Below are 288,358 nucleotides of genomic sequence, written 5' to 3'. Positions count from 1 at the left end.
GTGTCGTCACTCGTCATCCATTAAGTATACTATCCATCTACATTCCATACCTGTGGTGCATTTTAGTTTTGCAGTTTGCTGACAGTGTCCACCAGTATACTATATATAGCAGTACGGTAGGCCACTGCTGTACCTACCTCTGTGTCGTCACTCGTCATCCATTAAGTATACTATCCATCTACATTCTATACCTGTGGTGCATTTTAGTTTTGCAGTTTGCTGACAGTGTCCACCAGTATACTATATATAGCAGTACGGTAGGCCACTGCTGTGTACCTATCTCTGTGTCGTCACTCGTCATCCATTAAGTATACTATCCATCTACATTCTATACCTGTGGTGCATTTTAGTTTTGCAGTTTGCTGACAGTGTCCACCAGTATACTATATATAGCAGTACGGTAGGCCACTGCTGTACCTATCTCTGTGTCGTCACTCGTCATCCATTAAGTATACTATCCATCTACATTCTATACCTGTGGTGCATTTTAGTTTTGCAGTTTGCTGACAGTGTCCACCAGTATACTATATATAGCAGTACGGTAGGCCACTGCTGTACCTACCTCTGTGTCGTCACTCGTCATCCATTAAGTATACTATCCATCTACATTCTATACCTGTGGTGCATTTTAGTTTTGCAGTTTGCTGACAGTGTCCTTCAGTATACTATATATAGCAGTACGGTAGGCCACTGCTGTGTACCTACCTCTGTATCGTCACTCGTCATCCATTAAGTATACTATCCATCTACATTCTATACCTGTGGTGCATTTTAGTTTTGCAGTTTGCTGACAGTGTCCACCAGTATACTATATATAGCAGTACGGTAGGCCACTGCTGTGTACCTACCTCTGTGTCATCACTCGTCATCCACTAAGTATACTATCCATCTACATTCTATACCTGTGGTGCATTTTAGTTTTGCAGTTTGCTGACAGTGTCCACCAGTATACTATATATAGCAGTACGGTAGGCCACTGCTGTACCTATCTCTGTGTCGTCACTCGTCATCCATTAAGTATACTATCCATCTACATTCTATACCTGTGGTGCATTTTAGTTTTGCAGTTTGCTGACAGTGTCCATCAGTATACTATATATAGCAGTACGGTAGGCCACTGCTGTGTACCTACCTCTGTGTCGTCACTCGTCATCCATTAAGTATACTATCCATCTACATTCTATACCTGTGGTGCATTTTAGTTTTGCAGTTTGCTGACAGTGTCCACCAGTATACTATATATAGCAGTATGGTAGGCCACTGCTGTACCTACCTCTGTGTCGTCATTCGTCATCCATTAAGTATACTATCCATCTACATTCTATACCTGTGGTGCATTTTAGTTTTGCAGTTTGCTGACAGTGTCCACCAGTATACTATATATAGCAGTACGATAGGCCACTGCTGTACCTACCTCTGTGTCGTTACTCGTCATCCATTAAGTATACTATCCATCTACATTCTATACCTGTGGTGCATTTTAGTTTTGCAGTTTGCTGACAGTGTCCACCAGTATACTATATATAGCAGTACGGTAGGCCACTGCTGTGTACCCACCTCTGTGTCGTCACTCGTCATCCATTAAGTATACTATCCATCTACATTCCATACCTGTGGTGCATTTTAGTTTTGCAGTTTGCTGACAGTGTCCACCAGTATACTATATATAGCAGTACGGTAGGCCACTGCTGTACCTACCTCTGTGTCGTCACTCGTCATCCATTAAGTATACTATCCATCTACATTCTATACCTGTGGTGCATTTTAGTTTTGCAGTTTGCTGACAGTGTCCACCAGTATACTATATATAGCAGTACGGTAGGCCACTGCTGTGTACCTATCTCTGTGTCGTCACTCGTCATCCATTATGTATACTATCCATCTACATTCTATACCTGTGGTGCATTTTAGTTTTGCAGTTTGCTGACAGTGTCCACCAGTATACTATATGTAGCAGTACGGTAGGCCACTGCTGTACCTACCTCTGTGTCGTCACTCGTCATCCATTAAGTATACTATCCATCTACATTCTATACCTGTGGTGCATTTTAGTTTTGCAGTTTGCTGACAGTGTCCACCAGTATACTATATATAGCAGTACAGTAGGCCACTGCTGTACCTACCTCTGTGTCGTCACTCGTCATCCATTAAGTATACTATCCATCTACATTCTATACCTGTGGTGCATTTTAGTTTTGCAGTTTGCTGACAGTGTCCACCAGTATACTATATATAGCAGTACGGTAGGCCACTGCTGTACCTACCTCTGTGTCGTCACTCGTCATCCATTAAGTATACTATCCATCTACATTCTATACCTGTGGTGCATTTTAGTTTTGCAGTTTGCTGACAGTGTCCTTCAGTATACTATATATAGCAGTACGGTAGGCCACTGCTGTGTACCTACCTCTGTATCGTCACTCGTCATCCATTAAGTATACTATCCATCTACATTCTATACCTGTGGTGCATTTTAGTTTTGCAGTTTGCTGACAGTGTCCACCAGTATACTATATATAGCAGTACGGTAGGCCACTGCTGTACCTACCTCTGTGTCGTCACTCGTCATCCGTTAAGTATACTATCCATCTACATTCTATACCTATGGTGCATTTTAGTTTTGCAGTTTGCTGACAGTGTCCACCAGTATACTATATATAGCAGTACGGTAGGCCACTGCTGTGTACCTACCTCTGTGTCATCACTCGTCATCCATTAAGTATACTATCCATCTACATTCTATACCTGTGGTGCATTTTAGTTTTGCAGTTTGCTGACAGTGTCCACCAGTATACTATATATAGCAGTACGGTAGGCCACTGCTGTACCTACCTCTGTGTCGTTACTCGTCATCCATTAAGTATACTATCCATCTACATTCTATACCTGTGGTGCATTTTAGTTTTGCAGTTTGCTGACAGTGTCCACCAGTATACTATATATAGCAGTACGGTAGGCCACTGCTGTGTACCCATCTCTGTGTCGTCACTCGTCATCCATTAAGTATACTATCCATCTACATTCCATACCTGTGGTGCATTTTAGTTTTGCAGTTTGCTGACAGTGTCCACCAGTATACTATATATAGCAGTACGGTAGGCCACTGCTGTACCTACCTCTGTGTCGTCACTCGTCATCCATTAAGTATACTATCCATCTACATTCTATACCTGTGGTGCATTTTAGTTTTGCAGTTTGCTGACAGTGTCCACCAGTATACTATATATAGCAGTACGGTAGGCCACTGCTGTGTACCTATCTCTGTGTCGTCACTCGTCATCCATTAAGTATACTATCCATCTACATTCTATACCTGTGGTGCATTTTAGTTTTGCAGTTTGCTGACAGTGTCCACCAGTATACTATATATAGCAGTACGGTAGGCCACTGCTGTGTACCTATCTCTGTGTCGTCACTCGTCATCCATTAAGTATACTATCCATCTACATTCTATACCTGTGGTGCATTTTAGTTTTGCAGTTTGCCGACAGTGTCCACCAGTATACTATATGTAGCAGTACGGTAGGCCACTGCTGTACCTACCTCTGTGTCGTCACTCGTCATCCATTTAGTATACTATCCATCTACATTCTATACCTGTGGTGCATTTTAGTTTTGCAGTTTGCTGACAGTGTCCACCAGTATACTATATATAGCAGTACAGTAGGCCACTGCTGTACCTACCTCTGTGTTGTCACTCGTCATCCATTAAGTATACTATCCATCTACATTCTATACCTGTGGTGCATTTTAGTTTTGCAGTTTGCTGACAGTGTCCACCAGTATACTATATATAGCAGTACGGTAGGCCACTGCTGTACCTACCTCTGTGTCGTCACTCGTCATCCATTAAGTATACTATCCATCTACATTCTATACCTGTGGTGCATTTTAGTTTTGCAGTTTGCTGACAGTGTCCTTCAGTATACTATATATAGCAGTACGGTAGGCCACTGCTGTGTACCTACCTCTGTATCGTCACTCGTCATCCATTAAGTATACTATCCATCTACATTCTATATCTGTGGTGCATTTTAGTTTTGCAGTTTGCTGACAGTGTCCACCAGTATACTATATATAGCAGTACGGTAGGCCACTGCTGTACCTACCTCTGTGTCGTCACTCGTCATCCGTTAAGTATACTATCCATCTACATTCTATACCTATGGTGCATTTTAGTTTTGCAGTTTGCTGACAGTGTCCACCAGTATCCTATATATAGCAGTATGGTAGGCCACTGCTGTGTACCTACCTCTGTGTCATCACTCGTCATCCATTAAGTATACTATCCATCTACATTCTATACCTGTGGTACATTTTAGTTTTGCAGTTTGCTGACAGTGTCCACCAGTATACTATATATAGCAGTACGGTAGGCCACTGCTGTGTACCTACCTCTGTGTCGTCACTCGTCATCCATTAAGTATACTATCCATCTACATTCTATACCTGTGGTGTATTTTAGTTTTGCAGTTTGCTGACAGTGTCCACCAGTATACTATATATAGCAGTACGGTAGGCCACTGCTGTGTACCTACCTCTGTGTCGTCACTCGTCATCCATTAAGTATACTATCCATCTACATTCTATACCTGTGGTGCATTTTAGTTTTGCAGTTTGCTGACAGTGTCCACCAGTATCCTATATATAGCAGTACGGTAGGCCACTGCTGTGTACCTACCTCTGTGTCGTCACTTGTCATCCATTAAGTATACTATCCATCTACATTCTATACCTGTGGTGCATTTTAGTTTTGCAGTTTGCTGACAGTGTCCACCAGTATACTATATATAGCAGTACGGTAGGCCACTGCTGTACCTACCTCTGTGTCGTCACTCGTCATCCATTAAGTATACTATCCATCTACATTCCATACCTGTGGTGCATTTTAGTTTTGCAGTTTGCTGACAGTGTCCACCAGTATACTATATATAGCAGTACGGTAGGCCACTGCTGTACCTACCTCTGTGTCGTCACTCGTCATCCATTAAGTATACTATCCATCTACATTCTATACCTGTGGTGCATTTTAGTTTTGCAGTTTGCTGACAGTGTCCACCAGTATACTATATATAGCAGTACGGTAGGCCACTGCTGTGTACCTATCTCTGTGTCGTCACTCGTCATCCATTAAGTATACTATCCATCTACATTCTATACCTGTGGTGCATTTTAGTTTTGCAGTTTGCTGACAGTGTCCACCAGTATACTATATATAGCAGTACGGTAGGCCACTGCTGTACCTATCTCTGTGTCGTCACTCGTCATCCATTAAGTATACTATCCATCTACATTCTATACCTGTGGTGCATTTTAGTTTTGCAGTTTGCTGACAGTGTCCACCAGTATACTATATATAGCAGTACGGTAGGCCACTGCTGTACCTACCTCTGTGTCGTCACTCGTCATCCATTAAGTATACTATCCATCTACATTCTATACCTGTGGTGCATTTTAGTTTTGCAGTTTGCTGACAGTGTCCTTCAGTATACTATATATAGCAGTACGGTAGGCCACTGCTGTGTACCTACCTCTGTATCGTCACTCGTCATCCATTAAGTATACTATCCATCTACATTCTATACCTGTGGTGCATTTTAGTTTTGCAGTTTGCTGACAGTGTCCACCAGTATACTATATATAGCAGTACGGTAGGCCACTGCTGTGTACCTACCTCTGTGTCATCACTCGTCATCCACTAAGTATACTATCCATCTACATTCTATACCTGTGGTGCATTTTAGTTTTGCAGTTTGCTGACAGTGTCCACCAGTATACTATATATAGCAGTACGGTAGGCCACTGCTGTACCTATCTCTGTGTCGTCACTCGTCATCCATTAAGTATACTATCCATCTACATTCTATACCTGTGGTGCATTTTAGTTTTGCAGTTTGCTGACAGTGTCCATCAGTATACTATATATAGCAGTACGGTAGGCCACTGCTGTGTACCTACCTCTGTGTCGTCACTCGTCATCCATTAAGTATACTATCCATCTACATTCTATACCTGTGGTGCATTTTAGTTTTGCAGTTTGCTGACAGTGTCCACCAGTATACTATATATAGCAGTACGATAGGCCACTGCTGTACCTACCTCTGTGTCGTTACTCGTCATCCATTAAGTATACTATCCATCTACATTCTATACCTGTGGTGCATTTTAGTTTTGCAGTTTGCTGACAGTGTCCACCAGTATACTATATATAGCAGTACGGTAGGCCACTGCTGTGTACCCACGTCTGTGTCGTCACTCGTCATCCATTAAGTATACTATCCATCTACATTCCATACCTGTGGTGCATTTTAGTTTTGCAGTTTGCTGACAGTGTCCACCAGTATACTATATATAGCAGTACGGTAGGCCACTGCTGTACCTACCTCTGTGTCGTCACTCGTCATCCATTAAGTATACTATCCATCTACATTCTATACCTGTGGTGCATTTTAGTTTTGCAGTTTGCTGACAGTGTCCACCAGTATACTATATATAGCAGTACGGTAGGCCACTGCTGTGTACCTATCTCTGTGTCGTCACTCGTCATCCATTAAGTATACTATCCATCTACATTCTATACCTGTGGTGCATTTTAGTTTTGCAGTTTGCTGACAGTGTCCACCAGTATACTATATGTAGCAGTACGGTAGGCCACTGCTGTACCTACCTCTGTGTCGTCACTCGTCATCCATTAAGTATACTATCCATCTACATTCTATACCTGTGGTGCATTTTAGTTTTGCAGTTTGCTGACAGTGTCCACCAGTATACTATATATAGCAGTACAGTAGGCCACTGCTGTACCTACCTCTGTGTCGTCACTCGTCATCCATTAAGTATACTATCCATCTACATTCTATACCTGTGGTGCATTTTAGTTTTGCAGTTTGCTGACAGTGTCCACCAGTATACTATATATAGCAGTACGGTAGGCCACTGCTGTACCTACCTCTGTGTCGTCACTCGTAATCCATTAAGTATACTATCCATCTACATTCTATACCTGTGGTGCATTTTAGTTTTGCAGTTTGCTGACAGTGTCCTTCAGTATACTATATATAGCAGTACGGTAGGCCACTGCTGTGTACCTACCTCTGTATCGTCACTCGTCATCCATTAAGTATACTATCCATCTACATTCTATACCTGTGGTGCATTTTAGTTTTGCAGTTTGCTGACAGTGTCCACCAGTATACTATATATAGCAGTACGGTAGGCCACTGCTGTACCTACCTCTGTGTCGTCACTCGTCATCCGTTAAGTATACTATCCATCTACATTCTATACCTATGGTGCATTTTAGTTTTGCAGTTTGCTGACAGTGTCCACCAGTATACTATATATAGCAGTACGGTAGGCCACTGCTGTGTACCTACCTCTGTGTCATCACTCGTCATCCATTAAGTATACTATCCATCTACATTCTATACCTGTGGTGCATTTTAGTTTTGCAGTTTGCTGACAGTGTCCACCAGTATACTATATATAGCAGTACGGTAGGCCACTGCTGTACCTACCTCTGTGTCGTTACTCGTCATCCATTAAGTATACTATCCATCTACATTCTATACCTGTGGTGCATTTTAGTTTTGCAGTTTGCTGACAGTGTCCACCAGTATACTATATATAGCAGTACGGTAGGCCACTGCTGTGTACCCACCTCTGTGTCGTCACTCGTCATCCATTAAGTATACTATCCATCTACATTCCATACCTGTGGTGCATTTTAGTTTTGCAGTTTGCTGACAGTGTCCACCAGTATACTATATATAGCAGTACGGTAGGCCACTGCTGTACCTACCTCTGTGTCGTCACTCGTCATCCATTAAGTATACTATCCATCTACATTCTATACCTGTGGTGCATTTTAGTTTTGCAGTTTGCTGACAGTGTCCACCAGTATACTATATATAGCAGTACGGTAGGCCACTGCTGTGTACCTATCTCTGTGTCGTCACTCGTCATCCATTAAGTATACTATCCATCTACATTCTATACCTGTGGTGCATTTTAGTTTTGCAGTTTGCTGACAGTGTCCACCAGTATACTATATATAGCAGTACGGTAGGCCACTGCTGTGTACCTATCTCTGTGTCGTCACTCGTCATCCATTAAGTATACTATCCATCTACATTCTATACCTGTGGTGCATTTTAGTTTTGCAGTTTGCTGACAGTGTCCACCAGTATACTATATGTAGCAGTACGGTAGGCCACTGCTGTACCTACCTCTGTGTCGTCACTCGTCATCCATTTAGTATACTATCCATCTACATTCTATACCTGTGGTGCATTTTAGTTTTGCAGTTTGCTGACAGTGTCCACCAGTATACTATATATAGCAGTACAGTAGGCCACTGCTGTACCTACCTCTGTGTTGTCACTCGTCATCCATTAAGTATACTATCCATCTACATTCTATACCTGTGGTGCATTTTAGTTTTGTAGTTTGCTGACAGTGTCCACCAGTATACTATATATAGCAGTACGGTAGGCCACTGCTGTACCTACCTCTGTGTCGTCACTCGTCATCCATTAAGTATACTATCCATCTACATTCTATACCTGTGGTGCATTTTAGTTTTGCAGTTTGCTGACAGTGTCCTTCAGTATACTATATATAGCAGTACGGTAGGCCACTGCTGTGTACCTACCTCTGTATCGTCACTCGTCATCCATTAAGTATACTATCCATCTACATTCTATACCTGTGGTGCATTTTAGTTTTGCAGTTTGCTGACAGTGTCCACCAGTATACTATATATAGCAGTACGGTAGGCCACTGCTGTACCTACCTCTGTGTCGTCACTCGTCATCCGTTAAGTATACTATCCATCTACATTCTATACCTATGGTGCATTTTAGTTTTGCAGTTTGCTGACAGTGTCCACCAGTATACTATATATAGCAGTACGGTAGGCCACTGCTGTGTACCTATCTCTGTGTCGTCACTCGTCATCCATCAAGTATACTATCCATCTACATTCTATACCTGTGGTGCATCTTAGTTTTGCAGTTTGCTGACAGTGTCCACCAGTATACTATATATAGCAGTACGGTAGGCCACTGCTGTACCTACCTCTGTGTCGTTACTCGTCATCCATTAAGTATACTATCCATCTACATTCTATACCTGTGGTGCATTTTAGTTTTGCAGTTTGCTGACAGTGTCCACCAGTATACTATATATAGCAGTACGGTAGGCCACTGCTGTGTACCCACCTCTGTGTCGTCACTCGTCATCCATTAAGTATACTATCCATCTACATTCCATACCTGTGGTGCATTTTAGTTTTGCAGTTTGCTGACAGTGTCCACCAGTATACTATATATAGCAGTACGGTAGGCCACTGCTGTACCTACCTCTGTGTCGTCACTCGTCATCCATTAAGTATACTATCCATCTACATTCTATACCTGTGGTGCATTTTAGTTTTGCAGTTTGCTGACAGTGTCCACCAGTATACTATATATAGCAGTACGGTAGGCCACTGCTGTGTACCTATCTCTGTGTCGTCACTCGTCATCCATTAAGTATACTATCCATCTACATTCTATACCTGTGGTGCATTTTAGTTTTGCAGTTTGCTGACAGTGTCCACCAGTATACTATATATAGCAGTACGGTAGGCCACTGCTGTGTACCTATCTCTGTGTCGTCACTCGTCATCCATTAAGTATACTATCCATCTACATTCTATACCTGTGGTGCATTTTAGTTTTGCAGTTTGCTGACAGTGTCCACCAGTATACTATATGTAGCAGTACGGTAGGCCACTGCTGTACCTACCTCTGTGTCGTCACTCGTCATCCATTAAGTATACTATCCATCTACATTCTATACCTGTGGTGCATTTTAGTTTTGCAGTTTGCTGACAGTGTCCACCAGTATACTATATATAGCAGTACAGTAGGCCACTGCTGTACCTACCTCTGTGTTGTCACTCGTCATCCATTAAGTATACCATCCATCTACATTCTATACCTGTGGTGCATTTTAGTTTTGCAGTTTGCTGACAGTGTCCACCAGTATACTATATATAGCAGTACGGTAGGCCACTGCTGTACCTACCTCTGTGTCGTCACTCGTCATCCATTAAGTATACTATCCATCTACATTCTATACCTGTGGTGCATTTTAGTTTTGCAGTTTGCTGACAGTGTCCTTCAGTATACTATATATAGCAGTACGGTAGGCCACTGCTGTGTACCTACCTCTGTATCGTCACTCGTCATCCATTAAGTATACTATCCATCTACATTCTATACCTGTGGTGCATTTTAGTTTTGCAGTTTGCTGACAGTGTCCACCAGTATACTATATATAGCAGTACGGTAGGCCACTGCTGTACCTACCTCTGTGTCGTCACTCGTCATCCGTTAAGTATACAATCCATCTACATTCTATACCTGTGGTGCATTTTAGTTTTGCAGTTTGCTGACAGTGTCCACCAGTATACTATATATAGCAGTACGGTAGGCCACTGCTGTGTACCTACCTCTGTGTCATCACTCGTCATCCATTAAGTATACTATCCATCTACATTCTATACCTGTGGTGCATTTTAGTTTTGCAGTTTGCTGACAGTGTCCACCAGTATACTATATATAGCAGTACGGTAGGCCACTGCTGTTTACCTACCTCTGTGTCGTCACTCGTCATCCATTAAGTATACTATCCATCTACATTCTATACCTGTGGTGTATTTTAGTTTTGCAGTTTGCTGACAGTGTCCACCAGTATACTATATATAGCAGTACGGTAGGCCACTGCTGTGTACCTACCTCTGTGTCGTCACTCGTCATCCATTAAGTATACTATCCATCTACATTCTATACCTGTGGTGCATTTTAGTTTTGCAGTTTGCTGACAGTGTCCACCAGTATCCTATATATAGCAGTACGGTAGGCCACTGCTGTGTACCTACCTCTGTGTCGTCACTTGTCATCCAGTAAGTATACTATCCATCTACATTCTATACCTGTGGTGCATTTTAGTTTTGCAGTTTGCTGACAGTGTCCACCAGTATACTATATATAGCAGTACGGTAGGCCACTGCTGTACCTACCTCTGTGTCGTCACTCGTCATCCATTAAATATACTATCCATCTACATTCTATACCTGTGGTGCATTTTAGTTTTGCAGTTTTCTGACAGTGTCCACCAGTATCCTATATATAGCAGTACGGTAGGCCACTGCTGTACCTACCTTTGTGTCGTCACTCATCATCCATTAAGTATACTATCCATCTACATTCTATACCTGTGGTGCATTTTAGTTTTGCAGTTTGCTGACAGTGTCCACCAGTATACTATATATAGCAGTACGGTAGGCCACTGCTGTGTACCTACCTCTGTATCGTCACTCGTCATCCATTAAGTATACTATCCATCTACATTCTATACCTGTGGTGCATTTTAGTTTTGCAGTTTGCTGACAGTGTCCACCAGTATACTATATATAGCAGTACGGTAGGCCACTGCTGTACCTACCTCTGTGTCGTCACTCGTCATCCGTTAAGTATACTATCCATCTACATTCTATACCTATGGTGCATTTTAGTTTTGCAGTTTGCTGACAGTGTCCACCAGTATACTATATATAGCAGTACGGTAGGCCACTGCTGTGTACCTATCTCTGTGTCGTCACTCGTCATCCATCAAGTATACTATCCATCTACATTCTATACCTGTGGTGCAATTTAGTTTTGCAGTTTGCTGACAGTGTCCACCAGTATACTATATATAGCAGTACGGTAGGCCACTGCTGTATCTATCTCTGTGTCGTCACTCGTCATCCATTAAGTATACTATCCATCTACATTCTATACCTGTGGTGCATTTTAGTTTTGCAGTTTGCTGACAGTGTCCACCAGTATACTATATATAGCAGTACGGTAGGCCACTGCTGTGTACCTACCTCTGTATCGTCACTCGTCATCCATTAAGTATACTATCCATCTACATTCTATACCTGTGGTGCATTTTAGTTTTGCAGTTTGCTGACAGTGTCCACCAGTATACTATATATAGCAGTACGGTAGGCCACTGCTGTGTACCTACCTCTGTGTCGTCACTCGTCATCCATCAAGTATACTATCCATCTACATTCTATACCTGTGGTGCATTTTAGTTTTGCAGTTTGCTGACAGTGTCCACCAGTATACTATATATATAGCAGTACGGTAGGCCACTGCTGTACCTACCTCTGTGTCATCACTCGTCATCCATTAAGTATATTATCCTTCTACATTCTATACCTGTGGTGCATTTTAGTTTTGCAGTTTGCTGACAGTGTCCACCAGTATACTATATATAGCAGTACGGTAGGCCAATGCTGTACCTACCTCTGTGTCGTCACTCGTCATCCATTAAGTATACTATCCATCTACATTCTATACCTGTGGTGCATTTTAGTTTTGCAGTTTGCTGACAGTGTCCACCAGTATACTATATATAGCAGTACGGTAGGCCACTGCTGTACCTACCTCTGTGTCGTCACTCGTCATCCATTAAGTATACTATCCATCTACATTCTATACCTGTGGTGCATTTTAGTTTTGCAGTTTGCTGACAGTGTCCACCAGTATACTTTATATAGCAGTACGGTAGGCCACTGCTGTGTACCTACCTCTGTATCGTCACTCGTCATCCATTAAGTATACTATCCATCTACATTCTATACCTGTGGTGCATTTTAGTTTTGCAGTTTGCTGACAGTGTCCACCAGTATACTATATATAGCAGTACGGTAGGCCACTGCTGTACCTACCTCTGTGTCGTCACTCGTCATCCATTAAGTATACTATCCATCTACATTCTATACCTGTGGTGCATTTTAGTTTTGCAGTTTGCTGACAGTGTCCACCAGTATACTATATATAGCAGTACGGTAGGCCACTGCTGTGTACCTACCTCTGTGTCGTCACTCGTCATCCATTAAGTATACTATCCATCTACATTCTATACCTGTGGTGCATTTTAGTTTTGCAGTTTGCTGACAGTGTCCACCAGTATACTATATATAGCAGTACGGTAGGCCACTGCTGTACCTACCTCTGTGTCGTCACTCGTCATCCATTAAGTATACTATCCATCTACATTCTATACCTGTGGTGCATTTTAGTTTTGCAGTTTGCTGACAGTGTCCACCAGTATACTATATATAGCAGTACGGTAGGCCACTGCTGTGTACCTACCTCTGTGTCGTCACTCGTCATCCATTAAGTATACTATCCATCTACATTCTATACCTGTGGTGCATTTTAGTTTTGCAGTTTGCTGACAGTGTCCACCAGTATACTATATATAGCAGTACGGTAGGCCACTGCTGTACCTACCTCTGTGTCGTCACTCGTCATCCATTAAGTATACTATCCATCTACATTCTATACCTGTGGTGCATTTTAGTTTTGCAGTTTGCTGACAGTGTCCACCAGTATACTATATATAGCAGTACGGTAGGCCACTGCTGTACCTACCTCTGTGTCGTCACTCGTCATCCATTAAGTATACTATCCATCTACATTCTATACCTGTGGTGCATTTTAGTTTTGCAGTTTGCTGACAGTGTCCACCAGTATACTATATATAGCAGTACGGTAGGCCACTGCTGTGTACCTATCTCTGTGTCGTCACTCGTCATCCATTAAGTATACTATCCATCTACATTCTATACCTGTGGTGCATTTTAGTTTTGCAGTTTGCTGACAGTGTCCACCAGTATACTATATATAGCAGTACGGTAGGCCACTGCTGTGTACCTATCTCTGTGTCGTCACTCGTCATCCATTAAGTATACTATCCATCTACATTCTATACCTGTGGTGCATTTTAGTTTTGCAGTTTGCTGACAGTGTCCACCAGTATACTATATGTAGCAGTACGGTAGGCCACTGCTGTACCTACCTCTGTGTCGTCACTCGTCATCCATTAAGTATACTATCCATCTACATTCTATACCTGTGGTGCATTTTAGTTTTGCAGTTTGCTGACAGTGTCCACCAGTATACTATATATAGCAGTACAGTAGGCCACTGCTGTACCTACCTCTGTGTTGTCACTCGTCATCCATTAAGTATACCATCCATCTACATTCTATACCTGTGGTGCATTTTAGTTTTGCAGTTTGCTGACAGTGTCCACCAGTATACTATATATAGCAGTACGGTAGGCCACTGCTGTACCTACCTCTGTGTCGTCACTCGTCATCCATTAAGTATACTATCCATCTACATTCTATACCTGTGGTGCATTTTAGTTTTGCAGTTTGCTGACAGTGTCCTTCAGTATACTATATATAGCAGTACGGTAGGCCACTGCTGTGTACCTACCTCTGTATCGTCACTCGTCATCCATTAAGTATACTATCCATCTACATTCTATACCTGTGGTGCATTTTAGTTTTGCAGTTTGCTGACAGTGTCCACCAGTATACTATATATAGCAGTACGGTAGGCCACTGCTGTACCTACCTCTGTGTCGTCACTCGTCATCCGTTAAGTATACAATCCATCTACATTCTATACCTGTGGTGCATTTTAGTTTTGCAGTTTGCTGACAGTGTCCACCAGTATACTATATATAGCAGTACGGTAGGCCACTGCTGTGTACCTACCTCTGTGTCATCACTCGTCATCCATTAAGTATACTATCCATCTACATTCTATACCTGTGGTGCATTTTAGTTTTGCAGTTTGCTGACAGTGTCCACCAGTATACTATATATAGCAGTACGGTAGGCCACTGCTGTTTACCTACCTCTGTGTCGTCACTCGTCATCCATTAAGTATACTATCCATCTACATTCTATACCTGTGGTGTATTTTAGTTTTGCAGTTTGCTGACAGTGTCCACCAGTATACTATATATAGCAGTACGGTAGGCCACTGCTGTGTACCTACCTCTGTGTCGTCACTCGTCATCCATTAAGTATACTATCCATCTACATTCTATACCTGTGGTGCATTTTAGTTTTGCAGTTTGCTGACAGTGTCCACCAGTATCCTATATATAGCAGTACGGTAGGCCACTGCTGTGTACCTACCTCTGTGTCGTCACTTGTCATCCAGTAAGTATACTATCCATCTACATTCTATACCTGTGGTGCATTTTAGTTTTGCAGTTTGCTGACAGTGTCCACCAGTATACTATATATAGCAGTACGGTAGGCCACTGCTGTACCTACCTCTGTGTCGTCACTCGTCATCCATTAAATATACTATCCATCTACATTCTATACCTGTGGTGCATTTTAGTTTTGCAGTTTTCTGACAGTGTCCACCAGTATACTATATATAGCAGTACGGTAGGCCACTGCTGTACCTACCTTTGTGTCGTCACTCATCATCCATTAAGTATACTATCCATCTACATTCTATACCTGTGGTGCATTTTAGTTTTGCAGTTTGCTGACAGTGTCCACCAGTATACTATATATAGCAGTACGGTAGGCCACTGCTGTGTACCTACCTCTGTATCGTCACTCGTCATCCATTAAGTATACTATCCATCTACATTCTATACCTGTGGTGCATTTTAGTTTTGCAGTTTGCTGACAGTGTCCACCAGTATACTATATATAGCAGTACGGTAGGCCACTGCTGTACCTACCTCTGTGTCGTCACTCGTCATCCGTTAAGTATACTATCCATCTACATTCTATACCTATGGTGCATTTTAGTTTTGCAGTTTGCTGACAGTGTCCACCAGTATACTATATATAGCAGTACGGTAGGCCACTGCTGTGTACCTATCTCTGTGTCGTCACTCGTCATCCATCAAGTATACTATCCATCTACATTCTATACCTGTGGTGCAATTTAGTTTTGCAGTTTGCTGACAGTGTCCACCAGTATACTATATATAGCAGTACGGTAGGCCACTGCTGTATCTATCTCTGTGTCGTCACTCGTCATCCATTAAGTATACTATCCATCTACATTCTATACCTGTGGTGCATTTTAGTTTTGCAGTTTGCTGACAGTGTCCACCAGTATACTATATATAGCAGTACGGTAGGCCACTGCTGTGTACCTACCTCTGTATCGTCACTCGTCATCCATTAAGTATACTATCCATCTACATTCTATACCTGTGGTGCATTTTAGTTTTGCAGTTTGCTGACAGTGTCCACCAGTATACTATATATAGCAGTACGGTAGGCCACTGCTGTGTACCTACCTCTGTGTCGTCACTCGTCATCCATCAAGTATACTATCCATCTACATTCTATACCTGTGGTGCATTTTAGTTTTGCAGTTTGCTGACAGTGTCCACCAGTATACTATATATATAGCAGTACGGTAGGCCACTGCTGTACCTACCTCTGTGTCATCACTCGTCATCCATTAAGTATATTATCCTTCTACATTCTATACCTGTGGTGCATTTTAGTTTTGCAGTTTGCTGACAGTGTCCACCAGTATACTATATATAGCAGTACGGTAGGCCAATGCTGTACCTACCTCTGTGTCGTCACTCGTCATCCATTAAGTATACTATCCATCTACATTCTATACCTGTGGTGCATTTTAGTTTTGCAGTTTGCTGACAGTGTCCACCAGTATACTATATATAGCAGTACGGTAGGCCACTGCTGTACCTACCTCTGTGTCGTCACTCGTCATCCATTAAGTATACTATCCATCTACATTCTATACCTGTGGTGCATTTTAGTTTTGCAGTTTGCTGACAGTGTCCACCAGTATACTTTATATAGCAGTACGGTAGGCCACTGCTGTGTACCTACCTCTGTATCGTCACTCGTCATCCATTAAGTATACTATCCATCTACATTCTATACCTGTGGTGCATTTTAGTTTTGCAGTTTGCTGACAGTGTCCACCAGTATACTATATATAGCAGTACGGTAGGCCACTGCTGTACCTACCTCTGTGTCGTCACTCGTCATCCATTAAGTATACTATCCATCTACATTCTATACCTGTGGTGCATTTTAGTTTTGCAGTTTGCTGACAGTGTCCACCAGTATACTATATATAGCAGTACGGTAGGCCACTGCTGTGTACCTACCTCTGTGTCGTCACTCGTCATCCATTAAGTATACTATCCATCTACATTCTATACCTGTGGTGCATTTTAGTTTTGCAGTTTGCTGACAGTGTCCACCAGTATACTATATATAGCAGTACGGTAGGCCACTGCTGTACCTACCTCTGTGTCGTCACTCGTCATCCATTAAGTATACTATCCATCTACATTCTATACCTGTGGTGCATTTTAGTTTTGCAGTTTGCTGACAGTGTCCACCAGTATACTATATATAGCAGTACGGTAGGCCACTGCTGTGTACCTACCTCTGTGTCGTCACTCGTCATCCATTAAGTATACTATCCATCTACATTCTATACCTGTGGTGCATTTTAGTTTTGCAGTTTGCTGACAGTGTCCACCAGTATACTATATATAGCAGTACGGTAGGCCACTGCTGTACCTACCTCTGTGTCGTCACTCGTCATCCATTAAGTATACTATCCATCTACATTCTATACCTGTGGTGCATTTTAGTTTTGCAGTTTGCTGACAGTGTCCACCAGTATCCTATATATAGCAGTACGGTAGGCCACTGCTGTACCTACCTCTGTGTCGTCACTCGTCATCCATTAAGTATACTATCCGTCTACATTCTATACCTGTGGTGCATTTTAGTTTTGCAGTTTGCTGACAGTGTCCACCAGTATCCTATATATAGCAGTACGGTAGGCCACTGCTGTACCTACCTCTGTGTCGTCACTCGTCATCCATTAAGTATACTATCCATCTACATTCTATACCTGTGGTGCATTTTAGTTTTGCAGTTTGCTGACAGTGTCCACCAGTATACTATATATAGCAGTACGGTAGGCCACTGCTGTGTACCTACCTCTGTGTCGTCACTCGTCATCCATCAAATATACTATCCATCTACATTCTATACCTGTGGTGCATTTTAGTTTTGCAGTTTGCTGACAGTGTCCACCAGTATACTATATATAGCAGTACGGTAGGCCACTGCTGTACCTACCTCTGTGTCGTCACTCGTCATCCATTAAGTATACTATCCATCTACATTCTATACCTGTGGTGCATTTTAGTTTTGCAGTTTGCTGACAGTGTCCACCAGTATACTATATATAGCAGTACGGTAGGCCACTGCTGTACCTACCTCTGTGTCGTCACTCGTCATCCATTAAGTATACTATCCATCTACATTCTATACCTGTGGTGCATTTTAGTTTTGCAGTTTGCTGACAGTGTCTACCAGTATACTATATATAGCAGTACGGTAGGCCACTACTGTGTACCTACCTCTGTGTCGTCACTCGTCATCCATTAAGTATACTATCCATCTACATTCTATACCTGTGGTGCATTTTAGTTTTGCAGTTTGCTGACAGTGTCCACCAGTATACTATATATAGCAGTACGGTAGGCCACTGCTGTACCTACCTCTGTGTCGTCACTCGTCATCCATTAAATATACTATCCATCTACATTCTATACCTGTGGTGCATTTTAGTTTTGCAGTTTGCTGACAGTGTCCACCAGTATCCTATATATAGCAGTACGGTAGGCCACTGCTGTACCTACCTTTGTGTCGTCACTCATCATCCATTAAGTATACTATCCATCTACATTCTATACCTGTGGTGCATTTTAGTTTTGCAGTTTGCTGACAGTGTCCACCAGTATACTATATATAGCAGTACAGTAGGCTACTGCTGTGTACCTACCTCTGTATTGTCACTCGTCATCCATTAAGTATACTATCCATCTACATTCTATACCTGTGGTGCATTTTAGTTTTGCAGTTTGCTGACAGTGTCCACCAGTATACTATATATAGCAGTACGGTAGGCCACTGCTGTGTACCTATCTCTGTGTCGTCACTCGTCATCCATCAAGTATACTATCCATCTACATTCTATACCTGTGGTGCAATTTAGTTTTGCAGTTTGCTGACAGTGTCCACCAGTATACTATATATAGCAGTACGGTAGGCCACTGCTGTACCTATCTCTGTGTCGTCACTCGTCATCCATTAAGTATACTATCCATCTACATTCTATACCTGTGGTGCATTTTAGTTTTGCAGTTTGCTGACAGTGTCCTTCAGTATACTATATATAGCAGTACGGTAGGCCACTGCTGTGTACCTACCTCTGTATCGTCACTCGTCATCCATTAAGTATACTATCCATCTACATTCTATATCTGTGGTGCATTTTAGTTTTGCAGTTTGCTGACAGTGTCCACCAGTATACTATATATAGCAGTACGGTAGGCCACTGCTGTACCTACCTCTGTGTCGTCACTCGTCATCCGTTAAGTATACTATCCATCTACATTCTATACCTATGGTGCATTTTAGTTTTGCAGTTTGCTGACAGTGTCCACCAGTATCCTATATATAGCAGTATGGTAGGCCACTGCTGTGTACCTACCTCTGTGTCATCACTCGTCATCCATTAAGTATACTATCCATCTACATTCTATACCTGTGGTACATTTTAGTTTTGCAGTTTGCTGACAGTGTCCACCAGTATACTATATATAGCAGTACGGTAGGCCACTGCTGTGTACCTACCTCTGTGTCGTCACTCGTCATCCATTAAGTATACTATCCATCTACATTCTATACCTGTGGTGTATTTTAGTTTTGCAGTTTGCTGACAGTGTCCACCAGTATACTATATATAGCAGTACGGTAGGCCACTGCTGTGTACCTACCTCTGTGTCGTCACTCGTCATCCATTAAGTATACTATCCATCTACATTCTATACCTGTGGTGCATTTTAGTTTTGCAGTTTGCTGACAGTGTCCACCAGTATCCTATATATAGCAGTACGGTAGGCCACTGCTGTGTACCTACCTCTGTGTCGTCACTTGTCATCCATTAAGTATACTATCCATCTACATTCTATACCTGTGGTGCATTTTAGTTTTGCAGTTTGCTGACAGTGTCCACCAGTATACTATATATAGCAGTACGGTAGGCCACTGCTGTACCTACCTCTGTGTCGTCACTCGTCATCCATTAAGTATACTATCCATCTACATTCCATACCTGTGGTGCATTTTAGTTTTGCAGTTTGCTGACAGTGTCCACCAGTATACTATATATAGCAGTACGGTAGGCCACTGCTGTACCTACCTCTGTGTCGTCACTCGTCATCCATTAAGTATACTATCCATCTACATTCTATACCTGTGGTGCATTTTAGTTTTGCAGTTTGCTGACAGTGTCCACCAGTATACTATATATAGCAGTACGGTAGGCCACTGCTGTGTACCTATCTCTGTGTCGTCACTCGTCATCCATTAAGTATACTATCCATCTACATTCTATACCTGTGGTGCATTTTAGTTTTGCAGTTTGCTGACAGTGTCCACCAGTATACTATATATAGCAGTACGGTAGGCCACTGCTGTACCTATCTCTGTGTCGTCACTCGTCATCCATTAAGTATACTATCCATCTACATTCTATACCTGTGGTGCATTTTAGTTTTGCAGTTTGCTGACAGTGTCCACCAGTATACTATATATAGCAGTACGGTAGGCCACTGCTGTACCTACCTCTGTGTCGTCACTCGTCATCCATTAAGTATACTATCCATCTACATTCTATACCTGTGGTGCATTTTAGTTTTGCAGTTTGCTGACAGTGTCCTTCAGTATACTATATATAGCAGTACGGTAGGCCACTGCTGTGTACCTACCTCTGTATCGTCACTCGTCATCCATTAAGTATACTATCCATCTACATTCTATACCTGTGGTGCATTTTAGTTTTGCAGTTTGCTGACAGTGTCCACCAGTATACTATATATAGCAGTACGGTAGGCCACTGCTGTGTACCTACCTCTGTGTCATCACTCGTCATCCACTAAGTATACTATCCATCTACATTCTATACCTGTGGTGCATTTTAGTTTTGCAGTTTGCTGACAGTGTCCACCAGTATACTATATATAGCAGTACGGTAGGCCACTGCTGTACCTATCTCTGTGTCGTCACTCGTCATCCATTAAGTATACTATCCATCTACATTCTATACCTGTGGTGCATTTTAGTTTTGCAGTTTGCTGACAGTGTCCATCAGTATACTATATATAGCAGTACGGTAGGCCACTGCTGTGTACCTACCTCTGTGTCGTCACTCGTCATCCATTAAGTATACTATCCATCTACATTCTATACCTGTGGTGCATTTTAGTTTTGCAGTTTGCTGACAGTGTCCACCAGTATACTATATATAGCAGTACGGTAGGCCACTGCTGTGTACCCACGTCTGTGTCGTCACTCGTCATCCATTAAGTATACTATCCATCTACATTCCATACCTGTGGTGCATTTTAGTTTTGCAGTTTGCTGACAGTGTCCACCAGTATACTATATATAGCAGTACGGTAGGCCACTGCTGTACCTACCTCTGTGTCGTCACTCGTCATCCATTAAGTATACTATCCATCTACATTCTATACCTGTGGTGCATTTTAGTTTTGCAGTTTGCTGACAGTGTCCACCAGTATACTATATATAGCAGTACGGTAGGCCACTGCTGTGTACCTATCTCTGTGTCGTCACTCGTCATCCATTAAGTATACTATCCATCTACATTCTATACCTGTGGTGCATTTTAGTTTTGCAGTTTGCTGACAGTGTCCACCAGTATACTATATGTAGCAGTACGGTAGGCCACTGCTGTACCTACCTCTGTGTCGTCACTCGTCATCCATTAAGTATACTATCCATCTACATTCTATACCTGTGGTGCATTTTAGTTTTGCAGTTTGCTGACAGTGTCCACCAGTATACTATATATAGCAGTACAGTAGGCCACTGCTGTACCTACCTCTGTGTCGTCACTCGTCATCCATTAAGTATACTATCCATCTACATTCTATACCTGTGGTGCATTTTAGTTTTGCAGTTTGCTGACAGTGTCCACCAGTATACTATATATAGCAGTACGGTAGGCCACTGCTGTACCTACCTCTGTGTCGTCACTCGTCATCCATTAAGTATACTATCCATCTACATTCTATACCTGTGGTGCATTTTAGTTTTGCAGTTTGCTGACAGTGTCCTTCAGTATACTATATATAGCAGTACGGTAGGCCACTGCTGTGTACCTACCTCTGTATCGTCACTCGTCATCCATTAAGTATACTATCCATCTACATTCTATACCTGTGGTGCATTTTAGTTTTGCAGTTTGCTGACAGTGTCCACCAGTATACTATATATAGCAGTACGGTAGGCCACTGCTGTACCTACCTCTGTGTCGTCACTCGTCATCCGTTAAGTATACTATCCATCTACATTCTATACCTATGGTGCATTTTAGTTTTGCAGTTTGCTGACAGTGTCCACCAGTATACTATATATAGCAGTACGGTAGGCCACTGCTGTGTACCTACCTCTGTGTCATCACTCGTCATCCATTAAGTATACTATCCATCTACATTCTATACCTGTGGTGCATTTTAGTTTTGCAGTTTGCTGACAGTGTCCACCAGTATACTATATATAGCAGTACGGTAGGCCACTGCTGTACCTACCTCTGTGTCGTTACTCGTCATCCATTAAGTATACTATCCATCTACATTCTATACCTGTGGTGCATTTTAGTTTTGCAGTTTGCTGACAGTGTCCACCAGTATACTATATATAGCAGTACGGTAGGCCACTGCTGTGTACCCACCTCTGTGTCGTCACTCGTCATCCATTAAGTATACTATCCATCTACATTCCATACCTGTGGTGCATTTTAGTTTTGCAGTTTGCTGACAGTGTCCACCAGTATACTATATATAGCAGTACGGTAGGCCACTGCTGTACCTACCTCTGTGTCGTCACTCGTCATCCATTAAGTATACTATCCATCTACATTCTATACCTGTGGTGCATTTTAGTTTTGCAGTTTGCTGACAGTGTCCACCAGTATACTATATATAGCAGTACGGTAGGCCACTGCTGTGTACCTATCTCTGTGTCGTCACTCGTCATCCATTAAGTATACTATCCATCTACATTCTATACCTGTGGTGCATTTTAGTTTTGCAGTTTGCTGACAGTGTCCACCAGTATACTATATATAGCAGTACGGTAGGCCACTGCTGTGTACCTATCTCTGTGTCGTCACTCGTCATCCATTAAGTATACTATCCATCTACATTCTATACCTGTGGTGCATTTTAGTTTTGCAGTTTGCTGACAGTGTCCACCAGTATACTATATGTAGCAGTACGGTAGCCCACTGCTGTACCTACCTCTGTGTCGTCACTCGTCATCCATTTAGTATACTATCCATCTACATTCTATACCTGTGGTGCATTTTAGTTTTGCAGTTTGCTGACAGTGTCCACCAGTATACTATATATAGCAGTACAGTAGGCCACTGCTGTACCTACCTCTGTGTTGTCACTCGTCATCCATTAAGTATACTATCCATCTACATTCTATACCTGTGGTGCATTTTAGTTTTGCAGTTTGCTGACAGTGTCCACCAGTATACTATATATAGCAGTACGGTAGGCCACTGCTGTACCTACCTCTGTGTCGTCACTCGTCATCCATTAAGTATACTATCCATCTACATTCTATACCTGTGGTGCATTTTAGTTTTGCAGTTTGCTGACAGTGTCCTTCAGTATACTATATATAGCAGTACGGTAGGCCACTGCTGTGTACCTACCTCTGTATCGTCACTCGTCATCCATTAAGTATACTATCCATCTACATTCTATACCTGTGGTGCATTTTAGTTTTGCAGTTTGCTGACAGTGTCCACCAGTATACTATATATAGCAGTACGGTAGGCCACTGCTGTACCTACCTCTGTGTCGTCACTCGTCATCCGTTAAGTATACTATCCATCTACATTCTATACCTATGGTGCATTTTAGTTTTGCAGTTTGCTGACAGTGTCCACCAGTATCCTATATATAGCAGTACGGTAGGCCACTGCTGTGCACCTACCTCTGTGTCATCACTCGTCATCCATTAAGTATACTATCCATCTACATTCTATACCTGTGGTACATTTTAGTTTTGCAGTTTGCTGACAGTGTCCACCAGTATACTATATATAGCAGTACGGTAGGCCACTGCTGTGTACCTACCTCTGTGTCGTCACTCGTCATCCATTAAGTATACTATCCATCTACATTCTATACCTGTGGTGTATTTTAGTTTTGCAGTTTGCTGACAGTGTCCACCAGTATACTATATATAGCAGTACGGTAGGCCACTGCTGTGTACCTACCTCTGTGTCGTCACTCGTCATCCATTAAGTATACTATCCATCTACATTCTATACCTGTGGTGCATTTTAGTTTTGCAGTTTGCTGACAGTGTCCACCAGTATCCTATATATAGCAGTACGGTAGGCCACTGCTGTGTACCTACCTCTGTGTCGTCACTTGTCATCCATTAAGTATACTATCCATCTACATTCTATACCTGTGGTGCATTTTAGTTTTGCAGTTTGCTGACAGTGTCCACCAGTATACTATATATAGCAGTACGGTAGGCCACTGCTGTACCTACCTCTGTGTCGTCACTCGTCATCCATTAAATATACTATCCATCTACATTCTATACCTGTGGTGCATTTTAGTTTTGCAGTTTGCTGACAGTGTCCACCAGTATCCTATATATAGCAGTACGGTAGGCCACTGCAGTACCTACCTTTGTGTCGTCACTCATCATCCATTAAGTATACTATCCATCTACATTCTATACCTGTGGTGCATTTTAGTTTTGCAGTTTGCTGACAGTGTCCACCAGTATACTATATATAGCAGTACGGTAGGCCACTGCTGTGTACCTACCTCTGTATCGTCACTCGTCATCCATTAAGTATACTATCCATCTACATTCTATACCTGTGGTGCATTTTAGTTTTGCAGTTTGCTGACAGTGTCCACCAGTATACTATATATAGCAGTACGGTAGGCCACTGCTGTACCTACCTCTGTGTCGTCACTCGTCATCCGTTAAGTATACTATCCATCTACATTCTATACCTATGGTGCATTTTAGTTTTGCAGTTTGCTGACAGTGTCCACCAGTATACTATATATAGCAGTACGGTAGGCCACTGCTGTGTACCTATCTCTGTGTCGTCACTCGTCATCCATCAAGTATACTATCCATCTACATTCTATACCTGTGGTGCATCTTAGTTTTGCAGTTTGCTGACAGTGTCCACCAGTATACTATATATAGCAGTACGGTAGGCCACTGCTGTACCTACCTCTGTGTCGTTACTCGTCATCCATTAAGTATACTATCCATCTACATTCTATACCTGTGGTGCATTTTAGTTTTGCAGTTTGCTGACAGTGTCCACCAGTATACTATATATAGCAGTACGGTAGGCCACTGCTGTGTACCCACCTCTGTGTCGTCACTCGTCATCCATTAAGTATACTATCCATCTACATTCCATACCTGTGGTGCATTTTAGTTTTGCAGTTTGCTGACAGTGTCCACCAGTATACTATATATAGCAGTACGGTAGGCCACTGCTGTACCTACCTCTGTGTCGTCACTCGTCATCCATTAAGTATACTATCCATCTACATTCTATACCTGTGGTGCATTTTAGTTTTGCAGTTTGCTGACAGTGTCCACCAGTATACTATATATAGCAGTACGGTAGGCCACTGCTGTGTACCTATCTCTGTGTCGTCACTCGTCATCCATTAAGTATACTATCCATCTACATTCTATACCTGTGGTGCATTTTAGTTTTGCAGTTTGCTGACAGTGTCCACCAGTATACTATATATAGCAGTACGGTAGGCCACTGCTGTGTACCTATCTCTGTGTCGTCACTCGTCATCCATTAAGTATACTATCCATCTACATTCTATACCTGTGGTGCATTTTAGTTTTGCAGTTTGCTGACAGTGTCCACCAGTATACTATATGTAGCAGTACGGTAGGCCACTGCTGTACCTACCTCTGTGTCGTCACTCGTCATCCATTAAGTATACTATCCATCTACATTCTATACCTGTGGTGCATTTTAGTTTTGCAGTTTGCTGACAGTGTCCACCAGTATACTATATATAGCAGTACAGTAGGCCACTGCTGTACCTACCTCTGTGTTGTCACTCGTCATCCATTAAGTATACCATCCATCTACATTCTATACCTGTGGTGCATTTTAGTTTTGCAGTTTGCTGACAGTGTCCACCAGTATACTATATATAGCAGTACGGTAGGCCACTGCTGTACCTACCTCTGTGTCGTCACTCGTCATCCATTAAGTATACTATCCATCTACATTCTATACCTGTGGTGCATTTTAGTTTTGCAGTTTGCTGACAGTGTCCTTCAGTATACTATATATAGCAGTACGGTAGGCCACTGCTGTGTACCTACCTCTGTATCGTCACTCGTCATCCATTAAGTATACTATCCATCTACATTCTATACCTGTGGTGCATTTTAGTTTTGCAGTTTGCTGACAGTGTCCACCAGTATACTATATATAGCAGTACGGTAGGCCACTGCTGTACCTACCTCTGTGTCGTCACTCGTCATCCGTTAAGTATACAATCCATCTACATTCTATACCTGTGGTGCATTTTAGTTTTGCAGTTTGCTGACAGTGTCCACCAGTATACTATATATAGCAGTACGGTAGGCCACTGCTGTGTACCTACCTCTGTGTCATCACTCGTCATCCATTAAGTATACTATCCATCTACATTCTATACCTGTGGTGCATTTTAGTTTTGCAGTTTGCTGACAGTGTCCACCAGTATACTATATATAGCAGTACGGTAGGCCACTGCTGTTTACCTACCTCTGTGTCGTCACTCGTCATCCATTAAGTATACTATCCATCTACATTCTATACCTGTGGTGTATTTTAGTTTTGCAGTTTGCTGACAGTGTCCACCAGTATACTATATATAGCAGTACGGTAGGCCACTGCTGTGTACCTACCTCTGTGTCGTCACTCGTCATCCATTAAGTATACTATCCATCTACATTCTATACCTGTGGTGCATTTTAGTTTTGCAGTTTGCTGACAGTGTCCACCAGTATCCTATATATAGCAGTACGGTAGGCCACTGCTGTGTACCTACCTCTGTGTCGTCACTTGTCATCCAGTAAGTATACTATCCATCTACATTCTATACCTGTGGTGCATTTTAGTTTTGCAGTTTGCTGACAGTGTCCACCAGTATACTATATATAGCAGTACGGTAGGCCACTGCTGTACCTACCTCTGTGTCGTCACTCGTCATCCATTAAATATACTATCCATCTACATTCTATACCTGTGGTGCATTTTAGTTTTGCAGTTTTCTGACAGTGTCCACCAGTATCCTATATATAGCAGTACGGTAGGCCACTGCTGTACCTACCTTTGTGTCGTCACTCATCATCCATTAAGTATACTATCCATCTACATTCTATACCTGTGGTGCATTTTAGTTTTGCAGTTTGCTGACAGTGTCCACCAGTATACTATATATAGCAGTACGGTAGGCCACTGCTGTGTACCTACCTCTGTATCGTCACTCGTCATCCATTAAGTATACTATCCATCTACATTCTATACCTGTGGTGCATTTTAGTTTTGCAGTTTGCTGACAGTGTCCACCAGTATACTATATATAGCAGTACGGTAGGCCACTGCTGTACCTACCTCTGTGTCGTCACTCATCATCCGTTAAGTATACTATCCATCTACATTCTATACCTATGGTGCATTTTAGTTTTGCAGTTTGCTGACAGTGTCCACCAGTATACTATATATAGCAGTACGGTAGGCCACTGCTGTGTACCTATCTCTGTGTCGTCACTCGTCATCCATCAAGTATACTATCCATCTACATTCTATACCTGTGGTGCAATTTAGTTTTGCAGTTTGCTGACAGTGTCCACCAGTATACTATATATAGCAGTACGGTAGGCCACTGCTGTATCTATCTCTGTGTCGTCACTCGTCATCCATTAAGTATACTATCCATCTACATTCTATACCTGTGGTGCATTTTAGTTTTGCAGTTTGCTGACAGTGTCCACCAGTATACTATATATAGCAGTACGGTAGGCCACTGCTGTGTACCTACCTCTGTATCGTCACTCGTCATCCATTAAGTATACTATCCATCTACATTCTATACCTGTGGTGCATTTTAGTTTTGCAGTTTGCTGACAGTGTCCACCAGTATACTATATATAGCAGTACGGTAGGCCACTGCTGTGTACCTACCTCTGTGTCGTCACTCGTCATCCATCAAGTATACTATCCATCTACATTCTATACCTGTGGTGCATTTTAGTTTTGCAGTTTGCTGACAGTGTCCACCAGTATACTATATATATAGCAGTACGGTAGGCCACTGCTGTACCTACCTCTGTGTCATCACTCGTCATCCATTAAGTATATTATCCTTCTACATTCTATACCTGTGGTGCATTTTAGTTTTGCAGTTTGCTGACAGTGTCCACCAGTATACTATATATAGCAGTACGGTAGGCCAATGCTGTACCTACCTCTGTGTCGTCACTCGTCATCCATTAAGTATACTATCCATCTACATTCTATACCTGTGGTGCATTTTAGTTTTGCAGTTTGCTGACAGTGTCCACCAGTATACTATATATAGCAGTACGGTAGGCCACTGCTGTACCTACCTCTGTGTCGTCACTCGTCATCCATTAAGTATACTATCCATCTACATTCTATACCTGTGGTGCATTTTAGTTTTGCAGTTTGCTGACAGTGTCCACCAGTATACTTTATATAGCAGTACGGTAGGCCACTGCTGTGTACCTACCTCTGTATCGTCACTCGTCATCCATTAAGTATACTATCCATCTACATTCTATACCTGTGGTGCATTTTAGTTTTGCAGTTTGCTGACAGTGTCCACCAGTATACTATATATAGCAGTACGGTAGGCCACTGCTGTACCTACCTCTGTGTCGTCACTCGTCATCCATTAAGTATACTATCCATCTACATTCTATACCTGTGGTGCATTTTAGTTTTGCAGTTTGCTGACAGTGTCCACCAGTATACTATATATAGCAGTACGGTAGGCCACTGCTGTGTACCTACCTCTGTGTCGTCACTCGTCATCCATTAAGTATACTATCCATCTACATTCTATACCTGTGGTGCATTTTAGTTTTGCAGTTTGCTGACAGTGTCCACCAGTATACTATATATAGCAGTACGGTAGGCCACTGCTGTACCTACCTCTGTGTCGTCACTCGTCATCCATTAAGTATACTATCCATCTACATTCTATACCTGTGGTGCATTTTAGTTTTGCAGTTTGCTGACAGTGTCCACCAGTATACTATATATAGCAGTACGGTAGGCCACTGCTGTGTACCTACCTCTGTGTCGTCACTCGTCATCCATTAAGTATACTATCCATCTACATTCTATACCTGTGGTGCATTTTAGTTTTGCAGTTTGCTGACAGTGTCCACCAGTATACTATATATAGCAGTACGGTAGGCCACTGCTGTACCTACCTCTGTGTCGTCACTCGTCATCCATTAAGTATACTATCCATCTACATTCTATACCTGTGGTGCATTTTAGTTTTGCAGTTTGCTGACAGTGTCCACCAGTATACTATATATAGCAGTACGGTAGGCCACTGCTGTACCTACCTCTGTGTCGTCACTCGTCATCCATTAAGTATACTATCCATCTACATTCTATACCTGTGGTGCATTTTAGTTTTGCAGTTTGCTGACAGTGTCCACCAGTATACTATATATAGCAGTACGGTAGGCCACTGCTGTGTACCTATCTCTGTGTCGTCACTCGTCATCCATTAAGTATACTATCCATCTACATTCTATACCTGTGGTGCATTTTAGTTTTGCAGTTTGCTGACAGTGTCCACCAGTATACTATATATAGCAGTACGGTAGGCCACTGCTGTGTACCTATCTCTGTGTCGTCACTCGTCATCCATTAAGTATACTATCCATCTACATTCTATACCTGTGGTGCATTTTAGTTTTGCAGTTTGCTGACAGTGTCCACCAGTATACTATATGTAGCAGTACGGTAGGCCACTGCTGTACCTACCTCTGTGTCGTCACTCGTCATCCATTAAGTATACTATCCATCTACATTCTATACCTGTGGTGCATTTTAGTTTTGCAGTTTGCTGACAGTGTCCACCAGTATACTATATATAGCAGTACAGTAGGCCACTGCTGTACCTACCTCTGTGTTGTCACTCGTCATCCATTAAGTATACCATCCATCTACATTCTATACCTGTGGTGCATTTTAGTTTTGCAGTTTGCTGACAGTGTCCACCAGTATACTATATATAGCAGTACGGTAGGCCACTGCTGTACCTACCTCTGTGTCGTCACTCGTCATCCATTAAGTATACTATCCATCTACATTCTATACCTGTGGTGCATTTTAGTTTTGCAGTTTGCTGACAGTGTCCTTCAGTATACTATATATAGCAGTACGGTAGGCCACTGCTGTGTACCTACCTCTGTATCGTCACTCGTCATCCATTAAGTATACTATCCATCTACATTCTATACCTGTGGTGCATTTTAGTTTTGCAGTTTGCTGACAGTGTCCACCAGTATACTATATATAGCAGTACGGTAGGCCACTGCTGTACCTACCTCTGTGTCGTCACTCGTCATCCGTTAAGTATACAATCCATCTACATTCTATACCTGTGGTGCATTTTAGTTTTGCAGTTTGCTGACAGTGTCCACCAGTATACTATATATAGCAGTACGGTAGGCCACTGCTGTGTACCTACCTCTGTGTCATCACTCGTCATCCATTAAGTATACTATCCATCTACATTCTATACCTGTGGTGCATTTTAGTTTTGCAGTTTGCTGACAGTGTCCACCAGTATACTATATATAGCAGTACGGTAGGCCACTGCTGTTTACCTACCTCTGTGTCGTCACTCGTCATCCATTAAGTATACTATCCATCTACATTCTATACCTGTGGTGTATTTTAGTTTTGCAGTTTGCTGACAGTGTCCACCAGTATACTATATATAGCAGTACGGTAGGCCACTGCTGTGTACCTACCTCTGTGTCGTCACTCGTCATCCATTAAGTATACTATCCATCTACATTCTATACCTGTGGTGCATTTTAGTTTTGCAGTTTGCTGACAGTGTCCACCAGTATCCTATATATAGCAGTACGGTAGGCCACTGCTGTGTACCTACCTCTGTGTCGTCACTTGTCATCCAGTAAGTATACTATCCATCTACATTCTATACCTGTGGTGCATTTTAGTTTTGCAGTTTGCTGACAGTGTCCACCAGTATACTATATATAGCAGTACGGTAGGCCACTGCTGTACCTACCTCTGTGTCGTCACTCGTCATCCATTAAATATACTATCCATCTACATTCTATACCTGTGGTGCATTTTAGTTTTGCAGTTTTCTGACAGTGTCCACCAGTATCCTATATATAGCAGTACGGTAGGCCACTGCTGTACCTACCTTTGTGTCGTCACTCATCATCCATTAAGTATACTATCCATCTACATTCTATACCTGTGGTGCATTTTAGTTTTGCAGTTTGCTGACAGTGTCCACCAGTATACTATATATAGCAGTACGGTAGGCCACTGCTGTGTACCTACCTCTGTATCGTCACTCGTCATCCATTAAGTATACTATCCATCTACATTCTATACCTGTGGTGCATTTTAGTTTTGCAGTTTGCTGACAGTGTCCACCAGTATACTATATATAGCAGTACGGTAGGCCACTGCTGTACCTACCTCTGTGTCGTCACTCGTCATCCGTTAAGTATACTATCCATCTACATTCTATACCTATGGTGCATTTTAGTTTTGCAGTTTGCTGACAGTGTCCACCAGTATACTATATATAGCAGTACGGTAGGCCACTGCTGTGTACCTATCTCTGTGTCGTCACTCGTCATCCATCAAGTATACTATCCATCTACATTCTATACCTGTGGTGCAATTTAGTTTTGCAGTTTGCTGACAGTGTCCACCAGTATACTATATATAGCAGTACGGTAGGCCACTGCTGTATCTATCTCTGTGTCGTCACTCGTCATCCATTAAGTATACTATCCATCTACATTCTATACCTGTGGTGCATTTTAGTTTTGCAGTTTGCTGACAGTGTCCACCAGTATACTATATATAGCAGTACGGTAGGCCACTGCTGTGTACCTACCTCTGTATCGTCACTCGTCATCCATTAAGTATACTATCCATCTACATTCTATACCTGTGGTGCATTTTAGTTTTGCAGTTTGCTGACAGTGTCCACCAGTATACTATATATAGCAGTACGGTAGGCCACTGCTGTGTACCTACCTCTGTGTCGTCACTCGTCATCCATCAAGTATACTATCCATCTACATTCTATACCTGTGGTGCATTTTAGTTTTGCAGTTTGCTGACAGTGTCCACCAGTATACTATATATATAGCAGTACGGTAGGCCACTGCTGTACCTACCTCTGTGTCATCACTCGTCATCCATTAAGTATATTATCCTTCTACATTCTATACCTGTGGTGCATTTTAGTTTTGCAGTTTGCTGACAGTGTCCACCAGTATACTATATATAGCAGTACGGTAGGCCAATGCTGTACCTACCTCTGTGTCGTCACTCGTCATCCATTAAGTATACTATCCATCTACATTCTATACCTGTGGTGCATTTTAGTTTTGCAGTTTGTTGACAGTGTCCACCAGTATACTATATATAGCAGTACGGTAGGCCACTGCTGTACCTACCTCTGTGTCGTCACTCGTCATCCATTAAGTATACTATCCATCTACATTCTATACCTGTGGTGCATTTTAGTTTTGCAGTTTGCTGACAGTGTCCACCAGTATACTTTATATAGCAGTACGGTAGGCCACTGCTGTGTACCTACCTCTGTATCGTCACTCGTCATCCATTAAGTATACTATCCATCTACATTCTATACCTGTGGTGCATTTTAGTTTTGCAGTTTGCTGACAGTGTCCACCAGTATACTATATATAGCAGTACGGTAGGCCACTGCTGTACCTACCTCTGTGTCGTCACTCGTCATCCATTAAGTATACTATCCATCTACATTCTATACCTGTGGTGCATTTTAGTTTTGCAGTTTGCTGACAGTGTCCACCAGTATACTATATATAGCAGTACGGTAGGCCACTGCTGTGTACCTACCTCTGTGTCGTCACTCGTCATCCATTAAGTATACTATCCATCTACATTCTATACCTGTGGTGCATTTTAGTTTTGCAGTTTGCTGACAGTGTCCACCAGTATACTATATATAGCAGTACGGTAGGCCACTGCTGTACCTACCTCTGTGTCGTCACTCGTCATCCATTAAGTATACTATCCATCTACATTCTATACCTGTGGTGCATTTTAGTTTTGCAGTTTGCTGACAGTGTCCACCAGTATACTATATATAGCAGTACGGTAGGCCACTGCTGTGTACCTACCTCTGTGTCGTCACTCGTCATCCATTAAGTATACTATCCATCTACATTCTATACCTGTGGTGCATTTTAGTTTTGCAGTTTGCTGACAGTGTCCACCAGTATACTATATATAGCAGTACGGTAGGCCACTGCTGTACCTACCTCTGTGTCGTCACTCGTCATCCATTAAGTATACTATCCATCTACATTCTATACCTGTGGTGCATTTTAGTTTTGCAGTTTGCTGACAGTGTCCACCAGTATCCTATATATAGCAGTACGGTAGGCCACTGCTGTACCTACCTCTGTGTCGTCACTCGTCATCCATTAAGTATACTATCCATCTACATTCTATACCTGTGGTGCATTTTAGTTTTGCAGTTTGCTGACAGTGTCCACCAGTATACTATATATAGCAGTACGGTAGGCCACTGCTGTGTACCTACCTCTGTGTCGTCACTCGTCATCCATCAAATATACTATCCATCTACATTCTATACCTGTGGTGCATTTTAGTTTTGCAGTTTGCTGACAGTGTCCACCAGTATACTATATATAGCAGTACGGTAGGCCACTGCTGTACCTACCTCTGTGTCGTCACTCGTCATCCATTAAGTATACTATCCATCTACATTCTATACCTGTGGTGCATTTTAGTTTTGCAGTTTGCTGACAGTGTCCACCAGTATACTATATATAGCAGTACGGTAGGCCACTGCTGTACCTACCTCTGTGTCGTCACTCGTCATCCATTAAGTATACTATCCATCTACATTCTATACCTGTGGTGCATTTTAGTTTTGCAGTTTGCTGACAGTGTCTACCAGTATACTATATATAGCAGTACGGTAGGCCACTACTGTGTACCTACCTCTGTGTCGTCACTCGTCATCCATTAAGTATACTATCCATCTACATTCTATACCTGTGGTGCATTTTAGTTTTGCAGTTTGCTGACAGTGTCCACCAGTATACTATATATAGCAGTACGGTAGGCCACTGCTGTACCTACCTCTGTGTCGTCACTCGTCATCCATTAAATATACTATCCATCTACATTCTATACCTGTGGTGCATTTTAGTTTTGCAGTTTGCTGACAGTGTCCACCAGTATCCTATATATAGCAGTACGGTAGGCCACTGCTGTACCTACCTTTGTGTCGTCACTCATCATCCATTAAGTATACTATCCATCTACATTCTATACCTGTGGTGCATTTTAGTTTTGCAGTTTGCTGACAGTGTCCACCAGTATACTATATATAGCAGTACAGTAGGCCACTGCTGTGTACCTACCTCTGTATTGTCACTCGTCATCCATTAAGTATACTATCCATCTACATTCTATACCTGTGGTGCATTTTAGTTTTGCAGTTTGCTGACAGTGTCCACCAGTATACTATATATAGCAGTACGGTAGGCCACTGCTGTGTACCTATCTCTGTGTCGTCACTCGTCATCCATCAAGTATACTATCCATCTACATTCTATACCTGTGGTGCAATTTAGTTTTGCAGTTTGCTGACAGTGTCCACCAGTATACTATATATAGCAGTACGGTAGGCCACTGCTGTACCTATCTCTGTGTCGTCACTCGTCATCCATTAAGTATACTATCCATCTACATTCTATACCTGTGGTGCATTTTAGTTTTGCAGTTTGCTGACAGTGTCCACCAGTATACTATATATAGCAGTACGGTAGGCCACTGCTGTGTACCTACCTCTGTATCGTCACTCGTCATCCATTAAGTATACTATCCATCTACATTCTATACCTGTGGTGCATTTTGGTTTTGCAGTTTGCTGACAGTGTCCACCAGTATATTATATATAGCAGTACGGTAGGCCACTGCTGTGTACCTACCTCTGTGTCGTCACTCGTCATCCATCAAGTATACTATCCATCTACATTCTATACCTGTGGTGCATTTTAGTTTTGCAGTTTGCTGACAGTGTCCACCAGTATACTATATATAGCAGTACGGTAGGCCACTGCTGTACCTACCTCTGTGTCGTCACTCGTCATCCATTAAGTATACTATCCATCTACATTCTATACCTGTGGTGCATTTTAGTTTTGCAGTTTGCTGACAGTGTCCACCAGTATACTATATATAGCAGTACGGTAGGCCACTGCTGTACCTACCTCTGTGTCGTCACTCGTCATCCATTAAGTATACTATCCATCTACATTCTATACCTGTGGTGCATTTTAGTTTTGCAGTTTGCTGACAGTGTCCACCAGTATACTATATATAGCAGTACGGTAGGCCACTGCTGTACCTACCTCTGTGTCGTCACTCGTCATCCATTAAGTATACTATCCATCTACATTCTATACCTGTGGTGCATTTTAGTTTTGCAGTTTGCTGACAGTGTCCACCAGTATACTATATATAGCAGTACGGTAGGCCACTGCTGTGTACCTACCTCTGTGTCGTCACTCGTCATCCATTAAGTATACTATCCATCTACATTCTATACCTGTGGTGCATTTTAGTTTTGCAGTTTGCTGACAGTGTCCACCAGTATACTATATATTGCAGTACGGTAGGCCACTGCTGTACCTACCCCTGTGTCGTCACTCGTCATCCATTAAATATACTATCCATCTACATTCTATACCTGTGGTGCATTTTAGTTTTGCAGTTTGCTGACAGTGTCCACCAGTATACTATATATAGCAGTACGGTAGGCCACTGCTGTACCTACCTCTGTGTCGTCACTCGTCATCCATTAAGTATACTATCCATCTACATTCTATACCTGTGGTGCATTTTAGTTTTGCAGTTTGCTGACAGTGTCCACCAGTATACTATATATAGCAGTACGGTAGGCCACTGCTGTACCTACCTCTGTGTCGTCACTCGTCATCCATTAAGTATACTATCCATCTACATTCTATACCTGTGGTGCATTTTAATTTTGCAGTTTGCTGACAGTGTCCACCAGTATACTATATATAGCAGTACGGTAGGCCACTGCTGTGTACCTACCTCTGTATCGTCACTCGTCATCCATTAAGTATACTATCCATCTACATTCTATACCTGTGGTGCATTTTAGTTTTGCAGTTTGCTGACAGTGTCCACCAGTATACTATATATAGCAGTACGGTAGGCCACTGCTGTACCTACCTCTGTGTCGTCACTCGTCATCCATTAAGTATACTATCCATCTACATTCTATACCTGTGGTGCATTTTAGTTTTGCAGTTTGCTGACAGTGTCCACCAGTATACTATATATAGCAGTACGGTAGGCCATGGCTGTACCTACCTCTGTGTCGTCACTCGTCATCCATTAAGTATACTATCCATCTACATTCTATACCTGTGGTGCATTTTAGTTTTGCAGTTTGCTGACAGTGTCCACCAGTATACTATATATAGCAGTACGGTAGGCCACTGCTGTGTACCTACCTCTGTATCGTCACTCGTCATCCATTAAGTATACTATCCATCTACATTCTATACCTGTGGTGCATTTTAGTTTTGCAGTTTGCTGACAGTGTCCACCAGTATACTATATATAGCAGTACGGTAGGCCACTGCTGTGTACCTACCTCTGTGTCGTCACTCGTCATCCATTAAGTATACTATCCATCTACATTCTATACCTGTGGTGCATTTTAGTTTTGCAGTTTGCTGACAGTGTCCACCAGTATACTATATATAGCAGTACGGTAGGCCACTGCTGTACCTACCTCTGTGTCGTCACTCGTCATCCATTAAGTATACTATCCATCTACATTCTATACCTGTGGTGCATTTTAGTTTTGCAGTTTGCTGACAGTGTCCACCAGTATACTATATATAGCAGTACGGTAGGCCACTGCTGTACCTACCTCTGTGTCGTCACTCGTCATCCATTAAGTATACTATCCATCTACATTCTATACCTGTGGTGCATTTTAGTTTTGCAGTTTGCTGACAGTGTCCACCAGTATACTATATAAAGCAGTACGGTAGGCCACTGCTGTGTACCTACCTCTGTGTCGTCACTCGTCATCCATTAAGTATACTATCCATCTACATTCTATACCTGTGGTGCATTTTAGTTTTGCAGTTTGCTGACAGTGTCCACCAGTATACTATATATAGCAGTACGGTAGGCCACTGCTGTACCTACCCCTGTGTCGTCACTCGTCATCCATTAAATATACAATCCATCTACATTCTATACCTGTGGTGCATTTTAGTTTTGCAGTTTGCTGACAGTGTCCACCAGTATACTATATATAGCAGTACGGTAGGCCACTGCTGTACCTACCTCTGTGTTGTCACTCGTCATCCATTAAGTATACTATCCATCTACATTCTATACCTGTGGTGCATTTTAGTTTTGCAGTTTGCTGACAGTGTCCACCAGTATACTATATATAGCAGTACGGTAGGCCACTGCTGTGTACCTACCTCTGTATTGTCACTCGTCATCCATTAAGTATACTATCCATCTACATTCTATACCTGTGGTGCATTTTAGTTTTGCAGTTTGCTGACAGTGTCCACCAGTATACTATATATAGCAGTATGGTAGGCCACTGCTGTACCTACCTCTGTGTCGTCACTCATCATCCATTAAGTATACTATCCATCTACATTCTATACCTGTGGTGCATTTTATTTTTGCAGTTTGCTGACAGTTTCCACCAGTATACTATATATAGCAGTACGGTAGGCCACTGCTGTACCTACCTCTGTGTCGTCACTCGTCATCCATTAAGTATACTATCCATCTACATTCTATACCTGTGGTGCATTTTAGTTTTGCAGTTTGCTGACAGTGTCCACCAGTATACTATATATAGCAGTACGGTAGGCCACTGCTGTACCTACCTCTGTGTCGTCACTCGTCATCCATTAAGTATACTATCCATCTACATTCTATACCTGTGGTGCATTTTAGTTTTGCAGTTTGCTGACAGTGTCCACCAGTATACTATATATAGCAGTACGGTAGGCCATGGCTGTACCTACCTCTGTGTCGTCACTCGTCATCCATTAAGTATACTATCCATCTACATTCTATACCTGTGGTGCATTTTAGTTTTGCAGTTTGCTGACAGTGTCCACCAGTATACTATATATAGCAGTACGGTAGGCCACTGCTGTGTACCTACCTCTGTATCGTCACTCGTCATCCATTAAGTATACTATCCATCTACATTCTATACCTGTGGTGCATTTTAGTTTTGCAGTTTGCTGACAGTGTCCACCAGTATACTATATATAGCAGTACGGTAGGCCACTGCTGTGTACCTACCTCTGTGTCGTCACTCGTCATCCATTAAGTATACTATCCATCTACATTCTATACCTGTGGTGCATTTTAGTTTTGCAGTTTGCTGACAGTGTCCACCAGTATACTATATATAGCAGTACGGTAGGCCACTGCTGTACCTACCTCTGTGTCGTCACTCGTCATCCATTAAGTATACTATCCATCTACATTCTATACCTGTGGTGCATTTTAGTTTTGCAGTTTGCTGACAGTGTCCACCAGTATACTATATATAGCAGTACGGTAGGCCACTGCTGTACCTACCTCTGTGTCGTCACTCGTCATCCATTAAGTATACTATCCATCTACATTCTATACCTGTGGTGCATTTTAGTTTTGCAGTTTGCTGACAGTGTCCACCAGTATACTATATAAAGCAGTACGGTAGGCCACTGCTGTGTACCTACCTCTGTGTCGTCACTCGTCATCCATTAAGTATACTATCCATCTACATTCTATACCTGTGGTGCATTTTAGTTTTGCAGTTTGCTGACAGTGTCCACCAGTATACTATATATAGCAGTACGGTAGGCCACTGCTGTACCTACCCCTGTGTCGTCACTCGTCATCCATTAAATATACAATCCATCTACATTCTATACCTGTGGTGCATTTTAGTTTTGCAGTTTGCTGACAGTGTCCACCAGTATACTATATATAGCAGTACGGTAGGCCACTGCTGTACCTACCTCTGTGTTGTCACTCGTCATCCATTAAGTATACTATCCATCTACATTCTATACCTGTGGTGCATTTTAGTTTTGCAGTTTGCTGACAGTGTCCACCAGTATACTATATATAGCAGTACGGTAGGCCACTGCTGTGTACCTACCTCTGTATTGTCACTCGTCATCCATTAAGTATACTATCCATCTACATTCTATACCTGTGGTGCATTTTAGTTTTGCAGTTTGCTGACAGTGTCCACCAGTATACTATATATAGCAGTATGGTAGGCCACTGCTGTACCTACCTCTGTGTCGTCACTCATCATCCATTAAGTATACTATCCATCTACATTCTATACCTGTGGTGCATTTTATTTTTGCAGTTTGCTGACAGTTTCCACCAGTATACTATATATAGCAGTACGGTAGGCCACTGCTGTACCTACCTCTGTGTCGTCACTCGTCATCCATTAAGTATACTATCCATCTAGATTCTATACCTGTGGTGCATTTTAGTTTTGCAGTTTGCTGACAGTGTCCACCAGTATACTATATATAGCAGTACTGTAGGCCACTGCTGTACCTACCTCTGTGTCGTCACTCGTCATCCATTAAGTATACTATCCATCTACATTCTATACCTGTGGTGCATTTTAGTTTTGCAGTTTGCTGACAGTGTCCACCAGTATACTATATATAGCAGTACGGTAGGCCACTGCTGTGTACCTACCTCTGTATCGTCACTTGTCATCCATTAAGTATACTTTCCATCTACATTCTATACCTGTGGTGCATTTTAGTTTTGCAGTTTGCTGACAGTGTCCACCAGTATACTATATATAGCAGTACGGTAGGCCACTGCTGTACCTACCTCTGTGTCGTCACTCGTCATCCATTAAGTATACTATCCATCTACATTCTATACCTGTGGTGCATTTTAGTTTTGCAGTTTGCTGACAGTGTCCACCAGTATACTATATATAGCAGTACGGTAGGCCATGGCTGTACCTACCTCTGTGTCGTCACTCGTCATCCATTAAGTATACTATCCATCTACATTCTATACCTGTGGTGCATTTTAGTTTTGCAGTTTGCTGACAGTGTCCACCAGTATACTATATATAGCAGTACGGTAGGCCACTGCTGTGTACCTACCTCTGTATCGTCACTCGTCATCCATTAAGTATACTATCCATCTACATTCTATACCTGTGGTGCATTTTAGTTTTGCAGTTTGCTGACAGTGTCCACCAGTATACTATATATAGCAGTACGGTAGGCCACTGCTGTGTACCTACCTCTGTGTCGTCACTCGTCATCCATCAAGTATACTATCCATCTACATTCTATACCTGTGGTGCATTTTAGTTTTGCAGTTTGCTGACAGTGTCCACCAGTATACTATATATAGCAGTACGGTAGGCCACTGCTGTACCTACCTCTGTGTCGTCACTCGTCATCCATTAAGTATACTATCCATCTACATTCTATACCTGTGGTGCATTTTAGTTTTGCAGTTTGCTGACAGTGTCCACCAGTATACTATATATAGCAGTACGGTAGGCCACTGCTGTGTACCTACCTCTGTGTCGTCACTCGTCATCCATTAAGTATACTATCCATCTACATTCTATACCTGTGGTGCATTTTAGTTTTGCAGTTTGCTGACAGTGTCCACCAGTATACTATATATAGCAGTACGGTAGGCCACTGCTGTACCTACCTCTGTGTCGTCACTCGTCATCCATTAAGTATACTATCCATCTACATTCTATACCTGTGGTGCATTTTAGTTTTGCAGTTTGCTGACAGTGTCCACCAGTATCCTATATATAGCAGTACGGTAGGCCACTGCTGTACCTACCTCTGTGTCGTCACTCGTCATCCATTAAGTATACTATCCGTCTACATTCTATACCTGTGGTGCATTTTAGTTTTGCAGTTTGCTGACAGTGTCCACCAGTATCCTATATATAGCAGTACGGTAGGCCACTGCTGTACCTACCTCTGTGTCGTCACTCGTCATCCATTAAGTATACTATCCATCTACATTCTATACCTGTGGTGCATTTTAGTTTTGCAGTTTGCTGACAGTGTCCACCAGTATACTATATATAGCAGTACGGTAGGCCACTGCTGTGTACCTACCTCTGTGTCGTCACTCGTCATCCATCAAATATACTATCCATCTACATTCTATACCTGTGGTGCATTTTAGTTTTGCAGTTTGCTGACAGTGTCCACCAGTATACTATATATAGCAGTACGGTAGGCCACTGCTGTACCTACCTCTGTGTCGTCACTCGTCATCCATTAAGTATACTATCCATCTACATTCTATACCTGTGGTGCATTTTAGTTTTGCAGTTTGCTGACAGTGTCCACCAGTATACTATATATAGCAGTACGGTAGGCCACTGCTGTACCTACCTCTGTGTCGTCACTCGTCATCCATTAAGTATACTATCCATCTACATTCTATACCTGTGGTGCATTTTAGTTTTGCAGTTTGCTGACAGTGTCTACCAGTATACTATATATAGCAGTACGGTAGGCCACTACTGTGTACCTACCTCTGTGTCGTCACTCGTCATCCATTAAGTATACTATCCATCTACATTCTATACCTGTGGTGCATTTTAGTTTTGCAGTTTGCTGACAGTGTCCACCAGTATACTATATATAGCAGTACGGTAGGCCACTGCTGTACCTACCTCTGTGTCGTCACTCGTCATCCATTAAATATACTATCCATCTACATTCTATACCTGTGGTGCATTTTAGTTTTGCAGTTTGCTGACAGTGTCCACCAGTATCCTATATATAGCAGTACGGTAGGCCACTGCTGTACCTACCTTTGTGTCGTCACTCATCATCCATTAAGTATACTATCCATCTACATTCTATACCTGTGGTGCATTTTAGTTTTGCAGTTTGCTGACAGTGTCCACCAGTATACTATATATAGCAGTACAGTAGGCCACTGCTGTGTACCTACCTCTGTATTGTCACTCGTCATCCATTAAGTATACTATCCATCTACATTCTATACCTGTGGTGCATTTTAGTTTTGCAGTTTGCTGACAGTGTCCACCAGTATACTATATATAGCAGTACGGTAGGCCACTGCTGTGTACCTATCTCTGTGTCGTCACTCGTCATCCATCAAGTATACTATCCATCTACATTCTATACCTGTGGTGCAATTTAGTTTTGCAGTTTGCTGACAGTGTCCACCAGTATACTATATATAGCAGTACGGTAGGCCACTGCTGTACCTATCTCTGTGTCGTCACTCGTCATCCATTAAGTATACTATCCATCTACATTCTATACCTGTGGTGCATTTTAGTTTTGCAGTTTGCTGACAGTGTCCACCAGTATACTATATATAGCAGTACGGTAGGCCACTGCTGTGTACCTACCTCTGTATCGTCACTCGTCATCCATTAAGTATACTATCCATCTACATTCTATACCTGTGGTGCATTTTGGTTTTGCAGTTTGCTGACAGTGTCCACCAGTATATTATATATAGCAGTACGGTAGGCCACTGCTGTGTACCTACCTCTGTGTCGTCACTCGTCATCCATCAAGTATACTATCCATCTACATTCTATACCTGTGGTGCATTTTAGTTTTGCAGTTTGCTGACAGTGTCCACCAGTATACTATATATAGCAGTACGGTAGGCCACTGCTGTACCTACCTCTGTGTCGTCACTCGTCATCCATTAAGTATACTATCCATCTACATTCTATACCTGTGGTGCATTTTAGTTTTGCAGTTTGCTGACAGTGTCCACCAGTATACTATATATAGCAGTACGGTAGGCCACTGCTGTACCTACCTCTGTGTCGTCACTCGTCATCCATTAAGTATACTATCCATCTACATTCTATACCTGTGGTGCATTTTAGTTTTGCAGTTTGCTGACAGTGTCCACCAGTATACTATATATAGCAGTACGGTAGGCCACTGCTGTACCTACCTCTGTGTCGTCACTCGTCATCCATTAAGTATACTATCCATCTACATTCTATACCTGTGGTGCATTTTAGTTTTGCAGTTTGCTGACAGTGTCCACCAGTATACTATATATAGCAGTACGGTAGGCCACTGCTGTGTACCTACCTCTGTGTCGTCACTCGTCATCCATTAAGTATACTATCCATCTACATTCTATACCTGTGGTGCATTTTAGTTTTGCAGTTTGCTGACAGTGTCCACCAGTATACTATATATTGCAGTACGGTAGGCCACTGCTGTACCTACCCCTGTGTCGTCACTCGTCATCCATTAAATATACTATCCATCTACATTCTATACCTGTGGTGCATTTTAGTTTTGCAGTTTGCTGACAGTGTCCACCAGTATACTATATATAGCAGTACGGTAGGCCACTGCTGTACCTACCTCTGTGTCGTCACTCGTCATCCATTAAGTATACTATCCATCTACATTCTATACCTGTGGTGCATTTTAGTTTTGCAGTTTGCTGACAGTGTCCACCAGTATACTATATATAGCAGTACGGTAGGCCACTGCTGTACCTACCTCTGTGTCGTCACTCGTCATCCATTAAGTATACTATCCATCTACATTCTATACCTGTGGTGCATTTTAATTTTGCAGTTTGCTGACAGTGTCCACCAGTATACTATATATAGCAGTACGGTAGGCCACTGCTGTGTACCTACCTCTGTATCGTCACTCGTCATCCATTAAGTATACTATCCATCTACATTCTATACCTGTGGTGCATTTTAGTTTTGCAGTTTGCTGACAGTGTCCACCAGTATACTATATATAGCAGTACGGTAGGCCACTGCTGTACCTACCTCTGTGTCGTCACTCGTCATCCATTAAGTATACTATCCATCTACATTCTATACCTGTGGTGCATTTTAGTTTTGCAGTTTGCTGACAGTGTCCACCAGTATACTATATATAGCAGTACGGTAGGCCATGGCTGTACCTACCTCTGTGTCGTCACTCGTCATCCATTAAGTATACTATCCATCTACATTCTATACCTGTGGTGCATTTTAGTTTTGCAGTTTGCTGACAGTGTCCACCAGTATACTATATATAGCAGTACGGTAGGCCACTGCTGTGTACCTACCTCTGTATCGTCACTCGTCATCCATTAAGTATACTATCCATCTACATTCTATACCTGTGGTGCATTTTAGTTTTGCAGTTTGCTGACAGTGTCCACCAGTATACTATATATAGCAGTACGGTAGGCCACTGCTGTGTACCTACCTCTGTGTCGTCACTCGTCATCCATTAAGTATACTATCCATCTACATTCTATACCTGTGGTGCATTTTAGTTTTGCAGTTTGCTGACAGTGTCCACCAGTATACTATATATAGCAGTACGGTAGGCCACTGCTGTACCTACCTCTGTGTCGTCACTCGTCATCCATTAAGTATACTATCCATCTACATTCTATACCTGTGGTGCATTTTAGTTTTGCAGTTTGCTGACAGTGTCCACCAGTATACTATATATAGCAGTACGGTAGGCCACTGCTGTACCTACCTCTGTGTCGTCACTCGTCATCCATTAAGTATACTATCCATCTACATTCTATACCTGTGGTGCATTTTAGTTTTGCAGTTTGCTGACAGTGTCCACCAGTATACTATATAAAGCAGTACGGTAGGCCACTGCTGTGTACCTACCTCTGTGTCGTCACTCGTCATCCATTAAGTATACTATCCATCTACATTCTATACCTGTGGTGCATTTTAGTTTTGCAGTTTGCTGACAGTGTCCACCAGTATACTATATATAGCAGTACGGTAGGCCACTGCTGTACCTACCCCTGTGTCGTCACTCGTCATCCATTAAATATACAATCCATCTACATTCTATACCTGTGGTGCATTTTAGTTTTGCAGTTTGCTGACAGTGTCCACCAGTATACTATATATAGCAGTACGGTAGGCCACTGCTGTACCTACCTCTGTGTTGTCACTCGTCATCCATTAAGTATACTATCCATCTACATTCTATACCTGTGGTGCATTTTAGTTTTGCAGTTTGCTGACAGTGTCCACCAGTATACTATATATAGCAGTACGGTAGGCCACTGCTGTGTACCTACCTCTGTATTGTCACTCGTCATCCATTAAGTATACTATCCATCTACATTCTATACCTGTGGTGCATTTTAGTTTTGCAGTTTGCTGACAGTGTCCACCAGTATACTATATATAGCAGTATGGTAGGCCACTGCTGTACCTACCTCTGTGTCGTCACTCATCATCCATTAAGTATACTATCCATCTACATTCTATACCTGTGGTGCATTTTATTTTTGCAGTTTGCTGACAGTTTCCACCAGTATACTATATATAGCAGTACGGTAGGCCACTGCTGTACCTACCTCTGTGTCGTCACTCGTCATCCATTAAGTATACTATCCATCTACATTCTATACCTGTGGTGCATTTTAGTTTTGCAGTTTGCTGACAGTGTCCACCAGTATACTATATATAGCAGTACGGTAGGCCACTGCTGTACCTACCTCTGTGTCGTCACTCGTCATCCATTAAGTATACTATCCATCTACATTCTATACCTGTGGTGCATTTTAGTTTTGCAGTTTGCTGACAGTGTCCACCAGTATACTATATATAGCAGTACGGTAGGCCATGGCTGTACCTACCTCTGTGTCGTCACTCGTCATCCATTAAGTATACTATCCATCTACATTCTATACCTGTGGTGCATTTTAGTTTTGCAGTTTGCTGACAGTGTCCACCAGTATACTATATATAGCAGTACGGTAGGCCACTGCTGTGTACCTACCTCTGTATCGTCACTCGTCATCCATTAAGTATACTATCCATCTACATTCTATACCTGTGGTGCATTTTAGTTTTGCAGTTTGCTGACAGTGTCCACCAGTATACTATATATAGCAGTACGGTAGGCCACTGCTGTGTACCTACCTCTGTGTCGTCACTCGTCATCCATTAAGTATACTATCCATCTACATTCTATACCTGTGGTGCATTTTAGTTTTGCAGTTTGCTGACAGTGTCCACCAGTATACTATATATAGCAGTACGGTAGGCCACTGCTGTACCTACCTCTGTGTCGTCACTCGTCATCCATTAAGTATACTATCCATCTACATTCTATACCTGTGGTGCATTTTAGTTTTGCAGTTTGCTGACAGTGTCCACCAGTATACTATATATAGCAGTACGGTAGGCCACTGCTGTACCTACCTCTGTGTCGTCACTCGTCATCCATTAAGTATACTATCCATCTACATTCTATACCTGTGGTGCATTTTAGTTTTGCAGTTTGCTGACAGTGTCCACCAGTATACTATATAAAGCAGTACGGTAGGCCACTGCTGTGTACCTACCTCTGTGTCGTCACTCGTCATCCATTAAGTATACTATCCATCTACATTCTATACCTGTGGTGCATTTTAGTTTTGCAGTTTGCTGACAGTGTCCACCAGTATACTATATATAGCAGTACGGTAGGCCACTGCTGTACCTACCCCTGTGTCGTCACTCGTCATCCATTAAATATACAATCCATCTACATTCTATACCTGTGGTGCATTTTAGTTTTGCAGTTTGCTGACAGTGTCCACCAGTATACTATATATAGCAGTACGGTAGGCCACTGCTGTACCTACCTCTGTGTTGTCACTCGTCATCCATTAAGTATACTATCCATCTACATTCTATACCTGTGGTGCATTTTAGTTTTGCAGTTTGCTGACAGTGTCCACCAGTATACTATATATAGCAGTACGGTAGGCCACTGCTGTGTACCTACCTCTGTATTGTCACTCGTCATCCATTAAGTATACTATCCATCTACATTCTATACCTGTGGTGCATTTTAGTTTTGCAGTTTGCTGACAGTGTCCACCAGTATACTATATATAGCAGTATGGTAGGCCACTGCTGTACCTACCTCTGTGTCGTCACTCATCATCCATTAAGTATACTATCCATCTACATTCTATACCTGTGGTGCATTTTATTTTTGCAGTTTGCTGACAGTTTCCACCAGTATACTATATATAGCAGTACGGTAGGCCACTGCTGTACCTACCTCTGTGTCGTCACTCGTCATCCATTAAGTATACTATCCATCTAGATTCTATACCTGTGGTGCATTTTAGTTTTGCAGTTTGCTGACAGTGTCCACCAGTATACTATATATAGCAGTACTGTAGGCCACTGCTGTACCTACCTCTGTGTCGTCACTCGTCATCCATTAAGTATACTATCCATCTACATTCTATACCTGTGGTGCATTTTAGTTTTGCAGTTTGCTGACAGTGTCCACCAGTATACTATATATAGCAGTACGGTAGGCCACTGCTGTGTACCTACCTCTGTATCGTCACTTGTCATCCATTAAGTATACTTTCCATCTACATTCTATACCTGTGGTGCATTTTAGTTTTGCAGTTTGCTGACAGTGTCCACCAGTATACTATATATAGCAGTACGGTAGGCCACTGCTGTACCTACCTCTGTGTCGTCACTCGTCATCCATTAAGTATACTATCCATCTACATTCTATACCTGTGGTGCATTTTAGTTTTGCAGTTTGCTGACAGTGTCCACCAGTATACTATATATAGCAGTACGGTAGGCCATGGCTGTACCTACCTCTGTGTCGTCACTCGTCATCCATTAAGTATACTATCCATCTACATTCTATACCTGTGGTGCATTTTAGTTTTGCAGTTTGCTGACAGTGTCCACCAGTATACTATATATAGCAGTACGGTAGGCCACTGCTGTGTACCTACCTCTGTATCGTCACTCGTCATCCATTAAGTATACTATCCATCTACATTCTATACCTGTGGTGCATTTTAGTTTTGCAGTTTGCTGACAGTGTCCACCAGTATACTATATATAGCAGTACGGTAGGCCACTGCTGTGTACCTACCTCTGTGTCGTCACTCGTCATCCATCAAGTATACTATCCATCTACATTCTATACCTGTGGTGCATTTTAGTTTTGCAGTTTGCTGACAGTGTCCACCAGTATACTATATATAGCAGTACGGTAGGCCACTGCTGTACCTACCTCTGTGTCGTCACTCATCATCCATTAAGTATACTATCCATCTACATTCTATACCTGTGGTGCATTTTAGTTTTGCAGTTTGCTGACAGTGTCCACCAGTATACTATATATAGCAGTACGGTAGGCCACTGCTGTACCTACCTCTGTGTCGTCACTCGTCATCCATTAAGTATACTATCCATCTACATTCTATACCTGTGGTCCATTTTAGTTTTGCAGTTTGCTGACAGTGTTCACCAGTATACTATATATATAGCAGTACGGTAGGCCACTGCTGTACCTACCTCTGTGTCGTCACTCGTCATCCATTAAGTATACTATCCATCTACATTCTATACCTGTGGTGCATTTTAGTTTTGCAGTTTGCTGACAGTGTCCACCAGTATACTATATATAGCAGTACGGTAGGCCACTGCTGTGTACCTACCTCTGTGTCGTCACTCGTCATCCATTAAGTATACTATCCATCTACATTCTATACCTGTGGTGCATTTTAGTTTTGCAGTTTGCTGACAGTGTCCACCAGTATACTATATATAGCAGTACGGTAGGCCACTGCTGTACCTACCCCTGTGTCGTCACTCGTCATCCATTAAATATACTATCCATCTACATTCTATACCTGTGGTGCATTTTAGTTTTGCAGTTTGCTGACAGTGTCCACCAGTATACTATATATAGCAGTACGGTAGGCCACTGCTGTACCTACCTCTGTGTTGTCACTCGTCATCCATTAAGTATACTATCCATCTACATTCTATACCTGTGGAGCATTTTAGTTTTGCAGTTTGCTGACAGTGTCCACCAGTATACTATATATAGCAGTATGGTAGGCCACTGCTGTATCTACCTCTGTGTCGTCACTCATCATCCATTAAGTATACTATCCATCTACATTCTATACCTGTGGTGCATTTTAGTTTTGCAGTTTGCTGACAGTTTCCACCAGTATACTATATATAGCAGTACGGTAGGCCACTGCTGTACCTACCTCTGTGTCATCACTCGTCATCCATTAAGTATACTATCCATCTACATTCTATACCTGTGGTGCATTTTAGTTTTGCAGTTTGCTGACAGTGTCCACCAGTATACTATATATAGCAGTACGGTAAGCCACTGCTGTGTACCTACCTCTGTGTCGTCACTCGTCATCCATTAAGTATACTATCCATCTACATTCTATACCTGTGGTGCATTTTAGTTTTGCAGTTTGCTGACAGTGTCCACCAGTATACTATATATAGCAGTACGGTAGGCCACTGCTGTACCTACCTCTGTGTCGTCACTCGTCATCCATTAAGTATACTATCCATCTACATTCTATACCTGTGGTGCATTTTAGTTTTGCGCAGTAAATATAGTAGTAGGCCATTGGTATTGATACTGGCATATAATTCCACACATTAAAAAATGGAGAACAAAAATGTGGAGGTTAAAATAGGGAAAGATCAAGATCCACTTCCACCTCGTGCTGAAGCTGCTGCCACTAGTTATGGCCGAGACGATGAAATGCCATCAATGTCGTCTGCCAAGGCCGATGCCCAATGTCATAGTAGAGAGCATGTAAAATCCAAAACACAAAAGTTCAGTAAAATGACCCAAAAATCAAAATTAAAAGCGTCTGAGGAGAAGCGTAAACTTGCCAATATGCCATTTACGACACGGGGTGGCAAGGAACGGCTGAGGCCCTGGCCTATGTTCATGGCTAGTGGTTCAGCTTCACATGAGGATGGAAGCACTCATCCTCTCGCTATAAAAAAGAAAAGACTTAAGCTGGCAAAAGCACTTCTAAATCACAAATCCCCAAGGAGAGTCCAATTGTGTCGGTTGCGATGCCTGACCTTCCCAACACTGGACGGGAAGAGCTTGCGCCTTCCACCATTTGCACGCCCCCTGCAAGTGCTGGAAGGAGCACCCGCAGTCCAGTTCCTGATAGTCAAAATGAAGATGTCACTGTTGAAGTACACCAGGATGAGGATATGGGTGTTGCTGGCGCTGGGGAGGAAATTGACAAGGAGGATTCTGATGGTGAGGTGGTTTGTTTAAGTCAGGCACCCGGGGAGACACCTGTTGTCCGTGGGAGGAATATGGCCATTGACATGCCTGGTCAAAATACAAAAAAAATCAGCTCTTCGGTGTGGAATTATTTCAACACAAATGCGGACAACAGGTGTCAAGCCGTGTGTTGCCTTTGTGAAGCTGTAATAAGTAGGGGTAAGGACGTTAACCACCTCGGAACATCCTCCCTTATATGTCACCTGCAGCGCATTCATCATAAGTCAGTGACAAGTTCAAAAACTTTGGGTGACAGCGGAAGCAGTCCACTGACCACTAAATCCCTTCCTCTTGTAACCAAGCTCCTGCAAACCACACCACCAACTCCCTCAGTGTCAATTTCCTCCTTACCCAGGAAAGCCAATAGCCCTGCAGGCCATGTCACTGTCAAGTCTGACGAGTCCTCTCCTGCCTGGGATTCCTCCGATGCATCCTTGAGTGTAACGCCTACTGCTGCTGGCGCTGCTGTTGTTGCTGCTGGGAGTCGATCGTCATCCCAGAGGGGAAGTCGATCACCACTTGAACTACTTCCAGTAAGCAATTGACTGTCCAACAGTCCTTTCCGAGGAAGATGAAATATCACAGCAGTCATCCTGCTGCAAAGCAGATAACTCAGGCCTTGGCAGCCTGGGCAGTGAGAAACGTGGTTCTGGTATCCATCGTTAATTCAGAGGCAACTATAGACTTGATTGAGGTACTGTGTCCCCGGTACCAAATACCATCTAGGTTCCATTTCTCTAGGCAGGCGATACCAAAAATGTACACAGACCTCAGAAAAAGACTCACCAGTGTCCTAAAAAATGCAGTTGTACCCAATGTCCACTTAACCACGGACATGTGGACAAGTGGAGCAGGGCAGACTCAGGACTATATGACTGTGACAGCCCACTGGGTAGATGTATTGCCTCCCGCAGCAAGAACAGCAGTGGCGGCACCAGTAGCAGCATCTCGCAAACGCCAACTCGTTCCTAGGCAGGCTACGCTTTGTATCACCGCTTTCCAGAATAGGCACACAGCTGAAAACCTCTTACGGCAACTGAGGAAGATCATCGCAGAATGGCTTACCCCAATTGGACTCTCCTGGGGATTTGTGACATTGGACAACGCCAGCAGTATTGTGCGTGCATTACATCTGGGCAAATTCCATCACGTCCCATGTTTTGCGCATACCTTGAATTTGGTGGTGCAGAATTATTTAAAAAAACGACAGGGGCGTGCAAGAGATGCTGTCGGTGGCCCGAAGAATTGCGGGCCACTTTCGGCATTCAGGCACCGCGTACAGAAGACTGGAGCACCACCAAACATTCCTGAACCTGCCCTGCCATCATCTGAAGCAAGAGGTGGTAACGAGGTGGAATTCAACCCTCTATATGCTTCAGAGGATGGAGGAGCAGCAAAAGGCCATTCAAGCCTATACATCTGGCCACGATATAGGCAAAGGAGGTGGAATGCACCTGACTCAAGCGCAGTGGAGAATGATTTCAACGTTGTGCAAGGTTCTGCAACCCTTTGAACTTGCCACACGTGAAGTCAGTTCAGACACTGCCAGCCTGAGTCAGGTCATTCCCCTCATCAGGCTTTTGCAGAAGAAGCTGGAGACATTGAAGGAGGAGCTAAAACAGAGCGATTCCGCTAGGCATGTGGGACTTGTGGATGGAGCCCTTAATTCGCTTAACCAGGATTCACGGGTGGTCAATCTGTTGAAATCAGAGCACTACATTTTGGCCACCGTGCTCGATCCTAGATTTAAAACCTACGTTGTATCTCTCTTTCTGGCAGACACAAGTCTGCAGAGGTTCAAAGACCTGCTGGTGAGAAAATTGTCAAGTCAAGCGGAACGTGACCCGTCACCATCTCCTCCTTCACATTCTCCCGCAACTGGGGGTGCGAGGAAAAGGCTAAGAATTCCGAGCCCACCCGCTGGCGGTGATGCAGGGCAGTCTGGAGCGAGTGCTGACATCTGGTCCGGACTGAAGGACCTGCCAACGATTACTGACATGTCGTCTACTGTCACTGCATATGATTCTGTCACCATTGAAAGAATGGTGGAGGATTATATGAGTGACCGCATCCAAGTAGGCACGTCAGACAGTCCGTACGTATACTGGCAGGAAAAAGAGACAATTTGGAGGCCCTTGCACAAACTGGCTTTATTCTACCTAAGTTGCCCTCCCTCCAGTGTGTACTCCGAAAGAGTGTTTAGTGCAGCCGCTCACCTTGTCAGCAATCGGCGTACGAGGTTACTTCCAGAAAATGTGGAGAAGATGATGTTCATTAAAATGAATTATAATCAATTCCTCCGTGGAGACATTCACCAGCAGCAATTGCCTCCAGAAAGTACACAGGTACCTGAGATGGTGGATTCCAGTGGGGACGAATTAATAATCTGTGAGGAGGGGGGTGTACACAGTGAAAGGGGTGAGGAATCGGAGGATGAGGATGAGGTGGACATCTTGCCTCTGTAGAGCCAGTTTGTGCAAGGAGAGATTGATTGCTTCTTTTTTGGTGGGGGCCCAAACCAACCAGTCATTTCAGTCACAGTCGTGTGGCAGACCCTGTCACTGAAATGATGGGTTCGTTAAAGTGTGCATGTCCTGTTTATACAACATAAGGGTGGGTGGGAGGGCCCAAGGACAATTCCATCTTGCACCTCTTTTTTCTTTCATTTTTCTTTGCATCATGTGCTGTTTGGGGACAATTTTTTTGAAGTGCCATCCTGCCTGACACTGCAGTGCCACTCCTAGATAGGCCAGGTGTTTGTGTCGGCCACTTGTGTCGCTTAGCTTAGTCACACAGCGACCTTGGTGCGCCTCTTTTTTTCTTTGCATCGTGTGCTGTTTGGGGACATTTTTTTGAAGGGCCATCCTGCCTGACACTGCAGTGCCACTCCTAGATGGGCCAGGTGTTTGTGTCGGCCACTTGTGATGCTTAGCTTAGTCACACAGCGACCTTGGTGCGCCTCTTTTTTTCTTTGCATCATGTGCTGTTTGGGGACAATTTTTTTGAAGGGCCATCCTGCCTGACACTGCAGTGCCACTCCTAGATGGGCCAGGTGTTTGTGTCGGCCACTTGTGACGCTTAGCTTAGTCACACAGCGACCTTGGTGCGCCTCTTTTTTTCTTTGCATCGTGTGCTGTTTGGGGACATTTTTTTGAAGGGCCATCCTGCCTGACACTGCAGTGCCACTCCTAGATGGGCCAGGTGTTTGTGTCGGCCACTTGTGACGCTTAGCTTAGTCACACAGCGACCTTGGTGCGCCTCTTTTTTTCTTTGCATCATGTGCTGTTTGGGGACAATTTTTTTGAAGGGCCATCCTGCCTGACACTGCAGTGCCACTCCTAGATGGGCCAGGTGTTTGTGTCGGCCACTTGTGACGCTTAGCTTAGTCACACAGCGACCTTGGTGCGCCTCTTTTTTTCTTTGCATCATGTGCTGTTTGGGGACAATTTTTTTAAAGGGCCATCCTGCCTGACACTGCAGTGCCACTCCTAGATGGGCCAGGTGTTTGTGTCGGCCACTTGTGTCGCTTAGCTTAGTCACACAGCGACCTTGGTGCGCCTCTTTTTTTCTTTGCATCATGTGCTGTTTGGGGACTATTTTTTTGAAGTGCCATCCTGCCTGACACTGCAGTGCCACTCCTAGATGGGCCAGGTGTTTGTGTCGGCCACTTGTGTCGCTTAGCTTAGTCACACAGCGACCTTGGTGCGCCTCTTTTTTTCTTTGCATCATGTGCTGTTTGGGGACAATTTTTTTGAAGGGCTATCTTGCCTGACACTGCAGTGCCACTCCTAGATGGGCCAGGTGTTTGTGTCGGCCACTTGTGTCGCTTAGCTTAGTCACACAGCGACCTTGGTGCGCCTCTTTTTTTCTTTGCATCATGTGCTGTTTGGGGACAATTTTTTTGAAGGGCCATCCTGCCTGACACTGCAGTGCCACTCCTAGATGGGCCAGGTGTTTGTGTCGGCCACTTGTGTCGCTTAGCTTAGTCACACAGCGACCTTGGTGCGCCTCTTTTTTTCTTTGCATCATGTGCTGTTTGGGGACAATATTTTGAAGGGCCATCCTGCCTGACACTGCAGTGCCACTCCTAGATGGGCCAGGTGTTTGTGTCGGCCACTTGTGTCGCTTAGCTTAGTCACACAGCGACCTTGGTGCGCCTCTTTTTTTCTTTGCATCATGTGCTGTTTGGGGACAATTTTTTTGAAGGGCCATCCTGCCTGACACTGCAGTGCCACTCCTAGATGGGCCAGGTGTTTGTGTCGGCCACTTCTGTCGCTTAGCTTAGTCACACAGCGACCTTGGTGCGCCTCTTTTTTCTTTGCATCATGTGCTGTTTGGGGACAATTTTTTTGAAGGGCCATCCTGCCTGACACTGCAGTGCCACTCCTAGATGGGCCAGGTGTTTGTGTCGGCCACTTGTGTCGCTTAGCTTAGTCACACAGCGACCTTGGTGCGCCTCTTTTTTTCTTTGCATCATGTGCTGTTTGGGGACAATTTTTTTGAAGGGCCATCCTGCCTGACACTGCAGTGCCACTCCTAGATGGGCCAGGTGTTTGTGTCGGCCACTTGTGTCGCTTAGCTTAGTCACACAGCGACCTTGGTGCGCCTCTTTTTTTCTTTGCATCATGTGCTGTTTGGGGACAATATTTTGAAGGGCCATCCTACCTGACACTGCAGTGCCACTCCTAGATGGGCCAGGTGTTTGTGTCGGCCACTTGTGTCGCTTAGCTTAGTCACACAGCGACCTTGGTGCGCCTCTTTTTTTCTTTGCATCATGTGCTGTTTGGGGACAATTTTTTTGAAGGGCCATCCTGCCTGACACTGCAGTGCCACTCCTAGATGGGCCAGGTGTTTGTGTCGGCCACTTCTGTCGCTTAGCTTAGTCACACAGCGACCTTGGTGCGCCTCTTTTTTCTTTGCATCATGTGCTGTTTGGGGACAATTTTTTTGAAGGGCCATCCTGCCTGACACTGCAGTGCCACTCCTAGATGGGCCAGGTGTTTGTGTCGGCCACTTGTGTCGCTTAGCTTAGTCACACAGCGACCTTGGTGCGCCTCTTTTTTTCTTTGCATCATGTGCTGTTTGGGGACAATTTTTTTGAAGGGCCATCCTGCCTGACACTGCAGTGCCACTCCTAGATGGGCCAGGTGTTTGTGTCGGCCACTTGTGTCGCTTAGCTTAGTCACACAGCGACCTTGGTGCGCCTCTTTTTTTCTTTGCATCATGTGCTGTTTGGGGACAATTTTTTTGAAGGGCCATCCTGCCTGACACTGCAGTGCCACTCCTAGATGGGCCAGGTGTTTGTGTCGGCCACTTGTGTCGCTTAGCTTAGCCATCCAGCGACCTCGGTGCAAATTTTAGGACTAAAAATAATGTTGTGAGGTGTGAGGTGTTCAAAATAGACTGGAAATGAGTGGAAATTATGGTTATTGAGGTTAATAATACTTTGGGATCAAAATGACCCCCAAATTCTATGATTTAAGCTGTTTTTTAGGGTTTTTTGAAAAAACACACCTGAATCCGCCCAAAAAATTTCGGTGAGGTTTTGCCAAAACGCGTCCGAATCCAAAACACGGCCGCGGAACCGAACCCAAAACCAAAACACAAAACCCGAAAAATTTCCGGTGCACATCACTAGTATAAAGCAGTGTTATACCCGGGTTGAATACCGGGTCATTGGCTGCGTAAATGGGCTCTTGGGTCGATGCGACCCGGGACCCGTTTACTGGATAGGGAGAGGCGGCGCGGAGATGAGCTCATCTCCCAGCGCCGCCTCCACCTCCGCCGCCGGCAATTGGCGGGTTGGTGACGCGCTAGTGACGCGGCAGGGGTGGCGCTGGGAGATCACATGATCTCCCAGCGCCGCCTTCCCTATGCACTGTGAACGGGAGCCGTGTCGCCTCGACACGGCTCCCGTTCACACTAGACAGCTAGCCGGTTTGGACACGTGTTCAACCCAGCTAGCTACCCGGGTAGGATTCCCGGATCACTTGATCCGGGAATTTGCCAGGGGACCCGTTTCCACTAGGGAAAAACAAGCTAGTGGAAAATGGGTACCACTCTCAGTGTGTGGGTTTGTGCTACCTGCATTCCCCTCCTCACATCATCATGTCACTGACTCTGTCACACTGACATATCATGCATGTCCTCATATAGTCTGTGCGGCTGTCCCACTCCTAGGGGTGCTAGTGGTGTGTTACCCCCACAGTATTTGTTCCCAGAGTGTGTCATATGTGTAGCAAGTTTGGTGTAAATTGCTTCAGGCATTCCAGAGTTAAGGTGGGTACACACTGACAGATATATCTGCAGATCAATTGATCTGCAGATACAGTATATCTAAAGGTGGGTACACACTAGTAGATATATCTGCAGATCAATTGATCTGCAGATATATCTATGGACGGATCGGGCAGTGTGCTGTGCATACACATTGCCCGTTCCGTCGGGGACTGACGTCATGAACTGGGCGGGCGTGTACACACGCCCGCCCAGTTCAGCTGTCAATCACCGCCGGCCGCCGCAGCATGTGTACGGGCGGTCGGCCGACCGCCCCGTAAACACACAGCGACGCGCCAATATATCGGAAGATATATTGGCCGTCGGCTGTGCTGCGCGGCCGACGCGATACGTCTGTGAACGACGGAGTTCACAGACGTATCGGCCGTACACACTGGCCGACGGTCCCGCGATATATCGGCCGTTCAAGAGAACGGCTGATATATCGACCAGTGTGTACGGGCCTTAAGGATGGGTCAGGCAGTGTGCTGTGCATACACACTGCCCGATTCGTCAGGGACTGACGTCATGAAGTGGGTGGGCGTGTACACACGCCCGCCCAGTTCAGCTGTCAATCACCGCCGGCCGCCGCAGCATGGGTACGGGCGGCCGGCTGGTCACCCGTACACACACAGCGATGCGCCAATATATCGGTAGATATATTGGCCGTCGGCTGTGTTACGGGGCCGACGCGATATGTCTGTGAACGACGGAGTTCACAGACATATCGCCCATTCACACTGGCCGACGGGCCCGCGATATATCGGCCGTTCAATAGCCACCTTATTGCTGTCTGCTGAATACTCTGTGCTGCTGCCTCACCCCTAGGGGTGCTAGGGGTGTCTGAACCCCAGAGTGTTTGTTGCCAGATTGTACGGCATATGTGTACCAATTTTTGAGTACATTTCTCCAGCAATTCCGGAGTTATGCTGTCTCCTGATATACTCTGTGCTGCTGTCTGCCCCCCTAGGGGTGTTAGGGATTTCAAATTGTTTTAGTTGCCTCTGCCGTGTTTTAATACGCTCGTATGTCAAATTTCTCGATCGTCACTTGTAAACTGTGGATTTGTAAAGAAAGACATTTTTATATATTAGATGTTTACCATGCAGCAACACACATCTCAGCAGCTGTCACTTTGTAGTTTCCTGTCTTCTAATTATACACAACAGTAAAGTAGCTGACGCAATAAGCACACAGACCTTATTCTAACACCCACACTTGACAAGTATTTATTATGTGAGCCCTGAGGTTGACAGTCTGCAGCCTGGCTAAGAGATTTAGGAGCCTATTTATCATTGGTGGTAGTGGGGCCCCAAAAAATTATCGTTCCTTATCACTGACAATAAGGAATTAAGTTTGGGGTCTATTTATCAATGTGCTTTCCAGGGCCGTCGCCACAATTAGAGCCCAATGAATAGTAAATGGTAAGATGATAACAGTGTCGGACTGGGGCATGAAGGGCCCACCAGCGGAATGCAGTGATAGGGGCCCATGTTTAGGGGTGTGGCCAATCTCCGGAGAGGGTGTGGCCTGCCACCACAGAGGCTTGGCTAACCATTAGAGAGTGCATGGTTTGGGCCTCTTGATATATATAGTAAATACTGCTAGTCATAGGTGTGCGCACGGGGGGTGCATGGTGCGCACAGGCACCCCCTAATGTCCGGCATCCCAACTCACACATGCCTGCACACAGACACAGGATCCCACCACCGTAACTTTGGCAAGAGAGTATGGGTCACCAGTCTGTGCATAGTGTGAGGAAGGGCGAGGTGAGGGGGGTGTTGGGAATTGGTGCTGGTGCTGTGAGAACTGGCCAGACGGAGGGAGCTGCCAGGGGCTGCGGGCAGTGTGCAGTGAGGACAGTGGTAGTTGCGGAGCTGACAGCAGGAATAATCTGGTTGGGAGTGTGCTGGGGATGTGCACAGTGTGCAGATCGGCTAGCGGTAAGTGCGGGTGCTATCAGCGGGATAGGAGCTGGTTGGGTAGGGGGGTGCGCCGGCCGAAGTTGTGCAGGGAGTGGGGTGCGTTTGTTGGCCGGAGCTGTGCGAGGACTGGGAGGAGGATGCATTTACCGTCCGTAACTGTGACCTGGGTGGGTGGTACTGGGGAAGGTGTGTGTGTGGGGGGGGGGGATGGGGGGGGCCTGCCGGGGCTGTGTACTTCGTCTGGCCCCTGCATCCCTAGCCCTGTTCCTGTGCAGAATAGGTGGTTTGGGAGAAGAGAGGAAAAAGGACAGCTACATCTTCCAGGCTGCTAATAAGAGTTGCTACTTCTGAAACAGGAGGCTGGTCTGGCCCATGGTGTCCTTCCAAAGCTGGCTGAAGAGCTGGTGCTGCTGGTCTAAGGGCAGAGTTCCAGCCTGGAGGTGCTGAGTGATGTCTGGGTCAGGAGTGGCTGGCGGTGAGTAGCACTCAGCAGCAAGCGCACCCACAAGTAAGAAAGGTAGAATTCAGGATGCTACAAAGCAGTAGCTGCCCATGTGTCCCTCCACACAGCCAACCCTGTACAGCAGGAGAGTGCTGACCATTGTGACGCAGAGGTAATGAAGGACGAGTTCTGTGACAATATATAATGTGTTTGTGAGCACTATGGGGGTCATTCCGAGTTGTTTGCTCGCTAGCTGCTTTTAGCAGCATTGCACACGCTAGGCCGCAGCCCTCTGGGAGTGTATCTTAGTTTAGCAGAATAGCGAACGAAAGATTAGCAGAACTGCTACTAAATAATTATTTGCAGTTTCTGAGTAGCTCCAGACCTACTCACAGATTGCGATCAGCTCGGTCCGTTTAGTTCCTGGTTTGACGTCACAAACACGCCCTGCGTTCAGCCAGCCACTCCCCGTTTCTCCAGACACTCCCGCGTTTTTCCCTGGCACGCCTGCGTTTTGTAGCACACTCCCGGAAAATGCTCAGCAGTAACTAGGGTAGGGCGAGTGGGGCACGTGCCCTGGGCGCCTTGGCAGGCCCATGAGAGGGGGGCACCACCGGCGGCCAGGGCATCATGCCCCACTCGCCCCCGTCACGCCGAAATGTGAGGGGAGGAGAGTGCAGCATCTCTCCCTCCCCTCACCGCCGTTGCCAGCACTAGCAGTGCTGCGTGTGTCTGGTCTCTGGTGGCGTTAGCCAATCAGAGCTTGCGGACCGGCTCCTGATTGGCTGCCGGTCCGCAAGCTCTGATTGGCTAGCGAACTGGCACCACACAGCCGCCGGAGACCTGGAGCGGTGAGGGGAAGGAGAGGCGCTGTGCTCTCCTCCACTCACATATCAGAGGCGAGCCACAAGCGGTGAGTGACCGGGGGGGGGGGGCACAGTGGGGCATGTAACTGGCACAGTGGGGCATGTAACTGGTACTGTGGGGCATGTATCTGGCACTGTGGGGCAATGTAACTGGTACTGTTGGGCATGTATCTGGCACTGTTGGGCATGTATCTGGCACTGTGGGGCAATGTATCTGGCACTGTGGGGCAATGTAACTGGCACTGTGGGACATGTATCTGGCACTGTGGGGCAATGTAACTGGCACTGTGGGGCAATGTAACTGGCACTGTGGGGCAATGTATCTGGCACTGTGGGGCATGTATCTGGCACTGTGGGGCATGTATCTGGCACTGTGGGGCATTGTAACTGGCACTGTGGGGCATGTATCTGGCACTGTGGGGCAATGTATCTGGCACTGTGGGGCAATGTAACTGGCACTGTGGGGCATGTATCTGGCACTGTGGGGCATGTATCCAGCACTGTAGGGCATTGTATCTGGCACTGTGGGCCATTTTCAGTGGCCACACCCCTTTTGGAGTGTGGCCACACCCCTTCTGGTGTGTGACCACACTTCTTCTGGTGTGTGACCACGTCCATTTTTTCGCCGCGCGCGCACATGCTTCTTTTGGTGTGTGTTTTTTTTTGGGGGGGGGGGAGGGGCGCCATTTTCCATCTTGCCTTGGGCTCCAAAAACCCTAGTTATGCCTCTGACGCTCAGTTACCACCCAGAAACGCCCCTTTCCTGTCAATCACTCACCGATCAGCAGTGCGACTGAAAAGCGCCGCAGAATCCACAGCAAAACTGCTAAGTTTTCAGTTAAATAACTAAGCGCATGCGCCCTGCGTGCCTTGCGCATGCGCAATTTGCAACAAATCGCAGCATAGCGAAAATCTGCAACGAGCTAACAACTCGGAATGACCACCTACGTGTCACATAATGTGTGTGTGGGAGGGCACTGTGTGGCATGTGTGTTTAGGGCCCATTGACTTAATGAATAAAAAAGCGGTTGTTCAGCAGTACTGTCTGTCACTGTAAGCGAGTGGTATATATGAATTCCAGCTCATAATGTGTGGCATAACATGAATTTGGCTCATACTGTGTGGCATAATGTGAATTTGGCTCATACCGTGTGGCGTAATGTGAATGTGGCTCATACCGTGCAGTGTATTGTGAATGCGGCTCATACTGTGAGGTGTAATGTGAATGCAGCTCATACTGTGCGGTGTAATGTGAATGTGGCTCATACCGTGTGGCGTAATGTGAATGCGGCTCGTACCGTGTGGTGTAATGTGAATTTGGCTCATACCGTGTGGCGTAATGTGAATGCGGCTTATACTATGTGGTGTAATCTGAATGTGGCTCATACCGTGTGGCGTAATGTGAATTCAGCTCATACTTTGCGGCGCAATGTGAATGCGGCTCATACTGTGCGGTGTAATGTGAATGCGGCTCATAGTGTGCGGTGTAACGTGAATGGGACTCATACCGTGTCGCTTAACGTGAATTTGCCTCATACTGTGTCACGTAATGTGAATGCGGCTCATACTGTGCAGTGTAATGTTAATGTGGCTTATACCGTGTGGCATACTGTGAATGCGGCTCATACCGTGTGGCGTAATGTGAATGCGGCTCATACCATGCGGTGTAATGTGAATGCAGCTCATACTGTGTGTTGTAATGTGAATGCAGCTCATACTGTGCGGTGTAATGTGAATGCGGCTCATACCGTGTAGTGTAATGTGAATGCGGCTCATTCCGTATGGCGTAATGTGAATGCAGCTTATACTGTGTGGTGTAATGTGAATGCGGCTCATACCGTGTGGCGTAATGTGAATTCAGCTCATACTGTGCGGTGTAATGTGAATGCAGCTCATACTGTGTGGTGTAAGGTGAATGTGGCTTATAGTGTGCAGTGTAATGTGAATGCGACTCATACCGTGTCGCGTAACGTGAATTTGGCTCATACTGTGTCGCGTAATGTGAATGCAGCTCATACCGTGTGGTGTAATGTGAATGCGACTCATACTGTGTGGTGTAATGTGAATGCGGCTCATACTTTGCGGTGTAATGTGAATGCGGCTCACACTGTGTGGTGTAATGTGAATGCGACTCATACTGTGTGGTGTAATGTGAATGCGGCTCATACTGTGCGGTGTAATGTGAATGCGGCTCACACTGTGTGGTGTAATGTGAATGCGGCTCATACCGTGTGGTGTACTCTGAATGCAGCTCATAGTGTGTGGTGTAATGTGAATGCGGCTCATACTGTGCAGTGTTATGTGAATGCGGCGCATACTGTGTGGTGTAATATGAATGCGGCTCATACTGTGCAGTGTAATGTGAGTGCGGCTCTTACTATGTGGTGTAATGTGAAGTTCGGCTCATACTGTGCAGTGTAATGTGAATGCGGCTCATACTGTGCGGCGTAATGTGAATAAGGGGCACTACTGTCAGTAGCTGGTGAGCATGGGGACATGTGTGCCAAATGCTAGTATCCTGCGGAGGAGTCTGATGGCATAGAAAGAGGCAGATGTGGCTCTGATAGCACACATGTAAGTTTTAAACCTTAGAGTGTAGGTGCTGGGGGTGCAAGGGGTGGGATGTGTGTGTGTGTGTGGGGGGGGGGGGGGGGGAATGCATATACAGTACACCTAGGCCCACCACTCGCTAGTTCTGCCACTAGGTCAGGGATTACTTGGAGAAGTGTAAGCAGCAATATGGTGCTGGGGCTCAGGGATATGCCGTAGCGGACAGTCATTACCAGCTGGTGGTCACACCATTATGTTTCATTTTATTTCTCTGGGGTGTATTATATTTACTTGTATTAATAAGAACTAGGGAGAAATTAGATTAAGCCATGTGATTTTACTGAGAGAATGTAAAATAGTGCTAGACATGTCCCTGGGTGGTGATAGACACGCCCAAAAGGTGGTTCTGGACACGGCCAAAGGGTGGTGCTAGGCACGTCCAAGAGGTGGTGCTAGGCACGCCCCAAATGGCAATGCACCCCCTAGTAAAATATGCTGCGCATGCCTATGCTGCTAGTTCATGCATGATAATGTGCTAGATTAATAACAGCAATGCACTGCAGAGAATACACCATAGTCCTGTCACATATGTATAATGTATATGTATAATGTATAATTCAAGTGCACAGCAGTGGGGCCCACCAGGGGATTTACCCTGTCCAACCCTGGATGATAGCATTACTGAGTTGAATGCCACAGCTTTTCCAAGTTAAATTGCAGAGGTACAGTACTAAAATAATAAGAAAACTGTATGGTCTAACGAGCTGTAAAGTTTGATAAATAGGTACTAATATTAGTTCACAAACTGTTTCAATTCACTTCTGCTCTTTGTATGTAGACTTTGCATCTCATTTGAGAACTCTGGCTTGGGTTGTGTTACTGTTCGAGCACATAGAACACAAAGGGGGAGATTCAATTCTTTTTACCCCTTTTCACACCCGTTCTGTTTCTGCCCTCAGGGACGTTGTATCATTATTTCAGCTCGCTACCCCCAGAGTAGGGAGGCACCCAACCCTTTACACAGCTAAACCTGGTTAACAAGGGGGCAATATGCGCGATAACAGAGATCATTTTAGAAAGGAAATTGGGCTTGATATATCATTTGAATCTCACCCATAGGGCGGGATGTAATGAGGTCTGATTTGGCCAGCCGTGCGGAAAGCCGGACAAACGCAGACATTTTTTTAAAGGGGTATTCATGTACACAACTAAACCAAGCCTTGTACATGATTGCCCCTTTAAAAAGAAGGACTGAGTTCATCCGGCATCCTGCACGGCTGCCAAACTCAGACTTCATGAGTTGTACTAATGATTTTACTTCAGCAGCCTTACATAAAGTTGATGGCAACAAACTTTTTACAATTACATTTAGTTTAAAATTGTACTTTAGCAATAAATCGCACACATAAAACAAAAAAAGTTTTATTTGACTGGAACTCTGCGTCTTGGACAGGAACAACCAAAAGTTATCTGCATCAGTGGTACTGATCTACAGTACATTATACATGCAAGCAGTTCAGCAATACAATACTACTACTGTGTCTAGCAAAGTTTCAGCAAGAATATGCAACAGAATTATGGAAAATTAATCATATTTCACATAAAGTAAAGCTTGTTAAAGGAAACCAGAACTATTGCTCCATATAGCGGTTTTATAAATGCAGATATAATAAGCAAGTAAACACAAGTTTCTTTCAACGATACTCTAAGTTATCAAAGTAGTTCAGATGATATCTGTAAGATGGAGTCACCATCATTATAATGTAAGCTATTTACTGATATTGATGGTAAGGCTGACCACCGGGGATCACCGCTGCACCCAGGCCTCACACTGTATTGACTTTCCTCTCACTTCACCGCCGGAGTCTGTCAGTGCTGCTGAAACTCCACAGCAGCACAACTCCACTCCTCACCAGGCTGCCTCAGCTCTTACCCAATGATCCATGTGTCTCCCGTTTCAACAAAGGGTTTCACAGTGACCAAATGCAAAGTACATAAACAAATAATCAAAACAGGAAAACAGCGACTTACAGTTGAGGACAATATAGGACAAGTACAGGGTATATAAACATAGCTACATCAGCAGATGACACTGACATAAGTATCAGGGTGGCAGAAAACCGTGGGATTTGGTGCAGTTGACAATTATCAAAGTAAGTAAAGGATATGCACATGAGGGAAGAGGGCCCTACTCGTGAGCGCTTACATTCTAAAGGGGAGAGGCAGACAGAGAGCGTGGAACAGAGGGTTAGGATGAGATTTGGCTGGGTGAAGAAGTGGGTCTTGAGAGCCCGTTTGAAGTTTTGTAGAGAGTCTGAGGGGGAGAGGTAGAGAATTCCTGACAAAAGGGAGCAGCACGTGCAAAATGTTGGAGGTAGGAGTGGGAGGAGGTAATCAGTAGGCAGGAGAGGCGACGTGCATTAGCAGAGCAAAGAGGACGGGTGGGAGTGTAAAGGGAGATAAGGTCAGAGATGTAAATGGGGGCAGAGATGGTAACGGATTTGTGAGTGTGAGAAGCTTGAAATGGATTCTTTTTTTTTTCAAAATATTTTATTGGACATTCACAAAAAAATATAAGCATACATCACAGTATACAACAACTTAAGGTGATGACAGTGGATCAACATGGCATAATAGAAAAATAGGCATTAGTGGTCAGGCAAAGGAAGAAACGAGTTACAAACTATGTCAGTTTTACAATTCCTAGAATGGGGGGTGACCTAGGATAAGCAATTCAAGATTGTACCAAATTTATTATTATTATTATTATCCTTTATTTATATGGCGCCACAAGGGTTCCGCAGCGCCCGATTACAGAGTACAAATGCACATAAAAAATAGGAAAACAGTGACTTACAGTTGAATACAATATAGGACAAGTACAGGGCAGCTAAGCATAACTACACCAGTAAACATAGAGATAAGTTCCAGGTGGTCAAAAAACTGTGGGATCTGGGCGGTTGAGGATTATTAAAGTAAGAAAAGTATAAGCACATGAGGGAAGAGGGCCCTACTCGTGAGAGCTTACATTCTAAGGGGAGGGGTAGACAGACAGGGATGACACAGATGGGGTACATAGAGAGCGTGGAACAGAGGGTTATGTTGAGATTTGGCTACGTTTGGTAAAGAAATGGGTCTTAAGAGCCCGTTTGAAGTTTTGTAGAGAGGTGGAGAGTCTGAGGGGGAGAGGTAAAGAATTCCAGAGAAATGGAGCAGCACGTGAAAAATCTTGGAGATAGGAGTGGGAGGAAGTAATCAGAAGACAGGAGAGACGGCGTGCATTAGCAGAGCGAAGAGGACGGGTGGGAGAGTAAAGGGAGATAAGGTCAGAGATGTAGATGGGAGAGGAGTGGGTGAGTGCTTTGTGAGTGTGAGAAGTTTGAATTGGATTCTGAAAGGGAAGGGAAGCCAGTGGAGGGCCTGTAGGAGGGGGGAGGTAGACGTAGTGCGTTTGGTGAGGAAGATGAGCCGGGCAGCAGCATTGAGGATAGATTGGAGTGGAGAGAGGTGATTGTCAGGGAGGCCAGTTAAGAGGAGATTACAGTAGTCCAGTCTGGAAATAATCAGTGAGTGAATAATGATCTTAGTGGCATCCTGTGTGAGAAAAGGTCTGATTCTAGAAATGTTTTTGAGATGAAAATGACAGGTTTGTGAGAGGTGCTGAATGTGTGGTTTGAAGGAGAGGGAGGAGTCAAGGATTACGCCAAGACAGCGTACTTGGGGGCTAGGGGAGATAGTTGTGCCATCAATGGATAATGAGATTGTGGGAGGTGAGGCTGTGCGGGAGGGTGGGAAGATGATCAGCTCAGTCTTAGACATGTTGAGTTTAAGAAAGCGCTGAGACATCCAGGAAGAGATAGCAGAAAGACAGTTTGAGGTACGAGTGAGGAGAGCCATGGAGAGATCAGGGGAGGAGAGGTAGATTTGAGTGTCATCAGCATAGAGGTGATATTGGAAGTTAAAAGAACTAATGAGTTCACCTAAAGAGGACGTATAGAGAGAGAAAAGGAGAGGACCAAGAACAGAGCCTTGGGGGACACCAACAGTTAGTGGAAGTGGGGGGGAGGTAGCATCATGAGAGGAGACAGAGAAGGAACGATCAGAGAGGTAGGAGGACAGCCAGGAGAGGGCAGTATCACGCAGACCAAGAGAGTGAAGGATTTGCAGAAGGAGAGGATGGTCCACAGTGTCAAAAGCAGCAGAGAGGTCAAGAAGAATAAGCAGAGAGTAGTGGCCCTTAGATTTGGCTGCATGGAGGTCATTGCAGACTTTTGTGAGGGCAGTTTCAGTGGAGTGGAGAGAACGGAAACCAGACTGGAATGGGTCAAGCAGTGAGTGAGAGGAAAGAAAGGCAGTGAGGCGATTATAGACAATACGCTCAAGAAGTTTGGAGGCAAAGGGGAGGAGAGAGATGGGTCGATAGTTGGAGAGAGTGTTAGGATCAAGGGTAGGTTTTTTAAGAATAGGGGAGACAAGAGCATGCTTGAAGGCAGAGGGGACAGTGCCTGATGAAAGGGAGAGATTGAGAAGGTGGGCAAGATGGGAACAGGCAGAAGGGGAGAGGTAACGGAGGAGGTGGGAGGGGATAGGGTCGAGCGGGGTGGTTGTGGGGGGGGAGGAACGGATGAGGGCCATGACTTCCTCGCCAGATACATGGGAGAAAGATGTCAAAGTTGGTAAGAGGGAAGGGGAGGGGTGGCAAGGGATGGGTGGTGGCTGGTTGCTGGTCTGGTGGGAAGTGATATCCTGACGTATGGAGTCAATCTTGGATGTGAAATAAGTGGCAAAGTCAAGAGCAGACAATGAGGAAGGGAGAGGAGGTGGTGGTGGGCAGAGGAGGGAGTTAACAGTGGCAAAGAGGCGCCGGGGGTTGGAAGACTGTGTAGAAATGAGGATTTTGAAGTATGATTGTTTAGCAAGGGAAAGGGCAGTACTGAAGGATGAGAGCATGAATTTGAAATGGAGGAAGTCTGCTTTAGAGCGTGATTTCCTCCACTGTCGCTCGGCAGTACGTGAGCATTTTTGTAGGTATCTGGTGCATTTGGTGTGCCAGGGTTGAGGTGTTGATCTGCGAGGGTGAATAGTGGTTGGCGGAGCAACAGAGTCAAGGGCAGAAGTAAGAGATGCATTGTATAGGGATGTGGCTTGTTCAAGGCATGTGAGAGAGAGAAGAGGAGAGAGAAGGGAGTCAAACAGGGAGGACAGGGATGAGGTGTCAATAGCCTCAATGTTACGCTTCGTGATGGTAGCCTTAGGAGGGAGAGATGGGGAAGCAGAGATAGATAAGTTGAAAGAGAGCAAATGGTGGTCAGAGAGGGGAAAAGGGGAATTGGAGAAATCAGAAATATCACAGCGGTGAGTGAAAACCAGATCCAGTGAGCTCCCGTTCACATGGGAGGGTGAGGTGGTCCACTGGGAGAGACCAAGTGAAGAGGTGAGGTTAAGGAGTTTAGAGGCAGGTGATTTTGTGGGGTTATCGATAGGGATGTTGAAATCACCTAGAATAATGGAGGGAATGTCAGAAGAGAGGAAGTGAGGTAGCCAGGAAGCAAAGTTGTCAAGGAATTTGGAGGAAATGCCAGGTGGACGGTAAATTACAGCAACTCGAAGATTAGTTGGTTGGTAGAGGCGTAATGCATGGACCTCAAATGTAGAGAATGTAAGAGAAGGTTCTGGAGGTATAAGTTGGTATGTGTAGCTTGAGGGTAAAAGGATCCCAACACCACCCCCATGGCGACCCCCGGGTCGGGGTGTGTGTGAGAATGTGAGGCCCCCAGCAGAGAGAGCAGCAGGAGAAGTGGTGTCATGAGGAGTAATCCAGGTTTCTGTAATGGCCAGGAGGTGCAGGGAGTTGGAAATGAAAAGGTCATGAGTGGGGGTCAGTTTGTTGCAAATAGATCGGGCATTCCAGAGTGCACAAGATAGGGGGTATGAGTTTGTGGGAGAGATGTGAATGAGATTATCAGGATTGCTGTAGCGTTGAGGTAGGAGTAATTTGGAAGGAGAAGATAAAGAGGGTGTGATGATGGTGCTGGGGCCTTGGCTAGGAAGGGAGACTGCATGCGTGAAACAGGGAGGGAGTGCAGTTTGATACTGGTGGAGGAGAGGTGAGGAGACAGGCAGAGGAGGGAAAGAGTAGGGTTGAGCGGTGGGGTATAAGTGGTGTGAAGGGGCAGAAGTGAATTGCAATGGGGAAACAGAAGAGGGGTAGGGAGGCAGACAGAGGAGAGGAGGGAGGATGAGATGTAGAAGACTGTGAGAGAGGGATAGAGGTGGTAACAGGGGACAGAATAAAGGAATAGAAGGACAATGAGTAAGGGGGGTTGCCAGCCTGGCCATAGTGTGGATGGTGTGTAAACTGGTAGTGTAATGAGAATAGGGGGAGGAGTGGTGGCTGTATGAGAGAGCAGTGAAGTTTGCAGAAAGAAATACGATTTGCAAGTAATTAAAATGGTATGTTTTACAGCCTGTCGAAGGGGAGTTTTGATAGTACCATCGAGCATCCGTACATAGTGGAGCCAAATATCAAAGAATTTTTCAATTTTACATTCCTTATCAATAGACATCTCAAGCCACTCCATATGAAATAGATATGATAATCTTGGCAATAACAAAGCTAGGGACAATGAATCAGTAGCTATCCATTGTGACAGGATAGTCTTTTTGCTTGCAGCTGCTATTTTGGTCAACAGCCTGCGCTGGCCAAGGGTCAGCCCAGGCATTGATGATTGACAGTGGACGTCCCAAATAGCCCATTAAGGGGTGGCCACCACATCGACATGCAGTGTATTTTTAACATAGTTTTATACTAAATACCAAAACTTGAGGACTTCAGCTCCATAAACAGTGATATATATCTGCCTCAGGCGCTCCGCATTTAAAACATTTGGAGTCAGGTGCCGTACCCATTTGGAAACGTAATTTCGGTGTGATATAGGAGCGATGTAATATTTGGTAGTTCATTTCAGCATATGATGCTGACGAGAGAGTTTTGTTGATTTTGTTAAATGCTGTGAGCATATCAGATGTGGTGATAGTTGGGAAGTCCATTGCCCATTTAGTCAGTCCTGATTGTGTAGTTTCCCAGTCTATGGTTCTTTTGAGAAATGTGTAAAGAAAGGCCGTAGAATAGTGAACCTGTACTGTCATTGTGGCTAATGATTTGTGGAGATAGCTACGAATCTGAAAATACACAAATAGTGAGATTGAAAGTTGTGGAAACCTCTCGCAAAGAGTAGTATATGTGCACATCTGGTAGGTGTCTCTGTCAATCAACTGGTACAGTAATCTAATGTCTTGATTTGCCAGAGCAACCAACGTGTTATGTATAGTCGTCCTGCGAAAATCTGGGTTGTGTGATAAGGGGAGAAAGGTGGTGTTATGGCTGGAGACGCCCATCCTAGAACGTGCTTGTCTCCAAGCCGTGCATGTTGACATTAATAGGATGTTACTTTGTATCTGAGGGGGGAAAGAGGACGGACGTGTGTGTAGCAAGCCAACGAGTGAGGTGTCAGGACAAAAGGCCTGTTCCAAGCCGGTGTTAGCGAAAACCTCCGTCCCATATATCCAGTCGACTGCGTAACGATAATTTGCAGCCAGCATATAACTTCTGATGCAGGGTAAGTTGACACCGCCCAACTTTTGCGATTGGCACAGCTTAAATAGCGAGATTCTAGGTTTTTTATGTGCCCAGATAAATTCACTAAAGGCCTTGTTAAGAGTTTTCAGGTCTGTCTCAGATATTAGTAAAGGTAACATTTGAATGGGGTATAGTAATCTCGGGAAGGTGATCATTTTAATCAATTGACATCTGCCTAGATAAGAGAGGGGTAAGTGCTTCCACTTCTGAAAGTCATCTAGGATACGTGCAATGACCCGTGGGAAGTTGTATCTATATAAATCAGCTGGGTTAACAGGTATTTTAAGGCCTAGGTATGTGATCGTCTGTTTTACCCATTGAAAAGGGAATTGGTCATCCCAGTCGTGAGTCGCACCGGGATGGAGGGCTAGAGCTTCAGTTTTAGATTTATTGATCTTGAACCCAGAAATTGATTAAAAAACCGAAAGCAGAGACAATAAGCTAGGATCTTTGGGATTCGAGAAGTATAGCAGTAAGTCATCGGCATAGGCCGTGACTTTAAGGTCCTGGTTACCAATTATAATCCCGCGCCAGGTGGTATTTAGGTGACAGTGTCTAATGAGCGGGTCCAGTGCAAGGTCAAATAAAAGTGGGGATAATGGACATCCCTGTCTCGTGCCTCTATGCAACATAAAGTTATCAGTTTTCAGTCCATTCACTGTGTGGAACGCGGCCGGAGAAGCATAGATGGTGCGGAAAAATTTAACAAAATCAGCCCCAAATCCCTGACAGTGAAGGACTCTCAGCAGATGTGACCACGACACACGGTCAAATGCCTTATCAGCGTCACAACTCACCAGCAGGGACATTCCCCCCGGTGACTGGGTCGACGTGGTCAATGCTGCCAAGAATTGTCTAATATTATGTACTGAAGTTCTTCCCTTCACGAAGCCGGTCTGGGACGAGTGTAATATCGTGGGTAGTATAAGTTGCAGCCTATGCGCCATAAGAGCAGTTAGAATCTTAAAGTCCTGATTTAGAAGGGAAATTGGGCGATATGACTGGACTTGGGTGGGGTCTTTCCCCGGTTTTGGTAGTACTATCACACGGGCCTGATTAAAAGTAGGAGGAGCAACATTTCCCGATAAAATGGAATTAATTAGTGATAGGAGATGAGGTGTAACATGGGGTAACAATAATTTATAGTACTCTGCACTCAAACCGTCTGGGCCAGGAGATTTGCCGTTGGCTAATTGTTTAACCACCGTCAATAATTCTAAATCAGTGACCGGTGCCATGAGGGAAGTTATGTCATCTTCAGTCAGTGTAGGGGATCCGGCAGAGCGGAGGAAGGCCATGCCACCGATAGGGTCCTCCGGTGGGGCAGTGTAAAGTTCCTTATAATAGGTCAAGAAGGAGTCAGCGATGACTGTTGGGTCAGAGGACAGTTGAGGGCCTGCATGCAGGGATAAAATAGTTGGGGTGGGGCGCTGACTACGAACCATGTTCGCTAGAAGCTTGCCTGCTTTATTACCCCACTTATAATATCTATGTTTTTGAAAATCCAGGGCGTATTGTGCCCTTTCCGTGCAGAGAGTATCATAGAGGTGTTTTGTTTCGGTATAAGTTCTACGGTTATCATCTGTTGGGGAAGATAGCAGTTGTCCATATGAATTAGTGAGTGCCAGACCCAGGTCCCGATATCGCTGATTAAGGTTCCTACGCTTATTTGCAACATATGCAATTACGTAACCCCTCATCACCGGCTTGGAGGCAGACCAGAAGAGATTTATATCACCTTCGTGCTGTGCATTATCTTTAGCATAATGTATAAAATTAGTCTCTAAGTAAGTCTTAAATTCAGGAGATGTGTATAGGTAAGAGGGAAATCTCCAATTAAAAGAGGTAGTTTTGGGAGACTGCAGGTCTAATGTGAACCATGTGGGTGCATGGTCAGAGATGGCAATGTTTTCCACTTTGGAGTCGCCTACCCTGGAGAGCAGTGTATCAGAGAGCATCCAGTAGTCAATTCGGCTGGAAGTAGCATGTGGGTGTGAGAAGAACGTATATTCTCGGCCGACAGGATGTTGATGTCGCCAAGGGTCTACCAAATTAAGTGAGGATGATAAAAATTGTAATGCGGCTGGTATGGAGTGTGTGCGGCCACTAGATGTGTCTGATCTATCCAAAGTCGGGTGAAGTTTAGAATTAAAATCTCCTCCAATTATTAGCCTGCCCTCCGCCCATTCCTGAAGTCGGACATATACGTCCGTGAAGAAAGCGTTATGTTCTGAATTGGGTGCGTATAAAGTCACAAGGGTATAAAGTTCCCCTTCCAGTTGTAATTTTAGGAACAAAAACCGGCCTTCGTCATCAGCACGGGTATCTAGTATAGTATATCTGAGAGATTTATGAAATATAATTATCACACCCCTTTTTTTTTAAGTAAATGAGGCCGATTTGTAGTCTTGAAACCAATTGTCCCTCAGGACATTAGGGTCTCCTAATTTCCAGTGCGTCTCCTGTAACATCGCAACATCTGGCCGTAGACGCTTAAGGTGCTGCAATATCTTCCTACGCTTAATCGGGGTATTTAAGCCTTCAACGTTCCAAGTAAGGAACTTGAGGCTTATCTTAGTCTCCGAAGAAACCGCCATTTCAAACAAAAATCAACCGATGCCTGTCCTGTCGGACGTGCAAGACATTAATATAATAAACCATGTGGCTCACCCCATCCCAGCGAGTAGGGAGGTCCAACTATTGTAAATACTGAGAAATCTATACCATGTGATCAGTAAGAAAAACTGTTGTATGCAATATATAGTGGTGTGTCCATTTTCTAATGTTATTTTTTTAACCCAAAACAGTGGTCCAAAGGACACTTTATAAACCATAAACATAATTCTATCTAAATAAACATAAAAGGGAGGGGGAAGAAAGGGGATCAGGATTAAGAAGAGAGGGAGATGGGGGAAGAGGGGGGGTTGTGGTGTCCAGGAATAGTCAGTTCCACAAATATACTGTGCAGCAATAATCATAACAATAAGGCAGTTTGTAATCAGCCATACATTACCAAACATGAAAGTAGTAAGAAGGATTAGTAATATTCTGAGTCCATGGGAAAACATGTTATAAGTCTTTGTCTCTGGAGGCCGGCGAGTACGGACCTTGTAACGATTCCGCAAACATCTTGGCTGCTGAAGAGGTGTCGAACAAATACGTTTTCCCATTATATTGAGCACGAAGCTTTGCTGGATAAAGCAAGGCAAAGCGGATTCCCTCTTCGAATAGGATTTTGCAAGCTGGGGAGAATTCCCGCCTTCTCATGGCTACATTATACGAAAAGTCTTGGAACAGAAGCAACTTATCGCCATAGTAGGCGAGGCCTTGAGCTTTGCGATATGCTTCCATCACCTTGACCTTGTCCGTGTAGTTAAGAAATTTAAATATAACTGGCCGGGTCTACGGCGATCCGACTGGAAGTCAGGGCCAATGCGGTGAGCTCGCTCAATCAACATGGATTCGCCTTCCGTCAAACAACCGAGTTCCGTCGGCAGCCAGGCAGAAACTAAGGACATCAACTCCCGAGGTTTAACAGATTCCGGCAAGCCGATCAGCCGGAGATTATTTTGACGATTACGATTTTCTAAATCTTCGAGCTTTTCTTGTATTGCAGAGATAGTGGATGTTCGACTATCGACGACAGAACGTGTCGCCGTCAGATCATCTTCCAGGTTCGAGACACGTTGTTCGGCCTCATCCAGCCGGGAGCTGTGCTCTTTTAGCTGCGTCATGGTGGAGTCAATGGCGTCTTTCAGACCAGCAAGTTTTTTATCCAACAGCGGTGAGAGGATGTCAGAGATTTCCTGCGCCCTGGTCACTGCGTCCGCCGTGTATCTAGAGGGGTCCGGCACACTGTCCAAGACATTGGCGTTGGGTGAAGGAGGTGGAGAACATGCATGCATGGAGGCCGAGGCCCTAGTCTCCTTAGTTTTCGCCGGTGCGGATCCGCGACCCCCTCGCTGAGATTTCGCCACGTATTTATCCATGACAATAAAAAGAAGATGCGTCGTGTCACGATGAGAAAGTAGGAAAAATCAGTTATCCTGCCCTGCAGGGAGTATTGCGTCTGTTGAGTTACAAGTGTGTAGGCACAGCTGACGACAGAGTGGCACGTCAAGCACTTGTGGGATAATATATATTCTGCGCTGTCAGGAATCGGCGCTCTGCTACGTCTCACTTACCAGCGCGCTGGTGTGCGGGCCTCCGGAGGTCTTGGTCCCAGTTGCGGCTGCATGGGTGTAGTAACCGCGAGCGTTCTATTTCACATTGCTGAGTACTCCTGAGTCTGGTCCTGTGTGGGTTTTGCGGCGTGCCGATGTCCAGCCTGTGTGGACGTTACCATGACACCTGCACGCAGCTGATTCTGATGTTCAATCCAGCTTGTATCTCCGCCTGCAGTTTGTGTCCAATCACTGCTGGGCAGGAGGTATAACTTCCAGCTTGTGGCTCTCTCACATTGCCTCGGACAACAAGTCACACACCGTGTGCCTAAGCTCCTCTGGTTCCAGTTTCCAGCGATCCCCGTGGTTACTTCCATTTGTTCCAGTCTTCATTCTCACAGCTCTCCTGTTTACTCCGGACTCCAATTCCATCCAGCCACAATCACCAGCAGCAGAGACTCTCCTCAGGTGTTCGTATTACCATCTCACTTGTACACTGGCTATCTGTATTCCATCTGTGCATTTCAGCAGTATTACTATTGATGGCTTAGAGACTGTTTCCTGCTTGAGCCTAGTAAAGCTATCTGGACTTGTGTGCTTTATAGAGACTGTGTGTTTCTTATACATACCGGAGTTCTGCCTTTCAAGTTACTTTATCTTACGTTATACCGAGACTGTGTGCTATCAAGTACTATTGGACTTTAGTTATATCATCTGCCTTCAGTTTTGTTGTTTCACATTTCATTTGCAAGAGACCTCAGCTATTTAAATCCAGTTATCAACTATTGTCATTCCATTACCGGTTTTCTGTTTATACTGTGTTATCGATCTGCTCAGTAACAATAAAACATCAGCGCCTATGCGCAGGACTATTATATTGCCTCCACGTTTTATCCATCAGACCAACACTGACCCACTAGCGCCCCCACCGGGGACAGACAAACTTAGAGACCTGACAGTTTGTCCGAGGCCCATGGACCCGGACGGTGGTCAGAGTGTGGGGTCAGGGACACTCCAAGACCTAGTGTCACGACTGGATGATCAAGAGGCTGCGCAGCAGCAGGTTATGCAATTCCTGCAAGGAATGTCTTTACGATTAGATACTTTGCAACAATCACTTCCAATTCCAGTTTCCCCAGTGTCCTCTTCAGTTACAGTTCCTGCTCCAGGTTCCTCAGTTTCCAGCTCTCCAGTTGCTCCTGTTCCAATGTCTCGCATCCATCTTCCTACTCCGAGTAAATTTGATGGTAATTCTAAGATGTGTCGTGGGTTTCTAAATCAATGCGAAGTTCAGTTTGAATTGCAGCCACAGAACTTTCCAACACCTAGAACAAAGGTTGCTTATATTGTTTCTCTTCTAGCTGGCTCTGCTTTGAACTGGGTCTCTCCGCTGTGGGAGCGAGCAGATGCAATATTGAACAACTATACTGAATTTGTTGCCGCATTCCGACGCGACGCATCTTTGATGAACCTGGGCGTACGACCTCTGCTTCTTCTGACCTCCTTCAGATCCGCCAGGGAACACGTACTGTGGGTCAGTACATTATCCAGTTCCAGACATTGGCATCGGAGGTGAAGTGGAACAACCAGGCATTGGTTGCCGCCTTCTGGCATGGTCTGTCTGACCGCATCAAGGATGAACTGACTACTCGAGATTTACCAGAGCAACTGGAAGCTCTAACTTCCCTATGTGTCAAATTGGATCTACGTCTACGCGAGCGGACCTGTGAACACTCTCGAGGTGATCTTCGCAAGCACCGAGCTATGCCTCCTGTACAGTCTTTACCTATTATTACTGATGAACCCATGCAGGTAAACAAATCTCGTTTAACACCTGAGGAGCGGTCCAGAAGATTAAAGGAAAGACTGTGTCTCTATTGTGCTGCTGCTGGTCATCTGATTGGTTCCTGCCCTGCTCGGCCGGGAAACGCCAGGTCCTAACTTGTAGAGGAGGAGTCAAGTTAGGGCTTTTGAATAAAGCTCCTTCATCTCAGGATCTTATATTACCTGTCACCTTGGAAAGGTCTGAGGGACTCCAATCTTTGTCTGCCTTAGTGGATTGTGGTGCTGCTGGGAATTTTATCACGCAAGCTGCAGTGGATAGACTTCATCTCCCAGTGACTAAGCTGTGTCGTCCAGTTTATCTCACGGCCGTGGACGGAAGCCGTATTTCTGAAGGTTCCATCTTTCAGAAAACCAAGCCGGTAGTTCTAGGAGTAGGCTTCCTGCATTCTGATCTCATTGAGTTCCTGGTTATACCCAAAGCGGGCTATGAGATAGTACTGGGTATGCCTTGGCTCCAACTGCACAATCCGCAATTTGACTGGTCCACATTGCAGTTAACATCATGGAGTTCCTCCTGTCGTCAGTCTTGTCTGGCTCAAGTGTTTCCAATAAAGTCTTCTGGTGTAAAGTCTCAGTCTGGCCTCCCGGAGGCCTATCAGGAATTCACTGACGTCTTCAGTGAGAAAGCAGCGGATGTCTTGCCTCCCCATCGAGAGTGGGATTGTCCCATCGATCTGGTTCCAGTGAGCAAGCCGCCTAGAGGGCGTACATACCCTCTTTCAGTCCCAGAAACTCAAGCCATGAGTGAATACATAAAGGAAAATTTACAGAAAGGTTTCATCGTCCATCCACTTCTCCAGCTGGTCCTGGATTCTTCTTCGTCAAGAAGAAAGATGGAGGACTTCGTCCCTGTATCGATTATCGGGGTTTAAATGACATCACGATCAAAAATAGCTACCCGTTACCTCTTATCACAGAGCTGTTTGACAGAGTTAGAGGGGCTTCCATCTTCACGGAACTGGATCTTCGCGGGGCTTACAACCTTATCAGGATTCGAAGTGGTGATGAGTGGAAAACCGCCTTCAATACTCGTGACGGCCACTATGAATATCTAGTGATGCCCTTCGGTTTAAGTAATGCCCCGGCCGTGTTTCAAAACTTTGTCAACGAAGTGTTTAGAGATCTCCTGTATAAATGTGTGGTGGTTTACCTCGATGACATCTTGATATTCTCCCGTGATTTAGTCTCTCATCGCCAACAGGTGAAGGAGGTTCTGCAACGTCTTCGACGGAATCATCTGTATGGCAAGTTGTCCAAATGCACATTTGAAGCTTCTTCAATATCTTTCTTTTGATACATCATTTCCGGAACAGATCTTCAAATGGATCCAGCTAAACTGGAAGCTATAGAAAACTGGTCTCTTCCAACAACACTCAAGTCAGTTCAACGCTTCATTGGCTTCGCTAAGTACTACAGAAAGTTTATTAAAGGCTTTTCCACGCTAATAGCTCCAATTACCTCCCTTACCCGGAAAGGGGGAAATCCTTCCCAATGGTCTGACGACACACTGTCCGCTTTCCACAAAATAAAACAAGCTTTTATTTCAGCTCCTGTGTTACAGCAGCCGGATGTCAGTAAAGCCTTCATCTTGGAAGTGGACGCTTCAACGGTTGGCGTGGGCGCAGTACTGTCCCAGGTTGGCAGTGATGGTAAGACTCACCCCTGTGGGTTTTCTCGTAGGTTCTCGTCTGCAGAAATTAACTATACCATCGGCGACCAGGAGTTGTTAGCAATCAAATTGGCCCTTGAAGAATGGAGGTATCTGCTGGAGGGTACGAGATTTCCCATTACCATCTACACGGATCACAAGAACCTTCTCTACTTGAAAGCCGCGCAGTGTCTGAATCCTCGGCAAGCAAGGTGGGCTCTATTCTTTTCTCGCTTTGATTTTAAGTTGATGTTTAGACCGGGCTCACAAAATGTCCAAGCGGATGCTTTGTCTCGCTCCATGAGCTCAAACGAGGAATCCGCAGAACAGGCTGCTCGACCAGTATTAAATCCGGTGGTTTTCGCAGCTACAGGGATGTCGCAAGTCCCGCCTCCAGGCAAGATGTTTGTCTCTCCGGCGCTTCGTCCAAACCTCCTGTCTTGGGCTCATACGTCCAAGTTTACTGGTCACCCTGGGGTTCTAAAGACTTTTAAGTTTCTGTCTCAAACGTATTGGTGGCCTCGTATGAAGGTAGATATTCAAGAGTTCATAGCTTCATGTCCCAAATGTGCTCAGCATAAAAATTCTTGTCAGGCTCCCGCAGGCCAATTGATACCCAATTCCATTCCTAGGCGCCCCTGGTCTCATGTGTCGATGGACTTTATTTCTGATCTCCCTCCATCCAAAGGGTATGACACCATCTGGGTAGTAGTCGATAGGTTTTCAAAAATGGCACACTTCATTCCACTCATGGGATTACCAAAGTTGGCTCAGTTGTTTCTTCGTGAAATATTCAGGTTACATGGACTTCCAACAGAAATCATATCTGACCGAGGAGTACAATTTGTGGCCAAGTTTTGGAGGGCTCTGTGTTCAGCGCTACAGGTAAAACTGAAGTTCTCTATGGCCTATCATCCTCAAACAAATGGGCAAACAGCGAGGGTAAATCAAGAACTTGAAACCTATTTGAGACTGTATATCTCTTCTTCACAGGATGACTGGGTAGAATTGTTGCCATGGGCGGAGTTTGCTTATAATTTCCGTTATCATACTTCAACTGATACAACTCCTTTTTTCGCAGTTTATGGCCAGCATCCTAGAGTACCGGATTTCCAAGAATTACCTGCCATAGATGTGCCTGCGGCTGCTTCTGCTCTTCAGCGTTTCGCTCAAATTTGGAAAGAGATCCTTTCATCTCCTAAAAAAGTTTCTCAACGGTACAAAATGTTCGCTGATCGGAAGAGGCGAGCAGTTCCTAGTTTGAAACCGGGCAATAAGGTCTGGTTATCTACCCGTAATCTTCGGCTCAGAGTCCCCTCAATGAAGTTTGCTCCACGGTTTATTGGACCTTTTCCAGTAGAAAGTGTTATTAATCCGGTGGCTTATAAGTTGAAACTGCCTGCTTTTTTGAAAATACCCAACTCATTCCATATTTCTCTCCTCAGACCACTAACTCTCAATCGTTTCCAGAGAACACTTCCAGCAGCTCCAAAGGTACAAACTCATCGGGGCGTGGAATACGAGGTGGAAAAGATATTAGACTCTCGACATCGTTATGGTCATCTGCAATATCTCATTGACTGGTCTGGATATGGTCCTGAAGAGAGGAGTTGGGTCGACGCCACGGATGTACATGCTCCACGTCTGATCCAAGCCTTCCACAGACTCTTCCCTGCCAAGCCTCGTGGGTGTTCGGTGCTCACCGATAAAGGAGGGGGTACTGTCAGGAATCGGCGCTCTGCTACGTCTCACTTACCAGCGCGCTGGTGTGCGGGCCTCCGGAGGTCTTGGTCCCAGTTGCGGCTGCATGGGTGTAGTAACCGCGAGCGTTCTATTTCACATTGCTGAGTACTCCTGAGTCTGGTCCTGTGTGGGTTTTGCGGCGTGCCGATGTCCAGCCTGTGTGGACGTTACCATGACACCTGCACGCAGCTGATTCTGATGTTCAATCCAGCTTGTATCTCCGCCTGCAGTTTGTGTCCAATCACTGCTGGGCAGGAGGTATAACTTCCAGCTTGTGGCTCTCTCACATTGCCTCGGACAACAAGTCACACACCGTGTGCCTAAGTTCCTCTGGTTCCTGTTTCCAGCGATCCCCGTGGTTACTTCCATTTGTTCCAGTCTTCATTCTCACAGCTCTCCTGTTTACTCCGGACTCCAATTCCATCCAGCCACAATCACCAGCAGCAGAGACTCTCCTCAGGTGTTCGTATTACCATCTCACTTGTACACTGGCTATCTGTATTCCATCTGTGCATTTCAGCAGTATTACTATTGATGGCTTAGAGACTGTTTCCTGCTTGAGCCTAGTAAAGCTATCTGGACTTGTGTGCTTTATAGAGACTGTGTGTTTCTTATACATACCGGAGTTCTGCCTTTCAAGTTACTTTATCTTACGTTATACCGAGACTGTGTGCTATCAAGTACTATTGGACTTTAGTTATATCATCTGCCTTCAGTTTTGTTGTTTCACATTTCATTTGCAAGAGACCTCAGCTATTTAAATCCAGTTATCAACTATTGTCATTCCATTACCGGTTTTCTGTTTATACTGTGTTATCGATCTGCTCAGTAACAATAAAACATCAGCGCCTATGCGCAGGACTATTATGTTGCCTCCACGTTTTATCCATCAGACCAACACTGACCCACTAGCGCCCCCGCCGGGGACAGACAAACCTAGAGACCTGACATGCGTGCAGCGACTCCAGAAGTTATGTGAGGGTCAATGATCTCTCCTCTCTCTCCGCAGATAAAAGTGTCGGCACAAATGAGAGGTAGGCAGGGTTGTAGGGAGTACAAGTAATCCCTCTTTGCCTGAGGGGAGCAGAGTAGGAGGGCTGCTGTTATGGTTCTTGTGGCGCCTGTGGTCTGTGAGAGGCACCAGGCAGGGACTCAGGCAGCAGGGGATCATGCAGGGCACAGTCAGCAATGTTAAAGAGCACACTGTGGGTTAATATTGTGTGGTGTGCTTTTATGTTGCTCAGCTGAGGGGTCCGGCACGGACAGAAGCTGTACCTGTAGTGCGGGGGAGGGGGGCCCGCACGGCGCTCTCCCCGGACATCCAGCAGCGTCTCAAGCGGTGTCCTCTCTCCGGAGGCTGAGCTCCGTTCCGTTGCCTAGCAGCGTCCACCGCTACGAGCCGGAGCACAGGGACGCGGGGAGCCGGCTGCAGTCACCCGCTTTGCTCGTCCCGGGCGGCAGGTAGGGCGGGGAAGAAGGGGAGCAGGGCGCCCGGCCACTCTCAAAATGGAGGCCGCGGGCAGTAGACGCCACAGCTGGCGTCCGAAATCTGGGGTTGGATGCGGTGGGGAGCCGGGGTGATGGTACCCTCTTGCCCACCTCTATCTCCGCCAGGCCCTATGATAAGTTGAGGGTCTGGAGTGTGATATAAATCCCCTTATTAAGCAATAAAGAAGCAAGGGGACAGAGAGCTCTGTTAAAATGCGGCTAGTCGTAGGTCCACCCACCGGAAGTCTTGAAATGGATTCTTAAGGGGAAAGGAAGCTAGTGAAGGGCTTGTAAGAGAGGGGAGGTGGATGTAGTATGTTTGGTGAGGAAGATAAGCTGGGAGGCAACATTGAAGATAGATTGGAGTGGAGAGAGGAATTTGTCAGGGATGCCAGATAGAAGATTACAGTAGTCCAGTCTGGAGTCTGACCAGTGAGTGGATAAGGGTCTTAGTAACATTCAGAGTGAGAAAGGGTCTGATCCTGAAAATAATTTTGAAATGAAAAGGACAGGTGCTGAATGTGTGGTTTGAAGGAGAGGAAGGAGTCAAGGATTACTTCAAGACAGCGCAGTTGGGGCCTAGAGAAGATAGTAGTGCCATCAATCGATAATAAAATTGTGGGAGGTGAGGTTGAGCGGGTGGGTGGGAAGATGATCAGCTCAGTCTTAGACATGTTAAGTTTAAGAAAGTGACAGTTGGATACACGAATGAGGAGAGGGGGAGAGAGGTCAGGCGAGGAAAGCTAGATTTGAGTATCATCAGCATAGAGATGATATTGTAAGTCAAAAGAGCTAATGAGCCCACCTAAAGAGGACATATATATAGAGAAAAGTAGTGGACCAAGAATAGAACCTTGGGGGACACCTACAGTTAGTGGAAGTGGGTGGGGGAGTCATGAGAGGAGACCATGAAGGTACGGTCAGAGAGGTAGGAGGATAGCCAGGAGAGGGCAGTATCACGCAGACCAATGTAGTGAAGGATTTGCAGAAGGAGAGGGTGATCCTCAGTGTCAAAAGCAGAGGAGAGGTCAAGGAGAATAAGCAAAGAGTAGTGGCCCTTGGACTTAGCAGAAAGGAGGTCATTACAGACTTTTGTGAGTGCAGCTTCAGTCGAGTAGACAGGACAGAAGCCAGACTAGAATGGGTCAAGCAGTGAGTGGGAGAAAGAAAGGCAATAAGGCTTACTGTCTTTCAGTTCCGTTGTGTCTTCCAGAGCTGAATCCTGTCACTTGAGCTGTCCCCTAGAGACTATGGTGCTCACTTGTTTCACATTTAGACCACCAACACTGCTGCTTCCCTTGGACTTTCAGCCTCTGAGATTCCGCTGCGGGGACACTGTTTACAAACTTTATATCAGTTGAGGCTTTGTTTGTTGTTTTCTTTTTCATTGTAATTTTTACTAAATGTATTTTTTCTCTTGAAAGCTTTCAGCCTCTCATTATCATTACCAGTGAGACCTTGATAGGTTTTACTGTGTTTTTGCCTTGATCCTCAGAGACTGATTGGCTGTATTGTGGACAAGTTTTAACCTAGGCTTAAGTAAAGCCCTCCCTTTTCTTTTTCTCCCTTCCCTCCCTATTGTTAGCTGACTTTGGTGGTCATTCCGAGTTGTTCGCTAGCTGTTTTCGGTAGCTGCGCAGCGATCAGGCCAAAAAAATGGCAATTCTGCGCATGCGTATGTGGCGCAATGCGCACGCACGACGTACTTTCACAACAGCCGATGCAGTTTCACACAAGGTCTAGCAACGCTTTTCAGTCGCACTGCTAGCCGCAGAGTGATTGACAGGAAGTGGGTGTTTCTGGGAGGAAACTGACCGTTTTTCGGGGAGTGTGTGGAAAAACGCAGGTGTGTCAGATACAAACGCAGGCGTGCCTGGGGAAACGAGGCGTGGCTGGCCGAACGCAGGGCGTGTTTGTGACGGCAAAACAGGAACTAAACAGTCTGAAGTGATCGCAAGCTAGGAGTAGGTCTCGAGCTGTTCAGAAACTGCACAATCTTTTTTTGTAGCAGCGCTGCGATCCTTTCGTTCGCACTTCTGCTAAGCTAAGATACACTCCCAGAGGGCGGTGGCTTAGCGTTTGCACTGCTACTAAAAGCAGCTAGCGAGCGAACTCGGAACGAGGGCCTTTGTTTATTACGTTTTTCGTTTTGTTGTTCAAGGAGGCCAATTGCATGTCTGTTCTGTCTAGTTCATAGGCAATTCCTTTGTATACTGGGTTTCCTCTTTATCTCGTTATTTCTTATTGTTTGTAGGAATTCATGCATTTTGGTGGTTGGAGCAGAGGGGTATTAGTTGTTTCTCTCCAACCTCACCTGCATAGAGCTGCTGGGGTGTTTGACACTCTGGCGGTCTCCTAAGGTAAATGATTTAGGAACCAGGTCATCTTTGGACCTTTGGTTCATGATAGCCCATCATTTGGAAGACATTGCACAGTTGTAGCCCTGGTGTTCTGAGTGTGGTTCTCTATTATCCCTCATAGGACTTGGTGTAGTGACTGTAGTGGTGTAGCTGTGGGCAAGGCTACTAGAAAAGTACATTTTTCGGTGTCCCTTAAGGTTTTGGCTCTGGTGTTTTGGTTGTTTTAATGCGGAGGGTATGTTTATTTTTCATGAGGGTGTTTTTAGGGCTTGAGATGGACTAGTTTGAGATGTAGTGGTGGGCTCAGATCCTAATTGGCACATTGTGGGTCTGGAAAGAGCAGCAACCTAGGTGCCATTGTGCTTGTTAATAGTTGCACTACAATACACTGTTTAAGATGATTTCCCTACTGGGGGCAGTGGCCTCGATTTTCTAACTGGGCCCTTAATGTATTGGTGGGGGAGTTAGAGACCTTAGTACTTACCTTTGAGTAAGATAATTGATCCTGCTAGCACTTTTTGTCATCTGCCAGTAGGCCTTGACCCTGTCAGCCTTCCATTTCCATAGCTCCCAAGTTTTCCATGTCTGTAATCGGGACCCTTGCGCGGCTCAGCCGTGCGCAATCATAAAAGGGTGTGTGACCTCGGTGGGTAGGGGCGTGGCCTCTAATGGGTGGGCGTGACCTCGCAACGTCTACCTGCTTTTCTTTATTTTGGGGTCGGGCCCAGTGCTCCCCGAGCAGCTGGGCAACCACTGCTCCCCTCCTAGCAGTGAATACATGCTGTGTGCATTCGCACAGCATGTAAGATTACGTGCTGCTTTGCGGAGCAGAGCAGAATGTGATCAAAGGCAGAGCCGGCCTTAGCTATAGGCAGTCTAGGCATTTGCCTAGGGCATCCAAGCATGTCCCTGAAGTATCTCATGCTGGGAGGGACAGTCTGCAAACTAACTGTTACTTTCCAAATGTATTCAAACAGTACTTGTATACACTGCTGTTTACATTTGTCAAATTGAATGCACACTGTCCCTTAAAGGTTAAACTCACTCCACATGCTTGAATGCCCCTGACTTGTGAGAAGTCAGAGAGCAGAAGCCTGGTAACTGCAATTCCTCGACATATGACATTTTCACTGACTATATAAGGTTATTACTGGATGGCTCCTTATACAATACAATACAATACAATACAATACTTTATTTGTCATTCGCAAAACAGTCATGAAATGTCAATGAAATTAACACATGAGCACAATGGAACAAGCAATAAACATATTTCATTTAAAAAATTAACTAAAAAAATTATAATAAAAAAATGGTACCACGTGTATTTTTGAAGACTGCTTCACATAAATCTGACATCACCTATACTGCTTGTGTACATGGGGGAGGGAGACCCTGCAATCCTGTGTGTGTCCCTTATCCCTGTGCAAACCCCAAGTGTCTGCAGGAATATAACATGGGCAATGTTCTCCCCACACTTTATTTCTCAGTCAGTCCATGCCATAAAATTCCCCTGCCATCCAGCACTGTAACGTGGTCAGTAAGTTGCGTTGCGCTATTTCTATATGAAACATCAGTGCAGCGTGACTTTCGGACACATCAGACTGGAGGGCAGAGCACATCGCTCCCACAGTATAAAATAAAGGGCATGCAGTTGCCGGGAGTAACAGACACCAGCAAACACACTGAATAGTGAAGAGAATGGACAGTTGCTACATGTTTGATTCTGGTCTTTTTGTATAACAGCAAGTGTGGCAGTATCTGGACATTGCTGCTATCTGTTCCCAATGAGCAAGCGAAAATAAAGGTTGAGGCTTGCAAAGGACGGCATACCCTGTGAGGTCACATCCCTTGTATGGGTGCCCCTTTTGCAAGCACGCACCGACCCATCCTGCCACCCCCATCTCACAAAACACAGTCATTAGTTTTATTTAAAAAAAAGCTACTAGCATTACTAATGTGTCAGGTGCATTACTGTGTAGCATTATGTGTATTATGGGCATTACTAATGTGGGGCATATGTGTAAGGTGCATTACTGTGTGGCATTATGTGTATTATGGGCATTACTAATGTGGGGCATATGTGTAAGGTGCATTACTGTGTGGCATTATGTGTATTATGGGCATTACTAATGTGGGGCATATGTGTAAGGTGCATTACTGTGTGGAATTATGTGTATTATGGGCATTACTAATGTGGGGCATATGTGTAAGGTGCATTACTGTGTGGAATTATGTGTATTATGGGCATTACTAATGTGGGGCATATGTGTCCGGTGCATTACTGTGTGGCATTATGTGTATTATGGACATTACTAATGAAGGCATATGTGTAAGGTGCATTACTGTGTGGCATTATGTGTATTATGGGCATTCTAATGTGGGGCATATGTGTCCGGTGCATTACTGTGTGGCATTATGTGTATTAAGGGCATTACTAATGAAGGCATATGTGTAAGGTGCATTACTGTGTGGAATTATGTGTATTATGGGTATTACTAATGTGGGGCATATGTGTAAGGTGCATTACTGTGTGGCATTATGTGTATTATGGGCATTACTAATGAAGACATATGTGTAAGGTGCATTACTGTGTGCAATTATGTGTATTATGGGCATTACTAATGTGGGGCATATGTGTAAGGTGCATTACGGTGTGGAATTATGTGTATTATGGGCATTACTGTGGGCATTATGCAGGGTTGAACTTGCCCACAGGGTAACCCCACGGTGGGCCCCACTGCTTGAGTGTTGCTGAGTCAGATGCAGAACTAGCGGCGGTGCTAGGGGGCACCAGACAAAATTTGGCCTAGGGCATCAAACTGGCTAGGGCCGGCTCTGATCAAAGGCTCCCCCAACTGCCCCCTCACAGTTGTCCCGTGGGTGGGATATCGGGACAGTTGGGAGGTATGCATTTCTTTCTGTAACCACCATATCTATAGTTGATTCATTATATTAATAAATAAAAAGGCCGACCGATTTTTAAAGCCATATCTGTTGTCTGTGTGCTTATTTGTAGACAAGTATTTAGTTTATGTTTGAGCTGCATAATGGTTGATCTGTAATTTGCCGCTAGAGTGTTCATAAAGTTGAAAAAAAGAAGCCAGGAAACTAGAAAGTGGCCGTTGAAGAGCTATGTATGGCTGCAGTGTAAGAAGCAGACGGTACCCATGACCCATATATATTACCGACTTTCTGATTACAATGAACTTACAAAATTACTGGAAAAAAAGAGAGGTCTGGTCTGAAATTTGAACCAATGAGAAAGACAGCAGCCAATTTCAGTTGCATTAAGTAAGTTAAGAGTTTACTAATTTGTATCCCTGCTAGGAAAACCTGTTTTCGTTTAAGTGGATTGGGAGGGACACAGAAAACAACAGACAAGCTGAAACATGAACAACTAATACACTTGCTACATATAAACATCCCGAAACCTAGTAAGGTGAAATAACAGCTATACTTTCCTGTGGTATGAAAAAGTGTTGTGGATCTGTGTACCAGTAGTCATAACAAATGGAATTCAGGTGAACTTGTATGTTTATATATACACATACACAAATGTGCTATGGAACTTCCTCAATCAATTTATTGGCTCATCCCATATATGGGATCAGTAGCTGCAGGGCCAGATTAATAAGGGGGCAGGTGGATCTACAGCTCCAGGCGCCCCATCAAAATAGGCCCATAGGATCTGCTATGCTGCTGGAGACAGGAAGTTTTTGCCCTGTTACGTACTGACAGCAGCCGCCCGAGGCCTCGCCCACTCAACCGCCACCCCCACCTGAGTGCATAATAATTTTGCTAATGCATGTGCAGCGGAAAGCTTCACAAGTCCACCCTGAGCCACACAGTTCCTCTGCACCTCTGATTCACACAATCACCACCCCACTAACATGCACAACAGCTGCTGCAGCTGATCTCAGCTCTGTGAAGGTGGCCCAGGTGATTGTGACTGACCTATCCTACTGCTGGCTGTTCCTGATGCACAGGGATTATGTCCTGCAGTGCCTCTGCTGCTTATGAATGTTTAATGGACTTAAGTACCCCTCAGACACACCAAAGAAGAAAGCAGTATATATCGGCACCTGCAGCAGCCGTCCCCATAGTTTTATATGGGGACAATATTTAACAATATCTGCAAAGTGGATGGCGTTAGCCCATTACCTGCTGTGGGGCTGCCCTGCCAGGAGCAATGAAAGAAAGTGGCAAATTCAAATGTTCGCCCAGCTGCATGACAGGGACCGGCATATCATACAGCTGATCGGTAAGTGTGTACACTTACATCGATCACCTGCTCCGTTGGCGCGACGGCGGGTCCAGCAACATATCTGTCAAGTGTGTACTCAGCCTAACTGAATTAGGCCCAATGTCTTTTTTGTATGCTTGGTGTTTTTATAATGTAGCATGTATTTTTTTTTTTCCTTCAGCCATGTGTTTTGTGTGTTCATATTGCTTCCTAAAGGTGCTTAAACATGGGGGGTAATTCCAAGTTGATCGCAGCAGGAAATTTTTTAGCAGTTGGGCAAAACCATGTGCACTGCAGGGGGGGCAGACATAACATTTGCAAAGAGAGCTAGATTCGGGTGGGTTATTTTATTTCTGTGCAGGGTAAATACTGGCTGCTTTATTTTTACACTGCAAATTAGATTGGAGATTGAACACACCACACCCAAATCTAACTCTCTCTGCACATGTTATATCTGCCTCCCCTGCAGTGCACATGGTTTTGCCCAACTGCTAAAAAAAATTCCTGCTGCGATCAACTTGGAATTACCCCTATGGTGCGATGTATTCTTGCGATTTCGACTGTATAGTAAAAATCGCAAGAAAAGTTAGCACATATCGCATCGTGTGTACACAGCTTACGAAACCGGTGCGCGGTCCCGCGGGGTGGGTATCGCAAGAAAAAATAACCTGTGCAGACAAGGCAATTTTGAGTATATTGTGTACAATCTAGTACAAAGTATAGTCAAAATTGGCACTTAGTCAAAATCGCAAGTAAAGTTAGTCAAAATCTGTGTTCTGGGCTCCGGGGAGTTCAAGGGAAATCGTAAAGTCAACATTTCACCGTGTGTATGCACCTTAAGGCACACATAGCATTGCATTTTGTTTGTATTCTTTTCTTCCTTGCTTTTGTATGCATTTTCTGTCTGCTTTCTATTGCTAGGCACAAAAGGAGTTTGTGTTACAATAAAAAAAACGCAGAAAAAGCAAAAAAAAAAAAAACAACAACAACAAAAAACCATGACGGTAAAGACCGGAAAATTCTACATTTAATGCAGAGAAAATTGAAAAAGAAAAACACTTAAAAACAATACCTTTCAAGTATCACTGAACTGCTATAAATGCTAGTAAAAGCAGAGCACAAGATGACGATTTCAATGTATTAACTGTGACAAAGAAAAATCTTACTGTATTTATCTCCAAAATGGTATCCGGACTCTAGGTCGACACTGTCTAGGTCGACACACATTAGGTCAAAACCTATTGGTCGACATTGAGTAGGTCGACACTGTTATTATGTCGATATGAACAAGGTCGACATGGACTTTTTCATACTTTACTACCCACGTGGACTACAATTGGGACCGGTAACCTGTGCCGAGCGCAGCAAAGCACCTTGCCCCGAAGCATGCAAGAGGACACAGTGCACTAATTGGGGCTCCCCGTCACTTTACGAAGAAAACGACACCAAAAAAAACACATAAAAAACGTATGTCGACCTTTCTCAATGTCGACCTTGTTCATGTCGACCTAATGGGCGCATCGACCCATTTCATGCATCGACCTATAGGTGTCGACCTAATGTGTGCCGACCTAGACACTGTCAACCCTGAGTCCCATACCCCTCCAAAATATGGCTGGAACTCACCCATTATCATCTGCAATGGGAATCTAATCCAGGTGTTTAGTTTTCATCATTGCAGTTATAGACGTTCAATGTAAAACACTTGTTAAGAGCTGCTGCTTAGAACCTCTGAGATCAGAGATTTTGGTTTTGTGTGATACTGTTATTAATGCAGGTTCTTATAAGCTAGTTTATAATTCAGGGCAATTTTTAAAAATATGTGTTTCTTTCCATCCACTATAATCAGTGCCAGATTAAAGCGACATGGAACCCTATGCAAGACTCTGGCTTGGCTTGGGGCCCATATTCTGTATAAATAAATTTTATACTAGACCCAGATCATCAAGCCTTGGAGAGTGCTAAATTGCACGGTGATAAAGTACCAACCAATCAGCTCCTAACTGTCATTTTTCAAACACAGCCTGTAACATGGCAGTTAGGAGCTGATGGGCTGGTACTTTATCACCGTGCAATTTATCACTCTCCAAGGCTTGATACTGTAAATCTGGGCTATATAACTACAGCATTTAGTATTAGGGACCTAAGTCGGCTGCGTTTTGTATCAGCTGTAAGTGGTGCAATTATTTTGCTGGGAGACCAAGGTAGAGGGCATGACAGTAGTCTAATCAAAATTATACAAATGCATGTATGACTTTTGGCAGATCTACAGAGGGAATTAAGTGCTTGTTTCTGGCTATGTTCCTCAGATGAAGGAATGAGGATTTGATTGTGGCTGATATATCTGATGTTTACGTGTCAAGCCACCATCCAGGACAATGCCAAGATTCTGCACATTATCAGTGGTTTGTAATTCTGCAAAAGTCCAGTTGGTTGGCTATGCTGCCTACTTGCCCTTTGATGTTGTGGTCCTATCATAAGGACCATCGGATTCAGTTGCAGCCAACTGGCACTCATCCACTCCTGGAGCTAAACTAGACAACCATTTAAGGTTGTCATTCGGTTCTCAGTACCCGGAGCAAAAAACAGGTACAGTTGTGTATCATCTGCATAGCAGTGGTAGACCAGGCCATGGCGTCTCATTATTTGTAGCATGTATACTGCAAATAGCATGGGGGAGAGTACAGAACCTTGCGGGACACCACATGGCAGTGGCACTGGTGATGATGAGTGGACTTCAGACGAAACTCTTTGTGACTTGCCGGGGAGAAATGAATTGAGCCAGCTAAGGACTGTGCCGCGCAGTCCACAGAAATTTTTCAGGCACTCAATCAGAACCCCATGGTCCATGGTATCAAATGCTGCAGAGAGATCCAGAAGAACATTATTATGACCACCTCCTACATTTGACATCGGCAGCAAGTAGCCCATGAAATATTTTGTGTCGTTCGCTGGCTTGGTGGGTATATAAGGTGTGCAATAGGCCGTCTGCACACATATCACTCGTTGCTGTCATGGGTAAAAGGGGCAAGTTATCCGAGTTTCAAAAAGGGATGAATATCGGCTTTCAGGCAAGGGGTGGCAGTATTTCTGAAACAGCGCAGTTTGTGAACTGTTTGCGTGAAGGTGTATCGTGACTGGAGAAATGGCACCATTAAAAATAACCAACGCGGAAACTGCGGAGCACCACATGCCATTGATGTTAGAGGTGTATGTCGGCTATGCAAGTGCATGAGAGCCGACTGACACTCTACAGTGGAGCAGCTCACCATGAAAATGAACCTGGAGGCTACCAAACGTGTGTCTAAAATGGCCGTTCAGTGAACCCTGCTGCGTATGAGGCTCTCACTGCATCCATGCTAACGAAGGTGCATCGGCAGAAAAGGCTTCAATTTGCACGGCTGTATCAGAATTGGAGCACTGCTGATTGGTGAAGGGTTGCCTTCCCTGATGAGTCACATTTTCTGCTTCATCGAACGGATGGATGTTGGCGTGTCAGGCGAGAAACATTGGAGAACAAACACCCGGCAAACATTGCTGGAAGAACACAAGCTGGTGGTGGCAGCGTCATGGTCTGGGGAACTTTTTTGTGGCATTCTCTAGGCCCACTCATCTATGTGGAAGGCACTCTCGCCAATTTGGTCATGAATCCATCCTTGCAGATCACGTACATCCCCATACATGCTCATTGTCTTCACTGGTGCAGATGGGAACTTCCAGCAAGACAATGCAACATGTCACACGGCTAGTAGAAATGTCCGACAGTGGTTGGACGAGCACGACCAATACTTCCAAGTACTTCCCTGGTACCCTAAATCCCCGGCCTGAACCCAATTGAGCATCTGTGGGACCACCTCGATTGATGCGTTCGCTCTACGGATACAGCAGCTGTGGGATGCACTGCAGTCAGCATGGCTCCAGATACCTGTGCCAACCTACTAGCACCTTATTGAGACACTCCCAGACCATCTGACTCGTGTATATATGTGTGTGTGTGTGTGTGTGTGTGTGTGTGTATATATATATATATATATATATATATATATGTGAACAGCGAGTGGTGCGGCACCACTCGCTGTTCATGTCATCCTCTCTGTGCAGGCACCCGGCGCAGCAAGTATCTCTATTGCGGAGAGCCGGACGTTTGGATGTATGTGTATATATATATATATATATATATATATACACACCTTCAGTGCGCACTCAGCTGAGCCACAAAATTTGCCCGGGTGCCTTCCAAACAGAACCCTATGCAGGTCTAGACAGTCTCTATACGGCAATAGGCGGCACTCACAGGACTACTGACTTCACAGCAACAGAAGAGATAAGAAGACTACTCCATAGATCAACGTTTCGATTTATAAGAAAACCGTCATCAGGATCATATAACAAACATCACATACAGAACATACTTACATAACCTCGTTTCCCCCCGTCAGGAAGCCGTCGCCGCAGCGCCGTCTCCCGGGTCAATGACGTCACCACGCGTGTGACGCGCGCCCCCCGGCACGCCCAGATGACAGCCCGGCGTCATGGCAACCCGGCACAACATAAACAAACCCCTGTGAACACATAAGAGATAGACAAATGGTGACAAGCTCCACATAGTTCCAGGCTAATACCAAAACAAAAAAACATAAATGTCAATTACGACACCAATGATGGACAAAAAGCGGTTGTCAAACCAGATACATATGCCGCAGGTGCCATCATATCCCCTAATTGCAGTGTATACACATACTCTATATAGCGATCAAGTTACAAAAAACAACCCAAAGGCAACATTTCATTTAAACCGCGCGGGGAGACCGTATCCAAACGGTGAATCCACCGCGATTCTTTCTGTAGCAATACCCTGTTGCGATCTCCCCCCCGCAATCTCTTGGGTGCTTGATCAATGATTTTATAGCGCAGGGTACTTAACCCATGATTGAAGGCTTTAAAGTGCCGCGCAACCGGCTGACTGTGTGTCCCAGTGTTTTCTATTGCCTGTCTAATCGCAGACCTATGTAGGACCATCCGTTCTTTAAACTGCCTTGAGGTCTTCCCCACATAGAGGAGACCACAAGGACAGCGAATGATGTAAACAACAAACGTGCTGGAGCACGTCAAGACCTGTCGGATGGCACACCTAGCCCCCGTATGTGGGTGCGGAAAAGAATTCCCCGTCTCCATGAAGCTGCACGTGGTGCACCCCGTGCACCTATAGCAACCGGGTTTTTGGGTAAGAAAATTGGTCGGAATCGAATCCTGAAAGGAAGAAATATCATTCTTGACCAACCAATCTTTAAGATTACGATCCCTAGCAAAGCTGGGCATCATTGCAGCATCACGGAGACACAACAGTTCCTTATCCGTAGTCACAATGGGCCACAATCTTTTGGCACATTTGGCAATCTCCCTACTGGAGGAATGAAACCTCTGGACAAAGGGGACAACCTCTCTGACCCCCTTCTTTCCCGGACTTTTCTTTAAAGTATTGGCCCTGGGAATTTTGAGCACTTTCTCCTTAGCTTCAATCAAGGCATCATACTTGTACCCCCTCAACATGAATTGGAGCACCATAATGTCAATTTCTTTCTCAGTTTCTATGGGATCATCCAAAATCCGATGAACCCTCAGAAACTGGGAATAAGGCAGCCCTTTCTTGGTCGCAATAGGGTGCTGACTGGCAAAGTGCAACATAGTATTTCTGTCAGTACTTTTCTTATACAATCCTGTATGAATCTGACCCTCATGCAGGGAGATACAGACATCTAAATAATTGACACTGACATCACTAATCTCAAACGTATATTTAATAGTGCTATCTTGAGAATTAACCTGAACCATTAAATCAATGAAGTCCTGCTTAGAACCAGTCCAGATCAGCAGCAAATCGTCTATATACCGCACGAAGAACAGAATCTTCTCTGCAACAACTGGATCAACAAAAAAGGCTTGTCGTTCAAGGTCGAACATATAGCAGTTGGCAAACGCGGGGGCCACACATGACCCCATTGCGCATCCCTGCCACTGTACGTACCACCCCTTGTCGAACAGAAAATAATTACGTTTCAAAGTGAGTTCCAGTAATGCTAGGAAGAATGATACATCAGGACCATTATAGAGAGGACTCGTAGACAGCAGTCTCCTCGCTGCTCCCAACCCCTCCTGATGGGGTATATTCGTGTACAAGCTTACTATGTCCAACGTGCATAGAAAGCTCCCCACTGGTACCTCTGTAATCGCCTGCAGTTTCAAGATCAATGCAGTCGTATCCTTCAGGTAGGTGGACTGAGCTTGAATCACGGGCTGGAGGTAGTTATCCAAATATTTGGAGACTTTGTAATAGATGGAGTCTCTGGCGGCGATGATAGGCCGACCAGGCGGCTCCGTCGGATGCTTGTGCACTTTGGGCAGCATATATAATACTGGCGCCACAGGATGTTTCTCAAACAGAGCCAACTGTGTACCTTTAGTGATAACTCCATCCCTGACTGCTGCTTCCAAAATATTACCCAATTCTTGATTGTACATCATAGTCGGATCTACACTCAGTTTAGAATAGACAGCTGTGTCCCCCAGCTGCCGATAGATTTCTCATCTGTATTGTTCCAGATCTTGTACCACAATTCCGCCCCCCTTGTCGGCAGGGCGGATGATGATGGACTGGTCCTTGCTCAGGGCTTCCATCTCACTTTTGGATAGATTGGGTCTAAAATGTCCATCCCGTCTATTGATCTCCTGGACCTGTTGATCCAGAGTTCTGTTAAAGCACTTAAGTGACACATTCATGCTGATTGGATCAAATTTCGATTTACTGCGGATGACTGAACCGGTCTCGATCGGAGTGGGTGTCTGCATCTTGGAAAAATGTTCCTTAAGTCGGAGCTTACGATCGAATTTATAATGATCCCGTATCCACTGGAAATCATCAAAGCCACTAGATGGCACAAACGTCAGTCCTTTATTAAGAACCCGTAGTTCAGCATCCGACAAAGTCCGACTGGACAGGTTGAAGACTATTTGTTTTTCTTCTTGGCATCGGCTTTTGAGCGTCCTTTGCCACTGTTGCCCTCGTCGGGTAACCGGTCTCCTTTTGTGTCGCGCTGAGCGCACGTACTCACTCCTAAAGGGGGTTTGTTCGCTGCACCTCTCTTCTGTGTCTCTGACTCGCTTAGGGAGGAATTACCCCCACTTGAGGACTCGGTATCACCAGGAAAGCGCCTGAATCTGTATTGTCGAGATCTGTACTGTCTTTGTCCTTCAGGGTGTTGTGCCCAGGAATAGACCTTGCATTCAGCATAATCTTTTTGTACCAGCTGTAATTTATCCCTCTTAAACTTGACAAGCTCCCGTCGATATTTATATATATATATATATATATATATATATATATATATACAAACAGAAAGTTCAGCACTCACCAAAGCAAGCTCACTTATTTTCACAACATCAATAAATAAATGATGGGGGTTTAGTTAGTGAATTGGCCAATGTACCTTGGCGAGCGGTTTGCAGGCTTCCGTGCATTGGCCAATTCACTAACTAAACCCCCATCATTTATTTATTGATGTTGTGAAAATAAGTGAGCTTGCTTTGGTGAATGCTGAACTTTGTTTGTATATTTTTAAGTAGGTGGCCATGGGCTACATGCACCCCACCCGCTTCTGGGGTGGTGAGTGCTGTGGTTTTATATTTGTTGATATATATATATATATATATATACTGTATATTGAGAGAGAGTTCTGACAATGGGGGTCATTCCAATTCGATCGCATGTAGCAACTTTTTGCTGCCCGTGCGATCAACTAGACGCTGCCTATGGGGGAGTGTGTTTTAGCATAGCAGGGCTGAATTCGCTTGTGCAGCCCTGCTATGATAAAAGTTTCCCGCAAAACAAGACCAGGGTCAGACTTACCCTGTGCAACGATGAAGGTCCCGGAATTGACGTCAGACATCCGCCCTCCAAACGCCTGGACACGCCTGCGTTCGCCTCACCACGCCTGGAAAACGGTCAGTTGACGCCCCGGAACGCCTCCCACCTGTCAGTCTTCTTGCGATCGCCGCTGCGACACTTTTTCCGCTGGCAGCGCCGCTGGGCAACGACGCACGTGCGCAGTGCGTCCGCCGCGCAAGCGCATTTCCGACCCGTTCGCACCGCAGTGATGAACAGCTGCGTGCGAACGGGTCGGAATGACCTCCAATGTGTTTCCCATTGCATGCCTCCCAACATGACCATCTCCAGGAGTGACAGAATGCTCTGCTCCTGGACTTCCCTCTTAATTTATGATTGCCATCACCTGTGCTGAAACACCTTTCTTATCCATTAACCTCTTAAAAACAGGTGTCAGCAATCATAAATTAAGAGAAAGGTCCAGAAGCAGAGCATTGTGTCCCTCCTGGAGAGGGTCATGTTGGGAGGTATGCATTGCCGTATCTGTATGGGGATCCGGATTGAAAGTCGACAGTAACTAGGTCGAAAATGTCTAGGTCGACCACTATTGGTCAACAGTAACTAGGTCGACAGGGTGTCTAGGTCGACAGGATCTTTAGGTCGACATGTTCTAGGTCGACAGGTCGAAAGGTCGACATGAGTTTTTCACAAATTTTTTCTTTTTTTGAACCTTTTCATACTTAACGATCCATGTGGACTACGATTGGAACGGTAATCTGTGTCGAGCGAAGCGAAGGCACCATGCCCGAAGCATGGCGAGCGAAGCGAAGAAAACGACACCAAAATAACATTTAAAAACTCATGTCGACCTTTTGACCTGTCGACCTAGAACATGTCGACCTAAAGACCCTGTCGACCTACACACCCTGTCGACCTAGTTATTGTCGACCAACAGTGGTCGACCCAGTTACTGTCGACTTTCAATACCACACCCGTATGGGTGAAACTCCTTGAAGAATCAGTCTCCTGTATTTGCCCTCTATCAGCCAGTACTTATAACCGGCTGCATCTGCCTCACTGAGACAGTGCTACTTCTTCCGCTGCTGCAGCTTAGTAGCGTCTACCCTACCTGCTGCAGCCTGGTGCGTGACGTCACACTATATTATGCTAATGTAGGCTGAGCTCACCGGGCTCTCCACCAATGAGCACTGAGTGAGCTGCCCACCTGCCAGGAAGAGAATTCCATCATTCCGCACATTCTTGCTGCTCAGCTGCTGCTGCGGAGAGGAGCTTCCCGGGGCCCCGCCGCCCAGCACCCAACGACCCACAGGGGTCCCCCCGCACTCAGCGACCCACCGAGGCGCCCGCCGCCTCCAACCCAGCAACCCACAGGGGTTCCTCATCATCCCGCATTCAGCACCCCAACGGGGCCACACCTGCTCCCACGGACCCAGCAAGTCACTGAGGTCCCCCCTGCCACCCACCGCCGCCCCGCACCGGGGGCCCCTGCGGCCGGTCATTCACCTCTTATCACCAGCTGGGAACCTCCTAGAGCTGCCGGGACCTGTCCCCTTCCAATATAGCTGACTGGGGTCATACGAATCCGCTCTGGATTACCAGCCTTGTGGATCTCCAGATCCTCCCTGTATCACAACCCAGCATTGGGTCCCCCCAGCTCATCACTACACTACAGGCTCCAAAAGGTTGGATTCATAAAAAGTTGCTGCTCTGGTGAGTAATAGTGTGTACTACCTAAAGTGTGTTATTTCTGTATACAAACTGCCCTTATTGTGTATTGTGTGTGCAGCCTTACTCGTGTGTAGCAGTAGTTATGTTTTGTGTCATTGTGTATTGTATGTGCAACATTAGTTGTGTATTGTGTGTACGTACGTACACTGCAGTTTGACGTTGTGTGAGTGTAGTATTACTTATGTAGTGTGTGTACATATATTGTGCAGTATTAGTGTTATCTAGTGTGTGTGTGTGTGTGTGTGTATATACAGTAGTGTACAGTTAGTTATCGTGTGTGTGTTTACAGTATTACTCACTGTGTACACAGTATTAATCATTGAGTATTCCGTGTGCAGCATTAGTTGTGTATTGTGTACGTACACTGTGAAGTTTGACATTGTGTGTGCAGTATTAGTTATATAGTGTGTGTGTGTGTATGTATATATATATATATATATATATATATATATATATATATATATATATATATATATATGTGTGTGCAGTATTAGTCATTGTGTGTACAGCATTAGTTATTTTGGTTTGTGTGTGCAGTGTCATTGTTTGTAATATTAGTTGTGTATGTACACTGTACACTTTGTCATTGTGTGTGTGTGTGTACAGTATTAGTAATTGCTTGTGTGCAGTAATGTCAGTGTGTGTGTACACTATTAGTTATTGTGTGTGTTCAGTAATGTCATTGTGTGTTGTACAGTCCATGCCTGTCTCTGTGCTGTGCTTCTGTGTACAGCTGGTCCTGTAATGTGACACACATTCTGCATCGGTTAGGAATGGAGGCCTTTGTTGTGTTGTAGCCATCTGTACAGCATGCCCATGTCACTGGGCATGGGCACAATAATAATATTATTGCCGCTGCACTACACGTTATTTCATGTTATACATACTGCCCCAGTCTGCTCTCTTGCTTTCTATATAATGCAAAGCCAGGACTGGGAATTTCCACTAGTCAAGTTCCAAGGGGAGAAAATCCTGAACTTTCTCTCCAATAATCTCCTTCGCTCCTTTCTCTCCTCCTCCCTAGTTACTCATTTTAATTGTGAGGCTTTCACAGTTCAGTGATCTGCACCCAGGTACTGTATGTCAGTGAAATGTTGCATAGTGATTGCATTGCTATGCTGAATTCCATGTGTCAGTTTAGCTATGTCCTTACTTCATTCTGCTGTATGTCTCCTATTATATTCATAATATTCCACTACTCGCAGGCATGTGCAGTGCCTGATGATACAGTAAGGAACCACCCTAGATCCATAGTAAGTACCTACAGCCAGGCGGAGCATGTGCTGAGTGTCCTAGCTGTCTAGACTAGAGGTCAGCTGGCCAGGAGAGGGTTACACAGCAGCCTGGAGTCTGAAGGTAAAGGCTGCCTGAGGTTTTCACATGTCACTGGGGGGAGGAGGCATCCCACTCCTGTCTCTCGCATGTGGGGGAGGGCTGCTGCTGCTGTTGGGAGCTTTGGCTGTGATTGAAGGAAGTTAGAGGAGTTGTTTGTGTTTGTGTCTGTGCTGCATGTCTTGGTAAGTCCTGGGTGCACTTGTCTGTCCATGTATGTATGTATGTATGTATGTATGGGGAGAAAGCTCTGCGGGCCGATTCATATTTATCATTAGAAGGTCTGTGATCAAAGCTTGCTGTAATAGAGCTTTTTCCCATGGTCCTGGGTGAGACCCCCCCCCCCCCCCCCGTAATGATAATTGCTTCTTAACCCAGTGTTTCCCAAACTCTTATCATGTTCAAAAGTCCAACAATCCAAGGTTTATGGATATCCTAACAATCCAAGGTTTATGGATATCCGTACTGAAGGACAGGTGACTTAATTAGTGCTTCAGTCAGTTTGATTTAGCCATCTGTTCAAGCATGGATATCCTTAAAACCTTTGTGAATCCTGCTGTAACCCTTGCAATATTGCTAAGAACATCTGTACATAGGGATCACAGTCGGTCCCTGGGATCGATATGTTCACATTCTGAAACACATTTTGAATAGTATGTGACTTAGGGGCCTATTTAGTAGAGAGAGAAAGTAGAGCGAGAAACTATCCACCAATGAGATCCTAACTGCCATGTTACAGGCTGTGTTTGAAAAATGACAGGAGCTGATTGGCAGATTATCTCTCTACAAGTGCATTTGCCCTTACCTCTCTTCAAGGGTTAGTAATACCCCTTTCACATCGCACTAAAAACCCGGTATCGACACGACATATTGCCGTGTCGAAACGGGTCAGTGTGCGATGTGAAAGGTCCTTTGGTGAATTAGCGGGTCGCCTGACCCGGTAATTCAACCCGGTAAAAAAGAAGGGTTATTACCGGGTTGATTACCGGGTCAGGCGCAGTGTGAATGGGAGCCGTTCCGATGCGACACGGCTCCCATTCACAGCATAGGGAGAGGCGGCGCAGGAGATGAGCTCATCTCCCAGCGCCGCCTTCACCCCCGCCCCTGCTGCTGCGCCCTCCGCTGCTATGGCAACCTACCCGGTATATTGCCGGGTCGGAAAGCCAGCAACGGAGCGCAAATGCCGGATCCCACCCGGTAAGTACACGTTTCTCTTACCGGGTAGGATCCGGCATTTGCGATCTGAATGCAGCATAAATAGATCCCTCTGTTCTGTAGAACCCGCAACATTAAGATCACACTTAACATATTGATGCCATACAATGTTATCACACAAGATATGGCATGCAATTATACAAGAAGACTGGGCTTTTTCATTTGTTTTCTCTATTCAAATCACTTGTGATTTGCATGGTGGGGGCCTGTATTTCAGGCCAGGCATTTACGAAACAAATAAGGACTGTGAAGTATGCAAAACCGGTAAAGGTGACTGTAACTGTGAAAAGACGATTGTTTTTTTTCATTCCTCCAGCTATGTAAATTTCAATACATTTTGTTTTCGTATCACGCAAACATTATCAACTTTTTTTCATTTCTTTTTTTGTTAGAAATAAAATAAAAAATAGATGGTAAATGATTGTATTGTATGAGCAGTCTGTTTTAAATGTGTGCCACTGTATTTGTTTTTCTTTAAATTAATAGATAGGTCATAGTCTTTAAAGGCTAATCCTATTTAGCGTGATAAGCTGCTGGACTTGACCGTATATTACGGTAGGCAATATTTACTAATTTTCCTGTGCATGTATATGGGTATGCCTTCCCCGTACCATTCCAGTGGCACTCTGCGCACATTGCGCTGACTTGAAGTCCCACTTTTAAGTCTGTCAATACTAAATATGGGCTCAGTGGCAGCTGCACAGGGCCCCAAAAGTTCTAGGGGTCTTCGAGCAGGGGCAGGATGGGCTGGGGGCATTTGCCACCTAGGCCGGTTCCTACAGAGCACTTTAATAGAATAGAAGTTACCCACCAATCAGAGTGCTTACAGCAGCTCGCTGAATTGCAGCATATGGAGAGACAGCACAGGACTGCAGGAGAGGTAGGTTATTGTTATTTTCTCATACGTCCTAGAGGATACTGGGGTCCACTTCAGTACCATGGGGTATAGACTGTTCCGCAGGAGCCATGGGCACTTTAAGACTTTTCAAGGGTGTGAAATGGCTCCTCCCTCTATGCCCCTCCTCCAGACCTCATTTTAGAAAATGTGCCCAGGCAGACTGGATGCACTCCAGGGGAGCTCTACTGAGTTTCTCTGAAAAGACTTATGTTAGGTTTTTTATTTTCAGGGAGAACTGCTGGCAACAGTCTCCCTGCTTCGTGGGACTTAGCGAGCAGAAGTAGGAACAAACTTCCTGAATAGTTTCATGGCTCTGCTTCTGGCTGACAGGACACCATTAGCTCCTGAAGGTAACTGAACGCTAGCTGCGGCTATGTGCTCACTCCCACAGCACGCCGTCACCCCCCTCACAGAGCCAGAAGTCAGAAGACAGGTGAGTGTAAGAAGATAGATCTTCATTCAAGTAAAGTGACGGCTGAGGTACCGCGCGGCTGGCGGGAGCACAGCGCACCATTGCTGCCCACACACACAGGCACTGCGGGGAGAGAGGGCGTCCTGGGCAGCAAAATACCTTTATAAACTGACTAAAAGGGGGCATAAGATGCCCAGGCACAGCCCTACCCCCGCCAGTATAAATATTATATAAACTCTCTGAAGTAAAAATGTGCCATTGCGGGGGCGGAGCTTCTTCCCCAGGCAGCCAGCACACTGCTCGACGCCATTTTCTCTCTCTCCTCAGGCTGCAGAGACATCGCTGGTCCTCCTCCACTTCTGACTACAAGTATCAGGGTGCAAAACGGGGGTGGGGGCACAAGTGAATTTGGTGCTTTACAAGTGTGTTTACTGTGTAAATCAGCACTTTTGTGTTCACAGGCATTATATACTGGCTCTGGGGTTGTGAACTGGCTGCTCCTAAACTGTGTCCCTCTGACAGATTTTACTGTGGGTCTGTCCCCTATAAGTCCCAGTGTGTCTGTGTGTGTGTTGTGCACGTGTGTAAGACATGTCAGAGGCAGGGAGTTCTTCCCCGGAGGAAGTCATTTTAGGGACACAGACTTGTAATGTGGTGGCGCTACCGGCACACCAAGAGCCTGCATGGGTGAAAGAAATACGTGATAGTATGCATCATATCAATAGGAGGTTAGATAAGTCTGAATCTCATGCAGAATGCTGGAGAAAGTCTGTGGAAGATGTGATTTTTCAGGGTTCGGTTATTCCACCCACAGGCGACTCCTCTGGGTCACATAAGAGACCGTTTGCAAATATTGTAAATACGGATACCGACATGGACACTGATTCCTGTGTCGACGATAGTGACTCCAGGGAAATAGATCATAAATTGTCGAAAAATATACAATACAGGTATATGATTGTGGCTATAAGGGAAGGGGTTCTGGAGGTTACTGAATCCTCTCCTGTACCTCAGGAGAAGGCCTATTTCTATAAAGAAAAGAAATCTAATGTTACTTTCCCTCCTTCCCACGAGCTAAATACTCTCTTTGAAGGGGGGGGGGGGGGGGCTGTGAATCCCGAAAATACATTTCGTATTCCCAAGAGGATTCAGATGGCTTATCCTTTCCCTACAGAGGACAGGAAAAAGTGGGAGTCACCCCCGGTGTTAGACAGTGCCCTGCACCTGGGACGGCTTCACTAAAGGGGCCGGCAGACCGCAAAATGGAGACTACATTAAAATCCATTTATATTGCCAATGGTACGCTGCTCAGGCCCACAATTGCTTGCGCGTGGGTGAGTCGCGCTATTGAAAAATGGTCAGAAAGCTTGTCATCAGAAATTGACACGCTTGATAAAGATACTCCTTAAGTTAGGGAATATCAAAGATGCTGCCGCATACATGCTAGAGGCGGTGAAAGATATTGGACTCTTGGGTTCAACGGCCGCTACCATGGCAGTATCGGCTCGGCGGGCGTTGTGGATTCGCCAGTGGAACGCGGATGCAGATTCCAAAACGAATATGGAGGCTCTCCCGTATAAAGGTGAGGCCTTATTCGGTGATGGACTGGATGCGTTAGTCTCAGCGGCTACCGCAGGTAAGTCGACTTTTTTGCCTTCTGCTCCTGCACCAGCAAAAAAGACATATCACTCTCACATGCAGTCCTTTCGGCCCAATAAATACAAAAAGGCCAAAGGTTCTCCCTTCTTTGCAGGTAGGGGAAGGGGAAAGGGAAAGAAGTCCTCCACGACTTCAGGATCCCAGGAGCAGAAGTCAACCCCTACTTCTGCCAAATCTACAGCATGACGCTGGGGCTCCCTTGCGGGAGGCCGCTCGGGTGGGGGCACGTCTGAAACTTTTCAGTCAAGGTTGGATTCAATCTGGCCTGGACCCATGGGTTTTACAAATAGTATCCCAGGGGTACAAGCTGGAGTTTCAAGACGTCCCCCCATGCCGATTTTTCAAATCGACCTTGCCAGCTTCTCTTCCAGAATGAGCAATTAAAAAATTATCTCAGGATCAGTTCATAGTCCTGGTACCTTTATCACAACAAGGGGAGGGGTTTTATTCTAACCTCTTTGTAGTTCCGAAGCCGGACGGCTCGGTCAGACCGATCCTAAACCTAAAAAATCTGAATCTCTACTTGAAACGCTTCAAGTTCAAGATGGAATCACTCATTGCAGTGATGTCCAGTCTGGAGGAGGGGGATTACATGGTGTCAGTGGACATAAAGGATGCTTACCTGCATGTTCCAATTTATCCTCTTCACCAGGCTTATCTGAGATTCGCGGTTCAGGATTGCCATTACCAGTTCCAGACGTTGCCTTTTGGTCTCTCCACGGTGCCGAGGGTATTCACCAAGGTGATGGCGGAGTGATGGTCCTCCTTCGTCAAAAAGGAGTCAATATAATTCCTTATCTGGACGATCTCCTGATAAAGGCGAGATCCAGAGAGCAGTTGCTACAGAACATCATCACGCTCTCCCTGTCCATACTCCAACAACACGGTTGAATCATACATTTTCCAAAGTCACAGTTGGATCTGACGACAAGATTGTCTTTTCTCGGGATGATTCTGGACACCGAAGTTCAGAGAGTTTTTCTTCCGGTGGAAAAGGCTCTGGAAATCCAGAAAATGGTAAAACAGATATTGAAACCATCAAGTGTGTCGATCCATCAGTGCATTCGGTTGTTGGGGAAGATGGTGGCGGCCTACAAGGCCATACAGTTTGGCAGGTTCCATGCCAGAGTATTCCAGTGGGACCTGTTGGACAAGTGGTCGGGATCCCACCTACACATGCACCAGAAGATAGTCCTGTCGTCAATAGCCAGGATTTCGCTCCTGTGGTGGCTACACAGCTCGCACCTACTAGAGGGACGCAGGTTCGGGATTCAGGACTCGGTCCTAGTAACCACGGATGCAAGTCTCTGAGGCTGGGGAGCTGTCACTTAGGGGGATAGCTTCTAAGGAAAATGGTCAAGTCAGGAAGCCTGCCTTCACATAAACGTGCTGGAATTAAGAGCCATTTACAATGGCCTTCAACAAGCGGTACATCTTTTTCAAGATCATCCCGTGTAGATCCAGTCGGACAATGTAACAGCAGTCGCGTACATAAACCGTCAAGGCGGAACGATAAGCAGAGCGGCAATGGCAGAGGTGACGAAGATCCTCCTCTGGGCAGAAAGACATGTAAAGGCTCTGTCGGCAATTTTCATTCTGGGAGTAGACAACTGGGAAGCAGACTTCCTCAGCAGGCATGATCTCCATCCAGGAGAGTTGGGCCTCCACCAAGAAGTCTTCGCAGAGGTGACAAGTCTTTGGGGAGTTCCTCAAGTAGGCATGATGGCATCTCGTCGCAAAAAGAAGCTTCAGAAATATTGTTCCAGGTCTAGAGACCCTCAAGCAATAGCAGTGGATGCGCTAGTGACCCAGTGGGTATTCCGGTCAGTGTATGTCTTCCCTCCACTTCCGCTGATCCCAAAAGTTCTCAGGATCATTAGAAGAATAAGGGTTCGGGCAATCTTCATTGCCCCAGACTGGCCAAGGAGGGCTTGGTACCAGATCTTCAGGAGTTGCTCATAAAAGATCCGTGGCCTCTTCGCGAGGACCTGCTGCAGCAGGGGCTGTGTGTGTATCAAGACTTACCGCGGCTATGTTTGACGGCATGGCTGTTGAGCCCCGGATCCTAGCCCGAAAGGGTATTCCAAAGGAAGTCATTCCCACACTTATTCAGGCCAGGAAAGGAGTAACGTCAAAACATTACCACCGTATTTGGAGAAAATATGTGTCTTGGTGTGAATCCAAGAAGGCTCCTACGGAAGAGTTTCAGTTGGGACGTTTTCTCCATTTCCTGCAGGCTGGTGTGGATGCGGGCCTTCAATTGGGTTCAGTCAAGGTCCAGATTTCGGCCTTGTCAATTTTTCCCCAAAAACAATTGGCCGCTCTTCCAGAGGTTCGGACCTTCGTGAAAGGGGTTCTGCACATCCAGCCTCCATTTGTGCCTCCAGTGGCACCATGGGACCTTAATGTGGTGTTGCAGTTCCTTCAATCGGATTGGTTTGAGCCTCTACAAGAGATAGAGTTGAAGTTTCTCACTTGGAAAGTGGTGATGATTTTGGCATTGGCATCCGCGAGGCGGGTGTCTGAATTGGGGGCCTTGTCTTACAAGAGCCCTTACCGGGTCTTTCATGAAGATAGGGCAGAGTTGAGAACTCGCCAACATTTTCTTCCAAAGGTGGTTTCATCTTTTCACATAAACCAACCTATTTTGGTGCCAGTAGTTACTGACACGTTCACTGAGTCAAAGTCTCTAGATGTGGTTAGAGCTTTGAAGATTTATGTCACTAGAACAGCTAGGATACGGAAAACAGAGGCTCTGTTTGTCCTGTATGCTCCCAACAAGATTGGGTGTCCTGCTGCCAAGCAGACTATTGCGCGCTGGATCAGAGGGACGATTCAGCATGCACATTCTACGGCTGGATTGCCGTTACCGATGTCGGTGAAGGCCCATTCTACTAGGAAGGTGGGCTCATCCTGGGCGGCTGCCCGGGGGGTCTCTGCATTACAACTTTGCTGAGCAGCTACTTGGTCAGGGTCAAACACATTTGCTAAGTTCTACAAGTTTGACACCTTGGCTGATGAAGACCTTAAGTTCGGTCAATCGGTGCTGCAGGGTCATCCGTACTCTCCCGCCCGTACTGGAGCTTTGGTATAAACCCCATGGTCATGAAGTGGACCCCAGCATCCTTTAGGACGTATGAGAAAACAGGATTTTAATACCTACCGGTAAATTCTTTTCTCCTAGTCCGTAGAGCAGTGTTTCCCAACCTCGGTCCTCAAGGCACACTAACAGTCCTGGTTTTAGTGACATCCAGGCTTGAACACAGGTGACTTAATTAGTACCTCAGTTATTTTGATTTAACCATCTGTGCTGAAGCCTGGATATCACTAAAACCTGCACTGTTGGTGTGCCTTGAGGACCGCGGTTGGGAATGACTGCCGTAGAGGATGCTTCGAAATGTCCGTCTCCCTGGGCACAGTTCCTATAACTGGGGTCTGGAAAAGGGGCATAGAGGGAGGAGCCAGTTCACACCCAATGAAGTGTCTTGGGAGTGCCCATGGCTCCTGCGGAGCCGTCTATGCCCCATGGTCATGAAGTGGACCCCAGCATCCTCTACGGACTAGGAGAAAAGGATTTACCGGTAGGTATTAAAATCCTGTTTTGTTTTTTGTAAGCACCACTACTGGGGACAAAACTACTGGGGGCACAGCTACTGGGGGCAAATCTACTGGGACACAGCTACAGAGGTCACAGCTGTGGCCACGCCCCTTCCCTATGACCAATGAAGCCACGCCCCTATTTTTGGGTGCGCACTTACCCTATTTTTTTTGGGTGAGGGGGCGCCGCCAATGGAAACTTTCGTCCTGGGTGCCACAAGGTCTAGAACCGGCCATGTCCATTTCATTAGGTCATATCGCTCCGTGTGTATGCCACTTGAGTTCTGATCACAGTCTAATATCTGTATAAACGCTGAAGCATGTTTTTTTGCAATTTTCAACCTACCCTGTCCATCAAAAAAAGGGCTGACTAGGAAGTCACATTTTTGTACACATCAATTACTTTAGTAAAAATATGTAACCCTATATGTTGTAATAAGTGGGGAACTCCGGAAACGTTTGTGGCTTGTAATGTTGAATGTCGGGCACCCATAGAGTAAAACATTGCTTCTCCCTCAGCACTCACCAGCGCCATGTTTTTCTCCACAGCACCACTGAGAGGAAGCTCCCTGGACTCTCCCCTACTAATACCACGGTAGAAGAGAGGGTTTTAAAGAAGAGGGGGGGGGGGCACATAATTCGGCGCAGATATTAATAACAGCGCTACGGGGTAAACATTAAATTGCTGTGTTTTTCCTGGGTCATATTGCGCTGGGGTGTGTGCTGGCATACTCTCTCTCTGTCTCTCCAAAGGGCCTTGTGGGGGAACTGTCTTCAGAAGAGCATTCCCTGAGTGTGTGGTGTCGGTACGTGTGTGTCGACATGTCTGAGGTATGGAGCAAATGTGTGTGTGTGTGTGTGTGTGTGTGTGTGTGTGGTGTCTCCATCGACAACGCCGACGCCTGATGGGATATGTGAAATTAAGTGCTAAGGTAAATTTATTACACAAAAGATTAGAGAACAGACAGGGGGGTATATTTACTAACATTCGTAATTCTCCCGATTTGGTGGGAGAATAATCACGAATGACATCGAAAGTGTAAAACTGCAACTTTTTGAATTTGTTACGACTAATTTACTAAGCTGCCGTATTCTGCATTTTCGGGTTTTCCGATGTCGATGTCATTCGTTTTTTTAGGCAGTGTTTTACGTGAGTGACTTGTAAAACACTGCTGACTTTAATACAATGAATCTCGGCCGGATCTGAGAGATCCATGCTGGGCTTCATTGTGCACTTTGTTTAAAAAAAAAAATAAAGTTTTAAATGTTAAAAAAAAAATTGCGTGGGGTCCCCCCTCCTAAGGCAAACCAGCCTCGGGCTCTTTGAGCCGATCCTGGTTGCAGAAATATGGGAAAAAAATGAACAGGGGTTCCCCCATATTTAAGCAACCAGCATCGGGCTCTGCGCCTAGTCCTGGTTCCAAAAATACGGGGGACAAAAAGCGTAGGGGTCCCCCGTATTTTTAAAACCAGCACCGGGCTCTACTAGCTGGACAGATAATACCACAGCCGGGGGTCACTTTTATACCGTGCCCTGCGTCCGTGGCATCAAATATCCAACTAGTCACCCCTGGCCGGGGTACCCTGGGGGAGTGGGGACCCCTTCAATCAAGGGGTCCCCCCCCCCCAGCCACCCAAGGGCCAGGGGTGAAGCCCGAGGCTGTCCCCCCCCATCCAATGGGCTGCGGATGGGGGGCTGATAGCCTTTGTTGATAGTTATGAATATTGTTTTTAGTAGCAGTACTACAAGTCCCAGCAAGCCTCCCCCGCAAGCTGGTATTTGGAGAACCACAAGTACCAGCATGCGGCGGAAAAACGGGCCCGCTGGTACCTGTAGTAGTACTACTACTAAAAAAATACCCAAAAAAAGACAATACACACACACACCTTGAAAGTAAAGTTTTATTACATCCATCCACACAAACATACATACATACTTACCTTATGTTCACACGCAGGTCGGTCCTCTTGTCCAGTAGAATCCATGGGGTACCTGTTGAATAAATTATACTCACCAGATCCAGGGTACCAGGCTCCTCGGGTAATCCTTTTGTAATCCACGTACTTGATTAAAAAAATAAAACGGAGACCCGAGCCACGCACTGAAAGGGGACCCATGTTTTCACATGGGTCCCCTTTCCCCGAATGCCAGAAACCCACTCTGACTGATGTCTAAGTGGGTTTCTTCAGCCAATCGGGGAGCGCCACGTTGTAGCACCCTCCTGATCGGCTGTGTGCTCCTGTACTGTCTGACAGGCGGCACACGGCAGTGTTACAATGTAGCGCCTATGCGCTCCATTGTAACCAATGGTGGGAACTTTCTGCTCAGCGGTTGACCGAAAGTGACCTCACCGCTGACCTGAAAGTTCCCACCATTGGTTACAATGGAGCGCATAGGCGCTACATTGTAACACTGCCGTGTGCCGCCTGTCAGACAGTACAGGAGCACACAGCCGATCAGGAGGGTGCCACAACGTGGCGCTCCCTGATTGGCTGAAGAAACCCACTTAGACATCAGTCAGAGTGGGTTTCTGGCATTCGGGGAAAGGGGATCTATGTGAAAACATGGGTCCCCTTTCAGTGCGTGGCTCGGGTCTCCGTTTAATTTTTTTAATCAAGTACGTGGATTACAAAAGGATTATCCGAGGAGCCTGGTACCCTGGATCTGGTTAGTATAATTTATTCAACAGGTACCCCATGGATTCTACTGGACAAGAGGACAGACCTGCGTGTGAACATAAGGTAAGTATGTATGTATGTTTGTGTGGATGGATGTAATAAAACTTTACTTTCAAGGTGTGTATGTATTGTCTTTTTTTGGGTATTTTTTTAGTAGTAGTACTACAGGTACCAGCGGGCCCGTTTTTCCGCCGCATGCTGGTACTTGTGGTTCTCCAAGTACCAGCATGTGGGGGAGGCTTGCTGGGCCTTGTAGTACTGCTACTAAAAACAATATCTTACACTTTTACAAAAAGGCTATCAGCCCCCCATCCGCAGCCCATTGGATGGGGGGGACAGCCTCGGGCTTCACCCCTGGCCCTTGGGTGGCTGGGGGGGGGGACCCCTTGATTGAAGGGGTCCCCACTCCCCCAGGGTACCCCGGCCAGGGGTGACTAGTTGGATATTTGATGCCACGTCCGCAGGGCACTGTATAAAAGTGACCCCCGGCTGTGGCATTATCTGTCCAGCTAGTGGAGCCCGGTGCTGGTTTTAAAAATACGGGGGACCCCTACGCTTCTTGTCCCCCGTATTTTTGGAACCAGGACCAGGCGCAGAGCCCGATGCTGGTTGCTTAAATATGGGGGAACCCCTGTCATTTTTTTCCCCATATTTCTGCAACCAGGATCGGCTCAAAGAGCCCGAGGCTGGTTATGCTTAGGAGGGGGGACCCCACGCGATTTTTTTTCAACAAATTAACACTTTCCCACCCCTTCCCACTGATATACATGCACGGATCTCATGGATCCGTGCATGCCTATCCAATCACGGCTCAAAAAAGCAGGTCTGTTTTTTTTTTTTTTAGCACTTTTTTACGAGTTGTATTTTTTCACGGCAGTGTTTTTTTTTTTTTTTTTTTTTGCTTTGCACTTCTTAGTAAATGACCGAGATTCATACTTAAACAGCCGCGTTTTGACCGATGGTGTATTCATTCGTATTTTTTTTGTTGGACAAAATACGAATGGCCTCATCACTGCCGTGATTTCTGCTTAGTAAATTACCGAGATGACACTTTGAAGAAAAAACGGCATCTCTGACAAAATCGGGACCTTAGTAAATATACCCTATGGAATCTACCCTTGTCTGTCCCTATGTCACAGAGACTTTCAGAGTCTCACAACGCTCACTATCCAAAATAATAGACCCTGATATCGACACAGAGTCTGACTCCAGTGTCGACTACGATAATGCAAAGTACAGCCAAAATTGGCAGAAAAGTATTCAATATATGATTATTGTAATAAAAGATGTTTTGCTTATCACTGATGGCTCATCTGTCCCTGACACGAGGGTACACATGTTTAAGGGGAAGAAAGCTGAGGTAAATTTCCCTCCTCTCATGAAGAAAAAGAGCGGGAATCTCCAGACAAGAAGCTGCAGCTTCCCAAAAAGAATTCTCAGGGAGAATCCTTTCCCTAATGGGGCCAGGATAAGATGGGAATCTTCCCCTAGGGTGTACAAGACATTGACACGTTTACCCAAAAAGGTAGCGCTGACTTTACAGCTATCCTCAGGGATCCTGCAGATAGCATGCAGTAAAAGTACTTTGAAGGCCATTTACACACATTCTGGTACACTACTCAGACCGGCGATTGTGTCGGCATGGGTTTATAGCGCTGTAGCAGCGTAGACAGATATCTTATCTGCGGAGATTGAAACCCTAGATAATGATGCCATGTTATTGTTTTATTTATATATATATATATATATATATATATATATATATATATATAATATAATATATATTTATATTATAATATAAGATATGCTCAGAGACGTTAGTCTACTGGTTTCTAGAGTCAACGCTATGTCGATTTCTGCTACGCGTGTCCTGTGGCACATGCAATGGACAGGTGATGCCGGCTAAAAGAGGCATATGGAGTTGTTGCCTTACAAGGGTGAGGAATTGTTTGGAGAGGGCCTCTCGGATCTCGTCGCTACGGCAGGTAAATACATTTTTTTGCCATATATTCCCTCACAATCTAAGAAAGTGCCTCATTATCAAATGCAGTCCTTTCGTTCCGATAAAAGCAAGAGAGCACGTGATTCGTCCTTTCTTGCCAGAGGTAAGGACGGAGGGAAAAAGCTGCACAACACAGCTAGTTCCCAGGAACAGAAGTCCTCCCCGGCCTCTGCTAAATCCATTGCATGACGCTGAGGCTCCCCTGAGGGAGTCAGCTCCTGTGGGGGCACGTCTACGACTGTTTAGCCACGTCTGGTTCCACTCACAGGTGGATCCATGGGCAATAGAAATTGTTTCCCAGGGTTACAAGCTGGATTTCGAAGAAGTGCCTCCTCGCCGTTTTTTTCAAATCGGCCCTACCGAAACAACCCCTGGAAAGGGAGATAGTGTTACATGCGATTCACAGATTGTGTCTGCAACAAGTGGTGGTAGAGGTTCCCCTGCTTCAAAGAGGGCAGGGGTACTACTCGGTCAGACCCATTTTAAATTTTAAAACCCCTGAACCTTTACTTAAAACGGTTCAAGTTCAAGATGGAATCACTCAGGGCGGTCATCGCCAGCCTTGAAGGGGGAGATTTTTTTGGTATCTCAGAACATAGAGGATGCATACCCACATGTCCCCATATATCCTCCTCATCAGGCGTACCTGAGATTTGAGGTACAGGTTTGTCATTGCCAATTTCAGATGTTGCCGTTTGGGCTTTCTATGGCCCCGAGCATTTTCACCAAGGTAATGGCGGAAATGATGGTGCTCCGGCGCAAGCAGGATGTCACAATTATCCCGTACTTGGACGATCTCCTCATAAAAGTGAGATCACGGGAGAAGTTGCTGAGCAGCGTATCACTTTCACTGAAATGTGTTACAGCGACACGGCTGGATTCTCAATATTCCAAAGTCGCAGCTGAATCCTACAACTCGTCTGCCCTCCTTGGGCATGATTCTGGACACAGACCAGAAAAGGTTTTTTCTTCCGAAGGGAAAAGCGCAGGTACTCATGACTTTAGTCATGAACTGGTTGAAACTACAACAAGTGTCAGTACATCATTGCACTCAAGTTCTGGGAAAGATGGTGGCAACATACGAAGCCATTCCATACGGCAAATTCCATGCAAGGGCCTTCCAATGGGACCTATTGGACAAATGGTCCGGGTCGTATCTGCAATTGCGTATGCAGGTCGCCCTGTCCCCCAGGGCCAGTGTATCTCTCCTGTGGTGGCAAAACAGTGCTCACCTTCTAGAGGGCTGCAGGTTCGGCATTCAGGACTGGATCCTGGTGACCACGGACGCGAGCCTCCGAGGTTGGGGAGCGGTCACACAGGGAAGTAATTTCCAAGGACTTTGGTCAAGTCAAGAAACTTGTCTTCACATTAACATCCTGGAACTAAGGGCCATATACAACGCCCTACGTCAAGTGGAGATCTTACTTCGCAATCGACCAGTTCTGATTCAGTCGGACAACATCACCGCAGTAGCTCATGTAAACCGCCAGGGCGGCACAAGGAGCAGAGTGGCAATGACGGAAGCCACCAGAGTTCTTCGCTGGGCGGGGAATCATGTAAGCGCTCTGTCAGCAGTGGGAAGCAGACTTCCTCAGCAGACAAGCTTTGCATCCGGGAGAGTGGGGACTTCATCAGGAAGTCTTCGCGCAGATTGCAAGTCGGTGGGGACTACCCCAAATAGACATGATGGCATCCCGTCTCAACAAAAAGCTACAAAGGTATTGCGCCAGGTCAAGAGACCCTCAGGCTGTAGCTGTAGACGCCCTGGTGACACCGTGGGAGTTCCAGTCGGTGTATGTGTTTCCTTCTCTTCCTCTCATACCCAAGGTGTTGAGGATAATAAGAAAAAGAGGAGTGAGAGCAATTCTCATTGTTCCAGATTGGCCACGGAGGAACTGGTATCCGGATCTGCAAGAAATGCTCACAGAAGATCCGTGGCCTCTTCCTCTAAGGCTGGACTTGTTACAACAAGGTCCCTGTCTGTTCCAAGACTTACCGCGGCTGCGTCTGACGGCATGGCGGTTGAACACCGGATCCTAGCGGTAAAAGTATTCCGGATGAGGTCATTCCTACGCAAATAAAGGCTAGGAAGGACGTAACATCTAAACATTATCACCGAATATGGAGAAAATATGGTTCTTGGTGTGAGGCCAGGAATGCTCCTACGGAAGAATTCCACCTGGGCCGTTTTCTTCGTTTCCTACAAACTGGAGTGAATTTGGGCCTGAAATTAGGCTCCATTAAAAGTTCAGATTTCGGCCTCCATTTTCTTGTACCTCCGGTGGCGCCTTGGGACCTTAACGTGGTGTTAAGTTTCCTTAAGTCACATTGGTTTGAACCACTTAAGACAGTGGAGTTGAAATATCTCACCTGGATGGTGGTCATGTTGTTAGCCTTGGTTTCGGCTAGGCGAGTTTCGGAATTGGCGGCTTTATCACATGAAAGCCCCTATCTGGTTTTCCATATGGATAGAGCGGAATTGCGGACCCGTCCTCAATTCCTACCTAAGGTGGTCTCATCCTTTCATATGAACCAACCTATTGTTGTGCCTGTGGCTACACGTGACTTGGAGGATTCCGAGTCCCTTGATGTGGTCAGGGCTTTGAAAATTTACGTGGCCAGAACGGCTAGGATCAGAAAAACAGAAGCACTGTTTGTCCTGTATGCAGCGATCAAAGTTGGCGGCCCTGCTTCAAAGCAGACTATTGTTCGCTGGATCTGTAACACGATTCAGCAGGCGCATTCTACGGCAGGATTGCAGTTACCAAAATCGGTTAAGGCCCATTCCACTAGGAAGGTGGGCTCTTTTTGGGCGGCTGCCCGAGGTGTCTCGGCACTACAGTTGTGCCGGGCTGCTACTTGGTCGGGGTCAAACACCTTTGCAAAGTTCTATAAGTTTGATACCCTGGCTGAGGGGGACCTTCTGTTTGCTCAATCGGTGCTGCAGAGTCATCCGCACTCTCCCGCCCGTTTGGGAGCTTTGGTATAATCCCCATGGTCCTTACGGAGTCCCCAGCATCCTCTAGGACGTTAGAGAAAATAAGATTTTAAACCTACCAGTAAATCTATTTCTCGTAGTCCGTAGAGGATGCTGGGCGCCCGTCCCAAGTGCGGACTACTTCTGCAAGACTTGTATATAGTTATTGCTTACATAAGGGTTATGTTGTAGTTTCATCGGTCTTGGACTGATGCTATGTTGTTGTTTTTCATACTGTTAACTGGGTAGTTTATCATGAGTTATACGGTGTGATTGGTGTGGCTGGTATGGATCTTGCCCTTGGATTAACAAAAATCCTTTCCTCGTACTGTCCATCTCCTCTGGGCACAGTTTCTCTAACTGAGGTCTGGAGGAGGGGCATAGAGGGAGGAGCCAGTGCACACCCAGAGTCAAGTTCTTTCTTAAAGTGCCCATGTCTCCTGCGGAGCCCGTCTATCCCCATGGTCCTTACGGAGTACCCAGCATCCTCTACGGACTACGAGAAATAGATTTACTGGTAGGTTTAAAATCTTATTATTCTGCGCACTGGAGTAGGCTTGGACTCGTTCTGCGCATGGTCCATATGCTGCATGAAAGGCGTGGATTGGTTGTTCAAAAGTGACCTTATAGTTGACCAAATATCTGCTCACATAGAATACAGTACAGTCAGATATTGGCCAAGGCCGCTTCTAACGTACCTTTCCATGGCTGGCAGTGACAATGTTAAAACCATCCACGTTGTTTCTGTGTAGCTGTCCCTTTTGGATAGGGTGCTGATTGCTTGGTTTTTTTTTTTTTTTATCCCTTTACTATATAATATGAACTTGTCCTTTCACTCACTACTGCTGTCACTGCTTTATCGGTGTGTGTCTCATTTCTGTGAAACATTCTAGTATTAGAAATGGTCTGTAAGTTCTAAAGGTCTAGTGTGCTCTCGCATTGTTCAGTCCTCCTAGCGTGCCTATAATGCCCTACATTTTCCACATTCTCTTAGGAAACAATTTCTGGAAGTTCAGTGACAGAACTTTCTTCCAGTTACAGATGAGACGCCTGCTTCTGCGTCAGATGTGTCTCTGGAATGCACCATGTGGGAAGTGAGGCAATAATTAGTCGGGCGTCCCAATGCTTTCCTCTGTTTATTATGGAAAACAAGAGGCGGAGGCTACACTGCACACAGGAATCCTTTTTTTTTTTATAGCGCTCTTGTGATCCTTGTTATATTATCACGCAAATGCTCAACATTCTCAACTGTGCTCAACATTCTCAACTGTGCAAGCGTCTAAATTGCTAAAAACTTGCACAGTCACGGAAACATGTTGGAAATGTATTGGGGGTCCCGGGGCGGTGACTGGGAGGTGGCTGTTCAGAAGCCCTGTCTTATGTGCGTGTTACCAGAGTGTCGCGGGTGTGTTGTGTAACTGGTTGCGAACTCTGATGCTTAATCGCTTACATTGGAGGACATACCTTGATGGAGATTTTACACTTAGCATAGGGCAGGTGCAGGTTTCGAAGGTTGTCCGATGGTTTTGGCGAAAGACACACCAAACAGGATTGTTGCGTCTAAAGGCGCACACTGTGTGTGTCCCAGTCCTTGCACATTTGAAGGTAAGGATATATACCAGGGAAGGGCTAATACTGGGATTTAGCATAACGTTGCTAACATGATTGCGGCAGAAGATGCACATATGGACATCGCCAATTCATGTTTACTGTGTGTTAAGCCATACTTTTTTTGTTTTATTTTGTTTTTGTTCTTTTTGTAGTTTAGCTACAAGTCTGCATGCACTTAGCTTTTGTTTGTCCAGGTACAAGTATTCACCAGTATTAATAAGATACATTTTGGTTCACAATTAAACTTTAAGAAATACCTTGGCCTATTTATTAGCGCTTCCAAAACCTCGTCCTAAAGAACAGCCCTGCCTGTACTGAATACGTACAGTGCCTGCGGCATCTTACCAGGAAGTACACGAGGGATGGGCACTGTATTATAACAGGTTTTGTCCTTTATAGTATGTGTTAGTTAGGCTTCTATGCAGTTTACTTTTATTAGTGTTTCATTTTTCACAACTGAACAATGGATATGCTTATAAAATATGAAAAAGCACATGAGAGAGTTTGTGGATGACTTCTATTCTTCTAATAAAGTCAGAGGTTCGTCCATAGATATGTATATTACATGTATATATGTATATAATACCAGGTATTCAAGGGCATATTGGGCCTGATTCAGGTGCGGTTGTTCTTGCTGTTGCTATCTTTTGCTGTACGCAATTATGCTAATATGGGCAGAAGCTAACCTGAGCAGTTGCATCTTGACCATCTGATGACGTATAATTGCTGATGCGTCGGTACAATTTATCATGTCGGAGAGAGTGTGAGTGCCTCTGTAGACGCGCAGGTTAAGCTGCTGTCCCGGGACACACAGAGCTCTCTAGTAACAAGTAAGATTGCAAATGCTAATTTATGCATGCCAAGAAAACTATGTCTGAACTAGGATGGCCAATCTCGGGATCGGCAGGATCCCGGCCTAAAATTGTCCGGGATTCAATCCTGGAATTGGAGCTTCCAATCCCAGGAATTTCAGGATGGGCCAGCAACTTAGTTTTTTATATTCCAGGCAGCGTTGAGCGTCCTCAGGAGGCTCAGGCACTGCCCAGCTCCCCATGCTCACCTACCCCTGGCTCCGGCTAGGCGCACTGCGCAGCGTGAGGTGAAGTCAGAGGTCACGTTGCGCAGCCAGCTGGCCACCCACCCGCCGGACCTTGCCCCGATTCCCGGGATTGAAAAAAATGGCCCGGTATTGGCCACCCTAGTCTGAACGGCCATGATGTGTCTGTATTTACCCAGCCACTCCCCATTATAACCCCCCAAACGCTGTCTTCCTGTCACTCACTTTGCAACTAATTTCTCTGTGCAACCGCAGTCGCAATTCACACTGCAGAATTAGGGATATGTCTGCAATTTATAATAATTTCTGGCTTTGTGTTTGACGTGCATACCATAAAATCAAAGTCGTCATTCTCCCTCCGGGATACTAATATAAGCTAAAGTGCTAATGACCAACAGTAAGCACTACATAAGCTGTAAGTGTGGATATAATCTATAGCTATTCTAGGATGGACTGATAAAACATCTTGTAAAAGGACGTTTTGTATCATGCAGGAGTGATCCCATTTTTGAATTATTTTTAATGTGTTTTTTAATTATATATGAGTGAGTTGATATAATGCTACGATTTTAAAGTGGATCTGTCACTTCTATGTAACATTGTGTTACATAGTTATCTGTATTGGAAACCTATAAATAAAATGGGTTTTTTAGTTACTTGGTATTACCGCTATAGAGTATTGAATAAGGTTACATTGTTGCATCTCTGCATGAAGGAATAAATCTCCTCGGCAGGTGGGGACTTGCTGGGGCTATTTGGAATCTGACTTGCCTGTGTCTTGGCTGCCAAACACAGCAGATATGGTTTTTGTGGCTGCAGTTATTTGGTATACTGGCTTTTGTCATACTGAGTGGACCCTCTAGGGGTAAATTTACCACAGTGTAGATTATTAAAAGTGGAGATGTTGCCCATGGCAACCAATCAGATTCAAGCCATTCGTGAACTGGCTGCATTCTAGAAATTGGTTGTGCCTACACTTTTTTGTGAATACTCAAATAAATGTACCCCATATAGATATTAGACTTGCATGTTCCTATGGGACCCTCCAATTAGTGTGCTGGAAACTGCCTTCTCCTCCAGCCTGTAGTTTTTTGTTTGGTGGGGGAGGGATCGAGTGGTTATTCTTTTTGGTTTCCATCAGAGATTTGATACCTACATTTTATCACAAACAGCCCATGTTGGCATCGGTCCACCCAATAAATCCAACATCCATCTGGAAAGATAATTTTGGAGTGGCCTCCAAAATGACAGTTATTGAACTGTAAAATTGTAATTCCTAGTGTATAGATTGTGTTTGCAGTAGTGGTCATGAGAATGCGTCCTTTCATTTATGTTGGTCAGTAGAATGTCATCTGTATTGATTATGGTTTCATTAAGACGATCTCTGAATTGCATAGAGTTTACCACAACAATGCTCCTGTTTTGTATATCTGTCATTAGAATGCTGTATATACGGTAGTGTTCTAGGGTCACTAGTAATAGGCTCAGCGTTAACTAGTAGATGAGGCGGTGTTGTATTTGATTATAGCTTTTTGCTTTACATATTTTTCATTGGCTATGTAAAAACAACACCCTCATTAGAAAATCTGCACCTATTTTCCTTGTGTAGTGCTGGTCTGTGGCTCAAGAACTCAAGCCATGTTCTTGTGTGTGCCCCAGCTCTTCCCAGTGGACAGGTTTAAAATTCATGAGTATCCGTGTCCTAGTACATTAGGCCCTCACTGCACATCAATCTCTCCCCATTCACCTTCCCTCTCATCTCTTCTGCTATTTCTCTACTGCATGCTCCAACCTCACTTATCTCTTTAATATCCCTCTCTTCTGGCTCCATATCTTCCTCCATTGACAGAAACCCTTTCTCGGCCATGATTTTCTCTAAGTACCGGTCCTTTTTTTTTTTTTGTAAGGGCCCTTGCCACATTTCTATCAACCCTCTTCCTTTTTAAATTTCTTCAATCTGGTTTCTACCCCATCCTTCCAAATCTAAGCTTCACTACTCATACTGCTTCATCTGTCTTCCACCTTTGATACTGTCGCTCACCCTCACCTCCTTCTCCATTTCATTGACTGTCCTCTCTTGGTTCACCACCTTCTTCTCCAATTGATCCATCTCAATCGCCATCTATTTTTTATACCTGTAAGTGTTCCCCAGTGGTCTTTCCTTGGCCTCCTTCTCTTCTCTCTTTACACCACATCTTTTGGAAATCTCATTAGCTCCTTTGACCTTCATTATCATCTCTACGCTGATGACACTCAAATCTGCCTGTCCTCCCTTGAGCTGTATCATTTTGTCCTTTCTGCCATCTCCTGGATGTCCCTACCCTTTCTAAAACTTCCCTTCACTTGCTTCCCCCCTCTGCATTGATAACTTTACACTCTGTTCTGTTCTCCATGTCTACTGCCTTGGTGTCCTTGATTACACACTCTCTTCTCTCTTTGCTTTCAGGCCATCACTGAGTCCTAAAGAAATGCTACTTTCTCTATCGTCCTAAGTGGATGCTGGGGTTCCTGAAAGGACCATGGGGAATAGCGGCTCCGCAGGAGACAGGGCACAAAAAAGTAAAGCTTTACTAGGTCAGGTGGTGTGCACTGGCTCCTCCCCCTATGACCCTCCTCCAGACTCCAGTTAGATTTTGTGCCCGAACGAGAAGGGTGCAATCTAGGTGGCTCTCCTAAAGAGCTGCTTAGAGAAAGTTTAGTTTAGGTTTTTTTCTTTACAGTGAGTCCTGCTGGCAACAGGATCACTGCAACGTGGGACTTAGGGGGAAAGTAGTAAACTCACCTGCATGCAGAGTGGATTTGCTGCTTGGCTACTGGACACCATTAGCTCCAGAGGGATCGAACACAGGCCCAGCCGTGGAGTCCGGTCCCGGAGCCGCGCCGCCGACCCCCTTGCAGATGCTGAAGCGTGAAGAGGTCCGGAAACCGGCGGCTGAAGACTCCTCAGTCTTCATAAGGTAGCGCACAGCACTGCAGCTGTGCGCCATTTTCCTCTCAGCACACTTCACTGGGCAGTCACTGAGGGTGCAGAGCGCTGGGGGGGGGCGCTCTGAGAGGCAAATATAAACCTTATACAAGGCTAAAAATACCTCACATATAGCCCATAGGGGCTATATGGAGATATTTAACCCCTGCCTGACTGGAAAAATAGCGGGAGAAGAACCCGCCGAAAAAGGGGCGGGGCCTATCTCCTCAGCACACGGCGCCATTTTCTGTCACAGCTCCGCTGGTCAGAACGGCTCCCAGGTCTCTCCCCTGCACTGCACTACAGAAACAGGGTAAAACAGAGAGGGGGGGCACATTAATGGCTATATATATATATATTAAAGCAGCTATAAGGGAGCACTTAATATAAGGATATCCCTTGTATATATAGCGCTTTGTGGTGTGTGCTGGCAGACTCTCCCTCTGTCTCCCCAAAAGGGCTAGTGGGTCCTGTCTTCATTAGAGCATTCCCTGTGAGTTTGCGGTGTGTGTCGGTACGTGGTGTCGACATGTATGAGGACGATATTGGTGTGGAGGCGGAGCAATTGCCAAATATGCAGATGTCACCCCCCAGGGGGTCGACACCAGAATGGATGCCTTTATTTGTGGAATTACGTGATGGTTTATCTTCCCTTAAACAGTCAGTTGAGGACATGAGGCGGCCGGACAATCAATTAATGCCTGTCCAGGCGCCTCAAACACCGTCAGGGGCTGTAAAACGCCCTTTGCCTCAGTCGGTCGACACAGACCCAGACACGGGCACTGATTCCAGTGACGACGGTAGAAATTCAAACGTATTTTCCAGTAGGGCCACACGTTATATGATTTTGGCAATGAAGGAGACGTTACATTTAGCTGATACTACAGATACCGTAAAACAGGGTATTATGTATGGTGTGAAAAAACTACAAACAGTTTTTCCTGAATCAGAAGAATTAAATGACGTGTGTGATGAAGCGTGGGTTGCTCCTGATAAAAAGTTGATAATTTCAAAAAAGTTATTGGCATTATACCCTTTCCCGCCAGAGGTTAGGGCGCGCTGGGAAACACCCCCTAAGGTGGACAAGGCGCTCACACGCTTATCCAAACAAGTGGCGTTACCCTCTCCTGAGACGGCCGCACTTAAGGATCCATCAGATAGAAAGATGGAAGTTATTCAAAAGAATATATACACACATGCAGGTGTTATACTACGACCAGCTATAGCAACTGCCTGGATGTGCAGTGCTGGAGTAGTTTGGTCAGAATCCCTGATTGAAAATATTGATACCCTAGATAGGGACAATGTTTTACTGTCGTTAGAACAAATAAAGGATGCATTTATCTATATGCGTGATGCACAGAGGGATATTTGCACACTGGCATCTCGGGTGAGTGCTATGTCCATTTCAGCCAGAAGAGCCTTATGGACACGACAGTGGACAGGCGATGCGGATTCAAAACGTCACATGGAGGTTTTGCCGTATAAAGGGGAGGAGTTATTTGGAGTTGGTCTATCAGACTTGGTGGCCACGGCTACTGCCGGGAAATCCACTTTTTTACCTCAAGTCACTCCCCAACAGAGAAAGGCACCGACCTTTCAACCGCAGCCTTTTCGCTCCTACAAAAATAAGAGAGCAAAGGGCTTGTCGTACCTGCCACGAGGCAGAGGAAGAGGGAAGAGACACCAACAGGCAGCTCCTTCCCAGGAACAGAAGCCCTCCCCGGCTCCTGCAAAAACCTCAGCATGACGCTGGGGCCTCTCAAGCGGACTCGGGGACAGTGGGGGGCCGTCTCAAAAATTACAGCGCGCAGTGGGCTCACTCGCAGGTAGACCCCTGGATCCTGCAGATAATATCTCAGGGGTACAGGTTGGAATTAGAGACGGATCCTCCTCATCGTTTCCTGAAGTCTGCCTTACCAACCGTCTCTTCCGAAAGGGAGAGGGTGTTGGAAGCCATTCACAAGCTGTACGCTCAGCAGGTGATAGTCAAAGTACCCCTATTACAACAAGGAAAGGGGTATTATTCCACTCTATTTGTGGTACCGAAGCCGGATGGCTCGGTAAGGCCTATTCTAAATCTGAAGTCCTTGAACCTCTACATAAAAAAGTTCAAGTTCAAGATGGAGTCACTCAGAGCAGTGATAGCGAACCTGGAAGAAGGGGACTTTATGGTATCCTTGGACATCAAGGATGCGTATCTACACGTTCCGATTTACCCCGCACACCAGGGGTACCTCAGGTTCATTGTTCAAAAACTGTCACTATCAGTTTCAGACGCTGCCGTTCAGATTGTCCACGGCGCCTCGGGTCTTTACCAAGGTAATGGCCGAGATGATGATTCTTCTTCGAAGAAAAGGCGTATTAGTTATCCCATACTTGGACGATCTCCTAATAAGGGCAAGGTCCAGAGAACAGCTGGAGACAGCTTTAGCACTATCTCAAGAGGTGCTAAGACAACACGGGTGGATTCTGAATTTTCCAAAATCCCATTTAATCCCGACAACTCGTCTGCTGTTCCTAGGAATGATTCTGGACACGGTTCAGAAAAAGGTTTTCCTTCCAGAGGAAAAAGCCAAGGAGTTATCCGATCTGGTCAGGAACCTCCTAAAACCAGGAAAAGTGTCAGTACATCAATGCACAAGAGTCCTGGGAAAAATGGTGGCTTCTTACGAAGCAATTCCATTCGGCAGATTCCAGGCAAGAATATTCCAAAGGGATCTGTTGGACAAATGGTCAGGGTCGCATCTGCAGATGCACCTGCGAATAACCCTGTCACCAAAGACAAGGGTGTCACTTCTGTGGTGGTTGCAGAAGGCTCACCTATTAGAAGGCCGCAGATTCGGCATTCAGGATTGGATCCTGGTGACCACGGACGCCAGCCTGAGAGGCTGGGGAGCAGTCACACAAGGAAGAAACTTCCAGGGAGTATGGACGAGTCTGGAAAAGTCTCTTCACATAAACATTCTGGAACTAAGAGCAATCTACAATGCTCTAAGCCAGGCGGAACTTCTCCTGCAAGGAAAGCCGGTGTTGATTCAGTCGGACAACATCACGGCGGTCGCCCATGTAAACAGGCAGGGCGGCACAAGAAGCAGGAGTGCAATGGCAGAAGCTGCCAAGATTCTTCGCTGGGCGGAGAATCACGTGATAGCACTGTCAGCAGTGTTCATCCCGGGCGTGGACAACTGGGAAGCAGACTTCCTCAGCAGACACGATCTTCATCCGGGAGAGTGGGGTCTACATCCAGAAGTCTTCAACATGTTAATAGACCGTTGGGAAAGACCAATTGTAGACATGATGGCGTCTCGCCTCAACAAGAAACTGGACAAATATTGCGCCAGGTCAAGAGATCCACAGGCAATAGCTGTGGACGCACTGGTAACTCCTTGGGTGTACCAGTCAGTGTATGTGTTTCCTCCTCTGCCGCTCATACCAAAGGTATTGAAGATCATACGGCAAAGAAGAGTAAGAACAATACTAGTGGTTCCGGATTGGCCGAGAAGGACTTGGTATCCGGAACTTCAAGAGATGCTCACGGACGAACCGTGGCCTCTACCTCTGAGAAGGGACCTGCTACAGCAGGGTCCCTGTCTTTTTCAAGACTTACCGCGGCTGCGTTTGACGGCATGGCGGTTGAACGCCAGATCCTAAAAGGGAAAGGCATTCCAGAAGAAGTCATTCCTACCTTGATTAAGGCACGGAAGGAAGTCACCGTGAAACATTATCACCGCATTTGGCGAAAATATGTAGCGTGGTGCGAGGATCGGAGGGTTCCGACGGAGGAATTCCAACTGGGTCGTTTCCTACATTTCCTGCAATCAGGATTATCTATGGGTCTCAAATTGGGATCCATTAAGGTTCAAATTTCGGCCCTGTCAATATTCTTCCAAAAAGAATTGGCCTCTGTCCCTGAGGTCCAGACTTTTGTCAAGGGAGTACTGCATATACAGCCTCCTGTGGTGCCTCCGGTGGCACCGTGGGATCTAAATGTAGTTTTAGATTTCCTCAAATCCCATTGGTTTGAACCATTGAAAAAGGTGGATTTGAAATATCTCACATTGAAAGTGACTATGTTACTAGCCCTGGCCTCTGCCAGGAGAGTATCTGAATTGGCGGCTTTATCTTATAAAAGTCCTTATCTAATCTTCCATTCGGATAGGGCAGAACTGCGGACTCGTCCGCATTTTCTCCCTAAAGTGGTATCAGCATTTCATCTGAACCAACCTATTGTGGTGCCTGCGGCCACTAGCGACTTGGAGGACTCCAAGTTGTTGGACGTTGTCAGAGCCTTAAAAATATACATTGCAAGGACGGCTGGAGTCAGAAAATCTGACTCGCTGTTTATATTGTATGCACCCAACAAGTTGGGCGCACCTGCTTCTAAGCAGTCGATTGCTCGTTGGATTTGTAACACAATTCAACTTGCACATTCTGTGGCAGGCCTGCCACAGCCTAAAACTGTAAAAGCCCACTCCACAAGGAAGGTGGGCTCATCTTGGGCGGCTGCCCGAGGGGTCTCGGCATTACAACTCTGCCGAGCAGCTACGTGGTCGGGGGAGAACACGTTTGTAAAATTTTACAAATTTGATACCCTGGCAAAGGAGGACCTGGAGTTCTCTCATTCGGTGCTGCAGAGTCATCCGCACTCTCCCGCCCGTTTGGGAGCTTTGGTATAATCCCCATGGTCCTTTCAGGAACCCCAGCATCCACTTAGGACGATAGAGAAAATAAGAATTTACTTACCGATAATTCTATTTCTCGGAGTCCGTAGTGGATGCTGGGCGCCCATCCCAAGTGCGGATTATCTGCAATACTTGTACATAGTTATTGTTAACTAATTCGGGTTATTGTTAAGGAGCCATCTTTAAGAGGCCCTTTCTGTTGTCATACTGTTAACTGGGTTTAGATCACAAGTTGTACGGTGTGATTGGTGTGGCTGGTATGAGTCTTACCCGGGATTCAAAATGCCTCCCTTATTGTGTATGCTCGTCCGGGCACAGTACCTAACTGGAGTCTGGAGGAGGGTCATAGGGGGAGGAGCCAGTGCACACCACCTGACCTAGTAAAGCTTTACTTTTTTGTGCCCTGTCTCCTGCGGAGCCGCTATTCCCCATGGTCCTTTCAGGAACCCCAGCATCCACTACGGACTCCGAGAAATAGAATTATCGGTAAGTAAATTCTTATTATAAGCACCTAGCGCCACATATCTACCCATTCCTTGTTTCTGTCTTTGGGGGATTTTCATACCACTTCCTTGTTTACTGCTTGTGTTTTAAAAGGTGTAATTCAGCTTGACTAAGTGTTTGATTACCCATTTTTCTGTTTGCCATCTCGGTCCTGATGGTAAGTTTTATCTCACAGTGTATGGTCAGCATTATATGTAAAGCCCTTAATCACTCCTCCTACATCTCCAACCCCATCTCTGTCTACATTCCCTCCTGCCCTATCCAGCTCTCCTCTGACTGTTGTCTGATCTCTTTTCTTCCATTCTCCTCTTTTAAACATTCCCTCAAGATACACCTTTTCACCAAAGCCTACCAGCCGTCCTCCTTAAGTCCTCTTTCACTTCCTCCTGCACACATAGGGGGGTATGCTATTAGTTTCGATCATTTCGGAGCTAATGAATGCGCCCCACATGAGTGTTCAGTTAGGACCGTTTTCGGCCGTTTTGAAGGCATTTTCGCAAATGCCTTTTCACCTTTTTTATTAAATGAAAAGGCATTGGCGAAAAATGCCTCAATCGGCACAAATGGCCCGCATTTTCTATGGAAAACAAGTGGATTCGCCGATCCACGTGTTTTCCGTTCCTGCCACATTTTTCGCCTAGGCGAAAATCCGGCCCTGCTATTGCATAGGGCGAATCTCCATTCACACTAAAAATAGCGAAAAAGCTCAGGTTTTTTCACTTATGCGAAAAAACTGAACTAATTGCAAACCCCCCATAGTTTCTTTCCCATTTCACCCTCCTACTATATACGCCATCCCTGGAGAATGTAAGTCTTTCCTCTTGTTCCTCTCATTGCACTTTACCACCAGTGCTTTTTGTTCTTTGTCTGCTTTCTCCTCTTCAGTGACTGACATTAGTCAGCCTGGCCAATATGATGGGTACCGGATCATTGAGAGCTGTTGTACCTTTTCCTGTGACTAGCCACTGGTGATGACTAGCTACAGCGCGTTCCCCTACCTTATCCCATGTACTGTCACTCCCTGGTTATAGTTTTACAGCAATGTTTGTATTTATGCTTTGTACTCACTGTTGTGCATTGTATCTTTGCTTTGTGTTTGTTACCTCTTGAATGGCGCTGCATTCACCTTCTGGCACCTAAAAAAACAAAGAAGAATTTTTTTAGATTAGGTTATTCTAGACAATGGTGCCCAAATGCAGATGAGGCATGGGAAGATTTACATAACTAAAAGTTTTCCCTTCTGCATCACAAAAATGTGTTAATTTACAAAGGCGTAGAAAGCCCTGGATATGAAAAGTCTATTTCGGAGGATTTATCAAATACGTTTTAATGATCTATTTTGTGAGCTACAGAAATTTCTTTTCCTGTGAGTTGATTGCTGTCGCAAGCTGAAAGTTGCGTAAGTTCAAAAATAACTTGCCAATTGTCGGCTCTTGTGAAATTTAGCTTCTTTGGAAGAATTCTTCAGGGTAATCCTTTCAGAGAGGGTTCTCTGGTTGTTCTTTCAGCGTTGCTCCTGTCAGTTTATCTTTCTTTACATCAATCAGTGTTTTACAAGTTTTGCTTGTAAAAACTGTTCTATAGCTAAAGTATTACCCAAAGGCTTCACTGATCTTCAGATGTTTTCTAGCTTAAGTATGAACTGTATAAAGTAGAGCAAAATGACAGCCCTGTAACACTAAGTCGTGAAAAACACATTTATCAGGGTTTCATGATGTCATCACTCTAGGAGCAGTTGTGTATTATATGGAATAAAATATACCCCCCTCCCCCCCCTTGTAGGATATAATTAGGGATTTGAGTTTTAATCACACCCACTTACAAAGGGCTTTCTTAGTGTTTTTTGCTTAATATGGAAATAATTCAAAATCTAATTTCTCAGTGATGCAGTCCATTGTGGGCGCTCCTGACCCTCCCCTGCATCTGACACCATCTTATTCTCCCCTCTTAAGGTTATAAATATAGTAAGAATGCTTTAAAAAATAGAATTGTTGATAGTTTGTTTTTTGCAATTAACAAAATGTAAAGTGAATAAACATCTGACAAATCAAAATCAATTTTTGGTGTGACCACCCTTTGGGGCAGATTCAATTGTTTTGGGCGTCTAAACAGTCCCATTTAGACAGGGTTTCTAGACGCCCAAGCAGTAGTCACAATTTAATTGTGTTTGGGCGGCCATGCACATTGCGCATGTTGCGCTCAAACAGACAGGATTTAGCCATCTAAAACGGCTAAATCCGTGTAAACTCCATGTTTTGGGGAGTTTGGACGCCCCAAGTGCCCAGTTTTAACACACTTTTCTTTTCTTCTCGCATCTCTGGAGGCTGCGAATAAAATGTGTCCTCCACGGTTGCTGGGCACCCTCTAGTGGCGGGCGCGGCAACAATAATTGAATCTGCCCCTTTTGCCTTTAAAACAGCATCAAAGCTTCTAGATACATTTGCATACAGTTTTTGAAGGAACCTCTGCAGGGAAGTTGTTCCAAAACATTTTGGAGAACGAACCAGACCTTCTATGGTTGTAGGCTTGCTCAAATCCTTTTTTTCTCTTCATATAATCCCAGACAGACTCGATGATAAGATCAGGGCTCTGTGGGAACCATATCATCACTTCCAGGACTCCTTGTTCTCCTTTATGCTGAAGATGGTTCTTAGTGACATTGGCTGTATTTCTGGGGTCGCTGTCCTGTTGCAGAATAAATTTGGAGCCAATCCGACACCTCCCTGATGGTATTGCATTATGGATAAGTACCTGTCTGTGTTCCTCAGCATTGGAGGACACCATTAATCCAGATAAAATCCCCAACTGGATTTGCTGAAATGCAGCCCCACACTTGCAAGGAACCTCCACCATGCTTCACTGTTGCCTGCAGACACTCATTATTGTACCGCTGTCCAGCCATTCAGCGAACAAGCTGCCTTCTTTTACAGCCAGATATTGCTGCCATTTTTCTGCTCCCCAGTTCCTATTTTTTCATGCATAGTTAAGTCGCTTGGCCTTATTTCCACGTCAAAGGTATGGCTTTTTGGCTGCAATTGTTCCATGAAAACCACTTCTGCCAGACTCCTCCAAACAGTAGATGAGTGTACCTGGATCCCACTGGTTTCTGCCAGTTCTGAGCTGATGGCACTGCTCGACATCTTCCATTTTCGAAGGGAAGTAAGCATGATGTCTTTCATCTGATGTACTAAGTTTCCTTGGCCGACCACTGCGTCTTTGGTCCTCAGCTTTGCCCGTTTCTTTGTGCTTCTTCAAAAGAGCTTCAACAGCACATCTTGAAACCCCAGTCTGCCTTGAAATCTTTGACTGGGATGCACTATAAATACCTTGTGTCTTATTGCTGCGCTCAATCTTGCCATGTTGTATGACCTGTGACATGTAACGGTCTTCCACAACCTCACCTTTGTAGCAGAGTTTGGCTGTTCCACACCCAGTTTTAAGCCTCCTACTCAGCTGTGTCTATTTCAGTTAATGACTGTGTTTCAACCTAAATCTGAAAATGATGATCATTATCGCCTGTTTGGTATGACTGGTTAATCCTACAAAATCCCTGACTTTGTGCAAGTGTACCTAGACGAATTGATGCTGTTTAGAAGGCAAAGGGTGGTCACACCAAATATTGGTCTGATTTAGATTTCTCGTTCATTCACTTTGCATTTTGTTAATTGATAAAATTAAACTATTAACACCTTTTTTTAAAAGCATTCGTACTGTGCAGCATTTTTTCCACACCTGCCTGAAACGTTTGCGCGTTATTGTGTGTGTGCAATATATTACAAAACACCATTTCCACACACACGCACGTGTATGTGTGTATATATATATATATATATATATATATATATATATATATATATATATAAATAATATTATACACACTACAGCTTTTTTTTTTAACTTTTTTTTGGGGTCTCCATAGTTTTTACACAGTCCAGTTCCAAGGAGTGTGTCTCCAAAAACATTAACGTTGCAACTATAGAAGAATTGTCAGCCATCTTCTGGACGCTTTTTAAATTGTCGAATGATTATAAATGGTCTTACTTTTATTTTTATCTATGTGGTGCACTGATTGGTTGGTAACCTAATAACACATGCACGGTATTTGTAAAACAAACACTGTGCATGGAATGTTCACTGTGCATAGACTAGTTTGCCCAATAAACTTATTAATGGTGTTGACAGTCCACACTGCCCTCTGCCCCAAGCATCTGCTATATATTCATCTTAAGGGTGTGTACACATGGTGAGATATTTTCTTTCGATTTTGATTATATAGTCAAAATCGCAAGAAAAGTTAGTGCAAATCGCAAGGTGTTTTAGCATTCCTTAATAGCAAAACTGTGGCAAAGCATGATGGGACTTGTAGTTTTACAACAGCTGGAGAGCCACAGTTTGGCCAGGCCTGATCTAGTTCATCTCGCATGTCAATGACATCTCACATAAGCCAAAATCGTAAGCACGCATAGTCCATATCTCAAGAAAAGTTAGTCAAAATCGGTGGTGCTGGGCACCGGGGGAGTTCAAGGGAAATCGCAAGTGAAAATCGGGCATAGCAAGGATCTCACCGTGTGTACACACCCTAAGGGTGTGTACACACGGTGAGATCCCTGCTATGTTCGATTTTGACTGCGATTTCCCTTGAACTCCCCTAGAGCCTAGATAGCACAGATTGTACAGATTTTGACTATCTGTGCTTGAGATTTTGTCTATGTACGATTTTGACTAATCCCCCTTTTCCACTAGCTCAAAAAACACGGGTAAATGCACGGGGGCGCGCATTTACCCGTGTTTTTTGCAAGTGGAAAAGGGTAAACCCGGATCAAGTGACCCGTGAATCCTACCCGGCTATCTACCTGGGTAGGACACGGGAATGATCCGGGTTGGGTTGTAGTGTAAACGGGAGCCGTGTCGATGTGACACGGCTCCCGTTTACACTGTATGGAAGGGCAGCGCTGGGAGATCATGTGATCTCCCTGCGCCGCCCCTGCCGCGTCACTAGAAGCGTCACCAACCCGGCATATGTCGGGTTGTGACTGCTGATGGGAAAGGGGCTGAGCACGGGTCGCAGCAGGGGGCAGCTCCCGTGTCAGGCTCCCGGCTGCGACCCGTGCTCGTAGGTGGAAAAGGGGTATAAGTGCCAATTTTGACTATACTTTGTACTAGATTGTAACTAGATAGTCAAGATATGAACTCGTTCATATCTTTCAGTGTGGAGGCTCCAGCGATGAACGATGCGCGGCCCCGCGCTCGTTCATCGCTGGTCCCCCGTCGGCTGTGCATGCAGGCCAATATGGACGATCTCGTCCATATTTGCCTGCACTTCAATGGAGCCGCGTGGCGGGGGGAGTGAAGAAACTTCACTCCCCCCGTCACTGCCCCCCCGCCGCTGGGTCGCCCGTCGGCCGTATCGGCCGTCGGTCACCTCGGTGGCGGATTGGCATTTCTGTTGGGGCCCTACAGAAAGACTGCAACTTCTGGAAGATTCCCTGGTGTGGAAACTACGATTTTGTTTAAATGTGTTAACTTTGTTTGCGTGTCTGTTAAATAACAATAGTATGACATTCTTTGCGGCCTGAATCTCAAAAATCCTTATAGGTGGGTTATTCAGCTTTGTTAGCAAACAAAAAAAGCACACTAATGGGCAAAACCATGTTGCACTGCAGTGGGGGCAGATGTAACATGTGCAGAGAGATTAAGATTTGGGTGGGTTAAACTGTTTTGTGCAGGGTAAATACTGGCTGCTTTATTTTTACACTGCAGTTTAGATTTCAATGTGAACACACTACACCAAAATGTAACTCTCTGCACATGTTACATCTGCCCCACCTGCAGTGCACATGGTTTTGCCCATTAGTGTGTTTTGATTGGCCCTTAGATTGGTGAAGCAGTGATCTTTTGTACTGTTTGAAGTAGTAAATGAATATTTGACTTGCCCAGTTTTCAATATTCAAGTATTTTTGCAGATGGTAAAACGCTGTGCGCTCCTTGGCAAAACTCCACACGTCAAGTGTGTGTGTATATGTATATATTTGTGTGTGTGTATATGTATGCACGGCATACAGCAGCGGCTTTCTGAGCACTGGGTGAGGTATAAAGTGTGAGTGTTTAATGTTGTCTGTTGTCCTGATTAAAATTGAAGATGTTAAATTGAAACGTTGACCAGTAGCACTGATCAAGAGTTTTTATTTTGATGCAAATCCTATGAGTGCTGCCTGCTTCCATCTGTCTGCATTTACCATTTGGAGGGCACCAGGGCATGTTTGTGGAGTGCCGGGCATATTGCTGGAATATATATATACCAAACAGAAAACCCAGCACTCTCCTAAGCAGCTTCATTCACCTTAATGCTTTAATGTTACATCTAAATAAACAATGGGGTTTTGGTTTATGAATTGTACAATGCATGTAAGCTTGCGGCCCACTCCACGGGACCCCATTTCACCGCAAGTCCTACTCTGTCACAAACTTTCACATAGATTTTATAGAAACCTGGCAACTGCTGTCTCATAGAGGAAAATGTGCTTTTCTGGTTTAGAGCTTACCTGCCACACTTATGGCTTTTAAAAGGTAAGACAGTCACCAACACAAATAACACAACTACACAAGTGTGCTTACCTGGTTTACAGCTCACCTGCCAACAGACTACTGGCTTTCAAAGTGAGACAGTCACCAACACACCTACATAGCAGCTGATCCAGGTTAAAGGTAAATGAGCTTAGGGGTGCATGAGAGAGAGATTTGGTCACAAATGGGCCAATTAAAAATTAACCCTGTTATACAAACAAACACAAGGAACCACTGCACTCACCATTCCCAGGGGTTGGGGTGCGGTGGGCTGTGACCACCGAACTCAAATATACCAAACAGAAAACCCAGCACTCTCCTAAGCAGCTTCATTCACCTTAATGCTTTAATGTTACATCTAAATAAACAATGGGTTTTTGGTTTATGAATTGTACAATGCATGTAAGCTTGCGGCCCACTCCACGGGACCCCATTTCACCGCAAATCCTACTCTATCACAAACTTTCACATAGATTTTATAGAAACCTGGCAACACACACTTTTTTTTTTAATACTATTTATTCATGAAGCGTTCGACATATTGTAATCATATTGTGGTTTTATTTTGCAGACAGATTTACAGATTGTCTTAATGCCATAATCTCTTAATCGGTTATACCATTTGTAGGGATAATGACCTATATTGGGTTGCCATCCTTGTTTAGGAAGATGCCTGTTTGTGAAGGAGTATAACCAATGCCATCATCATACTAGAGACCAGCCTCCTGCTAAATCCCCCCCCTGCCCCTTATGCCTCTCCCAAATGCAGGACGAACCTTTATAATACAGTGGCAACCCATAAGTACCTCCTTCTATAGTCACTGTAAAGAGCACAATATAATAAGGGAATACATATGATATGCCGGCAGACGGGATGCCGGTTGTCACTATACCGACAGCGAAATCCCGTCTGCCGGAATCCTGTCATGCACCTCACCCGGTGGATCGCTTCGCTGGTCACAGATTCTATTCCCACTCAGTTGGTGGCGTGGACCCACCAACCGAGTGGGAATACCAAGCAATTGTTGGGATTCCGGGCGTCGGTATTTCACTGGCTGTCGGGATTCCAGCGTCTGTCTCCTGAATGCCGGGATCCGGACAGCCGGTATATTGACTGCATCCCATATTAAGGAGGAGAATGCTAGAGGCAGTTTGGTGACACCATGGGGTCGATTCAATTCACTGACAGCTGAATAGCGCTATTCAATACAGCGCTATTCAATACAGCGATGAGTGTCCCTCAATTGTTGGGAGTTCTTCTCTCATCCCCGGGGGATGAGAGAAGAAACCCAACAAAAGTACTGCCGCGAGGCTGATTCTACGTCGGAGAATGCCCGTTCTCCCGACAATTCAACCTGTTTAGTCGGCGAGAACGGGCCATCGCCGAATTAACTGGAGCTGAATTGAATAGCGTCGGGAGCTAATTCCCAGCGCTATTCAACTGTCGCTGAATAGAATTGACCCCCATGAGTCATTTTTAAAAGTCCTTTCATATATTTTGGGCATGACATTACAAGTTACAGGAGAATACTGCAACTACAAATCTTCTGTATAATTGATTCAACAGGTTTTATATATATATTTTTCTATTACATTTGAATATTACCCCCTTCGCCGCCTGCTGCAATCCCTTGACGTTGTGTCTGTGTGTAATTAGCACGGAGTTGTAGAAATTATCTACTTTTCTCTCACACACACTATTCTGTATGTACATTGATGTGGAACAGTTAACTCCATTGTTCAACAGTCTTTTACTCTGGTTGAATGAATTTGAGAGCTGTTGGGATTTTTCTGGATGGTTCTTAATCTTGTAACAATACCTGTTCCAATTCTTCTGTGACCAATACAATAGTCCTGCACTTGTTTAATCCTCCTGACACAGCGCCACAGGTGCAGTTCGTGTTCAGCAGGGACAGAAAATGTGCTGCTATGTGGAATAGCATGTTACGTGGAGTACAGGAAAAAGTGCTCTAGGTCACTTTAATTTAAGATTGTACATTTTGTTTTTTCTTTAGGAAGTATCAATTTTATCTGTCTACCATGTCTTATCCTAAATTCTCTCAGTGCTTCAGCCGTGTTACAAAGGAAGCTCTCTATAATGCAGTTTTCCTCAGTCTGCAGTGGTTGAGAATTAGCAGATGCGGAGAATGCAAATAAATGCTCCCAATTCACTAAGTATTTTGCCCTCATGTTGGTCTTTCTCAAGGATCCCCTTTTAGTGGAAGGCAGCATAAGAGCTTCAAGTACAGTGCAGACAAAGAGGTGTTTTGTTATTACACATTTCCTGAATATTACACACCAGGTCCAAGTGGTTTACCTACAGTAGTGGAGAAAGTATACCAACCTATTCGCAACTCACCAGTATGTCACTCCCCTTGCTATTACACAAAAATAGCTTATAATTTTGGAAGTGTCTTTACAATTATATGGTGGGGATTCACGCCATGAGATGGCGCCCAACGGAGCAATTCAATTATTGCTCCGTTTGGGTGCGATTAGCCACGGGGGGGTTGTTGGGGGACACGACACATTTCATCTTGCCACCTGGAGATGGTGTGCTGAAATGCACGAAAAGTCTATTGTTTGGGGTCCCAAACAGCACTTTTTTCTTTTTGCGCCCATGACTTTAGACTGGTTTAGCTGCTTTATGCATCTCCCATCACTTTAGACGGGAGATTGGGAGCCCATAAACAATTAAATTGCCCCCTAAAAGTCTTGGATAAATTAATTTCAGGGAAAGAAAACAAACAAAAGTCAGGAAAATGTTCAGATAGTGGGTAGTTACGGTTTTATTACAGTGCATCCAGAAAGTATTCACAGCGCTTCACTTTTTCCACATTTTGTTAGGTTACAGCCTTATTCCAAAAGGGAATAAATTAATTTTTTCCCTCAAAATTCTACACACAATGGGGGTCATTCCGACCCGATCGCTCGCTGTAGTTTGTCGCAGCGATCGGGTCGGAACTGCGCATGGTAGCTTTCGTTACCTAGCGATCGCCTCTGAGACAGAGGCGGTCGCTTAGCGGGAGGGGGCTGAACGGCGGCGTTAAGCCACCGTTTAGGGGGAGCGGTCCGGCCAACGCAGGCGTGTCCAGACCGTTGGGGGGGTGGGCCGCGGCGGCTGCGTGACGGGTCATGCAGCCAGCGGGAGCGACGAGCAACTCCCGGCCAGCCGCAGGAGCTGCACTGGCCGGGAGTTACTCCTCAAATACAAAGGCATCGCCTCTGTGCGATGCTTTTGTATTTGTGCGGAGAGGCCGGCACTGACATGCGGGGTGGACTAGCCCTGTGCTGTGCGTCCCCCCGCATGTCTGAGTTAATGATCATAGCTGTGCTAAATTTAGCGCAGCTACGATCAACTCGGAATGACCCCGAATACCTCATAATGACAACGTGAAAAAGTTTTTTTTAGATTTTTGCTAATTTATTAAAAATAAGAAATCACATGTACAGTTGTGCTCATAAGTTTGCATACCCTAGCAGAATTTGTGATTTTCTGGCCATTTGTCAGAGAATATGAATGATAACTCACAAACTTTTCTTTCACTCCTGGTTAGTGGTTGGGTGAAGCCATTTATTGTCAAACAACTGTGTTTACTCTTTTTAAATCATAATGACAACAGAAACTACACAAATGACCCTGATCAAAAGTTTACATACCCCAGTTCTTAATACTGTGTATTGCCCCCTTTAACATCAATGACAGCTTGAAGTCTTTTGTGGTAGTTGTGGATGAGGCTCTTTATTTTCTCAGATGGTAAAGCTGCCCATTCTTCTTGGCAAAAAGCTTCCAGTTCCTGTAAATTCTTGGGCTGTCTTGCATGAACTGCACATTTGAGATCTCCCCAGAGTGGCTCAATGATATTGAGGTCAGGAGACTGAGATGGCCACTCCAGAACCTTCACTTTATTCTGCTGTAGCCAATGACAGGTCGACTTGGCCGTGTGTTTTGGATCATTGTCATGTTGGAACGTCCAAGTACGTCCCATGCGCAGCTTCCGGGCTGATGAGTGCAAATTTTCCTCCAGTATTTTCTGATAACATGCTGCATTCATCTTGCCATCAATTTTGACCAAGTTTCCAGTGGCTTTGTAACTCGCACATCCCCAAAACATCAGCGATCCACCTCCGTGTTTCACAGTAGGAATAGTGTACCTTTCATCATAGGCCTTGTTGACTCCTCTCCAAATGTAACATTTATGGTTGAGGCCAAAAAGTTAAATTTTGGTCTCATCATGACTTTGTTCCAGAAGTTTTGAGGCTTGTCTCTATGCTGTTTGGAGTATTGTAAGCGGGATGCTTTGTGGCATTTGCGTAGTAATGGCTTTCTTCTGGCAACTCGACCATGCAGCCCATTTTCTCTAACGTCCTAGTGGATGCTGGGAACTCCGTAAGGACCATGGGGAATAGCGGGCTCCGAAGGAGGCTGGGCACTCTAGAAAGATCTTAGACTACCTGGTGTGCACTGGCTCCTCCCACTATGACCCTCCTCCAAGCCTCAGTTAGATTTCGTGCCCGGCCGAGGTTGGATGCACACTAGGGGCTCTCCTGAGCTCTTAGAAAGTTATAGTCTTAGAATTTGTTATTTTCAGTGAGACCTGCTGGCAACAGGCTCACTGCAGCGAGGGACTAAGGGGAGAAGAAGCGAACTCGCCTGCTTGCAGCCGGATTGGGCTTCTTAGGCTACTGGACACCATTAGCTCCAGAGGGATCGACCGCAGGCCCAGCCTTGATGTTCGGTCCTGGAGCCGCGCCGCCGTCCCCCTTACAGAGCCAGAAGCAAGAAGATGGTCCGGAAAATCGGCGGCATGAAGACTCTGTCTTCACCAAGGTAGCGCACAGCACTGCAGCTGTGCGCCATTGCTCCTCTCACACACTTCACACTCCGGTCACTGAGGGTGCAGGGCGCTGGGGGGGGCGCCCTGAGGCAGCAATAAAAATACCTTGGCTGGCTAAAATACCTCAATATATGGCCCCAGGGGCTATATATGAGGTAAATACCCCTGCCAGAATTCCATAAAAAACAGGAGAATAGGCCGCGGAAAAGGGGCGGAGCCTATCTCCTCAGCACACTGGCGCCATTTTTCCCTCACAGCTCGGCTGGAAGGAAGCTCCCTGGCTCTTCCCTGCAATTACTACAGTACAGTAAGAGGGAAAAGAGAGGGGGGGCATTAAAATTGGCACTGTATACAGTATATTATATAAAAAGCAGCTATTAGGGACATAACTCAGTTAGTCCCTGTATATATATAGCGCTCTGGTGTGTGCTGGCATACTCTTACTCTGTCCCCCCAAAGGGCTTTTGTGGGTCCTGTCCTCGTTTAGAGCATTCCCTGTGTGTCTGCGGTGTGTTGGTACGGCTGTGTCGACATGTTGAATGAGGAGGCTTATATGGTGACAGAACAGAGGCCGATATATGTGATGTCGCCCCCTGTGGGGCCGACACCAGAGTGGATGGATAGGTGAAAGGTATTAACCGACAGTGTCAACTCCTTACATAAAAGGGTGGATGACGTAACAGCTGTGGGACAGCCGGCTTCGCAGCCCGCGCCTGCCCAGGCGTCTCAAAGGCCATCAGGGGCTCAAAAACGCCCGCTCTCTCAGATGGCAGACACAGATGTCGACACGGAGTCTGACTCCAGTGTCGACAAGGTGGAGACATATACACAATCCACTAGGAACATCCGTGACGTGATCCCGGCAATAAAAAATGTGTTATACATTTCTGACTTTAACCCAAGCACCTCTAAAAATGGGTTTTAGGTTTGGGGAGAAAAAACAGGCAGTGTTTTGTTCCCCCATCAGATGAATAAATGAAGTGTGTGAAAGCGTGGGTTCCCCCGATAAGAAACTGGTAATTTATAAAAAGTTACTGATGGCGTACCCTTTCCCGCCAGGTGGATAAGTTACGCTGGGAGATATCCCCTAGGGTGGATAAGGCGCTCACACGTTTGTCAAAAAAGGTGGCACTGCCGTCTTAGGATACGGCCACTTTAATAGGTGCCTGTTGATAAAAAACAGGAGGCTATCCTGAAGTCTGTATTTACACACTCAGGTACTAGACTGAGACCTGCAGATAGTGCTGCTGCAGCGTGGTCGGTGACCCTGTCAAACAGGGATACTAGTTGGCAAACATAAAAACATATTAAAGACGTCGTCTTATATATGGGGGATGCACAGAGGGATATTTTGCCGGCTGGCATCCAAAATAAATGTAATGTCCATTCTGTCAGGAGGGTATTAGAGACATGTCACTGGACAGGTGATGCTGACTTAAAAAGCGCATAGAGAGCCTTATAAGGGTGAGGAATTATTTGGGGATGGTCTTTGGGACCTCGTATCCACAGCAACTGCTGGGAAGAAATAATTTTACCTCCCGGTTTCCTCACAGACAAAGGTACAGTCCTTTCGGCTTCAGAAAAGCAAGCGGGTCAAATGGCGCTTCCTTTCTGTACAGAGACAAGGGGAAAAAAGCTGCACCAGTCAGCCTGTTCCCAGAATCAAGATTCTTCCCCCGCCTCCTGTGAGGCCACACCATGACGCGGGTGCTCCACAGGTGTAGCCAGGTACGGTGGGGGGCCGTCTAAAAAATTTCAGCAATTAGTGGGCTCGCTCACAGGTGGATCCCTGTTTCTTTCAAGTAGTATTTCAGGGGTACAAGCTGGAATTCGAGATGTCTCCCCCCAGCCGTTTCCTAAAATATGCCTTGCTGACAACTCCCTCAGGCAGGGAGGCTGTGCTAGAGGCAATTAATAAGCGGTATTCCCAGCAGGTAATACTCAAGGTGCCCCTACTTCAACAAGGACGGGGTTACTATTCCACACGGGTTGGGGAACCGAAACCGCATGGTTCGGTGTGACCCATTTTATATTTAAAATCCTTGAACACAAAAATTCAAGTTCAAGATGGAATCGCTCAGGGCGGTTATTCCAAGCCTGGACGAGGGGGATTACATGGTATCCTGGGACATCAAGGATGCTTACCTGCATGTCCCCATTTACCATCCTCGCCAGGAGTACCTCAGATTTGTGGTACAGGATTACCATTACCAAGTCCAGACACTGCCGTTTGGACTGTACATGGCACCGAGGGTGTTTTATCAAGGTAATGGCCGAGATGTTGATACTCCTTCAAAAAAAGGGAGTTGTAATTATCCCGTACTTGGACAATCTCGTTATAAGGGCGAGGTCCAAGGAGCAGTTGGTAGTCGGGGTAGCACTATTTTGGAAAGTGCTACAACAGCATGGTTGGATTCTAAACAGTCCAAAGTCACAGCTGGTTCCTATGACACGTCTACTGTTCCTGGGGATGGTTCTGGACATAAACCAGAAATGGTGTTTCTCCCGGAGGAGAAAGCCAAGGAGTTGTCATCTCTAGTCAGAGACCTCCTGAAGCCAAAATAGGTAGCAGTGCATCATTGCACGCGAGTCCTGGGAAAAAAGGTAGCTTCCTACGAAGCAATCCCATTAGGCAGGTTCCATACAAGAACTTTTCAGAGGGACCTGTTGGACAAGTGGTCCGGATCGCATCTTCCGATGCATAGGCTGATAACCCTGTCTCCAAGGACCAGGGTATCTCTACTGTGGTGGCTGCAGAGTGCCCATCTTCAAGAGGGCCGCAGTTTCGGCATACAGGACTAGGTCCTAGTGACCATGGATTCCAGCCTTTGAGGCTGGGAGGCAGTCACACAGGGAAGAAATTTCCAGGGACTTTGGTCAAGTCAGGTTATTTCCCTACACATAAATATTCTGGACCTGAGGGCCATTTACAATGCCCTGAGGCCGGCAAGGCCTCTGCTTCAAAAACAGCCGGTACTGATCCAATCAGACAACATCACGGCAGTCGCCCATGTAAACCAACAGGGCGGCACAAGAAGCAGGATGGCGATGGCAGAAGCCACAAGGATTCTCCGATAGGCGGAAAATCATGTGTTAGCACTGTCAGCAGTGTTCATTCCCGGAGTGGACAACTGGGAAGCAGATCTTCTCAACAGACACGACCTCCACCCGGGAGAATGGGGACTTCCTCCAGAAGTCTTCCAATAGGATTGTACACCATTGGGAAAGGCCACAGGTGGACATGATGGCGTCCCGCCTCAACAAAAAGCTATAAAAGATATTGCACCGGGTCAAGGGACCCTCAGGCGATAGCTATGGACGCTCTGGTAACACCGTGGGTGTACCAGTCGGTTTATGTGTTCTCCCCTCTGCCTCTCATACCAAAGGTACTGAGAATAAGAAGAAGGCGAGGAGTAAGAACGATACTCGTGGATGGCCAAGAAGAGCTTGGTACCCAGAACTTCAAGAATTTATATCAGAGGACCCATGGCCTCTGCCACTCAGACAGGACCTGCGGCAGCAGGGGCCCTGTCTGTTCCAAGACTTACCGCGGCTGCGTTTGTCGGCATGGCGGTTGAGCGCCGGATCCTGAAGGAAAAGGGCATTCCGGAGGAAGTCATTCCTACGCTTACTAAAGCCAGGAAAGAGGTTACAGCAACTCATTATCACCGCATATGGCGAAAATATGTTGCATGGTGTGAGGCCGAAAGGGCCCCAACAGAGGAATTTCAACTAGGTCGATTTCTGCATTTCCTGCAAGCAGGAGTGACTATGGGCCTTAAATTGGGTTCCATTAAGGTACAGATCTCGGCTCTGTCGATTTTTCTTTCAAAAAGAACTAGCTTCAGTACCTGAAGTTCAGACATTTATAAAAGGAGTGCTGCAGAGTCAGCCCCCGTTTGTGCCTCCTGTGGCACCTTGGGATCTCAACGTGGTGTTGAGTTTCTTAAAATCACATTGGTTTGAACCACTAAAAACCGTGGATCTGAAATATCTCACGTGGAAGGTGGTTATGTTATTGGCCTTGGCTTCTGCCAGGCGAGTATCAAAGTTGGCGGCTTTGTCTTGTAAAAGCCCTTATTTGATTTTCCATATGGATAGGGCAGAATTGAGGACTCGTCCCCAGTTTCTCCCAAAGGTGGTGTCAGCGTTTCACCTGAACCAGCCTATTGTGGTGCCTAGGCTACTAGGGACTTGGAGGACTCCAAGTTGCTAGACGTTGTCAGGGCACTGAAAATATATGTTTCCAGAACGGCTAGAGTCAGAAAATCTGACTCGCTGTTTATCCTATATGCACCTAATAAGCTGGGTGCTCCTGCTTCTAAGCAGACTATTGCTCGTTGGATTTGTAGTACAATTCAGCTTGCACATACTGTGGCAGGCCTGCCACAGCCAAAATCTGTCAATGCCCATTCCACAAGGAAGGTGGGCTCATCTTGGGCGGCTGCCCGAGGGGTCTCGGCTTTACAACTTTGCCGAGCAGCTACTTGGTCAGGGGCAAACACGTTTGCAAAATTCTACAAATTTGATACCCTGGCTGAGGAGGACCTGGAGTTCTCTCATTCAGTGCTGCAGAGTCATCCGCACTCTCCCGCCCGTTTGGGAGCTTTGGTATAATCCCCATGGTCCTTACGGAGTTCCCAGCATCCACTAGGACGTTAGAGAAAATAAGAATTTACTCACCGGTAATTCTATTTCTCGTAGTCCGTAGTGGATGCTGGGCGCCCATCCCAAGTGCTGTTTATCTGCAATACTTGTACATAGTTATTGTTAACTAAATCGGGTTATTGTTGAGCCATCTGTTGAGAGGCTCTATTGTTTCATACTGTTAACTGTGTTTCATATCACGAGTTGTACGGTGTGATTGGTGTGGCTGGTATGAGTCTTACCCGGGATTCAAAATCCTTCCTTATTGTGTACGCTCGTCCGGGCACAGTACCTAACTGAGGCTTGGAGGAGGGTCATAGTGGGAGGAGCCAGTGCACACCAGGTAGTCTAAGATCTTTCTAGAGTGCCCAGTCTCCTTCGGAGCCCGCTATTCCCCATGGTCCTTACGGAGTTCCCAGCATCCACTACGGACTACGAGAAATAGAATTACCGGTGAGTAAATTCTTATTTTTCTTCAACTGCCTCCTTATTGTGCATCTTGAAACAACCACACCACTTTTTTTCAGATAGTCCTGTATTTCAGCTGAAGTTAGTTATGGATTTTTCTTTGCATCCCGAACAATTTTCCTGGCAGTTGTGGCTGAAATTTTTGTTGGTCTACCTGACCGTGATTTGGTTTCCACAGAATCCCTCATTTTCCACTTCTTAATTAGAGTTTGAACACTGCTGATTGGCATTCTCAATTGCTTGGATATCTTTTTATATCCCTTTCCTGTTTTATACAGTTCAATTACCTTTTCCCGTAGATCCTTTTGCTTTCCCCATGACTCAGAATCCAGACACGTCAGTGCAGCACTGGATGAAAGATGCAAGGGTCTTTCAGGAGTCCAGAAACTCACTGACCTTTTATACACACACACTGATTACTAGCAAACAGATCACAGGTGAGGATGGTTACCTTTAGTAGCCATTCAAACCCGTTTGTGTCAACTTGTGTGCATGTTATCAGGCCAAAATCTCCAGGGTATGTAAACTTTTGATTAGGGTCATTTGGGTAGTTTCTGTTGTCATTATGATTTAAAGAGTAAACACAGTTGTTTGACAATAAATGGCTTCACCCAACCACTAACCATGAGTGAAAGAAAAGTTTGTGAGTTATCATTCATATTCTCTGACAAATGGCCAGAAAACCACAAATTCTGCTAGGGTATGTAAATTTATGAGCACAACTGTACATAAGTATTCACAGCATGAAGGCCAATCCCGGGCCATTTTTTCAATCCCAGGTATCGGGATTGAAAAATGGTCAATCCCAGGATTCCCGGGATACCTGGGATTGGCGTTTCCCTATGTGGCTGCCCCCCTCACCCCGCCCCTCGTGCCCCGCACACACAACTCACCATACACCAGGGATGGCTGGGTGGGACACATCAGCTGCTCTCTCCCGGTGGCTCCCAATGCCGTGTGACGGCGCAGCGTGACCTCTCACTGCACCTCACGCTGTGCTGGGGAGCCGGGAGGAGGAAGCCGGGCAGTGTCTGAGCGTCCCGAGGACACTCAACCCTGATCCCTCAATCCCCGTGATTGGAGCTTCCAATCCCAGGATTTAATCCCGGCTGTTTTTTGGGCCTAAATCCCGGGATCCTGCCGATCCCTATCCTGAGATTGGCTTCCCTAATTCACAGCCTTTGCTTAATACTTTGTTGATGCACCTTTTTCAGCAATTACAACCTCAAGTCTTTTTGAATATGATGCCACAAGCTTGGCACACCTATCTTTGGGCAGTTTCGCCAATTCCTCATTGCATCACCTTTCAAGCTCCATCAGGTTGAATGGGAAGCGTCGGTGCACAGCCATTTTCCTGAGATGTTCAATCGGATTCAAGTCTGGGCTCTGGCATTCACAGAGTTGTCCTGAAGCCACTCCTTTGATATCTTGGCTGTGTGCTTAGGGTCGTTGTCCTGCTGAAAGATGAACCGTCGCCCTAGCCTGAGGGCAAGAGCGCTCTGGAGCAAGTTTTCATCCAGGTTGTCTCTGTACATTACTCCATTCATCTTTCCCTCTGTCCTGACTAGTCTCCCAGTTCCTGCCGCTGAAAAACATCCCCACAGCATGATGCTGCCACCATCATGCTTCACTGTAGGGATGGTTTTGGCCTGGTGATGAGTGGTGCCTGGTTTCCTCCAAAAATTACGCCTGGCGTTCACGCCAAAGAGTTCAATCTTTGTCTCATCAGACCAGAGAATTTTGTTTCTCATTGTCAGTCCTTTAGGTGCATTTTGGCAAACTCCAGGCGGACTGCCATGTGCATTTTACTAAGGAGTGGCTTCCGTCTGGCCACTCTACCATAGGGGCCTGATTGGTGGATTGCTGCAGAGATGGTTGTCCTTCTGGAAGGTTCTCCGCTTTCCACTGAGGAATGCTGTAGGTCTTACAGAGTGACCTTCGGGTTCTTGGTCACCTCCCTGACTAGCGCCCTTCTCCCCCTATTGCTCAGTTTTGATGGCTGGCTAGCTCTAGGAAGAGTCCTGGTGGTTCCGAACTTCTTACATTTTACGGATGATGGAGGCCACTGTGCTCATTGGGACCTTCAAAGCAGCAGATTTTTTTTTCTGCTGCAGGGTCCACAGGTTATCTACAGGATAACATTGGGATATGAGGTAGCGACAGCGGATTGGCACCAACGATCAAAGCTTTCGGCCTCCCAGAATGCAACGGGCCAGTCCCCTATATCCCCGCCTCCTGGCTCAGGCAATTCATTTATTCTTTTTTGTTTTGTTTGGTGTGACAGAAGCCGGACCATGGTCAGTGGGCTGTTGTTTTTTAGCAGCCATAAGCTTTTTATTATTTTATTTGTATAGTCTTACTTTTTGTCTTTTTTTTTTCTCTGACGTCCTAAGTGGATGCTGGGACTCCATAAGGACCATGGGGAATAGCGGCTCCGCAGGAGACTGGGCACTACTAAAAGAAAGCTTTTGGTCTAACTGGTGTGCACTGGCTCCTCCCTCTATGACCCTCCTCCAGACCTCAGTTAGAATCTTGTGCCCGGCTGAGCTGGATGCACACTAGGGGCTCTCCTGAGCGCCTAGAAAAGAAAGTATATTTTAGGTTTTTTATTTTCAGTGAGATCTGCTGGCAACAGACTCACTGCTACGAGGGACTAAGGGGAGAAGAAGCGAACCTACCTGCTTGCAGCTAGCTTGGGCTTCTTAGGCTACTGGACACCATTAGCTCCAGAGGGATCGAACACAGGGCCCGACCTCGATCGTCCGGTCCCGGAGCTGCGCCGCCGTCCCCCTTACAGAGCCAGAAGCATGAAGATGGTCCTGAAAATCGGCGGCAGAAGACTTCGGTCTTCAACAAGGTAGCGCACAGCACTGCAGCTGTGCGCCATTGCTCCTCATGCACACCTCACACTCCGGTCACTGATGGGTGCAGGGCGCTGGGGGCGGGCGCCCTGAGCAGCAATATTAATACCTTGGCTGGCAAAAAATCACAATATATAGTCCCAGAGGCTATATATGTGAAAAATACCCCTGCCAGGATCCATAAAAAAGCGGGAGAAAGTTTGCCGAAAAAGGGGCGGGGCTATCTCCCTCAGCACACTGGCGCCATTTTTCCCTCACAGCTCCGCTGGAAGGATCGCTCCCAGGCTCTCCCCTGCAGTTTCAAGCAACAAAGGGTAAAAAAAGAGAGGGGGGGCACTAAATTTAGGCGCAGCAGTATATGTATAAGCAGCTATAAGGGAAAATCACTCAGTTATAGTGTTCATCCCTGTGTTATATAGCGCTCTGGTGTGTGCTGGAATACTCTCTCTCTGTCTCCCCAAAGGGCTTTGTGGGGTCCTGTCCTCTGTCAGAGCATTCCCTGTGTGTGTGCGGTGTGTCGGTACGGCTGTGTCGACATGTTTGATGAGGAGGCTTATGTGGAGGCGGAGCAGATGCCGATAAATGTGATGTCACCCCCTGCGGGGCCGACACCTGAGTGGATGGTTATGTGGAAGGAATTACGTGATAGTGTCGACTCCTTACATAAAAGGTTTGACGACATACCAAATATGGGACAGCCGGTTTCTCAGCCTGTGCCTGCCCAGGCGTCTCAAAAGCCATCAGGGGCTCTAAAACGCCCGCTACCTCAGATGGCAGACACAGATGTCGACACGGATACTGACTCCAGTGTCGACGACGATGAGACTAATGTAACTTCCAATAGGGCCACATGTTACATGATTACGGCAATGAAAAATGTGTTGCACATTTCTGATGTTACCCCAGGTACCACAAAAAAGGGTATTATGTTTGGAGAGAAAAAACTACCAGTAGTTTTTCCTCCATCTGAGGAATTAAATGAAGTGTGTGAAGAAGCGTGGGCTTCCCCCGATAAGAAACTGGTAATTTCTAAAAGGTTACTAATGACGTACCCTTTCCCGCCAGAGGATAGGTCACGTTGGGAAACATCCCCTAGGGTGGATAAAGCGCTCACATACTTGTCAAAGAAGGTGGCACTACCGTCTCCGGATACGGCCGCCCTAAAGGAGCCTGCTGATAGAAAGCAGGAGGCTATCCTGAAGTCTGTATATACACACACAGGTATTATACTGAGACCAGCTATTGCTTCAGCATGGATGTGCAGTGCTGCAGCTGCGTGGTCAGATTCCCTGTCGGAAAATATTGATACCCTAGACAGGGATACTATATTGCTAACCGTAGAGCATATTAAAGACGCAGTCTTATACATGAGAGATGCACAGAGGGATATTTGCCGGCTGGCATCTAAAATAAGTGCAATGTCCATTTCTGCCAGGAGAGGGTTATGGACTCGGCAGTGGACAGGTGATGCAGATTCTAAAAGGCACATGGAAGTTTTGCCTTATAAGGGTGAGGAGTTGTTCGGGGATGGTCTCTCGGACCTCGTTTCCACAGCAACAGCTGGGAAGTCAGCATTTTTACCCCATGTTCCCTCACAGCCAACGAAAACACTGTATTATCAGGTACAGTCCTTTCGGCCCCATAAGGGCAAGCGGGTTAAAGGCGCGTCCTTTCTGCCCAGAGGCAGAGGTAGAGGGAAAAAGCTGCAGCATACAGCCAGTTCCCAGGAGCAAAAGTCCTCCCCCGCTTCCTCCAAGTCCACCGCATGACGCTGGGGCTCCACAGGCGGAGCCAGGTACGGTGGGGGCCCGTCTCAAAAACTTCAGCAATCAGTGGGCTCGCACACGGGTGGATCCCTGGATCCTTCAAGTAGTATCTCAGGGGTACAAGCTGGAATTCGAGACGTCTCCCCCCCGCCGTTTCCTCAAATCTGCCTTGCCAACAACTCCCTCAGGCAGGGAGGCAGTGCTAGAGGCAATTCACAAGCTGTATTCCCAGCAGGTGATAGTCAAAGTGCCCCTACTTCAACAAGGGCGGGGTTACTATTCCACAATGTTTGTGGTACCGAAACCGGACGGTTCGGTGAGACCCATTTTAAATTTGAAATCCTTGAACACATATATAAAAAAATTCAAGTTCAAGATGGAATCGCTCAGGGTGGTTATTGCAAGCCTGGACGAGGGGGATTACATGGTATCACTGGACATCAAGGATGCTTACCTGCATGTCCCCATTTACCATCCTCACCAGGAGTACCTCAGATTTGTGGTACAGGATTGTCATTACCAATTCCAGACGTTGCCGTTTGGTCTATCCACGGCACCGAGGGTATTTACCAAGGTAATGGCCGAAATTATGATACTCCTTCGAAAAAAGGGAGTTTTAATTATCCCGTACTTGGACGATCTCCTGATAAAGGCGAGGTCCAGGGAGCAGTTGTTGGTCGGGGTAGCACTATCTCGGGAGGTGCTACAACAGCACGGCTGGATTCTAAATATTCCAAAGTCACAGCTGGTCCCTACGACACGTCTACTGTTCCTGGGGATGGTTCTGGACACAGAACAGAAAAAAGTGTTTCTCCTGGAGGAGAAGGCCAAGGAGCTGTCATCTCTAGTCAGAGGCCTCCTAAAACCAAAACGGGTGTCGGTGCATCACTGCACGCGAGTCCTGGGAAAAATGGTAGCTTCCTACGAAGCAATTCCATTCGACAAGTGGTCCGGATCGCATCTTCAGATGCATCGGCTGATAACCCTGTCTCCAAGGACCAGGGTGTCTCTGCTGTGGTGGCTGCAAAGTGCTCATCTTCAAGAGGGCCGCAGATTCGGCATACAGGACTGGGTCCTGGTGACCACGGATCCAAGCCTTCGAGGCTGGGGGGCAGTCACACAGGGAAGAAACTTCCAAGGACTATGGTCAAGTCAGGAGACTTCCCTACACATAAATATTCTGGAACTGAGGGCCATTTTCAATGCCCTAAGTCAGGCAAAACCCCTGCTTCTAAACCAGCCGGTACTGATCCAGTCAGACAACATCACGGCAGTCGCCCATGTAAACCGACAGGGCGGCACAAGAAGCAGGACGGCGATGGCAGAAGCCACAAGGATTCTCCGATGGGCGGAAAATCACGTGTTAGCACTGTCAGCAGTGTTCATTCCGGGAGTGGACAACTGGGAAGCAGACTTCCTCAGCAGGCACGACCTCCACTCGGGAGAGTGGGGACTTCATCCAGAAGTCTTCCAACTGATGGTAAACCATTGGGAAAGGCCACAGGTGGACATGATGGCGTCCCGCCTAAACAAAAAGCTAGAAAGATATTGCGCCAGGTCAAGGGACCCTCAGGCGATAGCTGTGGACGCTCTAGTGACACCGTGGGTGTACCGGTCGGTTTATGTGTTCCCTCCTCTTCCTCTCATACCAAAGGTACTGAGGATAATAAGGAGAGGAGGAGTAAGAACTATACTCATTGTTCCGGATTGGCCAAGAAGAGCTTGGTACCCGGAACTTCAAGAAATGATCTCAGAGGACCCATGGCCTCTGCCGCTCAGACAGGACCTGCTGCAGCAGGGGCCCTGTCTGTTCCAAGACTTACCGCGGCTGCGTTTGACGGCATGGCGGTTGAACACCGGATCCTGAAGGAAAAGGGCATTCCGGAGGAAGTCATTCCTACGCTGATTAAAGCTAGGAAAGAAGTGACCGCGAACCATTATCACCGCATTTGGCGAAAATATGTTGCGTGGTGTGAGGCCAGGAAGGCCCCAACAGAGGAATTTCAGCTGGGCCGTTTTCTGCACTTCCTACAGTCAGGGGTGACTATGGGCCTCAAATTGGGTTCCATTAAGGTCCAGATTTCGGCTCTATCGATTTTCTTCCAGAGAGAATTGGCTTCACTACCTGAAGTTCAGACTTTTGTTAAGGGAGTGCTGCATATTCAGCCCCCTTTTGTGCCTCCAGTGGCACCTTGGGATCTCAATGTGGTGTTGGATTTCCTAAAGTCACATTGGTTTGAGCCACTTAAAACCGTGGAATTGAAATATCTCACGTGGAAAGTGGTCATGTTGTTGGCCTTGGCTTCGGCCAGGCGTGTGTCAGAATTGGCGGCTTTGTCATGTAAAAGCCCTTATCTGATTTTCCATATGGATAGGGCAGAATTGAGGACTCGTCCCCAGTTTCTCCCTAAGGTGGTATCAGCCTTTCATTTGAACCAACCTATCGTGGTGCCTGCGGCTACTAAAGACTTGGAGGCTTCCAAGTTGTTGGACATAGTCAGGGCCCTGAAAATTTATGTTTCCAGGACAGCTGGAGTCAGAAAGACTGACTCGCTATTTATCCTGCATGCGCCCAACAAGTTGGGTGCACCTGCTTCAAAGCAGACTATTGCTCGCTGGATCTGTAGTACGATTCAGCTTGCACATTCTGCGGCTGGACTGCCGCATCCTAAATCAGTGAAAGCCCATTCCACGAGGAAGGTGGGCTCTTCTTGGGCGGCTGCCCGAGGGGTCTCGGCTCTACAACTTTGCAGAGCAGCTACTTGGTCGGGGTCAAACACATTTGCTAAATTCTACAAGTTTGACACCCTGGCTGAGGAGGACCTAGAGTTTGCCCATTCGGTGCTGCAGAGTCATCCGCACTCTCCCGCCCGTTTGGGAGCTTTGGTATAATCCCCATGGTCCTTACGGAGTCCCAGCATCCACTTAGGACGTCAGAGAAAATAAGATTTTACTCACCGGTAAATCTATTTCTCGTAGTCTGTAGTGGATGCTGGGCGCCCATCCCAAGTGCGGATTGTCTGCAATACTTGTATATAGTTATTGTTTAACTAGAGGGTTATTGTTGAGCCATCTGTTGAGAGGCTCAGTTATTGTTCATACTGTTAACTGGGTATTGTATCACGAGTTATACGGTGTGATTGGTGTGGCTGGTATGAGTCTTACCCGGGATTCAAAATCCTTCCTTATTGTGTCAGCTCTTCCGGGCACAGTATCCTAACTGAGGTCTGGAGGAGGGTCATAGAGGGAGGAGCCAGTGCACACCAGTTAGACCAAAAGCTTTCTTTTAGTTGTGCCCAGTCTCCTGCGGAGCCGCTATTCCCCATGGTCCTTACGGAGTCCCAGCATCCACTACGGACTACGAGAAATAGATTTACCGGTGAGTAAAATCTTTTTTTTTTTTTTTTGAGTGATCTTTCTAAAAAGCGTCTTATACGTACCTTCGAGTCGCTGCAACAACTCTCCGCCGGGTCGTGACCACGCTTACCCACGTGTACAGTGCTGTTTCGGCGGGCGTCTGTGTAGGATATACTAGCAAGTCCAGCAGACGTTACCAGGCTGTGGCCGGAGCACGGGGAGAAGGTAAGGCATTAGTTCCGCTTAACAGCTGCACTGTTTTGGGATGAAGACTACCAAACAGTCGTTGACGTGGCTGCCACTTCGGGTGCACCAGTGCTAGGCCTCAGGGATCATAGGCTCCAGGGGTAGTATGAGGCCACGATCCCTGGGGTTGATGTCAGCAGTGGGGAATAAGACGCTCCCCTGGTCGTCCCACCCCCTGGTTCATGACCAGTGTTCCCCAAGTTTCCCGCCATGAACTGATTTCCCGCTTCCGTCTGAGACGCTGCGTATCTAAAAGGACCCAGTTGCAGCATAGGCGGCTGTATGACTGGTGCGTCGGTGTTCACTTGGGCGTCTGTGTTCACTGTTAGGTTCACGGGGCGGTTGTGTACACTAATAGCGTCTGGATCCACTCAGCATTCGCTAAAGTTTTGATCGATCCTGGAAGCGTGGTGAAGTCTCCTTGTATCCCACTCTCCTGAGCTGGGTGATACAGCACTAAGGGGCTAATTCAGACCTGTTCGCTAACTATGTTTTTTTTTGCAGTCTTGCGTTCGCATAGTCGCCGCCCATAGGGGCGTGTATTTTTGCTTTGCAAGTGTGCGAACGCATATGTAGCAGAGCTGTACAAACATATTTTGTGCAGTCTGAGTAGCCCAGGACTTACTCAGCTGCTGCGATTGCTTCAGCCTGTTCAGGACAGGAATTGACGTCAGACACCCGCCCTGCAAACGCTTGGACACACCTGCGTTTTTCCAAACACTCCCAGAAACCAGTCAGTTGCTACCCACAAACTGCTTCTTTCTGTCAATCTCCTTGCGAATGCCTGTGTGAATGGATTCTTCGCACAAACCCATCACTGAGCGGCGATCCGCTTTGTACCCGTGCTAAGCACCTTCGCATTGCTGTTCATGCGCAGTTTAGACCTGATCATCCGCTGTATGAATACGGAGCCTAGCGATCAGGTCTGAATTAGGCCCCAAGTCTCTACCTACCATTGAGTACGAATAGTTGGATAAGTGCCTGATGCATATGAGTCTGTAAACTATTGCTGCTGTTTCTTTTGCTGTGCGACTGAATACGTTTTTAAAGTTCTATATAAGGTAATGCAGTAATATATTTCTCCTACATACTTGAAGTGTATCTAGTTGAATATGTGCTCATATTGCTTATTACACTAATGTTTAACCTGTGACTGATTGCTAGTGTGATTGCTGACTAAACTTTTTTCTGTCAGTTTCTATGTATACTGATCCTCAATGCTGGTGCAAATGAGAGTGCCGAAGAAAACGCAGGTCTGACCGAATGCTGGGAGGGATCCGGACGTTGGCTCCAGGAAGGATCATCGCAGCGGGTGAGTAAGTCTTGAGCTGTGCAGAGACTGCACAAACTTTTTGCTTGTGCAGTCTCTGCACAGCAGATCGCAGCCCTGCACAGCTAATCCCCCCCCCTCCCCTGTAGGCGTCGACTACCTGATCACAGCAGTGGTAAAAGTAGCCTGCTAGTGATCAGGTTGGAATGAGAGCCATTATCCAGTATAGCTGAGTGGATAATGCCAGCTCCTATACCAGGGATAGGTTACCCTTTTAACCTTTACATGCAACATTCTACATGGGGTTTATCACATCCAGTACATGAATCTGCAGCCTTTCAACAAAAACAGGCTGAAAGGCAAATGGCTAGTAAATCACATAGACATGAAACAACATCTTCACAGTCTACACATGTTTCAGATGGGGACTCATTGAAAGATGAGGATGAAGGTCTTAGTTCTGTGGACATACTTGAGCTAATTAATGCTATGAAAGCCATTCTATCCTTGGAGGAAGCAGCAGATCCTTGGTTAAAATCTAAGGCACCTGTGTTTTAAACGTCCCAAAGCAGTTAGGACTGAGTTTCCTGGGTAAGAGGCTTGGGTAACACCCAGTAAGAAGTTTAGAATTCCAAAGAAATGGAATTCCCATTAGCCTCTTCCGGCTGGGGACTGTTTAAAAAGGGAGGTGGCTCCCAAAGTAGATATGCATGTCATTTGATTGGTGATGATATCTACATTACCTCTGCCTTCAACATCTTTAAATGATGTCACAGATAGATGGTTTTCTAAAAAACATTTTCTCCTTGTCTGGGGCAATCATAAGACCTACCATGGCTTCAACCTGGATGGCAAAAGCAGTGGCAGCCTGGGCTGATGCATTGGAGGATGATCTTTCTTTGGCATCTAGAGAGCAAAAATCCCATATTGCACATAACAAACAGGCAGCTATTTTTATGGAAGAAGCAGCCTTGGATATGGGTACAATTGCCTCTCAGGCATCGGCCTTAGCAGTAGCAGCTCACAGAGCTGTATGACTACGTACATGAAAAACTGACACAGAATCCAAGAATGTTCTGGAGTCTTTGCCTTTTACTGGAGATATTCTTTATGGTAAAGAATGAAACAGTATTTTGGAGTCAGAAGCAGACTCCAAGAAAGTGAAGGTTCCTTCCACACAGAAATCCAAGCCTAGATTTCCAGCTTTTCGGCCCTTTTGAATTCAAGGAAAAGCAATAGGAAATAGTTATGACAAACAGTCTCAATCTGACAAGTCTGGTAAGACTAAAAAGCATTGGGCTACCAGAGGGCCGGCTTCCAAGTCAGAAGATAAGCCATCAGTATGATGGTGTGGGCCTCCACCTGGGGGACCCCAGGGTGGGAGGCCGACTTCTTCAGTTTGCACAGATCTGGCAGCAGTCTACCACAGATGCCTGGGTGCAAGAAGCAGTATTTCACGGTTATGTGTTTGCTTTCAAGAAACACCGTCCACAAAGGTTCTTTTGTACCAGCCCGTCTTCAGTGGAAACGAAGGCCAGGGCTTTGCAAGAGGCAGTTCAGAAGTTGCTTCAGTCAGGAGTGATAATTCCAGTTCCTCCTGCACAGCTAGGACAAGGTTTTTATTCCAACCTGTTACTAGTCCAGAAGCCAAATGGGGTTCCGGCCCATACTCAGTCTCAAAGTGCTGAACAAGTACATTTGCGTGCCTCGGTTTCATATGGAGACTTTGTTTCATTATTTTGGCCGTGCAGCTGAAGGATTTTATGGTATTCCTGGATATCCAGGATACTTACCTACATGTTTCTATAGCACTGTCCCATCAGTGCTATCTCAGGTTTGCTATCCTCCAGCAACATTTTCAGTTTCAGGCCCTACCATTTGGACTGGCCACAGCTCCCAGAGTATTCACCAAAATTATGGTGGTAATGGCAGCTTATCTCCGTCAACAGGGGATAAGGATTTTTCCATACCTCGATGATTTATTAATCCTGGCACAATCTCAGGAATTGCTTCAGTGTTATCTGCAACAGACAATAGATTGTTTGCAGATACACGGTTGGCTCATAAATTGGGCAAAGTCGTCCATGGTTCCGTCACAACGGATCACTCATTTGGGGGCTGTGTTGGATTCGGGTCTTCAGAGAGTAATTTTACCTCCGAACAAAATATCCAAAATTCAGCCAAGGATTCAGGAGCTGCTACACATTCAAAGGGTATCCGTTAATGCAGCAATGCGCGTTATGGGATTGATGGTGTCGACATTCGACATGGAGTATACTCCGTTCCACTAGAGGCCTCTGCAATGTCTGATCCTTTCCAAATGGAATGGTTTTCATCAGACATAACGCGGGCTATGGTCCTTCCTCTGGAAGTAAGGAGGTCATTAACCTGGTGGTACAGACATTTCATCTGGACAAATTGAGACCCTTTTGGATATCTGTTTGGGAAATTCTGACAACAGATGCCAGTCTTCAGGGCTGGGGAGCAGTGTCCAGGAAGAATTTGCTTTCAAGGACAGTGGACCAAGAAAGAAAGTTGCCTGCCAATAAATATATTGGCACTTCGGGCCATTTATATGGCACTCATTCAGGACATTCTTCAGGGAAAACCAGTTCAAATTCGCTCGGACAATGCTACGGCAGTAGCGTACCTTAATCATCAAGGAGGAGCTCACAGCCAAAAAGCAATGAAGGTGGTAAGCCACACGTTAAGGTGGGCAGAACTTTATCATCCAACCTTGTCCGCAGTGCTTATTTTAGGAGTCCTAAACTGGGAAGCAGATTTCTCAGTCAACACGCCATTCTTGCAAACGAATGGGCTTTACACCCAGAGGTCTTCCAGACTCTGGTAGACAAGTGGGGGATACCGGAGATTGCACTCATGGCGTCCCGTCAGAACAACAGAGTTCCCGTGTACAGGTCAAGATCAAAGGATCCCAGAGCAACCTTTGTGGATGCCTTGTCAGTGAGATGGAAATTTTGCCTGGCCTATGTTTCCACCGATTGCCCTGTTGGCCAGGATGATGAGAAAGGTTAAATAGGGAAAGGGCATAGTGATACTAATAGCTCCGACTTTGCCCAGAAGACATTGGTACACAGATCTGCAGAGGCTGGCTATGGATGCTCCATTTCTACTCCCTCAACGTCCAGATCTACTGTCACAGGGTCCTTGCTATTACAAGCACCTGGATCGACTGTCTTTGACGGCGTGACTCTTAAGATTTCCATTCTGAAAGCTAGAGGATTCTCAACACAGGTAATTCAAACAATGCTCAGAGCAAGGAAACCATCCTCGGCTCACATTTATCACCGAATATGGCAAGCCTATATTCAATGGTGCAGTGACCGGAAATTTGACCCTAGGTCTTTCAGTTTCCAGAGTCCTAGCATTCCTTCAGGCAGGAATGGACCAAGGGTTACGGATGTCTTCCTTGAGGGTGCAGGTGTCCGCATTGACTGTATGGTTCCAAAAGAAAATTTCTAACCTACAGGATGTTCGCACTTTCTTCCAGGGAATGCTTCACATCCAACCTCCCTTTGTTCCTCCTACAGTACCTTTTGGGATTTAAGTTTAGTCCTAAAAGCGCTTCAAGTTGCCCAATTTTAAACCACTGAAGCAAGTGGATCTGAAATGGCTGACAGCTAAAGTTCTCTTTCTACTGGCTATTGCTTCAGCTAGAAGACTTTCAGATTTAAGGGAATTATGTTGCCCTCCTTTTCTGATTTTATTTAATTCTTTTTTTATCCAGATAGATCTGGTCATTTTCCTAAGGTGGTGTCTAATTTCACCTTAACGTAGAAATTGTAGTCCCGGCCTTCCAAGGGCCGGACCTTTCTGCGGGAGATGCATCACTGGACGTAGTCCGTGCCTTAAGGATATGCGTGGATCATACCAGTGCCATCAGAAAGACAGACCCTCTCTTCGTTCTCTACGGATTTCACAAGAGAGGATGGTCTGCTGACAAGGAGACACTGGCGAGTTGGCTTCGGATGACGATTTCAGTAACATATTGTTAAGCTGATCTCCCTATTCCGGCTAATGCCTCTGCTCACTCTACTTGTAAGGTCATGTGCAGCACAACGTGGTGCTTCAGCTGAACAGATATGTAAGGCAGCCACATGGTCTTCCATTAACACATTCATTAGACATTATGCCTTTGATACATTTGCCTCTCAGGGCGCTGAATTAGGTCGAAGGATTCTACTATCCAATCAGGAGCGTCCCCACCACTAAATTTGCTTTGGCACATCCCAATGTTTATCCTGTGGATAACCTGTGGACCCTGCAGGAGAAATAATAGTTATGGTAGACTTACCGTTGAGAACTGTATTTCTCATAAGTCCACAGTATCCACAGGGATCCCACCCTGACTCACCTGATTTGAGGATCCTTTCACATACTAGCTTCTTCCTTCTTGTACGGAAGGGTGTGCATGTGTGTTCTTCTTGCCTTATTAGGCCTCTCTATGATACTCTTGCCTTGTGCTTTGGAAAACAACTGAATTGCCTGAGCCAGGTGGCGGGGATAAAGGGGACTGGCCCATTGCAATCTGGGAGGCCGAAAAGCTTTAATAATTTGGTGCTAATCCGCTGTCGCAACCTCATATCCCAATGTTTATCCTAATGTTTATCCTTTGGATACTGTGGACTTAGGAGAAATAGTTATCAACGGTAAGTCTACCATACCTATTATTTCTGTACCCTTCCCCAGATTTGTGCCTCAAGACAATCCTGTCTCGGAGGTCTACAGACAATTCCTTTGACTTCATGCTTGGTTTGTGCTCAGACATGCAGTGTCAAGTGTGGGACCTTATATAGACAGTTGTGTGCCTTTCCAAATCATGTCCAATCAACTGAATTTACTACAGGTGGACTCCAATTAAGCTGTAGAAACATCTCAAGGATGATCAGTGGAAACAGGATGTACCTGAGCTCAATTTTGAGCTTCATGGCAAATGCTGTAAATTCTTATGTACATGTGATTTCTTAGTTTTTTTTTATTTTTTAATAAATTTCGAAAAATCACAAAACTTTTTTCACGTTGTCATTATGGGGTAGTGTGTGTAGAATTTTGAGGGAAAAATAGATTTTATTCCATTCTGTGAATACTTTTCGGATGCACTGTATATCATAATTTTTATTTTATTTAGATCACAAAATAAATATATATATATATATATATATATATATATATATATATATATATATATATATATATATATATAAAAATACCAGCAGTGGCAATATATATTTTTTAACATTTCAGATAACGTTGAAGTGGGTATGGGTCGTTGGGACGACGCAACGTAGGTCAACCACTGAAGGTCGACATTGGCGTTATGTCGACAGGTCAAAAGGTTGACACGAGGTTTTTGACTGTTTTTGGTGTCGTTTTATCCGTAAAGTGACGGGAACCTAAATTAATACACCGCGTCCCCTCGCATGGCTCGCTTCGCTTTGCTTCGGGCAAAGTGCCTCGCTTCGCTTGCCACAGATTACCGTTCCAATTGTAGTCCACGTGGATCGTTAAGTATGGAAAAAATCCCGAAAAATGTGAAAAACTCATGTCGACCTTTTGCCCTGTCGACCTAATGCCCATGTCGACCTAATGGCAATGCCGCCCTTCAGTGGTCAACCTAAGTTGTGTCGACCCAACGACCGTAACCCATTGAAGTTGTTCTATCTATCTATCTATCTATCTATCTATCTATCTATCTATCTATCTATCTATCTATCTATCATTCTAAGTATTCACAGAAGGTGCCATTATTGTAGCTAAAATGTTAAAAATTGTAACCTAAGTTTCTCTTACATCCTAGAGGATGCTGGGGTCCATTTTAGTACCATGGGGTATAGACGGGTCCCTTGGGAGCCATAGGCACTTTAAGAGTTTAATAGTGTGGGCTGGCTCCTCCCTCTATGCCTCTCCTACCAGACTCAGTTTAGAAAACATGACCGGAGGAGCCAGCCACAGCTAGGGGAGCTCATAGGAGTTTTTCTAGTTTTAATATTTTTTGAGTTTAGTTAGCTACAAGCAGACTGCTGGCAACAGCCTCCCTGCTTCGTGGGACTTAGGAGGGAGGAAGGGGTGGGGAGGGGGGGAGAAGCTCTTGAAGTTAATGGTTCTCTTTCTCCGCTGACAGGACACTGAGCTCCTGAGGGTGCTGATCGCAAGCCCACGAGGCGACAGCTCACTCCAGCAGCACAGCCACCACCCCCTAACAGAGCCAGAAGAAAGAAGAGTGGTAAGTACAGCGCCGGCGGCCCGGGAAGCGGGTCGCCGGCGGGAATGGCGGCACATGGGTGGGATTGCAGCTCTGACAGGCTGCACTCTGGAAGGCTCAGCGGCACTTGCTGTACGGCGCTGTGAGGGGCGTCCTGGGCCAGCGCAAACACCCTACACTGGTCAAAGACTACTAACAGTGGCTAATCCTGCTGTTAGAGACAAAATACCTCAGGCCATTATAAACAACTTAGAGCGGGAAAACGCGCCATTACAGGGGGCGGGACTTCTCCTCAGAGCGGATCCAGCACTCGCCAGCCCCGTTTTCTGATTACCCTATTAAGGTTAATTGGTCAGTGCCGGGCTTTTATCATATTAACGGTCTACTGTGGCGCTGTGTGGCTGGCTCCTTATACTGTGCGACTCTCTGAAGGTACTCTGGGGGAAACTGTGTCTGACATTTTCATTTGTGTGTGTGTGTGTGTGTGTGTGTGTGTGTGTGTGTGTGTGTGTGTGTGTGTGTGTAAGTCTGTATATCTCACATTACCATGTCTAAGGACTCTGTGTCCTGTGCTGCAGAGTGTGTATCTTCTCCTGAAGAGTCTATTCCATGTACTCAGGACTGCCATGTGCTTTCCCAGCCTTCTGAATCAGAAACCCCATGGGTAGATTTTATAAGGGGAATGATATCCCAGATTTAATCTAGGATGTCACATAATGAGAAAGAAACGCAGGTTTTGAGGAAATCTGTGGAGGGTTTGAAGTATTCAGCTCCCACGACCTCATCTAGGACCCCTACTACATACCCGAAAAAGCGTGCTCTTGCCCAGATAATGCAAGCTGACACGGATACCGACTCTGATACAGGGGATGGGGAGGGGGATATGCAGGGGTGAGATGTATCCCTGGTTAAGGGGGTGCAACTAATGATTGAGGCCATTAGGGACATTTTACACATTACTGAGAAAGTACCTGAGCAGGTAGTGGATGATTACTTTACATAAAATAAGAAATCCTCCCTTACCTTCCCTGCTTCTAAACTCCTTGTTTGAAAAATCCTGGGAAAACCCAGAGAAAAATTTCCAGATCCCAAAAAGGGTTCTCATTGCTTTTCCTTTCCCTGACCTTTCCCTGAAGAGAACAGGAAAAAGTGGGAAAACCCGCCTATAGTAGACGCTTCTGTATCTAGGTTGTCTAAAAAGGTGGTGTGACAGGACGGTCCCGTACGAAAGCACTCGCCGCTTTCGCGTCCCGTCGGCTGCGCACAGAATGGAAGGTCAAGTCACACGAGGCCTGACCACATAGGGGATTCCCGCTTACCGTCAGTAACCGCCTGTTACTGACTCCACCCACTGCGTTGTGGGCGGGTTTATGCTGCCACCACCAAACTCCTAACCTGCCGTGGCGTTTGGAACCACGGTTCTGCTCTGTATGTGCCGACGCACTGCCTTACCACACCTGTGTGGTGGTGACAAATCCCCACTAGCCACTTGCTAGGCCTCTACCGGTAGCTGGCGGAAGGCGGAACTTGGAGACGTTAGGTGCTTCCCTGGACAGCCGGAGGACGGGGCTAGGTTTGGCATAACCCTGTAGGTCACAAGATGAAGCAATCTTCTTGAGGCAATGATGTTTATTTGCTCAATAATAACCTTTAAAAAGGCTCCTCACTATTGCTGGGGGCAACAGCATACAATCAGATGTTTCAGCAGAATAAAGATGGTACAATACAATTTCCATGGGCCAACTGCCCTCCTTTTATCCTACTCCAATACACATTACCACAGGGGGTAAGCCCGCCCTGTGGTGTACAACCAATCAATGTTTACCCATGAGCTGTGCATGCCTTGGTCACATTCACAGCTAACCTTGTTCTCTATGGACAGTGGGGAGTGGTCGTTCTCCTTTGACTGTCCCATCCTGGAGGATCAGGATACGCCCCGGTGCCGTTCAGTCTAGGCTGGGGGAAGTTTTCCCTCCTAAACTGACTTCCGGAAACCTGCCCGGGACCCAGCCCACTGCCTGCAGCCTGGATTTGGGCTCCAGAGCTGGGCAGCCTGGCTCCCCGGTCCAGGTTTCCAGGCCACTACGGGTGATCTCCATGGAGCTCCAGAAAACCACTCAGCTTGTTTCACAGCTGAGCTTCTTCTCTTTCTCCCAATGCCCCTTTCTCTGACGTCCTAGTGGATGCTGGGTACTCCGTAAGGACCATGGGGAATAGACGGGCTCCGCAAGAGACTGGGCACTCTTAAAAGAAAGATTAGGTACTATATCTGGTGTGCACTGGCTCCTCCCTCTATGCCCCTCCTCCAGACCTCAGTTAGAATCTGTGCCCGGCCAGAGCTGGATGCACCTAGTGGGCTCTCCTGAGCTTACTAGAAAAGAAAGTATTTGTTAGGTTTTTTATTTTCAGTGAGATCTGCTGGCAACAGACTCACTGCTACGAGGGACTGAGGGGAGAGAAGCAAACCTACCTGCTTGCAGCTAGCTTGTGCTTCTAAGGCTACTGGACACCATTAGCTCCAGAGGGATCGAACACAGGGCCCGACCTCGATCGTCCGTTCCCGGAGCCGCGCCGCCGTCCCCCTTGCAGAGCCAGAAGACGGAAGAACCAGGAGAAAATCGGCGGCTGAAGACTCCGGTCTTCAATAAGGTAGCGCACAGCACTGCAGCTGTGCGCCATTGCTCCCACAGCACACCACACGCTCCGGTCACTGGTGGGTGCAGGGCGCTGGGGGGGGGGGGGGGGCGCCCTGGGCTGCAATATGTTTACCTTTTTGGCAAAATGCACATAATACAGTTATAAACTGTATATGTGCCTAATCCCCCGCCATATATATTATTAAAAAAGCGGGAGAAGCCTGCCGCGGAGGGGGCGGGGCTATCTCCCTCAGCACACCGGCGCCATTTTCTCTTCACAGTTCAGCTGGAAGGACGCTCCCTAGGCTCTCCCCTGCAGTATACAGTACAAGAAGGGTAAAAAAGAGAGGGGGGGCACATAAATTGAGGCGCAAAAAGGTGATATAAGCAGCTATTGGGGGAAAATTCACTTTGTGTTAGTGTAAATCCCTCTGTTATATAGCGCCCTGGTGTGTGCTGGCATACTCTCTCTCTGTCTCCCCAAAGGACTTGTGGGGTCCTGTCCTCAGTCAGAGCATTCCCTGTGTGTGTGCGGTGTGTCGGTACGGTTGTGTCGACATGTTTGATGAGGACGCTTACGTGGAGGCGGAGCAGGAGCCGATAAGTGTGATGTCGCCCCCTGCGGGGCCGACACCAGAGTGGATGGATATGTGGAAGGTATTAACCGACAGTGTCAACTCCTTGCATAAAAGGTTCGATGACGTAACAGCTTTGGGACAGCCGGCATCTCAGCCCGCGCCTGCCCAGGCGTCTCAGAGGCCATCACGGGCTCAAAAACGCCTGCTACCTCAGATGGCAGACACAGATGTCGACATGGAGTCTGACTCCAGTGTAGACGAGGATGAGACAAATGTACAGTCCACAAGGGCCATCCGATGCATGATTACGGCAATGAAAAATGTGTTGCACATTTCTGACATTAACCCCGGTTACCACTAAAAAGGGTATTATGTTTGGGGAGAAAAAGCAGCCAGTGACTTTTCCCCCATCTGATGAGTTAAATGAATTGTGTGAAGAAGCGTGGTGTTCCCCAGATAAGAAACTAGTGATTTCTAAGAGGTTACTGATGGCGTACCCTTTCCCGCCAACGGACAGGTTACGTTGGGAAACATCCCCTAGGGTGGACAAGGCGCTCACACGCTTATCAAAAAAGGTGGCACTGCCGTCTCAGGATACGGCCGCCTTAAAGGAGCCTGCAGATAGAAAGCAGGAGGCTATCCTGAAGTCTGTATATACACACTCAGGTACTGTACTGAGACCTGCAATTGCTTCAGCATGGATGTGTAGTGCTGCAGCTGCTTGGTCTGATACCCTGTCAGATAACATTGATTCCCTTGACAGGGATACTATTTTGCTAACCATAGAGCATATTAAAGACGTAGTCTTATATATGAGGGATGCACAGAGGGACATTTGTTGCCGGCTGGCATCTAGAATTAATGCAATGTCCATTTCAGCCAGGAGAGTATTATGGACTCTGCAGTGGACAGGTGATGCTGATTCTAAAAGGCACATGGAGGTTTTGCCTTATAAGGGTGGGGAATTGTTTGGGGACGGTCTCTCGGACCTCGTATCCACAGCAACAGCTGGGAAGTCGACTTTTTTACCTCAGGTTCCCTCACAGCCTAAGAAAGCACCGTATTATCAAGTACAGTCCTTTCGGCCTCAGAAAGGCAAGCGGGTCAGAGGCGCGTCCTTTCTGCCCAGAGGCAGGGGTAGAGGGAAAAAGCTGCACCAGACAGCCAGTTCCCAGGAACAAAAATCCTCCCCTGCTTCCACTAAGTCCACCGCATGACGCTGGGGCTCCACATGTGGAGCCAGGTGCGGTGGGGGCGCGTCTCCGGATCTTCAGCGACCAGTGGGTTCGCTCACGGGTGGATCTCTGGGTTCTACAAGTGGTATCTCAGGGATACAAGCTGGAGTTCGAGGCGTCTCCCCCTCGCCGTTACCTCAAATCAGCCTTGCCAGCTGCTCCCAAGGAAAGGGAGGTAGTACTGGCGTCAATTCACAAGCTGTACCTTCAGCAGGTACAAAGCAGGTACAAAGCAGGTACAAAGTTCCCCTCCTTCAACAGGGACGGGGTTACTATTCCACAATATTTGTGGTACCGAAACCAGACAGTTCGGTGAGACCCATTCTAAATTTGAAATCCTTGAACACTTATGTAAGGAAGTTCAAGTTCAAAATGGAATCGCTCAGGGCGGTTATTGCAAGCCTGGAAGAGGGGGATTTTATGGTGTCACTGGACATCAAGGATGCTTTCCTACATGTCCCCATTTACCCACCTCACCAGGAGTACCTCAGGTTTGTGGTACAGGACTGTCATTACCAATTCCAGACGTTGCCGTTTGGTCTGTCCACGGCACCGAGGGTATTTACCAAGGTAATGGCCGGAATGATGATACTCCTTCGAAAGAAGGGAGTTAGAATTATCCCGTACTTGGACGATCTCCTTATAAAGGCAAGGTCCAAGGAGCAGTTGTTAGTCGGAGTAGCACTATCTCGGGATGTGCTACAATAGCACGGCTGGATTCTGAATATCTCAAAGTCGCAGCTGATTCCTACGACGCGTCTGCTGTTCTTGGGCATGATTCTGGACACAGAACAGAAGAAGATGTTTCTCCCGGAGGAGAAGGCCCAGGAATTGTCATCGCATCTTCAGATGCATCGGTGGATCACCCTGTCCCCGAGGGCCAGGGTGTCTCTGCTGTGGTGGCTGCAGAGTGCTCATCTTCTCGAGGGCCGCAGATTCGGCATTCAGGACTGGGTCCTGGTGACCACGGATGCAAGCCTCCGAGGTTGGGGGGCAGTCACTCAGGGAAGAAACTTCCAAGGACAGTGGTTGAGTCAGGAGACTTCCCTACACATAAATATTCTGGAACTAAGGGCCATTTACAATGCCCTGAGTCAAGCAGAACCCCTGCTTCATAACCAACCGGTGCTGATTCAGTCAGACAACATCACGGCGGTCGCCCATGTAAACCGACAGGGCGGCACAAGAAGCAGGATGGCGATGGCAGAAGCCACAAGGATTCTCCGATGGGCGGAGAATCACGTGCTAGCACTGTCAGCGGTGTTCATTCCGGGAGTGGACAGCTGGGAAGCAGACTTCCTCAGCAGGCACGACCTCCACCCGGGAGAATGGGGACTTCATCCAGAAGTCTTCAAGCTGATTGTAAATCGTTGGGAAAGGCCACAGGTGGATATGATGGCGTCCCGCCTCAACAAAAAGCTAAAAAGATATTGCGCCAGGTCAAGGGACCCTCAGGCGTTCGCTGTGGACGTTCTAGTGACACCGTGGGTGTACCAGCCGGTTTATGTGTTCCCTCCTCTTCCTCTCATACCAAAGGTACTGAGGATAATAAGAAAGAGAGGAGTAAGAACTATACTCATCGTTCCGGATTGGCCAAGACGAACTTGGTACCCGGAACTACAAGAAAGGATCTCAGAGGACCCTTGACCTCTGCCGCTCCGACAGGACCTGCTACAGCAGGGGCCCTGTCTGTTCCAAGACTTACCGCGGCTGCGTTTGACGGCATGGCGGTTGAATGCCGGATCCTAATGGAAAGGGGCATTCCGGATGAAGTCATTCCTACGCTGATAAAAGCTAGGAAGGATGTGACAGCACAACATTATCACCGCATATGGCGAAAATATGTTGCTTGGTGTGAGGCCAGGAAGGCCCCAACAGAGGAATTTCAGCTGGGTCGATTTCTGCACTTCCTACAGTCAGGAGTGACTATGGGCCTAAAATTAGGATCCATTAAGGTCCAGATTTCGGCCCTGTCTATTTTCTTTCAAAAAGAACTGGCTTCGCTGCCTGAAGTTCAGACGTTTGTTAAGGGAGTGCTGCATATTCAGCCCCCTTTTGTGCCTCCAGTGGCACCTTGGGATCTCAACGTAGTGTTGAATTTCCTAAAATCACATTGGTTTGAGCCACTTCAGACCGTGGAGTTGAAGTATCTCACGTGGAAGGTAGTCATGCTGTTGGCCTTGGCCTCAGCTAGGCGTGTGTCAGAATTGGCGGCTTTGTCCTGTAAAAGCCCATATCTGATTTTCCATATGGACAGGGCAGAATTGAGGACTCGTCCCCAATTTCTCCCAAAGGTGGTATCAGCGTTTCATTTGAACCAACCTATTGTGGTGCCTGCGGCTACTCGGGACTTGGAGGATTCCAAGTTGCTGGACGTAGTCCGGGCCCTGAAAATCTATGTTTCCAGGACGGCTAGAGTCAGAAAAACTGACTCGCTGTTTATCCTGCATGCACCCAACAAGCTGGGTGCTCCTGCTTCAAAGCAGACTATTGCTCGCTGGATCTGTAGCACGATTCAACTTGCACATTCTGCGGCTGGACTGCCGCATCCTAAATCGGTAAAAGCTTATTCCACGAGGAAGGTGGGCTCTTCTTGGGCGGCTGCCCGAGGGGTCTCGGCTTTACAACTTTGCCGAGCTGCTACTTGGTCGGGATCAAACACTTTTGCACAATTCTACAAGTTTGATACCCTGGCTGAGGAGGACCTTGAGTTTGCTCATTCGGTGCTGCAGAGTCATCCGCACTCTCCCGCCCGTTTGGGAGCTTTGGTATAATCCCCATGGTCCTTACGGAGTACCCAGCATCCACTAGGACGTCAGAGAAAATAAGAATTTACTCACCGGTAATTCTATTTCTCGTAGTCCGTAGTGGATGCTGGGAGCCCGTCCCAAGTGCGGACTTTCTGCAATACATGTATATAGTTATTGCTTAACTATAGGGTTATTGTTCTGAGCCATCTGTTGAATGAGGCTCAGTTATTGTTCATACTGTTAACTGGGTATAGTTATCACAAGTTGTACGGTGTGATTGGTGTGGCTGGTATGAGTCTTACCCTGGATTCCAAATCCTTTCCTAGTAATGTCAGCTCTTCCGGGCACAGTTTCCCTAAGTGAGGTCTGGAGGAGGGGCATAGAGGGAGGAGCCAGTGCACACCAGATATAGTACCTAATCTTTCTTTTAAGAGTGCCCAGTCTCCTGCGGAGCCCGTCTATTCCCCATGGTCCTTACGGAGTACCCAGCATCCACTACGGACTACGAGAAATAGAATTACCGGTGAGTAAATTCTTATTTTAAAGTGTGAGGCTGGATGGGAAAGCATTCCGTTTTTTGGGGAAAAGGTCTGGGAGAATCCATCAGCCTGCACAGCCATGGATTCTCCCCTCCTGGGACACACAACCAAATAAGTGCAATTTACCTTTAAATACATCACATTTAAATACATGTGTTTCCCTTTAAATACACTCTTGAGCCTGCACAGGCTCCACATACCTAGGCACTGCTGTGCCTTACAACACTCTAGATATGTTATACATTTAAAACAATGTGCTTATTCTGCCCAGCGCTGGGCTACCTTAATCCTGCAGCCTGGGGGACCGCTGGGCTCTCCCCAGGGGCAGCAGGACACACTGGGAGCTAGAAGCACGCTGGGGTGTTGGCTGCAGCAGGGGCTAACTTCCACATGCCCTGCTGCTGCCCTCCGTCCCCCAGCGTGGCTGAAATCGCCGCCTCGCTGCGGCGCACCCCCCTTCTGAAACCAGGCGGCTCGGGACGCTGATCCCGGCCGCCGTGGCTCTCTGCCGCTGGAGCGCTGAGGCGCAGGGAGCTACGCTCCCTGTCCCCAGCGTCCAGTTGCCCTCGCATGCCTCCGCCGCTAGGGAGCCGGCTAGCCCGGGTCCCCGTGTGCGGCGCACCCCTCAGAATCGCAGCAGCCCGGGACGAGCTCGTCCCGGCGGCTGCGTTCGGCCAGTCATGTAGTGCTGAGGCACTGGGAGCAGAGCTCCCATCCCCCAGCGACGGCACCCACAGAGAGCGCTGCAGCGGGAGTGGATCTCCCGCCTGCAGCGGCTCTCCCTTCTCCCCGGCGCGCACACAGCTAGTGCGTCCGGGGCTGCACGGACCGCTGCCGGGAGCGGAGCTCTCGGACTCTGGTGGTCAGCGGCTCCCCTCTCCCCCGGCGCGCACACACTGCTCAGCGCGCCGGGGGCTGCCCTCACTGCCGTGGTCTCCGGGGGAGAGGTCCGGGACCACGGCACACATAAAAAATTCATTTGTTAAAATTTGTAAAACACGGCGCCTAGCGCCCACAATATTTTAAACCTGGCGCCAAGCGCCCATTGTCTTTAAAATGGCGCCGGCACTAGGGGTTAACCCCTTCAGTGCCGCGGCGGCCATTTTCCACGTGGCTGGGGCCTCTCCGGCCACAGGTGGTTTTACCTGTCCCTAGTTCAACTGCTTTGAAAGAGCCGGCTGACCGTAAAATTGAGACTACGCTCAAATCACTATACACTGCTACAGGCATAGCTTTAAGGCCATAGTAAAGTGGTCAGGCACATTACTAGAGGAATTAGATACTATGGATAGGAGTGACATTGAATTGTTTTTGCTTCACATACAGGATTCTGCAGATTTCATGGTGGAGGCCATGAAGGAGCTTGGCCTGCTTAATGCAAGGGCTTCTTCCATGGCTGTCTCGGCACGCAGAGGACTCTGGCTGCGTCAATGGTCTGCGGATGCAGAATCTAAGAAAAGTGTGGAGAACCTACCCTTCACAGGTCAGGCTCTGTTTGGGAACGCATTGTATGCGTGGATCTCCACAGCAACTGTGGGTAAGTCAGCCTTCCTTCCCTCAGCAACACCACAGACTAGGAAATCTTATCCTACGTCTACAATGCAGTCCTTTCGGACCGCGAAAGTTAAAAAGTCCAAACCCCCTTCCACTTTCTTTAGAGGAGGTCGGGGGAAATCCAGAAAACCTGCACCAGCAGGTTCCCAGGAACAGAAACCAGGTTCTGCTTCCTCCAAGTCTTCAGCGTGATGGTGGACCTCCCAGCCTGGAGATCAGGCAGGTGGGAGCAAGACTAAAAGATTTCAGTCACATCTGGTTGTCCTCTTGCCTAGACCCCTGGGTAAAAGATATTGTTGCCATGGGGTACAGACTGGAGTTTCAGGAACTCCCACCTCACAGATTCTTCAAATCAGGCTTACCAGCTTTGCTGACAGGAAGTGCTATCCTACAGGAAGCCATGCACAAATTGGTGCAAACAAATGTCATTATTCCAGTTCCACCTCACCTAAAAACCAAGGGTTATTACTCCAACCTGTTTGTGGTACCGAAACCGGACAGTTCGGTAAGGCGGATATTAAACCTAAAATCATTGAACCCCTACTTGAGGGAATTCAATTTCTAGATGTAGTCTCTGAGAGCGGTGATCTCAGGTCTGGAGGAGGGGGAATTCCTGGTATCCCTGGATATCAAGGATGCGTACCTTCGCGTCCGATCTGGCCGCCTCACCAGGCTTATCTAGGATTTGCACTGCTGGACTGTCACGATCAGTTCCAGGCACTGCCATTTGGCCTCTCCACAGCACAGAGGGTGTTCACCAAGGTCATGGCAGAGATGATGCTACTCCTCCGCAAGCAGGGAGTGAACATAATTCTATATCTGGACGATCTGCTGATAAAAGCATCTTCCAGGGAGAAGTTGTTACAGAGCATTGCTCTCTCAACTCATTTCCTCCAGGATCATGGGTGGATCCTGAACCTTCCAAAGTCGCATTTGGAGCCGACAAGGAGACTGCCTTTCCTGGGGATGATTCTCGACACTAAAGTGCAGAGGGTGTTTCTACCGGTGGAGAAATCGTTGGTGATCCAATCAACGGTCTGGGATGTCCTGAAGCCTCCCCGGGTATCGGTTCATCAATGCATTCGCCTTCTGGGGAAGATGGTTGCCTCCTACGAGGCTCTACAGTACGGAAGATTTCATACACGGTCCTTCCAACTGGATCTCCTGGACAAATAGTCAGGATCTCATCTTCACATGCACCAGCGAATACGCCTGTCGCCGAAAGCCAGAATTTCACTCCTCTGGTGGCTGCAAATTTCTCACCTTCTCGAGGGCCGCAGGTTCGGGATTCAGAATTGGATCCTTCTAACCACAGATGCAAGCCTCAGAGGTTGGGGAGCAGTCACCCAAGGGGAAAACTTCGAAGGAAAGTGGTCAAGTCTGGAATCCATCCTTCCGATAAACATTCTGGAACTGAGGGCCGTGTACAACTGCCTTCTACAAGTGGCACATCTTCTCCAAGATTAGGCCATTCAGGTTCAGTCTGACAATGTAACGGTGGTGTCCTACATAAACCGACAGGGTGGAACAAAGATCAGAGTGGTAATGTAAGAGGTAACAAGAATACTCCTCTGGGCAAAAAGGCACGTGGTGGCGCTGTCGGCAATCTTCATTCCGGGAGTGGACAACTGGGAAGCGGACTTCCTCAGCAGACACTATCTCCATCCAGGAGAATAGGGCCTCCATCCGGAGGTATTAGCAGAGGTAACAAGCCGATGGGGCGTACTTCAGTTAGACATGTTGGCCTCTCGCCTCAACAAGAAGCTTCGGAGGTACTTTTCCAGGTCGAGAGTCCCACAAGCAGTGGCGGTGGATACCCTGGTAATTCCGTGGGTGTTCCAGTCAGTATATGTGTTCCCTCCAATTCCACTCATCCCAAGGATTCTCAAACTAATAAAAGAGAACAAGAGTTCAGGCGATCCTCATTACTCCGGATTGGCCAAGAAGGGATTGGTACGCGTATCTTCTGGAATTACTGCTGGAGGATCCAAGGCCTCTTCCTCTTCGCGAGGACCTTCTGCAACAGGGGCTGTTCGTCTATCAAGACTTACCACGGCTACATTTGACGGCATGGAGGTTGAACACCAGATCTTAGCTCGGAAGGGTATTCCAAACAAAGTCTTTCCTACTCTGATCCAGGCTAGGAAGGGAGTAACATCTAAACATTACCATCGGATTTGGAAAAAGGGGTGTAGTATGTTATGCCGGCGGTCGGGCTCCCAGCGACCAACATACCGGCACCGGAATTCCGACCGCCGGCATACCGACAGCTGTGTGAGCGCAAATGAGCCCCTTGCGGGCTCGCTGCACTCGCCATGCTACAAGCATGGTGGTGCGCTACGCTGTCTATTCTCCTTCCGGGGGGGTCGTGGACCCCCAAGAGGGAGAAGAACTGTCGGTATGCCTGTGATCGGGATTCCGGCGTCGGTATGCTGGTCGGCGGGAGCCCGACCGCCAGCAAAGTGAAGACCACCCAGAAAAAGTATGTGTCTTGGTGTAAATCCAACAAGTTTCCTACGGTGGAGTTTCATCTAGGACGGTTTCTCCTCTTTCTGCAGGCAGGTGTGGATGTGGGCCTACGCTTGGACTCCATAAAGGTCCAGATTTCGGCCTTGTCCATTTTTTTTCCTGAAATTATTGGCTGCTCTCCCTGAGGTTCAGACATTCTTGAAAGGGGTTCTGCACATCCAACCACCCTTTGTGCCTCCTACGGCACCTTGGGATCTTAATGTGGTGCTGCAGTTCCTGCAATCGGATTGGTTCGTGCCTTTACAGGAGGTAGAGGTCAAGTTTCTTACTTGGAAGGCTGTCACGCTGTTGGTGTTGGCATCTGCTAGGCGTGTGTCAGAATTGGGGTCATTGTCCTGCAAGAGCCCCTGCTTGATTTTCCATGAAGATAGAGCTGAGCGCAGAAGGCGTCAGCAATTTCTTCCAAAGGTTATGTCAGCTTTTCATATCAACCAACCTATTGTGGTGCCAGTGGCTACTGACTCCTCAATTACCTCAAAGTCCTTTGATGTTGTGAGGGCTTTGAAAATGTATGTGAAGAGAACTTCTCGTCACAGGAAGTCTGACGCTCTGTTTGTCCTTTATGATCCCAACAAGGTTGGGTGTCCTGCTTCTGTGCAGACGAGTTCTCGCTGGATCAGGTTTACTATCCAGCATGCTTATTCTACGGCAGGCTTGCCATGTCCAAAATCTGTTAAGGCCCACTCTACTCGTAAAGTGGGTACCTCCTGGACGGGTGCCCGGGGTGTCTCGGCGTTACAGCTTTGCCGAGCAGCTACTTGGTCAGGGTCGAACACGTTTGCTAAGTTCTACAAGTTCGATACTTTGACCAAAGTTTAGGTTATCAGAGGCCAATCTGTTCTGCAGGAACCTCCGCACTCTCCCTCCCGTACTGGGAGCTTTGGTACATCCCCATGGTACTAAAATGGACCCCATCATCCTCTAGGAGGTAATTAAAATACTATTTTCTCTTACGTCCATCTGTAAATCCTTTTCTCATAGTCCGTAGAGGATGCTACGTTTTCCTGCATTGTTACTTTAAGTATTGTTATCCAGCTGTTGCTGAATTGTTTCAAGTTGGTTAGCTTGGCTTTCCTTTTCCTATGTGTGAGCTGGTGTGAATCTCACCACTATCTATGTATTTCCTTCTCTCAAAGTATGTCCGTCTCCTCGGGCACAGTTTCTAGACTGAATCTGGTAGGAGGGGCATAGAGGGAGGAGCCAGCCCACTCTATTAAACTCTTGGGGGGAATTCAAATGTTTGAAAAGTCAGTTGGGTGTCTGTTTTTCCCTATCTAATAGACAGGAAAATACAGACACCCAACCGACTTTTCAAACATTTGAATTTCCCCCTTAAAGTGTCCATGGCTCCCAAGGGACCCGTCTATACCCCATGGTACTAAAATGGACCCCAGCATCCTCTACAGACTACGAGAAAAGGATTTACCGGTAGGTAATTAAAATCCTATGTTCCGCTGTCTGATGGGACCAGGTATGGACCGAATGTTGAATGTAGCCAGCAGTATAACAAACCAGGGAAGATATGCATGTATTGGTATAGACAGAAATGCGTCATTATTAGATGAATAAGCTACTTGGCGCTTTGCACACTAATATGTTTTAACTACTGTATGCAGTATGAACTGCTTATGGTCTTTATGTTCTCCATTTCTATCCAATGCATCCTGTTATCCATTCATCACCACTCTCATAATTGTTTAGTAATGAAAATAAAACACGCCTGGATGAAGCAATATATATTTACACTCAGGTTACCTTTTGGCTACATATATTCTGAGAACATGTCTTTTTACCTCACAGGGTCTTCCCAGGAATGGAAACTCCATTAGACGTTCTGTCAAGAGCGGCTTCCTTAGTACATGCAGATGATGAGAAACGTAAGTAATTCAAATGGTTTTGTCCTTGGGAAAACGTCCTAATTCTATCTATCTATCTATCTATCTATCTATCTATCTATCTATCTATCTATCTATCTATCTATCTATCTATCTATCTATCATATATGTATAATACCTTGTGTGGAATACTGCAACACCCTTTTGCCCATTATGTGTGAATATATATTTGTTTCCCAAGGCAGTTACTGGTTTTGTTTAAACAAACCAACGTCAGGTGTCATTTATGTGTTTTTTTTCGCAGCTGCACCTATGTCAATAACACCTGAACTTTCTGGCGACTTGTTTATTCAGCCCGTTGTTTGCACTTATTTTACAAATGACAGCGCTCTTTATCTAGACTAAATATTCTGGCAGCTGCTACACTGTTTATGCTGCTGTTACCGGCTTTATATGCAAAAGAACTCATTACTGGCTTTCTGCTTATTGATTTAAATTTGACCTTCACCCCTGTTGCAAAATTCTGTAGCTCTCAAGGTATTCCTACTGAGTAAACGCTGAACGTTCTAATGTCTACGCCTTGCTGTACTCTATTTGTTATGTACATGGACATGCTGTGCTTGTAGGCATAGGAGACTACTTTTTACAATAATCAGGGGTGTGGAGTTTACCCCAGTTTAACCCATATGACTAAAGCGTGGCCATGTATAGCAGTGGATGTGGCAGCATATAAATATATAAATATATGTATGGTGGTCACCTTAACAGTTAGTTATACCCCTTTTACACTGCCAATGCCGGATCCCACCCGGGAATTGGAAATTATTATTATTATTACATTTTATTTATAAGGCGCCACAAGTGATTCGCAGCGCCGTACAAAGGACAGTACAGGGAGACAAGACATAGCATTACAGTAAATAAATAACAGAAATAGAGGACAGGTAACAGAGCACCACACATTCTCAAGACATAATACAGCTAAGATGTAAGTAGTGAGGGAGTGATCATCGTACTACTAGGGGCTGGCGGCCATAGATGGAGATGAGCCTTTACTAGCAGGGCAAAGATGGTCGTTGAGTAGGGGAGAGCTGCGAGTGAAATGTGTCGAGAAGGGCGCTTAGATAACAAGAGGAAACAGGGCCCAGCTCTGAGGAGCTAACAATCCCTAGTGGGGAGGGGCGACAGACAGATGACAAGAGGTGCAGGCAAGCGGGAGGTAGCGTGATGGCAGTATGCAAGCGAAGCTGAGATGTTCACGGCATGAGGCAGGGGGGTGGAGGCGCGGCTTCAGCACTGGGTTATGCATCGGGATGGTATGCTTTGATGAATAGGTGGGTTTTAGTGCCCGTTTGAAGCTTTGCAAGGTCGGGGAGAGTCTAATGAAGCGGGGGAGTGTGTTCCACTGAAGGGGTGCAGCACGGGCGTAGTCTTGAACACGAGCATGGGAAGCAGTGACCAGGGCGGTGGAGAGGCGGCGGTCATTGGTCGACCTTAGAGGGCGGGAGGGAGTATGAAGGGAGAGGAGGTTGGAGATGTAGGGAGCAGTGAAATTAGAGATGGCCTTGTATGTAAGGGTGAGAAGTTTGAAGAGGATTCTGTAGGGGAATGGGAGCCAGTGTAGATTTTGTCGAAGGGGAGTGGCAGATGTGGTGCGTCGGGAGAGGAAGATAAGCGTAGCTGCGTAGTTCAGGACAGATTGGAGGGGAGCTAGATGGGAGCAAGCAAGGCCAGTGAGGAGAACAGAAATGGGTCCTTCCCGGGTGGGATCTGGCATTGGCAGCTGCTGCAGGCTTCCCCGATCCGGCAATATGCCGGGCGGGTTGCCATAGCAGCGGGGGGCGGAGGTGGAGGTGGCGCTGGGAGATGAGATCATCTCTGCGCCGCCTCTCCCTGCTGTAGAAAACGGGTCCCGGGAAGCATCGACCCGGGAGCCTGTTTAGGCAGCCACTGACCCGGTATTCAACCCAGGTATAACACTGCTTTATTCCCGGGTTGAATTGCTGCGTCAGGCGACCCGCGATTTTGGCTATGTCCCTTTCACACCGCACGCCGACTCATTTCGACCCGGCAATATGCCGGGTCGATACCGGGTTATTTGTGTGGTGTGCAAGGGGTATTATATAGCGCACACATATTACGCAGCACTTTACAGAGGACATTTATTCATTCAGAATACACATACTTTTATCACTCAGATACGTGATATTGGATCATTTTCCTCAATAAAAAAATGAGTACGTCTATTTTTGTCTCATTTGTTTGATGTGGTTCTCTTTATCTACTTTTAGGACTTGTGTGAAAATATGAAGTAGTTTTAGGTCAAATTTTAGCAGAAATATAGAAAATTCTGAAGGGTTCACAAACTTTCAAGCACCACTGTATACAACATGCTGGCCAAGCCTGCTCTACACATGTGTAGAGCCGCTCTTTCTAAAATTGTCTACATGCATAAGGAGGCAAGTTCTGTGGGCACATTAGCAACCCCAATATTAGGGCTCTATTCATGAAGCAGTGAAAAGTGTGGAGACGTGAGCCTGTGGAGAAGTTGCCCATGGCAACCAATCAGCTGTTCTGTATAATTTTAAAGTATGCACACTATAAATGTTATTTCAATGCTGATTGGTTGCCATGGGCAACTTCTCCACAGGCTCACTTCTCCACACTTTTCACTGCTTCATGAATAGAGCCCTAATATTGGGGTTGCTAATGTGCCCACAGAACTTGCCTCCTTATGCATGTAGACCATTTTAGAAAGAGCGGCTCTACACAAGTGTAGAGCAGGCTTGGCCAGCATGTTGTATGCAGTGGTGCTTGAAAGTTTGAATTTTTTATATTTCTGCTAAAATTTGACCTAAAACTACTTCATATTTTCACACAAGTCCTAAAAGTAGATAAAGAGAACCACATCAAACAATTGAGACAATAAAAAATAGATGTGATAATTTTTTAATTGAGGAAAATGATCCAATATCACGTAACTGTGAGTGATAAAAGTATGTGTATTCATAATGAATAAATGTCCTCTGTAAAGTGCTGCGTAATATGTGTGCACTATATAACTAACTGTTAAGGTGACCACCATACATATATTTATGGTGACCATAAATGTATGGTGAGGGAATCCTTGCAGCGTGTGTGAGCGTTTTCATTCCCTCAGTGATTGTGTAAGTGTCCGTGGGCTGATGTCTCTCCTTCCCAGCACCGCAGTTGTTGGTCAGACTACTAATCACACCAGTCTTTTAGTGGTGATTGAGCTGGTCGGTTCAGTTTACTTCAGGTGGTTCCTATTTGCTGTGACAACTGTTGCATCAACAAACACTGCTGTAGCCTCAGGTGTTATCTGCTTTCAATAGTAAAAGGTGGGGCTGCTAACATACAGAAGGCCCGTTTCATGTGTCATCTATGATAATTGCTCTTTCATCCAATTGCGTACTGTTTTTCCCATTATACACTTAAATATCATACTTCTGTTAAACTAGTTAGCTGTTCCCTTCCAGCTCTGGTAACCTTAAAATAAATGGCATTTTTGTTCTTCCAGCTAGTAGACATGAGTTGTTTTTACAGCTTTCGGCATTGGTCACTTGACAAAGTAGCTGAGAAATATTTTAATGTTAACCATTTATCTATATTAATGAGTATGTTAGCACTGTTACGCCACAGCTCTTAGGTTGTAATCTAACTTGCCGACCTTTGGGCAGACCGTTTAGCACTGGGGGTTTGTGGCGCGTCGGAAGTGGGCATGGTGACGCTATTTTGTCATTGTGCTCCGTCCCCCGCTAGACAGTGATATGATTACTGGCGTTGGCAAAACGCTTAATTGGCTCCCTGTCCCGTCCACTTCACTTGGGAAGTGGACAGACTGGAGGCAGGTGTTAACTAGATAATTACCCATCCTTTCATGCGGCCGAGGGAGCCACGGAATTTTTGGGAGCCTCGTGGCCATTCTGAGAGAATAGCGAAGTACGGTTTTAATCCCACCAAGATCTGTGTGAAGCTTCTATGTTCTTCCCACATATGCACAAGTTTCCTCTGGGTAATCCAGTTTACTCCCACAAAGTCCAAAAACATACTGGGTGATGTATTGCCTACTTACATAAATATACACGTGTGGCAGGGTATTTAGGCTGATATGACTGCTTACTTAAAGTAGCACCTGTGTGCACCCAAGATGGCCGTCTCACCCTCTGCAGTATATGAAGAATGCTTTGGGATGAAGTTGGTTGTTTTCTGGGCAGCGATCAGTAATGGGGGCCCAACATAGTTGTTTTGCCGCAGCTGCATTATTGTTGCACACAAATGCATCAGGTTTTTTAGACTCCTAAAGCGGCTTAACCTGTGCAAACAAAGTCCCCGTTACCACACCCAAACAGACGACTTTTGGCAGATTTTTGCTCGCCACCTCATGATGATATGGGCAGAAATAGTGCAGTTGTGCCCTATCAACAAGCAATTGAATTGCTGCCTTTTAGACGCTCAAATAACAATTGCATTCCGCCCTGTGAGTCCTGTTAGGCGATCCTGTTAGGAGATAGTCACAATATAGAATAAAAACAGGGGGAGAAATAATCTACATTTGCCTTGCGAACATTACTTTATAGAACTTTTTACATAGAGCTGTTCTCTTGTAACTAATAAACAAATGCTTTCATGAAAAACGAATATTTTGGTTGTTACAAATATGTAATGTTTCCCAATATTATGGCATTTATTTCCCACGTCTGGACTGTACCCTGTCGTCTGCTAATCTCCTACAGGTGAGCTGGAACTGCTTCCTTCGCAGCACATAATCTCCTTTGTGGACCTGGATTATGCAATAGTAAAACTTTGGCATAGTAGAAGTAACACAATGCCAGGTAGGGAACCAGATACAGCCAATTGTGCCTGAAGCTGTCTACTTGCTACATATTGGGTTCCTTAATGGTGACATGTCCCGAATTACTCATGTAATAAATAAGTAGGTATGAAATACTGATTTAAAGTGAACCTGCCACCAAGCTAAAAATCCAGAACATACTGTTATATAGGTATCGAGCCCCAGACACAAGCATCACAACCAAGACTGGGCTAGATGTGTCATCGCTTGGAGAGTGATAAAATGAAGAGAGAGAGAGAGAGTACCAGCCAATCAGCTCGTAACAGTCATTTTTCAAACACATCCTGTAACATGGCAGTTAGAAGCTGGCTGGTACTTTTTCTCTGTCCAATTTTATCACTCTCCGAGGGGGATATGCAATTAGCTCTGGTAATCTCAGACCTATTTATTTTGCCCCCTTGCCTGTTCAGTTGAGGCTGTTTTCAGACGTTTTTTATGGAAATTTTCACCAATGCCTTTTCACCTTTTTTTTCTTTTTTTAAAGTGAAAAGGCATTGGTGAAAATTTCCATAAAAAACGTCTGAAAACGGCCTCAACTGAATAGGCAAGGGGGCAAAATAAATAGCTGAGATTACCAGAGCTAATTGGATAACCCCCTCTGAGAGTGATAAAATTGGAGAGAGATAAAATGCTTCAAAATCGGCGAAAACAGCTTGTGTTTTCGCCAGCCAAGGTGAGAAAACGTGGATTCGCCAATACACATGTTTTCCGCTCCTGCTGAATTTTTCACCTAGGCGAAAAAACTGCCCTTCTATTGTATAGGCTGAATCCCCATTCGCCCTATAAATAGCGAAAAGTCAATTATTTTTTTTTGCCTAGGCGAAAAAAAAACTGACCTAATTTCATACCCCCCAAGCGATGATGCATCTAGCCCTAAGAATGTTAAACTCTAAGCTCTAAAAGCACGTGATAAAAAAATATTCAGCACTTACAGCTAAAAGAATGCAAGGAATATGTACAAACCAGATGAATTGTTGCTGTTGTACGCATGCTGTGAAGCAGCCATTTTGTTATAAACATCAATGAGCTTGCGAGCAGGGCCTTCCTACCTCTGTCTGTTGTTCCCCAGTTTTGTTCTATTACTGTTGTTCTAGTTGTAAAGCGCAACGGAATATGCTGTGCTATATAAGAAACTGTTAATAAATAAATAAAATAATGAGTTTGGCCTGAGGACTGGTGACATAAAGGCATGAAGTGAAGGCAGACCACTTTTTGGCTGTGCAAATGTTCATGAGAACCAGTCGTCTCCGTTCATGCTTGGACCCTACATACACTGATAGACTTGTATATGCAGCCTCCTTTGAAAATATTCTACCAGTACATTAACTTCAAACCTGCTACATGTTTGCCTCAAATAACTTCAGTGCGTATTTTTGTGTGACCATTTTTTTTGTGTGTCTGATACACTCTGCATTGCGAATCTTTCAGCAGGAAGTGAAACATTTGTGACAGGATGTTCCTTGTTCATTGTTACACATATGCTGTCTCCTGCTGCTTCTCATTCCCAACCTCCCAGCCCCCGGGGCAGAGCACTCGCCACGTCTGTGTGCTCTGGCATTGCACATGTTGACTAATGCTGTCAGGCTTCAGTGGAAGAGTTCAATGTGAGCAGTGGGGAAGGCACCATCCATCAGCAGCATTTGTGGGAGAGTGTTGGTGTAGAAATGTGCTTTGTAATGACAAAGGCTGTGATTGGCACCCTAGCAGGGGACCCTCCTTTCCTGTCAGCTGGAAGCTGGAGTTCTGTTCCAGTCTGAAGATTTCCACCTTTTATCTTCAGTCATATAGAAAACTGATTTGTAAAAGCAGAAAGGTACGTCTAGTATGTCAGGTGTATTTTACAGTAAGGTCTGGGTGTGCATGAAAGATGTTTTGGTTTTTTTGGGGGGTGTTCTTTTATATTTTTAACCATATATGACCGAAATTAGTAGAAGCGTGTCCCCTCGCGGGCACGGTTCGCTCGCCAATACTTCGGGCATGATGGCTTTCTCCATAAGGTTCCTTAAGATAATAGTTTGTGACATGGATAGTAAATTCAGCAAAAGTTGTAAAAACATGAAATAATCCCCAAAAACGTGTAAATCATACGTGTGTCAATCATTGTCATGCTGTCCCCTTTTTTGACCCTGTCGCCAATATGGTGTTGACTTATTGACTTAAGACCTTTTTTGTCTACCTGTCACCTTGGTACACAGGAAGCAGCTATTTTGTGGACTGAATGAATATTTATACATTTGTAGACATTTTGTGGTTAACCTGGGAACGATCCATGGTATCGCACCATATTCTGTACACATTGGCCGATGTGCACAATATGTCAGTCTGCTTTGCGGCAACGGATGACGTATTGCCTAGTGTGTACCCAGGGGTGTCGGACGTTTTATTGGTTGGGGGGGGCCAAGCTAGAATCTGTTTGGCGCCCCTACCTCGAGGAGTACTATGGAGGAGGCCAGGAGTCATCAGCCGCAGGAGATGGAAAGAGGCGATACAGTGGAAGGAGAAGAGGTGGCCGGCAATGGTACAACCAGGGTCGGCCCGAGCCTAATTTTTTTGGTATGCGAGTATATATTAGTGGTTAGTGGAATATATAGAGCCGCTTATACACATCACACCACAGAAGAGCCGCTTGTACGTCTTACCCCAGTAGAGCAGCTTATACGCGTTACATCACAGAGGAGCCGCTTATACACGTTACACCACAGTAGAGCCGCTTATACACGTTACACCACAGTAGAGCCGATTATACGCGTTACACCACAGTAGAGCCCCTTATACGCGTTACACCACAGAAGAGCCGCTTATACGCGTTACACCACAGAAGAGCCGCTTATACGCGTTACACCACAGAAGAGCCGCTTATACGCGTTACACCACAGAAGAGCCGCTTATACGCGTTACACCACAGAAGAGCCGCTTATACGCGTTACACCACAGAAGAGCCGCTTATACGCGTTACACCACAGAAGAGCCGCTTATACGCGTTACACCACAGAAGAGCCCCTTATACGCGTTACACCACAGAAGAGCCGATTATACGCGTTACACCACAGAAGAGCCGCTTATACACGATACACCACAGAAGAGCCGCTTATACACGATACACCACAGAGGAGCCGCTTATACACGTTACGCCATAGAGGAGACGCTTATACACGTTACGACACAGAGGAGACGCTTATACGCGTTACGCCACAGTAGAGCAGATTATACGCGTTACACCACAGTAGAGCCCCTTATACGCGTTACACCACAGAAGAGCCCCTTATACGCGTTACACCACAGAAGAGCCGCTTATACATGATACACCACAGAAGAGCCGCTTATACACGTTACGCCACAGAGGAGACGCTTATACACGTTACGCCACAGAGGAGACGCTTATACACGTTATACCACAGAGGAGCCGCTTATACGCGTTACAGCACAGTAGAGTCGCTTATACGCGTTACACCACAGTAGAAGCGCTTATACACGTTACGCCACAGTAGAGCCGCTTATACATGATACACCACAGAAGAGCCGCTTATACACGTTACGCCACAGAGGAGCCGCTTATACACGTTACGCCACAGAGGAGACGCTTATACACGTTACGACACAGAGGAGACGCTTATACGCGTTATGACACAGAGGAGACGCTTATACGCGTTACGCCACAGTAGAGCAGATTATACGCGTTACACCACAGTAGAGCCCCTTATACGCGTTACAGCACAGTAGAGTCGCTTATACGCGTTACACCACAGTAGAAGCGCTTATACACGTTACGCCACAGTAGAGCCGCTTATACATGATACACCACAGAAGAGCCGCTTATACACGTTACGCCACAGAGGAGACGCTTATACACGTTACGCCACAGAGGAGACGCTTATACACGTTACGACACAGAGGAGACGCTTATACGCGTTACGACACAGAGGAGACGCTTATACGCGTTACGCCACAGTAGAGCAGATTATACGCGTTACACCACAGTAGAGCCCCTTATACGCGTTACACCACAGAAGAGCCCCTTATACGCGTTACACCACAGAAGAGCCGCTTATACATGATACGCCACAGAAGAGCCGCTTATACACGTTACGCCACAGAGGAGACGCTTATACATGTTACGCCACAGAGGAGACGCTTATACACGTTATACCACAGAGGAGCCGCTTATACGCGTTACACCACAGAAGAGCCGCTTATACGCGTTACACCACAGAAGAGCCCCTTATACGCGTTACACCACAGAAGAGCCGATTATACGCGTTACACCACAGAAGAGTCGCTTATACACGATACACCACAGAGGAGCCGCTTATACACGATACACCACAGAGGAGCCGCTTATACACGTTACGCCACAGAGGAGACGCTTATACACGTTACGACACAGAGGAGACGCTTATACGCGTTACGCCACAGTAGAGCAGATTATACGCGTTACACCACAGTAGAGCCCCTTATACGCGTTACACCACAGAAGAGCCCCTTATACGCGTTACACCACAGAAAAGCCGCTTATACGCGTTACACCACAGAAGAGTCGCTTATACATGATACACCACAGAAGAGCCGCTTATACACGTTACGCCACAGAGGAGACGCTTATACACGTTACGCCACAGAGGAGACTCTTATACACGTTATACCACAGAGGAGCCGCTTATACGCGTTACAGCACAGTAGAAGCGCTTATACACGTTACGCCACAGTAGAGCCGCTTATACACGATACAGCACAGAAGAGCCGCTTATACACGTTACGCCACAGAGGAGACGCTTATACACGTTACGCCACAGAGGAGACGCTTATACACGTTACGACACAGAGGAGACGCTTATACGCGTTACGACACAGAGGAGACGCTTATACGCGTTACGCCACAGTAGAGCAGATTATACGCGTGACACCACAGTAGAGCCCCTTATACGCGTTACACCACAGAAGAGCCCCTTATACGCGTTACACCACAGAAGAGCCGCTTATACATGATACGCCACAGAGGAGCCGCTTATACACGTTACGCCACAGAGGAGACGCTTATACACGTTACGCCACAGAGGAGACGCTTATACACGTTATACCACAGAGGAGCCGCTTATACGCGTTACAGCACAGTAGAGTCGCTTATACACGTTACGCCACAGTAGAGCCGATTATATGCGTTACACCACAGAGGAACCGCTTATACACGTTACATAGATTGCATAAAGGGCACACTGACACACACACACACACACACACACACACACACACACACACACACACACACACACATATAGCAGCAACCAGGGGCACACTGACACATTGTACAGGGGAGATGTACATACCTTTGATCTGTAGGTCATAGCTCCAGCTCCCCCTCGTTAGTAGACACTGTACTTTCTCCCTCCCCCTGTTCCCTGGAGGGATGTGGAGACAGAACAGTCAATCGGGAGGCGGATCATTACAGGTCTCCTCTGTGCGCTTGTCAGAGGAGCCTGCTTGTTACTGTCCATGGTGGAATGCGGGTGGTGAGCGCCGCGTCGGGTAGTGAGAGATGGGTGGGGAGCGGCAGGATGGGGCGGCGCACAGCGGAGAATGAGTGACTTCATCAGTGCCGGAGTGACCTCATAGGTCCAGCGCTCTACGCAGCCGCGTAGTCTGTATATGCGTGGGGCCGGGCCTGGGTACAGCACCATGGGTGGGATAGCCGTGGTGAGTCCGACGTCAGACCGCAGCGGCATTTCATCTGACTGCTCCTCCAGTATCTGCGCCTCTCTCATATTTGGGGGGAGGTCCTCTAAGCGAGCGCTTATCTCCTCACAATCCACTGCTGTCACTGACACCTCGTCTGATGAAGACGGCACATATACTGACCATATACTGACCCCTCAGGTTCTGACTCAGATACGGCTGATGGGGAGGGTAGTTCACATGTGGATGTTCCTGATCTTTTGGAGGCTATTAAGTTAATTCTGCAGATTACGGATGATCCCGAGCCATCCGTCCCTCCTAAGAAACCAGATAGGTTCAAGTGTCAGAAGGTGGTTAAGCAAGTTTTACCTCACTCTGACCACCTAGTGGATATACGTCAGGAACCCTGGGAAAACCCGGGTACGAAGTTTGTGCCTCAAAAGAAGATGCTGGCTCGCTATCCCCTCGCGCCATAGCTGTCTAAAAATTGGGAAACGCCTCCTCCAGTGGACTCGCATGTGGCTAGGATGGTGGTTTCCTCAGCTCTACCTGTCACTACCGTCCCGTCTCTAAAAGAGCCTACGGATAAACGTATGGAGGGTTGTCTGAAAGCGATTTACACCCTCACGGGTGCCGCACAAAGGCCTACTATTGCAGCTACATGGGCTGCAGAGGCTATTGAAGCATGGGCCTAGGAGTTAGAAGCTGAAATCTCTTCTGACCATGCTAGACAATGCTTGTCATATATTGTCAGCTTCTCGCTATATTAAAGAGGCGACTTCTGATGCCGGTATCCTAGCATATGACATCTTTTTCATATGGCGGGGAGAGGAGGGAACACTAAATGAATTCATTCAGTCTATGAACCAGAACAGAAATAACTTACACTTCACAACCATCTATAGCAAGAGTAATGTTAACTTCCTTGACCTAAACATCTTTGCAGAAAATGACCAACTACACACAAAAACCTTTAGGAAGAATGTGGACGTAAATAGCTACATTCTATCCACTAGCGGACACCATCCTAACTGGTTAAAATCCATCCCAAAAGGACAATTCACAAGACTAAGGAGAAACTGCTCAAAGAAAACAGACTATGTGACTCAAGGCAGAGAAATGATGACAGATTTTAAAGAGAAACAATACAAAGAGGAACTTCTAGAAGAGGCATACGACTTAGTGGGGGAAACAGACAGAAGCCATTTACTTCAGTATAAAGACAAGAAAGACAGGGAATACTCAGATGAGGTTCTATTTATCACAAACTACACACAACAAGCCAGAACCCTACAACACATCCTTAAAAAACATTGGCCACTTCTTATGGAAGATGAAGTCCTGAACGACATACTAGACACGAAACCGAAAGTCATATTCAGAAAAGCACCTGATTTGAAGCAAAAACTGGTACATAGCTACATGAAACCAAGCAAAATGACCCAATCCCACATTAATAACTCCAAACCAATATCAGGGTTTTATTACTGTGGTACATGCATAGGATGCAAAAATAGAAGAATGCGCAGCACGAAACCAGTTACCCAATTTAGCTCTACCAATACAAAAAGAACTTACAACATCAAAGAGAGAATAACATGCAATAGTAAAGGCGTCATCTACTTATTAGAGTGTGGATGCCTCAAACAATACGTAGGACGTACCATACGCCCCTTGAAAACCAGAATTAGTGAGCATATTCTGAACATCAAAAAGGGACTAGAAGAACACAACTTATCAAAACATTTTAAGGACCATCATGATAGTGACCCCCTATCACTTAAATTCATAGGGATCCAGGAGGTACACCCTAATTGGAGGGGAGGAGACTACAGCACAAAAATCAATACCATAGAATTAAGATGGATGTATGAGCTAAAGACACTAGCTAGTATGGGACTTAATCGTGATAATGAAGTGAAATCACTGATATGCAAAAAGTAAAAAGTAAAAATACCTCAATAATTTAAGACTGGGAAGAAACACATCCATGTATCAATAAGGCACACAAATTACTTTATATAGCCCAGTTAGGCATACACACCCCATTGCAGTCCAGTGCAAAATAAATACCTGGTTTTATATATATAAGATGCCTATTGACTACATCGATTATACCTTAACTGTACACGTATTAAAACAACCCATATCAGGATTCTAAACATAGAACCTTATCCCCACGACACACACACCAATTAACCATCTATGAAATAGAAACTTCACTTATCACTGTTTTAGAATAAAACACTGTCCAGATGTTTAATCTAATTAGCAATTTTCCTTTGAACAAATGCCATAGCCAGACAAATCTCACTTGCATTTAAAATTAGCAGAAAGCATATCTTGCAACTGTGACATCAACATATTGGTCAGGAACAAGGAGACCAATGACGAGCAGGAACTCTAATCACATGACCTATGATGTCACAATATGTGCCTTTAAAAACTTGGAAAATACTATTACAGACATTCACTTCTCCCAGAGGAAGGCCCTAGAGGCTGAAACGCGTTGGAGCTAACACTACAACCTAAAACCGAAACTGACAAAGACCACAGCAAGCGCTTACTACGAAGCAGAGTCCCGGTCACGTGATCGGGGAAACCCGGAAATCAACTACGCTGCCTAGCAACAGAAGGAAAGAGAAGAAGTCGGTGACGAGGTGCGGCGGGGAAACAGGAGAAAACAGAAGGTGAGTCTCCGTATGCGGCGGGTGTCACTCTTGCAGCTGCTCCGTAGAGCACTGACAGAGTCTCCCCCTCACCCTAGGCAGGTCAGCCTCTCGAACCCTCCGGCTTCCAGGCGTGTCTGTACCAGGACACACCATGAGAAGCGGAGCCTAGAGAGAAAGACCAGTCCGGAGCAACCTACTTTCCCTGCTTAACCCTAAACACTCCCACCGTGAAGAAACCCAAGACTGTGTTTTTGTTTATATATATATATATATATATATATATATATATATATATATATATATATATATATATATATATATATATATATATATATATATATATATATATATATATATATATATATATATATATATAATATATATATATATATATATATATATAATTTTTGTTCATATTTTTATCTTCATATTTTTTTCAATACGGAATTGAACTTGCCAAGGACAAAACGACTGTCAGCAGCTGTGCGGGACGCCGCAGGCTGCAGCACACACTCAATAGACTCCTAGACTAAGAGTTTACCCACAACTCTTCCTTTAACTATTATTAGCAAACAATAAACCATCGTTATCATTAATGAGCTATATGTGGACATTTCATTTGGGAAACATAATTGTTCTATGATATTGTACACCATTTAAGAGAGATAAATACCTATTGAATATATCTAACCTAAGGGCACCTCACAGACAGTACTACTTTCACTTAGACAACCAAACTAGGAGAAAGGACTGAGCGCTACACTACAATATAACTATTTCTACAATCTGTAGCCCGGTCGCCTACAAGTGTTAGCAGCTCGTCCAAACATTAGGATCTCAGTGCGCAGATAACCCAACAATAGCATCCTAGCAGCCAAGGCCTCTACTATATCAGTCCTGGCTCGCCGGATATTGTGGCTGAGATCCTGGTCTGTGGATCTGGACTCTAGAAAAACCCTGGAGGTACTCCCTTTCAAAGGAGATATTCTGTTTGGGGAGGACTTAAATAAGATTGTGGCTGACTTGGCTACTGCCAAAACTGCCTGTCTGCCTAATACCGCTCCTTCTGTGTCGAAGGCTAAAGGTACGTCCTTTCGCCCCTTTCGTCCTTCAGGTAAAGCAAAAGGTCAGGCGTACCATAAGCAGGCCAGCACTTCCAAACCTGGTAAGCCGAAGCCCAAAAGAGCCTGGGCTGCCCGTCAGCCAGCTGCCAAGACCGATAAGCCTGCCGCATGACGGGGCGGGCCTCCCCCTGGGAGCTGGGGGGCCGGCTTCTAGGATATACCCAGGAATGGTTGAAGACCACTTCAGATGCCTGGGTACGGGAAGTCGTCACACGAGGTTATGCCATAGCCTTCAAAAACCGACACCCTCATCGATTTTGCCAGACAGATGTCCCGTTGGACGAAACAAAGGCAAACACTGTACATTCGGTGGTACAGACCCTCCTGGATACAGGAGTCGTCGTACAGGTGCCTCTTGTTCAGAGGGGCCGGGGGTACTATTCTCCGCTGTTTCTGGTCCCGAAACCGAATGGGTCCTCCCGGCCCATTCTCAATCTCAAGGCATTGAACAGGTTTGTGAAGGTTTCCAAGTTCCGTATGGAAACCCTTCGCTCTATAGTTCTGGCCTTGGAGCCTGGGGACTACATGGTCTCCCTGGACATACAGGATGCTTACCTGCATATTCCTATAGCAGTGTCACATCAACAATACCCGAGGTTCGCTATTGGCAACCTACATTACCAGTTTCGGGCGTTACCTTTTGGTTTAACGATGGCTCCGCGAGTCTTCACCAAAGTTATGGCGGTGGTGACGGTGGTACTCCGCCGTCAAGGGGTCAGGATACTGCCATATCTGGACGACTTGTTAATCCTGGCAAATTCCCCAGATCTTCTCCTGCGTCATCTGGATATGACGTTCCGGTTTCTACAAGCCCACGGGTGGCTCATCAACTGGAAGAAATCCTCCCTGGTCCCTGCTCAGAGCATGGTGCACCTGGGAGCGTTGTTGGACACTCACAACCAGAGGTTGTTCTTGTCTCAGGAGACAGTCCTGAAGATTCAGGACAGGATTCGTTGCTTCCTTGCTCGTCCGCAAGTGTCGATACATTCGGCAATGCAGGTGCTGGGCCTAATGGTATCAGCATTCGACATGGTGGAGTATGCTCAATTCCATTCTCGCCCCCTCCAGAGGCTGATTCTAGCCAAGTGGGACGGCCTGTCTCACCGGATCAGATCTCAAATGATCTTCTTGACTCCGGAGGTCCGTCTGTCGTTACACTGGTGGCTCTGGGACCTACAATTGGGCAGGGGTCGTCCCTTCTGGATATCCAACTGGGTCCTGTTGACAACAGATGCCAGTCTAAGAGGTTGGGGCGCGGTGCTGGAGCAACACTCCCTTCAGGGTTGGTGGACCAAGGAGGAATCTCTCCTCTCGATCAACATTCTGGAATTGCGGCCGGTCTTCAATGCGTTGAACCTGGCCCAGCATTTAATTCAGAATCGTCCTGTTCAAATACAGTCGGACAACACCACCACAGTGGCTTACATAAATCATCAAGGCGGCACTCGAAGCCGTTTGGCAATGAAGGAAGTCTCACGGATTCTACGTTGGGCGGAACGCCATCTACCGGCCATATCGGCAATATTCATTCCGGGAATCCTGAATTGGGAAGCGGACTTTCTCAGTCGTCAGGATGTGCATTCCTGTGAGTGGGGCCTCCATCCAGAAGTGTTTCAACTCCTTCGTGGAAAAGTGGGGTCTTCCAGACGTGGATCTGATGGCGTCTCGACACAATCACAAGGTTCCGGTCTTCGGAGCAAGGACAAGGGATCCTCAAGCAGCATTCGTGGATGCGCTGGCGGTGCCGTGGAGGTTTCGGCTGCCGTATGTGTTCCCTCTGGTGTCACTCCTGCCCAGGGTAATTCGGAAGTTCAAGCAAGAAAAAGGAAATCTGCTTCTCATAGCTCCAGCGTGGCCCAGACGGCACTGGTTCTCAGACCTGCAGGGCCTATCGTCAGAGCGTCCAATTCTACTTCCACAACGCCCAGACCTCCTCGTTCAGGGCCCCTGTGTCTACCAGGACCTAGCCCGGCTGTCTTTGACGGCGTGGCTCTTGAAGCTTCCGTCTTGAGGGCTAAGGTTTTTCTTGAAGAGGTCATTAAAACTGTTGCGGGCCCGGAAACTGGCTTCTGCCGGATTTACCATAGGGTCTGGCATTCCTACTTTGTTTGGTGCGCATCTGACAATCATGACGCTTCCAAGTTTAGTATAGCCAAGCTTTTGGCTTTTCTGCAGCAAGGCCTAGAGTTGGGCCTGCGTCTGGCCTCCCTAAAGGTTCATATTTCTGCCTTGTCTGTGTGGTTTCAGAGAAAAATTGCGACTTTGCCTGATGTTCATACTTTCACTCAGGGTGTGTTGCGTATACAACCTCCCTATGTCCCACCTGTGGCTCCTTGGGACCTGTCGGTGGTTTTGGAGGCGTTGCAGGAGCCCCTGTTTGAACCCCTTGGTTCAGCTGACCTTAAGTGGCTTTCCCTTAAGGTGGTGTTCTTGCTGGCTATTGCCTCTGCTAGAAGAGTGTCGGATCTAGGTGCCTTGTCTTGTAGTTCCCCATATCTGATCTTTCACCGTTATCAGGCGGTTCTTAGGACTCGTCCCGGATATTTACCTAAGGTGGTTTCTTCGTTTCACCTTAATCAGGAGATTGTGGTTCCGGCCTTTGTCTCTCCTGATTTGTCTTCCAAAGAGCGGTCTTTGGATGTGGTACGGGCTCTCCATATCTATGTGAAGAGAACTGCTTCTATCCGAAAATCTGATTCTCTTTGTTTTTTGTTTGGATTTCACAAATGTGGCTGGCCTGCTCACAAGCAGACCCTGGCCAGATGGATTAGAATGGTGATTGCACATGCTTATCGGTCAGTTGGACCTTCTTGGGCGGCCCAACGTGGTGCGACCCTTGAACAATTGTGCAAGGCGGCTACGTGGTCTTCCGGGAACACGTTCATAAGGTTCTATGCCTTCGATACTGCCGCTTCCCAGGATGCTTCCTTTGGACGCCGGGTTCTTGTGCCCGCTACAGTGCGTCCCCTCCCATAAGGAACTGCTTTAAGACAACCCCATTGTCCAATCCTTGTGGAGCCCAGTGTACCCCGCAGCAGAAAACGAGTTCTATGGTAAGAACTTACCTTTGTTAAAACTCTTTCTGCGAGGTACACTGGGCTCCACAAGGCGCCCACCCTGACGCACTTAGCTTCTTTGGGTTGGTATGGCATTAGCCGCTGACACCTCTCTTGTCGTGAGAGTGTGGTGTATGTGGCTACTAACTGTTGTCGTCTCTTTTCCTGCTACTGCATTGGGCTGGTTAACTAAAAACTGAGCTCCTGTGCTGGGAGGCGGGGTGATATAGGAGGCGGCGCTGTGCATTCTGGGAACAGTCAAAGCTTTGAGCCTGTTGGTGCCTCAGATCAAGATCCTATTCTACACCCCATTGTCCAATCCTTGTGGAGTCCAGTGTACCTCGCAGAAAGAGTTTTAACAAAGGTAAGTTCTTACCATAAAACTCGTTATATATAGCATTCTAAAGCCAAGCCAATCTGGCAAATTAATTATTTCAGATCATCATTAAAATAAAATGTGCATTTAAAGTTCACCCAAAAATTTTGTTTTGTTTTATTTACCTTTTTTTTTTCTCTTGTTTTGGATTTTATTTTTTTAACTGTGGTCATTAAAAGTGAAATATAGCTGACTGTATACTTTGGGTCTAATTAGAGTTTATATGTTTGAAAATATTACTGACATTTTTTCTGATTCACAACAATGTAATGGACTACTGTTGCAACAAATCACTTGGCATATGATGCAGTGAGCAGAAAGTTCTTGGAACACCCCTATGAGCCCTGACTTCACTGTAACATCCTCCCCCTCCATCTCTAACAACTAACAATCTGAGACTGTGCCTCAAACTGTCTGAGCATACTTCAGAGATGTACACAAACCCTATGTTTGTATGTATGTGCAGATATCATGGGGGCATATCTGACACATTTTGTAGGCATGCAGAGGCCAGGTTCTGAGTATACCAACACAGATTTACTGGCATCTGCTGCGTGATTACACCGGATAGCCCGAGTAACCTATGGGTTACTCAGTTGACCGATGTTCACCCAGAGTGATCTGATGCTGCGTCTTCAGGCATAGCAGCGAGCCAGAGAAGCTGGCAGGAGGCGTCTGTTTGCACAACATGCGTTAGCATATTCTTGCACAGCCTCTGCATACAAAGGCACAGCTGCTGTGTGAGTTGCATCGATCTTTGAATCAGGCTGTCTGTGTCTGCAGAGCCAGGCAATGGCAGAGATGTATCAAACCTTTGAGAGAGACTAGGGGCATATTTAGTTAGCTGCGGGGCTTACTGCAGGAGGTTAGTCTTGAGCTTTAACGCTTGAAGCTATACAATTTTAAGCCCATTTCCTCCTGCGGTAAACCCAGGGCTAACGCACGTTAAGCTATAGGTTCCGGGTTAAGTGTCTGGAGCTTATGGGGTAACTCTCTTGCAGTGACAAAAGCCCTACTTACCGTGGATTTCTGTTTGCACCTCAGGATGGTGCGAGCAGGAACCCACGGTAAGTGCATCCTGCGGGCTGCAGTTGAATAGTTCCGGGCACTGCAACCAGACCGCGGTAAGCCCTGCAGCTAACTGAATATGCCTCTGAAATGGCAAAGTTGCCCATAGCGACTAATCAGCTTCTAACAGTCCATGATCTAGCACAGCCTATGACATGACAGGAGTGATTGGTTGCTATGGGCTACTTCTCCATTTTATCTCTCTCAAGCAAAATACCTGCCAATCAACTCCTGTCATTTAAGAGGCTGTGTTTGAAAAATGACATTTAGGAGCTGATTGATGCTTTATATCTCTCAAAGGCTTAGTATATCTGACCTCTATGAGGTGTTCAGGCTGAAACTGTATCTTAGTGTGATACATTTATTTCTTGTGAATTGTTTTTACATGTGTTTTATATTCAGGCTGTGCCCTTTTGTATGTCTTCAATGTCGTAGCAGTTTTGTTGCATTGTCATATCCTTTGTTTCAAAATGTCAGCAGATTACATGAAAAGCAGCAGGGTGCTTATTCATCTTACAGATGTCGGTGAATTGGAAAGAATTTGTTGGTATTTGGCGGTTGATGATGATCTGTAGTCAGGAATGCCTGTAATGATTTCTGTGTTTGGACAAAGGAGCTACCTCAAGGCATCGCAACTATTTGTTTTCACTTTGGCCCATGTGACTTTGTTTTGTTGCTGTTACCCTTTTTATGTTTTCTTTGCACCTGTCCTCTTTTGTGATTAGAAAGAAATGACATATTTGGCAGATGACTATATGGCAGAGGTATGCTACCTGAGGCTGGATTGACTGTTATCCAACTACAGACCCCATTATGTTCTCGTGTGTAGTTAAGCAACAGATGAAGAAGCAATGTCCCTTGTTTCTCCACATTCTTGTAAATCTACTAGCTAAGTGTTTATCATTTATACCGAATAATTAAAATAAACCATCTGCTCCAGGATATTGTAGACATCAACAGCGAGCTCTTGTGTCTCTTAAGTACGTGCTCAGCGACTTCTCGTGAGTAATGTTTGAGGGTCTCTTGTGTAATTGTAAAAAGAAATGCAGTGATGGTTAGGTGTAGACTGCACTAAACCTGTTCTCATCAGCTTTCATCTAATAATTACCTGCCATCTGAAGGCGCTGCCTGCTGGAACTAGTCTGATCTATGCAAATAGCTTACTGATGGTTTTTTCTCTCTCCTCTCCTATAGGGCAGGGCGATGCAAGATACTTTTTATACCTGCCACATTAATACTTCTGTTGTGAATCCACAAGTACTTTAATCGGTATCCAGTGGTTAGGTCGGCCACTACTGGTTGACATGGTCAGTAGGTCGACACGGCCAAAGGTCAACACATGAAAAGGTCGACATAATTTTTTCAAAAAAATGTTTTCCCATTTTTATAACTTTCATACTTCACAATCCACGTGGACTATAATTGGGAATAGTAACCTGTGCCGAGCGCAGCGAGGCACCTTGCCCGAAGCTTGGCGAGCCATGCAAGGGAATGCACTAATTGGTGTTCCGGCTCACTTTACGAAGAAAGCGGCACCCACATAAATAAAAAAAACATGTCGACCTTTTCCCATGTCGACCTAATGAATGTGTCGACCTATGTCAGGTGTCGACCTAATGACTGTCGACCACTACCACTAATGAAACAAATCCATGCTAAGTGGTGTTTACACTAGAAGACTATACAAAAGACTCCATATCACACTCAATGGAGGTAATTTCTCCAAATTAGTTTCCTTATTAGCATATATGACTCTTTGGCATTTTAATATTATCAATTCAGATTAGCCTATCATCTGATGTTTTCATGGAATTCATGTATTGCTTTTGTTGTGTACAGCCTTCAGATTTTTAGTAGATCTTTGATGAAAGATAATATCAAATTTGTTTTGTTCTCATCTATGCTAATTTTGGTATTGAATTTGCGTATTTTTTCATTTAGATATATAAATATCTTTTTAATAATTTTATTTATTAATCCACACATCCATATTTATTTCCATTGACAGTTAGGTAAGAGACCCTTTTAACTGTTACATTAAGGGCGCCAGGGACTCACTAATACCCCTTTTCCACTAGCTCTGAAAACACGGGGGTGCGCATTTACCCGTGTTTTTTTCTAGTGGGAAGGCCCCCCCTCCCTGCAAATTCCCGGATCAAGTGATCCGGGAATCCTACCCGGGTAGCTTACCAGGTTGAACACGAGTTCAACCCGGTAAGCTGTGCAGTGTAAACGGAAGCCGTGTCGATGCGACACGGCTCCCGTTCACAGTGTATGGAAGGGCGGCGCTGTGAGATCATGTGATCTCCCAGCGCTGCCCCTGCCGCGTCACCAACCTGGCAATATGCCGGGTTGGTGAGCGCAGTGTAGAAGGGGGCTCTAGCACGGGTCGCAGCCGTGTCAGGCTCCCGGCTGCGACCCGTGCTAGATAGTGGAAAAGGGGTATTAGACAGATGTATTAAGCCTGGAGAAGTTATAAAACAGTGATAAGTGGAAGGTGAGAACGCACCAGCCAATCAACTCCTAACTGTCATTTTTCACACCCGTAATGATTGGCTGGTGCATTATCACCTTCCACTTATCACTGCTTTATCACTTCTCCAAGCTTAATACATCTGCCCCAATGGTTTTAACATTAATCTTTAGGGAAGCTTTGATAGCTTATCCCTAATGGATTATTGTTTTCAGGAGGAATTCAAGTGCAGGATGGTTTTAACCAGTGGACGTAGTGAGAGATTAGTACTCCTTTGTAGGGTCTGCACCAATATTTAACTTGCCAAAATATGTAGAATTTATGACTGGAAGAGAGGAACATCTTTGTAGTTATGACATACAGTACCCTTCAACTCTATTAGAGGTGTGTGCACTTCCACAGAGTGCCTCCAGAGGGCATGTTTCCATCTTCAGTGATCTTGCTGTATCTGTTCTGTGTCATGCACACCCCTGTCACACCATTGAGCTGAATGCTGCATTTTGTTAATCTCTGTGGTGGGACAGGAACAGCTTTCACCTACATGATAAACCAGCTGAGTTTATTGGTTTAGGAGACTGCAGTTCCCTGCTCCAGCTATTGCGGACTGCTAAAACATCCATTTGCATTGTGTGAAGTAGGTTATTAGACGGACCAGAGACTCTCCACATCTGTGTGCATTGATTTTTGCTATAAATAAAAAAAGCACTTTAAACCTGATTATGGATCTGTTACTGGAAACAGGACCAGATTTATGAAATGACCATATACCCTGTCCTAGGGAGGCATGGGAGACCGCTCCTCGTCTTATTAGAGTATTATGAGTGCAGTCTCAGTGGTCGCTGGCGGTTCCCCATTCCACGTCATGTGCCTGCACACTGAGCACTACTTGATGATCCAACGGTAACTCGCTGATGGCCGGAATGTATTATTTATGTGGAAACTGGCCAATTGCTACACCTTCCATGGGGTATGGGTCATTAAATCGACCACACTTAGATCGACAGTCATTAGGTCGACCTGAACAAGGTCAACATAAGTTTTTTTTTTTTTACTTGGTGTCGTTTTCTTTGTAAAAAAAAAAGTGACAGGGAATCCCAATTAGTGCACCGTGTCCCCTCGCAGCTTCAGGCAAGGTTACTATTCCCAATCGTAGTCCACGTGGATAGTAAAAGTATGAAAAAGTTCAAAAATGAAGTGTGAAAAAAACGTCGACCTTTTTCCATGTTGTCCTAGTGCATGTCGACCCAGTGACCATGTCAACCAATAGTGGTCGACCTAATGACCGTATCCCCTTCCATGTATGCCTTGAAACATGAAACCACCATCTAGTTATAGTTGAACAGTTCTTGTGTTGCTAAGCATCCCATATTTTGGAAACAAAACTGGGACACCCATCTGTTATTAAACTCCTCCATACATTACCGGCACCCTTTGATGCTATCTTAAAGGAGCACTAACCACAAAATGCTCATTATTAATTAAATGAAAGTGCTATAACCTCTGGTAGGGGAGGGTTTGGGGGGCGGATTACATTTTGAGGTGGATATGAGAGCATGAGCCTCACATAGCCACTCTTTAATTAAGATTGTGGTATGCTCCAAATTAATTTCATATCAATAGAACAAAGGAAATGAATGAGACTCTTTAATTGTTCATCAATGATTACTGAGTACTAAGTCTTGGAGAGAGAGAAAGTGGATGGCGATAAAGTACCAGCCAATCAGCTCCTTACTGCCATGTTACAGGCTGTGTTTAAAAAAAAATGACAGGAGCTGACTGGCTGGTACTTTATCTCTGTCCATTTTATCTCTCTGTTCAAGGCTTAGTACATACAACCCTATATAACAAAATATCTTCTATTCTGATCGTACTCCAATTAGGGTAACCGTGACACGGGTTACAAGGAGCCCAGCTTTACGGTACAAAATGATTGTCACCCATCAGCAGTCTACTTAATATGTTTTAAAATGGAACTAAAGTTAGAACAATGGGCCTAATTCTGAGTTGATCGCAGCAGCAAGTTTGTTAGCAATTGGGCAAAACCATGTGCACTGCAGGGGGGGGGGGGGGGCAGATATAACATGTGCAGAGAGAGTTAGATTTGGGTGGGTTGTATTCAAACTGAAATCTAAATTGCAGTGTAAAAATAAAGCAGCCAGTATTTACCCTGCACAGAAACAAAATAAACCACCCAAATCTAACTCTCTCTGCAAATGTTATATCTGCCCCCCCCCCCTGCAGTGCACATGGTTTTGCCCAATTGCTAACAAACTTGCTGCTGCGATCAACTCAGAATTACCCCCAATGTGTCTATGCAAGGAGCCTCTTCATGTGTGAGAAGGTGATAGCGCTGTCTCACCTGATGGGGAGCTAGAAGTTCTCTAAAAGCAAGTGCTGCTTGTTCTTTAGATACACAGCAAAACATTTCCACTTCTCTTTGCTCACTGTGCCTAGGTAACAAAGAAGGAATTGGCTGCTGCACTATACATTCCTTCTCACAGAGCTTTAGTACACTGAGAAAAGTGGCAAGGGATATTTACACACCAAATAATAAGCAGCGTCACAGTGATTTATTTTGCGCTAATACTTACATTAAGGTGCACCCCCATATCCTTGTTGGAAATTACGCCCATAAAATCAACATGTGCAGGAAAAGCACATGACTGGAACAGTAAAAAGATATTTAAGTGCAAAGGCACCTGTCAAGGAAAGCGATTGCATATACAAAAAAAATATTATTTTCTACCCGTTTTCCACCACTCAATACCAATGGCAATAAAAGTATGCGGTCACTGGGGATCTAGCTGGAATCCCTACTGTACTCTGCCCACGACAGGATCCCACCATTGATCACTATCTGGGCCTGGGATACCGATTGCCGGATCATGAACTAGGATTTGATGGGCCGCCGGAAAGGTATTCCTGGGGGGTGGGTGGGGGTTAGGGTTAGGCTGCGGGGAGCGGGATTTAGGGTTAGGCACCCCTGAGGGGGGTTAGGGTTTAGCACCAGCTGGGATTGTTAGGCTGCGGAGGGGGTGGTGGGGTAGTCAGGGGTTAGGTTCGGGCTGTGGGTAAGGGTAGTTAGGGGGTTTGGGGATTAGGGCTAGTGTTCTGGCCACCTTGGTGTCTGGATCCTAAGCTTCAAGATTCCGCTGTCTGTATTTTGACTGCCGGCATCCCGTTACCATCACGGGCAGTGATGTGGATATTTTCTGTAATGTGTTAGCACGCAGTCCTGTCTTTGCTGTTCGGATTGGCCGAGTCACCTCAAAACAGTTCTCAAACATACCTGTATCTGCCACAGCCTACTGACCAAGAGCAGTAGAACCCCCATACACTTGGGTGATTATGAGTGGCCAGTGCATCGAGTTGATTGTGTTTGGGTTTTTTTTGGTACTGTACGTGTTTGAAAATCCCTAGAAACCTGTATGGTGCATGCATTATACTATGTGTATGCACAGAGTCGCAGTTGCGATTGAGAAGTACTGTATCAGAAGTGCTGTGGGCATTCCTGGGCGGTGACTGGGATGTGGCTATTCAGACACCAGGGAGATGGTCCATGTTATGCGAGTGTTGCTGAACTTGTTGCGTAGACAGACGCTTAATCGCTTACATTGGAGGCCATACTCAAACTGAAAATCTGCACCTACCATAGGGTTGGTGCAAGTCTACAGTGTCTGGTGCGTTATCACCTTGCACTTATCACTGCTTTATCACTTCTCCAGGATTAATACATCTGCCCCATTGTATACTGGGCATCACGCTGTGGACACACTGATTTGTGGACATTGTGAATGTCGGAAACGTAACTACATCCTAAAGGCCACGTGTCTGTTTAGCAATTTTATGAATAACCCATGATGAATAAGGATGTGTTTTACAGACTTTCACAGAACTGTGCTAATACTCGGCAGCATGTGGTGAGCAACTAGCACTGCTTTGACATGCAAGCAGTAATACAATCGCAACGTATTTAAAACAAATAATTCTGGTTTAACTCCAATTAAAATATGCAACTTTCCAGTATAATCTCTCTTTTAAATCATTAGGGCTTTTCTTGTTATTACATCAGTTCATGTTTTTTTTTAATCAAAGGGCTGTTAATGTTTGTAAATGCAGTAATATGTAACCGTGAAGATCAGAGCACATATTGTGATTTACAGTCTGTTTACCAAATGCTTATGGACTTTGAGTCGTGTGTTTGGGATAAGACTTCTAGTCCAGATCACTTCCTGAGTTATAAACAGTGCAGTGTCTATCTGAATATAAATATTTGCATTCAATTCCTCAAAGTTTATTGCAGGTTACTAGACAGACTGTTGAAATATTTCAGGAATTCCTGCTATTCTAATATCTTACACCAGGTGGCGTTACAAACACATAAATGGTTATAAGTTGCAAAGCTCCTTCTGTTTGATTTATTTATCTGGTTGTTATGTAGCAGGACCTACAAAGTGCTTTAGTTAAGTATACCTTTTACTGATTCTAAATATTTGCCCACCCCCTCTTTTTTAACTTTATAAAATGCTTGATTTACATAGTGGTCGATTCAATTCAACGCATATTGAATAGCACCAATATTGAATAGCACCAATATTGAATAGCACCAAGAATGAGCTCCTGGAGCTATTGAATTCAGTGTGCTGCTAAGTCGGAGAATGCCGGTATTCGTGGACTAAACGGTGTTTGGTCGCGAGGACGGGAAGTATTCAGGATCCAGGCGGTCGGGATCCCGGAGGTTAGATACAGACGCCGGGATCCCGACCGCCAGAATGCCGGCAGGGGTGCAATCGCAACAAAGCCCCTTTCGGGCTCGCCACAGGTTCTATTCCCACTCCGCGCAGCTGCCGGCGCTGACATAACTGTTATGATGAGCTGTCATTTTGACAGGCTGGTAACTAGTAGGGGTATATTTACTAATGGACAATTTTTTGCTATGTTGAAATCGATTTACTAAAATTTCAAAGTCAAATAATTTGTTAGTAAATGTGTGTTTTAGTCCCTGAAACATCGATTTAGAACGATTTCTATCAATTTAAAATTGACGTTTAGTAAATATACCCCTTGGAATCAATTCCAGACTTTTTTTGCCTGCTTAATTGATAAATAATGAAGAAATATCCCACACCTGTCCACGAAACAGCGTTTAAGTCAATGAACAGGCTGTGCATGATAGAGGGTAAGTGCTGAGTATGTTGGATCCATGTCTGTACAATGGATACAGCTAGGAACCTTGGCCCACTGAAGGCATATCTCCCATCTATTCCGATTCCAGCGGGACAGTCCTGCTATTCGGACACTGTCCCGCTGCCCCACTCGCAGGTCGCAGTATCCTGCGAGAGAGGGCGGGGGGCAGTTGGGAGATCCTGTGATCACTGCCGCTCTGCAAAGCAGCCGGTGTTCACTGGATTAGGTGTCGTGCTGTGAGGCTCCGCCCCTTCTGTCTAGGCCCCACCCCTTTTTGAAGCCCCACCTCTTCCCGGCCTCCAGCACGGCTGATCCTGCATACAGTAATTCAAAAGTTGGGAGGTATGCTGAAAGGATTGCAATCTCTCCTAGGACTGGTTGTCATTCAGCTGCCCTGAGTCCTAGAGTAACATACAGTATGCTTATTCTGCAAATTTGGCTATTATACGCTATATACTGTATAAACTAGAGGATGCCTTGTGTAAATGAATGGTGGGTAACTCTCCAGAAATACATTTGTACAGGTTTCAGGAGCTTAGCAGAGCTGAGGATGTCTGAGGTGAAGCAGTGATTATGGGGAAGCTTTCCTGTCTTAAGTCTCTGTGTCTGCAATTGCTCATAACAGAGAACAGTCGAGTAAGTGTAAATACAATGGCAAATGACTCCAAGTTCTGTCATGGTATGGTAATGAATATATACATATTAGAGACATATTAGAGACATACATAATCCTGCATAAACAGGCAGCGCTGTCACAGGTGAAAGGGGGGGATGGGTGGTAGCTAACAATAAATTAAAGGGAAATATTTTTTTATTTGTATGTCATTTTGCCGTCCGACTTAGAGGGGGCGATTCATTTGATTTTCCGGCACTTGACAGCAGGAATTAATATGCACTGCCATTCAGGCGCAATCGCTGCAGACATTTTTGCTCGCAACCTTCTGAGGTGGCGGGCAGAAATGTGCAAAGTGTCCTGGGCGCCCAAACAGGACTTTTCACTTTGAGGGCACAGTTTTAGTCGGGTTTGGCTGCTTTGCGTGATTAAACCTGGTGCTTTTGAGCACTTAAAAAGTTTTGGGTGCCCAATCAGAGCAACAATTGAATTGATACCAGTGGATGCGATGTGCTGTTCCGGTCTGGCACATTACTGTATGTTGATGCGGAAGATTAAATGTCCAAATTTTATCCATTCAAATTAGCTATATAGACTTGCAAGTCTCTGTTTTATAAAGCTAGACTGGGTTTACTTTGCTTGTTCACAATTGTAAAGCTCTGCTGATTATGCTGGAACAATATAAATAAATGCAATAAGTAGAAGACTGTTGTTCTGGTTCCCGTTACTTTATTCTCCACCTAAGTAATATAAATTATGGTTTTTGTCACTTTGGGGACACTTCAATTCCCGAATGCAGTCATTCCAGAGAATTACGATAGAGACAGATTTTCCTGTGGACTAGAGGCTAGATACTAGGGGTAGGGTTAGGGATAGCTGAGAAATCCTTCCAGAATGTCAGAGGATCGAAGGTCTGACTGTAAGTGACGGTCACATGACTGCTAGAAGTCGCGCTAGAGACACTGCAGGCCGACAGGAATAGCTAAGCACCCACTGGGCCTCCAGATGTCGACATTTTATCACTGTCTACATGATGAATGTTGAAATTATGACGTTTTGTTCCTCATGTCATTTGTGTTATATTTCTCCTGTATTTTATTATTATTATTATTATTATTATTATTATTATCATCCTTTTTTTATGTGGTGCCACAAGGGTTCTGCAGCGCCCAATTACAGAGTACATAAGCAAATAATCAAAACAGGAAAACAGCAACTTACACTTGACAATATAGGACAAGTACAGGGCTACATCAGCAGATGACACTGTAGTAAGTATCAGGTGGCAGAGAGGACTGCTGGATTTGGTGCAGTTGAAGATTATTAAAATAATAAAAAGGATAAGCACATGAGGGTAGAGGGCTCTACTTGTGAGAGCTTACATTCTAAAGGGGAGGGGTAGGCAGACAGGGGTGACACAGACGGGGTACATAGAGAGCGTGGCGTGACATTTCCAATCTGCTATATATAAATGTGAAACATTGTACGCTTAATTGGCAGTCTTTTTCCTCCGATTATGCAGATGTATTAAGGACATGAGAAGTGATAAAGCAGTTATAAGTGCAAGGTGATAACGCACCAGCCAATCAGCTCCAATATGTAAATTGATAGGAGCTGATTGGCTGGTGCGTTAAAACCTTCCACTTATCACTGCTTTATCACTTTTCCAGGCTTAATACATCTGCCCCATAGTATGAGCTGCTGTGTTTGTTTGTTTGTTTGTTTGTTTGAATGATTCATTGGGGGAGATTTGAAAAGTCAGTTGGGAGTTTATTTTTTTCCTATCTAATAGACAGGGAAAAAACAGACACCTAACCGACTTTTCAAACATTTGAATCTCCCCCATATAATTGATTCCTGTGAGATCTGAGACGTGATGAATGACATTTTCCCTCTTTGTCCCTGCATTGTCAAGTAAAACTGTCCTTTACCTACTTTAATTGTTTTATTGAAGCTGTCTCTATAGCACCACATACTGAGCAGGAACCTTCTTATTTGTTGAGTAATTTCTAGATACGTTTTGAGGCAATTTTTGAGGCAGCTAAATTTCAGTCCGCATACTGTACATAAATAAAAACTAATTCCAGGGAGGAACACCAGGGGGAGATGTCCTGCTGAATGTGGCTACCTTTGTCCTCTTACACGGAATGCATAACTGATAACTATGGCTGTATGTTTCTCTTTAAAACGTCAGAACAGTTTTGCAGAGCAGTACATTATTTTGAGAAGTATAATATTGTTATAACAGGTGTTACATGTTTCTAAATGTGATATTAGTTCCCTAAATAGCTTGTCCCCATGAGGCTGCATTAATGTGGTTTCCAAGTCTTGCAGAAAGAAGTCTTTCTGATGTAATTCAAACTGGATTTCAGGAAACTCGTGTGGATTCACTGTACTATATGGGAGTGGGGGATTCTTATGTCCAGCTAGTGCTGAGCTATTCTGAGACTATCCCTAATAATTAGCGGCACTGAGATATGGTGAGAGGAGTGTGCAGATATTCCTGGAGACTAGTATATTCATTTGGCTGTCCTTTTACATTTTTACTTTGTCTATACATATTTTAGATTGTATTATGAAAGCCATATTTCTATAGGGCACAAAGTGAAATGGAGGCTTAAAACCAGCATGGCACCTACTGTATTGCCAAACTCTGCTTAGTACTGCACCAAACTGCCAGCACCAGAATCAACTGCTGGCAGGTGGGAAATAGGTTTTTTTTTTTTTTTTGTTATGTTTTTAAACAAGAAACAAAAATGTATGGATGTGTGTAATGTACACTTTGGAGTGGGGAGTAGAGGGGTGTAAATTGTATGTAGATTGTGTATATCTACATACATGCTTTTAATTCCCACCACTGTGATTGCTGATCTAGATCTTCCCTGTGATGACTCATCTGCATCTGTATAAACATCTGCAATCTCTCAGTGAGGTCTTGTAACAAACCACATCCTGGTTTTGTGAGCAGACTCAATAAAAATCCCCTGCACTCATTGCCCAGCTCTGGCCTCACTCATACACTATTCTCTCTCTCTCCCCTTCCTCCCTCTCGCTCCGTTTCTCCACTCTCTCACTGTTGACTCTGCCTTGCCAGTCTATTTCTCTGTCTCACAACTCTCCCTCTCTAAACTCTGTGTATGCATCATTCTTTCACTCTCGACACTCCCTCCACCCTTCTTCTTCTTGCTCTCCACTCTCTTGCCCTCAACTCACGTGGGGTGTGTGTGTGTTTGTGTCTCTCTCTCTCTCTCTCCCCTTCTCCACTCTGAAGTATGTCTCCCTCCGCTCTGAGGTGCACCCCTCTCTCTCTCTCTCTCTCTCTCTCTCTCTCTCTCTCTCTCTACTCCGAGGTGCACCTCTCTCTCTCCACTCTGAGGAGTGCGCTCCTCTCCACTCTGAGGTGCGCCTCATTTTCCACACCTCTCTCTCTCTCCACCCTGAGGTGCGCCTCTTTATCTCTCCACCCTGAGGAGCTCCTCTCTCTCTCTCTCCACCCTGAGGTGCTCCTCTCTCTCTCTCTCTCTCTCCACCCTGAGGTGCGTCTCTCTTTCCACCCTGAGGAGCGCCTCTCTGTCCACCCTGAGGAGCGCCTCTCTGTCCACCCTGAGGAGCGCCTCTCTGTCCACCCTGAGGAGCGCCTCTCTGTCCACCCTGAGGAGCGCCTCTCTGTCCACCCTGAGGAGCGCCTCTCTGTCCACCCTGAGGAGCGCCTCTCTGTCCACCCTGAGGAGCGCCTCTCGCTCCACCCTGAGGAGCGCCTCTCTCTCGTAAGGGGGGGGTACGCACGGAGAGATCCGTGCTTAAATTCTAAGCACTCTGACGCTGTGTGCTGAGCGGGGGGAAAGATGTGTGCAGAGAGGTCTGTGCTAGATAGCTCAGCACACATCTTCCCGTGTGTACAGGGCTTTACACACTTTGGGAGTTATCCTATTAGCAGTGGTACTTTACTGCTGCTAATAGGATCACCGGGTGCAATCCTATTAGCACCGATGCTGGCCTGAGGCAACTGAAGCATAATCCCCTGTTAGCAGCCTGCCTAAGCCGCAACGTCACAAGGGATCGGGGCGTTATCCCCGATACCAAGTTTTTTCGTGCGATTGCGTGTCCTATTTTGGCCTTGAAAACGGCCTCTAAGTTGATACCGTGATAATGACCATCAGTCATTAATCGTGATATCTGGCCATTTTTTAACGTCCAAAATGGCATCTCTCACTAACACTCTGTCGCTCTCTACCACACATTATCTCTCTCTCTCTCTCTCTCTCTCTCTCTCTCTCTCTCGCACTCTCCATTTTCTCTTGCACTCTCTCTCTCTTTATCACTCATATGCTTTTTCTCACTGTGCAGCCTTCACTGTATCCCACACTACTGTGCTTATGCAGGTTGCACTTTACTCTACATTAATGTGTGCAATCTTTGCTGTACCCAATGCTATGTATTCCACACGGTATCCGTTCACATGGTCGACCATGTTATGGTCGACAGTCATTAGGTCGACCACTATTGGTCGACATTGACATGGTCGACATGGACACATGGTCGACACATGAAAATGGTCGACACGTGAAAGGTCGACACATGAAAAGGTCGACATGAGTTTTTTTACTTTTTCTTTTCTTTTGGGGAACTTTTCCATACTTTACGATCCACATGGACTACGATTGGAACGGTAAAGTGTGCCGAGCGAAGCTGTAGCGGAGCGAAGGCACCATGCCCGAAGCTCGCGAGCCATGCTAGGGGACGCGGTGCACTAATTGGGGTTCCCAGTCACTTTACGCAAAAAACGACACCAAAAAAAGTAAAAAAACGCATGTCGACCTTTTCATATGTCGACCTTTCACGTGTCGACCATTTTCATGTGTCGACCATGTCAATGTCGACCAATAGTGGTCGACCTAATGACTGTCGACCATAACATGGTCGACCATTCATACCGGAACCATTCCACACTACCCTGCTGATCTCCAGGAGCTTACACTATCTTCTTTCCACACTCTCCTTGCCACGGTCTGGCACATTCTCCTCACCACATAACTCCTCCTAACTTTGAAAATTCATTATAATTTTCAAGTTGAATTTTTATGTCTCAGTGCTGATTCTCTGACTTTTTCTTTTTCCCTAGTCAAAAAAGTTACCTCAGAAACCAACATTTATAATTTTTGCCATGAACCCAGTGACCTGAATGTGTAACGTGCACTCTGTACAGCTTGGAACCACAGCGAGACGACAGTGTAGGAAGTTTTATAGGCTTTGAGCAAAGTGTGTCTATTTCACTCCCCTTCTGTATTACCTTTCAGTTTGAGTTTGTACACCATTGTGAATAATATCTTAATTTGCAAGAATTACCTCATATAACCAGGGCTTAAAGTGGTCCTGGTGAGGTGGTGGAACTCATGGAGGAGGACCATGGAGGCACCAGGACCTTAGGAAGGAGTAGGTGGCTGCAGCTCATCAGTAACACTAGTGCCGCCTGTATCATCGATTGACGCAGATGATGGGGTGGGCTTTTCCTGTTGGAATTACTGTGCAGGGCAATGGAGGAGGTGGAACTAGTTCCCCCTACCATTACAGGTGGTGGAACTCAGTTCCACCTCGTTCCTCCCCACTTTAACCACTGCATATAACAGTGTTATTAAAGCTTTCTTCTTGCAGCAATGATTTCCTAATTTGCACAAAAAGTTTTGAGAGAAATATTTGAAGGTTGTTTGTTGTGATATTTGTATATAGTTTGTAATACTTGTTTAAAATGGCAACTGATATGTTATTATAGATAAGAATTTTTCATTGATTAAGTGTATTGTTTCTAACTTATTCAGAATTAGGGGGGTATTTATCAAAGCCTATTTATCAAAGCTGAAGCTGGCTTGTGATCGTGTCATCCTCGCAAAGCCGCACCCCTTTTCATGAGGCCACATCCCCTTTTTGGCACAGCTACGCTGCGCTTAAGTCCTGACTGTTTATAACAATGTTGGGAGGTATGTGATTGGCTAGTACTTTGTCTCTAGTAGTTTAATCTCTCTCCATGATTTAATAAACATCCCCTTTAGAGGCAATTGGAGAACCAACCAATGCTGCCCCCCCGGGGGTTTATCTGGTTGGGATTCAGTCACATGATCAACAGTGACAATGTAGGGTTAAGGGTTAAACTGTCACAGGTTAGGGTTATGGTGGAGGACAACTCGGCTAAGTAAGAAAATAGGCCCCTGTAAATTTTACCTTTTGCGCCACTTTACAACAAAGTTCTGGTAAGTATTTGCACACATCAGAGTGGACGGTTCTCCTAAGTTCCTTTTCCCAATGATATCTGGTAATATTGATAATATTGTGCAGACAGGACAGATATGCAGTATATGATTACAAGACCTCTGTGGAACTAAAGTCACAGCAGACTTTGGTCAGCAGGCTGGCAGCAGTAATCCCTGAGCTGTGTATTCTACCTGTGGCTGTGCTGAGGGGGGTTGGTTGGGGGGGGGGGGGGGGGCAGCTCTGCTTTGTATCACAATCTCCTCTTTCAAACACTCTGAACAATTTTGGAGGCTGGTCTTATGCTGAAAATATCTGTGACATGCGAGCTGCCCCAGGGACTCAGTGAGCATGCCCACTCCTCCTCGCCTGCTGGAGAGAGGAAGCTGACTTACATTGGAGTCATACCAAGCATAGACAGCGTGTCAGAGCAGTGAACTTGCAGCAGGGCTGTGAGAACTGACTGGCTTTGTCTTCAACACTTTTTTTTATTTTCCACTTTTACTTTTTTATTCTTTAAGAAAAGAAAAAAAATTTACCGCAAGAAGCACGGTCTGGTGTAGCCGGAGAGCCCCGTAGACTGTCTAAGGCAGAGCTGTCATCGCTTATTCTAAAGGATTCCCTGTTTCTTTTTCATGTACTTTCCTCCGCTTTTGTTGTTGGAGGCTGGGCCTTTTCGTCTTGTGAAATCTTAAGGGAGAGCCGGGAGCTATTCCGACGCCGTCTACCACCGCCTCTGTCTTACTGTGGGTGAAGCGAGAAAGCTGGTCTTTCCTGCTAGCCCGATAAATGCTGTTTATGAAGATGGATCTGTTGAACTACCAGTACCTGGACAAGATGAACAACAATATTGGCATCCTGTGCTACGAAGGTAAATACATCTCGCCCTTTGCTCTGTCGGTCATAGCCGGACACGGGACACAAGCCAACCCTGTACCGTTTCCACGCGTTATAATTGTCCTTTGCTCTGTTGTCTCTGTCTGATTCGTATTCTGCCCACAGAAAAGTTTACAGCGTAAAGTTTGAGCACTGGAGTGTCTGAGACATGTTCTGTCTGCTTCTTACAGAGGAGTAATAATATATCAACATGTGTTCTCTATATATCCAGGGCTAATGTGCAGCAATGTATTTCCAAAGATAATGTCAGTTCAGTTTAACCCTGTGGTGGTGTTTTGTCTCTGGTTGGGTACAATTGGAATATTCATGTCTGCAGGGTTACACAATTGCTTCAGCACATATACAAACATGTCTGTAAGGTCTCTGTGTGTAAGCAGAGGGGTCTCTCTCTGTCTGCTCTGTGGGGTCACGGATCCCAATGGAAATCACAGTCTCTCCTTTGTCTGCTTTCTTACTTCCTGTCCAGATCTGCCATTGAGGGATGTGTCCCACACACAAGTCCCTTGTGGAAAGTACTATACAATGCCAGACTGCCATTCTTTTTACTCAGTGAATCTGATCCTCGCCAGTGTTATGTGTGGTGTACGTATGTGTGTGTGTTTTCTCCCCACGGTGTCTTACATGGCATTTTCTTTGTGTTGTGCATGTCAGATTGCTTTTTGATAGTTTATTCATCTCGGATCCTAGAACTATTACTTCTTAGGAAGTTATACATTTTTTCCCAAAATATAAGGCATTTTCACAAACAATATTATATTTTTTTTATGTTTGTTTTGAATTGCAGAGTTAATTTGGGAACATTTGGGGGGGTTTTTCCATTCAATTTTGCATGTTTTTGGTGATGAGTGTTAGAAAGATAATAATAATGTAATTAGCAGCAACAAAAGTAAACGCACAAAAAAAATTACCCAAAGAGCTTACATTCTAATATAGATAAATTCTTGACTAGCGAGCATTTTTTTATTTTGTTAGCATAAGTCGTAGTTCATCCACAACAAATCTTCATTTTAGATTCAAGTCATTTATTGAGGGTTTAAATAAAATGTATTCTGTCGTCATGTTGCATTGTGCATGGTCTGCAAGAGGTTAATTTGTTTTTGCTGTACGTGCAGTTTTGGAGCTGGGCAATGGCCTGGTATAGAGGGGAAACAAGACAGGCACCAGAGAGTTTGGCAGTCAGCACTTCATGCTGTGACCATATGGAAACATAGCTTGGATTTCTACTCACACACACATACTAGTCCCTGCACTCTTTCTCATCAAGAACAAAGGGCCAGTAATGTAGGAGACAGAATAGAGGTCACAACCCGGTGTGAAACTCAGGATTCCGGCACATAGAGATTTTTTTCTTTTTTTTTTTTTCTTTTTTAAATAGAAGTATACTTTTGTATTTATTGCTAAACCATTGATGGTCTTTGTACTTTACTTGGAAAGTTTCTGAGTTGGCTGACATAGCGTCAGTGCACAGCATTTCTGTAATCAGGATTCCGGTAGGCCGCTAAAACTTTTACAAGGACTTTTGAAGTGTAAAACTGTTTAAGAGAACTTTTTCTGTAACAAAGAAGTCCTGTTGAAACATTAGACGCTTCATAATAAAAGTGAGAAGGCTTCCCGCCTTTCTGGAATGTTCTGCGTTCTCTGTACAGTTTCTGCACATTCCACAAATGTAAACAATGCAGCTGGGAGGAATTTTTGCAAACCTTGTGCATTCCTTGCGCAACTCGTTACCAGGAAGCACTTTTCCCCATGTGCCTCGCTGTCACTTGTGGGTTTAAGGGGGGCTAGGGCAGTATCTGACATTTACACACTTGCAGACATTGTGCAACTTGTTTGTTTTGGAAAGTTTGTGCTCAAATATTAGGTTCTCCTCATTACGGTACTCTTTACTATCAGTGTTTGGCAAACTTTGTAACAACATGCTATTAATGATTAAACACATGCAAGTGAATGAAATCGATTTTTAAATATTTAGTTCTTGTATGAACGCCTTCAGCATGCTGTCCGTTATTCTAGGCTTGGACCATACATTGAACTTTCTGTAAATTTTAATCTCCTTTGTTAATTTTGATTATAGAATTTTAAACGGACTCCATCATCAAAATTCTAGGCAGAGGTTTCAGTATCTGCTATGTGTTGTGTGTGAATAGCATTTTTGTACAAAATACTCACCACTCACTGCTTAAATGTCCACACATAATAGTGATGCAGTTGGCAGTCCTGTAGCTTTTTCCCTTAATCGTATCAGTGCTGCAAACAGTTGGTGATTTGTATTATCACTTTTCCACTTTTAGCGGGGTCACTTGTAGCTCAGGTAGTCTCTCTCTTCCACCCCAATCCACATGAAGATTTAAAGATTAGTAAATAGTGCAGATGGCTTCCAAATGCCACTGCCGCGCATTACTCTGGGTGCAACACAAGTGGTTATGGGGTCATTGGATCTGTTAGGTTCTATGTAATCATACCTGATTATATGCTTTTACGTGTGTTGGAAAAATAAATCTGGTAAAAGCTTAAAGATGCCAATTGGTAAGGGGCCAAATGCTCGGAAAGTGTTGGATTTGGTCTGCCTGGTTGAACTTACTGACTGCTGCAGTCTTTTGGGTTAATATGACCGTTATGCAAAAAAAACGAGACTCCTCATTGTTTGGGTTTTCTCTTACCAGTTTTGGGAAGTTAGATCAGCCAATGCCTGCAGCTCCTACCTGCAGTGGTGCGAATCAGTGGCCAAAGGGTCATTGGGGCTGCTGCTTAGTGGTGCACGTCTTGCATGTATTCGCAAAGCAATGCTTATTAACCGAGCGTACGCAAGTAGGGGTGATGCAGGGTCATACGCATGTCGTGCACTACATTTGCGCCTAAGTAGGTGTAACTGGGCTGTAGTGGGGCATTTTCACCTAGGCAAAGTTCAGTGAGGGCGTATTGTCAGAACTGCGGACTATGCACAGTTAGAAGTGAGCATAGGTAGGCCTGTTTCCAGGGGTATGTTTGACACGGAGTGTAAGCTGATGCGAGTGCGTACTGATGAACAGTATCTAACCAAGCATACATATTGGGGGTAGACGCACTGCACGATGTATACAACTCGCATACTAGGGAAACACCTGTATTTCTGTGCACGCAGACACCATTGCACCAGGCCCATTATGTGTATGTTGTGTAAGGACGGGTCATGCAGGTGTTATGCCAAGTATGTGCGGCCCTGCAGCTGATATGGAGAACGGAATGCTCAGATGTGTAGAGGATCTGATGAGATGTGTCTGGGAGTGAATGATCTAGTTTGCAGAATTTTATGTATGCAGCATGTCTATATTACATCTGTTTATATGTGCCTATGTACTACAGTATTTTAGTGTATCTGTTTTCTGTGTATTGTTACTGTGCAGTGGTAGGGTTATGTTATTAAGATGTTTCAGTCTGCTCTTGGACTTGTGGAAAGGAAAGGCCAGGGGCAGGAAGAGGCAGCTCCCAGCCTGCGTCACATGACAGACATTTGATCCGGGGGCGTATTCTGAGGCACAACATCTGTAACTTGTTTTTCAGGGAAGTTCAGTTTCTTAGATTATTTTTTTTTTTGGTCCTCCTCCCTCTCTATCCCGCAGTGTAAGGTTACTGATAGAAGAGGGTTTGGGGAAGGCAGATTGTGAGTCTATTCAACATGACATTTGTAATAGAAAACTTGTTCATATGGATCGCTGAGCTTTGCAGTTTTTGTTCATGCTAATTATAGTTTGTGATTGCAGCAAGGACTAAAATCCCAGCGGACATTGCTGTTAGTTAATGTTTATCTTCTGGCAAATGTCTTGCTCCAATAAGGACATCACTATTGCGGTTTCCAAGTGTTTTTTTTTTTCTTCTGTACAGTCTCTGAGAATGTAACGGCGGTGAGGTTACAGTTACTTATTGCAGAATGCCACTAGGCCAGGGATACATTTGTCATCTGCAGTACATTAGCAATTAAAGTGGCTGTGTGGTTTTTATGTGTGTGTATAAATATATATATATATATATATATATATATGTGAGAGTATATAGTGTGTGTGTGTGTTATTGCGTGCATGTTAACCCCGATTACAATATGTTATGTATTAATTCTGGCTCATAACAATATCATTTGTGTAGTTATTTTAAAACCTCCACCCAGTTTAAAAAAAAAATCAGATTGTAGGTTACAATAAAGAACTTCCAACAAATGCACAATATTCTGTATGTTCTTTTGATATACACACATATAGTTCACTTGCACCCATCAGTCTAGTCTGCGAGTCCCTCTGCCCATCTGACGCAAGCCATCTAGTGCAGTGGTTGCCAAACGTTTTTGAATCACGGCACCTTAGAGTATCAGAATTTTTTTCACGGCACCCCTAGGCCAAAACTTTTTTATTGAGAGATTTAGAATAAATATTAAATGAAGTAAATTGTGTTTATATGTCATCCTTAGGTTCAATTGTGTGGTGGGGACAGGAATTGCTTCTGTTTGTCCACATATTTTATGATTAGCAGCCACCAGTGCTGGTTTTGCCTATTACATTGATCATAAATAATTAAAATTGGTCCTGGATCACCAATCCAAGGCACCTCTGCAAGTGTCCCGAGGCACCCCAGGGAGCCAAGGCACACAGTTTGGGAACCACTGATCTAGTGCCATTCTTATGAAGTTTCTTCACTCCCCCCGTCACCCGGCGCCATAGCAATGCATGCTAATAAGGACAGTCTCGTCCATATTGGCCTGCATGCATAAGCGACGGGGCACCAACGATGAACGAGCGCGAGGCCGCGCATCGTTCATCGTTGGTGCCTACACACTACACGATATGAACGAGAACGTTCATATGGTGCATAATTATCTGCCAGTGTGTAGGGCCCTTTAGTCTGTTTGCAGATAGCATCATATTAAAGGGGAGGAGCAGACAGTCACAGAGCTGTATTTATGTGCGCCGCTAGTGGTTATTTTGACAACCTGCATGCACCGCCATGTGAGAAAGGATAGGATATGGGGGGGTAGGAGGAATCTGTATGATGGCCCTGCCTGTAGATGTACAGCCTCTCTAATGTGTAATGCACACGGATATTTCTTGGTTTCATGTGATGCTCTGTTCTACCAGGTCCTATGCCCAGTGCAGGAGATGACACTGCTATATAGAATAAGCGGAGTTCATCAATTGTATAATATTGCAATACAGTGTTGAAACAATTAATTGGTTGTTTGAAATGCAGGACAGGTAGTGGGGCGATTGGTCTTTGGTGACCTTTTTCACTCATTAACATTTTCCACAATCAGAAGTCTGTGTGCAGCCGTCTTCCTAGAAAACTTGCTGTAGAGACAAATGTCTCTCTGGGCACTCATTCCTCTGCAATGCGTGATCTGCAGTTTGTCGTTGTCTTGTTCAGACAAAACATGCCTGTTCTTTTTTTTTTTTTTCACAATTGTCAAACTTTGTGATTGGCAGTCCATTGTATGTTGTGTTATAGGCATGGCAGGGCCACTGGATCTGTGCATGCCCTTCCCCATCGATGGACCATCTTTTATAGTAAGAGCTTCTTGGGCCAGGAAATTAGGCTTGCACCCTTCGCTGCGGAGTTATATTTTGTGTTGTTTACAAAAATATTTGACTAATTAATGGAACAGAATATAGATAACACACTTTTATATACGCCTCCTAAACCTTAATCATGTGTGTGCCGCACATTCCAGGAACAGTCATAACCAAAAGACCTTACTATAAAACTCTGGTATATCACTCTTGCTCGCCACTCATAGCTCATTGCTGTTACAATGAAAAGACTGTCAGGCACTTTCCTCTCTTTAAATAAGGGGGACATGTACTAAGCAGTGAAAAAAGTGGAGAAGTGAGCCAGTGGAGAAGTTGCCCATTGCAATTTGCAACCAATTAGCATTGAAGTCACATGTATAATTTGCATACTGTAAAATTATACAGAGCAGCTGATTGGTTGCCATGGGCAACTTCTCCACTGGCTCACTTCTCCACACTTTTCACTGCTCAGTACATAACGGTCTAGTCTGTAGACCAGCCTTTTTAAACTGTGTGCCGTGACCAGTTGGTAGGTGTGCCACCGCTTGCCAGAGGTGCCCGCCGCACAGACCTGCCGCCAGCCAGCCAGACCGGCCACCAGAGACCCGCCGCCAACCAGATCGCCGCCCGCCAGACAGTCCCGCAGCAGCCGGCAGCCAGATATGCCTGCTCGGCCAGCGCTGCACTTCCGTACCGTGGCAGCCGGCCCGTGACCTATGGTGAGTCATAGGTCACGCACCGCATGTCGCATCCCGCTCACCCACACACTCCATGCTGCCTGGTCCGTGGTGCCCGTATGTCGCATCCCGCTCACCCACTCACTCCATGCTGCCTGGTCCGTGGTGCCCGTATGTCGCATCCCGCTCACCCACTCACTCCATGCTGCCTGGTCCGTGGTGCCCGTATGTCGCATCCCGCTCACCCACTCACTCCATGCTGCCTGGTCCGTGGTGCCCGTATGTCGCATCCCACTCACCCACTCACTCCGTGCTACCTGGTCTCGCAGGTGTGTGGAATTACAAGTGGGGGCAGGTGTGAGAAATATGAGAGGCATGTGTGTGGCATTACAAGGGGGGGCAGGTGCATTGAATTACTAAGGGGGGCGGGTGTGTGGCATTATTATGGGGGGAGCTGGTGTGTACAAATATGAGGGGCATGTGTGGTGGCTTTATTATGGGGGGCAATGTGTGGTGGCATTACTATGGGGAACAGTGTGTGGTGGCATTACCATGGGCGTCAATGTGTGGTGGCATTACTATGGGGAACAGTGTGTGGTGGCATTACTATGGGGTGCAGTGTCTGGTGGCATTACTATGGGGGGCATTGTGTGGTGGCATTACTATGGGGGGCAATGTGTAGAATTACTATGGGCGCCAGTGCATTTGTTTAATTACTGTGGGGTCCAATGTGTGTGTTTTTCCCCTTGGGTGCCAATATATGTCTGTTTTATTTCCCCGTGTGTGGGTTTTTTTTTTCGTGCGGTACTGATGGTATGCCTTGGCAAATTTTTCAAATCCTGTTTGGTGTGTCGCGAATTGAAAAAGGTTGGAAATCACTGCTGTAGACAGTTGCAGTCCTAATGGTTTGTTCTCTCTATGATAGAAAAAGAAAGGTGTGTAATTTTTGGGAAATACACCAAACTAATGTTTACATACTGTATGTTCCTTAAGTTTCTCTGAAGCATTGCTTCATCACCTTAGTACCACTGACAGGCAGGCTCCGTAGCCTGGTGGTTAAGTTTACTGCCCACACTGATGTTCCCTGCACACAGAGATGTTAGGGCCACTGGTTTGAATCCCGGGTTTGACCTCTGTTTATAGTATTAAGCTGTTACCTTAAGGCCCATATAGACGGGCCGATGCGGGAGAGATGTGTGCTGAGCACACATCTCTCCCGCCGCTCAGCACAGCGCGATCTGTGCGGGGGGGTCGCTCACTTCACCCAGCGGGTGAAATGAGCGACCCGCTAGATTGGCCTGCATGGCAGGCCAATCTAGCACCAGCGATAGCGATGCACGGGGCTGCGCATCGCTATTACTGTAGGGGGTACACACGGAGTGATAATGCTCAAATTCTAAGCAATCTAGTCAGATTGATTAGAATATCGCTCCGTGAGTACCCCCCTTTACTCCCACTGACCACGTTGTTTTGTAAAACACTAAATACACCTTTATGACACGCTGTTATTGTTCACCAAAGTGCAACTGATTATGTTTATCTGCCCATTGCTAATTGTACAGTGAAAGCAAGTGCCTGGTTGCTATGGTTTTATTGTGGGTTTGCTCTATTGAGTAATGTTGGTATGCAACTTGCAATGACCGCATGTCTGAGTAATTACAATACGTGTCTCTAGTTTCTGTAAATCAATTATTTTTATATTTATTGAGTTACTTATATAGCGCCTCATATTCCGCTACACTTTACAATTGGGATGTGGACAACCTTCTACCAGTCGGGCTCCAGTAAGTATAGTTAATTCCTTGTTCATGATCCTGCGACTCACTGAAATCATGCATACATTGCAACATTTTGCTATGGAGATTCGGGACAAGGTGTCAGTGTTGTGATCCTGCCATGTTAGAGGCCTGGGTGTGCTCAGTGAGTAGAAACACTAGACCGTCCCTATCCACCCCCTTCTGTCCCATGACGATGTCTTGGATTTGCCATGCACCAGTGACAAGTGTGCACTACACGTACTCACCATGGAGAGTGGGGGTGAGGTGTTCCCAGTGATCTATATAAATGTACTGACCGTCTGGAAGGCAGGACAGTCCCCTCACATCAGGACTGTCCGTTATGTCAATTTGGAACCCCTATCACTGTTTGTGTTTCCCCTTTGTTTTATATATGCAGTATTGCACTTATGGCTGTGCTGTATACAGTCAGAAATCAGCCTTCATTTGCCTATCTTGTCCTAATGTGGTGAATGAAAATCTCTGGTTACCCTGGGTTACATTACATGTGTTTGTATTATGTTTCTAAGAAGGCCTAAATGAAAAATAATTAAATCTAAATAGGCTCCATCTTGAAACTGTTATGCAAAATAAAACACAATTGAACAGAGTCATTTATTTAATTGCATCTTTTTGGCATGAGTGATTTATTTGACACTTCTTGCATTTCCCTCTGTTGGGAACTTTTAGTAAGATGCTAAGCCTTCTGCTTGGGTGTCCCATCTGCCTTCCAGTACTGGATCACAGGAAGACGCTCTAACGTAGTAGCTGGACGCTGATACAGGCTGCATACCATTGAAAACTTCACTTCTTTAATAATATTTAGATTATTTAAAAAAAAAAAAAAACCCAATGGTTTAAACAAAAATAGATCTTGGTTGTAGTTTTCCTTTATGGAAATTGTAAGCATGCACACCAACCCGTAAACTATATTTTACTTCCTCTCCATTTGGTCCCCAGATTCTATGTGCAAGAGACTCACAGGCAGATGTATTAACCTGGAGAAGGCATAAGGAAGTGATAAACCAGTGATACATGCAAGGTGATAAAGGCACCAGCCAATCAGCTCCAATATGTAAATTAACAGTTAGGATCTGATTGGCTGGTGCCTTTATCACCTTGCACATATCACTGGTTTATCACTTCCTTATGCCTTCTCCAGGTTAATACATCTGCCCCTCAGGCACTGTGAATGGGAGAGGTGAGACAACAGATTAGTCATGGAATACTAATGCTGCTAGCACAGCCACCAATGAGGTTTTACCAGCCATTGCAGAAATTACATTTGTTGACTTGTAAGGCTCGGTTTCACTTTAGCTCTAGCTAGACTGGAAGGTTTTCCTTTACTCCAGCTATAATAGGGGTGAAAAGTGCATTTTTTTTGTTAGTAAATCTGCAGTCGTTTCTCACTTTACTGATAAAAGTTTTAGATAATTTTTATCGCAGTTTCCTGATACACGATATCTTTCAGAACTGGCGACTATCCTTCCACAACATGTAACTGGAGTCTACAACAGGATGTCTGTTCATAGTCTGACTAGAAGTGTATATGATCATACAGTATATCATGTCTGTACTTTCTTCAAAAGAAGAGCCATGGTCTGCAATATCACTTCTTTTTTTCCAGTCCTGATTGAGAGTGGACCTGGCACCTACACAGTGGAGGCAGCTATATGTTTGGCTATCCCATGCTATATCTGAATGTATGCTATACACTGTATGTGAGGTGTTTATAGATTTCTATGCAGAGACCTGATTCAGAGTTGGGCAGGCATTTGGCCATGTGTACTCCTGAACTCCATGCTAGGAAGCAAATGTGTATATTCACCCACATGAAGAAGCCTTATGGGGGTGGGGGTGTTACAATTGTTTCCCCCACTACTGCCACTAGATGGCGCCCAACAGACCAATTCAATTGTTGCTGTTTGGTTGCGAATAGCTGCGAGGAGGGGGGGGGGGGGCATCTCAGCTTGCAGCCTCCTGAGGTGAGAGCTAAAATGCACGATAAGTTGGCACTTTCGGCGTGCAAACAGGAGTTTATACCTCCCAACATGACCCTCTCCAGGAGGGACGGAATGCTCTGCTCCTGGATTTCCCTCTTAATTTATGATTGCCATCACCTGTGGTAAAACACCTTTCTTATCAAAATAGGTGCCGCCAATCATAAATTAATTAAGTCCAGAAGAAGAGCATTTTGTCCCTCCTGGAGAGGGTCATGTTGGGAGGTATGGGAGTTTGTGTAACTAACGAACAGTTCTTTAGACAGGTTTAGGGTGAAGTTTGATAGTTTGGATCCGTTGACCGCTGGCTCCCATCTCTGATGCTCCAATGATCTGTAAAATCCAACTTTTTGGGGTCGGAATCAGCTATTCGAGTATTTCCAAAATGTTGGATTTTGCAGATCATCAGACAGAATCACCGGCAAAACGGAACATTCTATCGATAGATTCTTGAGTATGGGCCCCTTTAAGATGCAGAGACCGGAACATGGCGACATAATAAAAAGAAACATATGCACTATGTTTCTTTTTTGGTGTGGGTGTGTGTGCAACACACCCACACCAAAAAAAACAAAACCTAGGCAATGCCTGCCCTACCTGCTAGTATATAATATATACACTGTAGTTACTTCTGATGGCAGATAATAATACATCATATCAACCCCAACAGTAATAGGTACTAATACATAGTAGTGATATACCCTCCCACACTGATAATGTGCCCACTAGTATATACACCTCTGCCAGATGCTCCCACTAGCGATACGCCCATGTTTAGTGGTATAAGGGGATTCTTAAGAATTTTCAGAGGTTACATAACCCACTCATGAAAGTTACCAGGCCAGGCAGCCATTTTGGGCGCACTTCTTAGGTTACCCTGGGTAGAATAGGCAATGCCTAGAAGTGATGACCCCAAAGTGGAAGTTGCAGTGTACTAAAGCTAGAAGCAGAACCATTACATAACCATCAGTTACAAGTATTTTTCATCCCACCCATAGGTGTACCACATGAGGCAGCCATCTTGGGTGCACTACAAAGGTTGCAATGTGTTGGCTAAACCATACAAGAAATCAATATATAGGTGACTAAAACATGCAGTATGATAAGCACTGAATTCTACGTGTTGCGTATCCCACCCAAGAAAGAACCATCCAAGGCAGCCATGTGGGGCGCACTGTGTAGGTTACATCTGGCAGGGTGTGCAATTAGCAAAAGTATAACATTCAGGTGGTGGGGGACAGCAGTCGAGTCTGTAATGAATGTCTGTCTTTCATCTCAAGTGATCAATCTTTGATGTGTCTAGCTACGTGTTGGGACAGCTGCTGTGGAACAGTTCCTCTTGTCAGAACGTTCCCTCCAGCAAAGGATGTTAGGGCTGATCTAAGGTGAATGCATTCAGCTGGTGATCTGTGTATTATAACAATAAACCACTGTGCCAAGTCAAGTGCCACTAATACTGATTCTGCCTATTTTGCTGTGTATTATCTTGGCCTGTGTTACACTCATTCAGAATGTTGCAGAAATTGTCATTCTATTTGTAAATAGTCCCAATTGTATTCTCTCCAGTTCTTGCATTGTCACATTAATGATGATTAATCAATCCTTCCTTCCTTCCTTCCTTCCTTCCTTCCTTCCTTCCTTCCTTCCTTCCTTCCGTCCGTCCGTCCGATGTGAACTTGACTGCACTTTAGTGGCAGCACATCAAACTATATCACACAATAGGGGGAATTCAAATGTTTGAAAAGTCGGTTGGGAGTCTGTTTTTTCCTGTCTATTAGATAGGAAAAAACAGACACCTAACTGACTTTTCAAACAATTGTATACCCCCCAAAATGTACTTTTTCTTTGTTTAGGAGTAGACTGAAACAATATCACTAATTTCTTAGGTATACGTTTCTAAGCTGTTTATTGGTAAGGGCCGTACTGACGGGGAGATTTCCCCAGAGATGTGTGCTGAGCGGTCTAGTACAGACCGCTCAGCACACATCTCTCCTCCCGCTCAGCACAGTGTGATGTGTACTGAGCGAGGGGGGGACGTATGGGGGCCGCTTATTTCATCCAACGGTGAAATGAGCGACCTGCTAGATTTGGCCTGCATGCAGGCCATCTAGCACCAACAATAGGGACATGCGGGACCGCGCATCGCTGTCGCCTAGTCAGATTGCTTAGAAATTAGCTGAACATCGCTCCGTGTGTACCCCCCTTTAGAGTACAAGAAAAGAGGTGTATACATCCTGCCACTGGGGACACTGTTCCTTTTACCGTTTTATATTTAATGTTACCTCCAACAGAACTGCATCCACTTATTAATATAAATGTACAGACCTCATAGGCAGAATAGCAGTATAGCTATATGTTTTACTGGACATTTCCTGGAACAAAAGGGAAATAAAATTATATGTACAGTGATCGCGCTGAGCCAAAAAAAAAGTGGGTCACAGGAACCCCTCACTTTAAAAAATTGGGGTTCTACCTGTCCTATTCTGGGTCCCATCGGAATGAAGATTATTAATCTTATTAATGATTCAAATATGAAACCCCACAACTTGATTTGGACACTACAAAAGTGTTGCAAGGGGGAGAAGGGGGTGACAGTGCTGCTGGGCTGTGTAGCATACAGAACACTGCTCCAGAGCTGTACCTAGACATTTTGGTGCCCATTGGCAGAAAGTAAATTGGTGGTCCCCCTCCCATATTGCAAAGCATGGACAGTGCGCGCCGAAGGCGCGCATAAAAAATGTAGGGGTCTGGCTTTGTGGGGAAGGAGCTTGGACACATAATAGTACCAATTCACATTACACCACAGAGTAGCGCCGCTTATACACATTGCACCAGGTAGAACCACCTATACACACTGCGCCAGGTTGAGCACGTTATACACATTGCACCAGGTAGAGCATGTTATACACTTTGCGCCAGGTAGAGCACGTTACACAGATTGCGCCAGTTAGAACAGTTATACAGATTGCGCCAGTTAGAACACGTTATACACATTGCGCCAGGTAGAGCACGGTATACACATTGCGCCAGGTAGAGCACGTTATACACTTTGCGCCAGGCAGAGCACGTTACATACATTGCAACAGATAGAGAACGTTATACACATTGCGCCAGGTAGAGCAGTATATAATGGCCACTGTGGGTGTGCATGTGATGGTCACTGTGTGGGTATGTGTGGGGGGTGTATGTTGGCCACTGTGGGAGTATTTGGTGTGTTTATAATGGACACTGAGGAGGTATGGGCAGAGTGTATGATGGGCACTGCCCCATCCTCCATATCTGCATCATTAGCTGCCAACCCTCTCCACCCTCCCACACACATATGCTCCCTCTGTTAGTTGATAACTTACTTAATCACATCTCAGCCACACTTGAATGGGGAGACATTGCCGGCAGCGCGATTGGACGGGGAGAAGCTGCGGGCAGCGCGATTGGACAGGGAGAAGCTGCCGGCGGCGATTTGATGGCGAGAGAGGCACTGAAGAATGGTATTGGCAGAGACGCACTGGTCAGTTAGAGACAGCGCGTCCCGCGGGACCCACTCATTTTAAAAGAGTCCCCGTCTGCTTGTAGCGTGTAAAAACACGCTATAGCGCGTATTTTGCGATCGCTGATGTAATTATAGGGTACATTATGCACATAAACATACAACGTTATAGCTATTTCTGTGCTTTGTAGATTAGTTTTCTGGCAGAGACAGGAATGCAATATTAAAAAAAAAAAATAGGTAAGAATTTGCTGACAGTCTGTACCTGTCAGTAAAGTAGATAGGAGCTCTGTGAGCCTCAGGCAAATCTCTCCCACTCCCTTTTTTTTTTTTTTTTTTTTTTTTTGTCTTCTACTGAGATACTAAGAAGTTTTTAGTTTGTTTTGCTTTTGTCTAAGCAGTAGAGCCATTTTGTGATAACATCTGTGGTGGTTCTGTAACACACAACAGGCTAGGGGAAAATTATGGATTATAAAATCAATGTGTACTGACAGATAAATAAAACAGTCTGTGGGTGCTTCAAATGCAAACCTCTGGATGCATGTTGTAATGTTTGCATTATGTTTTAAGAAATGTGCCTAGAGAGGCAGCCATTCTGATGCCAGAACTAATATTTCTCTGACGTCCTAGTGGATGCTGGGAACTCCGTAAGGACCATGGGGAATAGCGGCTCCGCAGGAGACTGGGCTCAAAAGTAAAGCTTTAGGACTACCTGGTGTGCACTGGCTCCTCCCCCTATGACCCTCCTCCAAGCCTCAGTTAGATTTTTGTGCCCGGCCGAGAAGGGTGCACACTAGGGGCTCTCCTGAGCTTCTTAGTGAAAGTTTAGTTTTAGGTTTTTTATTTTCAGTGAGACCTGCTGGCAACAGGCTCACTGCATCGAGGGACTAAGGGGAGAAGAAGCGAACTCACCTGCTTGCAGAGTGGATTGGGCTTCTTAGGCTACTGGACACCATTAGCTCCAGAGGGACCGAACACAGGCCCAGCCTCGGAACCCGGTCCCAGAGCCGCGCCGCCGGCCCCCTTACAGAGCCAGAAGCAAGAAGAGGTCCGGAAAATCGGCGGCAGAAGACATCCTGTCTTCACCAAGGTAGCGCACAGCACTGCAGCTGTGCGCCATTGCTCCTCAGCACACTTCACACTTCGGTCACTGAGGGTGCAGGGCGCTAGGGGGGGGCGCCCTGAGCAGCAATAAAAACACCTTGGCTGGCGAAAATACATCACATATAGCCCCCAGGGCTATATGGATGAATTTTAACCCCTGCCAGATTCCACATAAAAGCGGGAGAAAAGGCCGCCGAGAAGGGGGCGGAGCCTATCTCCTCAGCACACAGGCGCCATTTTCCCTCACAGCTCCGCTGGAAGGACGTCTCCCTGACTCTCCCCTGCAGTCCTGCACTACAGAAACAGGGTAAAAAAGAGAGGGGGGCACTAATTGGCGTAATATTAACAATATAGCAGCTATAAGGGGGAAAAACACTTATATAAGGTTATCCCTGTATATATATATAGCGCTCTGGTGTGTGCTGGCATACTCTCCCTCTGTCTCCCCAAAGGGCTAGTGGGGTCCTGTCCTCTGTCAGAGCATTCCCTGTGTGTGTGCTGTGTGTCGGTACGTTGTGTTGACATGTATGATGAGGAAAATGATGTGGAGGCGGAGCAATTGCCTATAATAGAGATGTCACCCCCTAGGGAGTCGACACCTGAGTGGATGAGCTTATGGAAGGAATTACGTGACAGTGTCAGCTCTTTGCAAAAGACAGTTGACGACATGAGACAGCCGGCTACTCAGCTTGTGCCTGTCCAGGCGTCTCAAAAGCCATCAGGGGCTCTAAAACGCCCGTTACCTCAGATGGTAGATACAGACGTCGACACGGATACTGACTCCAGTGTCGACGGGGAAGAGACAAACGTGACTTCCAATAGGGTCACACGTTACATGATTGAGGCAATGAAAAATGTTTTACATATTTCTGATAATACCAGTACCACTAAAAAGGGTATTATGTTCGTGAGAAAAAACTACCTGTAGTTTTTCCTGAATCTGAGGAATTAAATGAGGTGTGTGATGAAGCGTGGGTTTCCCCCGATAAAAAACTGATAATTTCTAAAAAATTATTGGCATTATATCCTTTCCCGCCAGAGATTAGGGCGTGTTGGGAAACACCCCCTAGGGTGGATAAAGCACTCACACGCTTATCAAAACAGGTGGCACTACCCTCTCCTGAGACGGCCGCCCTTAAGGATCCTGCTGATAGAAAGCAGGAGGGTATCCTAAAATGTATTTACACACATACTGGTGTTATACTGCGACCAGCAATCGCCTCAGCCTGGATGTGCAGTGCTGGGTTGGCTTGGTCGGATTCCCTGACTGAAAATATTGATACCCTAGACAGGGACAGTATATTACTGACTATAGAGCATTTAAAAGATGCATTTCTATATATGCGTGATGCACAGCGGGATATTTGCCGACTGGCATCAAGAGTAAGTGCGCTGTCCATTTCTGCCAGAAGAGGGTTATGGACGCGACAGTGGTCAGGTGATGCGGATTCCAAACGGCATATGGAAGTATTGCCTTATAAAGGGGAGGAGTTATTTGGGGTAGGTCTTTCAGACCTGGTGGCCACGGCAACGGCTGGGAAATCCACATTTTTACCCCAGGTCGCCTCTCAACATAAGAAGACGCCGTATTATCAGGCGCAGTCCTTTCGTCCCCATAAGGGCAAGCGAGCGAAAGGCTCCTCATTTCTGCCCCGGGGCAGAGGAAGGGGAAAAAGGCTGCAACAGACAGCCAATTCCCAGGAGCAGAAGCCCTCTCCCGCTTCTGCCAAGTCCTCAGCATGACGCTGGGGCTTTACAAGCGGACTTAGGCACGGTGGGGGCACGTCTCAAGAATTTCAGCGCGCAGTGGGCTCACTCGCAAGTAGACCCCTGGGTCCTTCAGGTGGTATCTCAGGGGTACAAATTGGAATTCGAGACCTCTCCCCCTCGCCGTTTCCTAAAGTCTGCTTTACCGACGTCTCCCACCGACAGGGAGGCGGTATTGGAGGCCATTCACAAGCTGTATTCTCAGCAAGTGATAATCAAGGTACCCCTCCTGCAACAGGGCAAGGGGTATTATTCAACGCTGTTTGTGGTACCGAAGCCGGACGGCTCGGTGAGACCTATTTTAAATCTGAAATCCTTGAACACTTACATACAAAGGTTCAAGTTCAAGATGGAGTCACTCAGAGCAGTGATCGTGAACCTGGAAGAAGGGGACTATATGGTGTCTCTGGACATCAAGGATGCTTACCTCCATGTCCCAATTTACCCTTCTCACCAAGGGTACCTCAGGTTTGTGGTACAGAACTGTCACTATCAGTTTCAGACGCTGCCGTTTGGATTGTCCACGGCACCCCGGGTCTTTACCAAGGTAATGGCCGAAATGATGATACTTCTTCGAAGAAAAGGCGTCTTAATTATCCCTTACTTGGACGATCTCCTGATAAGGGCAAGATCCAAGGAACGGTTAGTAGTCGGAGTAGCACTATCTCAAGTAGTGTTACGGCAGCACGGGTGGATTCTAAATATCCCAAAATCACAGCTGATTCCGACGACACGTCTGCTGTTCCTAGGGATGATTCTGGACACAGTCCAGAAAAAGGTGTTTCTCCCGGAGGAGAAAGCCAGGGAGTTATCCGAGTTAGTCAGAAACCTCCTGAAACCAGACCGGGTCTCAGTGCATCAATGCACAAGGGTCCTGGGAAAAATGGTGGCTTCCTACGAAGCGATTCCATTCGGCAGATTCCACGCAAGAACATTTCAGTGGGATCTGCTGGACAAATGGTCCGGATCGCATCTTCACATGCATCAGCGGATAACCCTGTCCCCAAGGACAAGGGTGTCTCTCCTGTGGTGGTTGCAGAGTGCTCATCTTCTAGAGGGCCGCAGATTCGGCATTCAGGACTGGGTCCTGGTGACCACGGATGCCAGCCTGAGAGGCTGGGGAGCAGTCACACAGGGAAGAAATTTCCAGGGCTTGTGGTCAAGCCTGGAAACGTCACTTCACATAAATATCCTGGAACTAAGGGCCATTTACAATGCTCTAAGCCAAGCAAGACCTCTGCTTCAGGGTCAGCCGGTGTTGATCCAGTCAGACAACATCGCGGCAGTCGCCCACGTAAACAGACAGGGCGGCACAAGAAGCAGGAGGGAAATGGCAGAAGCTGCAAGGATTCTTCGCTGGGCGGAAAATCATGTGATAGCACTGTCAGCAGTGTTCATTCCGGGAGTGGACAACTGGGAAGCAGACTTCCTCAGCAGACACGACCTCCACCCGGGAGAGTGGGGACTTCATCCAGAAGTCTTCCACATGATTGTAAACCGTTGGGAAAAACCAAAGGTGGACATGATGGCGTCCCGCCTCAACAAAAAACTAGACAGGTATTGCGCCAGGTCAAGGGACCCTCAGGCAATAGCGGTGGACGCTCTGGTAACACCGTGGGTGTACCAGTCAGTGTATGTGTTCCCTCCTCTGCCTCTCATACCCAAGGTACTGAGAATTATAAGACGGAGAGGAGTAAGAACTATACTCGTGGCTCCGGATTGGCCAAGAAGGACTTGGTACCCGGAACTTCAAGAGATGCTCACAGAGGACCCATGGCCTCTACCTCTAAGAAGGGACCTGCTCCAGCAGGGACCCTGTCTGTTCCAAGACTTACCGCGGCTGCGTTTGACGGCATGGCGGTTGAACGCCGGATCCTGAAGGAAAAAGGCATTCCGGATGAAGTCATCCCTACCCTGATCAAAGCCAGGAAGGATGTAACCGCACAGCATTATCACCGTATTTGGCGTAAATATGTTGCGTGGTGCGAGGCCAGGAATGCCCCTACAGAGGAATTTCAACTGGGTCGTTTCCTGCATTTCCTGCAAACAGGACTGTCTATGGGCCTAAAATTAGGGTCCATTAAGGTTCAAATTTCGGCCCTGTCGATTTTCTTCCAGAAAGAACTGGCTTCAGTTCCTGAAGTTCAGACGTTTGTCAAGGGGGTACTGCATTTACAGCCTCCTTTTGTGCCTCCAGTGGCACCCTGGGATCTCAATGTGGTTTTGGGGTTCTTAAAATCACATTGGTTTGAACCACTTACCACTGTGGACTTAAAATATCTCACATGGAAAGTGGTAATGCTGTTGGTCCTGGCTTCAGCCAGGCGCGTGTCAGAATTGGCGGCTTTGTCCTATAAAAGCCCTTACCTGATTTTTCATACGGATAGGGCAGAATTGAGGACTCGTCCTCAGTTTCTCCCTAAGGTGGTTTCAGCGTTTCACCTGAACCAGCCTATTGTGGTACCTGCGGCTACTAGGGACTTGGAGGACTCCAAGTTACTGGACGTAGTCAGGGCCCTGAAAATATGTTTCCAGGACGGCTGGAGTCAGAAAATCTGACTCGCTGTTTATACTGTATGCACCCAACAAGCTGGGTGCTCCTGCTTCTAAGCAGACTATTGCTCGTTGGATTTGTAGTACAATTCAGCTTGCACATTCTGTGGCAGGCCTGCCGCAGCCAAAATCTGTAAAAGCCCATTCCACAAGGAAGGTGGGCTCATCTTGGGCGGCTGCCCGAGGGGTCTCGGCGTTACAACTTTGCCGAGCAGCTACTTGGTCAGGGGCAAACACGTTTGCAAAATTCTACAAATTTGATACCCTGGCTGAGGAGGACCTGGAGTTCTCTCTTTCGGTGCTGCAGAGTCATCCGCACTCTCCCGCCCGTTTGGGAGCTTTGGTATAATCCCCATGGTCCTTACGGAGTTCCCAGCATCCACTAGGACGTCAGAGAAAATAAGAATTTACTCACCGGTAATTCTATTTCTCGTAGTCCGTAGTGGATGCTGGGCGCCCATCCCAAGTGCGGATTATCTGCAATACTTGTACATAGTTACTGTTAACTAATCGGGTTATTGTTGTAGTGAGCCATCCTTAGAGAGGCTCCTTTGTTATCATACTGTTAACTGGGTTCAAATCACAAGTTGTACGGTGTGATTGGTGTGGCTGGTATGAGTCTTACCCGGGATTCATAAATCCTTCCTTATTGTGTACGCTCGTCCGGGCACAGTATCCTAACTGAGGCTTGGAGGAGGGTCATAGGGGGAGGAGCCAGTGCACACCAGGTAGTCCTAAAGCTTTACTTTTGTGCCCAGTCTCCTGCGGAGCCGCTATTCCCCATGGTCCTTACGGAGTTCCCAGCATCCACTACGGACTACGAGAAATAGAATTACCGGTGAGTAAATTCTTATTTTACAGTGCCTTGCTAAAGTATTGACCCCCCTTGGCTTTTTACCTATTTTGTTACATTACAACCTATAATTTATTTATTTATTTATTTTTTATCTGAATTTTATGTGATGGGTCTGCACAAAATAGTCTAAGGTGTGTACACACGGTGAGATTCGGACTTAACCGATTCTCACTGTGCGACAGGGGCCGGGTCGGCACTTAGCCAGTATCGCAAGCACATAATGAGTGTGCTTGCGATCCTGGTTCTGTGCGATTTTGGCTAAGTGTCAATCTTGACTATCTCTTCTATAGAGATAGTCAAGATTGACTTGCCTGCACAGTCTATTTTTTCTGCCGATGCCGACCGCGCGGGGCCGCGCATCGGCATCGAATCGGGATCGCAAGGTGACTGTCACCTTGCGATCTGCACTATCTTTTCTTCCAGTTCTGAATATATAGTCAGAATCAGAAGAAAAGATCTCACCGTGTGTACACACCCTAAGTTGGTGAAGTGAAATGAGAAGAATGAATATAAAGAATTTTTTGAAATATTTTTTTTTAAATTGGCATGTGCATATGTATTCACCCCCTTTGCTATGAAGCCCCTCAAAAGTTCTGGTGCACCCAATTACCTTCAAAGTTCACATAATTAGTGAAATGAAGTCCACCTGTGTGCACTCTAAGTGTCACATGATCTGTTAGTATAAACACACCGTTTCTGAAAGGCCCCAGAGGCTGCAACACCACTAAGCAAGAGGCATCACACCATGAAAACCAAGGAGCTCTCCAAACAAGTCAGGGGCAAAGTTGTTGAGAAGTACAAGTCAGGGTTGAGTTATAAAAAAAAATACCCCCGGAGCACCATCAAATCCATCATCTTCAAATGGAAAGAACATGGTACCACAACAAACCTGTTAAGAGAGGGCTGGCCACCAAAACTCACAGACCAGGCAAGGAGGGCATTAATCAGAGAGGCAGCATAGAGACCAAAGGTAATCCTGAAGGAGTTGCAGAGTTCCAGAGCAGAGACTGGTGCATCTGCGCATGTGACCACAATAAGCTGTACACTCCATAGAGCTGGGCTTTATGGAAGAGTGGCCAGAAAAAAAGCCATTACTTAGTGCTTAAAATAAGAAGGCACGTTTTGAGTTTGCCAAAAGGCATGTGGACGACTCCCCAAATATATGGAGGAATGTGCTCTGGTCGGATGAGACTAAAATTTGAACTTTTCAGCCACCAAGGAAAACGCTAAGTCTGGCGCAAACCCAGCACATCCCATCACCCCAAGAACACTATCCCCACAGTGAAACAAGGTGGTGGCAGCATCATGCTGTGGGAATGTTTTTCAGCAGCAGGGACTGGTAAACTGTTTTGAGTCAAGGGAAAGATGGATGGTGCTAAATACAGGGATATTCTTTAGCAAAACCTGTTTCAGTCTACCTGTGATTTGAGACTGAGACGGAGGTTCACCTTCCAGCAGGACAATGACCCGAAGCAACACTCGAGTGGTTTAAGGGGAAACGTTTAAATGTGTTGGAATGGCCTAGTCAAAGCCCAGATCTCAATCCAATTGAGAGTCTGTGGTCAGACTTGAAGATTGCTGTTCACAAGCGTAAACCATCCAACATGAAGGAGCTAGAGCAGTTTTGCTTTGAGGAATGGGCAAAAATCCCAGTGGAAAGATGTGGCAAGCTCATAGAGACTTATCCAAAGCGACATGATGCTGTAATGTTGCAAAAGGTGGCTCTACAAAGTACTGACTTTAGGGTGGTGAATAGTTATGCACGCTGAAGTTTTCTGTTATTTTGTCCTATTTGTTGTTTGCTTCACAATAAAAAAACATCTTCAAAGTTGTAGGCATGTTCTGTGAATGAAATGATGCAAACCTTCAAACAATCCATTTTAATTCCAGGTTGTGAGGCAACAAAACACGAATAATGCAAATGGGGTGAATACTTTAGCAAGGCACTGTATGTAGCCTATTTCATTACCGGCCTGTCTATGCAATAGTTCTTCTTTTGCAAATTGTGAAATGATGGATAATAGTAAATTGATTAGGCTGCAATCCCTAAAGATTGTAATCTGGTGTATTCAATTGTGGGTGAAGGGTGCGAATTGACGTTGCCACATCGTTTAAATGCCGTAAAAGGCACGCCGTCCCAATTTGCTGCCCGATTCACTTAAAAGTACTTGCTACCCTATGGAGTAGCGAGCACTTTTTGATAGAGATCCCACCGCCGAGCGAGAATTTACCGCCGTACATTGCAGCGGGTGTTGTGCAGATTTGGCCGGGCGAGTTCGTAACAGGATATTGAATTGCCTGTGAAACCCTAATCCTCTTTTATTACTGTATTTGCTTTCAGTTGCAGCGGATGCACAATATGCTGGTGCTATATAAAATAATAATATATAAAGTTTTTATAAACCTCTAAAAATATTTTGGCACAGTGTACTGTGGTAATGGAGGAACTTGACCATAATTAGTCACTTTTACACACGCATATCAAAGTTAAAAAATATATATTATTTTACAGACAAATCTCTAAGCAAATATGGTATGTAAAATAAATCAAATCTCGGGACCCCTTCTAGCAGAGTTCCTCCATCAAAGGCACAAATTAAATGGAGTGTAAAAGTACCACTAATTATTTCAGCTGGGAAGTACTTTAAACTTTTGATCTCGATGCCTACCCTGGAAACATAACCCCATCATGCCATTAATGTTTGAAGCAGAGAGGAATAACAGCTTATTGGCTTTGATCATTCCTCCTAACAACAAGTCTTCCTTTTCATCTCCACCACTTTGTGATGTCTTACATTTCTCACCAAGTCTCTTTATATAGGTGACAGCGACGCTCCCTTGCGAAGGGTCAAACTTCTGAAAAACACCAGCACAAAAGCACAGCGATGGATCTGATACAGTGATTGGACTAATTTCTGCCGCTATGCTGCGCATTTGTATTTTTCATGTTTCCTTCAAATGTGTTAATTAGCTCTACATTTAATTACTTTCTAGGATTTATAGGTTTTGGTATTGTGTATGTTAAATTCTTAAAAGACCACTAATGCATAGAATAATTTGATATAGGGGGCACTTCATAATTTACTTTTGTAATATATAATGGTTTTCTCCTCATTTAAAAAACAAAATGTCAGTTTACCCGTGCTAAAGTGTAGTGTTTTGTGAATGCAAATGTATGCTGAGGCTGTTGTGGCTTTCCAGCTGTTGCGAAACTACATGTTCCAGCATGCCCTGCCACAGTTTTGCTGTCGGGGTATGCTAAAACTGTGGCAGGGCATGCTGGGATGTGTAGTTTCAAGACAGCTGGAGAGGCACAGGATGACCATGCCTGAGACTCTTGTCAGTTCTTCGTTAATCCTAATAGTCTATTAAGTCATTCAATTATCATGGCTGCATTGGACAGCCATTAAGAATTCCCTACAATCACATTGTTGTTGGAGAACAATAAAGTGGTTGTGTACATTTGGACAACGTTCTCCTACACCCCTTTTCCACTAGCTCAAAAAAACGGGTAAATGCACGGGGGCACGCATTTACCCGTGTTTTTTGATAGTGGAAAAGGGTCCCCCCGCAAAAACCCGGATCAAGTGTCCCGTGAATCCTACCCGGGTAACTACCTGGGTAGGACACGGGAATGATCCGGGTAGGGTTGTAGTGTAAACGGAAGCAGTGTCGATGCGACACTGCTCCCGTTTACACTGTATGGAAGGGCGGCGCGGGGCGATCATGTGATCTCCGAGCGCCGCCCCTGCCGCGTCACTAGTAGCGTCACCAACCCGGCAATATGCCGGGTTGGTGAGCGCAGTGGGAAAGGGGGCTAAGCTCGGGCCGCAGCCGGGTAGCACCGGTGTCAGGCACCCGGCTGCGACCCGTGGTTAGTACGTGGAAAAGGGGTACTAGTCACCTCCAACTCTCCCACTTGCAGCCCCCTACGATCAAGGAGCGCCCTGTTACTGGACTGCGCCCTTCATTAGCGTGTGATACGCTCTATTGTAGAGGACTGTCCATAGTGAATAATGCAGTGGAAAAGGGCAGAGCATTCCTCCTACATTGGAGGCACACCTGGGTAAAAAGGATACATTTATTGGGATTATGTTTACAGCTGTGACTTGGAGCCACACAGATAGAGGGGATCGTCAACAGATTGTTCTTAAAATGTTCTTTTATTTATTGCATTAAAATAACACAAAACTATAGAACATTTAAGGTAAATATTTTAAACTATGCGTACGTATTGGAAGAGGTCTGACATCTATCTGTAATATCTAGTATGTAATTTTTGATTTTTCCTCGCAAATCTAGTGTCGCAGATTCTCCTCAGACAGAACAGACTTGTGGTTATTGATATTAAAATAAATGTGTGTATATGTATATATCTGTGTATGTGTATGTATGTATGTGTGTGTGTGTGTATATATATATATATATATATATATATACACACACACACACACACACACACACACATATATATATACATACATACATACATACATACAATATTCAAATTTTCTGAGATTTTGGGGTTTTCTTAAACTTTAAGCCGCAATCATCAAAATTATATCATATTAAGACTTGAAATATCTCACTTTGCATGTAATGAGTCTATATAATATTTTAGTTTCACCTTTTTAAGTTGAATTACTCAAATAAATGAACTTTTGCATGATATTCAAATTTTCTGAGATTCACCTGTGTGAGTGTTTGTGTATATATAAATGTGTGTATATATATGTGTGTGTATGTATGTATGTATGTATGTATGTATGTATATAATATGCACCCCCCCACCCCATGGTTCTTGTGTTAAAGAAGGTGTATTGTAGTGTGATCTGAATGTATTTTAAGAGACTAAACATATAATAAACCTTTAAATAATTATTGGAACATTTTCAGCAGATAGTTTCTCACATAGATATGTTCAGCGTGTTCCGATGTGTCATACACTAGTAATGACCGGTAGACTATATTGAGAATAAGCAGCCCCTTTTCACAGTGTGTCTGTTTTGTTATCTTTATACCACTTTAGCTGCGTTTTTCGCAGATGTACAGTAAAACTATCATATCTATTGATGTAGATCACCCCAAAACTGACGGATTTCATAATGCCTGTATCAGATCAAGGGGTATAGCTTACCGTGAGGAGTTAGTTGCACGTTCTGCATTAGAAAGGAAACTTCCTTTTTTATATTGTTAAAAAAAATATATTTCTGCAAAGCCAGTTTTTAGGCTGAAATAATATCATTTAACTTGGTGCTAGTGATGTCACATGCCTCAGTGATGTCATCCGTTCCTGATAAATTGACAGGCTGCACTCATGCCACAACATATGACTCCATTGTGACTATGTTTAATCTTCACTGGTGGATAATTAAAAAAAAAATATATATAAAAAGCTTGCACTAAAAGATAGGGTACAGGGTCCTGGATTTACCGTGTAAATCACTGTTCAGGTGGATAGGATAGTACAATGCACTGTAATATAATAGTTTTGTAGGAGAAGCGCCTTCCAGCTCATTTAGATGCTTATCTGTGTGAGCATTCCCAGAATCCCCTGCAGTGCGTATGATTTTCAGGTATTTTTAACAGGTTCTAACAGGCCACGTACAACACTTCAATAAACACTTCAATAAACTTTGTACACTGTTCTGCACCAAATCCTTCTCTTAAAACCTCGCGCCTCAACATGCTTAGGATCATTAAGTCTTGCTGACTAAAATAATATGGAATACGTGTTTCAAGTTGTTGGAGCCGGAAATATGTGCGGAACAACGTGTGGTTTGTCAAAGTGAAGTCCTGATAATGAGGAACTTTGATGGCTGTACAGAAAGGCTGCGTAGTAAATCTGGGATTCTAGCATAACTATATTTCTCTATCGTCCTAAGTGGATGCTGGGGTTCCTGAAAAGACCATGGGGAATAGCGGCTCCGCAGGAGACAGGGCACAAAAGTAAAGCTTTTACAGGTCAGGTGGTGTGTACTGGCTCCTCCCCCCATGACCCTCCTCCAGACTCCAGTTAGATTTTTGTGCCCGGCCGAGAAGGGTGCAATTCTAGGTGGCTCTCATAAAGAGCTGCTTAGAGAGTTTAGCTTAGGTTTTTTATTTTACAGTGATTCCTGCTGGCAACAGGATCACTGCAACGAGGGACAGAGGGGAGAAGAAGTGAACTCACCTGCGTGCAGGATGGATTGGCTTCTTGGCTACTGGACATGAAGCTCCAGAGGGACGATCACAGGTACAGCCTGGATGGTCACCGGAGCCACGCCGCCGGCCCCCTCACAGATGCTGAAGCAAGAAGAGGTCCAGAATCGGCGGCTGAAGACTCCTGCAGTCTTCTTAAGGTAGCGCACAGCACTGCAGCTGTGCGCCATTTTCCTCTCAGCACACTTCACACGGCAGTCACTGAGGGTGCAGGGCGCTGGGGGGGGGGCGCCCTGGGAGGCAAATGAAAACCTTTAAAAAGGCTAAAAATACCTCACATATAGCCCCAGAGGCTATATGGAGATATTTACCCCTGCCTAAATGTACTAAATAGCGGGAGACGAGCCCGCCGAAAAAGGGGCGGGGCCTATCTCCTCAGCACACGGCGCCATTTTCTGTCACAGCTCCGCTGGTCAGGAAGGCTCCCAGGTCTCTCCCCTGCACTGCACTACAGAAACAGGGTATAACAGAGAGGGGGGGCAAAATAAATGGCAATATATTAATATAAAAGCAGCTATAAGGGAGCACTTAATCATAAGGCTATCCCTGTCATATATAGCGCTTTTTGGTGTGTGCTGGCAGACTCTCCCTCTGTCTCCCCAAAGGGCTAGTGGGTCCTGTCTTCGTATAGAGCATTCCCTGTGTGTCTGCTGTGTGTCGGTACGTGTGTGTCGACATGTATGAGGACGTTATTGGTGTGGAGGCGGAGCAATTGCCAAATATGAGGATGTCACCTCCTAGGGGGTCGACACCAGAATGGATGCCTTTATTTGTGGAATTACGGGATAGCGTCAACTCGCTTAAGCAGTCGTTTGCCGACATGAGGCGGCCGGACACTCAATTAGTGTCTGTCCAGGCGCCTCAAACACCGTCAGGGGCTGTAAAACGCCCCTTGCCTCAGTCGGTCGACACAGACCCAGACACAGGCACTGATTCCGGTGGTGAAGGTGACGAATCAACCGTATTTTCCAGTAGGGCCACACGTTATATGATTTTGGCAATAAAGGAGATGTTACATTTAGCTGATACTACAGGTACCACTAAACAGGGTATTATGTGGGGTGTGAAAAAACTACCAGTAGTTTTTACCGAATCAGAAGAATTAAATGACGTGTGTGATGAAGCGTGGGGTGCCCCGATAAAAAACTGCTAATTTCAAAGAAGTTATTGGCTTTATACCCTTTCCCGCCAGAGGTTAGGGAGCGCTGGGAAACACCTCCTAGGGTGGACAAAGCGCTAACACGCTTATCAAAACAAGTGGCGTTACCCTCTCCTGAGACGGCCGCACTTAAAGATCCATCAGATAGGAGGATGGAAAATATCCAAAAAGGTATATACACACATGCAGGTGTTATACTACGACCAGCTATTGCGACTGCCTGGATGTGCAGTGCTGGGGTAGTTTGGTCAGAGTCCCTGATCGAAAATATTGATACCCTGGACAGGGACAATATTTTACTGTCGTTAGAACAAATAAAGGATGCATTTCTTTATATGCGTGATGCACAGAGAGATATCTGCACACTGGCATCACGGGTAAGTGCTATGTCCATTTCGGCCAGAAGAGCTTTATGGACACGACAGTGGACAGGCGATGCGTAGAGGAGTTATTTGGGGTCGGTCTATCGGATTTGGTGGCCACGGCTACGGCCGGGAAATCCACCTTTCTACCTCAAGTCACTCCCCAACAGAAAAAGGCACCGACCTTTCAACCACAGCCCTTTCGTTCCTTTAAAAATAAGAGAGCAAAGGGCTATTCATATCTGCCACGAGGCAGAGGACGAGGGAAGAGACAGCAACAGGCAGCTCCTTCCCAGGAACAGAAGCCCTCCCCGGCTTCTACAAAAGCCTCAGCATGACGCTGGGGCTTCGCAAGCGGACTCGGGGGCGGTAGGCGGTCGTCTCAAGAATTACAGCGCGCAGTGGGCTCACTCGCAGGTAAATCCCTGGATCCTGCAGATAATATCTCAGGGGTACAGGTTGAAATTAGAGACAGAGCCACCTCGCCGTTTCCTGAAGTCTGCTTTACCAACGTCCCCCTCAGAAAGGGAGACGGTTTTGGAAGCCATTCACAAGCTGTATTCTCAGCAGGTGATAGTCAAGGTACCTCTTCTACAACAAGGGAAGGGGTATTATTCCACTCTTTTTGTGGTACCGAAGCCGGATGGCTCGGTAAGGCCTATTCTAAATCTGAAGTCTTTGAACCTGTACATAAAGAAGTTCAAGTTCAAGATGGAGTCACTCAGAGCAGTGATAGCGAACCTGGAAGAAGGGGACTTTATGGTATCCTTGGACATCAAGGATGCGTATCTCCACGTTCCAATTACCCCTCACACCAGGGGTACCTCAGGTTCGTTGTACAAAACTGTCACTATCAGTTTCAGACGCTGCCGTTTGGTTTGTCTACGGCACCTCGGGTCTTTACAAAGGTAATGGCCGAGATAATATTTCTTCTTCGAAGAAAAGGCGTATTAATTATCCCATACTTGGACGATCTCCTAATAAGGGCAAGGTCCAGAGAACAGCTAGAGATGGGTTTAGCACTATCTCAAGAGGTGCTAAAGCAGCACGGATGGATTCTGAATATTCCAAAATCCCAATTAATTGCCGACAACTCGTCTGCTGTTCCTGGGGATGATTCTGGACACAGTTCAGAAAAAGGTTTTTCTTCCCGAAGAAAAAGCCAAGGAGTTATCTGACCTGGTCAGGAACCTCCTAAAACCAGGAAAGGTGTCTGTACATCAATGCACAAGAGTCCTGGGAAAAAATGGTAGCTTCTTACGAAGCAATCCCTTTCGGCAGATTCCATGCAAAGGGATCTGTTGGACAAATGGTCAGGGTCGCATCTTCAGATGCACCTGCGGATAACCCTGTCGCCGGGGACAAGGGTATCCCTTCTGTGGTGGTTGCAGGAGGCTCATCTATTGGAGGGCCGCAGATTCGGCATGCAGGATTGGATCCTGGTGACCACGGATGCCAGCCTGAGAGGCTGGGGAGCAGTCACACAGGGAAGAAATTTCCAGGGAGTGTGGTCGAGCCTGAAAAAGTCTCTTCACATAAGCATTCTGGAACTAAGAGCAATCTACAATGCTCTAAGCCAGGCGGAACCTCTGCTTCAAGGAAGACCGGTGTTGATCCAGTCGGACAACATCACGGCAGTCGCCCATGTAAACAGACAGGGCGGCACAAGAAGCAGGAGGGCAATGGCAGAAGCTGCCAGGATCCTTCGCTGGGCGGAGAATCACGTGATAGCACTGTCAGCAGTATTCATCCCGGGCGTGGACAACTGGGAAGCAGACTTCCTCAGCAGACACGACCTTCACCCGGGAGAGTGGGGACTTCATCCAGAAGTTTTCCACATGCTATTAAACCGTTGGGTAAAACCAATGGTGGACATGATGGCGTCTCGCCTCAACAAAACACTGGACAGGTATTGCGCCAGGTCAAGAGATCCGCAGGCAATAGCTGTGGACGCGCTGGTAACACCTTGGGTGTACCAGTCGGTATATGTGTTTCCTCCTCTGCCTCTCATACCAAAGGTATTGAGGATTATACGGCAAAGAGGAGTAAGACTAGTGGCTCCGGATTGGCCAAGAAGGACTTGGTACCCGGAACTTCAAGAGATGGTCACGGACGATCCGTGGCCTCTACTTCTGAGAAGGGACCTGCTTCAGCAGGGTCCTTGTCTTTTTCAAGACTTACCGCGGCTGCGTTTGACGGCATGGCGTTTGAATGCCAGATCCTAAAAGGAAAAGGCATTCCAGAAGAAGTCATTCCTACCTTGATAAAGGCAAGGAAGGAAGTCACCGCGAAGCATTATCGCCGTATTTGGCGAAAATATGTTGCGTGGTGCGAGCAGCGGAGTGCTCCGATGGAGGAATTTCAACTGGGTCGTTTTCCTACATTTCCTTCAATCAGGATTGTCTATGGGTCTCAAATTGGGATCTATTAAGGTTCAAATTTCGGCCCTATCAATATTCTTCCAAAAAGATTTGGCCTCAGTCCCTGAGGTCCAGATTTTTATCAAAGGAGTACTGCATATACAGCCTCCTGTGGTGCCTAAGGTGGCACCGTGGGATCTAAACGTAGTTTTAGATTTCCTCAAATCCAATTGGTTTGAACCACTAAAGAATGTGGATTTGAAATATCTCACATGGAAAGTGACTATGTTACTGGCCCTGGCTTCGGCCGGGAGAGTATCTGAACTGGCGACTTTGTTTTATAAAAGCCCTTATTTAATTTTCCATTCGACATAGGGCAGAGCTGCGGACGCGTCCGCATTTTCTCCCTAAGGTGGTATCAGCGTTTCACCTGAACCAGCCTATTGTAGTGCCTGCGGCTACAGACGACTTGAAGGACTCCAAGTTGTTGGACGTTGTCAGAGCCTTAAAAATATATATTAAAGGACGGCTGGAGTCAGAAAATCTGACTCGCTGTTTATACTGTATGCACCCAACAAGTTGGGTGCACCTGCTTCTAAGCAGTCGATTGCTCGTTGGATTTGTAACAAAATTCAACTTGTACATTCTGTGGCAGGCCTGCCACAGCCTAAATCTGTTAAGGCCCATTCCGCAAGGAAGGTGGGCTCATCTTGGGCGGCTGCCCGAGGGGTCTCGGCATTACAACTCTGCCGAGCAGCTACGTGGTCAGGGGAGAACACGTTTGTAAATTTTTACAAATTTGATACCCTGGCAAAGGAGGACCTGGAGTTCTCTCATTCGGTGCTGCAGAGTCATCCGCACTCTCCCGCCCGTTTGGGAGCTTTGGTATAATCCCCATGGTCTTTTCAGGAACCCCAGCATCCACTTAGGACGATAGAGAAAATAAGAATTTACTTACCGATAATTCTATTTCTCGGAGTCCGTAGTGGATGCTGGGCGCCCATCCCAAGTGCGGATTATCTGCAATACTTGTACATAGTTATTGTTAACTAATTCGGGTTATTGTTTAGGAAGCCATCTTTCAGAGGCTCCTCTGTTATCATACTGTTAACTGGGTTTAGATCACAAGTTGTACGGTGTGATTGGTGTGGCTGGTATGAGTCTTACCCGGGATTCAAAATCCTCCCTTATTGTGTACGCTCGTCCGGGCACAGTACCTAACTGGAGTCTGGAGGAGGGTCATGGGGGGAGGAGCCAGTACACACCACCTGACCTGTAAAAGCTTTACTTTTGTGCCCTGTCTCCTGCGGAGCCGCTATTCCCCATGGTCTTTTCAGGAACCCCAGCATCCACTACGGACTCCGAGAAATAGAATTATCGGTAAGTAAATTCTTATTTAAACCATTTATGGCACTGCAGTGTTAGGTCAATTGTCTAGAAACATTTTATGGGCAGAAGCTCAGAAGTATACTTTGAAGGTGCAAGTACTGAATGTAGTGCATTAACCCTTTCAGCCCATGTACTGTATGTAGCAGTCAGGCCTGGCCAACCTGTGGCTCTCCAGCTGTTGTGAAACTACACATCCCAGCATGCTCTGCCACAGTTTTAGCATTTTCTAATAGCAAACGTGTAGAAGGGCATGCTGGGACTTGTAGTTTCGCAACAGCTGGAGAGCCACAGGTTGGCCAGGCCTGATGTAGCTTATTAACGCTCAGAATGCCTCAGACTGAATGCCGGCTGCCACTATACCGACAGCGGTATCCCGTCTGCCGGAATCCCACTGTGCTCGCCAGACATCAGATCCGGTGGATCGCTTTGCTCACCACAGGTTCTATTCAAACTCAGTTGGTGGCGTGGACCCACCAACAGAGTGGGAATACCATGCATGTGTCGAGATTCCGGTGTTGGTTTACAGAACGCCGGTATATTGACTGCATTCCCTCAGACCAGATATATTAGACAAGCCATTCTGATACTTGACCTCTATCTTGCTATTCAGCTAAAGGCATTCTCCTTATTATATTAGACCTTCTGGTTAGTAGTTCTTTCAGTTGTTTTTTAAGTGGGTTGGATATGGGTGACCCGGTCACATAACTACATCCCGATGACGTTATAGTAAAGGCTCAGCATGTATTGTTCTAGCCTTCCTATTAGTTAGCAATAAAAGCTGGACATACACGTTCTGGAGGGTAAGAATGGCCTAAAACAGACAGACAACATTTGTACATTTTACAGACGGAAAGGTTAATTCTGTTAAATTGTGGCTTAAACAAATGACCACTTCTGTTCTGTTCTGTTAATCAGAAAAGTTGATATTGAATCTGGCACATTAGCCAATAATTTCCTGTTTTGCACTTTGTAGCTTTATACTAACCCCTGACCTGACTTGTTTAGAAGAAATCTGAGCATCTATGATTATAATTATCAGATGTATGTGTGCATTACCAAAACTGAGGACAATTCAGAATTGCACGAAAGTGTGCTGTAATTGCACCCACATTGCGTGCATGGAGAAACATGCGTATATTCGCCAGTGTGCACCTGTAGGTATGTGCGCTCAGCTGTGGAGCATGCTCTGTGCAAAAATCTGCAAGATCTGTCTGCAAACAGAAAGCGCATGCAGCCCTGCATCGGCCCCCACTGTATACACCATTAATACTGCAGACGTTCCCGCCCTGAAGGCTGAAATAATGATTTGCTCTTGGATCATCTATTCTCCTTGCTATTAAAATCTTGCTCAATGTTTATTTGAGAGCATTAAATTCCTGGGAATTTGGAATGGTTACAACAACTCTTGTGTGAGAGGTCAGGGCTTTGGTTTCGATCTCTGGTAATCTTATTCATCTTGAAATGTTTAATGTCTATGTCTTCTCAAATTAATTGTCTTCTTTTTTTTTTTCAAAACTAAAGTTAGGTGCAAACATTCACATTTCTTGCTGCCTTTTAGTTTAAAATCGTACTGTATTGTCTGCTCCTGACATGAGGCGTGCCCTTTCAGCCAGGGGCCCTTAATTAAGTCTGACAATCTGATTTAAAAGAAAGAAAGAAAAAAAATCAGAAACAGTCGCATGTGCGAATGCTAGTGAATGTTTAGTAAAAGTGGTTAGAGTGGGCAGAGCCCCAGATGAGTTGTACTGTAAGCTTGCACAAGCAGGTCCATCTCCCCTCATGCGCTTTTCCTTCTCTTACTTCTCCATACTCCCTACAACAGCACCTAACCCTCTGTTCCTGCCTCCCTGATGCGTATTTCAGTGTTATGTCTGCTGATACAGCAATAATGTATACTATATACCTGCCCTCCACTGTCTTGTACTGGAAGTCACTGTTTTCTTGTTTTGATCAGTTAATGTACTTTGTTAGGCACTGCAGAACCCTTGTGGCGCCATATAAATGATGATAATAATAATTGTAAAAGTAGCACACTTGCTTGACCGTAAATAACTTTGGTGGTCATTCTGAGTTGTTCGCTGGTTGTTGTTTTTTCGCAACGGAGCGATTAGTCGCTAATGCGCATGCGCAATGTCCGCAGTGCGACTGCGCCAAGTAAATTTGCTATTCAGTTAGGTATTTTACTCACAACATTACGAGGTTTTGTCTTCGTTCTGGTGATCGTACTGTGATTGACAGGAAGTGGGTGTTTCTGGGCGGAAACTGGCCGTTTTATGGGTGTGTGCGAAAAAACGCTGCCGTTTCTGGGAAAAACGCGGGAGTGGCTGGAGAAACGGAGGAGTGTCTGGGTGAACGCTGGGTGTGTTTGTGACGTCAAACCAGGAACGAAACTGACTGAACTGATCGCAGTGGCTGAGTAAGTCTCGAGCTACTCACAAACTGCTAAGAACTGTCTATTCGCAATTTTGCTAAGCTAAGATTCACTCCCAGTAGGCGGCGGCTTAGCGTGTGCAATGCTGCTAAAAGCAGCTTGCGAGCGAACAACTCGGAATGAGGGCCTTTGTTCCTACAGTAGTGTAAAGGATACAGCACTGCCCGACACCCTGTGTAGTAATCCTGTTTTTATTTAATTGCTTTTGGGAAAAGAGACGGTATGCAGCCTTAGGACTGTCTGACCTGTCCCCTTCCACTTCAGATGTAATTCTGTCTTCCCTTTGTAACAACTGTTAGATCTCTGCAAGCAGAATACAAACCTATATCTTGCATAGTCTCTGTGCTACAGATATTATTCCAGGATTGAATTACACTTTTAATATAAGGATATTTTTCTACCAGACAAGTTAATAATAAAATATCTAATAATTTGTGATTTGTTTTAATGAGTGAGTAACGTTTAATGAATTTTATATGAAAAAAAAAAAGCCTTTGGAGGAATCGATCTACCAGACTGTCGCAGATTGCGATAAACAGAAACACATTTGTCTTCGGCGGTTTTGGAAATCTATATCAAACTGAAAAAATTTCCAGCTCTGGAAATGATCCAAAAACTATCTTTTCTAATTGTTGGGATGGAGCAGTGGCACAGTGGACAGCAATGCTGTCTCATAACACTGGGGCAGTGAGTTTCATAGTCCTAAAGGGCCTCATCTCTGTCAAGGAATTAAGGGGGACATTTACTAAGCAGTGATAAGAGCAGAGAAGTGAGCCAGTGGAGAAGTTGCCCCATCAACCAATCAGCAGCTCTGTATAATTTTATAGTATGCAAATGACAGATGTTACTTCAGTGCTGATTGGTTGTCATGGGCAACTTCTCCACTGGCTCACTTCTCCACTCTTGTCACTTCTTAGTAAATGTCCCCCTTAGACTGTAAGCTCCAAAGGTGGTAAGGACTAATTTAAAGGACAAGAACTTTCTGTACAGTGCTGCATATTTGGTGGAGGGGCTTTATGAATAAGTGGTGATAGATAAATTGTTCACGTGTTTGAAACTTCTAATTAGGAAAGAAAACATTAAATAAAAGTCTCTAGAAAATGGATTATGTGATGTTTTTTATATGGAAAAGGTCTATTGTAATTACAGTCAGGTCCATAAATATTGGGATATCAACACAATTCTCATATTTTGGGCTCTATACAACACCACAATGGATTTGAAATGAAACAACATGTGCTATAACTGCAGACTTTCCTCTTTAATTTGAGGGTATTTACATCCAAATCAGGTAAACGGTGCATGAATTATAACGATTTCTATGTGTGCCTCCCACTTTTTAAGGGACCAAAAGTAATGGGACAAACTAAACTATCCTAAATCAAACTTTCACTTTTTAATACTTTGTTGCAAATCCTTTGCAGTCAATCAATTACAGCCTGAAGTCTGGAACGCATAGACATCCCCAGACGCTGGGTTTCATCTTTGTGATGCTCTGCCAGGCCTCTACTGCAAATGTCTTCAGTTCCTGCTTGTTCTTGGGGCATTTTCCCTTCAGTTTTGTCTTCATCAAGTGAAACGCATGCTCAATCGGATTCAGGTCAGGTGATTGACTTGGCAATTGCATAACATTCCACTTATTTGCCTTAAAAAACTCTTTGGTTGCTTTCGCAGTATGCTTCGGGTCATTGTCCATCTGCACTGTGAAGCGCCGTCCAGTGACTTCTGAAGCATTTGATTGAATATGAGCAGATAATATTGGCCAAAACACTTCAGAATTCATCCTGTTGCTTTTGTCAGCAGTCACATTATCAGTAAATAGAAGGGAACCAGTTCCAGTGGCAGCCATACATACCCACGCCATGACACTACCACCACCATGCTTCACTGATGAGGTGGTATGTTTTGGATCATGAGCAGTTCCTTTCCTTCTCCATACTCTTCTCTTCCCATCACTCTGGTACAAGTTGATCTTTGTCTCATCTGTCCATAGGATGTTGTTCCAGAACTGTAAAGGCTTTTTTTAGATGTTGTTTGGCAAACTCTAATCTGGACTCCCTGTTTTTGTGGCTCACCAGTGGTTTACATCTTGTGGTGAACCCTCTATATTCACTCTTGTGAAGTATTCTCTTGATTGTTGACTGACACATATACACCTACCTCCTGGAGAGTGTTCTTGATCTGGGAAACTGTTGTGAAGGGGTTTTTCTTCACCAGGGAAATAATTCTTCTGTCATCTACCACAGTTGTTTTCCGTGGTCTTCCGTGTCTTTTGGTGTTGCTGAGCTCTCTGGTGCATTCTTTCTTTTTAAGAATGTTCCAAACAGTTGATTTGGCCACACCTAATGTATTTGCTATCTCTCTGATGGGTTTGTTTTGATTTTTTTAAGCCTAATGATGGCTTGCTTTACTGATAGTGGCCGCTCTTTGGATCTCATATTGAGAGTCGACCGCAACAGACTCCAAATGCAAATGTCACACCGGGAATCTACTCCAGACCTTTTACCTGCTTAATTGATTATTAAATAACAAGGGAATAGCCCACTCCTGTCCATGAAATAGCTTTTGAGTCGATTGTACCATTACTTTTGGTCCCTTAAAAAGTGGGAGGCACATATAGAAACCGTTGTAATTCCTACACCGTTCACCTGATTTGGATGTAAATACCCTCAAATTAAAGCGGAAAGTCTGCAGTTAAAGCACATCTTGTTTGTTTCATTTCAAATCCATTGTTGTGGTGTATAGAGCCCAAAATATAAGAATTGTGTCGATGTCCGAATATTTATGGACCTGATTGTATATCGGCAGTGTACTCTTCAGTGGCCATGTCATGATTCTATTTATACATTAGTGGCACTGGGTGAGACATGCTTGCAGAATGTATGGAGTACTTTTGGCATTCCTGTACTATTGAGGCCATGCTGAGTGATTCTTGTGCGGACTTTCTGTTTTACAGTAATTTGTATAAAAGTTACTGCATTTCCCTGTTCTTTGTGACAAATACAAAAAATCATGTGACATTCACGTAGTTTGAAAATTAACTTCTTTAATGCAAAGTCTGCACTAGTACTCTAAGGGAAGACACATATTTATATTAACATATTGCTTGTTTTAAATTACAGGTATTCATGTTAATAGGCCATTTTGTCAAGCAAACTTTTGGAGCTTTACCTCATTATAGCTGATCATTCCTTCTACCAGATATTTGCTTGGTACATATAAGTTGGCTCCAACACACAACATGTGTACTCATTCTGCCAGTGTATACTGACAACACTTAGGGGGATATCCAATTAGGTCCGGTAAAACATTGGGACCGAAAAACGTATGTTTTTCGTGATTTTTCCCGATGTTTCCCCGATTTTTTTTTTTTTTTTTTTTTTTTTCTAACAGGCTATCCAGATTGATCGCCTATAAAAAATAAAAATAAAAAAAAATACTATCTCCCGAAAACACACAGGTTCAGTGAAACCTGTGTGTTTTCAGGTGAAATAGCCCCGTTTTCGTCCTATTTCCATGTATTCTGCTTCGCCTGCCGGAGGCAGGTGAAACAAAATCCCAATAAGCCGCAGCACGCACCGGCTTATCGGGGCTAATTAGATAGCCCCCGGCGGGACAATTAGCCCCGGTAAATTACCGGGGGTTAATTGGATATCTCCCTTAAAGCTGGGCTGGTGAGCTACTCATGGAAATCTCAGAATACCAGTAGCCAATAACGGTTTACAGTCTGCTTCTTATTTGCATTAAACGGTAAGAAATCTGTTCTTTCACTTGGTACATGTATATGTAACAATCTTAATAGAGGTCTTTATTTTCTTAAACTACCTAAATCATACCTCCCCAAGACAGGGAGAATCCAAATTGAGACTGATGGGTGACTACGCTAATGGAGAAAAAGTAGAATGAGAATAATGACATTTTTATGCCACATGCAGTGGAGGCATCTGTCTGCCCTGTATCCCACAGTAGAATACCTCCTTCTGAAATTGGGACCATCTCAAAATTGGTTCAGTTAAGAGGAATGACCAATCCAATGTAATGAATGATCTAATTCTGCAGACTTTCCAACAAGGTGTCTTGCAACTACCATGGCACATGACACATGATGTAGTGAGCATAGAAGCTTTGGAATATTCCCCTGACCTCTGTCTGCTGTATACCCTGTAAATCCTACACTGTCAATAGGCTGAATATACATGAAGTAGCTGAAGGGTTGTACTTGACTAATATGTCCATTCTACTACCTTCAACCCACTAGCAGATTACAGATGGCTAGGTGGGAAATGCTGCTTTAACTAACTAAAAAGGAAGCGCATAACTGACAAGCCTGCAGGGGAGGCATTAAATTTACAAAATGGAAAAGAGGGTGTGCTCTCTCTACAATGGCGCTGGTCTATCTTACGGTGACCTATGTATGTGGATAATACCCAGGTGTGAAAGTGTATGTTGAAACACACTGGTATGGTAAATAAAATTGAATTTAATACAATACTAACATGCAATGTCTAAAAACAAGCAATACATAAAAAAACACAATTGGACTGGGAACAGGCCATGGGGGGAATGTGATCCTACCGATGCAGGTGGAGGAGCCGCAGGTGTCAAATAAAGCCAGGGTACCCAGGGAAATACCCTGCTGGTGGCTACTCTGATCGAATTCCCTTCCAGGCAATCGGGAAAATAGTCCGCCAAACGTCCAGGGGGGGCCAGCACCACAAGGTATCTCCAACGCGTTTCGGGACAGCCTGGTCCCTTCTTCAAGGCAAGAAGGGACCAGGCTGTCCCAAAACGCGTTGGAGATACCTTGTGGCGCTGCCCACACCTTGTGGCGCTGCCCACCACCTGGACGTTTGGCGGACTGTTTTCCTGATTGCCTGGAAGGGAATTCGATCAGAGGAGCCACCAGCAGGGTATTTCCCGGGGTACCCTGCCTTTATTTGACACCTGCGGCTCCTCCACCTGCATCGGTAGGATCACAGTCATCCCCCCCCCCCCATGGCCTGTTCCCAGTCCACTTGTGTTTTTTTTATGTATTGCTTGTTTTTAGACATTGCATTGTATTAAATTCAATTTTATTTACCATACCAGTGTATTTCAACATACACTTTCACACCTGGGTATTATCCACATACATAGGTGACCGTAAGAGAGACCAGCGCCATTGTAGAGAGAGCACACCCCCTTTTCCATTTTGCACTTTTGTACTGAGCCCTTAGGGAGCTCTGGCACTCTCCACACGGCCAGCTGTCTCAGTCCTATACAGCGCAGACTTGCTACCCCCGCCTTCCAGTTTGCATTAAATTTACAGACTGTCGGGATCCCAGCTGTCAAGATACCAATGACGGAATTCCAACACCCGCTGAAATACCGGCTGTCGGAATGCCGACTGAAATCCCTACTCGGGTGGTGGTCCACACCACCACCCAAGGAGAAATATAACCCTGTGGTGACCGAAGGTCACCACCGAGCCCGAAGCGTGGCCAGCGGACATGCTGCGCTCGCCACCGGTATCCCGGTGTTGGTCTCCTGACCGCCGGGATCCCGACAGCCGGGATATTGCAGGCTTGCATTGCGGAAATGCAGTGGGTATTGTGTTTATTAAGAGGTGCATATATAGTTATGTCACAACAGATGAAATGATTGTACTAATTAATACATTTCTATGTAAAGTATAATCCCATGTCTTGACATGAACACAGTGGGGTCAAACCACATAGGTAATGGGCCAGATTGGATGAGTGCCAAATGGCTAGATCTGTTCTGGCTGTTACTTGAGGCTATTTAGTGCGATGAGAAGACGACCACACACTTCTAACATACAGTCTTTTTTTCTGACCTGTTTACTATTAGTTATTTGGGCCTGGTCAGCCTTGATATACCTACCCAGTGCCAGCACTGCAGGATACTCCTCTCCTGGTCAGTCCGGCCACCATCGATGTGATAGGTGCCATTAGGGTGGGGGTGGGAATATGATATATCGATATGGTCATAATGTTGAAATCTGATTTGTGAGCGGCGTTCTTGTGAGTACACTGACCCTATCCCTTCCTCTGCCTCTAGTGCTTATCCCTAACACCCTAATCCTCCCACAGCCTACCTCTAGAGTCAACATTCTGACAATGTTGAGATGTTGCCTGTTGACATTTTAACAATGTCTACATCATAACTGTCGATATTGTGGTGGTGACATTAAGGCATCAATTTAGTTGGGTCCTCCAAACTCGCACTGCAAATTTATATTTGCAGTTCATTTCCAACCTCATTGCTTTCTTCTGTCTACACCCCCCTGAGTAGGTGAAAATGTAAGGGTAATCTTTATTTTAAGGCAGTGGTTCCCAAACTCTCTGTGCTCAAGGACCCCCAACAATTCACGTTTTCCAGGTCTCCTCAAAGAATCACAAGTGAAATAACTAACTCCACCTGTGGATCTTTTAAAATGTGTCAGTGAGTAATTAATACACCTGTATTAATATCACCTCAAATTGTCCCAAAATCAACTTTTAGGTCTTTTTAATTTATACACTTCAAATTTTAATTACAAATATTTAAATGAAGAATAATAGCATTTTATAAAAAATTATTTTACATTTAAAGTGGCCTCGGAATACCCTAAAATCACCTTTCTTTTCGCATTTTTAATTTTATTCATATGTATTTTAACGAGTATGTTTGATTTTTATCCTACTTTTATTTAAAAATAAATAAATGCACAAATCAGCCATTTGACACCTTTTAAAAACCTCCAGTGCTTTCATTATACCCACTAACATGCCTTCATATGGTTCCGCTATGTCAGTTGTCACTGTTTTGGGTTGTAGAACGCTTTCCCCTTCCCCACTACCTTTCTCCCAGATTACATTTTGTAGAAAATTTGCAGAACCTCATCACAAATACTGAAAATTGCTATATTTTATTGAATCTCACATTTTTCAGGTGCGTGCATTTGCGCGGTATATGCAAGTTTCAGGAAACAAACTTGCATTTGCAAACTCACACATAATTGAATCTCCCTCTGTGAATCTCGACAGTTCTGTTGTTGACCTATACCCTTTTCACATTGCCAGTGCCTGATCCCACCCGGTAATTGGAAACTGGTCCTTCCCGGGTGGGATTCGGCATTGGAGCCTAAACGCTGGCTTCCCAACCTGGAAATTTGGCGGGCTGGTTGCCATAGTGGCGGGGGGGCGGAGGCGGCGCTGGGAGATGAGCTCATCTCTGCGCCGCCTCTCCATATATAGTGAACAGGTCCTTGGTCGCATTGACCCGGGAACCCGTTCATGCTGCTACTGACCCGGTATTCAACCCAGGAATAACACTGCTTTATTCCCGGGTTGAATTACCGGGTCAGGCGCCCCGGGAATTCCACCATGGCCCTTTCACACCGCACACCGACCTGTGTCGTATATTGCCGGGTCGATACCAGGTTATTTGTGTGGTGTGAAAGGGGTACCAGTGGCTGCATCCTGTGGGGGTGGGGGGGGGGGTGTTTCTCAGGAAATAGACAAGACAGGTCATACTCTATTGTTACATAGATATTTTGATTATGGGTTATTTTGCCATCTCCTTGTAACTTATTACTATTAAACTGGAGATCTTAATGGAGTGATTTATCTATAATGAATTAGATCATAGGCCTATTAATGCTGCGGTTTGTTATTATTGTTTCTCAGTTGACCGTGACAATACATTATGAGCTACTTAACTTCAGTGAATAGGTGATGTTTTCTAGCAAACTCATCCGCTGCTTTCTAAATGTGATTGGTCCAGGATGAACAGTGGTGGCCTCCAGTGCACTTTTAAGATTCTGGACCAATTTGGGAAAACCATTTGTAAATGACTCACAAGTGACTCACACCTAAACCAATGTGATTCTCATAACCCCAACATACGGAGTATGTACAGAAAAGCGACTGAACCATTATAATTGAGCAATGTATCCACACACAGCTATGTGCAACCGTTGCTAGATTTCCTAGAGCAGATCTTGTGTGTGCCAAACATGTCATTTTAAGAGCACATTGCGTATTCTGGAACATGGTTGCATACATGGCCAAAGGCATTTTGGACCGGACAGCTTACGCTGCAGTGAAATAAGCACAGTCAGAGCTTAAAATAGATTTCATTGATCCTGTGCTCAACTAAGGCAGCACACAGATGTTGGATAAAATGCGCAACAGAACACGGTCACAGTGTTTCCTTTCCATGCTTTGCATGCCTTGTCTAACCGCTTTACAGATCTGTGCAGCATAGTGATCTGTATCCCCAATTATAAGCTATTGGCATCTAGCACACTGACTGTAGGGTAAATGGAGCAAAGCTCTGGCACCGTTGATCTTCCCATGTTTTTGCTGCCTAAGCGTTGCTTCATTCAAAAGTTATGACTAGCAAAACCAAGCAAGAATTCTTCCATTCTCTGTATAATGTGCCGCTAAAGGTACGGGGATAATTGGAGAATATTTGCATTCATAAACATATTTTTCTAGATTGTAGTGAAGCTCTGCACATTGTCGTCCAATTATAAAAATTGTATATTTACTTGATTGGCGTTTGTTAAACTTTATTAAATGTTATTTGTTTTAAAAATCAGATTATAATGCTGAAGTAAGGTCATCTTTTCTCACCACTACCTGGCTCTGCTACAATAAGTGTGTGATGTGAAATTGCATAATTAGTCATGATGTATTAATAACCCACAGTCACCTGAGTGTAATCAGGGAGACAAATGATGTGTTAGAACCAGGGAACTATTGCATTACATCCTGCAATTCCTGTAACGGCTAATAAAACTACTGCTCGACATTACTATACATGTAGAGCTGCTGTATATTACGGAGCTGAACAATGGCCCTCATTCCGAGTTGTTCGCTCGCTAGCTGCTTTTAGCAGCATTGCACGCGCTAAGCCGCCGCCCTCTGGGAGTGTATCTTAGCATAGCAGAATTGCGAACGAAAGATTCGCATAATTGCGAATAGAAATTTCTTTGCAGTTTCTGAGTAGCTCGACACTTACTCTGCCACTGCGATCAGTTCAGTCAGTTTCGTTCCTGATTTCACGTCACAAACACACCCAGCGTTCGCCCAGACACTCCCCCGTTTCTCCAGCCACTCCCGCGTTTTTCCTAGAAACAGCAGCGTTTTTCCGCACACACCCATAAAATGGCCAGTTTCCGCCCAGAAACACCCACTTCCTGTCAATCACACTCCGATCACCAGAACGATGAAAAATCCTCGTTATGCTGTGAGTAAAATACCTAACTTTTGAGTAAAATAACTACCCGCATGCGCTCTGCGAACCTTGCGCATGCGCAGTAAGCGACTAATCGCAATATAGCGAAACTCGGCAACGAGCGAACAACTCGGAATGAGGGCCAATATACATGAAATAGCTGGAGTTTTTATCCTTGACTAAATGCATTCACCATACTCTGTACTCCTCTGCGGCAGATTGCCATGGTGGGGTGGTGCTTCTGCACCTGGACAAGTTGGATGTGACTGGTGGCTAAGCAGACTTGCTCTTCAGAAACGCAGTGCATGGATTGCTTCATTCACAGTGGATAAGCAGACTGGTATCCGGTCTCTTGGTCAACAGTGTCTAGTTCGACCACTATTGTTCGACAGTAAGTAGGTCGACATGGTTTCTAGGTCGACAGGGATTCTAGGTCGACATAAGTTTTTCACTTTTTTTCTTCTTCATTTTTTGAACTTTTTCATACTTTACGATCCACGTGGACTACAATTGGCAACGGTAACCTTGCCCGAAGCATGGCGAGGGGACACGGTGCACTAATTGGGGTTCCCGGTCACTGTACAGAGAAAACGACACCAAAAAAAGTGAATAAACTCATATCAACCTACTTACTGTCGACCAATGGTGGTCGATATAGACACTGTCGACCTAACTCTTGTCGACCCTCCATACCTCACCCAGCAGACTTGCTCTTCAGAAACGCAGTGCATGGATTGTTTCATTCACAGTGACAAATTCATTATTTGTATTACAGAAACTCTATTAACATTCACAGAAGTCTTTTTTTGGGGGTGGGGGGGTGTGGTTATCATGTATCCGATCTTCTCAAGACACTGTCCTAAATATGTACGGGGAGGGGGGGGGGGGGTGCTCAGCCTGCTGATCTCACCTGTGTTGGAATCGGCTTTCTATCAGAAAGATAGAGACACTGGCAGAGACACTGGGGCATTTCTGCCAGTGTCCCATGTTCTGCTGCTGTGTGGGAGGCTGGGCTGGCAGCAGACAGGTTTCTGTAAGTTCAGGAGCATATGTGCACCTAACACACACGTTTCTCAAAAATGTCATACCAGGTACCTCTTGCATTGCAGGCAGACAACTTACACTTGGATTCAGTATGATGCCAATGACCACATGACACACACATGGATTCAGTGTGATATCCTAGCTGTCGGGATCCCGGCGGTCAGGAGACCGATGCCAGGATCCCAAAAGCCAGAGTACCGGCGGCGAGTGCAGTATGTCCCTCCGTGGGCTCGCTGCGCAAGCCACGAATCAGGCCCCGTGGGGACCTTAGGTCACCACAGGGTTATATTCCCCCTCATGTGGTGGCATTTCACCGGGTGTCGGGATTCTGGCATCAGTATCCTGACCGCCGGGATCCTGGCAGCCGGCAACTTTAATGCCTCCCTTGTACTTGCGTAAGAAGTTTGTGAATATGAATTCTAACTATATGAAGCTACTTGTAACTGTCGGTATAAACCGTGCAAATCTAGGTAGTGTGTGGCTGCAGACTACATTGATCTGCCTAGTTGCAATGGTTTTACACTGACCATTACATAATGTGTGTGTCATGTGGTCAGGGGCATCATGCTTACTTTGGGCACCAGGGCTCATTGGACATCTGTGTCGAGCAGGTTGGAGACGGGGGAAGATAAGGGGGTTTCTGTCTGTTACATCTGCACAATTTCTGACGGCAGCCTTGATTGAATGGGAAGCTAATACTTTATTGAGCTGTAGTGGTATATTCCATTAATGCTGAATGATGTGTTTTATCTGGATGGTACATATCTGAAGTTGCATCTTGGGTATTAGGGATCTGCAGTCCCTTCCATTAGAGTGATTTCAGGACAGTACTTGTGAGAACCACCTGCTGGCAGTTACATTACTCTTGTACTGTGCAGGGAAAGTTTGTGCAGGAAAGGCAAGCTCACCAAGAGGCCGCTGACGGGAGGCACTTTGACCCATTACGTTCCAGCACTGCTTCCATGGTCATCTGCATGTTTCATAGATGAGATTTGCAAGAAAAAAACAAACTTTATTCTGGAAGCTGCTTTTACAAAAAGCAAACAAGATTCTTCCTGGAGAAACTAGGAAAGCTTCTGGCTGTACAAGGTTTGTCTATTCATTCGTTATTCCTGCATCTTTGGGATGGAAAGTTCCAGCTAGCTCTCTGTGCCAGACCACCAGCCCTGTGGTGTATTCAGGGCCCCTTCAATCTCTCTGCTGAAATAATTCCGTACCAGCTGCTGTCCTGCAGTTTCATACAGCCGTGTTTCTCAACAAAGTAACAAAAATGTGTATGATATACATGATAAATACCTAATCCTAAGAGCAATACAACACATATGTTCAATTTTTAGAGCTCTGCCTTCTGAAGAAGATCTGTAACATGGCTTTACCAAAACCTTTTCTCAACCCACAGTGTATGAGAAGTCTAGAGCTCTATAAGTAAATAGTGTAGGTTGAAGGTTGGCTGTGGTGGGGAGATGCTGCCCACCCACAGTATTAGCATGCCAGTCTCCATACCTATTGGACCACTCTTTGGGTTTACCGGAAGGTTAGAGTTGTTATGGACATTGACCCGGGGACCGTTCCTATTTCATACGAATCTGTCACTAACTATTGGTGACACATTGATGTGCTTTTAAAATGACCAATAATGCATATAGCACTCAAGACAACTGATTCACTGCCTTAGAAAGATGCATGTCCCAAAGCGATCTTCTGAATGCTATGTGTTTTCTTGACTGGGAAAATGCAGCATTCATAATCCCCATTGTGGCAGCAATTGTGGGGACAGGATTCACTATTGCTACAGCCAGCTGAGATAAAGTTTACCCTCCAACTAAAAGGAAACTTTCAGATTTCACTGTATGTCTAATCATTGTTGGGTGTAATGTCTAATCATTGTTGGATATTTATCTGCCTTTTTGTTTAAATCTTTTCTCCCACCATAAATCTAATATACCTGTGTATGGTCTCTGCAGGAGAAGCAGCATTACGGAGTGATCCCAGAATGCAGCCTCTCCCGATGTCTGCTACGCTCACTAATCATCGGACGGGCCCGCCACCTATCAGCCCCAGCAAGAGGAAGTACAGTATGGACCAAGGAGATGATGACTTAGACTGTGAAAATGACCACGTCTCCAAAATCAGCCGAATGTTTCCACCTCACTTGTAAGTATCTTCTGTAATATTGGTGCATTCTATGTCTCTTATCCAGTTATTTTCCATGGAAGATGGGTTAGACCATTAGTGATCCTGCAGGTGGCATACTAATATAATGCTATGTAGTACAGTCTGTGGTCCGGTCACCCCTGTGATGCGATTATGCCAATTAGGAGAGTGCAGTACTGTGCTGTAACTTGTGACTATTTCAGGTGCCTACATCTAATATACAAATTGATCCAATGGCAGAAGCGGCTTCGTGACATTCACAAGTATAGAGTTAAGGTTTCTATACCAAGACAGAAGTAAGAGGCTTGATATATATATATATATAGTGTTCACTCTAGAAATTCTAGAGGGCAGGGCACCGGACTGCGGGGGCATATATGTGTGCGTGCGGACGAAAGGGGGCGTGGTCATGCAAAATAGGGCGTGGCCACGTAACGTCATCGAAGTGGGTGGTGCGGCCCAGAGAGGTTACTACAGGTGGCGTGGGTGGCCAGCAGCGTCACTGTTGGCGGCATGTCCAGCGCCTACGGAGGTGCTGGGCTTACCCCAAGCTCTCTCCCGTAGCGTAAATGAATGCCGTGCGCAGAGAGTTCCCTTATGGGATCACTTGGGATCAGTATGATTTACTGATGGTCGGGATGCCGGCCGTCAGTATGCCAGCAGCAGGGTGGGCGCAGAGAGTTCCCTTATGGGCTCGCCGCGCTACTGGCTCAGTGGCTCGCTGCGTTCGCACACAGATTCTGTTCCCACTCTATGGGAGTCGTGGACGCCCACGAGTGGGAATAGCCCCTGTTAGCCGGAATTCCTGGTGGCATTGTCAGCGCTCGGGATTCCGGCGTCGATATCCTGACCGCCGGGATCCTGATTGCCGGCAATTTAACTGCATCCCTATTTATTTTATGTAAAACATTGCAAGCCCTGCTGTACATGTATAGAGAGGATAATGCTTTTCTTGGGGAGTAAAACACTTGTTGCAGCCAGACATCTGGGAGTCTGGGTCACTTCTGAATGCTGTCACCGGGGCGTGACTGAGATGTGACATGTCCCATTTATGCTGAAGAGTTTAGTGCTTGTGGCATTTCCATACATGCAGTTTATGCCCATTTCTGCTGGCAGAGGGAACATTTCGAGAGATAGACCAGGTTGGTCACCTATTGGCATTATGAAAATGCCAGTGACATAGCATGTCCGATGTGGATATTGGATTATTATATCCAATGGGTTCCATCCCCATAGCAAGCTTTTCACTCACATTACAACTACTAAGTTACAGACAGCTACTGAAATGAACAAACCTACTTTAATCTATTGAAAAAAAACTTATTTTGTGCACTTTTGCGTCACTAATTTTATTAAGTTCTGTTAGTGACGGATGTATCTGTGAGGTCTTTGCATAAACCTCAGGAGCTACATTGTTCCAAATCGGTCTGCCCTCCGTTTAAACTGCGTCTGTCAAACGTTAAACAGATATCTGAATAGCTGATGTGGAACACGCAGAGTGCCAGAAGTTTCAACATCTCTCTTATTAGTGAGGCCGCTGCTGTATATTGTGTTTGTTTTTCCCCCTTGCCATAAAAGGTTATTGATGTTATTTCTAGCGAGTAGCTGAAATCCGGTTGTGGTTGTTGTTGTTATAATTATTATAATATGTATAGTGGCATGCTACAACGTCAGAAAATTCAATAACTTGATTGGACACATGACCGTGCATTATTTCCCAATGACCGCACACTTCCCAGCATAACCACATTACAATCTGTAAAAAACAGTGTTTGTATATGTATATATACTCGGTCGGGTCACATTATTATGACCACCAGCTAATAGCCAGAGTAACCGCCGTGTGCAGCACGGACAGCAGCTAGACGGCTGAACTGTCATTTTAGACACACGTCTGTTAGACACCAGTCTGTTAGACACCAGGTTCATTTTGACGGTGAGCTGCTCCACTGTAGCATGTCGGTCGGCCCTTTCACACCTTTGTAGCCGACGTTCACCTCTCACATTAGTGGCACGTGGTGCTCCGCAGTTTCCACGTCAGTAATTCGCAGTGCTGTCATTTGTCCAGTGACGATGCATCGTCACCACAGCAGCACGCGAACAGTTCACAAACTGCGCTGCTTCAGAAATACTGCCACCCTTGGCCCGAAAGCCGATAGTCATCCCTTTTTGCAACTCTGATAAATCGCCCCTTTAACCCATGACAGCAGCAAGTGATATGTTTGCAGACGGCCTATCGCACACCTTATATACCCACCCAGCCAGCGCACAACACGTGACGTACTTCATGGGCTACGCATTGCTGACGTTAAATGCAGGAGGTGGTTATAATAATGTGACTATTTATTTTGGAAGGGGCCTCATGTCTCAGCAGTGCCACTACTTTTGAGGCATGATCATGGCCCACAGAGATGGCTTCCTCCACCAGGAGGTGATGAATACATTTTCTGTGTGGCGGTAACAGTTTGGCACAAGCGCAGCGGACATTAACAAGTGCTCTCTTCCTTTCAGTTCCTCTGACTTGGGCCTGTCTCTGGTATCAGTTACCCAGTAAATGTATCCTGCATGAAATGTCAGCCGGGGCAGGGTGAGAGCACAGCTGCTCGCCTGACACGGAGGGGACCCTGCAGTTGTCGCTGACTTTATTTGCAGTGTGTGTCCTCTCTTACAGAACCTCAGTGTAGATGAATAGAAGCAGCCAACAAATGGCCGGCTCAGGGGCAGGAGATTTCGTTTGTCTCTTTGTCTTCCTGGCATGGAGCTGGGTGTAGGATGCCGCTCAATCCTTTGTGAAGGAAGCGATCAGAGGTTATTTGATAACAGAGAACTGTGCTTGGCTGTCTGAGTTTTCAAGCAGCATTCCTGGCATTCCTCAGCTTCTGGCCTGCTCACATCCATCAGAAGACAGGCAATGTTTTATTTATCCTCCAGTAAATCATGGCAGTATTAGTCACAGGCTGGGCCGGCAGTCTGCAGCCCAGGAATGTGTTACAAATTGGCAAGGCAGAGCCCAAGGTAGTGAAACAATAAGGGCTCAGACCCAAAAGAGTCTTATTTATATTTTGTGCTTTACGCAACTGTTGACATTCCTCCACCATGTGTCTCCAGCCCAGTAAGCACGTTGTAAATGGAAATGGGGGGTTTAGTGGAGCAGTAACTCATTTTGGCTTCTTTCTTTGTCTCTTTTCATAGGTTTCTTTTAGTACAGTGGTTCTAGCGCTAGGTCATGTTTTAGCTTTTTGGGGGAGATGTATACACATACTTGATGCGCCTGTTATCTGAACAGACCCGCTTCACCTCCGGATTGTGGTGAAGCGGGTTCAGATAATGACGGCATGTATGAAGCCCTGCCACTCTCCCTCTATCTGCTAGTGACCGGCACTTTGCGGTGCCTTGGCAAATACTGGTCATCTTTATCCAGTGATCTCGGCGGCTTTTGAAGAAAAGAGAAAACTTTTATTTTTTTGTATGCACAGTCCCCAGGTGTCTGAGTCGACAGGAGGGATAGTGCTGTGGTTTATGGGCAATGACACCTGTGGCTGTCGAAATCGATAACGGCAGGTGTCTGAACGGTACGTGCCACTGACCATTCATACATTGCCCTGCATATCGACATGCTGTCTTTTTGATGGCTGCACCAATCTAGACAGGGGCACCCCTGTCACTGAGCACCCACCACCGTTTAATACACGTGGGAGCATAACGCTGATTCATACATTTACCCCATAGTTGCTTATAGCCCGTGTATGAAATATGGGCCTCTTGCACAAGTTTGTTTTAAGATTGGGACTGTCGCCTTCATGTACTTTTTTATTACCATGGTCCCTACAACGCTTTGTCAGAACCCCATTGTATTCCGCAGGGACAGATGAAGGTATGTGGGAGCCCCTACCAATAGCACTGACAGAATTATATGCTAGCCATGTTATTAAAAAGTATAATGTGTAAATATTTTCAGCAACACAAATGTGTAGAACACACTGATGTGCCCACAGTTCACCTCATGCCACGCAGAACCCCAATGCCAAAGTGATGCCACGCTGGTGATGTAGCCATGTGTGGGAGCCCCCACATTTGTTGGGCCCATAGGTGACTGCCCCGGCTGCCCTGTTCTTAATCCGGCACTGGCATTTACCATGAACAGTTGCTGATGTCTAAAAATACATTAATAGTATACTTTATAAAGGTTGGTGTTCCCCGCTCAGCAATGGTCCAGTCCTCAGAGACCATCTATGTAAACTGGGCAAATGCCTCACCTCTACTGAGGTGCGAGCAGGAATCCTCATAAAGTAGGGCATCGGGACTGGCTGCAAGTGCCAGGCCGTAACTGTAGTGCGCTGGCACTTGGCACAGGAACAGCTAATCCCGTGCATTAGTGCGCGTGAAAAGGGTCGTCATTGAAATTAAGGAGGAGATTCTATTGGTCGCACAAAACAACAGACAGGAGCTACAAACAATTGTACTGCCCCCTTTGAGTCCTATGGAAGAAAAGTGCCACCTAAATATTAGTAATAATAAAACACATTTCTATTTCTCCGTTCACGTCTTGTCATTGACCGTATAATACAGTATGGCCTTTTTCCAACTCTACATTTTTAACTCTTTTTATTGCATCTTCCTCTCCTCATTCAAATCAATGTTGTGCTCAGCATTTATTACTAATGGGTTGTTATGTATAGCCAGTGTTTGCTTTCTGAGCCATATTTATAAGTACATTAGTGTGTACCTGCTGAGCTGTGAAGTAAATTAAGCGATAATTTCTCCTGATATTTAGCTGTGGCTGCTGCTGTGTAGTCTGTTTTGCATTAAGAAAGAAAATACCACAGTTTCTCCGTTACATTCATGGTGGCTAATGTTGGGTATTTCTGAATAGTGATATCTGGGTTGTGCAGAAAGGGAGATTTATAGCCCTGCTCTGCCAGTACATCCATCTGCTCTGCAGACTGCGGAGCAGAATATTACAGGTATCATGTTCTGACTGCTTTGTGCTAAACCTAAAGGCTGGCGGAGTACCAGGGCTTTTAGAAATAGAACTCTGTAATATAACATAGAGAATACAAATCTGTTGCCATTGGTAAATTATCAATATAATTGCAGAAACTGAGGTGGTCTAATACAGTGTTTCTCAACTCCAGTCGTCGGGAACCCCTAACAGTGCATGTTTTCCAGATCTCCTAGATGGTGCACAGGTGTGCTCATCCCTGGCTGACACATTAGGCAGTGATAATTATTTAATAGGTCCAACCTGCACCGAGTCAGTAAGGCGGGCATATTTTAATTTTGAAGGACAACCTTTTATACGTGATGTACTACAGCTACTGTAGTTGTAGCGATATATCACACACAAAAGTTTATAATCAGAAGCAGTGGTTTTGTCTATTACATTCACCATAAATAATTTTAACCCAGGGAAACACCATGCAAGTTCCTCGAGGCACCCAGTTTGGGAACCACTGCCTCAAGTTGTCGTCCTTTATACAGGCTTCCATTTCTGCAACCTACAGGGTTAGGCATTAGGGAGAGGTTAGGGTTATATTGTGGGATGGGAGTGTTAGGCACTAGGGGGGAGACTAGGGTTAAGGCCCATACACACTGGGCGATTTTGAGCTAAAAGCAGGTCACTTTTGGCGTGTTGAGCTGCTTTCAGCTCAAAACCACCCAGTGCGTATGCCCCAGCGATGAGCGCTGATGCGCGCTCCCGCTTCATCGCGGCGGTCGCTGTTCATCTGCTGGTATTACGTCCTTCTATGGAAAGCAGTTCACCCCCGCTGACATCGCTTGGCAGGGGGGAAAGCGCTCAGTGTGTATGCACCTTTAGGCTGCAGGGGGTATGTTAAGGTTAGGCAATAGAGGGAAGGCTGCTGGTAATCAGAGAAAATCTTCCCTAACAATGCTTACAGCTAACTTGTAATATTTTGGAGAAAATGGATATTATTGGGCAAATTTCATATGACTTTGAGTGTAATAGGCCCTACACACTGGCCAATCCGCCGAGCTGCCCGACGGCGGATACGGGCGACCCGGCGGCAGGGGGGCAGTGACGAAGGGAGTGAAGTTTCTTCACTCCCCTCGTCACCCGGCTGCATTGAAGTGCAGGCAAATATGGACGAGATCGTCCATATTGGCCTGCATGTACAGCCAACGGGGGACCAGCGATGAACGAGCGTGGTGCCGCGCGTCGTTCATCGCTGGAGCCACCACACTCAAAGATATGAACGTTATTTTGTTCATTAATGAACGAGATCGTTCATATCGTGCAGTCATGTCGGCCAGTGTGTGTCGGCCTTATGAGTTAGAGCATGCAAGGCAAGCCTGTGCCTCTGCAGCTATTGTGAAACTACAAATCCCAGCATGCCCTGCCACAGTATTATCATCCCCTAATAGCAAACCTGTGGTAGAGCATGCTGGGACTTGTAGTTTCACAACAGCACTTCAAGAGCCACAGGTTGGCCAGGCCTGATTTAGAGGATACTATTTTAGGCTGGCCATGACAGTGAGAGATTTATCAAGCCTTCCAAACGAGGACAAGTGTGAGTTTGCCCGTAACAAACAACCAACCATATACTTGCTGCCATTTATCTAGTACATTCTATAAAATGATAACTGGAATGTGATTGGTTGCTATGGGCAACAGGTCCTTTTGATAAATTTTCCTTTAGCAAGGATGCTGTGACAACCAGGGTAAGGGACGGCAGGACGGTTACACTCCTTTTCTACCACTACAGCAGTGTAAAACATTTATTTTAGTTTCCGGTGAGGAAAGATCTGTTATACTGGATGATTCCTGGGATAAAACTACAGAACTAAATTGCTCATTTTAAATCGCTGCAATGTTTTTCACAGATCAGCCTTATATTAATAATATTTTGTTACGACCACAACACGCCCATCAGCTACCCAGAAATCCTCCGGTATGACGCACAGCTCCTTTTTTTTCATCCTTGTTTGCTGTTTAAACTCTAGAGCAGCTCTAATGAAATCTTGTCGCTTTAAATAGAGGTCTGAGGCCTGACCTGCAGTTGTGTGGTTTTCTTGTTTGTCAGACTGGAGCCATTTTCTTATTTTCACAGTTAAGCTGAAAACAAAGGGCCCCTTATCCTCTCCAAACGCTCTGCTCTTAGGGCTGACATCAGCCTTTTCCCAGCAGGCAGCGTTACAAAATTAAGAGTCCTCTTGAAGATCAGGGAATGGGTCACGCAACCTCGAGTGACTGCCAAGAGCAACAGCTCAACCAAGCCCACGTTCTCCTCTCCAAAAAACTAAAATGAAGCTTAAATAAAAGGGAAGGTTGCTGTATGAGAGTCGGCAGAGCTGTTAAAGAACTACAAGCCCCAGCAAACGTTGCTGTATAATTACTCCTAGTATTGTGAGAGTATGCAAACGTTGCTTGTCGGCAGCACATAAATAAAGACGCTGATGTAAGTAGCAAGATTTCCAGGGGTTTGTCCACCGGATAGCATAAGTGCAGAGATGCTTTGCTGGAAAGTCTGTTTCTTATCCAGTATCTAAAGCAATGTAAAGTTAAACACGTCACCCGATGTCGTTGTGCGCAAGCATATAATATTAGTTGCCGTAAATGCTTGTTTCCAGATGTCAGGTGGTTCGGGGAAAAGCATGTGTTTAGTAGGCTTAGAGAATGCCTATAATTAATGCTTAATAACGAGCACAGGCCACACCCTGTATTTCTGTGTGTTCCGTTGGTATAACTGTAGCTACATATTCCTGCATTGTGTATTTTATTAGTTCACCGCAAACATTAATTGTCAATGAAAGTGAATAGAATCACCTGACATTTCTGGACAGGTCTCACGTTATTACGTTGTGAAGTTATCTAGAAGCTGCTGTTAGTCATTTAGAGAAAGCATACTGGCTGATAATGAAAAGTATAGCGAGAGTATCTCTGAAAAGTCAGTAGGTGGCGCTGTCACTCAAGCGGGTTAGAAATGTCCCCATAGAAGTATATTGGTGTGCTAAACACCTTCTCAAGGTCAGAACTACAGAAGCCCCTATGTTAAGGTGACTTGCTGACCCTAATTTTCAAGATGGTTTATATTTATTCAGCTTTTAGGATCTAAAATGAGAAGTGTCCATAGTAAACAGTAGTGACAGTTCTAGGCTGTCTAAACAAGGGACAGACATTTGTAACCATAAGGGACTGGTAGAGTGCCATCTCTTTCCCTTGTCCTTATATTCCTTTTATCCCCCCCCCCCCAATATCCCCCCGCTTAAACTTCCAGTCTACTGGGTGGAGCTAAATACGTGGCATTTCAGTTTAGTTAAATGTGTAAAGCTGGGTACACATTGGGTGATATATCGACCATTCAATCGAAGGGCCAATATATTGCAAGGCGGTCGGTGGGTGTGTACATCCAATATGTGTCTGAGCGACCGACTGTGTAGTCGACTGTGCAGTCCATCTGGTATATCTGTAGTTTATATGGACGCACCTGGCTGTGTGTACGGGCAGTCCGCCAACTGCCTGTGCACTGGCAGCAGAGAATGATGTCAAAGATGTGGGGGAGCAAATTCAAATGCCCGCCTAGCTATGATGTAAGAATGACAAATCATGCAGCCAATCGGTAAGTGTGTAGGCTTACCTGAATCGGCCGCTCTGTTGGCGCAATGCAGATCTGCCATCAAGCATCACTGAGAGGTTTATCAAATCTTCATAGTCCTCTAAAAGCAACAATTACGTGAAAAACAAGGGTTTCTATTCTTTGTTATAATATAAATCACTGTGGCAGACTGTGAGAAGGATCTTGATATAATTTCTCCTTGGTTTTCTTTTCTGTCTGCTATTATAATCACAGTCACATGACACAGGATGTAGTGAGCAGAGAGGCTTCTGAACATCCTTCTGAGCTCTGTTTTCACTGAGGCGTCTTCCACTTCTCTGCCTTCTGCATGACATGCTGAGATCTGTGAGCCTTTATCTGTGTAGCAGACCCACTGTGTCTGGCAGCCATTCTCGTGTATAGGACAGCAATGTGAGACTGTTGCTTTACACTCTGTTATGTAATGGTATACCAACAAAATGTGTCTCGTGTGTCTGTGTGCCAGAGCAGGATAAGTCACTGTCAACATTTTTTTTGCCGAATTGCTGGTAATGATCGAACACTCACCTGCACCTAATCTCTTGGCTCTGTCCTGAAATTAACCACCTGAAATAGATAATTGATTCAATAAATGTCATATCTGAAATGGAGGAGGAACCTGAATTTCAGGCTTTAATGAAAGAGCGCCATAAATTGAAAAGTTCATTTAGCAGATTTCCCAGATGTTTCCTGAGATTTGTCAGATGTAACATTTACTAGAAAGTAGGACTCCTGGGAAGGCGATTGTTGTGGAGACTGTTGCTACAGACATTCATTCTTGGGAAGGTTTTAAAACAACTTATTCTCCACTCTGTACTTTTAATAAATCCGCCTTGCACGCACTAACCGGTCTGAGGAGGAGTTGGGCTGCAGGAGAGGGAAACGTTACAGTGACCCACATTCAGTAGTGATTTGCCAAAGAAAATGGCCACTAACCCTGTCGGCTCAACTCGATTTATTAGGAGACACCTCTATAAAAGACTGCTGTCTGTACAGGTTCTGATGTACTGACACGGTGCAAATCCCTGGTTTAAGGAATGCTAATAACTCTGTGTTTACACACACTCATATCTGTTACAGGGCTAGGGCAGATTACAGTAACAGAAGCAGTGGGCCAGACTGCTGACGCGATCTTTTCATCTCTTCCACATTTACATTTGTAATGAAACATCGTGGAAAATACACACACAGCCGAGCTGCTTGTCTGATGCCATGTTGCCGAGTGTTTGGAGCACGTGTCCCTGCGCTCATCCTGCCACATACTCATACTTTCTGAAGCAAATTAAACACTTTTTTTTTTCCATTTTATTTTTGCGTACATCTGGTAACCATCTCACTGCTGCACCGGCGATACAGTGGTTGTGTTTCCTAGTTGTCATGCGAGACTGTTATTTCGGCAGATTGTGTTAAAGACAGAACTCCTAAACATTAGACTTTTTATTTTTTTTTATAGCCCCTCTTTGCAAGTTTTTGTAACTTAGATCAGGGGTATTCATCATGCTTCCCTCCAGCTGCTGTGGAACTACATATGCCAGCATGCCCTGCCACAGTTTTAGCACATCCTAAGGTCCCCAAAGAAGCAGTGGTCCTATATGGCGTCACACACACAACTCTTTATTTTTGCTCATCGAGCAGGATTACAGTGTATGTGTAATATCTGCCCTGTACAAGGCGCAACAATGCAAATAATGGGGCCCATTTATCAACGAGTTTTATCCATTTAAAACTCATTGCGTTTGATACTGTTAATGGTGCTCCATCCAATCCGCTCCTGTCATGTGTTTGGAAAAATGACATTTGGGAGCCTGAATGGCTGGAGCACCATTTATCATACGCAACGAGTTTTAAATAGTTAAAACACGTTGAGAAATAGGCCCCAATGTTTCTTAGAGTCCAGTTTACTGTAGAACTCTATTGAGCTGTGCAATGAAACTCTGTGGTTATGTGGGGCCTGTTTTGTAGATTACAAACAGCTACAGGTATTTGGGATCATTATATGAATTGCTTTGTTTGTTTGTTTGAATTGGCTCTTGACCATAGATTTTGGGTTGGGTATTGCGTCACTGGTGGGCTGGATTCTAAGGAGGAGGGATGTAGGGGAAGGTCTTGTGTGCCGGTCACATAACTACATCCCAAAATAATTAGTACATGGTCCTACAAACAGCCCTATATAACTATACCTTGTTATACATCCCTAACAGCGACGTGGCTGTGATGTGTTTCGCTACATTTATGTGATGTCATAAGGGGTGGAGCTTTTACCATATATATTATATAATTTTTGTTGTGGCTGGAAACCAGAAAACTTATGGTCACATTTGAAGTTTGAAATATTGACTCTCTTTTTTTTTTTTTTTACTTTTATGTTTATTCTATTATTATTTTTTAAGCAAAATTTATTCCCGACCTAAGATAAGTTCAAAGTAAAATTTCACAGGGGAAAATAAATATTGCTGCATTATCACTAATTCTTCTTAAAACTAAACAAACAAACAAAATCAGAAACCTGCATTGTAATGAAATCTCTGCATTGCACTTTCCTGCTGTTACTTTCCGCTCTCTGTTTGATGGGCTTGTCATCTCAAGCGGCTTTAGAGAGGACTTTTAGTTTGACACAGTGCCTGCCAGCCCGTTTTGTGCAGAGCAGACAGCTTGCCAAGTTTCTGAGGCCCAGGGCTCTCTGGTGGGAGGACGCTGGCCCGTCTTCCAGCTCTTTGGCAATGATTAAAGTGAGGTTAGTATTTAAAATCACGCTTACACACACACAAACACATACACAAAAAACAGAGAAAAAAACCCTTTTATTTAATTCCCTTATCCTATATTCTCTTTTGACGATTTCATAGTCTCAGCTGCTGTTAATTTAGACTGTGAGACAGCAGGCAGGGAATGGTACGGGGTTATAGGGGAGAGAGGACGGTAGTCTCGTACCCGCATTGCAGGAGTATATGGGTTAGTGCTTGGTAATGCAAAATACCTCTATGTAGTAATGTAATAAGGAAAAGTAATGAGAAGGAATCCAGAATGTGGTGTAATGGATTTCACCACTTATCTGTTAATCATGCGTAACACACAGCTGTGGATGATGTACGTATGTGGTGATATTACACCTCCAAGCAAAGGGACAAATACCCATCACATACTTTTCCCTGCAGTTCTAGAACTCCCGCTCATTTACTGATTTCACCTTTTACATCTCTTTCAATTCAGAACCAAGGCTCTCAATGGCGATTACAGAAAAGATCCGCGAGACAGAAGTCGCAGTCCCATAGAGCGAGCAGCCGCTCCAACCATGAGTTTACATGCAAGTCATATGTATGCCTCAATTCCAACCATCATGGATCAACCTCTAGCACTCACCAAAAACAGCGACCTTTCCAGAAGCTTGGGGCTCACCCCAAACATGGGCCCTGTGGAACGCCAGCAGGTAACTGATCTGGGTCACAGGGACATTGCAGCAGCTTTCACGTTTTCCATGTCTCCGCAGCCATTTATATATCCGTACACTACAGGCATGGAAACTTTAGCAAAATAACTTCAGAGCCATTAGAGAAACAAGCAGACTCGCTCCATAATGTATTGGCTGTACCTTCCCTTTACACTACTATATGTTTACCCAGTCGGTAACGAGTTAAGGTCTAACAGTACACTGTACCGCAGGTGACCTCCAGGCACACGTCCCATTGCTGTGTCTGTATATGGAGCATACATCTGAGATGTTTCACTGAATTGTTTCTTTTCTCGTATAAGGAGCGCAGTGAATTGAACTTTGTATTTTAGGGATTAGAGCTCTATATTTAGCCCGTACTGTTAAGCAGAGAAAACAATCCTCGTATTCTGATTAAGTGACATTTCCGTAAAGGAATAATTGCTTCTCCTGAGCATGCAGTACAGTACTCTAATCATCTGTACCCAGTCATTTACCTCTACTAGATAACAGAAGGATATTAGAAGTCACTGAGGCTGCATGCGTTATACGAGTCAGAAACCCTTAGTAGGTTTTATATTCCGTATAATACACACGTCACTGGCAGATTGGGTTACTTTAATGTGGTGTTCCTCACTTCTACAAATGAAGCAATCGACACAAGCACCTATCTCTCCATTTCATGTAACGAACTCTCTTCTGTTTCCTTAGAACCGACCATCGGTGATAACCTGTGCCCCGGCAAGCAACCGTAACTGCAACCTGTCTCACTGCCCAGTCGCACATAGTGGTTGCGTCTCAGCTATGCCAGCAAATTTCAGGCGGCCGTCAAACAGTAAGTCATAATTCGGTATAGATGATAAAGTAATTTGCAGAAATAGTTGACAGGAAAGAATTTGTTTTTTGATTGTAAAATTTGACTCATTACCTACTACAGCTCTGACTTCAGTACCTTGGGCTAACAAAATGCATATGTCTGTATGCAAAGGCTTGATGTAATGTTCTGTGATGTTACAGACACATTGATCCATCAGTGCTGGCTGCGGATGCATTAGAAGGGTGATGCGGGTGACTTTCTATGAAGTTATAAAATACAGTAACTAGGTGTACATACCTGCATAACAGTGGAGTAACTGGAGAGTGGTAGGCCAAGGTGCAAAAATATGTTGGCCCCCCTCCTCCACCGAAGTTCACTATATGCCATACGGCAGTGGGTGATGGGGGGAGGCAGAGGTTGACAGTGTAAGGCAGGGGGAGGCAGAGGTTGACTTAGAGAAGCAAAGGGTGACAATGGAAGGCAAGAGGAGACAGTGGGTGACAGGGCTACAAACACAATATTCTGTGTGATGCCGACAACAGACGGCATGTACCTTGGTGGGGGCATGAACACAGCGGCCTTTGCTCTGTCTGTGACAGGGATCTCCACCCCTTGTGCTTTCCTCAGTTTGTCACTTGGTCAGGCAGACTCTGACGGTATTGCCTCTCAGATCCAACTGTCGGCAAGCACACTACTTTGTGAATCACTGGTCCATAGCTCGTAATAACATAGGTAGTGTTGTACAATATGTAAAACCTGTTCAGTATAACTGATGAAGTCTGGTCTTTATGGTCTGCTTATAGCATATGTATCTGCATAAAAATGGCAGGACTGTAGTCTAACCATTCATCAATGTTCTACTTTGCCCACCTAGCTACAACTGCCTGTGATCCTGTGGTAGAAGAACACTTTCGTCGGAGTCTCGGCAAGAACTACAAAGAACCAGAGCCCGTGACAAACTCTGTGTCCATCACCGGCTCAGTGGATGATCATTTTGCCAAGGCGCTGGGAGACACCTGGCTCCAGATCAAAGCAGCCAAGGATGGAGTGTCCAGCAGCCCCGAATCCGCCTCTCGAAGGGGCCAATCCTCTCCTTCCTCTCACATGGTCAACCATAATCACTCCCCATCTGTACTGTCATAAAGAGAATCTCTGCGAGATCAGAAGCGGCTGCTTTCACTGGGCTTTGAAGATTAGTGTAATGAGCAGAGTTACTATTATTTCTCCTGTTGTTGTTGCTTGGCCACGAAGTGGATGCCTCTAGAAAAGAAAAAAAACCTTATAGCGGGAACTATTGTTCTTTTTTTTTTAATTATTATTATTGTAATGTAGCATCTTAACTTCCTGCCTCTGTTACCAAAGAACCTCTAATGCAAGCCTGCTACCCACTGACTGACCCACCTTAAAAACCCATTCACATTGCATTACACCAGTTGGTAGATCCACATGCTTTTGCTTACCAGCTTCTAGAACTAGAGCGCTGTCTCTCTTCTTTTTTTTTTTTTTCTTCTTTCTTCCATCCCCCTGTTGAGTAATATTGTATGTATTTACTTGAAAAGAATTGTCATGTCTGATTTGCACTATTAACAGAGGATCAAGACTTCACGCTAAAATGTAGAGGGCAAACTGCAAACATGTAGGTATTAAAGTTGTATCCGTCTCCTACATCGATTGAAAGTAGCCATTTTGGTGGCTGAATTAGTACCTCTAGTGGAGGCGGCCATTTTTTGTTCTAAACTAGTGCATGTAACAGAGGCAGTTGCTTCCTGGGTTGACTCCAGTATACAGCCTACGAGCTCACTAGGAGTTGGTGACCTCACAGGTGTTCTTCAGTGATGTTATTTGTTCTTGGGGAATTGATGCGCTGCACTGACAAGAATATTTGTTGAGCTCACAAAATGGCTGTTGTGTGTAGGAGACAGGTCTACTTTAGGTTCCTATTAAAAAGGTAGGTCTGGAACAAAAAGTATAGGCAAGGCTGGTGTGTCTCTTGCAACTGGACTGCAAATCATTGAGAAGACAAGACACCAGCAATCTACTGTCTTTGCAGTTTGCAGGAGTAGAGTGCGGAAAGAGTTATAGTGCGCTAAGTGCATGTTTCATGAAAATAAAATAGCTGGTTACTATTAATTTTGCGATGAGTAGAGATCGTAATACTTATTATCCTCTTCAGATTTAGTTTATTTTTCAGTATAGTCTTATGACATACTTACTGCTGGTACAGTTGTACTCATGTAATATTTTATTTGGTGTTCACTATTTGCGGTAACCAGCTAGAGCCTCAGGACAGGCGTTGGTAAATCGGTTAATTAATTCTGATAATGTGTGGTACAGGATGCTGTGTGTCTATGGTAAGCAATTGGTGTAGTTCCCTTTTTGTTTTTGTGTTATGTCTCTAGTTTGGCAGAGGAATGGCATCAGATTATGTAAAGACACGTCCCGTGTGGCTGTCAGTCTAATCTGTTGTTTGAGATTGCGGATTGAGTCTGAAGCTTTGCATAAACCTGTAAATTATTTACATTCCTCTTAATCGAAAATCTATCTTACTGTAGGTTACCTAAACAAAATCAATATTACAGTATTTTGCTAGTTCGAAAATCACTCTTAACCCGAAAGTAAAAAACAAAAGCAAAAATAATCCTTTTATTTGTCAATTATATATAACTTGCTTGTCTTTTCCCTTTTATGTGTGCCATCCATACATTCCAGCCTCCCAGTAAAAATGTAGAACTTTAAATACAAGTGTGTATGTATATAATACACATATTACTGATTTATTTCTAGAGTGCAGGAGTGAATTTATTGGTAGAAAATTTAAATATCCAGCGCCCCGCCCCAGTGCCCCAATCTAAGCTGCTCCATAAAATTGTATAAACCATAATGTCATCATCTGGCTGTCATACAATCTACACTATCCCCAATTCAGACATTTCACTACTATGTTACTGGGTAGCCAATGCATAAGTGTTTAGCATTCAGTGTAGGAAAACAAAGAAAAGAAAACAAAAAAAAAAAGAAAACAAACTTTTAAATGAACACTTTTTTTTATATAGGTAACTTTAAGACCATCATTACGCTGTGCGTAAAGAATGTACAGAACAATTTGTAGGTATTTTTTTTGAAGAACAATTAATTTGTTAATGATATGTAGCTATTTAATTTGCTCCCTTTAATTGTAATCATACTGTGTTTCGTTTGTTTTTTTGGTTGTCTGGAATAAAAGTTTTTATCCTTGTTTTTTCCCCCCCTTGTTTAGATGTGTCTGTAATACAGTGATGTGCAGGTACACTTGTATTGTATGGAAACGCATTAATATTGGATAGCCACTAGTGTGTTGTTGTTGTTGCTGCAGTCTACTGAGTGTTGCAGGGATCTGGGATATGGAGGTGGACTTTGTGTAAAGTGAACACATTACTGTTTGTTATTCTGGACGAATGGTTAAAAAAAAATTGAAACAAAAAAAATTCTAAAATTTAAATCCATATTTCATGTCCATGTCAAACCCACAGACTAATTGCAGTGTTTTTTTTATTTTTGTGAATGTCCTGGGTAAAAAGAGCAATTGGGCCACTCCAGTTGTGCAGAAAATGTGACTTTTATTGAAACAATCTCAAATTTGTGTATATATACGAAGGAGGCTCCTAACATGGTTATGTTGCCCCATCTTAGATGGGTGGCCAAACGATACACTTAAATAAACACAAGCACTCAGATGACAGTTTTGTTGTTGTGTTGTTTTATTAACCCCATAATGCATTGTATCGATGTGCGCTGGTTATATATGTACTATCCATCCTCACATTGTGTCAATTGGTCTCTTATTAATTGTTGATGATGTATTTGTGTAATGTCACTGGTTCTGCTACACAGAAACAAACTCTCCTAGCTGGCACTGTATTAGACTACTACACAGTTTGTTGTGTAAAAATAAAACTCACATGGCTAATATGCCAACTAGAGAACACCCTGAATATATTTATATTGGGAGGACTGAGGGAAGGGGGGTACTTTTATCCCCCCTCATTTTGCTAAATTGTTACTGAAACATTAGCAGAAAATCTGGAGGTGCTTTTTGCACAGGGAAGGAAAGATGTCAATATTTTAAGCCCCTCTACTCCCATTTGTCAAATGAACAATCTGTTTTTAAAGTCCATTTTTCATGTCTTCTCATGAGCATTGGAGCAGCCATTTTGTTTATGGAATAACAATACAGACCATTGACTAGCAGGCTAAATGGTGACAGTCTTTTAGGATGACTGTTAGTCTAGCATACAGAATGGCTGACTCAACTGTTAACTTTAGCAGGTTAACTTTAAATCCATCTTTCACCAATTGTTTTACCGTATAAGGAACAAAGAAACAAGAATTTGGGGCTGAAAGATTAATGTGTACTTGAAACCAGCGATAAACAAAAATAAAAGATACAATAAATAAGGTCTGTGTTTCCACCAGTGGAACGATCTTTTTCCAACATTTCCATGTTTGTAAATCTGTAATATAGTATTCTGTTGTGGCCTTTGTTTCGTCTGGAAACAGAAATAAAATAAAATAAAAAAAAAAGTTTGGCAGGCCATCTTTTTTTTTTTTTTGTACTTAAAAGTAGCCTTAAAGAACAATAAAGTGCTCTTAAACCACAGTATGTGTGTGCATGTTTATTTTCTTGTTATTGTGTGATACTTCCCCTGGGAAGCAAACGCATTCTGTCTTAAGGGAGCCATCCCCCCTTCTTGTAAATGCCATGACTTATGCTTTTCTTTAATCCTTCCTTATTACACATTTCATATCCACACACACACTTCTATCTTACACTGGTTATTCATCCTTTCGTTAACTTTCTCATCTTTACTTAAAAAGTAAGTTCACTTTTTTTTTGTGTAAACTTTATACAATACATCCTAAAAATCTATTTTACAAATATAATTTCTATCCTATGACAAATAGTGTTCTGATTAACTTAATAAGAGTATCTATGACTGTCTGTGCCTGCAGACTCCCTTTGGTAGGGTCTTACATTTGCAGTGCTCTGTCTTTGCCTAATTCCCACTAAAGCATCATAGATGATGTTGTGTTGGAACAGGGTAGAGTACGCAACTGTCGCTCTTCTATGTTTAAAGATGTCTGATCTTTGGCAAGGCAGAGTGCGCTTCATGTGTATGCAGTACCTCCGATAAAGAGCTTGTTGGCAAGATACATTCTCTGTTACATAGTATACCATTCATGTGGATATTTCCTTTGAACGGCCGCCTCTTCCTTTTTTCTTTCACTCTCCATCTTAGCACTTTAAGTTTGAGAGAGATGGTGGCTCATAATAAACTGTCCAGCCCCCTCCCCCCCAATCCTATATACACTCACAAGTGTCATCAGTGATTCCTAAAAATAATTACCGGTACTTTTCAGAATTTACAAATGATTAGTGAGAATATAGGGAAGCATGGAAACAGATTGTGCAGCTCAAATGAATGCCACATAGACTTCCAAAACCAGTTGTTCAATACTTAGCTCAACCCTTCCACCTCCCTTAGCTCTTCCACCATCACCCATAACGCGATTATATAAATTGTCAAGCAATCAAGTCCTAAAACAATGGTACAAGGCTCAGTATAAAGGTTTCTTTTAATATTCAACATTTTATGGAGAAAGGATGTAATTATACCAAAACAAACATATCTATATATCAAAGAAAGTCAAATGTGACAGAGTATTTCCATCAATAACCAAAAAAATACAAGGAACATCTGCTATATACAACTAGTGTATCGTGGGCATGCAATACAAATCTTACACATAATTAGTTTTATAGAAGTATAGATAAATAGAAAAAAAGGGGGGGGGGGGGGACAGCAAGAAAGTAGAGGCATTGGTGGGGGTGAAAAGGTCTAAGGGAGTTGTGGTCAGAAATATGAGCAGGTATGTGTACATACACATACATTGCACCTAGCACCATGGGAGGTTTTCAGTGTACAGTAAATGGTTACACAGGGTTCTAAGAACACTAAAAAGTGTTAGAAAAAAGGGCTCATAAATCTGTCTCAAAAGGTAAGTCAGTAGACTTGAACACTAAATATATTGGCTTGTACATTTGTATGAAGATAATCTATATCATGGCCCAAGTTCCTAAGAAAAATGCATCACTCCCTCTTTAGAGATCAGGGAGGGCTGCTCTATTGTCAAAGGGGTTAATTCAGACCTGATCGTTAGGGTGCGTTTTTTGCATCCCTGCGATCAGGTAGTCGCCGCCTACAGGGGAAGGGTATTAGCTGTGGGCAGGTGTGCGATCGCATATGTAGCAGAACTGCACAAACATAAGTTTGTGCAGTTTCTGTGGGTGTAGTATGTCATGCATACCGGCGCCGGGATCCCGGCCGCTGGCATGCCGGCAGCTGGGCGAGTGCAAATGAGCCCCTTGTGAGCTCGCCGTGCTAATTATTCTCCCTCCAGGTGGGTCGTGGACCCCCAAGAGGGAGAATAGTTGTCGGGATTCCGGCGCCTGGATCCCAACAGCCGGCATACTGAATACCACCCGTTTTTGCTCAGCCCAGAACTTACTTAGCCACTGCGATGATCGGGGCCGGAGCTGACATCAGAATCCCTCCCTCCAAACGCCTGGTCCCTCCTGCGTTTTCCCGGACACTCCTTTAAAACGGTCCGTTGCCACCCACAAATGCCCTCTTCCTGTCCATCTCCTTGCGATCACTGGTGCATTCAGAATTTTCGCACCATCCCGTCACTGACTGGCGATCTCCATTGCTGTGGACCTTTGCACCTCCGCATTGCGGTGCATACACACGCGCAGTTCAGCTCTGATCGCATTCTGTGAGAAAACGCAGCCTAGGAATCTTGTCTAAATTGGCCCCAAAATACAATGGCTCAAGCAGCTCAGATTTAACTAGCTAGCTATATATATCTAGCTCCATCTCTCTCTCTCTCTCTATATATATATATATATATATATATATATATATATATATATATATATAGTGTGTGTTCTAAAAATCGGATGGATGTATCTATGTTCCAGCATAACTCTGAAATGCCTGGAGCAATTTACAACAAACTTGGTACACATATGACTTAAAATCTGGACAAAAAAACTGTGGTGGTAAGACACCCCTTGCACTCCTAGGGGTGGCAGTGGGAATGGGGTGACATGTAAAAATCCATAGTTTTCGGCATAACTGTGGAATGCCTGGAGCAATTTACACAAGGGTACACATTGGTGGGGCAGAGGCACCCACAGGTAACGATAGGGGCACACATGGGTAAGGGCAGATGCATACTTTAGTGTCAAAGCTAAGCAAGGAGACCTAGTGCCCTTTGACATAGAGTCAGCCTGCAAACCTAACATATTTAACATACAGTGGGCAGAGCTTGGCCTGTCATCCCAGTATATACAGAACTGAACAGGGTAGCAGAAGAGGTGGGACGGGGCAGAGAAGGAGGTGGATTATTCTCCTTAGCACCAGCATTTTGACAGCATCAATCCGGAGAAGCCCAGAGGTGCGGCCTGACAAAGATTGGCACTATTCTTTAAATTCCATAGCAAAGAATGGGTATTCAGCTAGTAGCTAATAAGGGGAAGCTGGGGAAACCCGTTTACTCCATATTGCCGCCTTTGGCACCAGTATTATGACTGTTTTGGCAAACCTGAACAATCTGTTCACCCAGTCGTTAACATGAGGAAGAAAAAAGAAAAGCAAAAGAAGAGCTTCATAGTGAACAGTGAATGTGCTGTACTTGTGACACATACATCCTATATAATAATTTACCATGATCCTCCTCCTAGGCTGACTTTGAGAGAACCAACAGTGCAAGCAGGTTCCCTAATGGTGGGAAATTGTGTCTATAGCACTTTGCTATCAGCTTACACAGAGTGAGTTTAAATTGCAAAGGCAGAGAGCATCAAAGTGTCCAAAGTGGTAAACATTCAAACAGGAGACTCCAGAGATCAACGCAATACAGTCTATGGACATTTTATACCAGCAAAGGAGCAAAAATGGGAGTTTGTAGCAAGGATAGCAGGAATAGACATAACTGGATCTGATCCAAACAAAACAACTTGTCCTCCATATAGAGCAGACATTCCGAACCTCATTCCTCAAGGCACACTAACAGTCCAGATTTTAGTAATATTGATGCTTGAGCACAGGTGATTTAATTAGTACCTCTGTTATTCTGGTTTAACCATCTGTGCTGAAGCCTGAATATCACTGAAACCTGCTCTGTTAGTATGCCCTAAGGACCAAGGTTGGGAATGACTGATATAGAGCAATAAAGTAACATCATGGAGACCAACCTGGATACCAGTGAAGAGGCTGGTCACAAATCTAAAGGTTCAAGTGCTAAGGCAAATAAAATTGGGGAGAAGGGGTAGCCTTCAAAGGCTCCAGCAAAGAACATGAAACAATCCCAAGACAAAGGAATTGCAATAAACTCAAGACCTGGAGCAAGGTGAGTGAAAACTTAAGATACGCATGGTATAACGTATATAATATTAATAATTAAATATTAGAAAGTCAGAGGGACATCGCCAGGAAGCCTAACCAAATATATTAATGCATACAAATAGAACAGCCAACATATCAATGCACAATAATACAGATGGACAAAGAATGGCAGGAAAACCCATACACTTGATACAGCATCGGTCACTGGAGTAATCAGGAAAAACATACTCCACTACTTTTCAGTCCTGAGAGTCCATGGACGATGTTGCTTGTCCCTCTGCCAGGAAGACTTGTGCATCGACAGCAAAAGTAATATCTATGAAATATTAACCATTGTACAGCCAAAGGCAGGTGGGATAAATATTAAACCTCTGCCTAGCTTGAGCAAGATGAGAGCAATCAGAGGACATCTTATGAACCTGTGTCACTTCCATAGAGTAATTTTGAAAAAGAAGGTGGTGATGGCCAAAGAAATTTTACGAAGCTTCCTTGCTGTCCATATGGGCACCTTGTTAGAATAATCACATGTGCGAGGATGCAATGCCACATTATATCTTGAGGGGCTTGAATGGTGTTCAACCTCATTCCACTTTAAAATGGCACTACCTGAGATACACAATAGAGTAGAAAGGTCAGGCATTTAATACACTCTGGAAGACCTACCAAGCACAAGTTGCTGCACCTTGAGCTGTTTTCAAAGTCCTCAATTTTGTTGAGCATCTGCAGCTTTAGAGTAATACTCTACTGGGGCACCCCAAGTCATTGCTCAACCATCTCAACTTAGTGTTATGTTTGACAGCTGATTTTTTTTAATGTCTTTGCCTGCATGAAGAATATCTTTACAACGAATTATGGATCAAATAGGTTTAAGGTTACCAAAAGGTAAAATAGGGCAGACTAGATTGGTCAAGTGGTTCTTATCCGCCATCTAATTCTGTGTTTCTATGTTTCTAAGGTCCTAGCAGGGGCTTGCATTAAATGGATCATAGTTGCCTTGATAGTCAGCACCAATTCAGCATATTAGGTGATGGTAGCGTCAGAAAGGGCAAGCTGATGTAATGAGTCAGCAGGATCAGACCCCCCCCCAGGGATTTTTTTTTTAGAATTGGTCAGGACCTTATCGACCAGAGTATGAGATTGATGACCTTTTTTTTACAATCCACTTCATATTGTTGGGAGTTTGCTCGAGTTGGTGCCACCATGTTCTTATCCATAGCAATAAGAGAGACCCCTGGAAACACAAAATATCCAGGTCACAAGTGTTCTAAAGTTCCAGAATTTGAATACAATTTGTCAAGTGAAAGAAGTCTCTTCACATTTTTTGTGCAATTACAAATAGTATTATAGGTTTGCATTGGGATAGGTGCATGCACCTTGCATTCCTCTGCATTGATATTTTCTGAAATGTGGCTGGAATTTGGCAAATAGACTTCTCTATGTGCATGGCCTTGGGAATCGCACCTTGTGATTTCATGTGAAGCAAGGCAGTGTTTCAAATATACACAATTTCCAAATCTAAAATCTGATTTATGTATGTTGTTCTATCAACCCACTAAATGTTTGTGGGTCTACAGTATCTTAAGTAGCTTGTGCCAATGATGCCTTCACTATGAAGCTCAAAATGCCTGAAATCCTAAACACAAAATAGCTTTTGGTTTTGTGTAAAAAGGAACAAGATTTCCGCCAAAGTTCCTAGGGTCTGTATGGGTGTTCCTTGCACTGTGGAAGGGTACACATGTCTTTCCACTCCACAAAAGTTCTTGTACTGTAGTTTTAGGCCTATAGATATTGCTATGTAGTCCATAAAGTAGGGTTGGGATATTGGCAGCTTAACACTGATGTCAGAAAAACACGTAGACCACTGATTTCAGATGAAAACAGATCTCTCAGATCCATTTTCCTCAACTTAACTGCCTGCTCCTCTCTCCTCCAGTTGGCCAGAGGGGACATCTGTGATAGGCCCTACACACTGGCCGATTTTCTGAAAGATATGAACGATCTCATTCATAAATGAACGAGAACTCGTTCATATCTTTCAGTGTGGAGACTCCAGCGATGAACGATGCGCGTCCCCGCGCTCGTTCATCGCTGGTCTCCCATCGGCTGTGCATGCAGGCCCATATGGACGTTCTCGTCCATATTTGCCTGCACTTCAATGCAGCCGCGTGACGGGGGGAGTGAAGAAACTTCACTCCCCCCGTCACTGCCCCCCCGCCGCCGGGTCGCTCGTCGGCCGTATCCGCCGTCGGGCAGCTCGGCGGCGGGTCGGCCAGTGAGTAGGGCCCTTGAGATAGCATGCACCACCAGTCCAAGAAAGTTTTTCAGTGATTTGAAAGAAACCTTCTGAATCTTCTTAGAGCTGTAAGATGCAGGGGGGGATTTTTTGATGGTCCAAACAAAAACTAAATAAGAAAAAAAATTCAGGAAAGTATGTAAATCTTTCAGCATGATAGAACCAGTGACTATCACTAAGACATTTTTATTTCATGGTTCAAGTGGTTCCTGCTGTGACTACAGGGAGCACGCTGTCTGATGTGCCTAGCAAAAAATAGTTCCTTCATGACTTGCATACCACCAGATCTTACCGTTACTGAAACATTTACAGAAAATGAGCAGAATACTGAGATACCTACAAATATAAAATAATCTGCAAGCAAAACAATATACTGTATACAGATATAAAATCATAAATTGCCCTTTAATACAAAGCAATGTGCATTTAGGTTTACTGGTTCTTTAATATTGAATGTCTGTACTTTTGAACCCCACAAACATTACATGAAACCAGTGTTTGGAAGTATCTAAAAGTCTAATTCATAGTGGAAACAATTCCAGGTCTATTTATAACTGCTCACAAATTCAGCATTTCTTTTGGGTAGATTATTTATATCACTCTCAACAAAACCTCCTTTCACGCGGCCTAGAAGCGTGTTATACATCCCTGAGAGCCTCTCTGACGTGGGATTATAACAAAGGTCTATTCAGTGCCCTCCATCTATTAATATTTCCAGTCATTTACTGTACATGCGCTATGACTAAGATTACACAAAACACTTAAAATTCAAAAACATGCTACTTTAACATGTGTCATTTCTGATAACAATTACAAATTGCAAAATATCAAGTCCATAATCATTTACAGCAATAATTTAACTTACCTCTGATACACAGCCCTCCTAGATATAGACAACATAAACCAGATTATTCTGGTGATCAAGACGGACACATTCAATCAACTTCTTTACTCATCACAAGGTTGTTCTGCATTAAATCTGGTAACAATGCATTTATAGAAAGACAGACAGTAAATGCAATCGTATAATTACACCTGCAATAGGATTAATACAAATACATTTGGGTTAAGGTAAAAGACATTCAGTAGGATATGGATAACAATGAGTCGTTAAACATGTTAAATAAATATGACATACTGTACATGCAAAGTGAATAATTGAACTTAAAAGGAACCCTTGGGCTGGATGTCTTGGGCCTAATCCTGAGACAGACGCTTCCGTGGCCATTTTTCCCTACAGCTGCGGCATTGTACTTACTTAAGCCCGCCCTCAGACTCCGATTGGCTAGTTTCATAGAGGCCTGGGGACAGGCTTATAGAGGAAGGAGAAGTGAAGCCGAATGCAGATCCCGGGTGTAGCAGCGGCTGTGAAATGTACAGCACTACCAATCCCTGGGTAAGGTGGCCAGCACATATATTACATACAACATTACATGTATGTTCATATGTGTTAACTGCCCATCCGCCCCCATGCAATGTTTGGTTGGCGCTGCAGCCCACAGGCAGCCACCACCACTGGATGTAACTAAAATCACTGGTATTGGCACTTGCACCAACTCTATGCTATGTGCAAGAAATATGTCTGAAACGTGTGTCTCTTCCCCATACAGATGACTCAGAATCACACAGATTATATTCAATTAGCAGCGATAACGGACTTTTCGCGCAAAAAAACGGACTTTTCCCGCGAAACGCAATTACAGCCTATTCAATTTTCCTGGAAAATTTATCGGTGATCATTTTTTCACTAATTTCACTTCACCTACTCTGAAGCAGGTGAAAGTTGGGAGAAGTCACTATTTTAAGGTAAAAATGTTTGGATATGGTACAGAACTCCGGGGACACCCCCCTTAATGACTAATTAGGCACGTTGAGGTTTTTAATTATTTTTAATTGGCCAGGGACGTGCAGTCAGGGGAGGCAGTGCCTCCCCTGTCATTAATGAGTAAAATAATGCAAAGAAGATGCTTATGACACATATCCTGTGTCATAAGTATCTGCTTTAGTCTTTACATTATTTTAATCATTTTTATTATTTAAAAACGGTCTTTAATGTGTTTCGGAGGCACCTTTGCCAGTGCCTCCCGCTATTAATGTGAAATGGCCGGAAGCGGGGGGCGGGGCTAAGCTTTGGGCAGTGAAAGCCCATTGAAAAAAATCAGCTGAAGCGGCACTTACTACAAGTGCCTCTTTGACAGGGGCGTGCTTTCAGCCTATATGAAAGTACGCCCCTGTGACTAACACGGATTTGATTGGCCAGTGGCGAACTTAGGGGATGGGGGGGAGGGGCGACGAGACATATCATATAGTTTTTAATAATTATTCTTATCACCAAGTGCAGCCGCCTATTCGCTCCCCGCCCTCCTATCCCCCGATAATGCAATGTCCGGCCAGAGGGGAAGGAGGAGCCGAGATACCCTTTCCTCTCGGCAATCGGCTCCCATTAATCAGGCCAGCGGCTCCCTGACCGGCCCCAGTGCATCCCTGTACAGAGGAGAGGATGAGCAGCGCCGCACAAGACCCCCCTCCCCCCGCGCGCACGGACAGCAGGCGGAGGTAGGAAGACCCTGGAGAGGACGAACTGCGTGCACCGCACCCCCGTCCCGCCCCGCACGGTCCACGAACTCCTCTTCTGCCTGGTGTGAGGCAGCTGGGGCAGAGGAGAGCTGCTTTGTGAGTAGGAGGGAAAGGCGGCGGCCGGGACCAGGAGCTACAGGAAGCAGGTGAGGTGACATTCATGTTTAACCGCCTGCTCATTCCCAGCACTGCTCCAATCCTGCCCCCCCCCCCCCACTCTGCACCATTTCTCCCATCCTGCCCCCTGCTCTGCACCGCTGCTCCCCCCGCTCTGTTCCACTGCTCCCTTCCTGCCCCCCCCCCCCACTGAGCACCACTGCTCCCATCCTGCCCCCCCCCCCGCTCAGTACCACTGCTCCCATCCTTCCCCCCGCCTCTGCACCAATGCTCCCATCCTGCCCCCCACTCTCCACCAATGCTCCCTCCCATCCTGCTCAGCACCAATGCTCCCATCCTGCCCCCTTGCTATGCACCGCTACTCCCATTCTGCCCCCCCTGCTCAGCACCACTGCTCCCATCCTGCCCCCCCCCCGCTCTGCACTACTACACCCATCCTGCCCCCCTGCTCCACCCCACTACTCCCATCCTACCCTCCCTGCTTTGCACCACTGCTCTCATTCTGCCGCCCTGCTCTGCACTACTACCAGTGGCGGATCTTGCCACGGGCAAGCAGGACTTTTGCCCGGGGCGCCGCCTTCCGGAGGGCGCCGGCGCCATCCGGAGGGCGCCGCACCATGGCAAGATCCGCCACTGTACAGTGTGCGCCCCCCCTCCCGCTGTGAGAAGGGAACCAGACGCTACTGGTCCTCCCCCGCTATGAAGGGAATCAGACGCTAAGCGTCTAGTTTCCCTTCATGGAGAGGACCTTTGGTGTGCGGTGCGCGATGACGTCATCGCGCACCGCACAGCATTGTGGCACAGACGCTAGGGGTCATAATTGACCTCTAGTGCCTATGCTGTGCTATGGGAGAGACGTCATGACTGACGTCTCTCCCATAGATCCGAGGAGAAGAGCTGCGCCGCTCTGCAGGGTCTGGAATCAGGAGCGGGGTATAGTAAGTATACTTTTTTTTCCTCCCTTTCAGCGGCGCTACAAATGGGGGCGTGACTGACCACGCCCCCATATTAAGCCACGCCCCTAACTTTTGCCCGGGGCACCACAAGGGCAAGAACCGGCCCTGACTACTACTCCTACTATCCTGCCCCCTTACCCCACACTTCTCCTCCATCTCCTCCTATCTTACCTCCCTGAGCCACACTACTATTCCTCCTACCAGCCCCTTTCTCTGCACTACTCCTCCTCCTATCCTGCCCTATTGCTCCACACTACTCCTCCTCCTATCCTGCCCCTTTGCCCCACACTAATGTTCCTCCTATCTTATCCCCCTGCTCCGCACTACTCCTCCTCCTATCCTGTCCCCTGCTCTGCAATACTACTCCCATCCTGCCCGCTGCTCCACACTACCCCTCCGCCTCAATGTACTGTGCGATGTGACCCGATGACATCACACCACGTGAACAGCTGCCCATCTGCCCGTGTTCTCCTGCTAGACCCACCAACTTCACTGATGAGGCTGAGAGACAGTGAAGGGCGGGCGACTGAGAGGCACAGAGAGAAGGGTGGGAGGCTCAGAGGCACAGAGTGAAGTGGGGAGAATGAGAGACAAAGTAAGGGGTATTGCGAGAGATTCAGATGGAAGATGATGGTGTGGCTGAGAGACGATGCAGGGCAGAGATGATGTTGTGGCTGAGAGACTGCTGACTGCTGTCACCCTCTCCCCATCACCCACAGCTGACACCGACTGCTGTCACTCTCTCCCTGGCGTCACCCTCTACAAGTCACCCACAGCTGTCACCCTCTCCCTGCCGTCGCCCTCTCTCCATCACCCACAGCTGGCACAGACTGCTCTACCCTCTCACTGTAACCCGCTTCCTTTCACCATCTACCTTGCGTCAACCTCTCCCTGCCACCGACTGCTGTCACCCTCTCCCCGTCACCCACAGCTGGCATCGACTGCTGTCACCCTCTTCCTGTCACCCTCTACCTGGCGTCACCCTCTCTCCGTCACCCACAGCTGGCGCCGACTGCGGTCACCCTCTCCCCCTCTTCCTGTCATCAACTCCCTGGCATCAACCTCTTCCTGTCACCCTCTCCCTGTGACCCACAGCTGGCACCGACTGCTGTCACCATCTCCTTGTGACCCTCTTGCTGTCACCAGCTCCCTGGCATCATCCTCTCCCTGGCATCGCCCACTGCTGTCACCCACTCCTTTTCACAAACTGCTGTCATCCTTCCCCTGGCGTCACCCACTGCTATCACTCTCTCACTGGTAACACCCTCTCCCTGTCACCCTCTCCCTAGCATCACTCGCTGCTGTCACCCACTGCATCTCCCTGGCATCACCGACTGCCTTTCTTTGTCACCCACTGACCCAGGGACAGTGGTGGTAGCAGGCATTGGCTTGGGGGCGGTGGCGGGCATCGGCGGGATGCGGTAGACATTATGGCTGCAGTGCTGCACCAGCCACTGACCTCACCGCACGCCACTGTAATTGGCCAATAATGACATGTCATTTTTGGGGTGAAAAAGTACAAAGTGATGGAAATTGGGGTTCAAGGTATGGGACAGGTATATTGGGGTGCTTTATGAGTGGGACAGGTGTTTTTAGGCTTGCAGATGGGAGTAATCGGTCTGTTTCCACTTTTTTTTTTTTAAAGTACCCTAAAATGACCCAAATATATACTTATACCCATTTTCATGTACCCCAAATTTAATGAGAACATTTATTTTGCTCAAAAAAACTTGCTTTCTATCATTTTTTTGCATTTTTTAAAAAAATGCATATAACAGCCATTTCACACAATTTAAGTCCCCAAAAACTCTCTAAAGTGATCTCTAATACACTTCTCTTCTGTTTTCCTATGTTAGTTTAGCATTTTTCGAGGTACAGGCTGATTTCCCCATTTTCACCTGCACTTTTCACTGCAAGAATTTTCAGGTGAAACCCGTTTGGAATTAAATAGGTCGAAAAACGGAGCGTTTTCGCGGCAATTTTCGCCCGATTGCCGTGAAAAATTTTCGGGTGAAAAATTGCCACGAATTTGCGGATAATTGAATACCCTAGTAAAGGTGCATACACACTTGCCGGGAAAATGAGTGACGTTGCTCATTTTCTCGGCAAGCGTGTATGACACCAGCGATGATCGATGCGCAGCCCCACGGGTCGTTAACAACCCTTGTTGTCGGCTGTGCAGGCAGCTCAATGCGGACTGTTGTCCAAAAGCTGCTTGCACGTCACTGAACGATATGAACGCTGCATGATGTCACTGAACGATATGAACTGTCATATCGCTCAGTGTGTTCGGCCGGCAGCCGACCGCCCGGCCCAGGAGGGGTAAACCCTAGGCGATGTCGCTCATAGAGCATATTGCTTAGTGTGTACCCACCTTTAGGGATCTATGTACTAAGCTTTGGGGCCAAAAGTAATAGGGTCAGAGTTTTAATTTTTAGCGCTAAACTAGCACATTTAGGAATCTCAACCAAATTAATTGGATGTGAGAATATGCAAAGTTGCATGTTTTTTGGACTCTCACAATTTAAAGGCTCATCCAGATGTTTTCCCATTTTGAAAATACAACTCGACCAGTGTAATAGGGTGACGACATTAAACTCACACCTAAAACAGGACCAGAAAAAAATAGAGATGGTTATAATAGGCGCGTTGTATGTGTCAATGTGGGAAAACAAGTACAAATACACATTTAAAGCACGTCTACAATAAGTAACCCTTTAAAAAATATTTCTAACTTAAGACTCACAATTACAATTTTTTTTACCCCTACAAATAGTCTACGTACATCAATGTGTAAAAGCACATTACACTAACTCATTATCTAAAATGTACCCCCAAATTAGTGTATAAACCAATTTACCTTACTGTGCCCCCTAAGTAGTGGGCTTACTTATACACACAATAAAAACACACATTACTCCCAAAAAATATACAGTATACTAAAAAATTTACTTATGTTAAAAGAAACACAAACACAAAATTTTTTAAACACTTTACCTAAACAACAAAAATATACTAAGAAATAGAAACAAAATAAACAAAGAAAAACAAAACTAGAAACAAGAAATAATATAAATACATTTATTGAGAGGCTGAAGGGCTTCGTCCTCCTTCTGCCCCTTTTGGGGGGAGGTTTACCAGCAAGGCAGTCTGATGGCAGGTCTGGTGGAAGTTTGGGTTAAAATGTATATATTGTGTATTATGTTTCAAAATTAATAATAATTACGTGTAACATTATTTTGACCATAAAGAGGTTAAAAAATTAACACTCAACACTCCATTACGTTGTTACAGTTAAAAGGAGATTTTTTTGTGTTTCCATGCCCACTACATGTACACCAGGAAGCACCTCAGGAGTGATGCTATGCTTGAGTTCCTCATCAAAGGCTGTGCAGTGGACCAGTGCTGAATGTCCATCCCCCTGTCCTGCGACCATCGCGGTGCTCCTCTGCCATCTTGGCTTTTAGGACCCTCTTAATGTCTCCAAACCTCTTCTTCACATTAGAGAGGTCCAGCTGGCAGGAGCTAACCACATCCACTGCATCCTGGATTGACCTCAAGATTCCAGGATGCAGGGGTCTTGTGCACTTGGGCACCCAGCAAGCGTGGAAATACCTGCACCATGGCATGGACCAGGGCGCAGTTCTTATCATATGAGAATGTCACATTGCGCCTTGTCCTTGTCTTGCCAGGTGCAGCAGCCTCCTCTTTCTCCTCCGCACTGTCCTCCAACTCCTGCTTATCACCGTCTTCCTCCTCTGTGGCAGGATTAGGCTGCTGCTGTAGCATGACCTCCTCCTCCTCCTCTTCAATACTCCTCTCTCTACCAACTCTCCTGGAAGTCAAGGCTGCTCCAAAATACTGCAAATAGTACTCTCTCACAAAACACCTCCACCTCTCAAAAACACCTACTACCTTTCAAAGTACAAAATGGAGGATCAGGGTTTATATAGGGTGTGTGATGCTTAAATAAGGGGACTTTTGGGTGCCAATGGGTGACTTTCTTTCAAAATGTGCAACTCTCATAATGAAACTCACAATCTGGTTGGTCTAAAAACTCGGCTGCTTCTTGGTGTGAAACCTCACGAGAAGTCACATGTGAGATAGGTTTGGGACTAAAACATTTGGCACTTGGAGAGAGAGAGAAAGAGAATGGAGATAAAGTACCAGTCAATCAGCTCCTAACTGCAATGTTACAGGCTGTGTTTGAAAAATGACAGGAGCTGATTGATTGCTACTTTATCCATACCTCCCAACTTTTGGTCCCCTGAGATTGGGACCCTTGCGCTGGATCTGAATAGGGGACATGGTCTCTGGTGGGAGGAGGCATTACCTCAGCTTGGTGAGTGTGGCCTCACAGCATGAACCTGTATTCATCATTTTGGGGGCGTGCCCTCCACTCCCCAAACATCTGGGCAACCCCTGGTTCACCTGCCTGCACTGAATAGATACCGTGCAAGTGCGCACTGCATCTATTCAGGGATCACTTGCTGCTTTGCAGCTCAGCGGCTGATGAAAGGCTCCCCAAACCTCCTCCCCGTTCATGGGACACAGCAGATTGTGGGTGGGACAGTGAGGCAGTGTCCGAATAGTGGGATTGTCCTGCTGAAATTGGGACAGTTGGGAGGAATGCTTTATTTCGGTCCACAATATCTTCCTTCAAAGCTTAGTACACATAGACCCCAAAGTACCAGCCAACCAGAATCCTGCAATTTTTCAAACACAGCCTGTAACATGGCACTCAGGAGTTGATTGGCTGGTACTATATGTCGGTCAACTTTTCTGTCTCCAAGGCTTAGTACACAGACCACATAGAATGCCCCTCCCATGACACTCTCATCAGGAAGAGTGTGTTTCGCACAAGATGCAACATGCACACACCTACAGTACTTGCAACTTTGGGTGCATCGTGCAAACGCTGGGCCCGATTCAGCATGGATCGCTATTGTGCTGAAATATCTATTTGGTGATATCAGCACATGTGCTCACGCGTGTACACCAGTGGGCGCATGCGCAAGGTCTTGAACTGCGTTTTCTTCAGAACGCAGTCTAGGTCCTGGTGGGGGACATTAACGGGGCATCAATGCTGCATGTTGTGGGTGTTGATGCACTGTTTGGGGGGGGGCGCGGTCTGGACAATGGAGGCGTGTCCAGACCGTTTATTATAGATTCTGCTCTGCTTAGCGAAGCGTTCACATGTTATCAGCGGCGGGGATGCAGAACCCAGCATGCGGAGTGGACTTGCCCTGTGCTCGGCGTCCCCCGAATGTTAGTGTAAAGAGTTGTAGTTGTGCTGAATTAGGCCACAGTACTAAGAGAAGTATTCAGTTTCAGTGATTTTTGTTGAACAGACCAGTGATATTAGTGTAGATCCTATGTCAGCTCTCCCAAGAGGCATTAGGGCTTTGGGTACTTACAGAGAAATCAGTGAACAGACTAAGGGGGTATGCAATTAGCGCTGAAATCGCGGCAATTTGCAACAATTGCCATTTTCGCATGGAAAAGTCAGTTTTCACAGATATGCGCGCTCCCGCTATTCACTCTATTCATATGCAAATTAGCAAAACGTGATTAGCGCAAAAAAAATTGCTGCCGAAAGTGAAAAGTGGGTGAATTGATCTGTTACCTCCAAAAAGTTAAACTAACATCGGATAACAGTATAAAAATGTATTATTGGTTATAATAAAAGTATTTCTGGAACTTAAATTGGGTCAAATGGCTGTTATATGCATTTTTTTTTTAAATGTAAAAAATAATAGAAAGCAATTTTTTCCCAGCAAAATAAGTGCTAAAATTAATCTTGTGGAACATGAAAATGGTTATAAGTATATATTTGGGTCATTTTAGGGGACTTTAAAAAACAAAAAGTGGAAACCGACAGATCACACCCATCTGCAAGTCTAAAATCACTTGTCCCACTCTTAAAGCACACCGATATACCTCTCCCATACCTTATACCCCAATTTCCATCATTTTGCACTTTTACACCCCAAAAATGACATGTTATTATTGGCCAATTAAAAATAATTTAAAACTTGTGCCCAATTAGCCATTCAGGGGGTTGTCCCAGAAGTTCAGAACTAAATCACGACATTTTTAACTGAAAATAGGGATTTTCCCCAAGTTTATCACCTGCTCAAAGTTGGTGACTTGAATTTTGTGTCTTTTTACTGCAAAAACTCATTTTCGCCAGTAATTGAATACCCCCCTAAGTGGGCTTGGATTCCAGGCATATTGTGAAATGGACCATCAACAATATAGTAGAGTAGTTTCGCTCCTGCGATAGGCAGAAATGTAAATAAAATGGCCTCAGCATATGAACAGGAAAGCCATCTGGAGCAACGGTGATTCAAATTTAATAAGCAGAAGGTTTTTTTTTCACTATTTCAAAACCATTATATTTGGGGAGGAAAAAATATGGACATAGTACAGAATTATTTTACAGCACCAACTGGGGACAATAATAAAAATCTGTGTGAAAATGGACAGACATATGGGTCAAACTTAAATATTATACAGTTAGTTTGGGGAAAAAATTATTAATTTTATTGATGCACCTGGATATGGCTAACAGTAAATGAAAGCTATCAAGGGATCATATTAAAATTGATTGTGAAGTCAGTATTGAGTCTTAGGTTTGGCTATAGACTAGGTGAGTGTATAGGTTGGAATTTTATAAAAATAAAATATTTTCACAAGTGGAGCAAATGTATTCAATCTTCTGGTGCCACCAAGATACAAAAAGAAACAAAACAAATTCCACCAGCACACTGCAACAGGCCAGCAAGAAAGACTCTGTTACGTATCAATTTATTAGCCAACCACAGGTGCGTGTAACAGAGGTGTGTCACTGTTCTGAGAGGCATGTATGTATGTATGTATGTATGTATGTATGAGTATGCGTGCCATAATATCCCTCTAATTCGGAGCACCTATAATTTACACTGGTTCTGTGGCTGGTGAAATTTAAGCCTGCATTTCATCTGATTTTAATCAGCCACAGAATGTGTGTAAATCACAGGTGTCCCGGATTAAAGGGATATTATGGCAAGCCTATGTATGGGATCAGTAGCTGGAGGGTATGCTGATCCTTGTAGTGCCATATTAGAGAATCCTGGGTCACCTGCAGGTGAGTTCGCTCTCAATTTAGAAACACTAGACTAAATTACCCAAAGTGGTGCTATTATTATTATTATGTAGTATGCAGCAACGGACTGGGCCTCCGTTTCGGTCACGGTATTTGTGAAGGCGTGCGCGCACACGTCACAGGGGGCACGCCGTCACGATGTACGGGGGCGTGCCGCAAGTCAAGGGGGCATGGACTCGTGGCACACCCCCATTTCCAAGAGTCCACTCCCCCATTTCCATGGAGACCCATTGGGGGGGGCTAAACCAGAGAACCGGAGGCTGCGCTGTGCCGGACCAGCCCACCTGTCCATTGCCCCTTCTGGTATTTGCCAGAAGTGCCAGATGGCCAGTCCGACCCTGGTGGTAGTATAGGACCATATGTTTGCAAGTACTGTATATCTAACAGAGGCCTCTGCATTTTATTATGATGATGAATGCTAGTCCATTGCAGTGTACTGGGGGAATTCTTTTTATTTCCTCTTGTCTACATTAAGCCCTCCCTTACATACACCTGTGATGGGGCAATAAATTGATTGAGAAACTGACAATTTGTGTGCCACCAAGATCACAGCCATAGATAGCAGGGCCGTGCCTGGGTAATTTAGGGCCTAATCACAGCGGCGTAGGCACAGGGCCGGTGCAAGGTTTCTCGGCACCCTGGGCAAAACTTCAGCCTCCTCCCCCCCCCCCCACCACCACCACCACCACCGTGGGCACCACAGGAAAAAAATAAAACACATTGGCATCCACAGGAATAATTTATAACAAATACATTGGCCCCTTTCAGGAAAAAAAAAAAAAAAAACACTTAGGCCTGACAGGAAAAAAACCCACAATGCTCCCCAGTACATAATTTGCATTTACCCCTTTATTATTGACAGAACAGCAAATTAATGTCCTCCTGCTAAGTACAAAGGGAAAATGTGATGGCTTCTCCAACATGTGTGCAAGGCCCTATCTTAAAGTATCAAAACTATTGTTATTGTTTACTTAGATAGTGCCACTAATTTGCACAGCGCTGTACAGAGAAAATTAGAATTTGTATCTCTCCCTGTTCCACTGGAATGAGAGTGATATTCCCTAAAATATAAACACACACAGACAAATCCACATAACCTTCCCATATGTTATTGGAGTGTGGGAGGAAACAGGAATACCCAGAGGAAACCCACACAAACATAAAAAGAACATGCAAACTCCACACATTCAGGCCATGACCAGGAATTGAACTTATGACCTGAGTGCTGTGAGGCGGTAATGCTTACCCTATGCCACTGTCCCGCGGATTGGATTATAACGTATAAAAAATGTTGCAGGCTGTATATAGAATACACCCTATAGCAGGTTGTGACAGGGATCCTGCCGCTTAGAATCCCAACACCTCGTTGGAAAGTATGCTAATCCTTTCCCCTCCCCTTCCTGCAGTCTAACTCTAACTCCCCCCCTGCAACCTAACTCTAATCCTCCCCCTGGTGCCTAACTGTAACCCTTCCCAGCACACATTCGGTATGCTGACTCTTGGGATTCCGGCATCAGGATTCTGAGCGTTGTCGGGCAGCACGTTTTTTTAGTGTGTGCAGTTAGATTTCAGTACTAATATATAGCAAATAAATAGAACACAACAAACTGACAAATACGTTTTCTGAGCAACAGGTATGGATGTCTTGTTCAGCCATACACTATATATCTGGTGATAAACTATGTTGGTTCATTAACAAACAGTTTTTATTTGCAAATGTATGGAAATGTGCCCCCCCCCCCCTCCAGCCAATGTGGAAATACGAGTCCCTGCATATCCTGCTAAAAAGAAGCAGGTCACACTGGGAAATGTAGTTTCACATTAGCTACAGGTGACGGGTGTAGTATGGTATGCTGGCGGCCGGGCTCCCGGCGACCAGCATACCGACGCCAGGATCCTGACCGCCAGCATACCGACAGCGTGGCGAGTGCAAATGAACCCCTTGCGGGCTCGGTGCGCTCGCCACGCTGCAGGCACGGATTCTCCCTCCAGGGGGGTTGTGGACCCCCAAGAGGGAGAAAAAGTGTCGGTATGCCGGCAAACTGAAGACCACCCACAGGTGACACATGGAAAAAAAACTCCACTACCTACTTGCAAGGAGGAGAAACCGTCAGATGGAGAAGCAATCAGTCCGCATCCATCAGAGCCTATGGACCTACAGGTGTTCCGAAGCTCTGTAGGACAAAGTAAAAAAAATCTGTAGTAGGATCACGTGCTGGTGTTAGTCCCACAGTGACAGTGGGAGCAGGCTGCAGACACATAAACCACTGGACCACTAGGGCACTTCCTGTAGATGAGGCGACAAAGGACATACTGAAGACACACACACACACACTCATACTGAGACACACACACACACACACACACACACACACACACACACACAGTGATACTGAGACACACACACACACACACACACTGACACTCATACTGAGGCAGAGGCACACACATTCATACTGGGGCGCACACACACACACACACACACACACACACACACTGACACTCATACTGAGGCAGAGGCACACATACACTCATACTGAGACTGAGACACACTCACACTGAGGCAGAGGCACACACACACTGACACTCATACTGAGGCAAGGGCACACACACACACACACACACACACACACACACACACACACTCTGAGACTGAGACGCACTCATACTGAGACAGAGGCACACACACTCATACTGAGACACACATACATACATACATACATACATACACACACACACACACACACACACAGTGATACTG

At 45.4% G+C, this 288,358-nt stretch overlaps 1 protein-coding gene across 7 annotated transcripts; it reads left to right on the top strand.

The window, feature by feature from the left end:
- The first annotated feature begins 96,861 nt into the window (after positions 1-96,861).
- Positions 96,862-268,699, top strand: VGLL4 (vestigial like family member 4). Of its 7 annotated transcripts, none has more exons than XM_063940761.1 (7): positions 96,862-97,391; positions 170,864-170,940; positions 175,656-175,754; positions 251,036-251,225; positions 263,030-263,246; positions 263,958-264,081; positions 264,938-268,699. In XM_063940761.1, the coding sequence occupies exons 2-7, from the start codon at positions 170,877-170,879 to the stop codon at positions 265,204-265,206; spliced, it is 963 nt and encodes a 320-aa protein (XP_063796831.1). In that variant the 5' UTR covers positions 96,862-97,391; positions 170,864-170,876; the 3' UTR covers positions 265,207-268,699. The 7 variants fall into 7 exon arrangements, with proteins under 7 accessions (XP_063796831.1, XP_063796834.1, XP_063796830.1 ...); XM_063940760.1 differs by lacking the exon at positions 96,862-97,391 and adding an exon at positions 98,832-98,926; XM_063940764.1 differs by lacking the exon at positions 175,656-175,754.
- Positions 268,700-288,358: the final 19,659 nt, after the last annotated feature.

The sequence above is a fragment of the Pseudophryne corroboree genome, chromosome 9 (genome assembly GCF_028390025.1).
Source record: "Pseudophryne corroboree isolate aPseCor3 chromosome 9, aPseCor3.hap2, whole genome shotgun sequence".
Classification (NCBI taxonomy): domain Eukaryota; kingdom Metazoa; phylum Chordata; class Amphibia; order Anura; family Myobatrachidae; genus Pseudophryne; species Pseudophryne corroboree.
This window is presented reverse-complemented; position numbering and strand designations above follow the sequence as displayed.

Coding starts and splice junctions, on each gene's coding strand:
- VGLL4 (XM_063940760.1), top strand. Junction 251,226..263,029: donor CGAATGTTTCCACCTCACTT/GTAAGTATCTTC, acceptor CTTTCAATTCAG/AACCAAGGCTCTCAATGGCG. Junction 263,247..263,957: donor GCCCTGTGGAACGCCAGCAG/GTAACTGATCTG, acceptor CTGTTTCCTTAG/AACCGACCATCGGTGATAAC.